General features: G+C 40.6%; 5 protein-coding genes and 1 non-coding gene across 10 annotated transcripts; 2 read left to right on the top strand and 4 right to left on the bottom strand.

The window, feature by feature from the left end:
- The first annotated feature begins 55,818 nt into the window (after window positions 1-55,818).
- Window positions 55,819-57,822, top strand: LOC137071689 (uncharacterized). The gene is made up of 2 exons (XM_067439878.1): window positions 55,819-56,138; window positions 56,728-57,822. Exons 1-2 carry the CDS (start codon window positions 55,905-55,907, stop codon window positions 57,820-57,822), a joined length of 1,329 nt encoding a protein of 442 aa, XP_067295979.1. The 5' UTR covers window positions 55,819-55,904.
- Window positions 57,823-58,091: 269 nt separating this feature from the next.
- LOC137071690 (uncharacterized) lies at window positions 58,092-59,786 on the bottom strand. Of its 2 annotated transcripts, none has more exons than XM_067439879.1 (3): window positions 59,128-59,786; window positions 58,777-58,887; window positions 58,092-58,279 (listed from the first exon to the last, which is right to left on the bottom strand). In XM_067439879.1, exons 1-3 carry the CDS (start codon window positions 59,525-59,527, stop codon window positions 58,092-58,094), a joined length of 699 nt encoding a protein of 232 aa, XP_067295980.1. In that variant the 5' UTR covers window positions 59,528-59,786. The 2 variants fall into 2 exon arrangements, 1 of the variants encoding a protein (XP_067295980.1); XR_010904467.1 differs by having other exon boundaries at window positions 58,141-58,279; window positions 59,066-59,786.
- A 73,702-nt stretch (window positions 59,787-133,488) lies between these two features.
- Window positions 133,489-217,433, bottom strand: eng (endoglin). The gene is made up of 16 exons (XM_067440387.1): window positions 217,412-217,433; window positions 216,936-217,077; window positions 194,979-195,233; window positions 194,409-194,852; window positions 193,817-194,217; window positions 176,661-176,777; window positions 171,097-171,277; window positions 166,255-166,441; window positions 163,080-163,179; window positions 162,792-162,978; window positions 150,259-150,395; window positions 148,558-148,773; window positions 148,409-148,472; window positions 138,931-139,050; window positions 136,811-136,858; window positions 133,489-136,653 (listed from the first exon to the last, which is right to left on the bottom strand). Exons 2-16 carry the CDS (start codon window positions 216,991-216,993, stop codon window positions 136,517-136,519), a joined length of 2,652 nt encoding a protein of 883 aa, XP_067296488.1. The 5' UTR covers window positions 216,994-217,077; window positions 217,412-217,433; the 3' UTR covers window positions 133,489-136,516.
- Window positions 153,351-153,425, bottom strand: trnaa-agc (transfer RNA alanine (anticodon AGC)). Its single transcript has one exon. It is a non-coding gene; the product is annotated as a tRNA-Ala (tRNA).
- Window positions 153,764-159,539, top strand: LOC137072154 (uncharacterized). Its single transcript, XM_067440371.1, has 3 exons — window positions 153,764-153,770; window positions 154,943-155,994; window positions 159,309-159,539. The coding sequence occupies exons 1-3, from the start codon at window positions 153,764-153,766 to the stop codon at window positions 159,309-159,311; spliced, it is 1,062 nt and encodes a 353-aa protein (XP_067296472.1). The 3' UTR covers window positions 159,312-159,539.
- Window positions 217,434-231,205: 13,772 nt separating the features above from the next.
- Window positions 231,206-260,638, bottom strand: ak1 (adenylate kinase 1). Of its 4 annotated transcripts, none has more exons than XM_067437543.1 (7): window positions 260,556-260,638; window positions 244,421-244,455; window positions 238,948-238,983; window positions 238,275-238,438; window positions 237,296-237,412; window positions 234,906-235,097; window positions 231,206-231,292 (listed from the first exon to the last, which is right to left on the bottom strand). In XM_067437543.1, the coding sequence occupies exons 2-7, from the start codon at window positions 244,425-244,427 to the stop codon at window positions 231,224-231,226; spliced, it is 585 nt and encodes a 194-aa protein (XP_067293644.1). In that variant the 5' UTR covers window positions 244,428-244,455; window positions 260,556-260,638; the 3' UTR covers window positions 231,206-231,223. The 4 variants fall into 4 exon arrangements, with proteins under 4 accessions (XP_067293644.1, XP_067293643.1, XP_067293646.1 ...); XM_067437542.1 differs by having other exon boundaries at window positions 260,546-260,637; XM_067437545.1 differs by lacking the exon at window positions 260,556-260,638 and adding an exon at window positions 249,064-249,110 and having other exon boundaries at window positions 244,421-244,453.
- Window positions 260,639-282,500: the final 21,862 nt, after the last annotated feature.

The raw sequence follows: 282,500 nt of genomic DNA, 5'->3' as shown, positions 1-282,500 counted from the left end.
TAGGCTAATTTAATCAAAAGTTATTAGCATTTTTGTACACTTTATTACAACTTTTGACCACAAGGTGGCGTTGCCCGAAAACTTTTTGAGTACCTTCAGGACATAGAGCGGAAGACACATACTGAGTTTTGTAATTATACACTAATGCATTCGTAAAGTATAGCATATGCATTTTATACCCTAATACTGCATTCAAGTCAATGGGAATTTCATGTTTTATTCTATTATAGCGCCACCAAGAGGCACAATCCCACCATTTTTTATATGTCCTCAGAGTGAGCCCCTACATATGTGTGTCGAGTTTGGTGAAAATATCTCATTTTGTTTTGGAGTTATAAACAGTTGTATGAAAAAAACACGTAAAAAATGACTGACACCTGACTTTGATTGGATTTTACTTCCCCTTACTATCAATATTTTGACATTTGGGAATTAGTGTATAGCTATCGACCTTTGTTTCCGAACTTCCGGCGCTGGTTTCGTCTCGATCGGAATGAAAATATACAATGAACTACTATTAGATATTACATATTTTAAGAAGTAAAATGAGTTTTAAAAGGAAGGGACATTTAATGGGATTTGTATGTTTCATTTTATTGTTGTGGATTTAATTAGGGCCCGAGCACTGATGGTGGTCTACATGTCAATATTTAGTCAGTTATATTGTCACCTGTGGGCAAGAGTAAATTGTGATTAACTACTAATTAAGATTGAACAAAAACAACATCATATTTGGTCAGTCTAATAGTTAATAGACTTAATGATGTTAAATTTCAAAGACCTTGAGTTTTGTTGAACATGTCCGTGGTATCCTGACAAAGTCTGATGTTTCGGCAAAATTTTAGTTATTCATAGTGCCACTAGCTGGTCAAGTCACCTTTATTTATATAGCACTTTTAACAAGTCCAGTTTCAAAGCAGCTTCACAGTTTTAACAAGAAAATAATGCAACAGATTTTGTACAACTGGTCTGTTGAAAATGGTGATGTCATCCAGCTAATTTCAATTATCATGTAGTGTCAATGCGGGCAGATCAGTAATATAGTTGAAATTTAGGTGTCCCCAACTGAGCAAGCCAAGCCAAAGGCAACGGTGGCAAGGAACCAAAATTCCTTCAGGGCCAGGATGGAGATAAAAAAATCTTGGGAGAAACCAGGCTAAGTCGGGGTGCCAGTTCTCCTCTGGCCGACGAACAAACAGTGTATGATTATTATTTTGCGTATAACAGTGTAGGATAATTTTTTACCTTTTAAACTGGCAACATTACAGTTTAGAAGTCATATTAGATAAATAGATATTCGTAAGATCATTTGATAGATTGGAGTTGTCGTGCCGGAGACAGGTTTATAAGGATGTCTTTTCGAGTCTGCATTTACAGGGCAGAGTTTAATTGACGCACTCTCTTCAGACATTTCAGGGATGCATTGGTCATGTCCTGGCACAGGTCCACCCTCTGATCAGAGTACAGCCCAGTAGCAGGAAGTGTGGCAAATACAAATGATTGATATAGTCCTCCTATTTTTATATACTTAAATGCATATTGCCCACCGTGCTCTGTGTTCCTACAACCACAAGGTAGTGGTGGCACAGTTGCGAGGACCCTTTTATTCCTCTTGCAGCTTCAATGTAGTTTTGTATTTTTTACTTTTTGGGACCTCAGGAAGAGTAGTCACTGCCTAGGTATTGGCTAATGGGGATCCAAATAAACAAATAAACTTAGATCATAGATGGGAAAGAGCATTCATGGGTAAATTAACTAAGGAAAAATATAATATCATAGCTTTTTTAGGTGTCCTCAAAGGGGTCCATAAATATATGTCAAATTTGTTGTAAATATCTAATTTTCTTTTAAAGTTATAGCAAAATATATTTGAGAGCATGGGCTGCATTGATTGGATTTTTTTTTTCTTCCAAAATTTTGGCTTTGTTTTGGTCATTATTGTTTAGCTATTGACCTATGTAAGTATTCAGAATTTCCTATTGTGGTTTTGTTTTAATTGGACTAACTGTTTCCTACATTCGCAAAGGTTTTTTAGGTGCTAAATTACATCTTTTTACAAACCATAAGGTGAAACCAGGAATGTTTGGTATTATTGGACTCGGCAAGGATTCAGGAGTCTAATGAGGTGAATACTGTGAAAAACACTGGCTTGAAAATTCTCAGGCTCCTTCAGGGCATTGCGCCAATGAAGTATGCTTTGTTTGTGATACGCCATTGTCCTCATAGACTATCATGGCACCAAGGATAAAGACAATGAATGCCCATTTTCATCTGACTAATGTTTGGGTGCGTATATTGCCAGTTTCATGACTTTTTCCCCTGTTATAGCGCCACCAAGTGATCAATCGTTACGATTTTTTTCATGTGATCTCAGACTGATCTCACTCACACGTGACCTTAATTTGGTGGAAATAACTCGTTCTGTTCACAAGTTATAGCCATTTTATTAAATAAGGTCCCGGTCACATCAAACATTTTGGCTCCCCTTAGCAACCATAAATCAAAATGTTGTTTTTTTTGATAATTATTGATAGTCTCTCCCCAGAGAACATTTCTGCAGTGGTTTGGTTCCGATCAGTCAAATAAGCTGGGAGTAATTTGCAAAAGTAGGTTTTACAAAAAACCTAAATTATCTCGAAACTGGCGCCTGAAGGGCGAGCAAATCCGAGATATGCATTTTGTCCGTCTCGAGCCAAGGATTCCAGCAATATAAGACACTCGAGGCTAAGCCTTACGGTTGAGGAGTTATGAGCCGTTTCGTACTTTTGGCCGCCGTTTCGTACTTTTGATCGCTGTAGCGCCCCCGTCAGGCCGATCGGGGCGTCGGTGACGTCTGCAGTGGTTGTGAGTACTACCAGCCCTGAAAGTTTCAAGTCTCTACAACTTACGGTTTGGTCTGCCCGAGCAGTTTTAGCTGGAAAATGATGCATCATGGGGAAATGAACAGTTCCAATAGGGTTTCAGCCTGACGCCTGACTTTGATTGGATTTTACTACCCCTTACTATCAAAATTTTGAGATTTGGCCTCACGATTGTGCCTAGCGACCTATGTTTCCGAACTTTTGACGCTGGTTTCGTCTCGATCGGACCAGTGGTTTCGAAGATATCGGCTAATTTTCTTAAAGCGCTAAATTACAACGGTGCACAAACCATACGCCGAAACCTGGCAAGTGTGGTATCGTTGGACTCGGCAACGATTCAGGAGTCTAAGGAGATGAGTCCCGTGAAAATAAGTCAACCACACCCAAAGTTATAAGCACTTTTAAAAAAAAATCTCAACTAGGTGGCGCTGTTTCGAAACTTCTCAGGCTACTTCAGGGCATCGTGGTGATGACCCATGCCGAGTTTCGTAACAATCCGTTCATGCGTTCATAAAATACAGCATTTTGGCACATAATTCAAGATGGCCGACAGCCAAAATGGCCGACATGGTAAAATTGGACATCAGTCGACTCGGCATGACGTCTCGGATCTGACGAGACCACTTTTGTGATTTTTGGGCAAACGGTTCAGCAAAAAAAAGCAAAAATAGCCATTTTTCCTATCTCCAGGCCAGTTGGTGGCGCTGCGCCGAAACGCAGCAGGTTGCCTCAAGACATGCTTGTGCCAACATGTACCAAGTTTGGTCTGAATACGATAAAGCGTTGCGGAGATACAGCCATACGTCTGTTTTTGCAAGCGCTACGTAAAATTTGTTTGCGCGTTTAACGGAAAAGATTTGACGAATCAACTTGAATTCCATAAATTTTTGTCGACACTGGCTGAAGATGATCTGGTTCAATTTTCGTGCAAATCGGACGAACAGTCTAGGAAGAGTTCGCAAAAGTAGGATTTTGGGGAAATTCAAAATGGCGGCAAACATATAATGTCGGAAATGACGTCATAGGGTGCTTTCGGATTGGCAAGAGCTCAGAAATCTGAGGAAACAAGAGTTTTGTTTCTAGCCCTTAAGGTTCAAAAGTTATTAGCATAAACATGAGTGCAACTTTGGACAGGTGGTGGCGCTAGAGGGATTGAGTTGGAGACACCAAAATTGGTGTATTTAATGTTGGGACTGCCCTCTATCAGAATGTCAAATCGTTACAACTTTCCCGCAAACGGTTCAATGGGCTGCCATAGACCTCCATGGCGGAAGAAGAAAGTGCGACAACGGTTTCAATAGGTGCCTCCGCACCTTCGGTGCTTGGCCCCTAAAAAGTGGAAATATAAAAAAGAAAGCGAAATATACAGGTATGTTAGCCTATTGTTTACTTGTTCTCTACTAAGCTGGTCGCTCTAACATTGAGCAAAACATTACACAGAATATTAGTACTGGACGGACCACACGCCATGCTCATTTCAGGTGCAGAACATTATAGCATAGATAATTTGAATAAAAAAAACATTACATCAGAGATAGCTGTTTAGTGTAAATTGATCAAGTAGGCTAATACTGTCATAACCATGGCCGTCACTGGGCCCTTTTTTATGAACTTATGCCTCAGCCCCCCCTAAAAAAATATGTGATTAACCTTTAAAACATATGAAACTAGCGCGAGGCTTCGGCTACGGCTTCGTCCCGTCTTTTAGTCTTTGTGTCACTGTGTTCTTCAATCCGCAGCGGCACCGAGTGACATGGTTTTCAAGCTATTGTTATCTAATTTTTTGGCCTTCAGAACATCTTAAAATACACATATGTAGATCAGACACATCAAAATTTTCTCGGGGAGCATGCCCCCGGACCCCCCCCCCCCCCCCCCAACATCTGTGATCTCAATGATAATAAACCTAGCTACATTATTCGATTAATGCACAATATGCCCATGAAATAATGAAGTCATATTTGCTTTATAAGTTAGTTTTTTAAAAAAGGGGGGGGGGGGGGGGGGTGCAACATATGAATCTTGCCTAGGGTGCCAGAAAGGCTAGAAACGGCCCTGACTACCCAGGTTAGAGTAATGCAACTTTAAAGAAACCAACTACGACACTCTGACAGCACAGAGATTAATATACTTTATATTAAGGCACGCATGTTGGTTGCACTTGCAAGGAACAGAGACATGAAAATAATCATACAAAAGAATAATTTTATTAATACAAAAGAAGCTCATATTAAAAGCATATCAAACAGGGCATGCTGCACCATCAAATCACAATGCTATTTTGTCAGGGGAGGAATACATTCTTAGAAAAGACATCAAATCACCACAAATTAGCGTACACACATTCAAAAGCTTTGGCTGAGGGCTGATAGGCAAGGAATACAGCCACACAAGTGTAAATATGCTCTTATAACTCACACACAAAATCCGTGCATCTCACTTCACACCACACAGTGTTCAAACCACCACCAACACACAGAGAAAGGATTCCTGGCACACACACACGCACACACACACACACACACACACACACACACACACACACACACACACACACACACACACACACAATTAGAAGACACCAAAAATAAATCAAAACAACACAAGCACAACTGAAAAGTAATAATAACAATAATAAACCAAAAAAATAAATTACAAAAAAAACTACAAATCCCTCTAACAAATAATCTCAAAATAAATAAACAAACAAAGCAACTTAATTGCGCATCATTCGACTCGCATATGACGAGCCATCATTACGAGTCAAAATAAATAAACAAACAACAAAACCCGAAATAAACTTGTTATAGGACAACAGCGATTCCTCGCGTTACGATATTGACAAAACGGCAGAGGGCGAAAAGGTCTCAGAACACCAAATGACAGAATCGGGTCAATCACTCTGAACGGTAGCATTTATTGGTCGCTTGTTTTCATTATGATCCTGTAGCACCGCATAAACTGATATACAAATGCCTGAAATAAGCCACGGAAGAAGTCAGTCACACACTCTGAACATTTACACTTTTATTGGTCGTCGCATACTCTGATATATAGCCTAGAAATCTAGACGCACCCTAGCGGCAGCAAATTTAATCTGCCGCGAGTGTCGTCTAGCAACTCTCAATACCCTTCTGAGCTGTATTCCCCTCACTTTTGCCGGACCAATCACATCGTGTTTAGAGTCGGTGGGCGTGGCCATAATGACGACGGCCGAGTTGCGTTTGCTGCTTCTAGTAAACACAGAAACTGGAGAACGGCGGCGGTCTTTCGAATCAGCTTTGACCGCGACTCTGGAAGACTTGGAGTTAAGCTTTTCTCTGAGAAAAGAACAAAGAACGGCACTGAAGTCATTCTGAAGAAGGGAAGATGTGTTCAGAGTTTAGCCGACCGGATACGGTGAATGTTTAATCTGTCAACGAGCTCTGCTTCACCTTCGTTGCTCTGGTTGGTGTAGCGCTATCCTATCGCGTGCAGAGGGAGTTTGACAGACAACCGTTTATCCGCCCCTCGGATTGAGCTGTCAATGGTGAGTTTCCAGACCAAACATCTTGATGTGGGTCTGGCTTGTCAGGCTATCTGATATACGCATGCCAGAGAAATCGCCTTTTAGGCCCGCACAAAGCTGCCGTACAGCCGCAGTCCAACCACCCGCGCGCTGGGAACAAAAAGGGAACCCCCGAGACAATCGGAAGTGACGCATCTCAACAAGAATAAAAGGAAGGCTATTTATAGCCAACCAAGCTCAACATGTCGCACGATTAAAGGGAAAATATGTAGACGGCAGGTGTCTCTCTTTAATTTAAATAAATAAACAAAGGGTGGGCGGAGAACACCTGATCCGGTCACACATAGGTAAACAAATTCATAATGCTTTGTCTATAAATGAATGCTTTATATCAGGGCTATTCAAATCTTACCCTGGAGGGCCAATGCGGTGCAGAGTTTAGCTCCAACCATGATCAAACACACCTGAACGTGCTAATCAATGTCTTCAGGATCATTAGAAAACCACAGGTGGGTGTGTTTGATCAGGGTTGGAGCTTAACTCTGCAGTGCATTAGCCCTCCAGGGTAAGATTTGAATAGCCCTGCTTTATATCAATGTTTGCAAAAACATTTATGTGCAATAGTAAGTGGGCGTTGGTACTGTTTCCTGTGCTGTTTACTGACAAGCCTTAAAGGAGCTGAACCTAAAATCTTAGAGTCAGAATGAGGGTTGAAAATGAAACTTAAAAATAAAACTTTCGACATGCAGCGCCTAAACTGAATGAGTTTATGAATTAGCCATGTTATAATGATGCAAACTGAAACGCTCCGGTGAACAGCATCCACTGCACAATTCAACACCAGTGAGTATTATAATCAAAACCTTGAGAGACACTCACAGGTGTTAAAATACAGCCATTGCACATTAAATCATCCCACTTGCCAATGCGATTAAAATTGCTGTAGTGCAAAAATAATAAAGCAGAACATAAGATTCAGGATTATTGAAAATGCATAAAGGAAATAGTTCCGTCCTTGCTTTGAGTTTTAAAGCCAGCATGAAAGGGAAGCTGCGTTTATCTTTTCTTCTCTATTGTGTCATATATTGAGGGAATCGGTTCTCAAACAAGAACGAATGTAGGGCGGGGCTTGATTTGTCTGTGGGAAATTGATTGTATGGTTGTGGTTTGCTATTGGTGGATCTCATGTGAGTGACAGGTTGCCCCGCCCTCATCACCAGGGAAGATACAGGTCCTTCTCAAAAAAGTTCCTTATTTTCCATAATGTAATGATACAAATTAAACTTTCATATATTTTAGATTCATTGCACACCAACTGAAATATTTCAGGTCTTTTATTGTTTTAATACTGATGATTTTGGCATACAGCTCATGAAAACCCCAAAAATTAGCATATCTAGCTATTAACCTAATCATCTGAATCAACTAATTAACTCTAAACACCTGCAAAAGATTCCTGAGGCTTTTAAAAACTCCCAGCCTGGTTCATTACTCAAAACCGCAATCATGGGTAAGACTGCCGACCTGACTGCTGTCCAGAAGGCCATCATTGACACCCTCAAGCGAGAGGGGAAGACACAGAAAGACATTTCTGAAGGAATAGGCTGTTCCCAGAGTGCTGTATCAAGGCACCTCAGTGGAAGTCTGTGGGAAGGAAAAAGTGTGGCAAAAAACTCTGCAGAACGAGAAGAGGTGAGCGGACCCTGAGGAAGATTGTGGAGAAGGACCGATTCCAGACCTTGGGGGACCTGCGGAAGCAGTGGACTGAGTCTGGAGGAGAAACATCCAGAGCCGCCGTGCACAGGCGTGAGCAGGAAATGGGCTACAGGTGCCGCATTCCCCAGGGCAAGACACTTTGGGCTACAGAGAAGCAGCGCTGAACTGTTGCTCTTTTTTCGGATGAAAGCAAATGTTGCATGTCATTGGGAAATCAAGGTGCCAGAGTCTGGAGGAAGACTGGGGAGAAGGGAAGTCCAGTGTCAAGTCCCCACAGTCAGTGATGGTCTGGGGTGCCATGTCAGCTGCTGGTGTTGGTCCGCTGTGTTTTATCAAGGGCAGGGTCAATGCAGCTCGCTATCAGGAGATTTTGGAGCACTTCATGCTTCCATCTGCTGAAAAGCTTTATGGAGATGAAGATTTGGTTTTTCAGCACGACCTGGCACCTGCTCACAGTGCCAAAACCACTGGTAAATGGTTTACTGACCATGGTATTACTGTGCTCAACTCTCCTGACCTGAACCCCATAGAGAATCTGTGGGATATTGTGAAGAGAAAGTTGAGAGACGCGAGACCCAACACTCTGGATGAGCTTAAGGCCGCTATCGAAGCATCCTGGGCCTCCAGAACACCTCAGCAGTGCCACAGGCTGATCGCCTCCATGCCACGCCGCACTGAAGCAGTCATTTCTGCAAAAGGATTCCCCACCAAGTGTTGAGTGAACAACTGAATATAATTATTAGAAGGTTGACTTTTTTTGTATTAAAAACACTTTTCTTTTATTGGTCGGATGAAATATGCTAATTTTTTGAGATAGGAATTTTGGGTTTTCATGAGCTGTATGCCAAAATCATCAGTATTAAAACAATAAAAGACCTGAAATATTTCAGTTGGTGTGCAATGAATCTAAAATATATGAAAGTTTAATTTTTATCATTACATTATGAAAAATAATGAACTTTATCACAATATGCAAATTTTTTGAGAAGGACCTGTATTCTGACTCAAGATTAGAAGGGCACAGATCAATCATACTGTAATATCCCATAAAATAGGTCGATTTCATGGTGACTAGAAGCCCTGATCTCCAGTCAGCTGCAGGTGTGGCTAATGCGGCAGGTCTGTTTCCGTCTGTAGTAGGTCAGGTGACAGACTGACAAGCAAGAAGACAAAAGCTTTTATCTAAATGTAAATTGACAGTACAGAAGAGCCTGTCGGAGAGTGTGGAGGACCGGTGAGATCGGAGCAGAAGGTGTCGGTCTCAGAGGAGAAGAGGTCAGCTCTCCGCCGCTCCTGAAAAAATGTTAGCACGACTCGCTGTCTTCTGCTGCTGTCACTGCAGACTCCTGCATACTCATAAACATATGTAGCTGACAACTAGACATTTAGTTACATTTTAGGTTGTGCAAGAGGGTATTTTATGTCTTTAGGTCGTGTCAGATCTGCGTGTTTTTAATCTGTTTTTTGTTGGAGCCAGTCTATAGCTGCACTATATAACTCAAAATGTACTACATTTACATATATAACGAGCGAGTACATCATGAATCCACCATGTTTTTGTCTTTTTCCTGAATCACTACGGTACACTTATAATAAGTGTTAATATTTAGACTATTTTAATCCGATTTGGATTTGCACCACTGCGGAGGAATACCTGCATGACTCGCAATTGACTTAAACAGAGAGAAGTAGCTCCGACTACAATGTTCATCTGCAAGACGCATGCAGTTTATTTATTAACAGAGTGCCAAAAGTTACCTAGTGTTGCTTTAAAGCCACAGTCCATAAGTTTTGTCTCTTTGTCGCCATCTCTGTTTGAAACCTGCAATTGCAGTTATTTGTGGAATTATCATCTTTATGTGGGTTGTACGTCAGCACTGCTCCCCAGCGCGGATTAATCTAATCTCATTAGGAGTAAGTGTGGCTGTCATTCAGTCATGAATGCAATCACTTGTGATGTCCCAAAATAGCATATTAGTTTTGACCAATAGTTGGCGCTGACTTCAAATTGATCTGGTTTGGTCAGTGTTGGGTGACAAATACACACATATAAAATTGTTCCAGATATACAGCCTTAAATGCAGTTTGGCATTATGTCAGTAAATTTGTTGACGTGGTATATTTAATCTATTGACATAAACTCATGCGACGTCATGCGTCATGCCATCATGGTCTGAAGATGCTCTAACTCAATGCTCTAGGAGGAGTTAAACAAGTGGGTCAGAAAATCAAAATGGCGGACAGGAAGTTTGCCCGACTATGGAAATATTGCCATCTCTGTTCTTGGCATGACCCAAGAAATCTATAAAACCAGTTTCATTACATTAGGCATTCTGCACCAAATCTAAAGAGAACAGCCTTGTGATTTTTGGTCAAACTGCTCAGAAGTTATAAGTCTAAAAAAATGCATATTTTGCGATGTGCCACTAGGTGGTGCTGTGCTGAAACTATGCAGGTCATGTCAGGTCATGGTTGTGACACGCATAACACGCACCAAGTTTGGTCAGAATTAGGGGTGTCCATGGTTAACCGATTAACCGTTAAAAATTGCGTAACCGGCTAAAACATTTTTCTACACGCGTCAATGGCGTGCTTTGAATTTAGTTGGAATATATTTTTGCACCACTAGAGACCGCCAGAGCGCTCCCAGACATTTGTAATATCCACAAGAAGTCATGACCAGTTTTCTAACATGAAGCGGGCAAAGAAAAGTACAGTGTGGGAGCACTTTAAAATTGAGAGTGACGGGGCAAACTGCAAGTATTGCAATGCAGTGCTTACCGTATTTTTCAGGCTGTAAGTCGCTCCGGAGTATAAGTCGCATCAGTCAAAAAATGCGTCATGAAGAGTAAAATAACATAAGTCGCACTGGACTATAAATAATTGGATTTTCTTTATGGGGGCATTTTGTTTGTGTTCAGTCTTTCTAAGTTGTTGTCTTTAAGTTAATATTTCAGTTAGGAGTGTAACAGACTTTATTTGATCTCGCATAATGTATTCATTTGGTACGCACTGGCGCTTGTTATGTATGTGTGCAATGTATTTTTCCCCACAGGGCTTGCCGTAGATAGGTTGGAGCATGCGCACTTGTTTGGTACTGGAGTGTCGCGGGTTTTGGGTTTTTTCAGGTTGGTGATTTACATGTGTGATGGAGAATAAAGGAAGGAATGGTCAGACGGCTGTCGTTTATTGTTTTTCTTATGACAAAGTATTTTAGGCGAACACTGCACGAACGCTCGGTCACAAGAGCTTTTTTTTCTGTTTTAGTTATTTTCTTTTTCAAGGGTAGGCTACAGGAGCAGCATAGAGCCCTCTCTCACGGCTATATGTTTATTCTTGTATGAATTAAATTTGATATATAAGTCGCACCTCACTATAAGTCGCAAGACCAGCCAAACTATGAAAAAAGTGCGACTTATAGTCCCATCTCAACAGCCAACACCCGGGCATCATTAGAGAGGCGTTGCACTTTATTGCTCGTGAACTGGAGCGCATCTCATCCTAATTTAACGAAACTCAGCGTACGCCTCACAGACAAGAAATATATCTTAAGTAGGCGCATTCACTACGGAGATGGCGGTCGTCAACTTAATAAACTAAAAATAATAACACTGATGCACACTATGGTTAACCGAGTATTATCCGCTAAGGGCCTCGGTTAACGGTTAATGAAAAACTTGAAAACGTGCAGCCCTAGTCAGAATACACTAAAGTGTTGTAGAGATATACCGTTATGTCCATATTGGTGTGTTCTTTTTTCCTCATGCTATTCGAATTTAGCGAAACAACTTTACTTACTGTGCCTACTGTCCTTTTAAAAAACATTCTACCTTATATTCAGAATTGCACTGTAATTAAACTTTGAGTAATTTGAGTGTTGACTTCCACTTCCTGAAGCTAAAAGGATTAGTGCTGTTGTTTAGTTTGTTTTTGTTTTTTTTTTTCAGGGATATTTCAACACTGTTGTACCATCAGAAGATACAGACACAGGACATGCCTTTCAAATATCTCTGAGCATTTAGCCTTAAAATGTGTCCAAGCCTCGCGAACAAACAACAGGCATGCCAGTCAGCATGGTCCGAAGAGGCTCAGACTCGAATTAGGTGAAAATTGGGCCAACGGTCTAGGAAGAGTTTAAAAAAGTAGGTTTTTGAAGTAAATAAAAATGGCAGAGAGGAAGTTTGCCCGACTATGGCAAAATTGGTATCTAAGTTCTCGGCATGACCCAAGGAGTCTACTAAGACCAGTGTCATTACAATAGGCATGTTGATCCAAATAGACTAGTGTCGTGATTTTTGGCCAAACTGTTCAGAAGTTATAAGCCAAAATTACATATGCATATATCCTGACCACTAGGTGGTGCTTGGCCAAAACTATGCAGGTACCATCAGGTCATGGTTGTCATAGAACGCACCAAGTTTGGTCAGAATACACTTAAGCATTGTGGGGATATAGCCTTATGGACATTTTGGCATGCCCTTTCATCTAATTCTTTCGCATGCCTTGAGAACAATTTGGCAAATCAACTTCATATTTCACTGGGCTTATGGAACAAAAACAGTCTAAATTATGTTAAAGGGGGGTGAAACACTCAGTTTCAGTCAATCTCAATTCAGTCTTGAGTCTCTCTAGAGTAGTATTGCATCCTTCATATCTCCGAAAAGTCTTTAGTTTTATTATATTTATAAAAGAAATATAGGCTGTACCGAGTCTTTCTGGAAAAAAAACGAGCGGCTGGAGGCGTATTGAGTGGGCGGAGCTAAAGAATGCAGAGTGCGCACAAAGCGGTGACGTCCTCAAGCGTGGAGAAACCCATTGCTATCGATCTCATCTAATAGATATATGATCCAGAATCATTCGGAGGCTGAAATAAATTGAACAGGAGAAACAGCAGCAGCAGGACGTCCGTCTCTGTGGTATGGACTGTATTTAGTGGCCTGTCAACATTTGTGTGTGTTTACTCGCAGTTTATGAGGACATGATTCGGTTTGATTGTATGCGTCTAAACCTTAGCAGGAGCAAGCAGAACGGTTTTGCACGTCAGACTAGTGTAACGTTATACAGAGAACAGCAATGGAGTCCGTTAGCGCATTTGAATGACGAAGCACGCGATCGTGTCGTTTACTGATGTTTACTCACGCGACGATAGCCGACAGCACAGACATTTGAAGCAGTTTAACTCACCGGCTGCTTCCAAAGCAGGACCGAACCTTTATCGCTGGGACCGCTCCGTCAAAAACACACTTCTTTGGTATGATTTGGTGAAGTCCTGACAGCAGTGAAGCGTATGTTGTGAAGCTTCCCGTCATTTCTGCGTTCAAATCGGTTCAAATGCAGCGCTGCCTTCCCAGAATGCTGTGCTGAGGCGTTGAAGTCGCTTGACGTCACCCATAGGAATAAAGTGGAGCGCGGCGCGGACTATAACGACAGAAGTGTTCACGGGCGACTGGATCTGCAGCTGAGAGAGTGTATGGGCGTGCATTTCCTCTCTCGCTCTAGTCACGCGCGCGCACCCTACCGGGAGAAGAGCCCGTACGGCCCATACAAGGACCTTCCGCTCTATTAACGTCAAGCCGACCCATACTCGAAAAAAACTCTCCGACACTTGTGAGAAACCGGAAGGAGTATTTTTGACACCGAAATACTCCATCAAACGTCCAACATTAGTTTTTGAAACTTTGTCTATGTTTAGGATGGGAATCCAAGTCTTTAACAGTGTAAAAAGCTCAGTCTGCATGAAACAGCATTTCACCGCCCCCCTTTAAGTATTATACTGTAATTAAAGCTCCAAGTCAAAAATTACTCAGTGTGTGTTGTTTAGTGGGTTTGCTCCCCAAGGATGTTTCAACACTGTTGTACCATCAGAGATACAGAAGCAGGACATGCCTTTCAAACATCTCTTAGCGTTTAGCTTTAAAATGTGTCCATGCCTCGCGAACAAACAACAGGCATCTCCGTTAATCTCAATTTGAGTCACGGAGACCAACAGCCTCATGGGAGGGTAAAGGCCAGAGCTGATCAGACGGATACTCCTTCTGTATCTCACTGCGATTCAGGCGCAGGAAAAACTCCAAGACACTGAGCATGCAATATCCAATGCAGAAAGGCGAAATGAGGGAGAATGAATGGGCCAGGCGTCTGGTAGTGGCGCCGAACTCTGTCACGTGACTCTTGATTAATGTCTTCTGCTGGTCGCTCCTGAAGGGCCAGTAAAATATGAGGGCATATGTCAAGCTTTAGCTCAGCTTCTGGCATGTGTTCAGATCCGCTGTTATCGGTGTGGTTCCTCGTGGCCTGTTGGGCGGTCCGGAGGGATCATATCTGTCTGCATGGCTGTAATCCCTTAATTTGGGGCTGAGCATTGATTTTGAAGAAAGATGGTACAGTCAGGAATATGCTGGAGAACTTACTGCAGGACAGATGATCACTGAAGCCCTAAGAAGCCAAGCTTTGCTATGAGTTTTGTCTTGTTTTCTTGTGATCTTGATGTGAGGAATGTTGTGTTTTCTGCAAGGAAAAGTCCTTTCTAAGCAGTCATAAGGAAAGAAAAAAAATCTTTAATTAAGCAGATTTATATTTCAAATAAATGCTGTTCTTTTGAAGTATATATCAAATAATCCTAAAAATAATGAATCAACAAAAATATGAAGCAGCACAACGATTTTCAATGTAGATTATGATCATGAATGTACAATACACCGATCAGCCAAAACATAATGACAGGTGAAGGGAACAACTGATGATCTCTTCCTCACGGCTCCTGTTAGTGGGTGGGATATATTAGGCAGCAAGTGAACATTTTGTCCTCAGAGTTGATGTGTGTGAAGCAGGAGAAATGGGCAAGCGTAAGGATTTGAGCGAGTTTGGCCAGATTGTGACGGCTAGACGACTGGGTCAGAGCATCTCCAAAACTGCAGCTCTTGTGGGCTGTTCCCGGTCTGCAGTGGTCAGTATCTATCAAAAGTGCTCCAAGGAAGGACCAGTGGAGAACCGGCCACAGGGTCATGGGCGGCCAAGGCTCATTGATGCACGTGGGGAGCGAAGGCTGGCCCGTGTGGTCCGATCAAACAGACGAGCTACTGGAGCTCAAACTGCTCCAGAAGTTAATGCTGGTTCTGATAGAAAGCTGTCAGAATACACAGAGCAGCTCAGTTTGTTGCGTATGGGGCGGCATAGCCGCTGACCAGTCAAGGTGACCTCTGACCCCGCCGAAAGCACCAACAGTGGCACGTGAGCATCAGAACTGGACCACGGAGCAATGGAAGAAGATCTCTGGTCAAAAAATGTTCAGCTGAAAGCGGTGTGAAATAAATATCTGATTTATCATTGGTTAAAAATGTAAACAAGCCTCCACAACGTGCTGGCTACGTCATCTCATGCAGCAGTTCAATGGGGTTTTATGGCAGTTTTGCCCCCCAAGGCTCCCCAGGCCCCCAAGTTATCATGCAGAAACGTCAGACCTCATTTTATCCGGAATGGACAAAAGAGCACAAATGTATATCAAAAAGCACACTGTGTCGCTAGGAAAAGACGCCACCACGAAAAAAAAACAGATAAGCCGCAGGTAGGCCTATGTCAGGGAAGACAGGTTCTGCGTGACTGGGACTCGTGTTTATTAAGAACTCTTCTGGTACAAAGTTAACAACGCTCTCAAGTAGACGGAGAGACAATCTCCGCTGCAGAGCTTTGTGAAGTCTATCATGGAGTCAAGCATCACCAGCCATACTGAAATACAGAAATAAACAAATAATATATGCCAAAAATAAATATACATTTCAGTTCTTAACAATTGAGCTGCCTGAGCTGCTTCAGAGGGTGTACTTCTTCGTTATTTTTCGCATTCATTATTTGTTTATATTACATGTTTATGTTATTTCCAGATGTCCAGAAATGTTATGTTTTTCAGGCGCTGTGCACTTTGCAAGACAGAGGTCAGTTTCTGAAACACATCACAATGTCTTGAATAAATACAAATGCTGTGAACAAACACTTCTGTTACACATAGGTCTAAATCAAAGTATATCGTCGATCAAATTGTCTGGCAATGAATAGAGTAGACTATTTCAGAATCACGGTATCCAGTGCTGTCGGACTCGGTCTTGGACTCGGTCTCGAGGCCATATTAATGGTCTTGGTCTTGTCATGGACTCGGTATTGACTCATACTCGAACATATTAGGAATTGGACTCATTCTTGAGTCCACTCCAGTGCCATTCGAAATATTTCGTGATTATTACTGTATGTTAATAATTTTTTCAAATTTATGTTTGACTGACACGTCCAAAGATTGGTGGTTTTCTTGTGCGCAACTGCTCTAGTGATCGAACGATATATCGGTTTACCGACCTTTTTGAACTTTTTCCCGTAATCAGGTATCGGTTTTGTAATATCGGATTCACAGATAATGCCGCAATCTTTTGGACCTTTTGAGAATTGCGCACAAGCCCGGCATTAAAGGACTGTGTCTGAGGGGAGATGAGTCCACGACGGTGCTCAAAGGTAAAATAACTTACATCCCTTCATTAAATAAACTTTATCTAACATAACAGGTACTGCACAAAGACCATGTTATGAGATGCTACTGTGTAGATATGTAAACTACTTGTTGGTAAAAATAGAGACAAACTCACAGAGTCATGGACGTTAATACACTATGTCATAAAAAACATAACTTTACATGAACGGAATAAATGATTAAGAGCATGTTGGAAATAAAAGCACCGAATTTAGGTTCATCTAGTGAAGTTGGGTTCAGCCGTTCATTGACCGGTTGTTGCTCCAGCATAGGCTAGTCACCGTTAGTAACTTTAAACAAGATCCACGTGTTTAAAACTTCTTAGATTATATTAACCCTCTTTTTATAATATTTAGACCTATAGATATTTGGAATACTTATAAACATCAAAATCATTACAGTTCTGTGAAAATGAATTATTAGGCCTATCTCCGCGAGAGACGTTCTGGGTAACACAGAGATGAATACAGCGCTCTGTCAGGTATTTCATAACTAGACCGACACAAACGACGTGTTTAATTAAATAATACAATGAATACAGATATGATGGCAGTCTCAAAACTGAGCATCTCCCCCCAAAATTGTCTTCCAGAAGCCGGCCGCCTGGCACATTCACATTGCATTAAAAAGGCAGCAATTTGCACTGCCACTCTGTGCACGACCTCCGTAACTAAAAAGGTAATCAAATTAAGTTCTAATGTTTGTGGATTTTCTCTGGTCTCTGTCTCGACTCTGACTCGAATGAGCTGGTCTCAACTACAACACTGACCTGTATCATGATAGTGTCAAAGTACACCACAGTACACCAGAGTCCTCTGCAATTATTCCTGCCTCACTAAATGCCTTTTTTGTTTTACGGAAATGGCCACCCTACCACGTACCTAAGCATTGCTGAGACCATGTTCATCCTTTCATGGAAACGGTATTCTGGTGGCTGTGGCTCTTCCAGCAGGATAATGCTCCTGACACAAAGCACAAATGCTTCAGGAATGGTTTGAGGAGCACAACAACCAGTTTGAGGCGTCGACTCGACCTCCAAATTCCCCAGATCTCAATCCAATCGAGCATCTGTGGGGTGAGCTGAACAAACAAGTCCGATCCATGGAGGCCCCACCTCGCAACTTACAGGACTTAAAGGATCTTTTGCCAATATCTTGGTACCAGATACCACAGCACACCATCAGGGGTCTAGTGGAGTCCATGCCTTGAAGGGTCAGCAAAAGGGGGACCGACACAATATTAGGTTATAATGTTATGCCTGATTGGTGTATATTGACATAGAAAACCGATGTTTTAGACTGTAATTATATTTAGCTATTTTTACTGTATTCTTGATCAAATGTAGTCTTGATGAGCCCCCAAAAAGAAGTTTTAACAAGGCTATAGTGTACATAACGAGCTTTGATCAGGGTCTCGAGCTGAAATACTTTATTTCCGGCTTTAGAGACTGTGGATGATTTCACATCCAGCTGTATTATACATCTGAGAAAGAGGAATTCAATGCTCTGCGGCCAGAGAAATGGTGAGCGATGTAGTTTTTTGCTCATGAGAAAGCAAGCTTTGTTGTGTCGAGATCACAAGAAAACGACGCTGTGATCATGTGAAAGCAAGAGTCCTCTTAGAGCTTGTCTTGTAGTAATCTGGTGTGTTTATGAAGTGCCTTGTTTTACATTGCTTTTGAATGCTGAAAATGTGCGTTACTATGGTGATTTTAAAAAAAACACATACACACGCCACCCTTGCCGGTGTAGGGAAACAGATGGTGTGTGTCGTTCGTTAGAGGAAGGTGTTGTAGCAAAAGAAAAGCATATTGGACTACTTTGATTTATCAAGACCTTAATGAAGCAAAGCTTTCTGGCATGTTGTCATCGTCAGCTGTCCAATATCGCTGTCGTAAGGATAAATATGTAAACAACGCTTTGACTGACACGTTGTCATAAAGCCTTTATTCTCGTATCAAACGGGCCTTTTGTTGTTCTTCAGGTGGATGTACTTTCGCCTGTACCCTGTCACCTTCCTTGGATAATATTTCATTTTAGATTTTAATTGGACTAGCGTTTTTGTAATGTAGTCGTGCATAATTTAGTACAAAGAAATTCTCTCTTTTATGTGTGCATCTTTCCTATTCTGATTCTCACACTTTTTGAGCACAGCCCCACACAGATCTTATGAAATATAAATAAACTCATAAAACACCTTTTCATGGGAACACGAGGCCAGCCACAGTCCCTCATCTGTCTTACCTTCATATATTTTACATCTATGTTAATGTCCTATAATTTCAAAGTCTACGTTTCTTTCTGCTGACTCTTCAAGTGCCCTGAAGGTGACTTTGACTTCAATTAAAGAGTTAACAGGCTGTTCACATTCATTTGAGCTTCTTTGTTCTTAACCCTATATCATATTTGATACGCACATTTCTCATAAAAACTACAGTCCTTTCATCTGATTGATGGTTTATTCTTATTTTTAGTTCGTAAAAATCTTTTAGCTATGAAATCTTTACTGATTTTTATCAAGTCACGTAAGAATAACTTTGAAACTGTTAGTAATATGTCAAATGGACTAAAGCAGCTTTACTTGATTAACTTCAAAGGAGTAACAAATATGATCATCAGACTTTTGAGGATGGTTTATTCGAGATCTCTCAATCCTAATTGCATTACATGTTTTAAAATTTGAGCTTTGATCATAAAACTAAGAATTTAAGTATAATCTTACTAAGACATATTACTGGCAGCTTGATATGCATGGTGTGCAAGTATCTGCTATACTGTTATAAAGACATTTATTTACATTATAAGCATCAGAATATCATTGCATTTTGGTCATATGAATATCAGCATCTGCAGCAAATTACTTAATTTGAGCCTATGAATAAAATTGAGAGCATTATCACTATATAATGAGCCATAAAATCCGGATTTATCAAATACGGTGCTTAACAAAGACATATTAGGCCCTATCATACACCTGATGCCAGCTCGACACAGTTCTCATGTCTCAAGTCCAGCTCCTCACTGTTTAAATATCAAATGCACTGCCGCATCTGTTCAAGCATGGGTGTCTGGTCAAAACCAGGAGTGTTCAGGAGCATTGTTGCAGCGTTGCTATTGTGAGGAACTGAAAACCACTGACCAATGACCAACACAAACCTGCTCTGAAGTCAATAGTGCAGTATTTCTGTGTTATTTAAAGGGTGTTTAGTAATATGAGCCTATAGTTGGTGCATAACACATGTACACTCTGATTATACACACACAGAGATGCGCAGTCACACAAGTATGGGTAACTGCAGCTTGGAGTAATGAGCGTGCCAAATGGTAAGGGCAGTGCCAAACAGAAATGGGCGTGCCAAATGGTAAGAGACGTGCCAAACGGTAATGAGCGTGCCAAACGATAATGAGCGTGCCAAACGGTAAGGGACGTGCCAAACAGTAATGGATGTGCCATCCGGTAAGGGACGTGCCAAACGGTAAGGGACGTGCCAAACGGTAAGGGGCGTGGCAAACGGTAATGAGCGTGCCAAACGGTAAGGGACGTGCCAAACGGTAATGAGCGTGCCAAACGATAATGAGCGTGCCAAACGGTAAGGGACGTGCCAAACGGTAAGGGGCGTGGCAAACGGTAATGAACGTGCCAAACGGTAAGGGACGTGCCAAACGGTACTGAGCGTGCCAAACGATAATGAGCGTGCCAAACGGTAAGGGACGTGCCAAACAGTAAGAGACATGTCAACCGGTAAAGGACGTGCCAAACAGTAAAAGATGTGTCAAACGCTAAAGGACGTGCAAAACAGTAAAAGATGTGTCAAACGGTAAAGGACATGCAAAACGGTAAGGGACGTGCCAAACGGTAAGGGACATGCCAAATGGTAAGGGACGTGCCAAACGGTAAGGGATATGTCAAACGGTAAGGGACATGCCAAACGATAAGGGACGTGCCAAACGGTAAGGGACGTGCTAAACGGTAAGGGACGTGCCAAATGGTAAGGGACGTGCCAAACGGTAAGGGGCGGGCCAAACGGTAAGGGACGTGCCAAACGGTAAGGGACGTGCCAAACGGTAAGGGACGTGCCAAACGGTAAGGGACGTGCCAAACGGTAAGGGACGTGCCAAACGGTAAGGGGCGTGCCGAACGGTAAAGGACATGCCAAACGGTAAAGGACATGCCAAACGGTAAGGGACGTGCCAAACAGTAAGGGACATGCCAAACGGTAAGGGGCGTGCCAAACGGTAAGGGACATGCCAAACGGTAAGGGGCGTGCCAAACGGTAAAGGACATGCCAAACGGTAAGGAACATGCCAAACGGTAAGGAACATGCCAAACGGTAAAGGACATGGCAAACGGTAAAGGACATGCCAAACGGTAAGGGACGTGCCAAACGGTAAGGGACATGCCAAACGGTAAGGGACATGCCAAACGGTAAGGGACATGTCAAATGGTAAGGGACATGCTAAACGTTAAGAGACATGTCAAACGGTAAGGGACGTGTCAAACGGTAAGGGACGTGCCAAATGATAAGGGACATGTCAAACTGTAAGGGGCGTGTCAAACAGTAAAGGACATGCTTAACGGTAAGGGAAGTGTCAAACGGTAAGGGACATGCCAAATGGTAAGGGACATGCCAAACGTGGCAAAAGTGGATTCGGGCTTTTGAGTCCAAAGAACTAAGAGCTCCATGATCTCAATACCAATCCATGATCTCAGATTGGTAAAATAGTGCCCAATTAGTCTAAAGTTTCAAAAATATATATTTTTCAGACTATGTCAGGCTTTACATGGTTAAATGAACAGCTGCTTATTCCTGTACAACCATAAATATACATTAAATCATTCTGGAAACACTAGAAAGTATCTCTTTCAAAGCAGTGTTTGCCCAATAACAGGTTACAGGACTGCCCCGATGGGTCACAGACAGCTGGGGAAAACGAGAGAAAGAAAGATGGATCTAATCGTGCATAATAAACAGGCTGTAAACTGCTTATATAGTGATATAAATAAGTGTATTCATAGGGAGTGATGCTGTTGAGTCCCGGTGCGAGTCTGATGCATCTCCACAAACTATGAGCGGCTCTGGCATGATGGGGATTTGTGCTTAGCAAAATTGCATAATTACCTGATTTGCATAATTCCTTTAGTGAATCGGGTGCTTAAACAGAGAGTGTGCAAATGAACCCAAAGTCTGTAATGATACAATCTGTCAAGTGTGGTCTGAGACATGAAGTAAAGGTTACTGGCTATTAAAAATCAAGAACTAGTATTCTTTTAGGATATATAACAGTATGTATGTTCACATGCACAATGTTTATCGGTCGTAATGAATGAGATTCTGAAAGGTAAGTTTATAAGAGCGTAGCAGTTCGACTCACATATAATCCAAAGAAAAATGCATTCAGAACCAGAGAAAACCACCAGGATAATGTCACCGGATCTACTGTGTTTTTTCCTATCTAAAAAATAAAGCTGGCATGTCGGAAGAGCATTTTTAGAGAATATTTATGAAACGGTAACACTTTACAATACGGGTGCACTAATATGCATTAGGCATATGCACAATCATTCGTTTCTGTCCATCAATGATCCAAACAGTGTCTAATAAAACACATCAGATATTAAAGCCTGGTCCTACCAAACTCATTCTGGCCACTCTCCATTGATTGACTTCCTCGAAGGCGGGTACTCTGTTTAAGTTTAAAGGTGTCATGAACTGGCTTTTTAAAAAAATGTATACTGTTGTCTGAGGTCAACTAATGACGTTTGTGTGGTTTTTACATTCAAAAACATCATAACTAATAAGTAATAGTCTATTTTCTACACTGGTTCTGATGGGCGTGTCACTGGAGACTTGGAAGTAAATGCCCACGGCTAGGGTTGGATAAGATTTGCATATTTAATGAGCTCAGCTCCCCTGTTAGTTCCAGCCTGGTCTCATTGGAAAAACGTAGCTGTGGCAACGTTTTTGCAAACCTCAAAATACGTACCAATAGGTACATATCGCGACAGTTTCAAAGTGAAATGTCCACTGGGTGGCGCTAAAAGCTTAGTCTTTTTCCGGAACAGATGTGCGTGAATCTGGTTACGTTGGTTTTTAACGTACACCCACACTAAACCCTAAACCTACCCGATAGTGTTAACTAAAGCAAATGTGACAAAAATATGATTATATCCATGCCATTTTAGCTTGTGTTTTGAACTCGTCTTTGAGCTCTTTTATCGTGCCCTGTTTTTCACGGGATTCGTTCCCGAGCTTTCAGCATGGCAAGTTCAAATCTGTAACAGCTGAGCTATCGAGCTTAATAGGTCAGAAAATCTGAACATATGGAGCTGGTTAAGTGACGCAAACTCCAAAATGTATTCGTTTACAAATCATGGACTATGGTAAAAAAAAAAAGAAACCGATAAAAAATGCTGTTTTACTGCCTCTAGTGTTCATTTCACTTTGAAACTTTCGTGATATGTACCTATTGGTACGTATTTTGTGGTTTGCAAAAACGTTGCCACAGCTACGTTTTGCCAATGAGACCAGGTTGGTTAGTTCACATGAGAGAGGAGAGAATGAGGGAGAACCGACAACCAGAATGATTTTCTCGATCGTAGGGCTCGTAAACGTCACTATCAAACAAACACAATGTTTTATTTCTCATCGACACGCGATTGATTACTGCGATCAAGCCAGCCGATTGACTGGATTATTATTTTAATATTACACATAGCCCGCAAGATCGGACGATATAAGCGCGAACCTCACGCCCCGCCCTTCATATGTCAACAAGAGAGAAAGAGAGAGAGAGAGAGAGAGAGAGAGAGAGAGAGAGAGAGAGAGAGAGAGAGAGAGAGAGAGAGAGAGAGAGAGAGAGAGAGAGAGAGAGAATAGCAGAACAAGAACGTAATTGTAAGGCCGACCAAATCGTCCCAATGAAGGCTAACGATCGGCGGTTGAAGGTCGCTGTGCGTTCGGTCTTTTCAGCGGGGCAAAGGGGATTTTATTCAAATTTCTCTTTATCTGACTCCATTTAATCATAATTTAGAATGCCAATTGGTTATTTGGTCATTATATTTAATAGTTTAACTACACATTTAAGTATTCTGTTTAACCCTTTGTTGAAATTATACCCAACCTGAATAATTCCAGAGCAAGTCAGAATCAATCAAAGTGTAACAATTTATTAACAGTCATGTAAATGTGTAAAGCCAATTACATAGTCAATTCAAAAGTAATCCATATATAACATCAAATACTCTGAAGTAAAGAATGAAATATATACCTGACTTCTGAAAATTACATAATGCTGGCTATCTTGAGACGTCCAGCATTACGGGCTGACCGGTTTAAAGTGTCGAGCCCTGAGCTCTTTGCAACATTCCCTTAAATACCCAGAAACAAATGCACAAACTCTTTGAAGTGTAAACACGAGTTCACAATGGGAATTTGCATTGATCAAGACTTGTATTGATGTAAAGGCTTAATGGCTGAAAGCCACACCCACCAAACTAAGACAAGATATCTCTAAACTCTTAAAACATTGATTATCTTTTGGTTAACTTCTGTAGGGATGAGATCGTTGTACCAGTCGCACTGAGACATTTCAAACGATATCAAACACATATAAGACTGTATCGTGTGGTTTGACATTGTAATATAGAGATTCTGTGTGTATTTTCAGTGATCTCAGCATGAGAGAGGGAATGAATTGGGGGAGAGGGGGGTCAATAGGGAAAGATGTAGATTAGCTGATAGTGAGGTGAGACTTGCGTCTCCAGTGGTGTGTGAGGGACAGTTCAGATGTTAATTTCCTTTATTTTCTCAGAGAGTCCTTGTTCTTCATTCAGACATTTTGGCATGTACTAGTTTTTTCAGTCTTACAGAATATAATAAGATTCATCGGCCTGCCGGGCGTTGCGAGCCCTGGCCCATACGTGTCTGAGTCCAGCTCACTTAAGGTATGTTCTAATAATAATAATAAATGTTCTATGTCATATAAATGTTTAATGTTCTGTTAGACATGTACACATAAGCAAAACGATCTATAACACTGCAGTACTATTACATATAAAACACGTTTTACTCACATAAGTGTGTTGCACCATTCCTGTCGGATCCAAATCCAGCATCGACTGGAGATTAGTTTACAGACGATCCCGCGGTGAACTGAAGTGAACATGTCTTCCCCACATCAGCTGGAACTTCATTAAAAATAAAGTTCAACCACACATTTCTAATATTAGGATCCGAAGGAAGCTTATGCAGCGACTGTGATCTTCCACAACCAGGAATAGCGCAGTGTCTTAATCTTCCTCAGTTCCTTAATCTTAATCTCTTCCTCTTCCTGTATTGTTGTTGACCAGCTGCTAGCACGAGCCCTCCATGAGTCTGTGGGCGGGGCTACTGAACTACACATGCTCATTATTCAGTAGAGGCGGACCGTTTGCTGGGCCTGGTGTCTATAAAAGCTTTTCTTTGACTAACAAGGAAGTTTTTAGTTATGAAATTTACAGGGTAATCTTATATTACCATTACCTTTTATCAAAAGCTCAAGGGAAAGTTGATTCCTCAATTCATCACCCCTTTAATGGATCTGCCATAACCACTAGCTAACATTTGGTCATAATGTATCGCTAGTGTTCATCTTACCCAACTGCTTCACCACTAACAGAGCGAGCTGGAAACATCATGAAACATCATGGCCACCAACAAAACTCAGCAAAGATTGCTCTTGCTCCGGCTTTAACTTCTGGATATTCGGCAGCGGTGCCACAACGGACGGAGTGGCTTCGCTCACATCTTTCTACGCCGCCATTACTGAACTAAAACTCGAACTAGTGCATGACATCGGCGTCATCGTTCTCAGACACTCCCTCTGTTCCCAGACAACGTACTGAAGGAAAATTAAAATGGAGTGTAAGTATGTAGGAGGGCGGAGCCGAGCTATAATGTGGCTTATTTCAATGGATTTAAGCATTCTTAGAAACATTTGGGATAATGTAAGTACACACGTCAACAAAATATATAACGATGAGCACATTCCCATGCACACCAGTAAGCTGATAACTCACAAATATTAGCTTAATGAAATAATCAGTTTTCCCCGTTTACATGCACACCAGTAAACTGTCAACGCAAGTAAAGCGCGTTCACATGACTTTATTAATAAACCGGTTATTTCCTTGTAGTGACACCAATAATAATAATGTCCGTATCTGACTCGGAGTATCCCAAATGTTACGTCGGTTGTGATGTTAATAAAGCGTGTCAGCGTGAGATTTACGGCTCATATTATCCCTCATCAGTTCTGCAGCGTTTAGACTGAACCTCTTCTACTTCTGCTGACTGAGATGAGAACACATCTCTACAACGCTCTGGGTCTTAAAGAGTCTGCGCTCGTGATATATGTCCTTATTTCATGCAAAACACTCGCTCACTCTGTCTGGACGCGTTTAAATCTGCTGTAAGTTTGTGTTTTTGTCACCTATCACACATGCGCACTTCAATAAGCCGACAGAAAGCAGGTTAATGCGTTTACATGCAGCGCGAAAAGAGGCAAAAAACGACCTGTGTCGACCGGTTTATACTTACGCCATTTATGACCTTACTCCGATAAAAGAAAACGGGTTTCCGCGTTTACATGACCATGATCATTGTCAGATTATTAGGCATAATCGGCTTAAGAACGAGTTTGCAAATGCCGTCACTGTTCTAGTGGCTTTTGAAAAAATATATCCAAAAATATTACATACTGTGCCTTTAATGTAAAAAAATACAACTAATGCAATGCCACTGAAAACCAAAGGGACATTTCTGAGAGAAATTTTTTTTTTAAATAAAAAATCCCCACCAGCGTTTTTGAAAAAAGTTTCTAGTCATCGCTAACATTTGATCGTTTTTGCACAATTTTTGAATATTATGTTGTATGAATATCAGAATATGCAATTTACCATTAGAAATAACACTCTGCTTTCAAACAAAACTACCTGTTGTATTCTATTTTCATGCATTCCTTTTTATCAACACTTGAATGGGGTGAAGTTTTATAAAAGGCAACATTTTGAGCAAAATGTAAGAAAACCAAAGACTATGCCTGGATGGGATTTTAAGCGATGATCAAACACAGATGGAGTCGATGGAGTCAATCAACACCCCAAAGCTTCACATTTCTGTAGCTCATCCTGGGTCCACATTTCATTCAGTAACATTAGGGAGTTTTGATTTATATGCTGTTTAATGTTTGTGTTATTTTACCTATGCATATGATTACATGTGAGATCACTTGTTTCTTCTTCGCTTGTGTTTTGATCAGGAGATTATGTACTATTTCAGTAGATGTGTAACAGTAACTACTTTTTAACAGTAAAAACACAGAAAGCCAGCGGGGAAAGAGTTAATTGCATAAGTGTTCACCCCCCTTGAACTAATCGTCGAATCACCCTTTGAGTTTATTACAGCACTCTGTCTTTTTGGACAGGCGTTTATCAGCTTGACTTGGGAATATTTTTCTGTTCTTCCATCACAAAAACATTCCAGATCTGTTATATTGCGAGGGGGTGTCTTGTTTACAGATTTTGCAATACCCAAATATTCATCTTTTCTTCAGTGGCATTGCATAGGTCAGGGGTTTTCAAACTTCATGATGCCAAGGACCCCCAAATATGAGGAACCTTTATGGGGGAACCTGTTCCTAAAATACATCTGTATATATTTGTATGTATATATAATTTTTTTAACTGTTGGATAAATAGTAAGTGTGACATAAATACTACATATTGTTTTCAAACTTAAATTGGCTATACTTAATGTTGTATGTATTAACCTGAAGAAAAATATTTTCAATGAAAATGTACTTGTTTAAAGCTGCTGTCCGTAGCTTGTGTTCAAGATTTATTATATAATGAAAATGTAGAACATGAATCCATTTTCCAAACCATGTTTTTGTCTTATCTTGGATCATTATGGTACACTTATAATAAGTGTTTTTATTGGGACTATTTCAGGCTAGACTGGTAGGTTCCGCTGCGGAGGAGCACAGTCCCTGCGTGATCTGCCATAGACATAAACAGAGAGAAGTAGCTCCGGCTAAAATGTTCTTCTGCAAGACGCATGAAGTTCTATTTATTAACCACTAGAGTGCAAAAAGTTACGGACTGCAGCTTTAAAGGGTTAGTTCACCCAAAAATGAAAATTATTTCATTAATTACTCTCCCTCATGTCGTTGGACACCTGTAACACCTTCGTTCATATTCAGAACACAAATGAAGATATTTTTGTTGAAAGCTGAGAAAGGCTTCAGATAGGCCTCCATTGGCATTCAGTCCATTCCCACTGACCCACTCACAAGACCCATAAAGGCACTAAAGACTTCGTTACAAAGTCCATCTCACTACAGTGGCTGTGCAATCATTGTACCAAGCGGCGAGAACAGTTTTTGTGCGCAAAAAAAAAAAAAATCTAAATAATGACTTTATCTGCCAAGATTGTCTTCCGTGTAGGTCTTGGACGTGAACTCACGCGATAGCGGCGCTCCTCCTCTTCCGGGTCATGTATTCTCTATGATTCGAACAGCGGAGCTGCGTCACGTCAATAATTTGGTGGATTATATCGTTATTTGATTTTTGTGCGCACAATAAGTATTTCCGTTGCATTGTAAAATTATTGTACAGCCACTGTAGTGAGAAGGACTTTGTAACGAAGTCTTTAGTGCCTTTATGGGTCTTGTGAGTGGGAATATACTGAATGCCAATGGAGGCCTTTCTGAAGCCTTTCTCAGCTTTCAACAAAAATATCTTCATTTGTGTTCTGAATATGAACGAAGGTGTTACAGGTGTCCAACGACATGAGGGAGAGTAATTAATGAAATAATTTTCATTTTTGGGTAAACTAACCCTTTAAAGGTGAACTATGTAGTATTTTTGCAGTAAAATATCCAAAAACCACTAGGTCCGTGTTATATATTTTGTTCAGTTGAGTAGCTACAATATCCCAAATGTTTCCAACTATTTGTAAATTGTGAGAAAATTGCTATTTTAAATGAGGACCGGGACATTTCAGCATAGCGTTTGAGAGAGTCGCCTGTCAATCGCGTCATATCTGCGTTAGCCTCGGTTTCGGCTTCGCTTTACTCTCTTAGCAGTGTGAACAAGTGAACGCACGGAGTAAAGTCACAAGATAATTTTAACCACACTTAAATGTATCTAATATGATAAACAGAGCTACATTACCTCAAAATCATAACCGGAAGAGAGGATCTGTGCAGGCGCCCGGCGACTGTGTCCCGTCCCGTCATAATAAAAGTCCCGGTATTCGCGGGGCGGGTATTTGTTTAACAATCGCTCCAGCAGCTTTGCTCAGGTCCATAACACTCGGTCCTGCTCTGCTTTAGACTACAGTAAGGTTAATAACCGCATGCATGAACGTGATTTCTGCCCGAGTCCTATTTTCCTCCGGCTGTGAGGTGAAGACCACATGTCCCAAGATGCTGCGCTCACACTTTGCGTCATCAAACTACGCCTTTGTTTTGAATAGGCGCCCTCCAGTGGACGGAAAGCTCCATAGTGCACCTTTAAGCAACTTTCAAAATGTAGGTCTATGTAATCAGCTTACACACCGTGTTAAGAACCCCAGCGAGCAAGATAAAGGGGACTATAGTGAGAAAAACTCACTAGAAACATCAACAAATCTTGAAAGTATGTATATGGCAAACAAGGAGATGAACAATTAGAAATGAAACCATTACATTGGTTCGGTAGACTCCATTTTTGCTTTGTCTTTTAATTCTCAGAAGTTTTCTGGGGACCCATTTTGAAAACCCCTGGCATAGGTTTTCATTTTCACATTAAACATGAAATTATTCTGATATGGTTTATATTTCTTTCCGTTTTTACATCACAAAAAGCAGATGCTTTAACAGAGGTGTGAAGGCTTTTCTTCTGTGTGTGAAATCTCTTGCACGTCATGTAACACTGAAGTTGATGTAAAACATTCACCGCAGAGCATGCTATAGCACCGCTCCACGCTCTCTGTGGCACAATGTCAAAACGCACTAGTGTGTGGGTGAGTTTGCACCGTTCACAATGAAACGCCTTGAGGTTTATCAATCTTTTTCCTCTTCTGTAGAATCTTTAGAGAATCGTCTTTCACACAGAGAAAGACACTGTGAAAACCAACAACCTTGAATGTGTCCATGTAATTTCCAGCTGAATATTAAGCCCTTTTCAATGCTTAACGCTGGGCCTTGGCATTTGCTTTGCTATTAGCCTGGTCCAATCAGATCCTGCAATTACGAGCAATGAAGTGCTCGGTAAACACACTAACAGGCTCTCTGTGTCTCGCTCACACGATCAGATCTTGCTCCTTATAATCTGCAGCAATGCAAAGCATGCACATCCAGCGCAGCAAAATAGCAGCGATCCGCTCAACAAGCACTCGTAATTTATAACGCTATTCTTCATCAGAACGTGATTTTATTCCTGGAGAATTAATTGGACCATAGAAAGTTTAGTATTTTACTAATTGCTATGATAAATGCAATACCGTCCGTCTCAATGCAATACTGTACACAAAGAAAGAAAAAATGGTAACACTTTACAATACAGGTGCACTAATATGCATTAATTCATGCTTAACTAATGCACAGATAATCATGAGTTAATGTATTACTAATGGTGAACTAACCCATTTATTAATAATTACTGCATACACACAGAACATTACACAAATCAGTTAATAATTGTTAGGCTGCATTAACTAGGTCAGCTAGAACCGGGAGCACTTCCTATAAGACCTGAGATTAGAAGAACAGCATCTACGCTAATAGCGGACCTTAAGTTAATGACTAATGACATTTACAATGGAAAAGTATCAATCAAAAGCTTACTTAAAAGGTTAGTTCACCCAAAAATGAAATGTCTGTCATTAACTCCTCCCCCTAATGTCGCTCCACACCCGTAAGACCTCCGTTCATCTTCACACACAGTTTAAGATATTTTATATTTAGTCCGAGAGCGTATGCAAGTGTATGCACACTATACTGTCCATGTCCAGAAAGGGAATAAAAACATCATCACAGTAGTCCATATGAGACATCAGTGGGTTAATTAGAGTCTCTTGAAGCATCCAAAATACATTTGGGTCCAAAAATAACAAAAACTACGACTTTATTCAGCATCGGCTTCTCTTCTGGGTTTGTGTTCAATCCTCAAATAAGGATTCAAACGGTTATGAATCAGCGAATCGATCGATGATTCGGATCGCCAAAGTCACATGATTTCAGCAGTTTGACGCGCGATCCGAATCATGAATCAATTCGCTGATTCATAACCGTTTGAATCTTTATTTGAGGATTGAACACAAACGCGGAAGAGAAGCCAATGCTGAATAAAGTCGTAGTTTTTGTTATTTTTGGACCCAAATGTATTTTGGATGCTTCAAGAGACTCTAATTAACCCACTGATGTCTCATATGGACTACTGTGATGATGTTTTTATTCCCTTTCTGGACATGGACAGTATAGTGTGCATACACTTGCATACGCTCTCGGACTAAATATAAAATATCTTAAACTGTGTGTGAAGATGAACGGAGGTCTTACGGGTGTGGAGCGACATTAGGGGGAGGAGTTAATGACAGACATTTCATTTTTGGGTGAACTAACCCTTTAAACTGGACTAGAGCTGCTGTACAGCCCAAACAATCTTTGTTGCATTAATTTCCTATTACCACTGTAAAGCTTGAACTGAATCAGCAACGTTGATTAATATTTTGATTCATTAATGATTCAGGTGACAAATACAGTAATTTGCCGCTGCCTACTGGTGTAACAAAGTATTTGAAACACTCTTTATTTGAAGCTGATTTACTACATTTCGCTCGCTTCTCTAGACATCAGTGTTTATCTGGACAACCTCCTCCGTCCATTTGTATGAGATTACATTGGGATCCAGTGGGGAAATGATGCAATATGTCTTAAATAGCTGTCCCATTACAGTCAAGTTGCCAGACATGTGTTGTCTGTATCCATTGCTGTCTCCTGGGACGTGGATGAAAGCGGCTCGTCATGGACATAATTGCTCCTAAATCTGATTTGACTAAAAGGCTTCATCGTTCAGATGCTCTTCTGGGCGGCGTGTGTTACAGAACGAGGCTTCACTTCCATCAATCTACAGCTCAATTTGCAGGTTCCTCTTCAGATCTCCTGGTGTGATGTTGTCTGCTTGGTTTCAAGTGGACATTCAATCTGTTTGTGAATGCTGTGAACGTTTGTGTTTTTACTGACTTTTTCTGACCTTCCTTCGAATGCAATATATAGGCCTTTTAAATTGTAAGACTGCTCTTACATACACCACAGTGAAAATGACACTTGCTGCGACTGCAGCTTAAATGGATCTTTTTATTTTTAGAGAGAGTTCTTGCCACTTTTGAGATATGATGCAAACGCCGCTGTTTTCTGTGTTAAAATAAAGCAGTGTTTTTGTGCTCCCTGCTTTCTTTCTAAAAAGAGAGCACAAGATGATTCGCAGTGTTTCTGCACCGGACGCATGGCATGTGTCTCCACAGCACAGCGTTTTAATAACTTTGGATCATTAGGTCACAGTGAGCCCACAATTTTCAGGTGTCTTTTGTAAACTGTCTTGTTTCTTGTTGGTGCAGTTGGTGCCACACTGGCTGTAACATCAGTGCCTTGCATACTATAGAAAATGTATTGCTCATTGTTAGTTACAGTAATGTTGGATAATGCATTACTTATTATAAAATGTTACCAAAAAAACACTAAAAATAAATAAAAACTGCAGGCATATGTAAAATAATAATAATTATAGCTGCAAGCAACAATTAAGGGGCCAAGCACAAAGTCCTGCACAGGTTAGTCATGCCGTTATGGTTGAGAGTATCAGACCAACTGCAGAAATTAGCATTAAATACATCGCCAAAGTGGCTGAAAAAACATAAATACAGTCAATAGTAATTTTCACTTGTGACCAGATTGATGTGGTGTGGTCAGAGTGAGGTGTCAATGGCCCTCATTTATCAAAAGTGCGTACACCAAATTTCCAGCGTACACCCAAACCCACGGTGACTGAGATTTCTCAATATGGACGTTGGCGTACGGCACGCTCTAATCCTACGCCAGCTCAGGAGGCGGTGTACGCACGTTTGAGTTAGTGCGGAAATACGCAGAAAACAATTCCTAACACCACAAAACACACTGACAGAGATATGCTATATTATGACCCACTGAAAACAACAAAAACAGCAACATAGTAATTATAAACTTCAGTGTTTATTTTTTTGCAACATTGACTTCAATGTTTAATTTGTGTGACTTTACCAAAGCGTTTGATTTGTAGGCCTGTATTCCTCCAGTCGAGCCGGTGCGCTTTACCTGACCGCTCAGGGTTAGGCCTGACCGCTGCGCACGCACCGGGACTGAACATAATTCAGACTGACAAAATAATAAAAATGACATTCTTCTTCTTTTAAATAATAATAAAATAAATAATAACGATATTCTTCTTCTAAATAAGAATAAGCATCATTAATAATAATAATAATAATAAGAAGAAGAAGAAGAAGAAGAAGAAGAAGAAGAAGAAGAAGAAGAAGAAGAATCTTACAAATTGTCATGTAATTATTAATGTGAATGAATGGTCCTCCACATCACATCATAATCACTATCGTACACCCCGATACATGTGCCGTGATATGAAATTAAATGCGTTTTTTTCCACCTGGTGATGGTCTTGATCTCCACGTCGGAGAAGTTTCGCTTCTTTGCCGTCTTCCGTGTGTCCATGGTGCAAAATGAGGGCGTGGGGGAGGCGGAGACTTGAATATATAGGGGCGTGTTATTCTAATGACGATCGTTTTCAGCCGCCGCATTTATCAAGGGCAGGTATTGCGTACGCCTGGATTGCAGAGGTGCGCACAGCTTCATAAATCAGGCGGAGAGAGGAGTGTAAGCATTATCTTACGCCAACATATACGCCGTTTCTACGCAAATGTTGGTAAATGAGGGCCATTATGCCAAAGCATTGCAGAGATACAGTAAATCTACTAAAAATCTAATTAAAATATTAACAAATTCTACAACAGTATCTCAGTGATAATAAAATAACTCTTATTTAGAAGAGTGCCACTTCAACACATAGGGAGTTGACACACTGCAGAAAAATGCTCTTCTTACTCAGTATTTTTGTCTTGTTTCTAGTCTAAATATCTAACAATTCTTAAATCAAGATGCATTTACTAGATCAGTAAAATGACATGAGATATATTTCCCTTGTTTTCTTAAAAATAAAATCAAAATGAGGTGAGTTTTTTGCTTTAAACAGGCAAAATGATCTACCAATGGGGTGAGAAAAATAATCTTGCTTCTGATTGGGACGGAAAAAATATGATCAGGGCTAGCAAAATTTCAAAATCCGTGGTAGCCCTTCAGGCAGGCACGCCTGAGATTTTGGTAGCCCGAAAAGAATTTAACCAGCCCGGATGATAATAATAATAATAATAATAATAATAATAATAATAATAATAATAAATAAATATATATATATATATATATATATATATATATATATATATATATATATATATATATATATATATATATATATATATATATATATATATTATTTTACAATTTAAAATGTCGGGCAGGGTGGTGATTTTGGTAGTCTGACTTGAAAACACATTCGCCCACCAGGGACATCAGGCAGGCAATTTTGCGAGGCCTGCAGATCATTTTGCCTATTTAAAGGAACTGTATGTAAGAAATGTATTTCAATGAATCATAAAATGGCCCTGATATGTCTCTAGACATTAAGAAATCATGTTCATTTAAAATACTTCTATCACTGACAACAGTAGTCCGGCCAGGATATTGCCATTATAAAGTTGTTGTTGCAGCTCAACCGATGTTGATGATGTCATGTTGTGTTTTTGCACTGAAGCTCCGCCCTCCACCTATCAACCAATCAGGAAGTCAGTAGTGTTCCGGGTTGCCAGATGTGCTCTAGTTACACAGAAGCAGATCTACAAATGTTCTGCTGATCCTGCAGCCAATCTGGCAACCTCGAGTCAGGGGGAGGGGGAGACACCGCTCTACAGGCATTTAAAAGTGACTGCAGTGCCAGTTTTGGCCACCATCTTACACACACTTCCTTTAAGCAAAAACTCACTTCATTTAGATATTGTATTTTAATTACTTGTTGAATTTACTTAAAAAGGTGTGGTATAACTATATAACTATATTGAGCATTTTTTGCAAAAAACTATTTAGTTATAAAAACAACAGTTTCTTTGAGTAAATACAAAACATTTGAATTTGTCACTATTACATAATATATGTGCCATTTACTTAATGTTAAATTTATAATAGTTTATTATGTAAGGTGAACACTGTTGCCAATTTAATTTGCCTTTTAAAAATGTAAATAACAAAAAGCATATTTTTAAAAAAAATAAAATGCAAAATTAACTCATTGGACAAACTAAAAATATTTAACTGAGAGCAGGAATTCATCCAATGAATGTGTGTATAAGTGGCCAAACCTTAGCCACTCTTCTGCATAATCATAACCACAAAATTACAGAAACTCCTCAATGTCCAACATAACTGAACATTAACTTTACTGAAAAACACATCAAATAACACTGTAATCCATATATTTTCTCTCCTAGCGCAGTCCCGTGCGAAGCATGCTGGGAACTACAGACCCACTGCCCAGTTAGTGATGTCAACACAAATTTTAATGTAGTTGTAACACAATTGAACGAAGTAAACTTCAGTTTTAAATATATTAGGCTGATTGAACACAAACATATCTAATTTCCACACAACTTAATTTAATTAAGCATGGGCGTAGATTACGCAGGGGACGGGGGGGACGTGTCCCCCTCACTTTTAATAAAATGTATTTTCGTCCCCCGCACTTTTACTGGGTCTCACCGATCCTAGTCGACCCGCTCCGAGCGGGATTCGAACCGGCGTTCACTGCGCGGCGGCGGGCAAGTTAACAGGGACGCTAAAAACAGCTTTCTTTAATCTCGGTTGATAGCGCGCTTCTTGAAGCAAGTGTATTTACATAGAAACCAATGTGATTAGCCTACATCAAGATTTAAATTCAGAGACAAAAAATAATCTATGCCATTTTATTCGCATTTAAATATGAGGAGGGCGCTCTCATAGAAAGTCCAAAAGCGGATTCGTAGAAGTAATACAGCTTTTTTACTGTTTAGTATCTTCTGCTCACCAAGGCTGCATTTATTTAATCAAAAATATTTAAACAGTAATATTGTGAAATATTATTACAAATTAAAACAGCTTTTTTTTCCTATGTGAATATATAGTAATTTAATCAAAGCTGAATTTATCATCATAACTCCAGTCTTCAGTGTCACATGATCCTTCACTAATCATTCTCATATGAGGATTTTATAATCAAGAAACATTTATGATTATTATCTGTGTTGAAAGCAGTTGTGCTGCTTAAAAATGTTGTGGAAACCATGATACATTTTATTTTTCAGGATTCTTTGATGAATAGAAAGTTCAATGGACAGCTTTTATTTGCATTTATTAAAAAAATTATTATCTTTTATAATATCACTTGTGATCAATTGAATGCATGTCTGATCAATAAAAGTATTAATTTCTCTCTTTTTTAAATTCTACCACAAATTTTTAGATGGTTTCCACAAATATTAAGCCGCCCCATGAGCAGCACAACTGGTAATAATCATAAATGTGTGTTGATGATCAGATCCTCATGTGAGAGTGATTAGTGAAGGATCATGTGACACTGAAGACTGGATTAATGATGATAAATTCAGCTTTGATCACAGGAATAAATCACACTTTACTATATATTCACACATGGAGAACAGCTGGTTTACATCAGAATATTATTTTATTTTTTTACTTTGCATAAAATCTATGGAGACTTAATGCACAAGTGTTTGGAGTAAACCAATCATAAATTTAGCATAAAATATAGGAGAAAAATATTAAAGATATTAGATGTTATTGTTCAGCAGTGTATTTGATATCTTACCGCATTAAAAGCAAGAAATGCGGTAAATTATATCGGTCCCAAAAAAAAAAAGTGGTATTACGACATTTCTGTCCCCCACACTCCTGAAAAGATGGCTACGCCCCTGTAATTCAGTAAAGTAAACATAACTTAAATGTGTCTTATCTATGAAGGGCCAGGAAAAAAAAATTGATCTAGTAAATGATTTAAGAATGTTAAGATATTTCGACTGGAAACGAAAAAAATACTACATAAGAAGAGCATTTTTTTGCAGTGTATTCTCAAGCTGCTGACGCTCCGATATATGAAGGTCCGTGCCGCTCCATTAACGCCTGGAGCCACTGGCGAATCCAACGGGATCTTTCTCACTGTCACATGGATAATTGGGCTCTATGACTCTCTCTTCATATCGCCTCATTCATTGAAAAACTCCACAAAGATGCTGAGTTTGCATTTTCCAGCTAACAATAATTGAAACTTTGCTGAGATTCCAGGAATTCCTCTGATTTGTCCTTCTGAGGGGATGTATGTGTGCGTTTCTGATAAGGACAATATGATGGTGAGCTCTAGCGCTTGTGTTGTTGAGCAATTAGTCGTTGGTCATTAGCTGTTATGAAATAGAAAGAAAAAAAAGTTATCTGAGTTATATAAATACATAGTTATGTCCTACGGAGTGGGCACGGTAATGTATTCTCAGAAGGGTAATTATAAAATGTTATGATGCAGTGCATTTTGGTCTCAAGAGTTGACATTAAAAAGCCTGAAACATATTGTTCTGTTGAATATGATTAGTGGGCAAAATATCGCACGGCGGCTTGAAAGCAGAGCAATATTATGATTTATCTACACTATATTGTTCTCATGACTGGAAGTGGGAAAATGTTGCTTTGAATTCCAGGCCTTTTGCATATTCTGCTAATGAATGTTTTAGGCGAGGTTTGCTTCACTTGCAGACGTTTCTCTTGGGAAGTGATTGACAGTTCGCTAAGCCCCACCCACACTCAATAAATGCTTGTATGCTGCGCAGTTCACTCGTTTGTAGTTTTTTTACGCTTTTTATCCTCGTTTGTAGTTCTAATCGAATCCTCGTCCAACTCGCAATGGGTTGTGGGTAATATCAGCCGTTAGAGTGTGTGTCGATCCGCACTTCGAATTCGGACCGGAAATAGTAAACCATCCGGGTATCTTTGGCATACTCTTTTCAGCATACTATGATCTGGGACATACTAATTATATGTTCAAATACTATTTAGTATGGATAGTATACGAATTGGGACACAGGGATTGTGTTTAGTTTTACAGAAAACCTGAGGCGTTTGTCTCGTTTCCATGGTTACGGATTATGCTGTTCGCCTGTGTCTTGTTCACTTTATTTAAGTAACTCGTCTCGATTTAACGCCATTATATCAGGTTTCTGGTTCACATGTTATTCCTTCACGTTATATTGACTTAAACCGATACTCTTTGACATAACTTAATGTTTTATTTCCAAATAACGTTTCAGTCAAGTAACCCAATCAAACAGGACTTTCGCTTCCCATCATGCTTTGCAAAGGGGCTGAATTCGGAGAGTAAGGGTGCGTCCGAAATCGCGTACTATGTGAGTAGGTACTACATTTGAATTAGAACGTACTTCGCGACCGTTAAAAAAGTACGTTCTATATAGTATGAATACGGGTAGTATGAATGGAGTCGGACGTACTACATGCGCCATGATGGAATTGTCACGTGATAGACGCCGTCATGACAGCGCGGAGATTTAAAGAGCCCATTCCACCGACTGCACACATTCGCGAGCTATATTTTTAGATCTGCTTCGCTTTTATCTGCGTTTTTACATCGTTCAAGCTCACAATCCAGAGGAGGCGTCGGTCAGCTCCTCGCAGGTCACGCCTACGTCGAGAGCTTGTGCGGAATTTCTCAAACAATGCAAGTATTATAATGTATTTAGCTTTTAAATATTACCTCAGAAATAAATGTGTGCGTGTCTCTCAATGGAGCTACAGTGGTCCCTAGAGGTGACACCCACCAACCACTGGCACAATGGCTTAGGCTGAGTGTGAATTTGTGTGCCAAACATTTGAAATTATAGCTACATATCACATATTTGAGCTTCATGTTTTACAAATTATTTACTTCAAGTGTAAATCCAAAAATTACCGAGATCGTAAAGTCTTCATCTTGTACACGCTTTAAAAGAAACATAACTTTAACGTTATTGAACTATTTTAAAGTGATGCCCTACAAATGAGAGTGCTAGTATCAAAGTCATGTTAGATCTTTTTGAAACCTGTGAAAGTTACTTACCGAAGCTGCTGAAGTTAAACTTCTTTCCTCGTGATGACACTATAATAAAAAACATTTTAATACCTTTCCTTTTGGTGGTGTTTTACGCTATGTACGGCAAAATTATGTGATTTTATTTTAAGCTTTGTATCCTATGTATCCATTTGAAAGTTAAATACACAAAAATAAAGCAAATACATTTTAATGGTGTCTGGAGTGTGTTTTTCTCTATAGTGCAGCACTCGTATTCAGAGTTAGACAGCATATTTTTCAGATACATGTGCAATTAGCTTGTTTCAAAAACCAGCAACACATACAGAACGCTTTAAAAAAAATACTCAAGGCCATATATTAGCAATTTACCACTGACAATCTAGCTACTGTAAAGCCCTAGGAATTAAGTGTTTTGTAATATAACTTGCTAAACAGCATGACGGTGAATTTACAAACAAATGAAAAGAGACACTGTATCATTTGATTTCTTTATTAACATCATTGTTTAGCAATTATTTCTAGTAGCCGAAGGAATCTTTTCTTTCTCTCACTTCTCGGTTAAAACACGGGTGGGTGTTCATCAGCCCCTGCAAAATCAACACAGAGATTAACATGTGATGAACCATGGTCAGTTTATTAATGCTAACGGTAACGTACATGGACAAGCTGAGGTAACTTAAACTTGTTAACAGCAGTTTGCTGTGTAACCAACAACATTTTGATAATATCAACACTGGTAAAGGAGAAATACATAGTTTTAATTTACTGAAGTTGTGTAATTATCTCATTAAACTGCTAAACAACGAACGTCTTTGTTTTGTGAAAACAGTGCTATCGGTAGCTGATTTACATTAGTCTAATAATGATAAAACTATATTTTTTCTGAATTGGCTGGAAAAGGACACCCTTAATTTACATCATATAAACTTCTAAAAAGACAGTCGTTTACTTATATGATGTTAAACAAAAACAATTTAACCACAAATAAACAAAAAGTTGTTTCTAAAGTACTTACACTTGAAAACAGCTGCATCTCCGTTTTCCGCCATTTTCAAATATAACGCCAGCTCCTCTCTCCCGTGGCATCATGGGATAGAAAAGTGTCCATCGTATGCGCACTTCATAATCTCGCCGGAAGTAGTATGCCATCCGGGTACTTTTCGCATACTGTTTTTCGAATTCTATGAATTCGGACATACTACTCTGCTCACGTACTGTTTTTCGCATACTATATAGTATGGAAGTACGCGATTTCGGACGCACCCGAAATGTTTAAATAAAGTGCTATTTTATGCATTTTTAACAAGAGGAGAAAACGGGGGGAGACGTTTTAATGCTTAATAATCTGTTGTGTTGGTATTTAAAAGTGTGTGTAATGCTGAGGTTATCATTGTGGTGAAGTGTAGAGCGTGTGTTTGGCCTGAGGATCTGCTAATAACAATTAAAGATGATTTCATGATTAAAAACAACTACTTTGGGAATGCCACGGATGTAGCAAAACCATCTTCTGGGTGGGTAGCCAATAAGCTTCTGTTAAAGATTTTCTTGTTAGATAACATTTGTAAATTTGTTATTAAACTGGATTACTTGTTATGGATTTAGTTTGATATTCATTTTAGAATAATTACAAATTTTAATTTAATTTACATTTAAAAATATATTCTAATATTATTTATTTTTGTTTAAATGTTTGAGCCTATATATCGTCATAATAAAAACAGTCTGAGTTATTCTGAGTCTTGAAATTTAACTCTTAAGCATTGGCTTTCTAGATATATGTTCCTTATGTGTCTACTCACAAAGATTTGCGAGCACCCAACACATTCTCACACCCAACTCGTCACATATGGACGCTTGACCCGGACCCCTTGTCGTCACTTTTCAACGAACTGGGCGTACCTTTATCGTCAATTTTCGACGCGCTGGGTGCTCCATTCATTTCAATGAGAAACCTTTGGCGTCATACACAGACGCACTGGGAATGGGAATATTATCGTCATGGTGAAATTATTTTTTTTGATTTATTTATTAAAATTATTTATTGGTTTATGATTTTGCCATTGTTGGAGTGTGCTTCTCAATTAAATCAGCAAGCATAATTTCATTTACATTTATTTTATTTACTTTATTTAGACATGCTTAACATGTAACCCAACCCCACCCCATCCCTAAACCTACCCATTTGTGTGAACATGATATAAAACACAGGATATACGTCTGCATCCACGAGTTATTCAAAAAAGTTAAATAATCCAAGTTTTCAAAGGCCAAACGATTGATTTGCATGAAGAAAATCCCCAAAAGCGATCAGCATCTCCATCCGCCGAAGATCATGAACACATCAAATTTCAAATATTGCTGCCCGTCACGTCAGATTTCATAGTGAAATGTCATTGGCTCTCCTGTGTCTTGTGACCGATTGCGTCATGTTTAAGAGTCTTTTGAATTATTTGAATGAGATATGAATGAGTTCGTTCACAGGGCAGCGGGATCATCATTTCAGCGATTAGATCAACTCTGTTCAAAGAATTAAATGTGTCTGTGTATGACGCCAAAGGTTTCTCATTGTAATGAATGGAGCACCCAGCGCGTCGAAAATTGACGTTAAAGGTACGCCCAGTTCGTTGAAGTGACGACAAGGGGTCCGGCTCAAGCGTCCATATGTGACGAGTTGGGTGTGAGAATGTGTTGGAGCACCAGCTCTTTTATTTGGGGTTTTTATTTTATTTGCCAAAATTGGGGATGACAGGCAAGGGGTTAATAGTTTTGGACAACATTAATAATGTTAACCTGACTCAACTAAATAGCACTGAATTAACCTTACATAAAAATAAAAATAAAAAAAGTTTCCTGAAATATATAATGTTAATTAAATTCAACATAACCCAGTTACGTGGAACCTGTTGACATTAAAAAAAAAAAAAAAAAAAAATCCAACATCTTTTTTTGAGTGCATTATTGCTTGCTTAGGCAAGCTTTACAGACCATCCCACCGGAATAAATTGTAATTTCCAGGAACAGTGCAGACTTTTAATCAGCTGTGCACATAAAGTGGTACAAACTGAATGGATGGTATTCTAACATGCACCAGGGAAAAAAGTGTGACATTGCTAAGGGTTGCAAAACCATTTTTCTCCTCAAACAGATTGTTAAATTACACAGTAACGTGATTGCAAAGTGTGATTGACTTAGTGTGGAGGCAAACACTTTCCACATGCAGCCACTGAAAAGAGAAAAGCTTTCTTTCAACGTGATTACAGCTGAGAACTGTTTCATTACCACACTAACCTCTTCTGTTACGATTACATGACAATGACCTGACTCGATACACAACTGCAGTGTGTGGTGTTCAGGCGGGAATGAAGGCAACAAACGCTAATAGATAATATAGGGCATTAATGAATTCCCTCTTTTTCAGCACTGTTGTAATTTTTCTATTAATTTCTCCCATAGAGATTTCAAAAAAGGTCTTTGTTAAAGCGTGTTAAGCTATGAACCAAACCACCCAGATACGAGCAGAATCACAATATTACAAACTTTGATTTGAGGCAAAAAAAAGTATTTGAAAATCAGACAAAATACAAAAGATTGAAAACTTAAATATTTTTTGTTGATTGCGAAATATGCATATATATGCAAATATTGAATTCTTTTGACATTATTGCGTTTTTTGCGGTGCTTCGTGGGAGTGGGCGGAGCTACAGAGGACGCTGTTGGCATGCTTTGTTTGTTTTGACTCTGATTGGTGGCATTTTCTGTAAGGCATCATGGGTAGTGCTGTTCTTCACCTCGAATTATGCCGTTTAACAAATATTTTAAAACAAAGTTGAAATAATGTGGGCTGACATCATCATCAGAGGCAAAAAACTATTGATTAACAACCTCGTAGAGCACAGTAAGGCTAACTTTTTCGAGCCATCGTTTAAAAAAAAAGAGGAAGTTTTAACTTCCAGAACTGTTATGCTCTTTTGCATTAATTTAAATTATAATATGTGACCCTAAACCACAAAACCAGTCATAAAGGTAAACTTTTTGAAATCATCACCTGAAAACGGAATAAATAATCTTTCCATTTGATGTGTTTTGTTAGGACAATATTTGGACGAAAATCTGGAATCTGAGGTTGCAAAAAAAGAGAAAATCTCCTTTAAAGTTGTCCAAATGAAGTCCTCAGCAATGCATATTACTACCTATAAAACATTTATGATATATTTACGGTAGGAAATTTACTAAATTTCTTCATGGAACATGATCTTATTATCCTAATGATTTTCGGCATAAAATAAAAATGGATAATTTAGACCCATATAATGTATTGTTGGCTTTTGCCACAGATATACCCGTGAGACGCACGACTAAACTGCTCCAGGGTCACATATATTGTACAATAACAGTTGCTAAGATCGATAAATAGATGCATAGATGCAAAAAGTGCATCGAAACCCAGAGTTTACTGAGCATGAGCTGTTGATACACTGCAAAAAATGCTTTTCTTACTCAGTATTTTTGTCTTGTTTCTAGTCAAAATTTCTAAAAAATCTTACATTAAGAAACATTTACAACAAGTAAAAATGATTCACTATGTACAATATAATCTGCCAGTGTGGTACGCAAAATAATCTTGTTTTAAGATTATTTTTCTTACCCCACTTGCAGATTATTTATCTTATTTTAAACAAAAACTCTTTATAACAAGTTCGTGGGTGTGGAAGGAAGAGGACACAGGGGTCGGCTGGACTGTTGACGCTAATTTTATTCTCAAATCTCAAAAACACAGCAGCACACTCAGGTGTGTGACTTCTCATAAACACAACGATCACTTCCGGGTCGGCACTTCCGGCTTCCGGGTCAACTCAGTCTCTTTCGGGTGTCTCGCATCAACAGTCCGTCTCTCTCTCCCCTGCTTCCGGTTCCACTGGCGTTTTATCCTCTCTCCACGCCCATTACTGGAACAAGATACAGGTGTTATTAATCTGCGTCCAACCCACTCACTTACCGCTCGTCCCGCGGCTCTCTCTCCCGCTGCAGACCTCGCTAAACCACGCCCCCCTTGCCACACTCTTGTTTTGGGCAAAAAACTTTAAGAGTTATTTTTGCCCAAAACAAGACAATTACTTTTGCTTGTCTAGTAGATACTTCTTGTTTTAATAATTTTTGGATGTTTGGACTAGAAGACAAAAATACTGAGTAAGAAAAGCATTTTTTGCAGTTTTTCAACAACTCATACTCTGTAAACTCTGGTTTTGGATGCACTAGTTTAGGCTACCGAGAAATGAACTAACACCACTGTATTGTACATTTATTTATGTATCTATTTATCTGTATTAGCAACGTCTCGGTTACGTATGTAACCCTCGTTCCCTGAGGAGGGAACGGAGACGTAACGTCAGTGGCTTCTAGGCGAAACCCCCATTCGTCAGTCAATCATCTTCGAGATCTTAGAAAACGCCCAATGGCAGTGCCAATGCCATGGGCATGCGAGATTTGCATGCGTAACTCCGCCTACCTACCTGGGTATATAAGGAAGTAGCTGGCATGAATCGCATTATGTTACCTGCTGAGGAGCCAAGACTGAACTCTCGGCCGTTCCAGCGGTACAGCGGAAGTGGCAGCGGGACGTTACGTCTCCGTTCCCTCCTCACGGAACGAGGGTTACATACGTAACCGAGACGTTCCCTTTCGTTCAGTCACTCCGACGAAATGTAATGAGCCCTTATGCAAGTTAGGACGGTCAAAGGCCTCTACTTAACGCAGGAATACCAAGGTACACTGGGAGGCATATCCATGTAGGAGATATGCGCCAAGATGCCTACCCGTAGGGAGGACTTAAGGATACACGTATGACCCCAGTGGCTGCATACGGAAGATCACTGGTGGCAAGGTTGCCAAAGGAATACACCCGCTCAGGGAGGCTTATGGTGGAATACACATGTGGGGGTCGCCGGAGGGGAACCATGCACATGGGGCACCTGGCCGGACACGAGTGTCTGGGCTAAGGGCAGACCTACTGGCGTCGGCGTCGTCAGTGCTGGAGGAGCTCAGGGCTCTCGTGGAGCTCACCTGAGAAGAATATCGCACGTATCCAGTCCGTGGAGTGGAATGGCGAGCAAGCGAAGACCCCTGAGCCAATCCATTACCGGCCACTTGTAGAGGCGAGTACATAGTCGGATACAGGCTCCACTCGGAGATTATAGAATCTGGCGAATGTGTTTGGTGTCGCCCAGCCTGCAGCTCTGGACAGGGGCATTGGACCCCACCACGGTGTACCGGACACCCCGGAAGCGGGGAGGAGCTCGCGTGAACTGAATCGCATAGCCGAGCCGGATGGTCCGCGCGACCCAGCAGGACAGACCTGGCAGCTGTAGCCACGCTCCCAGGGAGTGTACCAACGGGGTCATACGGAGCACCGGCGTACCCTCGGTGGGGCAGCGAGGCAGTGTTACCGGCCCGGACTCGGGTGGCATAGCGGCCTGGTGTCGGGGCGGCGGTAACAACTGCGCCCTGACAGAGGAGACCAGGGATGGACTCGCGTTCCACTGGGGTCTGCTCTGAGAGGGGCCTGGCGACAGAGAGGGACGAGAGCGGCGTGGCCCAGGGGCGGCGCGCACTGCCGTCACCGGTCTCTGGGTGCTCAGGGATGGGTTAATCAGTTCTTTCTTACAAAGGGTGCTGCTGACCCGTGGGCCAGCAGCTAGACAAAGGATTCTCCCCCGGCCCTCCACCGGGGGAAGGGGCGGACCTGCCACCGTCCCATGAAAGAACTGCCCATCCCAGAGCTGTCCGGGTCCGGAGCGCCGCTGGCCTTTTTTCAGCAGGCTGCGGGGCTGCCGCGGACTGGGACGGCTTCCTGCAGCGCGCTCTGCGGCCTGGCCAGGGTGAAGGCTGCTGCTGTGGCCACGCGGGAGGGGGTCGCAGGAAGTTGCTCTGGCGGCAAGGAGGCTAAGGCAACTGTGCCGGCGGCGCTTGGGTGCAGCAGCGGGCCGCCGGGGCAGATGGCCTCAGTCTGCCACTGGGGACAGCCAAGAACTGTTGGGCGCAGTCCCTGACCGTGCCGCCGATAAGGCCGGCCTGGGATATGGGCGAGCTGAGGAGGCGGGCTCACTCAGCCTTCCCACATCGACCAAGTAAGGCCAATTGTCTTTCCCGGACCACAGCTGTGGACATCTCCTGACCCAGGGGGCATGTGGTCACCTACGCCGTGCTGAGCGGGATCGGTGGCGGCACACTTTTCTCGAGGCAGTGTTACCGGACCGGACTCGGGTGGCATAGCGGCCCGGTGTCGAGGCACTGGTAACGACTGCGCCCTGACAGAGGAGACCAGGGAAGGACTCGCGTTCCACTGGGGTCTGCTCTGCGAGGGGGCTCGTAAGCCCTGGATCAGCTCTGTCCTCGTGCATACGCATCGGGGCGGCAGTTTACCCCATAGCACTGCTGGACTACGCCACCGAAGTAGATGAGCCAACAGGCTTGGGAGGGCGCTTAGGATAGCCTCACCGCGTCAGGTCAAAGCACTCAGTGGACACCGTAGTGCGCAGTTTCCCTGAACGCAGCTGTCGGGGGCCACCTCCAAAAACCAATCGCCCAACCGCGAGTACTCGTGACAGGGTGGAGATTCACACCAGCCCGAGGCTCGCGGCTGCCCGAGATAACATGGCTGTCAACTCTAGGTCAGATTCTACAGTGCTACCACACCCGGAGGCGGAGCATAGCCGAATCGTCATCCCCAAAGGACTCTAGCCCACCTTGAGATGTGGCAATCGACCTCTTGCCGCTATCTGGAGTATGAACGAAACGAACTGGGCGTCAGCAGACGGTCCCACTGCTTCAGTCCAACACTCACTGGAAGCGATGTGCAAGAGGGCGGAAGTGGCCCGAGGAATGATCGTCGGGGTTCTTAATACCACAGCACCGCCCTCAGGTCACCCTGGCCACCAGCCAAAGTACCACCTCTCTCGGAGATGGTAGATCGGGGTGTGGCAGAGGGGACTCTCTCTCTTAACAGAGATCATTGAGTCTCGACCACAACATCGCGATGGTCATGTTCCCGCAGAGGGAACACAGCACATCCACAAACACTGTCCGAACGTGCTGCCCAAACACGTCGAGCAGTGAATGCGTCCCAAAGACAGCAACAGATATCGACCGCACCCGGAAGTGCGCGGGCAAACCGTCTTGAAAAAGACGTGCCACACGCAAGCTCTTTTTGTGAGAGGAAGCTCTGCAGAGTGCCGAAGCGCCCAGGGAAAACACACACAGCTGTTGCAGATCACTGCACAGATCAGCAGGCAGGCAATGTGAGATCGCTGGAACGCGCCATACACCAACACCCTGGAGAACCGCTCGTCTCGAAGACTGAAGAGAGGACTTCAGAATTCAGGCTTGCCGGAGTGAAGAGATGCTCTTGGCTCCGAAGCAGAAACATAATGCGATTCATGCCAGCTACTTCCTTATATACCCAGGTGGGTAGGCGGAGTTACGCATGCAAATCTCGCATGCCCATGGCATTGGCACTGCCATTGGGCGTTTTCTAAGATCTCGAAGATGATTGGCTCCTAGGCGAAACCCCCATTCGTCAGTCACTGCCGTTACGTCGGAGTGACTGAACGAAAGGAAACTGTTTTTATACATTATATTAAGTAAGAAAAGCATTTTTTGCAGTGAAGTACCCAGTGTCCGGAGAAGGGTCCAGCTGCGGCTTGGGCGTTCCTGTTATGAAACAAGAACGCCTATTGGGCGTTCCTGGTAGCGTCTCATTGACCAATCACAATGATTTTCTCACAATGGGTATGATGTCATTTCCCCTTCCATATGCGTGATTTTTTCCCTGAACCAGTTCAGCCGAAATGCCCTGCAACCAATTTGAAACATTTCATTGGCCAATGTCAATCACAACAACGATTGGCTACAACCAACTCTGATCCCTAAACCTACCCATCACAAGAAACATTCTGCATTTTCAAAAAAACATTATTTAGCACGTTTACAAATCCATTTATACTGTGAACACACACACACATAATGGTTTGTTTTAGGCGTAGACATACACGCCGAACAACAAGCGAGGATGATGGTTTGTTTAGGCGTAGACATACACGTTCAAAATGTGTACAGATAACACACCACTTGGCTTTAGAGAGTGGTGTGTATGTTTACGCAAAGTCATGATGTCATGTTGAAAGATAATATATCTTATTTTGAAGCTTCTGTTTGAAAAAAACGAACTATTGAATGTTGAGCATATTAATCCGGATGTTCAGCAGAGAGGCAAAGAAGAAGAAGGGGGCGTTCCAGTCTGCGAAAACGGAATAAAAATGCTTTTCTTACTTAGTATTTTTGTCCTGTTTCTAGACAAAATAGCTAAAAAAGCTAAAAGCTAAACATTATTGTCTTGTTTTGGGAAAAAAATATCTCAAAATGAAGAGAGTTTTTGCTTAAAATAAGATAAATAATCTGCCAATGGGGTGAGAATAATAATCTTGTTTTCTGTTTGAATTAAGATTATTTTTCTCACCCCATTGGCAGATTGTTTATCTTATTTTAAGCAAAAACTCTCTTCATTTTGAGATATTTTGAGATATTAAAAATTGTTCGATATTTAGACTAGAAACAAGACAAAAATACTAAGTAAGAAAAGCATTTTTTGCAGTGTGACCCCCCACCAGCACGATAATGCCCATTTGTGGCCGCAGTTGGATGATATTGAGTATCCGAGTAAATTCATTAACGGCGTTTCTCCATTGAGGCTCTTGGTGTTGAGTTGGCATCGCTGAACTCAGTACATTAGAGCCAATGAATGAAATCCTGCTTTAAGGAAACAAATCACGACGGTATCGATGGAGAAGCGGCAGTTCCGCTTGACCCGTTTGAAGCTCGGCTGTGCACAGTGCAAGTCATTGACTTTCCCCTCCAGAGGTAAAGGTCGAGATATATGGAGATTGATGCCCTCCTGCTGCAGACGATGGTTAATGGGCCGCCCGCTCTGGCTGCATGCATGAAGAACAGCTGGCCAGATTTGAGTCAGATGCATTCTTTCTGTCACATGCCTCACACTGGGCACACACTGCAAAAAATGCTTTTCTTACTTAGTATTTTTGTCTTGTTTCTAGTCAAAATATATAAAGATTCTTAAAACAAAATGAAGAGAGTTTTGCTTAAAATAAGATAAATAATCTTAGCCTGACAAGCCAGACCCACATCAAGATGTTTGGTCTGGAAACTCACCATTGACAGCTCAATCCGAGGGGCGGGATAAACGGTTGTCTTTCAAACTCCCTCTGCACGCGATAGGATAGCGCTACACCAACCAGAGCAACGAAGGTCAAACAGAGCTTGTTGACAGATTAAACATTCGCCGTATCCGGTCGGCTAAACTCTGAACACATCTTCCCTTCTTAAGAACGACTTCAGTGCCGTTCTTTGTTCTTTTCTCAGAGAAAAGCTTAACTCAAGTCTTCCAGAGTCGCGGTCAAAGCTGATTTGAAAGTCCGCCGTTCGCCAGTTTCTGTGTTTACTAGAAGCACGCAAACGCAACTCGGCCGTCGTCATTATGGCCCCGCCCACCGACTCTATACACGATGTGATTGGTCCGGCAAGAGTTTGTCGTTTACAGCTCAGAAGGGTATTGAGAGTTGCTAGACGACACTCGCGGCAGATTAAATTTGCTGCCGCTAGGGGGCGTCTAGATTTCTAGGCTAAATTAAACTGCCAATGGGGTGAGAAATGTAATCTTAATTCAAACAGAAAACAAGATTATTTTTCTCACCCCATTGGCAGATTATTTATCTTATTTTAAGCAAAAACTCTCTTCATTCTGAGTTATTTTTTCCCAAAACAAGACAATAATTTATACTTGTTTAGTAAATGTTTCTTGATGTAAGAATTTTTTGATATTGAGACTAGAAACAAGACTAAAATACTACGTAAGACAGTAATTTTTTTGCAGAGTGCACAAAAGAAGATCTGGACACTAAACCTGAAGAAACTTCTGCTTAAATCAGACAGCTGGAGCGGATGGCAACTTGTCATTCAATGCCACCAGTAATTAGAGACATTCAGACAATGCCAGAGACGTTTAATGGCAGCATCACAAAACCTGACATTTCATTATTGGCTCACACCATTGATATATTTGTAACCTCTTTGCATCCGGCACAAGCAGATGTTCTGTGTTGCAATTAAAGAAACCTTTAAAACTGGTTTGAAGGAACAGTTAAGTGTTGTCATCATGTTATTTCAAACCCAGATGTTTAGCTGGATGAAACTACACTACTGTTCAAACTACTGTTTATTTGATCAAAATACAGTAAAATGTGATATATTTTTACAATGTAAATCATATGTTTTCTATGTAAATATATAGTAAAGTGTAATTTATTGTGTGTATAATGTAATTTATATCATCATTACTCCAGTCTTCAGTGTCACATGATCCTTCACTAATCATTCTCACATGAGGATTTGATGATCAGTCCACAATTATGATTATTATCAGTGTTGAAAACAGTTGTGCTGCTTCAGATTTTTTGGTGTGTGTGTGTGTGTAGGGGGGGGGGGGGGGTCACTTTTATTTCCGTTATTCTTTGACGTATTCTTTGATGCCCTGATGGAGTTTCGGTTCCTTTGGTCGCCTTTGGCTTGGCTTGCTCTGTTGGGGACACTAAAATGATGATCAAAGTTATTCAACTAAATATACAAATAAAAATTATGAATTACGTTTTATTTAATTGTATAAACTATAATACTGATCTGCCAACATTGACGCTATATGATAAATGAAAATAAGCTGATAACATCACTGTTTTCTCCAGAACGACTGTACAGCCAAATCTAATTTTGTCGCAATATTGTCCTGTTTAACACTGTGAAGCTGCTTTGACACAATCGTGATTGTAAAAGCGCGATATAAATAAAGTTGATTGATTGATGAATAGAATGTTCAAAAGAACAGCATTTATTTGAATCTTTTGTAACATCGCAAATGTCTTAACTGTCACTTTTGATCAATTTAATGCGTCCTTTATTAATAAAAATATATATTTTTTAAATGTTAATTAAACCATACTGACCCCAATGATTTGAATGATGCTATGTGTACACACACTTTACTCTACGACTGAACTATGCCCGTTGATCACGCCCCTTGTGGTCTGATTGGTCGAAGGACTGTCCAATTGCATTCAGAGTCTTATGAACTATGCCCGTTGATCACGCCTCTTGTGCTCTGATTGGTTGAAGGACTGTCCAATTGTGTTCAGAGTCATTTGAACTATGCCCGTTGATCACGCCTCTTGTGATCTGATTGGTTGAAGGACTGTCCAATTGCGTTCAGAGTCATTTGAACTATGCCCGTTGATCACGCCTCTTGTGGTCTGATTGGTTGAAGGACTGTCCAATTGTGTTCAGAGTCATTTGAACTATGCCCGTTGATCACGCCTCTTGTGATCTGATTGGTTGAAGGACTGTCCAATTGCGTTCAGAGTCATTTGAACTATGCCCGTTGATCACGCCTCTTGTGATCTGATTGGTTGAAGGACTGTCCAATTGTGTTCAGAGTCATTTGAACTATGCCTGTTGTTTACGCCTCTTGTGATCTGATTGGTTGAAGGACTGTCCAATTGTGTTCAGAGTCATTTGAACTATGCCCGTTGATCACGCCTCTTGTGGTCTGATTGGTTGAAGGACTGTCCAATTGTGTTCAGAGTCATTTGAACTATGCCCGTTGATCACGCCTCTTGTGCGGTAGAAAATACAGAGAAGACTCAACAGAGCAATGTTCAATTTTAAAGTGAGCTGGTCTGGTGATAGCCAGACAAACGGCATTGTGTCTTTATTTAGAATTTGGAGCAGACACAAAGACCGCTTTAGAGCAGACTTAAACAAGTTAAACAAAAAATAATAATTTCTGCTTCTTTAAAATCTGTGAAACATCTGTGAAAGAAATCTGTCAGACTCCCCTTGCAAAACGTAACATGGGCTCTGTGTGTCACACATGGATATTTGTAGCAGAGGCCAATTATAGTTTCTATCACACAGAAACGTTCCAGCCTGGCGTTGTCTGTCAGCGTGTGGTTTTCTGACACCTGTGCACAACAATTAACCTTTAAGCGCGCAAATACACAAATCCCGAAATAAATCACTGTATGCATGCTTTTCGAGGTGTAAAAATGTCCTCAGGGTCGTCATTACATCACAGCACAGCGATCGTCCCTGTGGCTCATTTGCAGATTGTGATTTAGCAACACTTGCATCTCCACCTGAACCTCCTCATGCAAATAAAAGCGTGTACTCCTGCAGGGTGAGAGTGTGGTGAAGCAAATTGGATCGAATCTAATTCAGTTCTCACAAGGAATTAATCAATAATGCTGAGGAATGTCTTTCACCAGAAAGTGCCCATCTTGTTTTGGAGTGTTTTGCGTCGGCAGTGCAATCTCGTCTGATAAGTCATGCATCTCCATACTGCAGCGGGCCACGGTAATCAGATGTTTCTCTGCTTTATGGCCCTCCATCATTCTCCTTGTTCTGATTTTTTGACAGTGCCGCACTTGAGAAAGAATAGCTTTTCCATTACAATTTCTCGATTAGGGCTGGCACGCTCAAGAGGGAGCAGGACTCCCAACACTCAGGCGAAGGTGCGAAGCAGACAGATGGATTCGCCATTGAGCACACGTGCCATAACTCAGGAAAGGCACACTTAAGGAAACTTCTTGAATGCTAAAGTCATCCATGCAATCAATGGTGAGTGCATCTGCAGATTCGCCGCTGCATTTGTTGTCTGAATGACGTCCGCTGCAGGTATTCTTTCAGAATGCACCACTTAAAATTGATTTAATCCTGTTTGCAATGCCAAAGAAACTGATAGCTGTCAAATTACTCAGCTTTTTTTGCCATGGATGCTTCCGTGCTGTAAATGCATGACACTGGCGCTTCATAATGGCAATCTTGGGTGTTTGTGATTGTACGTAATCTGCGCAGTTGATAAAGCTCTTACAGTGCACCTTCATGATTCCTACAGTATGCGTCATGGAGCATTTCAGGCTCATTTGATCAGACTTGTTTGTGTAAAATGGACATATGTGGACTGGAATCTTTTTCCCAGCCTGGCAGACGAGCGCTAAATCCATTAGTGACCATTAGTGGCAGGCTAAAGAAGCCTCGTTTGTGTTTCCCACTGATAAGACCCTCGCTGCTCTATATCCCTAATGAGCCTTTCTTGCACTTGCCGGATTGAGAGAGACTCAGGATGAACGTTGCACAAGGGATAAAACGGGATATCTCACCTTTGTCATTGCAGCCGTCTTTGTTTGCATTGGTCAGATGTAGGCTGTGTCGGGAAGGATACAAGGTATGTCCAAACCTAGTGATCATGCTGTCTACACTGCAAAAAATCCTTTTCTTACTCAGTATTTTTGTGTTGTTTCTAGTCCAAACATCTAAAAAATCTTAAAATATGAAGTATTTACTAGACAAGCAAAAGTAATTGTCTTGTTTTGGGAAAATTACTCAAAATGAAAAGAGTTTTTGCTTAAATTTAGCAAAATAATCTGCCAATGGGGTGAGAAAAATAATATTAAAACAAGATCATTTTTCTTACCCCACTGGCAGCTTATTTTCTTATTTTAGGCAAAAAATCTCTTCATTTTGAGTAACTTTTTCCCAAAACAAGACAATAATTTTTACGTGTCTAGTAAATGTTTCTTAATGTAAGAATTTTTAGAAGTTGACTAGAAACAAGATAAAAACAGCATTTTTTTCCAGTGTCCCTTCATCTGATCACTTTCTGTAGGCAGTATAGATGTATTCTTTGCTGCGTAAGATATCCCACAATCCTGTGCGTTCAATTCCTTGAGCTAAAATTAAAATTACCATTGAGCTAAACAAAAGAGCATCTGGAAGTTGAGGTTGGTGGTCAGTTTGTGTAAATGTAAACCAACTTTTTTTCCACTTTTGATGTCATTTCTAGTGAGTAATTAGTATTTTAATAATAAAATATTCACTTATCAGTAAAGTTCTCTAAGTTTTATTGTAGCTCATTAAACTGCCTCATAAGTATGTCTGAAATCATTGCCTGAGTGTTGCCTGATAAGACAGCAAGGGTACAAGTCTAAGCTCTTTGGCACAGCCTTAGTCAAAAGCAGTGTTCAATTTCGTCAACAATCTTTTTTCACTGACAAAACGAGACGATAACTTAATAAAAACCAGTGTTGGATGACAAAAACTATGATGAAAATCTACAGTCATTTTCGTCAATGAACAAAAATGTTTGGGAGGGACGATTGGGGAAGAGATCCTGTGTAAAAGATGCGCACATTTGAGTTGTAACAGCGGGATTTTGGTTACACAATAAACTGTATTTAATTTCAATCCCATTTAATTCATAGTCAGGAAGAAAGACTGTGAACTGTATTTGACACATATTATTTAATAAAATATCAGAGTTATAATAGTTCACTAAAACCATTAAAACATGTTCATTACTTGAAATAAAAATGTAAACAAAAAAAAAACGTATTTGAAGCTTTAGCTTAACCTGATATAGTAACTAAAACAGAAATACAACATTATAAAAACTATATAGATGTTTAAAAAAAAGTGTTTTGAACTCTTTCGTGTATTTTTGCGCTTAAACGTTCAAAAACACTATGTTAAAAAATGTCAGTTTTGACATGTATTCAGTAACAGTCGGTTATGTAATGCTTACATGCTCAATTAATGCATTACAATTAAACTAAACTCATTAGATTTTGATTGACTATAACTAGACCAAAACAACTGACTAAAATATGACTAAAACTAAATCAAAATTTGCTGTCAAAATGAACACTGGTCAAAAGTTCTGCTACTTCAGTACCAAGTTGTCACCAACATCAGTCTTCCTTCAGTACCTTTAGGATATTCAGCTGTTGTGTGAACTAAAGGTTTCTATTTTCAATGTGTTTTTTGCAGTGTTGAGCATTACATCCCATTTTGAGTGTGTGAACTCAATGGCCAATCAAAGGTGGTTAAGTTATTCAGAATAAGCACACACTGCAAAGTTCCCTTTCGAAAGGGAACTCGCGCTGCGTCAGCTGACGCTACGGGGAACGCCTTCAGCGTGACAGGTGTCTGAAATCGCTATCAAATCACAATCCTACTGACCGTCGGCAGCTGGTGATGTCATCACCGTGCGACCAGGAAGTATAAAAAGGCACCGTGCCAACATGACAACATCCTTTCGTCTTCAGGGACTGTTTTGTCTGGTTCGCTAGAAAGTCAGAGTGAAGTGCACACGCAAAGTGAAGAGAGCGTACAGGAAGTGCGCTGATCCGTGTCCCAGGTTTCTCACGCCTGGGGACACGCACACCCTTTGTGTGCTCTGCCTGGGGGAAGAGCACGCGCGGGAGGTTCTCGAGGGGGCTTCCTGCGCAAACTGCGAGCGTTTTTCCGACTGAGGACGCTCCGCTCTCGCTTGGCCTTCTTCTCGAGGGAAGAAGAGCCAGCATTTGGGAGCGGTCCCGCTCATGCCGAGGCTGAGCGGCGCCGTTTGTCCTGGGGCTCCCAGATGGATCTGGCTCATCGTCTGGGGAACACAGTGCTCACGGACGATCAGCCAGGTCGCTAGAGCAGGCGGACGGAGGAGGAGTCGGATGGAGACTCCTCCTCTTCGTCAGCCCGTGCTTTTCCAGTCGATCAGAGGATGGCGGTGGATGAGGAGGAAAATAAGGCTGAGTCCAAATCCTCCCAGCCATCCTGCCCGTGTATGGGGAGCTGCTGGATGTGAAGCTCCAGCCCTGCCATCGAAACCAGTTAAAGACGACTTCACGTCTTAATGGCAGGGCATACACATCGGCGGGTCAGGCGGCGGCGGCGGCCTGGCACACAATGGCTGTGTTGCTGGCTTATCAAGCTGGCCTGCTGATACCCCTTTTCCACCAGAATTAACCCGGTGCTAGTTCAGAGCCAGTGCTTTGGCAGTTCTAAGTTGGTTCGATTGACAAGCCTTCTAAGAACCAGTTTGCCTTTCCACATGGTAGAGAGCCAGCACAGAGCCAGGTCTTATGTCACTGTATACGTCACATCTTACCCAGCAACGCTAGCGCGGCAGCGCCAAACACAAACACCATCGACAATGGCGGACTTTGCGTTGCTATTGATGTTCATGGCTTTGCGGACCTACATCGGCATCCACACACGGCGGATCCAGCGTGTTCGTGCTGCTCGCCGTAGTTTGTACAGACGGAGATTACAAGCGAGAGTAACGGTATGTACATAATATTTATTTTTAACAATAAGTTGTCAACTTTAGCCTCTGCATGTTGCTAACGTTACCCTCCTAGCATCAACTTTGCTGATAAACGATCACATTGCAGTTAAATAAAAATGTATTAAGCATTGATGTGACAACTCTACTAGAAGTAGAATTTACCTAAGTAAAAGTATGTCTATAAGCAAAAAACACAAGTGCTGGCTGTTGCTAATTTCCATTACTTTATATACTGTTGTGGTAACTTAGTTCAATCAACAGCATCTACTATTAAAATTGTCCATATTTAGATTTATAAATGATTTTCACTTAACAAGAAGGGTATGAAAATAAGTAACTTATTTTTAAAAATACTGTATGAACCTGAAAAGACTGAAAAATACAAAATTGAATATTTTTTGGTCATACATAAAGTAGCGCTGCTTATTAAGTGGTACTTGTATATAGATTAATTAATAAACATGTCATGGCTACATCTTTATAGTATTTCTACTGCACTGTATACTTGATAGAAAATATACATATACAGAAAATATACCCCCTATTGCCAATGAATGACTTTTTTTATTTTTTTTTATCTTTACAGGCAATCTTACAGGTGAAGGCAAGGCGGAGGTCACCTGTAATGTGGGCATACCCACGATCCGACCACTGGTGGGACACAATTGTTCCGGATCTCACTCCGGTACAATTCATGCAGAATTTCCGTGTGTCCCCAGAAACATTTCAGTACATCTGCAGTCGGGTCAAGCATGTCATGGGGAGAAGGAACACAAACTACCGTATGTGTGTCCCAATACAAAAGCGTGTTGCAATTGCACTCTGGAAATTGGCCACGGGTGGTGAATACAGGACAATCAGCCATCTTTTTGGGGTAGGCCTCAGCACTGTGTTTAATTGTGTTCAGGAATTCTGCAACACAGTCATCACAGTGCTGCTTCCCATCCACTTGAGATTTCCTGATGCTGACAAGTTGTTGGAAATGGCCACTTTCTTTAATAATCGTTGGAGAGTTCCACAGTGTGTCGGTGCAATTGATGGCAGCCACATTCCAATAATTGCACCAGAGGACTATCCACGAGACTATTTCAATCGCAAAGGCTGGCATTCTATTGTTCTGCAAGCAGTTGTGGATGGCAAAGGTCTTTTCTGGGATGTTTGTGTTGGCTATCCAGGGAGTGTGCATGACGCCAGAGTGCTACGACAGTCACATTTGTGGGAGGTCCTAAGTGACGGGGAATTACTGGGCAAAAACAAAGTGACTATCTCTGGCTGCGATGTTGGACATTACCTGATAGGAGATCCAGCATACCCCATGCAAAATTGGCTCATGAAGCCGTTTTCCGACACTGGCAGACTGACCCCTGAACAACACACCTACAATTACAGACTGAGCAGTGCACGGTCAGTTGTGGAGATGTCTTTTGGGAGATTAAAAGGACGGTGGAGGTGCCTCCTAAAAAGAAATGACTGCAAGCTGGAGCTGAGCAAGAGGATGGCACTGACCTGCTGTGTGCTCCATAACATTTGTGAGGAACATGGTGACAATTTCACTGAAGAGCACCCAGACAGGACCGTAAACATCCAGCCTCCCGTTCAGACATTGCCTGAGCATGCCAACCCAGAAGGAGGTGACATCAGAGCTGCATTGATGATGCATTTTAACGGAGGGAACGAGTGACTCTTTTAATACACCAATGCCATATATTTTTGTAACACTGCCGTTTGTGATCAAGGACATCTGGACTGTCATAAATTGTATTATATTCTCTATTGATTTAAAAAACTGAACCAGACATTTGTATTAATAAACATGTTTATTTAAACAAAAACAACCAATAGAAATCTTTATAAAAACTTTGCAAAATGTAAAGTGCAGTACAAGAAATAATTTAAATAAAAATTGTACATAAAAAGAAACAACCCAAAAGACTGGTGATTTATTTGCAATTATTTTTTTTGCGCTTGTGCCTCCATTATGGCCACCATGCGCCCCATGAGTCCAAGCAAAGAATGTGTGTCCGCTCTCATGTCCTGCCGCAAGGCATCGTCCATTTCTTTGCTGTGCTGCAAGAACCTTTCATCTGCCCTTTCCAAATATTGCACCAGGTCTGACGTACTGTCTCTCTTCCTTTTTCCTGTGTAAAACAATAATGGCAGATCATCAGTGTGTTGTCATAGCATTGCAAAAAAACTTTTCTGCAGGGAAATGCACATATGCATTGCTACATGATTAAATATGTGTGACAGAATATAATACTATGATAACTACAGCCATACATCACTATCACTTTATCTTTTGCTTATGACTATATTCTAAATTTAAACTTCAGATTTCTTCTAGACTTTTGCTTAGTTTTAGGTATTTTGATCAAATGTAATGTTACAAAAAGCACTTTGCTTTGATTTTAAGTTGAATGAAGAAAAAATGTAAACATTATTTCAGTACATAGTAATATACATATAATATATATATATATATATATATATATATATATATATAATATATATATATATATATATATATATATATATATATATATATATATATATATATATATACATACATACATACATACATATATATCGATGTTTGCATATTGTATGATGTGGCTATTTGCACAGAAAGTCTTACTTCGTTCAGCAGATGAATCTCCAGAGCTGCTACACGACGGCGTGGGAGAGCTGCACCCCAGCGGTGGCGGTAACACAACGTTGTCGTCACCGTCGTTAATGGCAGACAATTCTATAAACAAAAACATGACGACAGTGGTTTAACAACAGATTTTCGTCCAGTAACTGTTACACTTTATACACTGTTCTGTGATAGTCACAGATGCTACAATCCTAGCTAGCAATCCTATGCTACAATCCTAGCTACCAACATTGCCAACACTGATGTAAGAAATTATTAGTAACGTTACCTCGCAAAAAACAACACACAACTGACTGGGAACAAGTAAAAGAATATAAAAACAGAACTTACCAGGATCAGTGCAACTTTGCAGCAGCGAATTATCCACCGTTGACTCGAGCATTATCGTTGCCGAGTTCAGTGCCCCAGTCACCTGGCATGCCGGTCTATCGCCGAGGACAGAGTCGAGAACGTCGAAATGTGGGTTTCGACGTGGGCGACCATTGCCGCTTCGACCGAGATCCTTTTTTTGGTCCCTGTAGTCCTTCTTTAATTTTTTAAGTTTGTTGCTTATCTGTTCGACGTTCCGGTCGAACCCCACTGTAGCCATCTCACGCTGAATCTGCTGTAACACAGGCTTTGTCCGTGAAGCCCCGTCTAATTTACTCTGGACTTCTGCAGAGGACCAGAGTGCAAGAAAGCAGCTCGTTTCCTCCTCGGACCACTGTTGTTTCTGCTTAAGCGCGTCCATCGTGTATAACCGTGTTTAACGTTAGCTGCTAATTCAAAAATGGCGGGCAAAAGTTTGTGTTCGTCTTGTTGGTCGCGGTAACGCCGCCCCCAGCCGCTGACGTAAGCAGTTCTTACTTCTAGCCCAGCAATGTTTTGGTGCTACTTAAGAACCACTTTTCCTGGCTCGGAGGTGGTGCTTTGGCTGTGGAAACAGAAAGAACCGATTTGAAACTAGGCTCTGGCTCCGATTTAGCACCAGCACTGCCTTGGTGGAAAAGGGGTATGAGGGACCTCGATCGGGGGGAGGGCCTACCCCCTGATGCGATGGCTGAGTGGCTAAACTTGGTGGGCATCGGGGTGAAAGAAAAGGCTTTTCTCCTCGATGCCCCGGTCTCGCCCTCTGGGCTTTTCGGCACCTCCGTCGAGGCGGTGGTGGGAAAGTTCAGAGAGGCGGGGGCGCGCTCAGCGGCGTATAGAACGTGTATTCCGCTGAGGTCTGGGGCGGCGCCCAGGCAGAAGGGTGTCCCTGGCCCATCAAGATCCGAGGATCATTAAAAAAAAAAAAAAAAAAAAAAAATGGGCCAATGCAGTAGCGTGGCCTCTCGTGCGCCCCTCCGTGGAGGAGTAGGACGTGGAAGACGCGGGACACCCGCAACAGGAGGAGGGACATCGGGGAGAAGAACCGCTTCCAGCGCCCAAAGCGAGGTGGTGAGTCTCCGCCCCTGAGGGCGCGGAAGTGATGTTGTGTCCCCTCCTTTGTTGTTCTGTTGTTTTTCTTTTTTCTCCCCGGGCGCGCTTTACACCAGGCCGCGCGGGCTGATGATGAGCGGAGGTGAGACTCTGACGAAAGCCTGCCAGGCCGGTGTGTGCTCTGCCCGCACACAGTGCATCGTCTCTGGGAAAAGCGGGATTTCGCGGCCGCCTCCTCGGCCTTACATGTGAGAATAAAGCGCCCCACCCTCAGGTTAGTGCGCCGAAGCATGCATGTTACATGAAGCGATGAGGCACTGAAGACAGCGGGTGAGTCCCCTTTTAGGGCAAACATTCTTCTTCAATGCCGTATGTTTGGACTCTATGCTTCCCTGAGGGATATTTTGTCTACAAAAGATGAAGAAAAGTGTAACAGTTGGAGAAGTGGGCCTGTAGTTCCCCAGTAAAGGTGGCTAGAACGATGTTTGTATAAACACAGTGTGTTTATGTAGGCTTATGTTTAATAGTGTAGCAACAGTAGTTTGTAAGGCTGTTTTCTCTTCTGGATATGTGTAATATGAGCAGTTGAGGCCACCGCACATGCCGCGGGCATGCAGCGGCGATATAAACTGACGTATGTTCTCCTGGCGAACTTTTTTAGCTGTAGCCACCTCTGGGTAGCGGTGGCACCTCTGCTAGTGAAATACCTAGATGAATTTGTGAGGTTAGGCTAGCGCATGAACTGCAGTAAGGTCTGTCCCAGTCCTTTTTAGGGCCGTTGTTGTGGGATTATCAGACCGATGCTAGTGCATCAAGTTGGCCTAGGCTGTTGATGGGATGACGGTGGCGTCTCGCGGTGGCATATCGCCCTGGCAGTTGCCCCGGGCTCCTGTCGGTATTCCCGCAGGAGCTTTGTATCCCTACCCGGCCTCCCCGCAGTAGGGTCGTCCGGCCAATGCCCACCCCCCCTTCTGCATTTGGGGGTTGTTATTAATGCAAAAAGGTGTATAGCAGAATGAATCGCGACTCAGCCAGTGGTCGTGGGGACGGGGTAGGCGTCTCTTCGCGGTGCGCAGTTAGACTGGTTTTGCTAGCCCCGCCCCCCAGAGCTAGTGCGGCCGCCACTTCTGGGCGGCCCCCCGGCTTGGTTCAGGAAATGGCCGGTTGTGTGTGTTCAATATCTTTCACTTTTTGCTCTGTGTCTTCTGCTTCACCTTTTAGGCTCGGGTCGAGCTGTACTTCGCAACCATCTGAAAGCATCGGTTGGTAGGATGCTCCCCTGGAGTCGAAACACTGTCACGGCTGACGCCCTTGCGCGGACGGCGGACCGCTGGACGACCAGACGGCCGCCCTGGAGGCAGGTGGCGTAAGTTGTACTCCCCTCGCTTTAGAGGGTTCAAGGCGTTTTATGCTGAGTGCACTGCTGTGGGCATTGTGTTTTAGGTCCACGCTGGTAGGCGCTGCCTGAGAGACTGCGCCGTTGCAGAAGGCTGCTATGGGCCGCTGGGGCGGACCGACTATAGAAGGCGGGCTGGCGGGAGATGCCAGCCGAGGCAGTCTGGGCAGTTAACTCTGGGTCAGGTGGTAGGCCTCAGTAGGCCTCCCTGCGGGTGAGTTCCGACATCGTGGCCCATGTGTGCGGGGAGGGTTCTCCCCAACGATGTCGGCTGCAGCAGAAACCTCGTCATAAGTAGGCCCCTAACGGCCTCCCTGGGGATGAGTCCCCAGGTAGTGACTGGATACCCAGTCCTCATCAGCCAGCAGACAGCCACTGTCAGCCCGACTTTAAGGGCTCGCTGAGTTTCAGCACGCCTCACATGGCGTCCCCTGAGGGGGTGACTTAGGGTTCCGACCATTGGTTGACAGGATCTAGGCCACTTTAGGCCTCCTGTAGGGTGAGCCCCGGTTCCCAGGTCTTGCGACAGTGTGCGTGGGTGCTAGCCAGGCGGCTAGCATAGTCTGCTATCAGGGACGGGCCGCTTCAGGCCGTCCTATGGTCGTTTCCCGGCCCTGCGGGGTTTCCGGTGGGATTTGCCATCGGATAAGCACCGTATGTCACCAATCTAATAGGGAACTGCCATTCGGCAATAGGCCTCTCCAGGCCGCCCTAAAAGGACCGGACTGTACGTGGCATCAGACAGGCCTCCCTGGAGGCAAGCCCCGGGAACACAATAGCTCCCGACAGTTTGCACGTTGGCTGGCAGGAAGTAGGCCGCTCTAGGCCGGCTGAGGGTGAGCCCCCGAGCTGGGACGCTCGGTAGGCCAGTGTATTATGCTGTCAGGTCTCTTCGGGCCTTTTTGGGAGGGGATTCCCGGACCAGGTCTCGGTGACAAGCTAGCCATTAGCATAGGTGGCTTCTGGTGTTATAGCCTCATGAGCCTGAGGAACCAGTAAAGCCACCTTCCTGCGGCTCTTAACAGCTAGCACTAACGGTGCCAGGTAGAGGCGCCTCCTGGCCTCCCTGGAGGGGAAATGGTTCCCCTAAGCGGGAACGTAGAACTGGCTTTGGGCTGACAGCTAGCGGCTGCCTGCCGTTGGGTCCCGGCCTGGGCCGGTATAACTCAGTGGCGGGCTCGTGCCCTAGCACAACGAGACTCCGTTTCTGCTGCGCAGTCCCTTCAGGACAGGGAACTGGCTAGCCTACAGCATGGTTTACCTACCAAGCTGGCTTAAGAGCTCCCCTCATTGAGGGTCGTCTGCGAGCTTACGGCCGCTTGAGTCTGATCAGACGGGCAGGCCCCCCTCGGGGCCTCCCGGGTAGATCAGTCCATAGGCCTTTTTAGGCCTCCTGAGCACCCCTGTAATAAATGTGCTCAGTAGATCCTAGGATCGAGCAGAAGAGACTCCCCTCAATGGCAAGGGTAAGAAGCACTAAGCTGAGTACTGCTCTCCAGGATTCCCGTCTCCGAGTTCCGGTCTGAGGAGGACATTGCCACTTTGCAGTCCCTCAGTCTGGATGCTCATAAGTAGAGCGATGTCCGGAGGCTCTGTTTTAACAGACAGGGTTGGCCAAGCTGGGGTGTCCCACAGAAGTGATGCCAGGTGAGGCCTCCCTGGTGGCATTCGGTGAAGGGTTTTCCCGAATTAGTGACGGCTGGTGGCGCCCTCGGGTCCCCTAGCCACATTCCCTTAAGGGACTCCTTCCTTCGAAAGTAGTAGGTCCCAGGCCCTCGAGCAAGCCGAGAGTAGGAAACCTCAGTTAAAACTTGTTTAGGTTCTCTCTTAGGCATATAGCTTGGGCTATGACCGTAGGGAATGATGTCACTGGCAGCCTGTGTGGCTAGAGGGGGAGTGGTTCAGACTTTCCGCGAACACTCGTCCAGGCAGTTTTCACTGCCAGTAAGGGGCGTGCACTCCCCTCAGCATGGCGGCGTGGGTATATCGTTCCCCGTAGCGTCAGCTGACGCAGCGCGAGTTCCCTTTCGAAAGGGAACGTCCCCGGTTACGTATGTAACCTTAGTTCCCTGAGAACAGGGAACGAGACGCTGCGTCACATGGCCATGCTTCAAGGTGTGCCTGCCCACAGTCCCTTCAGACGAAGCGGATGTTGTCATGTCGGCACGGTGCCTTTTTATACTTCCTGGTCGCACGGTGATGACATCACCAGCTGCCGACGGTCAGTAGGATTGTGATTTGATAGCGATTTCAGACACCTGTCACGCTGAAGGCGTTCCCCGTAGCGTCAGCTGACGCAGCGTCTCGTTCCCTGTTTTCAGGGAACTAAGGTTACATACGTAACCGGGGACGTTTTGGGTGTGACAGCCAACCAGTGTTGGGCAGTAGCGACGCTGCTAGCTTAACTACATTTTTCAGTAGCGTGCTGGTAGCGTCGCTGTTTTCTCAATCCAATAGCTTTTCAGTAGCGAAGCTCTTTTGTTGATCAAGTAGTGCGGTAGCGCTATTTTGTAAAAATTTTTACAATGTTTTGAGAACGTTATGCATATGATTTGTAACATTTATGAAATTATTGAAAACACAATCTGTTTAGGACAATTACAAAGGGTTCAGATTGTACCCTTAATTGTTTTTTCAGAGCAGTCATCTGAGTTTGGAGAAGTACGGTGTGTCAAATCGACAAAGATAAACTGTAAAATGCAGGAATGAATCTGAATTTGCAATGTTTGACACGGTGATAAGCATAGCAATGGAGAGGACCAAAACATTTTTTATGTCAAAATAGATCTGTGCATTAAGTCTTGCAGAATAAGTGCAAACAAACCTGCCACTTGTTGTGTAACCGGTTACATGCTACATGTACATTTCATTTTTATAACAAAAGTAGTCCCAAAAGGGATGTCTGTTCTAGGAAAATTGACATCATCTTGTGTCAATTGTTTTATTTGAGATAATAACGCAGTTGTAGTAATGTTCGTGGATGGAAGGAAGAGGACAAGGGGGTCGGCGTGACTGCTGACGACTTTTATTTTCAAACTCACACTCTGTCGTGTCACTTCTCAGAACTCTCAGATAATCTTTAACTTCCGGGTTACGGTCCTCCGGCTTCCGGTAATGCTCAGTCTCTGGGGGTGCGTCAGCAGTCGCTCTCTCTCTCCCCTGCTTCCGTTTCTCCTGGCGTTTTATCCTCTCTCCACGGCCATTACTGAAACGAGATAAAGGTGTTATCAATCTGCGTCCAACCCACTCACTTACCGCTCGTCCCGAGGCTCTCTCTCCCGCTGCAGACCTCGCTGAACCACGCCCCCCTTTCCAGATACCCCCACCCCGCCCGACTCAGGCCGGGGAGCTGTCCAATTGCACACTTCTTCGGATTGGCCGTGAGCCCCGCTCCCCTCAGCGATCTCAGGACCGCTTGACATGCTGCATATGCCGCTGCCAATCATTACTGTAGATCACAATATCATCTAGTTAGGCAGCAGCATATGTCGCATGGGGACATAGAATCCTGTCCATGAGACGCTGAAAGGTAGCGGGAGCCCCGAACAAACCGAATGGAAGTGTGACAAATTGGTGCAATCCAAACGGCCTGGTGAAAGCTGTCTTTTCTTTGGACAATGGAGATAAGGGGATCTGCCAATAGCCCTTTGTTAAGTCCAATGTCGAATAAAAGCGAGCCGTGCCCAGCCGATCAAGCAACTCGTCAACCCGCAGCATTGGATACGCGTCGAATTTCGACACAGCATTCACCTTGCGATAATCCACGCAGAACCGGACCGAGCCGTTGGTTTTAGGGACCAAAACTATCGGGCTCGCCCAGTCACTACTGGATTCCTCTATTACCCCCATGTCGAGCATCGCACCTAATTCGTCCTGAACCACCTTTTTCTTGTGTTCAGGTAAGCAATACAGCTGGCTGCGAACTACCACGCCCGGCTCGGTCTCAATATGGTGCTGAATCAGATTAGTACGACCCGGTAGGGGCGAGAACACGTCAGCAAACTCGGCCTGTAATTTTGACAAATCAGTGAGTTGGGACGGCGAGAGGTGATCCCTTGGGAGGAGGAAGCAGACCAAGAATTGCCTTGTAGATAAAAATGTACCAATGATTAAGTCTACGGGTGGACAATGCAGACCAACCAACCTGATCATACAAAGAACAGTGATGAGTAAGTGCTCTAAAGTTTGTGATAAACCTAAGAGCTCCATGATAAACAGTATCCAACAGTTTCAAGCTTGTGATGGAAGCATTCATGTATATAACACCGCCATAGTCCAGCACTGACAAGAAAGTGGCAGCAACAAGCCTCCTTTTTGCCTCAAAGGAAAAACATGACTTGTTTCTAAAATAAAAACCCAATTTCAGCTTTAGTTTTATTACCAACTGTTGAATGTGAGGTTTAAAAGAGAGTGAATCATCAATTAGGATACCAAGATACTTGAATTTAGTGACAGACTCAATCTCGGAGCCCTGAGTAGTAGTGATGGGTAGAAGGTTCCGTGTCTTTGATTTTTCATTTGAGAACAACATAGGTTTTGTTTTGTCGTTATTCAAAACAAGTTTTAAATCCAACAAGGTATGTTGTACAGCATCAAAAGCAAGTTGAAGCTGACAAAGAGCTTGGGTTGGAGTTGATGCAGAGCAGTATATCACAGTATCATCGGCATAGAAATGAAAATTTGGTTGCGTTGGAGACATTTTGATCAAGATTTTGATATATAAAATAAATAGAAGTGGTCCCAGCACTGACCCCTGGGGCACACCCTTGGATATACTAAAGCCCCTTTCACACTGCACGTCGGACCCGCAATATTCCCGGAGCATTGCCGGGTCGCCTTCTGTGTGAAAGCAACCACGTCCGGGGATTGATTACCGAATTCGACCCGGGTCGGGGACCTAGTAATATTGCGGTATTCAACCCGGGACGAGCGCTGTGTGAACAAAAGCCGAAACTAATGCCGCAACGTGTGCGTAGTTATCGTGCGACTCCTAGAGCTTGTTTTTTCAATAATACAACCCTGCAGTGCCAGAAGAGCTCGTCTGTGTTTTAAACGCAGAGAGTGTTCGTATACAAAAGAAACTAAAATTAAACAAGCAGAAATGAGCGCAAACTGGACACAAGTCGAGACCACGGAGCTCCTTACTATCCGCGCTGAAGCTGAGATCGCTCGCCGATATACGTCACATCCGGATGTCACGTGTCAACTCGATCCGGGACCGTTACGGGTTGTGTGTGAAAGCGCATATATTATGGTATTTCGCTGGCAGTGTGAATGGACCAAATCTAGCGGCCCGGGAACAAATGCCGGGTCGCATTATCCGTGTATTTGCCGGAATCGCAGTGTGAAAGGGGCTTAAGAGGGCTGGAGGTTGGACCATCTACCTGTACACACTGGGATCTACCCGATAGACAGTTTTCAAACCAGCAAACTGTTTGTTATGACAACCTGACACTGAGGAGTCTTTGTTTTAATATTGCATGATCCACAGTATCAAAAGCCTTCGATAGGTCAATGAAAAGAGCTGCACAATGTTTTTTTTTTTTTTTTTTAATCTAAACAGTCAATAAAATAATTTACTACTTTTAGGGCTGCTGTAGTTGCGCTGTGTTTTTGACGAAAACCTGATTGAAAATTAGACAAAATATTGTTGATATTTAGAAACTCTTTCAATTGTTCGTTCACCACAGTTTCCATAACCTTGGCCAGGACAGACAGTTTCGAGATGGGTCTGTAATTATTTAAATCACTCGGGTCGCTTCCTTTTAACAGAGGAAGAAGAAATGCGGATTTCCATATAAGTGGAATTTCATTCGTGTGCAGAGAAAGATTAAAAAGATAAGTCAAAGGCGGTGCAATACAATCAGATGCTAACTGTAGAAAATAAGGCTCCAAGTTATCAGGACCAGACGATTTTCTAATGTCTAAAAGTGTGAGGGCTTTATGCACTTCTGAAACTGAAAATGGCTTAAAACTAAAATAATTACTGACTCCTGAATGACCATGAGAATTACCTTTAGGATGATTCTGATGTGAAGTTTTGAGAGAATCAAATAATGAAATGCTCATTAAAACAGCCAATCATCTCAGCCTTATCGGATAATTTATGTGAGTCCTTAAGAATACATGGTGGCAGCTCAATGCCAGTTTTGTTTCCAGCTAAGGATTTAATCGTCTCCCTGAATTTTAAGTTATTTGAAGTTTCTATAAGAAAGCGGTCAGCTTTGGCCTTTCTGATAGCCACGGTGCACAAATTGCGCAGTCTCCTGAAGAGCAGCCAATCAGAATCCAGGCTTGTTTTCCTGGCTTTTTCCCAGGCCTTATCACGCTCATGAAGAGAGTTGGTTAAATCTACAGCGAACCATGCATTGTATTGGCCTTTTACCCTATATTATGAAAAAATTCCCAAGCATCATCAACATCTGCAATAAGATACATTTTATCCCAATCAAAATAAAACAGGTCACATAAAAACCCTTGAACCGAAAAATGTTTTATATCGTGCTTAATAATGATACGTGGGTTGGTTTGGGGAATTTTTGTGGGTTTTCTGACCGTGGCAACAACACAGTGGTCACTAATGTCATTTGCAAAAAACAGAAGCTGCTGAGTATTTGAAATGAACGTTGGTTAGGATAAGATCAATTAAAGATGATTTATCTGGACATTTCAGGTTAGGTCTAGTGGGACATTCAACGAGCTGAAAGAGATTTAGCGAGTCACTGTAAGCTTTAAAATCAATCTAATTTAGATCTCCAATGACTACAATTTCGTTCTGATTTAGTCCTGATAAAAGCTGCTTTAAAGAAGGCAGAGCATCCCTGACGGCTGATGGTGTCCTACAGTACCCAACTACCGTAATGTGAAGATTACTAGAGACCTCGAGATCAAGAGCAAAACATTTTAATTGCTTACTAATTTAGAGAGAAGCATATTTACAGGAAACTTATTTTTAATACATACCGCATTACCCCCACCCCTCCTGGGACGATCAGTCCTATATACATTGTAACCATTAATACTGATATCCTCATTCAGAACAGATTTACTTAGCCAAGTTCCTGATAAAACAACTACCTCAGCTTCAGTTGAGTGTGCCCAAATACAAATAATATCTATCTTTGCAATCAAACTATGAACATTCAAGTGAATAAAACCAAGACCAACCCTGGATTTAAAATCAACAGGGGTATTGAAACATATAGTAGAGTCTGGGACTGGATTGTGTTGCACATTTCTTGAAATCAACAGCAACAGAACAATTAAACATCTCAGCTTAAGTGATTTAAATGATTGAATAGAGAATTCATTCTTTGAACTTATTTTTAGTACAAAGCTATGAAGGCAGCTTTCAGAAATAGTAAAATTGTCTTGTAAAGCCATAACACTGTTCAGACGGGCCAAGTCCGCAGTGTCAGAGGGGAAGAACAGAGGCAGATGCATTGATTTAATATCTGACGTACAAACAGATGCGCACGTCCCCCAGCGTTTTGAGACTGTATTTAAAAGACCTGCACGAGAGTAGTTGGTCCTGTGCACATTCCGCTCAAGGTTAGTAAACACATTACAAAAATGGGCAGCGCCATTGCACGTTCCGTTCCTAGCCGATGCAGAAAGATGACGTCACATCATGTCACATGTAAACAGGAAACCAAGCCCAATGAAGCAATGCTGTGAAAGAAGTGATTATAAATCAGGACCCGCCGGATCTTAAAGCAACAAATATACAGATTCAAGCACGAGACACAAAGACAAGAAAAAAGCACTTCCCCTTCTCATGAGAAGTTTGGACACGTAAGATTCGACGGCGTGTTGGCGATTTGGCTCCAACAGGATCCAAGTTCCGCACTAACAGGGCGGTCCGGGTCATCCGAAACGTCAGGAGAGTAAGTTTCACTTCAATTAAATCCAGGTTCGATGTGTGATGGACTGGTTCTCGAAGCAAGTCCAATATTTCAGAGACACCACCATCAAGGGACAATAACATTAATGACAATCACACAGACAGAGACAGAAATGTAGACGATTGGGGACATGCTGCCATCTTGGAATGATGCGAATTTGATGAGATGCAAATTATAGCCGTTTTTAGGGCAGACGGTACCTGACCAGACTGAATGGATTGGTTTATTATCATGGTGATGAGGGGACTGATGGTAGTAATATTTTCTTTCACCAGAGCTGAAGGGAAGGGATCAAGGGCACAGGTGGAAGATCTCATCCATCTGATGGTTGCCTCAACCTCAAGATGAGTATCTTCTGGGAAGCGGCAGAATAGCCTCAAGATACCAAACTGTGGGTCGGCAGTTGGAACAGATGTTGGAACAATGAGTGGAGCAATTTGAGGTTTAAGGAGATGATTTATAGAGGAGAACAGCCGTTCGGAATGGCCAGGACTATCTTGAATAGTTTATTTGTATAATAGTGTGACCATGCTTCTTTGATGGACTTCAGATAAGCTTTTTGGTGGTCCCGGTAGGCCAGCTTATGAGCAGTTAGTTCAGAGTTTTTATACTGTCATTTAAGGACACGTCCAGCTGCCTTCAATTTCCGCGAGTCACTTGTAAACCAGGAAGCTGTGCGGGAAAACGTGACTGTTCTGACTTTAATGGGCGCATGGAAATCCAAAATGCTGCTCAGTGTCTTATTGTAGAATTCCAAAGACTCAGTAACTGATGGGATATTAGCAGAATCGAGCTGTTGAAGGCTTAAGCTCAGGTTTTCTCTGTTAATATTTTTTCAGGTTTCTGAAACATATTTCATGTTTGGCCTTGATGTAGGAAGACAGAAAAGACAGCTCCATGGAAATGACCTTATGGTCAGATACACCCAGATACTTACACAAATGGTGCACATAGAGAGGCAGATTCAGTAATGACCAGGGCTGCATTTCCCGATAACGTTGTCTCTTAGCGCGCTACGAAGACTCTAAAGGTATAACTTAACTGAAGGTATACCATTTCTAGGTGTGTTCCCCGAACTATACCTTAGGAGGTTGCTTAAGGTATACCTTCTTAAGTGCGACGTAAGCGGGTGCTGTTCGTGGCGGCGGTGCTGAATTGGCTTATATCGATGGCTCAAGAATCGATTATTTACTCTATGCAGGGGCTGTTTCACTGTGTTATGCGAAAAAATTATGTTCTTTATAAAAGAAACACTTCAGAAATAGTTGAACTTTCATTTATCATACAAAACTGCACCTACATTTTACATAATTCTGAAATGAGTGCACGAACCAGGAATCTCATGCTCAACCGCACCATGAGCATCACGCGTCATTTAAATTATTACAATATATTTTCCATAGTGTCTTGATTTAATCCACAACCAGGGATGATTGACCATGCAGCAGCTGCATCACATTATTGTGTAAATAACTCATTTATATTATTAGATGGCCTACTCAATAAAAACGCAACACGCAAAACATATAATCAGCTGCTACTATATGGCGGAGAAAAAATAAAGAAAGAGAAGAGCCGCCAGCAGCTGATTTTAGTAGATGAGCTCCGTCCAGTTTGTCTCGACAAAGTTGATCCAACAAGATCTAAAAGCTGCTGAATTTGCTGTCGTGGTAGGCGAAATTTATTTTTAATAGCAGCTTCTGACATGGTAGCCAGGGACTAAAGTTTTCACATATGAAATAGTGCACATACACTAAATGGCTCCGCGGACAGCGCCGTCTTTGATTTAGCACAATTATATTCGCTGCCTCGCTGCCAAAGTTTGACTAAACTCCCCTCCACAATCATTCCCTTTAAATAGGCTCCTAAGCCTTTCCTGTCTAATGGTTTGCCAGCTGATGTACCTTTGGATAATATCATTAAAAAGCTAACAACCATTAGTGTTTGTAATGAAATTTTATGACAAAGAAATTTATGAAATTTCGTATAACAATTTTAATCCTTGCATAAAAAAAAATAAAAAAAAACTATTCAACTAGCCTAATTGAACACTGGGTGTATATTACAACTTCGGAATTATATTCGGATAGACTGACATATAAAGAAGTTTTTTTTCACAGTGGTGGCCACTAGTGGAATTAACTTTTAATAGTGATAAGGTATAGCTAAGAGTGGTCCAGACCAACCTTACGAAAGTATGACTTAAAGAAGGTATTCTTAACTAAGTTCGTTTCGGGAAACACATATTAACGTTAAGGGATACCTTAAGGTATAACTTAAGAATGACGTAGAGTTAAGAAGGTTTCGGGAAATGCAGCCCAGGTCAAGAATATTTTACTTCAACATGTTACCTGAGGTTTAAGCAGTCCAATGACTGCAGGAATACTGTAGCAAAATGGCAGGAAGGATTATTGACATGCATGTTAAAATCTCCAAGTCTTATTATATTGGAAGAGGTTGCACAGAAAGTTGAAAGAAGATTGTACAGCTCTGAAATGAAGCATGAGTTTGATTTGGGTGGCCGGTAGATTAGTAGTACTGTCATTGAGAGGCGGGGCTTACAATTAAATCCCAAACATTCAAATGAAGACAGCTCAGGAAGTGCCTGAGGGAATAGATCGAAATGACTGCGGTAGAAAACAGCCAGGCCATCACCACGGCCAGAGCTACGAGCTTTATTGAAATAACAGTAGACATGTCTCATTCTAATGTTGGATAAAACAGCACATCTCTAAATCCACTCCACTAAAATCACTCCACTTTTTCTGTCTATCTCCATTTGTGGCACTGTTGCAGTGTCTCCAGTGCTAATAATCCTCAGCAAATCAGTCCTCTAATGACAAGGTGCACAGCTGTCCAGATAGAAGGGATGGTTTCACCTGACCGGGAATAAACAAACTTCGAGCACTTCTGTGGATGTAATGAGGATGTCGTAGGAGTCCAAGTTCTCGAATGACTGATAAACAGGATGCAGCATTAGTTGTTATATTCCATCAGCTGAGTGGATGAGTAGTTCATTATGCCAGCCACAAGGACTCCACGTCTGTCTTTAACCTCCAACCACAGAGGCAATATGCAGAATAGGAGAAGAACTCGGCCCCAAACAATCATCCGTCAATCATTACTAGCGAGATTAAGATCGCTGGTGATGTAGACAGCTATAGCCAGTTAGCTACACAGACACTTGCTACCAACTGTTAACAGCCAAGTGAAGTCATCTGAGATGGCACAATCCATGCAACAGTCCCAATTATAGCGCTCTGACTGATTTGACGACACTAGTCAGATTAATCGATCCACGACAACACTAGCCAGATTAATCGATCCATGACGACACTAGTCAGATTAATCTATCCATGACGACACTAGTCAGATCAATCGATCCATGACAACACTAGTCAGATCAATCGATCCACGACGACACTAGTCAGATCAATCGATCCACGACGACACTAGTCAGATCAATCGATCCACGACGACACTAGTCAGATGAATCGATCCACGACGACACTAGTCAGATTAATCGATCCACGACGACACTAGTCAGATCAATCGATCCATGACAACACTAGTCAGATCAATCGATCCACGACGACACTAGTCAGATCAATCGATCCACGACGACACTAGTCAGATCAATCGATCCACGACAACACTAGTCAGATCAATCGATCCACGACGACACTAGTCAGATGAATCGATCCACGACGACACTGGTCAGATCAATCGATCCACGACGACACTAGTCAGATCAATCGATCCATGACGACACTGGTCAGATCAATCGATCCACGACGACACTAGTCAGATCAATCGATCCACGACAACACTGGTCAGATCAATCGATCCATGACGACACTGGTCAGATCAATCGATCCATGACGACACTGGTCAGATCAATCGATCCACGACGACACTGGTCAGATCAATCGATCCATGACGACACTAGTCAGATCAATCGATCCACGACGACACTAGTCAGATCAATCGATCCACGACGACACTGGTCAGATCAATCGATCCACGACGACACTAGTCAGATCAATCGATCCACGACGACACTAGTCAGATGAATCGATCCACGACGACACTGGTCAGATCAATCGATCCACGACGACACTAGTCAGATCAATCGATCCATGACGACACTAGTCAGATCAATCGATCCACGACAACACTGGTCAGATCAATCGATCCACGACGACACTAGTCAGATCAATCGATCCACGACAACACTAGTCAGATCAATCGATCCACGACAACACTAGTCAGATCAATCGATCCACGACGACACTAGTCAGATCAATCGATCCACGACGACACTAGTCAGATCAATCGATCCACGACAACACTGGTCAGATTAATCGATCCATGACAACACTAGTCAGATTAATCGACCCATGAAAACACTAGTCAGATTAATCAATTCATGACAACACTGGTCAGATTAATCGACCCATGAAAACACTAGTCAAATTAATCGATCCATGACAACACTAGTCAGATTAATCGACCCATGAAAACACTAGTCAGATCAATCAATCCATGACAACACTAGTCAGACTAATCGATCCATGACAACACTGGTCAGATTAATCGACCCATGAAAACACTAGTCAGATTAATCAGTTCATGACAACACTAGTCAGATCAATTGATCCATGACAACACTAGTCAGATCAATCAATCCATGACAACACTAGTCAGACTAATCGATCCATGACAACACTAGTCAGATCAATTGATCCATGACAACCCTAGTCAGATCAATCAATCCATGACAACACTAGTCAGACTAATCGATCCATGACAACACTAGTCAGATCAATCGATCCATGACAACTAGGGATGGGTACCGAAAACCGGTATTAAACGGGCCCCGGGGCTGAATTTTGAAAGACCGTTGTATCGATAAGCTCGGCCGTTATCGGTTCTGCTGTCGGTACTTTTGAAAATACACGAGACGAGAGAGAGAGAGAGAGAGAGAGAGAGAGAGAGCTCCGCAAATGACAGCCGAGGACAGAACCAAACATTCAAACGTAGCCTGGTTACACTTTAGATCTGTGATAGTCTGCTTTTATTTTAGATTTTGTCTTCCAAAGATTATAATAATAATATTTATGTCTAGCCCAACTTAATTCCCTTTGCAGCAGTAGCCTACGCTGTCATTTCTCCAAACTCAAACGTAATGACAGAATCAGCACGATCAGCGATTGTTGTAAAATACAGTCTAGCCACTGTTGGTAAATTGTGGGACGCGTTTAATAATAAAAAGAGCGATTAAATGCACAAAAATGTGCGCAAGAGATTGTTCCCAAGTCGATGCGCGCGCTCTGAAACAGCCGCAACGAGACGAGCAAATTACACTTTCGGTTTCACACTCGCGTCTAAACGATCAAATGTACACAAACATCTATGGCAAAATGAACGGCTTGGAGAGTCTCTTAAACACAACACAGTTTGTGTCTAAAATGGATGTAGTTATTATGGATATAGTCAGGAGAAAATATAGCTCATCTGCCTATTATCAGTCGCCTATAGATCTGCACGTCTGTCTTAAAGAGGCAGCGGTGTAAATAAACATGCTGACGAATTACTGCGAATTAAACAACCAAATGCAAAGAGAAAATCACTCACAGCTCTTGCATGAATAACTTCAGCTTTAATAAGCATTAATTTGGCTATTTATGATGAACAGTGTTATTTTACATTTGATTAGTAGAATTCTTCCTGAAATGAAAGCACTATAAGTGGGACTAACCCTATGTGTGTGTGTGTATATATAGATATAAAATCTCAAAAAGTACCGATAAGAATACCGATAAGTACCGGACCGATAAGCAGTATCGGTAAGAGTAGTAATACCGTTAAAACCTTAACGATACCCATCCCTAATGACAACACTAGTCAGATTAATCGATCCATGACAAACCTAGTCAGATTAATCGATCCATGACAACACTAGTCAGATTAATCGATCCATGACGACACTGGTCAGATTAATCGACCCATGACAACCCTAGTCAGATTAATCGATCCATGACAACACTAGTCAGATTAATCGACCCATGACGACACTAGTCAGATCAATCGACCCATGATAACCCTAGTCAGATTAATCGATCCATGACGACACTAGTCAGATGAATCGATCCATGACAACCCTAGTCAGATCAATCGATCCATGACAACCCTAGTCAGATCAATCGATCCATGACAACACTAGGCAGATTAATCGACCCATGACAACACTAGTCAGATTAATCGATCCATGACGACACTAGTCAGATTAATCGACCCATGACAACCCTAGTCAGATTAATCGATCCATGACGACACTAGTCAGATTAATCGATCCATGACAACCCTAGTCAGATTAATCGATCCATGACGAAACTAGTCAGATTAATCGATCCATGACAACACTAGTCAGATCAATCGATCCATGACGACACTATTTAGATCAATCGATCCATGACGACACTAGTCAGATCTATCGACCCATGACAACCCTAGTCAGATTAATCGATCCATGACGACACTAGTCAGATCATTCGACCCATGATAACCCTAGTCAGATTAATCGATCCATGATGACACTAGTCAGATTAATCGATCCATGACAACCCTAGTCAGATCAATCGATCCATGACAACCCTAGTCAGATCAATCGATCCATGACAACCCTAGTCAGATCAATCGATCCATGACGACACTAGTCAGATTAATCGATCCATGACAACCCTAGTCAGATTAATCAATCTATGATGACACTAGTCAGATTAATCGATCCATGACAACACTAGTCAGATCAATCGATCCATGACGACACTAGTCAGATCAATCGACCCATGACAACCCTAGTCAGATTAACCGATCCATGACACTAGTCAGATCAATCGACCCATGATAACCCTAGTCAGATTAATCGATTCATGACGACACTAGTCAGATTAATCGATCCATGACAACACTAGTCAGATCAATCGATCCATGACAACCCTAGTCAGAACAATTGATCCATGACAACCCTAGTCAGATCAATCGATCCATGACAACCCTAGTCAGATCAATCGATCCATGACGACACTAGTCAGATTAATCGATCCATGACAACACTAGTCAGATCAATCGATCCATGACAACCCTAGTCAGATTAATCGATCCACGACAACACTAGTCAGATTAATCGATCCATGACAACACTAGTCAGATTAATCGATCCATGACAACACTAGTCAGATTAATCGATCCATGACAACACTAGTCAGATTAATCTGTTTACAACAAAACCAGTCAGATTAAGAGCAAATGGACCACTTTGGATATCCTGTGAAGAAGATTTTGCGACAAACAAGTCACGTCCTGTTGGTCAAAGCGGCCACTTCAAAAGCTTCTCTCCCGCTTTTCATGTTTCAATGAGCGTGCGTGTGCAAACACCCACACAGTTGACAAGCTAAATAAATAGAAAAGCACACATAGTGTTGGACGCTGTTCTCCCTCTCCCGCTGTCTCTTATAACAACTGACTTGAATTTAATGAGTGTCTCCCTCTGAATCAAGCCCAGAAACCCGCTCTCGGCCAGCACACAATTAGATCTGGTTGTGGAGCAATGATCTTCTGATAAATGACTAGTTAAATAGTTAAGGGCTCAGGCACATCGGGGAGGTTTGCAGTGTGTATCACACCGAGCGCCAAGCTTCTACCTATGAACCTCGACACACACTAAAATAGATGTCTTTCAGTGAACATAAATAAGTGCAGTGTGGCAATTATCACTCTGCTACATCTTTGAAGCATTGCTTTTCTTGTTGATGCCATCCGTTAAGACAGCTGCACTTTATCAGGCATGGGCCAAATTAAGTTTCACACCAACAATGTAGGAATCACACATCGCTACACATCTTTGCTCGGTAACAGGGTGAGCATGTTGAACTGTGGCCATGCGCAGCCATGTATGGATGCCAGACGACGCCGTTTTGACACTTTTCTGATCGTTTCACATCTCTAGGGAAGAAGCGGACATCCTAAAGCACTGGGCCTTTCAGTGAAGTGCATTGTTAAAGTGTGACAAGATGGATGTTTGGGCCCAGCCTGGTGGAAAACATGATCCCACTTCACACTTAATGGACTGGCAATGCTAATCCTGAGGGAGCTGAGCAACTGTAAACTGCTTGGCCAAGATGCTTAGCCAACATTTCCACCATCAAAACAACAGGGCCCGTTTTCAGATTTCAGATCGGAGATGAGTAGAAGAGAGAGAGACTGAGACATGACAATGTCAGTAATGCCATTGTCAGTGTTGGAGATGTAATGCACATTATATAATCAAACGATTGTTTTTTAAATATTTCAAATATAAAAATATCACATTTTTTAATTTACACCGTAATAGCTGATGGCCATCATGAAGAGCACAGGCTCAAAGTTAGATGTAACTACCCTTGTTTTAAACTGAAAGTTTAAAACAAGGGTTTCAGCCTTGTTTTAAACAGGCTGAAAGTTTGGGGCGTGGCTACTGTAGCAGGTGGAAAGTTTGGGGCGTGGCTACTGTAGCAGGCTGAAAGTTGGGGGAGTGGCTACTGTAGCAGTCTGAGAGTTTGGGGCGTGTCTACTGTAGCAGGTGGAAAGTTTGGGGCGTGGCTACTGTAGCAGGCTGAAAGTTGGGGGAGTGGCTACTGTAGCAGTCTGAGAGTTTGGGGCGTGTCTACTGTAGCAATCTGAGAGTTTGGGGCGTGGCTACTGTAGCAGGCTGAGAGTTTGGGGCGTGGCTACTGTTGTTTTAAGATTATTTTGCTTACCCCGTTGGCAGATTATTTTGCTTATTTTCAGCAAAAACTCTCTTAATTTTGAGTTATACTCATATGATACTTTTTGTTATAAGAATTTTTAGATGTTTGGACTAGAAACAAGACAAAAATACTAAGTAAGACGAACTTTTTTGCTGTGTGATTTTAAATTTCATGGCATCAACACATCTAAAATAAGTTGGGACAAGGCCATGTTTAGATATCTCCTCTATGGGGTGCAGGGGCTGGAGCTGTGGAGGGGGAGGAGCTTTGGAGAGGGTGGAGCTGTGCAGGGGGTGGAGCTGTGAAGGGGGAGGAGCTTTGGAGAGGGTGGAGCTGTGGAGAGGGTGGAGGTGTGGAGGGGGAGGAGCTTTGGAGAGGGTGGAGCTGTGGAGAGGGGGGAGGTGTGGAGGGGGAGGAGCTGTGGAGAGGGTGGAGCTGTGGAGAGGGAGGAGCTGTGAAGAGGTTAGGCTTGTTCGACTTCCCCTAGCGATGCGCAGACCGATCGGCGGCTGACTTGAAGCAGTGCATGCCGGTTAGAAATTTTGTCCAACTCGAGACAGCGCCGACGGCACGTGACTGTGATGTATGTCAACAAAGTACCGCGAGAGCGATTCGAGAGCAGCCGGCTGATGCAGCCAGTGCAGATTCTCAAGGGGGACTGCAGGAGGCTGCTCGAGCTCTGATGACGACACAGCTGATCCACGATTGGCCGATTCACCTCATGACAGTGAGCACATGTGTTTCGTGTTTATTCTAAAACATTATGTTATGCTAATGCTCACAAATCATTTATTTATAATAGTAAAACCTCTTTTCATGTAGTCGCAATGTTATACTCTCATGTTTATCAAACTAAAACTGATAAAAACCGTTGGCAACACTTCATTTATAGTGTAGGTTTATATGTTGAACTTTATTCTTGTCCAAATAGATGCTTTATTAAGCAGAACATAAAGTGTTGAATGAAAATGTAATTTGAAACATCTGTGTGTTTGAGAAATATTGCATTTATTTAACTTCAGCTGTGATAAAGTTTGCAAACACAGCGCAAACGTCACTGCGGGAAGCAGAAAGTGTCCGACTTCATGTCTTCGTCTGCAGCTCCTCCCCGCCTGCACTCGGCTACTCTCCCCGATCGCATGCATCCAGCCGCAGCTGATGCCGAACACAGCTGTTGGAGCTGTGGAGGGGGAGGAGCTGTGGAGAGGGTGGAGCTGTGGAGGGGGGCTGTGGAGGGGGAGGAGCTGTGGAGAGGGTGGAGCTGTGGAGGGGGAGGGGCTGTGGAGGGGGAGGAGCTGTGGAGGGGGAGGGGCTGTGGAGGGGTGGAGCTGTGGAGGGGGAGGAGCTGTGGAGGAGGAGGAGCTGTGGAGGGGGAGGAGCTGTGGAGGAGGAGGAGCTGTGGAGGAGGAGGAGCTGTGGAGGGGTGGAGCTGTGGAGGGGGAGGAGCTGTGGAGGAGGAGGAGCTGTGGAGGGTCGGAGCTGTTGAGGGGGAGGAGCTGTGGTGTTTATAAAAGAATGATGAAAAGTTATTGACACCAAACTAAAACAACATTACAACAACAATAAATGCCAAGTGTGTATTTCTTTTTTGTTGTTGTTTTGTTGTTGTTTTTTTATCTGTAGCTTTACTAGAGAATTCTTGGCATACACAGAATTATTAGATATAAAGGGTTAATCCAGGTGTCTGACAGCAGAAGAACAAGCGCTGGAAAGAAAGCCTGACTGCATTAGCAACAGTAACTGCTGATGACAAGCCAATAGAGCGCAACGGTTGGGCTCCGGAAGTACAAATCACATTCATTTTCTCCATGGAGGAATTGATTTTTAACGATAACATATAAACCTTTCAAGCCAGACCTGCCATGAGCTCTGAGGTTGTTAAGTGATGATATATGCTTCTGTAGAAACCACAAGTCAGTGTAATTTCAACATACCTTTTTTTTTTTTTTTTTTTTTTAATTAAGCTTGATAGCTGGTAGTAATTTGGATCCACCAATCAGAGAAATTGCTGTTACTATGGAAACAAGAACTGCATCAAAAGAGCTCCTTATCCCATCAATCAATGCAAATAATGTGACGAGTCGGTCTCTCTACACTCACAAACTAAATGTAAAGTGAGAGGAACAGCCAAATTCCACTGGTGTTTTGAATAGCCGCGATTAAAAATTTACCAGAAATATTGATGTTTTAACCCCTTAACTGTCAACCCCCTTTTTGAGAATAGTCATGAAAATGCACTATCCAAACTTAAAGGGCTGTAATTCATGAATGCTTTGGAATATATACTTAACGTTTGGTCTTGATTTAAAGATTACAATCAGCAGATTATTGCTGAAATGATTTCAAAACATAAAATAATAGAAAAGTTATGGAAGTTTACATTTATTGAAAATGAAAAATACAGTACTAAATATTTTTATTTTATATAAAATAAATATTTTACAAAAAATGTTTTACTCTAAAATTACTATGAAATCAAAGCCATTTGTCTAACCAAATTGTGTTCCAAATTTGAAGTTGATTTCACAAAAATTGAAGTCCCCATGAGATTCTGTTTAGGCGCTGTACCCAAAACAGCCACCGGGTGTCACTCAATTTCCATTGATTGTTAATTTGATGTATTTTCTGTCCAAATATCACTTCCATCATAAAACAGTCACCAAATATGGAACATTGAGACTCAGACCTTTCAAATTATATGTGTTTTGTCAAGAAATTATGTGTTTTGTCAAGATAAGAAAAGATTTTCATTATAAAGTAGTTAAAGGTTACAACTGCTGTTATGATGTAGATTTTTGATTTTTTTTGAGGGGCACTCTCTTCATAAATTACTATTTTACTGTCATCATGTAATTTTTATCATAAAACAATGGACACATATCTCTTCAGGAGTGTTAGACCTTTCCAACAATATATATTTTGTCATGATTACATTAGGATTTAATAGTAATATAGTGAAGTAAATGTAGAATGCCGTATATGGGCATGTGACAGTTAAGGGGATGTATATCATCCAAACCGTATTGATTGTAAAAGCTCCATGTTTCATAACCTAGTGTGCTGCCTACATAGGGAGCCAGATCCCGAAACACTTATAAAGTACTGTCTTGGGGCCATAATCTATTTTTAAAAATTATTTGTGTGCGTGTAATGTAACCAGTTGTGCACTGTAAAGAAACTGCCAGGAATTTAAGAGTATTATTTTACAATAAATGACTGTGAACGTTAAGGGAACAATCCACTTAGCAAACATTATGAAATTGTTACTTTTGAATGTTCGCTGAATACACATATACAATGTATAGTAACATTAAAAAAAGTGATTTCCCTTTCGGGGAACTCGAGCTGCGTCGAAACGCTGTGAGAACGCCTCTGCGTTAATGCGTTGTGAAGCGCCTGTAGAACCATTCCATCGGAAAAAAGATCGATCGTCGGCGTGATGACGTCATCGACCGGAAGCTATAAAACGTCCGTGAAAACAAACAGGAACTAGCTTCTGAGCCTTCAGCAAGCGATCTGTGTGAACCTGTCTGTCTATTTGGTGTTTTTGTCTGTCTATTGAAGAGTTTTTCCACCCTTTTTTGTTAAATATTTCATATATATTAACAAAACAAAGAGAAAATAAAATAGATAGAGAATTATGGCGAGTGAAAGCAGTTTTAAGAGTTGTGTTCATCCCTGCCCACGTTACATCACGAGTGGGGATACACACTCTCTTTGTGTAGCCTGCTTGGGAGCGCAGCATGCCCAGGCAGCCCTCGAGGGGGCTGCTTGCGAGCACTGTGAGCGTATGCCACTGAGAACGCTGCGCTCCCGCCGGGCACTCTTTGAGGAGGGTGCCTCGGCTCTTGTTCCCCGCGGCTCTGGTCCCGCTGCCGCCAAGGCGGAGCGGAGGCTGCAGTCGTGGGGATCACAATTGGATGTTGCAGAGGGGTTAGAGACGGGCGCTGCCTTATCTCTGCCCTCACCTGCACCATCCAGCGGCTCTTCTCGGGGCATGGAAGCACGCATGGCGGTTTCTTCCCCCCCGAGAGAGTCGCCGGTGCTTCATCTGTCCAGCTCTGAGGAGGTGGACGTTGAAAGCATCGAGACTGAAGACTCGCCACTTCAGTCCCCTGCATGCGAGGAGCTCGTTGAGGTTCTGACGCGAGCGGTGGCCAGGCTTAACATCGACTGGCCAACCGAGAGATACGAGGCAGGAAGTAAACGTGCAAGTAAATTAGACGAGAGATTCCTGCCTTCTCGCGCTTCAGAGCCTCAGCGGCGGGGCTTGCCGTTCTTTCACGACTTGCACACTGAGGTGGCAAGATCGTGGAGGAGACCGGCATCATACCGCGTTTTCAGCCCACAGACTTCGGTCTATAGTAACATCGCTGGGCTGAAACAGTATGGGTATGGGGCGATGCCAAAGGTTGAAGAGACGCTCGCGAGCCATCTCTCGCCTTCCTCGGCATCGTCCCTTAAAGCCCCGTCTTTGCCCACCAGACCTCTAAAAACAACGTCGGCGTTGGTGGGCAAAGCGTACTCGGCAGCGGGTCAGGCGGCTGCATGCCTGCACACTATGGCAATCGTGCAGGCATACCAGGCTGACCTGCTGAGGGATCTGGACAGTAGCGATGCAGTGGGGGGAGATATTATTACGGAACTTCGTTCTTCTGCCGATTTAGCTCTCCGGGCCACCAAAGAGACGGCCAGATGTGTGGGCCGCTCTATGGCAGCCCTGGTGGCCACGGAGAGGCACTTATGGTTGAACCCCACTGACATCAAAGAGAGGGAGAAAGCTTTTCTGCTGGATGCGCCGCTTTCTCCTGGAGGCCTCTTCGGTGACGCAGTCCATACTGTCACCGAGAGGTTCCAGGAGTCCAAAAAGCAAGCTGCGGCGCTCAAGCAGTTTCTCCCTCTCAGGGTCCAGGTCCCTGGGGCTGCTGCTGACATCAAGCAGCCCAAGCCGAGTACGAGCGCCTCGCACAGGGCAAAACAAAAACAGAGCGTCGCCACCCGAACTCCCCCTCAGCGCGGGGACGAGGGGCGGCGCTCTCAGACGAGGCCTTCGAGGGGCAGGGCTGATCTGAGGACAGTCCTGATCGCCAAGAAGGCCTCGTCGAAGCGTTCCTGACGCTAGAAGCGCCAGGACGCTGAGGGTGGTTCCCCCCGTAGGGAAACGGTGTTTACCCCTGCCTACGGTACCCGTTTTCCCTGCGGCACCCTTTTGGGGGCCGCGCTGCCAACCCCGCCGCAATGCCGGGGCGCAGTCGGTCTCCGCGGGCCACCTGAGGGTGGGCCGCCCCCTCCTCGGAGGGCAGGAGAAACAAAAGGACGCTGAGGGTAGTCCCCTCCGAAGGGAAACGGTGTTTACCTCTGCCTACGGTACCCGTTGTCCTGCAGCGTCCTCTGGGGGCCGCGCGGCCAACCCCACCGCAATGACGGGGCGCAGGCGGTCCCCGCGGGCCACTCGAGGGTGGTCCGCTCCCCCTTCGGGGGGCTCCCGAGCAGTCAAGTCAGTCGTTCCCTGCCGGTCCGCCGCTTCAGGGCACTGTGCTTGTTGCTCAAAGTACACCAGAGGCCAGCCTCGAGAGGCTGGTTCCCTTAGTAGATTCTCTAGACGAGTGGAAACGTCAATCGAATATATCTCATTGGGTCCTGCAGCGGTGTCCTACCTACAGAGGTGGGCCCGGAGCAGGCTCTGGTAATGGTACAGGAAGTACAGACACTCCTGCAAAAAGGGGCTATAGAGAGGGTTTCCCCTCCCAGCAGGGAGTCTGGGTTTTACAGCCGTTACTTCATCGTGCCGAAGAAGGATGGGGCTTATGCCCGACATTAGCTTCCTTTCGGTCTAGCACTGTCACCCCGCACATTTACCAAGTGTGTGGATGCAGAACTGGCGCCGTTGCGTCTACAGGGCATCCGCATACTGAGGGATATCGACGACTGGCTGATTCTAGCGAATACAGAGCAGATGGCGGTTCAGCATCGAGATGCTGTTCTCGCGCATATGTCGAAGTTGGGGTTGAGGCTGAACGCCAAGAAGAGTGTGCTTTCTCCGGCTTAGAGAACCACTTTTATAGGTGTGAACTGGGACTCGGTAATAATGCGGGCGCAATTATCGCCAACACGCATAGCATCGATCCTGGCAGCAGTCAAAGAACAGAAGCTAGGCCGGGCCGTCACTGTGAAACAGTTCCAGAAACTGTTAGGTCTCATGGCAGCAGTGTCCAATGTAATACCTCTTGGCCTACTGTACATGAGGCCACTGCAGTGGTGGCTCAAAACAAAGGGATTCTCCCCGAGGGGAAATCCGCTCCGCACGATCACAGTCACGCGGCGATGCCTACGTGCTCTGGTCATGTGGGAAAACCCGGGGTTTCTATCTCAGGGTCCCGTGTTAGGGGCTCATGTTCGTCGCGTAACGCTAACGACAGATGCCTCTCTCACGGGCTGGGGGGGTGACCATGAGTGGTCGCTCATCCCAGGGTCTATGGCAGGAACATCAGCGGCACTGGCACGTAAATCGGCTAGAGATGCTCGCAGTGTTTCTTGCATTGAAACAGTTCCTGCCCGACCTCAGGGGCCACCATGTGCAGACAACACATCGGTGGTCGTCTATATAAATCACCAGGGGGGTCTGAGGTCCCGTCCGTTGGACAAATTGGCACATCGGATCCTCCTGTGGGCCCAAGGGAAATTGCTGTCAGTCAGAGCAGTATATATCCCGGGGGTCCTGAATCAGGAAGCAGACAGCCTGTCGAGGCAGGGGCCGAGGCCCAGGGAATGGAGACTCCACCCAGAAGTGGTGGAGCTCCTATGGAAGGTATATGGGAGCTATTTGCTTCGGCGGAGAGTTCTCACTGCCCGCAGTGGTTTCTCTGACCCATCCAGCCCCGCTGGGGTTGGATGCCACGGTACAGGGGTGGCCGAGGCCACCTCTGTACGCCTTCCCCCCGATTGTCTTGCTTCCAGGAGTTCTGGAGAGGGTACGCCGGGACGGGGCCCAGGTACTTCTAGTGGCTCCGTACTGGCCGACCCGAGTATGGTTTTCGGACCTGATATCTTTCCTGGAAGGCTCTCCGATGGAGATTCCGACCAGGAGGGATCTACTCTCTCAGGCGGGCGGGAGATTCCTGCACCCACGCCCAGAGATGTGGAAACTGTGGGCCTGGCCTCTGAGGGGGCTAGGCTCATAGAGGAAGGTCTCTCGGCCAAGGGTCGTAGAGACCATCCTTCACTCCAGAGCTCCGTCTACGAGGAAACTGTACGCTCTGAAAGGGAAACTTTTCTCAGCATGGTGCAGAGAACGCCAGTGGGACCCAGTTAACTGCCCGGTTGGTACAGTGCTGGAGTTTCTGCAGGCAAGGTTCTCGGCAGGGTTGACCCCCTCCACAATAAAGGCGTACGTGGCGGCCTTGGGTGCCTTCCACGTCCCTTTGGGTGGAGTGTCTTGGGAAGACACCCTCTGATTACACGTTTCCTCCGTGGCACTTTAAGGTTGAGGCCTGTTATGCACTCGAGGGTCCCAGCATGCGACTTAGCCTGTGTTTTGCGGGGCTTGTCCGAGCCTCCGTTTGAACCCTTGGAGGAGGTGTCGGATAAGTTCCTCACCTCAGGACTATATTCCTTTTGGCTATTTCATCTCTCAAAAGAATAAGAGATATTCAGTCCCTGTCTGTAGGGCCCTCATGTCTAGAGTTTGCGCCGGGGATTTCTACATCCCAGGCCGGGTTATGTCCCCAAGGTTCCTACGAGCCCACGGGGCCCCATTACTCTTCAAGCATTCTGTCCTCCTCCTTTCACGACGTCAGACCAGGAAGGATTAATCTGCTGTGCCCTGTTAGAGCACTAGATACTATGTCCACAGAGCTGCCCTGTGGAGGAAAACAGCGGTTTGTCTGTTTCGGGCCCCCTAGAAGGGGCCCCAGTATCTAAGCAGAGGATGAGCAAGTGGGTGGTCGAGGCCATCTCACTTGCTTATGAGGCGGCCGGGCACCAGTCTCCACTGGCTGTCCGGGCGCATTCAACCAGGGGTATGGCTGCTTCTAAAGCACTTTTGTCGGGGGCTTCCCTCCACGATATTTGTAACGCGGCCGGATGGTCGTCTCCTTTAACCTTCGTCAGGTTCTACGAACTAGACCTGGCATCTACTGTTGGGGCACAGGTACTCTCGTAACCGTGTGCGCTTCGGCTTCACACATACGAGACACTTGGTCCTATGGCGTTGTGGGTATAAGCGTTCTCACAGCGTTTCGACGCAGCTCGAGTTCCCCGAAAGGGAACGTCTCAGGTTACGTATGTAACCCTAGTTCCCTGAGGGAACGAGACGCTGCGTCGCTTTGCCATACTCCCGGCGTGTCCGTGATCACTTACTTCAGGCTTTATCAGAAGTTAGTTCCTGTTTGTTTTCACGGACGTTTTATAGCTTCCGGTCAATGACGTCATCACGCCGACGATCGATCTTTTTTCCGATGGAATGGTTCTACAGGCGCTTCACGACGCATTAACGCAGAGGCGTTCTCACAGCGTTTCGACGCAGCGTCTCGTTCCCTCAGGGAACTAGGGTTACATACGTAACCTGAGACGTTTTTACTACAAATATCCGCTTTATTCCCGTTTTCTGCTTTTGCATATTACTAATTGGATACATTTAGCAGCTGTAACTGTGTAAAAGCTAAAAGTATATACTATTAATATTATCTAATTAGGGAAAATATGGCACTGCACCCAAACAAAATTTTACTGAAAGCTCATTTTTTGAGATATCAACCTCAAATTTAAAACACAACTGTAGATTTGTGTCTTTGATTTTCTAGCAGTTTTTGAGTTCGACATGGTTTATTAAATATACATTTTATATAAAATAATGTTCGTAAACTTAAACCTCTATAACTTTTTTCTTCTTGAAAATGAGACTAAACCTGTTAACTTAAGTTAACTTTCTGTGCTCCAAAGCTTTCATTTTTTCCCAGTTTTTGATTCACTTTTTTAAATCGATGCACAAGTATTAAAGGGTTAGTTTAGCAAAAATGAAAATGGTCATTAATTCATCACCCTCATGTCATTCGACACCCGTAAGTCCTCCAATCATGTTCAGACACAAGATATTGTGCTGAAATCCGATGGCTCAGAAAGGCCTTCTTCATTGCCCAAAATTACATTTCCTCTCTCAAGACCCATAAAGGCACTAAAGATGTCGTTACAAAGCCCATCTCACTACAGCGGCTCGACAATTATTTATGAAGACATGAGAAGAGTTTCTGTGTGCAAAAAAACAAAATACCGACTTATATAGTGATGGCCGATTTCAAAACAGTTCTAAAAAAATCATACCGCCAAATTGCTGAAATCACGTGATATTAGTGATCTAAATTGATTCACTGATTCATAGCTCCGAGGCTTCAAGAAGCTTTGTTTTGAAAATCGCCCATCACTATATAAGTCGTTATTTATGTTGTTTTTTGTGCACAAAAACTTTTCTCGTCGCTTCATAAATGATTGTAGAGCCACTGTATTGAGATGGGCTTTGAAACGACGTCTTTAGTGCCTTTTATGGGTCTAAAATCATTTTGATGAAAACCTTCCAGGATTTTTCTCCATATAATGAACTTCAATGGGCCTCAAACGGCTCAAGGGCCAAATGACAGTTTCAGCGCAGCTTCAGAGAGCTTTAAACGACAGCCGACGATGAATAAGGGTCTTATCTAGACAAACCATCGCCATTTAAACAATAAATAAAACAGTTTAAGTTTTATAAGCAAAAATGCTGGCCTTGCTCTGTTCTGGGATGTGCGTTTGTGACATTAAAAATGTCCCGCTTGGCGTAGGTGGAAGAACCAAATCAATGTTTACAAGTGTTCGCAAAAACATTTTAAACGATAAACTGACATCTGAATGTGTGTATGGTCCTCCTTCCACACACTTGTAAACACTGACTCTGTATTTCGTCAAGCGTGACCTTTTCAGCGTAATTGTGTATTACGTGACGTCACAAATGCGGATCAGAACCGAGCAAGGCCAGCACTTATGCTTATAAAACTTAAACGTGTTTATTTTTTTGTTTAAATGACGGATGGTTTGTCTAGATAAGATCCTTATTCATCGTCTGCTGTCGTTTAAAGCTCTCTGAAGCTGCGCTGAAACTGTCATTTGGACCTGAGCCGTTTGAGGCCCATTGAAGTCCATTATATGGAGAAAAATCCTGGAATGTTTTCATCAAAACCTTCATTTCTTTCCGACTGAAGAAAGAAAGACATGGACGTCTTGAGTGACATGGGGGTGAGGAAACTATCAGTAAAAGTTTATTTAAAAGAGAACTAATTCTTTAAAGAAAATCCCCAACTACCCACTGGTACTTACGACTTAGTGGTGGCGTTCATGTTTGTTCAACTCGTGAATACGGTCTTTACGACATGACTTGAACACACCATTAGTCATAGCCAGACTATATCGGGTGTATACACTGCAAAAAACTGATTTTCTTACTCAGTATTTTTGTCTTGTTTCTAGTCCAAACATCTAAAAATTCTTAAAACAAGAAGTATTTACTAGACAAGCAAAAGTAATTGTCTTGTTTTGGGGGAAAATAACTCAAAATGAAGAGAGTTTTTGCTTAAAATAAGATAAATAATCTGCCAATGGGGTGAGAAAAATAATCTTAATTCAAACAGAAAACAAGATTATTTATCTCACCCCATTGGCAGATTATTGATCTTATTTTAAGCAGTTATTTTTTACCTAAAAGAAGACAATAATTTTTACTTGTCTAGTAAATGTTTCTTAATGTAAGAATTTTTAGATATTTTGACTAGAAAAAAGACAAAAATACTAAGAAATGCATGTTTTGCTGTGTAGTTAACCGAGATGGTCAAATGACATCCATTGCGCTCCTCAGCTTCCCTCGTGCAAGAGCCGAGGTCGATTTCTTTCTTTAACACGCCGACCGTCATGGGCCGTTGAAGCCAGCGAGTCACTGACCCCGAGCTCTCCGTTTACCGTCTCTTTCTTCTGACGGTCTCTCTGAGGAAAACGAACGTGAGAAAGAAAGTCGCTTGTGTGATATTCCCTCAGTGTGTGTCGAGGTGGTCAGCATTAAAAGCACCTCTCATTCACACTGACCTTTCCTTGATTCCGCTCGTCCTCGTGTCTCACAGCTCCGGCTGACTCTCCTCTGGAACAAAAGGGCAAGTGGCGGCCTGACACAAAGTCAATAGCGGAGACACAGCGGTGTTTGAGCGTATTGTCAGGTGACCTCTTTGTTTACACTTTGAATGGACCGGAGAACAGTTCAAAAGACACGGGATGGTTCGGATTAAGACTTCTGCGTCCAATATTGTGTTGTGGGACATCATATGAGTTCAGGTTGTTGTGGTATGTTTCAAAGCGTATAAAATAAACATTAGTAGTAGTAGAAGTAACTACACTACTGGCCAAAGGTTTGAAAGTGTATTATTATTATTATCATCAATGCTGAAAACAGTGCTTCATATTTTTGTGCAAACCGTGATACTCTAAAATGTTCCAGGTTAGATTTTTAAATTAATATATTGATTGAAAGTAACAGTAAAAACATAATGTTACAAAAGATTATATTTCAATTAAATATTGTTCTTTCTGTTCATTAAATAATCCTGAAAAAGCAAATCCTCATATGAGAATGATTAGTGAAGGATCATGTGACACTGAAGACTGGAGTAATGATGATAAATTCAGCTTTGATCACAGGAATAAATCACACTTTACTATATATTCACATAGAGAACAGATGATATACACTGGAGGAATATTTCACTGTATAAGTGCTGCTTTACTGATTTTATTTTTGTTAATTTTTAGTAATTTTAGTATTTAAACATATTTAATGTCAACATTTTTAGGTTTAAGTTTTCCATCTAATATTTATATTTAAATTAATTCAATTTATTTTTCATTTTAGGTATTGAAAACAATATTTAATAGTTTTAGATAGCAATAACCACACTGGGAATTTTCAGAGCGATAAGATTTTTTGCAAAGATCTTCATAAGTATCCTTCCTTTGTGTCATGTCAGATATGTATAATATTTGGTGTGTGTGTGTGTGTGTGTGTGTGTGTGTGTGTGTGTGTGTGTGTGTGTGTGTGTGTGTGTGTGTGTGTGTGTGTGTGTGTGTGTGTGTGTGTGTGTGTGTGTGTGTGTGGTGTCGAAATAACAACTTTCGTCGAAATAATGATTTATTACATCATAATAACGAGATATATAAAAATAATGAATTGTCGAAATATTGACTTAATATCTCGAAATAACTTGTGAAAATAACAACATGTCAAAATAACGACTAGTGTCAAAATAACGACTTATGTCGAAATAACTTATTCTGTCATATTAACGAGTAATTATATCGATATAACGAGATATTATGTAGAAATAATGATTAAATAATGAAATATTGACCTAATATCTCAAAATAACTTATGAAATAACGACTTGTCAAAATAACGACTTATGTCGAAATGACAGGTCAAAATATTGACTGAAAGGTAGGGTAGGTAAGAATTGGATCAAAAACGTTTTACCGAATTTGTTTAAACTTTCTTTATATATCAATACATAATTAAAATGTAAGTACTCTAAAAAAGAAAGTATAAAATTCGAGTGTGTGTAGACCTCTCACGACTGTTTTAAAGACAGCTCATTATTTCCATTCACTCCACCTTCTCCCTTCTGGGCTCTTTCCGAAGCCACGCCCCCAAAACACATGAACGCGCCTCACCGGCCAATCAGCTGGAAGAAGCATTATAGTGACATCATGTCAGAATCACATGTAATAAAACATCTAACTTTATCAGTATGAATATAAACAGATAAGATGTCTTTAGTACTCACTATCCAGCTAGAATACCGATACTGGTAAAGTTTAAAATATATTTTAGCTTAATTCGGTACAGAGCAAGTTTTATTTATTAGGCAAAGCTAAAAACGGGATACATTTTCATTCCAATAACCTAAGTTATACTGTGATGAAGATGAATTTCGTGTAAGATTCATATACTGTGTTTCGCATGTAAGAGTTTCCATGATGAAAGCATTGTTGATTAGCAGTAGCTAACGCTAACTTAGCTCTAAAACAGTTCCTGGATGCGGTGTACTAGCTTTTACACATGCATTTTGTTATCTAAAGTTAAGTTTTGTGCAATTCAACACGACAGTGATCAACTTGAGCTAAGCATATTGAGTATTTATCATCTCTACTAATGGCTAAGTGTATAATATTGTAACTTTATGCTAAGTAATGTTATTACCTATATTAGGCAGCTTCATGTGCTAGTGATACATGCTTCATGAAAACATAAACCGAAAAAATTTATAATCAGAATGAAAGATTACCTGTCCAGCAGAAATACAGCCAGCAATGAGTCATTTTTCAGCCCTTTAGGTCCCTCAATTATCAACATCGTGTGAAAGCCACGCCGATATTTACTCGCGTTTGATTTCTTTGTTTATCCAAAGACTTCTTGTCCATTGCCTTCCCATGTAGGCCTACTGTCTTCCCTTTTTTTGCATTGTTTGCCTTCGCTGACTGCAAAACCCGGCACTGTGCATTATGAATGCTTTTGCTCTTCCTAGGGGCGCGCGCATGTGGGCGGATCCTGTAGCGAAAGCAGTGGTTGCCATGGTAGCGAGAGAGAGTGACAGTCGCCCAAGCCAATCATTTTTTTTCGTCCTGAACGAAAATAATGAGCGGTGTTTATTGCAGATTAGAAAGTCTAGAGTCACTCGGTTTTTATACTCTCCTTTTCAGAGTACTTACATTTTAATTATGTATTGACATAAAGAAAGTTTAAACAAATTTGGACAAAAGTGTTTTAGATCAGTCCGTCCTACCCTACCTTTAATATCTAAAATAACAACTTATTCTGTCATATTCTAGACATGTCGAAATAATAGCTTATGTTGAGATGACTTATGTCAAAATATCGACTTAATATCTGAAAATAACAGCTTATGTTGAATAACAACTTATTTTGAAATAACGACTTATGTCGAAATAACTTATTTTATCATATTAATGACTTATTATGTTGAAATAATGGCTTATGTCATATTTACGACTTAATGATGACTTTAATGAAATAAATAACAACTTATATTGAATAACAACTTATTTTGAAATAACGGCTTATGTCAAAATAATGACTTATGTTGAATAACAACTTATTCTATCATATTAACGAATTATGTTGAAATAATGACATGTCATATTAACAACGTATGTCAAATAACGACTTATGTTGAAATAAAGACTTATGTTGAAAAAACAACTAATTCTGTCAAAATAACAACATATGTCAAAATAACGGCTTATGTCAAATAACAACGTATGTCAAAATAACGAGTTATGTCAAATAACAACATATGTCAAAATAACGAGTTATGTCAAATTACAACATATGTCAAATAACGGCTTATGTCAAATAAGAACGTATGTCAAATAACGGCTTATGTCAAATAACAACGTATGTCAAATAACGACTTAAGTCAAATAACAACGTATGTCAAATCACGACTTATGTCAAATAACAACGTATGTCAAATAACAACGTATATCAAATAACGACTTATGTCAAATAACGACTTGTGTCAAATAACGACTTATGTCAAATAACAACGTATGTCAAATAACAACGTATGTCAAATAACAACGTATGTCAAATAACGACTTATGTCAAATAACGACTTGTGTCAAATAACGACTTATGTCAAATAACAACGTATGTCAAATAACAACGTATGTCAAATAACGACTTATGTCAAATAACGACTTATGTCAAATAACAACGTATGTCAAATAACGGCTTATGTCAAATAACGACTTATGTCAAATAACGACTTATGTCAAATAACAACGTATGTCAAATAACGACTTATGTCAAATAACAACGTATGTCAAATAACGACTTATGTCAAAATAACGACTTATGTCAAATAACGACTTATGTCAAATAACAACGTATGTCAAATAACGGCTTATGTCAATTAACGACTTATGTCAAATAACGACTTATGTCAAATAACAACGTATGTCAAATAACGACTTATGTCAAATAACAACGTATGTCAAATAACGACTTATGTCAAATAACAACGTATGTCAAATAACGACTTATGTCAAATAACGACTTATGTCAAATAACGACTTATGTCAAAATAACGACTTATGTCAAATAACGACTTATGTCAAAATAACGACTTATGTCAAATAACGACTTATGTCAAATAACGACTTATGTCAAATAACGACTTATGTCAAAATAACGACTTATGTCAAATAACAACGTATGTCAAATAACGACTTATGTCAAATAACAACGTATGTCAAAATAACGACTTATGTCAAATAACAACGTATGTCAAATAACGACTTATGTCAAAATAACGACTTATGTCAAATAACGACTTATGTCAAATAACAACGTATGTCAAATAACGGCTTATGTCAAATAACGACTTATGTCAAATAACGACTTATGTCAAAATAACGACTTATGTCAAATAACGACTTATGTCAAATAACAACGTATGTCAAATAACAGCTTATTATATGTCGAAATAAAGACTTATGTTGAAAAAACAACTAATTCTGTCAAAATAACTACGTAAGTCAAAATAACAACTTATGTCATATTACCGACTTATAAAAGAACCAGTCGGTTTGGCAGACAGGTAAAGTTGGTGTCATCCAAATAACAATAAAAATGAATACCATGTTTTCTTAAAATATAACCAAGAGGAAGCATACATAATGAAAAAAGTGGGCCCAAAACAGAACCTTGAGCACCAGAGGTGACTGTAGATGTTGTTGATTTAAAACGTATTTAATTTAATACACTGAGTGCGTCCAGATATATACAACCTAAACCAAGACAAAATAGTGCCAGCAACCCCAATAGAAGTTAACCTGTCGAGAAGAATCTGATGTGAGACAGTATCAAAGGCAGCGCTCAAATCAAGAAGGACAAGTATGGTTAAAAGCCCAGAGTCCGCTGGCAGCAGCAAATCATTGGTTATTCTGACAAGAGCAGTCTCGGTGCTATGGTGAGGACAGAAACCAGATTGAAATTGTTCATTCAAATTATTATTAGAAAGATGTTCATGAATTTGAATTGAAATGCACTTTTCCACTACCTTGGAGATAAAAGGTACATTTGAAATTGGGCGCAAATTATCAAAATTTAGTGGATCAGACCCTGGTTTCTTAAGTATAGGAGTAATAATAGCAGATTTAAGAGATGGAGGTACAGAACCAGAAAAAAGTGAAGCGTGAACAATTTGATCAATCAATGGAGACAGAGCTGGTAAACAAGCTTTCACTAAAGGAGATGGTAGAGGATCTAACTGACAAGTGGAAGATTTAGATTTATTTATCAGATCTTCTATCTCTGAAGAAGTAAAGGTAGAGAAAACAGAGTGGGGAGGTGCATGAGAGATAGACTGACAGGAGTCATGATGGGAAATACCAGTAAGTAATTGCTGATGTACATTTTTAACCTTAGACTCAAAAGAATAAGTCATAAAGAGATTATATATATATCAATGGAATTGTGTTGACATAACGACTTTGTGGAATAAAAACGTATTATGTGGAATAATGACTTATTGTGTGGAATAATGACTTAATATGTTGAAATAATTACTTATGTCGAATAACGATTTAATATCTTGAAATAACGACTTATGTCAAAGTAATGACTTATGTTGAAATAACGACTTAATATCTCAAAAAAACGGCTTATATCAAAATAACGACTTATGTCGAAATAGCGACTTATGTCAAAATAACGATTAAATATCTTGAAATGACAACTTTTGCCAAAATAATGACTTATGTCAAAATAACGACTTATGTCGAAATAACGACTTATGTCGAAATAATGACTGTTTAAGTCAAAGTAATGACTGTTTATGTTGAAATAACGGCCGAATATCTCAAAATAACGACTTATGTCGAAATAATGATTTAATATCTTGAAGTAACGACTTGTGTCGAAATAACGACTTATGCCGAAATCACCACTTAATATCTCAAAATAATGATTTAATATCTTGAAATAGCGATTTAATATCTTGAAATAACGACTTATGTCGAAATACTGACTTATGTCAAAATAACAACTTATGTCAAAATAACGACTTATGTCGAAATACTGACTTATGTCAAAATAACGACTTATGTCGAAATACTGACTTATGTCAAAATAACGACTTATGTCGAAATAATGACTTATGTCAAAATAACAACTTATGTCGAAATACTGACTTATGTCAAAATAACAACTTATGTCAAAATAACGACTTATGTCGAAATACTGACTTATGTCAAAATAACGACTTATGTCGAAATACTGACTTATGTCAAAATACTGACTTATGTCAAAATAACAACTTATGTCAAAATAACGACTTATGTCGAAATACTGACTTATGTCAAAATAACGACTTATGTCGAAATACTGACTTATGTCAAAATAACGACTTATGTCAAAATAACGACTTATGTCGAAATAATGACTTATGTCAAAATACTGACTTATGTCGAAATAACAACTTAATATCACAAAATAACGATTGAATATCTTGAAATAGTGATTTACTATCTTGAAAAAAACTACTTATGTCGAAATAATGATTTAATATCTTAAAAATAACGACTTATGTCAAAATAGCGACTTATGTCAAAATAACGATTAAATATCTTGAAATAACAACTTTTGCCAAAATGATGACTTATGTCAAAATAACGACTTATGTTAAAATAATGACTTATGTCAAAATAATGACTTATGTCGAAATAACGACTTATGTCGAAATAACGACTTATGTCGAAATAATGATTTAATATCTTGAAGTAACGACTTATGTCGAAATAACGACTTATGCCGAAATCACCACTTAATATCTCAAAATAATGATTTAATATCTTGAAATAGCGATTTAATATCTTGAAATAACGACTTATGTCAAAATAATGACTTATGTCGAAATACTGACTTATGTCAAAATAACAACTTATGTCAAAATAACGACTTATGCCGAAATACTGACTTATGTCAAAATAACAACTTATGTCAAAATAACGACTAATGTCGAAATAATGACTTATGTTAAAATAACGACTTATGTCGAAATAACGTTTTAATAACTCAAAATAATATCGCGTCAAAATAACAACTGTTTATGTCAAAATAATGACTTAATATCTCAAAATAATGACTTATGTCAAAATAACGACTTATGTCGAAATAACAACTTAATATCACAAAATAACGATTAAATATCTTGAAATAGTGATTTAATATCTTTAAAAAACTACTTATGTCGAAATAATGATTTAATATCTTGAAGTAACGACTTGTGTCGAAATAATGATTTAATATCTTGAAGTAACGACTTGTGTCGAAATAACGACTTAGGCCAAAATCACCACTTAATGTCTCAAAATAATGATTTAATATCTTGAAGTAGCGATTTAATATCTTGAAATAACGACTTATGTCGAAAAAATGACATGTCAAAATAACGACTTATGTCAAAAGAACGACTTATGTCGAAATACTGACTTATGTCAAAATAACGACTTATGTCGAAATACTGACTTATGTCAAAATAACGACTTATGTCGAAATAATGACTTATGTCGAAATAATGACTTATGTCAAAATAACAACTTATGTCGAAATAATGACTTATGTCAAAATAACAACTTATGTCAAAATAACGACTTATGTCAAAATAACGACTTATGTCAAAATAACAACTTATGTCAAAATAACAACTTATGTCAAAATAACGACTTATGTCGAAATACTGACTTATGTCAAAATACTGACTTATGTCAAAATAACAACTTATGTCGAAATAATGACTTATGTCAAAATAACAACTTATGTCGAAATAATGACTTATGTCAAAATAACAACTTATGTCAAAATAACGACTTATGTCGAAATACTGACTTATGTCAAAATAACAACTTATGTCAAAATAACAACTTATGTCAAAATAACGACTTATGTCGAAATAATGACTTATGTCAAAATAACAACTTATGTCAAAATAACAACTTATGTCAAAATAACAACTTATGTCGAAATACTGACTTATGTCAAAATAACAACTTATGTCGAAATACTGACTTATGTCAAAATAACAACTTATGTCGAAATAATGACTTATGTCAAAATAACAACTTATGTCAAAATAACGACTTATGTCGAAATACTGACTTATGTCAAAATAACAACTTATGTCAAAATAACGACTAATGTCAAAATAACAACTTATGTCGAAATAACGACTTATGTCGAAATACTGACTTATGTCAAAATAACAACTTATGTCAAAATAACGACTAATGTCAAAATAACAACTTATGTCAAAATAACAACTTATGTCGAAATAATGACTTATGTCAAAATAACAACTTATGTCGAAATAATGACTTATGTCAAAATAACAACTTATGTCAAAATAACGACTTATGTCGAAATACTGATTTATGTCAAAATAACAACTTATGTCGAAATACTGACTTATGTCAAAATAACAACTTATGTCAAAATAACAACTTATGTCGAAATACTGACTTATGTCAAAATAACAACTTATGTCGAAATACTGACTTATGTCAAAATAACGACTTATGTCAAAATAACAACTTATGTCGAAATACTGACTTATGTCAAAATAACAACTTATGTTAAAATAATGACTTATGTCGAAATAACGTTTTAATAACTCAAAAGAATATCGCGTCAAAATAACAACTGTTTATGTCAAAATAATGACTTATGTCAAAATAACGACTTATGTCGAAATAACAACTTAATATCACAAAATAACGATTAAATATCTTGAAATAGTGATTTAATATCTTTAAAAAACTACTTATGTCGAAATAATGATTTAATATCTTAAAAATAACGACTTATGTCAAAATAGCGACTTATGTCAAAATAACGATTTAATATCTTGAAATAGTGATTTAATATCTTAAAAAAACTACTTATGTCGAAATAACAACTTAATATCTCAAAATTACACACTAAGTTTCTGTATTCTCTACACATTCTGTAACAAGTAAAAACAATTTTAAATGTTAGATAAACGAGCAATTAAAACTTTTTTTTTTTTATCTTTCCATGTATGACGTATAAATAATGTTTTTTGTGCTAAAGCTTTGCGAACATTATTAAAGGCCAGAAAACTTCTACTGGAAGATCATTTGTTAATAACTTTGAGAGAAACTTCCTTGTTAGCTGTGATTTGCACTGATGTAACCGATAAAGTGGCACGCAAAGTTTGACACTTCCTGCTTTAACAGGAAAATAAAGAAAGTTACACTCTCATCTGACAACAAAGGAGCCGTTCACACTGTATAATGCGTCTCAGAGCAATCAGGATTCAGCGTTATTTTACTGCACTGTCTAATGAGCTTCTCCAACACTTGCGCTGGAGGGCTTCAGAAACACCAGCCATTCTTCTGCCAAATTAACATAATGCAGAAGGGATTATGTGCAAATTCATCGCTTGCATTTTCACTCCAGAAAAAGAGCTGGCTTAAACCCCATCAGACGCGTCTGTCACAGCAGAAACATGCCCAGACCTGCTTCGAATGACCACAAGAGGGCGTGCATTAACAGAAATAAGAGTCTTTAAAGAGTCTTCAATAACATTAACATTACTCAATAAAATCCTCCGCTTGGATGAAATGTTTGGTTACAACACCACATGTACTGTTTAGTGCAATTATACATGTAACAAGGGCACTAAAATAAAGTGCTACTGTTGACAGAGATCATGCAATGCAGAGTGTTTGCACAATAGTTTCAGGTTTAGTTTACTGTGAGTAATTTGTGTCAGTGTAATGGAGTCAAATGATGCTGATTATATAAGGCCTGTTTTACACATCAGCAGATGTTGATTTCCGCAGCCATATTAACAGGTCTCAGCATTCACACCGTAGCTGTGGCGACTGCCACAAGGCCTGTCTCTGCACTAACAGGGTCTGTTCAACAACAAACACGGCTGAGACGTCACACACACACACACACACACACACACACACACACAGACACAGGACACGGTATTTACTGCCGTTTTTACAGGAAAAAAATATCCGGTTTCTGGGTCAAATGTTATTCCTTCATGTTATATTGATTTAAACCGATACTCTTTGACATAACTTAATGTTTTTAACCCAATCAAACAGGACTTTCACTTCCCATCATGCTTTGCAAAGGGGCTGAATTCGGAGAGTACATTTTTAAATAAAGTACTATTTTATGCATTTTAAACAAGTTTTTTAATGTTTAATGTTTTGTTATGTTGGTATTTAAAAGTTTGTGAAATGAAAAAGGGGGAGACAATAGAGTTTAATACCGTAATTCCTCAAATTAAGACCGGGACCTTTATTTACCTGAACTGCCGATGGGAACCGGCTTTTATTTGAAGCAGGCTTTTATTAGGGGCAGGCCTGTATTTCTAATTCCATCTGTTTGAAATATAATTGCTTTATGTAAACCGTTTTCTATTTAAAGTGATCTACAAATATCATTGATTTTTTTAAGAAACATTTGCAAAAATATCACCATACAACAAAATAATACACATTTTTTGTAAGTCCGCGCGCAGCTCCGCATCTGAAGATGAACGAGTTCAGGCGAATCTAGCCGAGCCTGACGTCTCATCACACCGGCCCCAGTTTGCACATTAGGTGCTTATATTTACTGAGTGAACCTACAAAAGCAGAAATAAGCCATTTTAAATAAAGATCCAGGTTTAAGCAAATAATTAAATAAATCACGACATTAAAGTTTAGTGAAATTAGGAAATATTTAAGAGATCGTTAATTTAGTGCATATTTTGTTCTCATGTCAGAAGTAGGCTAATAATATCAAGTCAAGGTTTACTGAGTTTTACACGATTCTTTTGTAGTGTGGTTTCTGGTGAAATGTACTAAAATAAATATCATCACCTGTGCACGTTAGCCCACTTCTTCTCGATGCTTTTTCCTGTTTTTTTTTATAGAACAATTACTCCGAGTCGCCCTCTGTCGTTTCAAACAATAGCACAACGGCGAGCGCGTCAAGAATAAACACCTCGTCCGTTTGGGGAGGAGCGCACGCAGTCAGCGGAGACCGGCGAAAGTATAAACAAGGCCCTGACTACTGAACTAGGGAGCTGATTAAGACACACGCATTGTGAAGATCGGTAGCCTGCCTGACACGGCATTTTCACAGAGGTCGCATCGGGGCGAGTGGCATCAGGGTGGTGTCGCTCCATCGTGATGTCGGTCAGCCAGGGGTGCGTTTCCCAAAAGCATCGTTAGCCAACTATGGTCGCAAGTTCCGTCGTTACCAACGTAGTTCAACGATTCAGTGTTTCCCGAAACCATAGTTCTAACGAACATTCGCAAACTGCATCGCTAATTTGTGTCGTTGGAACGACAGCTCTCCACCTGTGGTTAGAGTCATAGTTCGTCGTTATTGTGCTGTGTCGACGTCATTGATTGCGCCGCACCTGGGCTGTGTTCTATTCAGAGTTATCGACCCTGTGCCCTATTCCTTTAGGAGATTTCACCATCTACTTTGAGTGGATTAAAAGACTTAATGTTGTGGTTTAAGTTTATCAAATAAATCGCCTTATTATTATTATTACAAAATCAGTTTGAAACTATATAGAAGCGTGGCCTTCGCGATTATTCTCCCTTCGAAGTGCCCTCTGAAAGCATTAATCTTGCCGATTAGAACGCAGCCATTGTTTTGTTTGTGCAAAGAAACGGTGAGTCTGTCAAGTGGGTTATCTTTGTTTAATTTTAATTTAAAAACATTCTAAAATACATGTCTCATATAACAATATTGGTAAATATATATATACATATATATATATATATATATAGAGAGAGAGAGAGAGAGAGAGAGAGAGAGAGAGAGAGAGAGAGAGAGAGAGAGAGAGAGAGAGAGAGTATACACTGTTTGCAAAAGTTTTTTTAATGTTTTTAAGTGTTCATTTAATACATATCGGCAAAGAAACCAAATATTTAACCGAAATTATGTCACATTAAACAAATGGTTTAAACTGCAGTGGTGGCTGGATGCTGCACAGGTGACAGGACGTATGGGCGAAGAGGACATGTCTCCAGCAGAGACCTATAACCAAAGCCATGACCCTCTTCAGCAACCTGCAAACTGCAGAAGTGGCCCACACTAAAGAGTCATGTGTACTTCTATCATCCACCCATTAGGCCATCACCCACCACCTCCATACATTTCCAACAGCATAATAATGCAGTGTAGCTAACAACGGAATTTAAAGCCTTGTTTTTTCTTATTGCCCTCTGAAGATGTGAAGCCTGATGTGGAAGGGCCAGACTGGAGAGGGCCTGATGTTGGAGGCCTGGCCTTTGAAGGCAAAGGCCTGGTTGATGCACATGAATCCACATCTCCAAGGATCCTTCCATTGCAACAGGCCCCAGGATGGCCAAAACTGTGTCTACCTCTGTAGGGACAGGAGGAACTGAACTGATACCCCATCAGTCTTGTTTGCTTCCCTCTTACGTGCCACAGCCCTCTGTTTTGTCACACTTGCAAAGTCCTTCCACTTATTCCTGACTTTGTCTGGGCTTTGTCGATATCCATAGCTAGCATGTTAATTTTTTAAGTGATATCTGCCCAGATGTTATTTTTTTCAGCATTTGTAATGCTATTTTTCAGCTTTGAACTTTACTGGACTTTACTATATTCCATAACCTTCTCGAAAAGAACTGCAATTTTAAGCATTAAAAATTGGGGTTTTCGTGTCATTTTCATTAACACGTCAGAATGGCAAGAAGACAAAAATGGGAAAGATTGAGCAAAATAAGCAATCCACAACTGTACATCACAGTTTTTCAAAACCCATCTTTTTTCAATTGTGGTTAAGTAGCCTATCAATATTACATAAGAAAAAGTATTTATCTGAAATTGTGAAATTATTGACATTGGGATCAGAAAAGAGCACATTTTTAACTCTGTGTGTGTATAATGTATTGCAGAACAAACAAATCATTCAATATTACAAGACTCCTACGTAACGTCATTTCAAAAGCTTAATTCGAGTTGAAGAAAAGAGAAAATAAAACCAAATTACTGTAGGTGGCGGTTTGTGCTCATGTCTCCAGTCAGCCATTAGATCGAAGAAGAAGAAGAACGACGGCTCATACCAACGTAGTTTGAACTATGGATCTGCGACACAGGTACCATGGTTTCGGGAAACAGTCGTGACTAGGTTGTTCGTTTTCACAAAGATGCATCGTACTATGGTGGTTAATCTGCGAGCTACGTCGTTGTACGGGAAACGCACCCCAGCACGGCTCAACCCTATTGAACATTACGATGAACTTGAATGCACATTAAATTAACGGCATTTAGGAGATTATCCAAACCTTTTCCCCCGGCCTTTATTTGAGACCGGCCTTTATTTGTTCGTGCTGACCACGCCCCCGGCCACTTTCAGAAGCCCGGCGTTTAATTGACTACAGGATTTTATTTGAGGAAACACGGTATTAAATTATGTTGGAATTATTAGAACAATTTAAATTATGTTGGGTTACCATTGTGGAGAAGAGTGGAGCTTTTGCTTAGGTTGTGAACTAATTCAATAATGTCATAATGATTTTGTTGAAGGAGCTTTTAATATGCTAATGTGTGCTATTGCTAGCTAAAAGTTTATCAACTAGCTAGTGCAGAATCATAATTCAGTTGTGTAACATTAAAGTATATGCAACTGATGTGGATGAATGAATATATGAAATTGAATGTCTAAATCATGTCAGGGAGTCGTATAAAATTCACTTTGAAACTTCTTAATTGAGTCGCTTAAAATGTATTCATTCCATGATGTTGAAGTTGCATGAACAAATAATTTTTGTTTAACACAATTAATTCATGTGAGATCGATGTACACAATTATATAATGTCAATCCAGCACACTTCTTTTCCGTGTATTAACTATGACTTTTGCCTCAATAAACTCCTAATTTACTGCTTATTAATAGTTAGTTAGGTAGTTTTTGTAGCGTTTAAGTTTAGGTATTGGGTCGGATTAAGAGATGTAGAATAAGGTCATGCAGAATAAGGCATTAATATGAGCTTTAGAAGTGCTCATAAACAGACAATATCATAGTAATATGCATGATAATAAGCAACTAGTTGATAGTTTATAACTGAACCTTAAAATAAAGTGTTACCGTGCTTTCATTTTTTTATCTGACAACTTGTACATTTTAACGGTTGATAGTCCAAGACGATGCTTTTACCAACTAACTGGACCAGTCAAACACACACAGTACAGCTGAAGAATGAAGTTATATTACCATGCACATTTCCTACATTATTCCTATACATTATTATTTCCATAATGCATGATGCATATCTTATTTTAGCGCACATGTTGTTGTGAATGCATGCGGGCGAATCAAATGCATTGGTCACACTGACTGCAAACAGTATCTCGGCCATGCAGCGAGCGCCAAACTCCACGGCGAGATCCAGTTACGAGACTCTGAAAGTTCATCAGAACGCAGCGTTTATTCTTTATCGCGAGCGTGCAAGATCACTTTTAGGGTCTTTATCTCTCAGTCCATGCCTCCTTCTGCTGCTCTCTCTTCTCCTGTTCTCGCGTCTCATTCATTCTAATTACGGCCATTGAAATTGAACAGAGGCCGGTTTGTTTACGAGCGGCGGCGGCTGCTTAGCATTCAGAGAGTGAAACCAGTCGTCTTCACAGACAGCTCAAGGTTTACCTAAAGCAAGTCCCACTAATTTACATTTATGTTTTTGCCTTGTTATTTCCATATCTGCTGCGAGGGATGTGAACGCGGGTGGAGGGACATCAATCATGTTCGCTCTCACCGTAATAAGGTTTGCTGACTTAAAAAACACGGGAGGATGGATGGACTGAAATCATCTGTATGCGTTCAGATGTGGAAGAGTCTGAAAGAAGCAAATCATTCACAGTATGTCATGGCGTTTACGTTCAGAGGCATATTTATGACTGTCTTCAGTCTCTCTGTTAAAGGTGTTTCTCCAACCCTGATGCGCTTCGTACCGAAACATATAATTTGTCGACAAAACCATGAGTATGAAAATCCACCCTAAACCTAACGATCACTGGGGCGTAAGCATGAAAACTGAATGAATTACGTCGCACAAATTCATACAAATTAGTCAGCAATTGTGTTGGGTGTCAATGAAAGGTGTGACTTCCAAATGTCTTATATTTTGGAGAAGGCAAATCATAAATTTGCGATATTGATCAATGTGATTATTAAACTTCAAACACTACACTGAAAAAAAATGCACTTCTTAGTATTTTTGTTTTGTTTCCAGTCTAAATAGGCCCTATCTTTAAAAAAAAAAAAAAAAAAAAAAATTAAATAAAGATGCATTTACTAGATAAGTAAAATGACATAAGATATGTTTTTCTTGTTTTCTTGAAAATAAATTCAAAAAATAATAAGAGTGAGAAACGTAATCTTGTTTCTTGTTTCTATCCTAAACAGAAATAAGATTATTTTTCTCACCCCATTGGCAGATCATTTGGCTTGTTTTAAGCAAAAACGTCTCGGGTATGTACACTCACCTAAAGTATTATTTGGAACACCTGTTCAATTTCTCATTAATGCAATTAGATAATGCATTGATTAGATAAATAATTATCTAATCAACCAATCACATAGCAGTTGCTTCAGTGCGTTTAGGGGTGTCGTCATGGTCAAGACAATCTCCTGAACTCCAAACTGAATGTCAGAATGGGAAAGAAAGGTGATTTAAGCCGTTTTGAGCGTGGCATGGTTGTTGGTGCCAGACGGGCCGGTCTGAGTATTTCACAATCTGCTCAGTTACTGGGATTTTCACACACAACCATTTCTAGGGTTTACAAAGAATGGTGTGAAAAGGGAAGAGCATCCAGTATGCAGCAGTCCTGTGGGAGAAAATGCCTTGTTGATGCTCGAGGTCAGAGGAGAATGGGCCGACTGATTCAAGCTGATAGAAGAGCAACTTTGACTGAAATAACCACCCGTTACAACCGAGGTATGCAGCAAAGCATTTGTGAAGCCACAACACACACAACCTTGAGGCGGATGGGCTACAACAGCAGAAGACCCCACCGGGTGCCACTCATCTCCACTACAAATAGGAAAAAGAGGCGACAATTTGCACAAGCTCACCAAAATTGGACAGTTGAAGACTGGAAAAATGTTGCCTGGTCTGATGAGTCTCGATTTCTGTTGAGACATTCAGATGGTAGAGCCAGAATTTGGCGTAAACAGAATGAGAACATGGATCCATCATGCCTTGTTCCCACTGTGCAGGCTGGTGGTGGTGGTGTAATGGTGTGGGGGATGTTTTCTTGACACACTTTAGGCCCCTTAGTGCCAATTGGGCATCGTTTAAATGCCACGGCCTACCTGAGCATTGTTTCTGACCATGTCCATCCCTTTATGACCACCATGTCCCCATCCTCTGATGGCTACTTCCAGCAGGATAATGCACCATGTCACAAAGCTCAAATCATTTCAAATTGGTTTCTTGAACATGACAATGAGTTGACTGTACTAAAATGGCCACCACAGTCCCCAGTCACGTCTCATCTGTACACATAAAGAAGGAGTCCGGCTAGTGTGAGGATGTTGGAGGTGGAGATTTATAGCCTTTTCTCACAGCACTTGATCTAATTCAACTTATCAATTTGCAGTTTTTTTGGATTGCTTACACACTAAAATTAAAAGTAGTACACTATTAGAAAAACCTTACATTTAAGAAGCCAAACATTAGCCCATATTTGCACAACTATAAGCACATTGTCAACCTCACACTTGTTGCAAAACTCTACACACAGTGACTTGCAAAACACTAAACACACTTAACGTACATTACACACACACATCTATCCTGAAGTCACTTCCTTGAAATACAAAAGCACTGACTGTCAAATTACCGCACCGGCCAACCAATGGTTCAACACAGTCCTCAGCTGTGCAAACACTCGTGTGCTTAACTGTAGACACACCGATCAGGTGCATAAGCACTATAAAAGCAGCAGGTGAGTTCATCCGTCTCCAAACACAACGGAAAGAGTCAGAGAAAGAAAAAGACGAGGAGGAGGACAAGGAGGAAGCCTGTGGGCAGATGGAGGTCAAGACGGTTCTTTCCAAGGTGTCCTGCTAACGACAACATTGCCTGCGCTGTTCATGAACATCTCTGGCCAGATCCAGCTATAGGCGAAGAGACAATGAAGTTATTATTTTATTTTTTATTTTTATAACAGTAAGCTTACACTATAAAAAATAAAAATGGAAACTGTACTGGTAATTTTCTGCCCGTACATTATCCAGTAATTTTACGGAAATGTATGTTAACCCTTAAAACACAAACTAATGCAATGTGTAATTCACAATACAGGTAAAACACCTTAAAGGGGGGGTGAAACACTCAGTTTCAGTCAGTGTCATGTCAATCTTGAGTACCTATAGAGTAGCATTGCATCCTGCATATCTCCGAAAAGTCTTTATTTTTTTTATAATTATATAAGAAAGATGCGCTGTTCCGAGTCTTTCCGGAAAAAGCCGAGCGGGTGGGGGCGTATCGTGTGAGCGGAGCTAAATAATGACGTGTGCTCGCTGCTGCTATTGTGTTGAGTCGAGTGCGTCGTAAAGCTGTGTCATCCCTAACAGCGGGAAAAAACTTTATTCAAAATAAAAAAATGGCTTTTAATCAGATACAGCCATACATCTATGATCCGGAATCAGACCCAGAGGCTGCAGTTGAACAGGAGCAGCAGCAAAAACGACTAGAGCAGGACGTCTCTATGTGCTACAAGTTATACACTAACTATATAATATGCTTAGCGGCTTGTGTTATTTACATATTTACACTTGAATTATATCGTCGTATTTTTGTCTTTGAAGGTGTACATGTGGGAAGTGCAGTTGTGCACGTGTGTGTGTGTGTTTACGCGTGGTTTGTGTAGACAATTGTAGTAAGCGGACTGGTTTTGCACGGCAGGCTAAGTTAGTGTTTACATAGAAAGACACGGAATAGTAGCGCATTTGAATGAAGAAGCGCGCTTATTTAGTTCAACATATTTCCCCACTCTTTGTGTATTGTTGTTTGGAGTGCTTTTACAATACACAAACATAAAGTTACACATATAGTGGCCAGCTAAACAAATGTACACGCACTACACATCGCATGCTCCATTGATCAATTAACTATACGTGATCATGTTTGGGCTACTTGATGAGCATAGGCAAAAACACAGACATTTGAAGCAGTCTTACTCACCGCCTGCGGTACTAACGTTGGGACCTTTATCGTTGGGACTGCTCCATCCTTCAGCATTAGGCGATCGGAAAATCCGGCGTCGAGCTGTGCCTTGTTTATGAAACAGTCGGCACCGAAATGCAGCGAACAGACATAAACCTTTGCGCAACTCAGTTGCTGATCCGGAAAAGCAAATTCCATCCACTGTTGCCTTAACGCGGGTTTTTTTGGCAGTCTGTACAGGACTGTCTTGGTCTGGCAACCAAAAACGCACTTTTTTGGTGATATTGTTAATTTCTTGAAGTCACATCACCTGTGCAGCGCAGCCTACAAGCCAGCGCTTTGATGGGCGTAGCCTGTTGCTTTCGCTCTCTCTCTCTCTCGCTCTCTCTCTCACGCTCTTCCGGTAGAATTGTCCGTACGGCCCATACAAGGAAATTCCGACCTATTAACGTCAAGTGGACCCATGATCGAAAAAAACTTGCCGAAAACTTATGACTAACCGGAAGTAGTATTTTTGACAAAGAAATACTCCCATCAAACGTCCACCTTAACTTTTGAAACTTTGTCTATGTTTAGTATGGGATTCCAAGTCTTTAACAGTGTAAAAAGATCAGTATGCATGAAACAGCATTTCACCCCCCCTTTAAAAAACACAATATGGAAAATTCCTTCATATTGTACATTGACTTGTGCCCTATTTTTATGGACTTACAGTGTACAGTACAATATGTAAAGTGACATTTTGTTATAGTATTATGAATGTCCATGTCAACATTTTGGCCATGTTGAAATAAATGAGTTTCTTCAGTCTGCATCATTGGTCTTGTGTAGTGTTTGGTGGATCTACATTATATTTGTACATCGTTGATGATAGCCTACTCTAGTCATAGGGAAGTAGAAGTGCTAAAAGTGTGTTAGGTTTATCACAGCAGAGTGTAACTCGTGCAAACAGAGTCTAGTAATGTGAAACGTGTGTGTGTTTCATACGGTAACAAAGTGTGGTTTTTAAACAGAAGTGTGTAGTTTTTAGAAGAGTTATGCAAAGGATCTGTAGTGTTTTGCTGATTGGGTGTATAGTGTTTTAAAAACATTTAAAAATCGTGCTTAAGCAATCCAAAAAAACTAATGTCGGGTCCAGTAAAATGTTGTTTAAAAATAGGAAGATCTATAGATGCACATTATAGTTAAAGGGGTTTTCTGTCTGTGAAAATAAAGGATGATATTTTATTCCACATGGGAATGAGCAGCCTCTTATTCACATGAGGTGATCATAATGCTGCGGTTATTTAACGTATATAATAATAACGGTCCATTTCAAATGTTTACATGCTTTTTTTCTCGTTATTTTTTGAGCGGTGATGAAATATATTGCTCTTGTAAATTCTTGCCAGCATTTCAGTAATAAAAGTCTAGATCTTTAAAATGCATCCTTACAGCGAAGTGCAACCGTACGGTGCCCTGCAGGGGTCAAAAAGGACAAAATCACAGACTAGCCCATCAGTGATGAAAATACCTTACGACCCCACGAGAAACAATTACAATCCAAATAGGGCTAAAGACGACATACAATAATCGTCGTTATAATGTCATCAGAATAATTATTATTCCAACAACTGGCATTGAACCGTAGAGGACATGCTAAAAAAGTGCATATTTACAGCGTTAAGAGAGCTCTGCACTGGTTAATGCTTTGCTCCTGTTTCATTTTAATCTTTGCTGAAGGGCATATGAAATATATATTCCTCGCTCTGAGCAAATCCTGAATATGGATGTCTTTTATTTTCAGATGTGTCTCTGATACAGTTGGAAACTCAGAGAAGGAGAGAGAGAAATGTACAGTGTGTCAGTGGGCAGAACGGCTCCTTACCATGAATAATGAGCCGGTGATTCAACAGAACATTTTTGCTTCTCTTGACCAAATAAAAAAAAAGGTTTAGGTTGTGGATAAAATGCATATGGAGTATATGATGGATCTGTTGATGCAATTGCAGACTCGGGAGACAAAATGAGCCACTTCAGCAGAACTGCTGTGCAAAATCAACACTTAGATTTAGGTTTGTGACATCACTAACCCTAAAATTTACATAAACCCTATCCCGGGGACATTTTGAGAAGAGGAAGAGTTGCTGTACTCGAGCACATTTGAGTCCCTTGAGTTGTCGTCCGTCTTTCACATTTGTTGATACAGCACAAACACAAATGCAATAGCGTGTCAAAAAGCAATATGACAACATATTTTAACCGTAATTAAACTAAACTATCCCTGTTCTCTCTCCATCGGCAGATATTATAACTGTAATTAAACTAAACTATCCCTGTTCTCTCTTCATCTGCAGATATTATAACCGTAATTAAACTAAACTATCCCTGTTCTCTCTCCATCGGCAGATATTATAACTGTAATTAAACTAAACTATCCCTGTTCTCTCTTCATCAGCAGATATTATAACTGTAATTAAACTAAACTATCCCTGTTCTCTCTTCATCTGCAGATATTATAACCGTAATTAAACTAAACAATCCCTGTTCTCTCTTCATCTGCAGATATTATAACCGTAATTAAACTAAACTATCCCTGTTCTCTCTTCATCTGCAGATATTATAACCGTAATTAAACTAAACTATCCCTGTTCTCTCTTCATCTGCAGATATTATAACCGTAACTAAACTAAACTATCCCTGTTCTCTCTTCATCAGCAGATATTATAACCGTAATTAAACTAAACTATCCCTGTTCTCTCTTCATTAGCAGATATTATAACCGTAATTAAACTAAACTATCCCTGTTCTCTCTTCATCTGCAGATATTATAACCGTAATTAAACTAAACTATACCTGTTCTCTCTTCATCAGCAGATATTATAACCGTAATTAAACTAAACTATCCCTGTTCTCTCTTCATCAGCAGATATTATAACCGTAATTAAACTAAACTATCCCTGTTCTCTCTTCATCAGCAGATATTATAACCGTAATTAAACTAAACTATCCCTGTTCTCTCTTCATCAGCAGATATTATAACTGTAATTAAACTAAACTATCCCTGTTCTCTCTTCATCAGCAGATATTATAACCGTAATTAAACTAAACTATCCCTGTTCTCTCTTCATCAGCAGATATTATAACCGTAATTAAACTAAACTATCCCTGTTCTCTCTTCATCAGCAGATATTATAACTGTAATTAAACTAAACTATCCCTGTTCTCTCTTCATCAGCAGATATTATAACCGTAATTAAACTAAACTATCCCTGTTCTCTCTTCATCAGCAGATATTATAACCGTAATTAAACTAAACTATCCCTGTTCTCTCTTCATCAGCAGATATTATAACTGTAATTAAACTAAACTATCCCTGTTCTCTCTTCATCAGCAGATATTATAACCGTAACTAAACTAAACTATCCCTGTTCTCTCTTCATCTGCAGATATTATAACCGTAATTAAACTAAACTATCCCTGTTCTCTCTTCATCAGCAGATATTATAACCGTAATTAAACTAAACTATCCCTGTTCTCTCGTCATCAGCAGATATTATAACCGTAATTAAACTAAACTATCCCTGTTTTCTCTTCATCGCAGATATTATAACCGTAATTAAACTAAACTATCCCTGTTCTCTCTTCATCAGCAGATATTATAACCGTAATTAAACTAAACTATCCCTGTTCTCTCTTCATCAGCAGATATTATAAATGTAATTAAACTAAACTATCCCTGTTCTCTCTTCATCGGCAGATATTATAACTGTAATTAAACTAAACTATCCCTGTTCTCTCTTCATCAGCAGATATCATAACCGTAATTAAACTAAACTATCCCTGTTCTCTCTTCATCTGCAGATATTATAACCGTAATTAAACTAAACTATCCCTGTTCTCTCTTCATCAGCAGATATTATAACTGTAATTAAACTAAACTATCCCTGTTCTCTCTTCATCAGCAGATATTATAACTGTAATTAAACTAAACTATCCCTGTTCTCTCTTCATCAGCAGATATTATAACTGTAATTAAACTAAACTATCCCTGTTCTCTCTTCATCAGCAGATATTATAACTGTAATTAAACTAAACTATCCCTGTTCTCTTTTCATCAGCAGATATTATAACTGTAATTAAACTAAACTATCCCTGTTCTCTCTTCATCAGCAGATATTATAACCGTAATTAAACTAAACTATCCCTGTTCTCTCTTCATCAGCAGATATTATAACCGTAATTAAACTAAACTATCCCTGTTCTCTCTTCATCAGCAGATATTATAACCGTAATTAAACTAAACTATCCCTGTTCTCTCTTCATCAGCAGATATTATAACCGTAATTAAACTAAACTATCCCTGTTCTCTCTTCATCAGCAGATATTATAACCGTAATTAAACTAAACTATCCCTGTTCTCTCTTCATCTGCAGATATTATAACCGTAATTAAACTAAACTATCCCTGTTCTCTCTTCATCAGCAGATATTATAACTGTAATTAAACTAAACTATCCCTGTTCTCTCTTCATCTGCAGATATTATAACCGTAATTAAACTAAACTATCCCTGTTCTCTCTTCATCAGCAGATATTATAACTGTAATTAAACTAAACTATCCCTGTTCTCTCTTCATCAGCAGATATTATAACTGTAATTAAACTAAACTATCCCTGTTCTCTCTTCATCAGCAGATATTATAACCGTAATTAAACTAAACTATCCCTGTTCTCTCTTCATCAGCAGATATTATAACCGTAATTAAACTAAACTATCCCTGTTCTCTCTTCATCTGCAGATATTATAACCGTAATTAAACTAAACTATCCCTGTTCTCTCTTCATCTGCAGATATTATAACCGTAATTAAACTAAACTATCCCTGTTCTCTCTTCATCAGCAGATATTATAACTGTAATTAAACTAAACTATCCCTGTTCTCTCTTCATCAGCAGATATTATAACCGTAATTAATCTAAACTATCCCTGTTCTCTCTTCATCAGCAGATATTATAACTGTAATTAAACTAAACTATCCCTGTTCTCTCTTCATCTGCAGATATTATAACCGTAATTAAACTAAACTATCCCTGTTCTCTCTTCATCAGCATATATTATAACCGTAACTAAACTAAACTATCCCTGTTCTCTCTTCATCGGCAGATATTATAACCGTAATTAAACTAAACTATCCCTGTTCTCTCTTCATCAGCAGATATTATAACCGTAATTAAACTAAACTATCCCTGTTCTCTCTTCATCAGCAGATATTATAACTGTAATTAAACTAAACTATCCCTGTTCTCTCTTCATCAGCAAATATTATAACCGTAATTAAACTAAACTATCCCTGTTCTCTCTCTTCATCAGCAAATATTATAACCGTAATTAAACTAAACTATCCCTGTTCTCTCTCTTCATCAGTAAATATTATAACCGTAATTAAACTAAACTATCCCTGTTCCCTCTTCATCGGCAGATATTATAACCGTAATAAAACTAAACTATCCCTGTTCTCTCTTCATCGGCAGATATTATAACCGTAATTAAACTAAACTATCCCTGTTCTCTCTTCATCAGCAGATATTATAACCGTAATTAAACTAAACTATCCCTGTTCTCTCTTCATCAGCAGATATTATAACCGTAATTAAACTAAACTATTCCTGTTCTCTCTTCATCAGCAGATATTATAACCATAATTAAACTAAACTATCCCTGTTCTCTCTTCATCAGCAGATATTATAACCGTAATTAAACTAAACTATCCCTGATCTCTCTTCATCTGCAAATATTATAACCGTAATTAAACTAAACTATCCCTGTTCTCTCTTCATCAGCAGATATTATAACCGTAATTAAACTAAACTATCCCTGTTCTCTCTTCATCGGCAGATATTATAACCGTAATTAAACTAAACTATCCCTGTTCTCTCTTCATCGGCAGATATTATAACCGTAATTAAACTAAACTATCCCTGTTCTCTCTTCATCAGCAGATATTATAACCGTAATTAAACTAAACTATCCCTGTTCTCTCTTCATCAGCAGATATTATAACCGTAATTAAACTAAACTATCCCTGCTCTCTCTTCATCAGCAGATATTATAACCGTAATTAAACTAAACTATTCCTGTTCTCTCTTCATCAGCAGATATTATAACCGTTATTAAACTAAACTATCCCTGTTCTCTCTTCTTCAGCAGATATTATAACCGTAATTAAACTAAACTATTCCTGTTCTCTCTTCATCAGCAGATATTATAACTGTAATTAAACTAAACTATTCCTGTTCTCTCTTCATCTGCAGATATTATAACCGTAATTAAACTAAACTATCCCTGCTCTCTCTTCATCTGCAGATATTATAACCATAATTAAACTAAACTATCCCTGTTCTCTCTTCATCGGCAGATATTATAACCGTAATTAAACTAAACTATCCCTGTTCTCTCTTCTTCAGCAGATATTATAACCGTAATTAAACTAAACTATCCCTGTTCTCTCTTCATCGGCAGATATTATAACCGTAATTAAACTAAACTATTCCTGTTCTCTATTCATCAGCTGATATTATAACCGTAATTAAACTAAACTATCCCTGTTCTCTCTTCTTCAGCAGATATTATAACCGTAATTAAACTAAACTATCCCTGTTCTCTCTTCATCGGCAGATATTATAACCGTAATTAAACTAAACTATTCCTGTTCTCTATTCATCAGCAGATATTATAACCGTAATTAAACTAAACTATCCCTGTTCTCTCTTCATCGGCAGATATTATAACCGTAATTAAACTAAACTATTCCTGTTCTCTCTTCATCGGCAGATATTATAACCGTAATTAAACTAAACTATCCCTGTTCTCTCTTCATCTGCAGATATTATAACCGTAATTAAACTAAACTATCCCTGTTCTCTCTTCATCTGCAGATATTATAACCGTAATTAAACTAAACTATCCCTGTTCTCTCTTCATCTGCAGATATTATAACCGTAATTAAACTAAACTATCCCTGTTCTCTCTTCATCAGCAGATATTATAACCGTAATTAAACTAAACTACCCCTTTTCTCTCTTCATCGGCAGATATTATAACCGTAATTAAACTAAACTATCCCTGTTCTCTCTTCATCAGCAGATATTATAACCGTAATTAAACTAAACTATCCCTGTTCTCTCTTCATCAGCAGATATTATAACCGTAATTAAACTAAACTATCCCTGTTCTCTCTTCATCAGCAGATATTATAACCGTAATTAAACTAAACTATCCCTGTTCTCTCTTCATCTGCAGATATTATAACCGTAATTAAACTAAACTATTCCTGTTCTCTCTTCATCGGCAGATATTATAACCGTAATTAAACTAAACTATCCCTGTTCTCTCTTCATCAGCAGATATTATAACCGTAATTAAACTAAACTATTCCTGTTCTCTCTTCATCAGCAGATATTATAACCGTAAATAAACTAAACTATTCCTGTTCTCTCTTCATCAGCAGATATTATAACCGTAATTAAACTAAACTATCCCTGTTCTCTCTTCATCTGCAGATATTATAACCGTAATTAAACTAAACTATTTCTGTTCTCTCTCTTCATCAGCAGATATTATAACCGTAATTAAACTAAACTATCCCTGTTCTCTCGTCATCTGCAGATATTCTCTGGCTCATCTCACAACAGTTCCCACACCAGCGATTTAGAGATTATCATGACAGAATATGCTAATCAATAACTGAAGATCGTTAACTCATAAATTCAACCTCTATCTCTTTTTAAACGTCCTGTCTGAACGGCTGAACGGCTTCAGACATTTTCAGTGTTTGTTTGTGTGAGGTAATCAGAGCTGCTAGCATGAGCTCTTAAAGCTCCGCCCTCTTATAGAAAGGGGGTGGGGAGCAGCAGCTCATTTGCATTTAAAGGGACACACAAAAATGGTGCATCGTTGCTCACCCTCAAAAAAATATAATTTTAACACACTATAAAAAATTATCTGTGGGGTATTTTGAGCTAATACTTCACACACACACACACACACACACACACACACACACACACACACACACACACACACACACACACACACACACACACACACACACACACACACACATCAGAGACTTATTTTACATCTTGTAAAAAGGGGCATTATAGGACACTGTTAACTTTCCCCGCCATTGATGAGATGTTCCCTGTTTTTGCTCTTAAATTATATGGCAATCCTGTCTTAAACAGCCTGTGCATATTATTTTAAACAATATCAGCTTTCCAAAATATTTCTTGAAGCAAAAAAAAATTGCAGACAATCTTACAAATAATATAAACAAAATATTGATGCTCAAAACAGAAACATAATGCATTAAGATCTGGGGTGTGAAACTTTTTGAATAGGATGAACAGGGTAAATATTACTAATTTTGTCTTCTGGGAAACATTTGGTTATTAGTTTTATTATTTGGTTATTAATTTGGTTATCCTGAAGAGAAGTGCTAAATAAATAAAAAATATGAACTTCAAAGAAAATAAAAAATGTACACATTTTTCACCCCGGCCCTTTAATGCATTGAGTTTCGCTGAAGCTTGTTTCCACCACTACATATAAAAAATAAAAAAGTTAATTGTGATTTTTTTTCTGCAATGCAATTGCATGTTATAAAAAAAAGAACTGTGAGATAAAAAAAATCACAATTAAATGACTTAACATGAAAACAGTCGTGGATCATCAGGTGATGACAGATTAAGATTCAAGGGTTTGTACATTTTTGAAAGTGGCAATTTCTATAAATTCAGTCATTTCATCTTGTGGAATGTAAACATCTATTATGTGAAAAAGCTTATTCAGGGCGTTACTATAAAAGTTACATGCTATTTTAATTATCCCTGATCCCTTTCATTTTGTTAAAATGTTTTATATTCTGCAAGGGAAATTAAACTTATGAGCAGAACAGATGTGTTTGCAGTGTCAGAGTCTTAGAATCACTGATTGCTGTTTACATTAATGTTTAAAGGAAATAAATTACATTTAAATTAGTAATCACTTTGGTAATCAAAGATACTTTTCAGGTATAACTGTAATTTGATTACCACCCATTTAAAATGTATAATAATTTTGTGTTTTAAATGTGTGTATTTCATTACGGATGATGCATTTAATCTAACCCGATGCACCGGCAGAACTTTGGCTCAAACGGGTCTTTTGAATGCTCATGCATGTCTTTCACTACACAAACACTCAAGCCTTAGTGCACAGCTTCAAAAGCAGAGGTGGACAAAGTAGCACAACTTCATTACTTGAGTAAAAGTAAAAGTTCAACTGGTCAAATATTACTCCCTTACAAGTGAAAGTTGTAAAGACTGATTTTTACTGAAGTAAAAGTACAGAAGTATTTGTTTTCAAAAGTACATTTCCTTCATGTCGCCGCATTATTGTATTATAGTTGTATAAATGCACATTATGCCATCATGGTTTAAGCCAGTCAGTGATGCTCCATCTGACACACTAGCAGACGACTAACTTAAACTCATTTAAATACTTGTAGAAAAGTTACAAAGCTGCTGTCACTTTAAGGCCGAACGCACGGATCCAATACACTGATACACATCTGATATTCTCACACTGTTCACCTTCACTGAAGACAGAATCAACTTTGTTTATGTGAATACTCCACTAAATGAGCATTTGGACATCCGTCTTCTTCCATTTTGCTCTAAACTATAAATCAGTGTTTAATAAATGCTGTGAAATCATTGAACTTCACGAGACTCTACAAGAGTGATTCCTGAAAGGCTTTCTGCAAAAACCCAAACACCTTTTAAAGAAGAAAAAAATCATCACTGACTTTCAAAGCTGCGACAGAAACGACTTTCCACTTCGAGGACCTCGATAGAAATGTAGAGGAGTTAGAAGGACGATATTTGTCTTTCAGATGTAGTGAAGTTAAAGTCTCCATAAAAAAAGTGAACTTAAGTACAGTACTCAAGAAAATGTGCGTAGTTATTGTCCAGCTCTGGCATCTATACATGTTGCATAAATCGTGGTGCGGCCACCCCATATCCTACACCAATATCCAAAGCAATCACTTCAGTTCCAGAAGTTTTGCTCTCCCTCAAGTTAATTTGCTCTCTCGTTCCTTTAGGATGGATTGTCTTCAGATTTTGCTGTTGCTATTGACACATTCCTGCCCTCCATCAAGCGTAACGGAGGCTTAAGAAGTAATTTACCAGTAAGACTGAGCAGAATAAAAATATAACAGGCTCCACTGCACTGCCGCTCCGTTCAGACTTAATGGACTGATGCTATTAATAAAGCTTTGTCTGTCATTTGCTGAGCGCCCAGTTTGAAATTATTTTGAAGGATGTCGTCTGTATCTATTACTCCAAATAAATCTGTCTCCATCTCAGTCAGTCAAACCCACCCCTGGCTCCGATCTGCACAGCTGTCTACACATGTCAGAGGTGGAGACAGCACATCAATAGCTGACTCTTCTCATTGCAGAGACGGGAGGATGCTTCGATTTTCAGTTTTTTTTTCTTTTGTTTTGCTTAGTGGGTAAAAATGCACTGATCAGGCATAACATTATGACTGTAATATTAGATTATAATATTGTGTTGGTCCCACCCCTCGAGGCATGGACTCCACTAGACCCCTGAAGGTGTGCTGTGGTATCTGGCACCAAGATCTTAGCAGCAGATCCTTTAAGTCCTGTAAGTCCTGTAACTTGTTTGTTCAGCTCATCCCACAGATGCTCGATTGGATTGAGATCTGGGGAATCTGGAGGCCGAGTCGACGCCTCAAACTGGTTGTTGTGCTCCTCAAACCATTCCTGAAACATTTGTGCTTTGTGTCAGGAGCATTATCCTGCTGGAAGAGCCACAGCCACCAGAATACCGTTTCCATCAAAGGCTGAACATGGTCTCAGCAATGCTTAGGTAGGTGGAGCGTGTCAAAGTAACATCCACATGGATGGAGGACCCAAGGTTTCCCAGCAGAACATTGGCCAAAGCATCACACTGCCTCCGCCGGCTCGCCTTCTTCCCATAGTGCATCCTGGGGCCATGTGTTCCCCAGGTAAGCCACACACATGTACTAACTCAATGAGTGACTCGCTAAATCTTGCATTTAAGCAATTTGTTTATCGAATCATTCATTTAAGTGATTAAAAAAAAAGCTCATTCATTCAGCCATGAATCAAGTCTTTATGAGTGAGTCATTGAATCATTAATTGAAGAGATTCATTCAAAAACGCACATTCATCCAGTCAGGAATTAAGTCCTTATGAGTGAGTCATTGAATCATTTTAGGAGATTTGTTTAAAAACGCTCATTCATCTAGTCATAAATCAAGTCCTTATGAGTGAGTCATTGAATCATTTTAGGAGATTTGTTTTAAAAACGCTCATTCATCTAGTCATAAATCAAGTCCTTATGAGTGAGTCATTGAATCGTTCATTTAAGCGATTTGTACAAAATCGCTCATTCATCCAGTCATGAATCAAGTCCTTATGAGTGAGTCATTGAATCATTAATTGAAGAGATTCGTTCAAAAACGCTCATTCATCTAGTCATAAATCAAGTCCTTATGAGTGAGTCATTGAATCATTTTAGGAGATTTGTTCAAAAACGCTCATTCATCCAGTCATGAATTAAGTCCTTATGAGTGAGTCATTGAATCATTAATTGAAGAGATTCGTTCAAAAACGCTCATTCATCTAGTCATAAATCAAGTCCTTATGAGTGAGTCATTGAATCGTTCATTTAAGCGATTTGTACAAAATCGCTCATTCATCCAGTCATGAATCAAGTCCTTATGAGTGAGTCATTGAATCATTAATTGAAGAGATTCGTTCAAAAACGCTCATTCATCTAGTCATAAATCAAGTCCTTATGAGTGAGTCATTGAATCATTTTAGGAGATTTGTTCAAAAACGCTCATTCATCCAGTCATGAATTAAGTCCTTATGAGTGAGTCATTGAATCATTAATTGAAGAGATTCGTTCAAAAACGCTCATTCATCTAGTCATAAATCAAGTCCTTATGAGTGAGTCATTGAATCATTAATTGAAGAGATTCGTTCAAAAACACTCATTCATCCAGTCATGAATCAAGTCCTTATGAGTGAGTTATTGAATCGTTCATTTAAGCGATTTGTACAAAACGCTCATTCATCCAGTCATGAATCAAGTCTTTATGAGTGAGTCATTGAATCATTAATTGAAGAGATTCGTTCAAAAACACTCATTCATCCAGTCATGAATCTAGTCTTTATGAGTGAGTCATTGAATCATTAATTGAAGAGATTCGTTCAAAAACACTCATTCATCCAGTCATGGATCTAGTCTTTATGAGTGAGTCATTGAATCATTAATTGAAGAGATTAGTTCAAAATCGCTCATTCATCCAGTCAGGAATCAAGTCTTTATGAGTGAGCCATTGAATCATTAATTGAAGAGATTCGTTCAAAATCGCTCATTCATCCAGTCATGAATCTAGTCTTTATGAGTGAGTCATTGAATCGTTCATTTAAGCGATTTGTACAAAACGCTCATTCATCCAGTCATGAATCAAGTCCTTATGAGTGAGTCATTGAATCATTAATTGAAGAGATTCGTTCAAAATCGCTCATTCATCCAGTCATGAATCTAGTCTTTATGAGTGAGTCATTGAATCATTTTTGGAGATTTGTACAAAACGCTCATTCATCCAGTCATGAATTAAGTCCTTATGAGTGAGTCATTGAATCATTAATTGAAGAGATTCGTTCAAAATCGCTCATTCATCTAGTCATAAATCAAGTCCTTATGAGTGAGTCACTGAATCGTTCATTTAAGCGATTTGTACAAAACGCTCATTCATCCAGTCATGAATCAAGTCCTTATGAGTGAGTCATTGAATCATTAATTGAAGAGATTCGTTCAAAATCGCTCATTCATCTAGTCATAAATCAAGTCCTTATGAGTGAGTCACTGAATCGTTCATTTAAGCGATTTGTACAAAACGCTCATTCATCCAGTCATGAATCTAGTCTTTATGAGTGAGTCATTGAATCATTAATTGAAGAGATTAGTTCAAAATCGCTCATTCATCCAGTCATGAATCAAGTCTTTATGAATGAGCCATTGAATCATTAATTGAAGAGATTCGTTCAAAATCGCTCATTCATCCAGTCATGAATCTAGTCTTTATGAGTGAGTCATTGAATCATTAATTGAAGAGATTCGTTCAAAAACGCTCATTCATCTAGTCATGAATTAAGTCTTTATGAGTGAGTCATTCAATCATTAATTGAAGAGATTCGTTCAAAATCGCTCATTCATCCAGTCATGAATTAAGTCCTTATGAGTGAGTCATTGAATCATTTTTGGAGATTTGTACAAAACGCTCATTCATCCAGTCATGAATTAAGTCCTTATGAGTGAGTCATTGAATCATTAATTGAACAGATTCGTTCAAAATCGCTCATTCATCTAGTCATAAATCAAGTCCTTATGAGTGAGTCATTGAATCGTTCATTTAAGCGATTTGTACAAAACGCTCATTCATCCAGTCATGAATCAAGTCCTTATGAGTGAGTCATTGAATCATTAATTGAAGAGATTTGTTCAAAATTGCTCATTCATCCAGTCATAAATCAAGTCCTGATGAGTGAGATTTGTTTAAGAACTTTGATTCACCCAGTCATGAGTCATTGAATCATTCATTTAAACCAATTTTTTTTGTATTATTTCTAATTAATTAAACATTTGAAATGCATTAAATAATATTTTGACAGAACCTGAAATCACATTTTATGTAGTAGTAAAACACAACAAAAATTGCGATCCTCAGTTATGCCAGAACTGTGCAGCTCTATTGAGCTCTATTAAAGTTTAGAGGTGGACTTCCAGGTGATGTGTAATGTCTTGTGTCATCCTACATAACCAAACCTCCTTTGTGGACAGTATGACAGGACAATATTATACCATCTGGCAGGTCTTGTTGCTTCATGCTGTAAAAGGCTTCTGCACTCTTCACCTCCTCACTTACTCGCTCCACCGCCTGGCTTATAAAGAGAAAGAAGTGAAGTTTGATGTGGCACAAGCACTTTTACAGAGTAGCATGTCTGTTTTTATATTAGCTTGCGGCTGCATGGTGAAAACCGAGCGAGTGAAGGATGTTTGTAGGCCGAGCAGATACATAGGAGGAGATAACTATGCAGCACTTCAGGCTAAGAACACTGTAATACACAATTAACACACACACACTGCTTCCTACACACACGCTTAAATCATACATGCTTTCTCCCTAAAGGGAAGGTTATTATCTTCTCTATAGCTTTGACCTAGTTTGCTGTTCAATGTCACTCGCATGACGGGCCGGGGACATGCGCTTCCTTTTCCCAGGACTACTCCAAAGGCTTGTGAAATTCCTACTCTTGGTAATTTGTGTTTATGCAAACCGTTTTTGGTTGAAACAGGGAAAGTTGTCATACACTATTGCCGAAAGTATTGGGCCGCCCCTCCAGATCCCTGAGTTCAGGAGTTCAGTCTCTTCATGTCCACAGGTGTATAACTCCAGCTCTCGGCCTGCAGACGCTTCTACACACATTAGTGAAAGAATGGGTCGCTCTCAGGAGCTCAGTGAACTCAAGCGTGGGGCCGTGATAGGCTGACACCTGTGCAATAAGTCCATTCCTGACATTTCCTCACTACTAAATATTCCACGCTCAACTGTTAGTGGGATTAGAACAAAGTGGAAGCCATTGGGAACAACAGCAACTGTTGGGGATGACCCTTTTAGTGCACAAAGCAAGATCCATAAATAATGTAAAAGCATATATTGCAATCCAATTAAAGACAGTTTTTATGGGGTAGAATATTTAAAGGGCCGGTGAAATGCTGTTTCCTGCATACTGAGCTTTTTACACTGTTAAAGACTTGGATTCCCATCCTAAACATAGACAAAGTTTCAAAAACTAATGTTGGATGTTTGATGGAGTATTTCTGTGTCAAAAATACTCCTTCCGGTTTCTTACAAGTGTCGGAGAGTTTTTTTCGAGTATGGGTCGGCTTGACGTTAATAGAGCGGAAGGTCCTTGTATGGGCCGTACGGGCTCTTCTTCCGGTAGGGTGCGCGCGCGTGACTAGAGCGAGAGAGGAAATGCATGCCCATTAACAGTCTCAGGTGCAGATCCAGTCGTCCGTGAACACTTCTGTCGTTATAGTCCGCGCCGCGCTCCACTTTATTCCTATGGGTGACGTCGAGCGACTTCAACGCTTCAGCACAGCGTTCCGGGAAGGCAGCGCTGCATTTGAACCGATTTGAACGCAGAAATGACGGGAAGCTTCACAACATCGCTTCAGTCGCGTCTCAAAGTGGATTTACACGTTCACTGCTGTCACAGGACTTCACCAAATCATACCAAAGAAGTGTGTTTCTGACGGAGCGGTCCCAGCGATAAAGGTTCGGTCCTGCTTTGGAAGCAGCCGGTGAGTTAAACTGCTTCAGATGTCTGTGCTGTCGGCTATCGTCGCGTGAGTAAACATCAGTAAACGACACGATCGCGTGCTTCGTCATTCAAATGCGCTAACGGACTCCATTGCTGTTCTCTGTATAACGTTACACTAGCCTGACGTGCAAAACCGTTCTGCTTGCTACTGTTAAGGTTTAGTCGCATACAATAGTCCATAAACCGAATCATGTCCTCATAAACTGCGAGTAAACACACACAAATGTTGACAGGCCACTAAATACAGTCCATACCACAGAGACGGACGTCCTGCTGCTGCTTTTTATCCTGTTCAATTTATTTCAGCCTCCGGATCTGATTCTGGATCATATATCTATTAGCTGAGATAGCGATGGGTTTCTCCACTCTTGAGGACGTCACCGCTTTGGGTGCGCTCGTCATTCTTTAGCTCCGCCCACACGATACGCCTCGTCATTCTTAAGCTCCGCCCACACGATACGCCTCGTCATTCTTTAGCTCCGCCCACACGATACGCCTCCAGCCGCTCGTTTTTTTCCGGAAAGACTCGGTACAGCCTATATTTCTTTTATAAATATAACAAAACTAAAGATTTTACGGAGATATGAAGGATGCAATACTACTCTATAGGTACTCAAGATTGACATGAGATTGACTGAAACTGAGTGTTTCACCCCCCCTTTAAAATAAAATAAATTGTACAAACAATCAGTGTGATCAACCTTAACTCTGCCATAATTTCATAGGAGAAATCACCTCTGAAACTCTTTTAACATTCGTTACACTTATTCTGATTACATCAGCACTAATTGATTTTAATTTCAGTCGTTGTTAATTTAATTTGTATATGGTATAAAGTCTGGATTCATGCAGAGTGAGACTCGACATGAAACCACACGAGCAAATTAACTCTCGCTCTTCAGAAACAGTGTGTGTCCTCGGGACTGAGGTAACACTTTATTTAAATGTGTCACTTACATACACAAGTCAAGTCACCGTCGTTTATATAGCGCTTTTTACAACACGGATTGCTTCAAAGCAGCTTTACAGTGATAAAAGGAAATTAATTTTTGTTTCAGATGAAAGGCTTTTGATAACTTTCTGATGTAAAAACTGATTGGTTTTTTAATTTGGTGTTATTTAAACAATACCATCTTCAATCGAAAATTAAAAGAATTAAACTAGCAGGGTTGAGCCTGGTCAGCACCTGGATGGGAGACCAATTGGGAAAACCAGGAGCTGCTGGTAGAGGAGTTAGTGAGGCCAGCAGGGGGCGCTCACCCTGTGGTCTGTGTAGGTCCTAACACCCCAGTATAGTGATGGTGTTAGTGAGGCCAGCAGGGGGCGCTCACCCTGGGGTCTGTGTAGGTCCTAACACCCCAGTATAGTGATGGTGTTAGTGAGGCCAGCAGGGGGCGCTCACCCTGGGGTCTGTGTAGGTCCTAACACCCCAGTATAGTGATGGTGTTAGTGAGGCCAGCAGGGGGCGCTCACCCTGGGGTCTGTGTAGGTCCTAACACCCCAGTATAGTGATGGTGTTAGTGAGGCCAGCAGGGGGCGCTCACCCTGTGGTCTGTGTGGGTCCTAATGCCCCAGTATAGTGATGGTGTTAGTGAGGCCAGCAGGGGGCGCTCACCCTGGGGTCTGTGTGGGTCCTAACGCCCCAGTATAGTGATGGTGTTAGTGAGGCCAGCAGGGGCGCTCACCCTGGGGTCTGTGTAGGTCCTAACACCCCAGTATAGTGATGGTGTTAGTGAGGCCAGCAGGGGGCGCTCACCCTGTGGTCTGTGTGGGTCCTAATGCCCCAGTATAGTGATGGTGTTAGTGAGGCCAGCAGGGGGCGCTCACCCTGGGGTCTGTGTGGGTCCTAACACCCCAGTATAGTGATGGTGTTAGTGAGGCCAGCAGGGGGCGCTCACCCTGTGGTCTGTGTGGGTCCTAATGCCCCAGTATAGTGATGGTGTTAGTGAGGCCAGCAGGGGGCGCTCACCCTGGGGTCTGTGTGGGTCCTAACGCCCCAGTATAGTGATGGTGTTAGTGAGGCCAGCAGGGGGCGCTCACCCTGTGGTCTGTGTGGGTCCTAATGCCCCAGTATAGTGATGGTGTTAGTGAGGCCAGCAGGGGGCGCTCACCCTGGGGTCTGTGTGGGTCCTAACGCCCCAGTATAGTGATGGTGTTAGTGAGGCCAGCAGGGGCGCTCACCCTGGGGTCTGTGTGGGTCCTAACGCCCCAGTATAGTGATGGTGTTAGTGAGGCCAGCAGGGGGCGCTCACCCTGTGGTCTGTGTGGGTCCTAACGCCCCAGTATAGTGATGGTGTTAGTGAGGCCAGCAGGGGGCGCTCACCCTGTGGTCTGTGTGGGTCCTAACGCCCCAGTATAGTGATGGTGTTAGTGAGGCCAGCAGGGGGCGCTCACCCTGTGGTCTGTGTAGGTCCTAACACCCCAGTATAGTGATGGTGTTAGTGAGGCCAGCAGGGGGCGCTCACCCTGTGGTCTGTGTGGGTCCTAACGCCCCAGTATAGTGATGGTGTTAGTGAGGCCAGCAGGGGGCGCTCACCCTGTGGTCTGTGTGGGTCCTAACGCCCCAGTATAGTGATGGTGTTAGTGAGGCCAGCAGGGGGCGCTCACCCTGTGGTCTGTGTGGGTCCTAACGCCCCAGTATAGTGATGGTGTTAGTGAGGCCAGCAGGGGGCGCTCACCCTGTGGTCTGTGTGGGTCCTAACGCCCCAGTATAGTGATGGTGTTAGTGAGGCCAGCAGGGGGCGCTCACCCTGTGGTCTGTGTGGGTCCTAACGCCCCAGTATAGTGATGGTGTTAGTGAGGCCAGCAGGGGGCGCTCACCCTGTGGTCTGTGTGGGTCCTAACACCCCAGTATAGTGATGGTGTTAGTGAGGCCAGCAGGGGGCGCTCACCCTGTGGTCTGTGTGGGTCCTAACGCCCCAGTATAGTGATGGTTTTAGTGAGGCCAGCAGGGGGCGCTCACCCTGGGGTCCGTGTGGGTCCTAACGCCCCAGTATAGTGATGGTGTTAGTGAGGCCAGCAGGGGGCGCTCACCCTGTGGTCTGTGTGGGTCCTAACGCCCCAGTATAGTGATGGTTTTAGTGAGGCCAGCAGGGGGCGCTCACCCTGGGGTCCGTGTGGGTCCTAACGCCCCAGTATAGTGATGGTGTTAGTGAGGCCAGCAGGGGGCGCTCACCCTTGGGTCCGTGTGGGTCCTAACGCCCCAGTATAGTGATGGTGTTAGTGAGGCCAGCAGGGGGCGCTCACCCTTGGGTCCGTGTGGGTCCTAACGCCCCAGTATAGTGATGGTGTTAGTGAGGCCAGCAGGGGGCGCTCACCCTGGGGTCCGTGTGGGTCCTAACGCCCCAGTATAGTGATGGTGTTAGTGAGGCCAGCAGGGGGCGCTCACCCTTGGGTCCGTGTGGGTCCTAACGCCCCAGTATAGTGATGGTGTTAGTGAGGCCAGCAGGGGGCGCTCACCCTTGGGTCCGTGTGGGTCCTAACGCCCCAGTATAGTGATGGTGTTAGTGAGGCCAGCAGGGGGCGCTCACCCTGTGGTCTGTGTGGGTCCTAACGCCCCAGTATAGTGATGGTGTTAGTGAGGCCAGCAGGGGGCGCTCACCCTGGGGTCTGTGTGGGTCCTAACGCCCCAGTATAGTGATGGTGTTAGTGAGGCCAGCAGGGGGCGCTCACCCTGGGGTCTGTGTGGGTCCTAATGCCCCAGTATAGTGATGGTGTTAGTGAGGCCAGCAGGGGGCGCTCACCCTGGGGTCTGTGTGGGTCCTAACGCCCCAGTATAGTGATGGTGTTAGTGAGGCCAGCAGGGGGCGCTCACCCTGTGGTCTGTGTGGGTCCTAATGCCCCAGTATAGTGATGGTGTTAGTGAGGCCAGCAGGGGGCGCTCACCCTGTGGTCTGTGTGGGTCCTAACGCCCCAGTATAGTGATGGTGTTAGTGAGGCCAGCAGAGGCCATTTTTCGTTAAAAATCCCAAATTTGCCCATTGGCCTCTGTCCATCATGGCCTCCTAATCATCCCATTTCCTGATTGGCTTCATCACTCGGTCTCCTCTCCACCAATCAGCTGGCGTGCAATGAGCGTTCTGGCGCAAAATGGCTGCCGTCGCATCATCCAGGTGGTGCTGCACATTGGTGGTGGTTGAGGAGATCCCCCTTCTATATGTAAAAGCGCTTTGAGTGTCTAGAAAAGCGCTACATAAATGTAATGAATTATTATTATTATTATTTATACAATCAACAACTTTCAACTATTTTGAAACTATGCCATCATAATCCCTGCACAACCCCTAAAAAGGCGAATCTGTGAAAAGGGTGACGGCCACTAAGGCAAGCAGACATGTTCAGCCCAGCTAATTACTATCACTCTTTGTTATATTTGCTAAAATCATTTAAGTAATTTTTTTTCTCATTAATGTACATACAGCAGCCCATATTGACCGAAAAACACAGAATTGTAGACATTTTTACAGATTTATTAAAAAAGAAAAACTGAAATATCACATGGTCCTCAGTATTCAGACCCTTTGCTGTGACACTCATATATTTCACTCAGTGCTGTCCATTTCTTAATTTCAAAATGTATTGTTTTCTTCTTTAAAAGGTGTTTGGGTTTTTGCAGAAAGCCTTTCAGGAATCACTCTAGAGTCTCGTGAAGTTCAATGATTTCACAGCATTTATTAAACACTGGGATTGAACACAAACGCGGAAGAGAAGCCAATGCTGAATAAAGTCGTAGTTTTTGTTATTTTTGGACCCAAATGTATTTTGGATGCTTCAAGAGACTCTAATTAACCCACTGATGTCTCATATGGACTACTGTGATGATGTTTTTATTCCCTTTCTGGACATGGACAGTATAGTGTGCATACACTTGCATACGCTCTCGGACTAAATATAAAATATCTTAAACTGTGTGTGAAGATGAACGGAGGTCTTACGGGTGTGGAACTAGAGCCATTAATGACATAAATTTCATTTCTGGGTGAACTAACCCTTTAATGTGAAGAATGGAGGTGTAATGCGTTGATCCGCCACAGGAGGGCAGGAGGACTCATCCTCACGAGCTCCACCGCAGCTTCACATCTAATTAAAGAGTTTATTAAAGACTCTGTGATTAATATTCCCTCGCCTCGAGACTGTAAATGCTGCTTTATTCCCGGAGTCAGAAAGACTTGGATTTTGCTGCAGCATCATATTTCCCTCCTTTCCATTTGCATGCGGTTCATTAATAAGAAATAATGAATTATGAATATCACAGACACCGCATGAGCTTGATGAAAACGTGCTGTAATTGTTCCTCTACTGAGTGTGTGTGTGTGTGTGTGTGTGTGTGTGTGTGTGTGTGTGTGTGTGTGTGTGTGTGTGTGTGTGTGTGTGTGTGTGTGTGTGTGTGTGTGTGTGTGTGTGTGTGTGTGTGTGTGTGTGTGTGTGTGTGTGTGTGTGTGTTTTTGTGACATATGAGGACACAAATGTGTATAGTGCCATGGGTATGACACAGGTATTACAGGAGAGTGTGTGTGTGTGTGTGTGTGTGTGTGTGTGTGTGTGTGTGTGTGTGTGTGTGTGTGTGTGTGTGTGTGTGTGTGTGTGTGTGTGTGTGTGTGTTTTTGTGACATATGAGGACACAAATGTGTATAGTGCCATGGGTATGACACAGGTATTACAGGAGTGTGTGTGTGTGTGTGTGTGTGTGTGTGTATGTGTGCGCGTGCGTGCGTGCGTGCGTGTGTGTAAATAAGCTGCTTATGAATTATAATCAGGGCAATAACATTTATTATGCAGCATATGAGTTTCCTCAGTTTGGACTTCTAGAAAATAAACTCTGTCCATCCGTGATAAATATGATCACTGCAGAGTTTCTTTCACATCTTAAGATGTTAATAACATTTAAGATGAAAATGCGTTGTTGGAGTATAGCCTAAATTACTTATTTTTGTCTTGCTATCCAAATTGATTAATTCATATTTTCACACTTTTCTGCTGGATTTATCAATATAATAATTTGACTGGATATGATTCTGTTAAAGCGATGTTTATCTCAACTCTAGTCGGTTTTAATCTTTTCCTTTTTTCTCATAGTAACTAAATACACTTTTCTTAGAAGGAAAGTAGTTTGAAAATGATAGGAAACTGGTTTTGAAGCACTGGTGTCAACATATACCAATCAGGCATAACATTATGACTACCTTCCTATTATTTTGTTGGTCTCCGTTTTGCTGACCCGTCGAGGCATGGACTCCACTAGAAGGTGTGCTGTGGCATCTGTCACCAACATGTTAGCAGCAGATCCTTTAAGTCCATGGATCGGACTTGTTTGTTCAGCTCATCCCACAGATGCTCGATTGGATTGAGATCTGGGGAATCTGGAGGCCGAGTCGACGCCTCAAACTGGTTGTTGTGCTCCTCAAACCATTCCTGAAGCATTTGTGCTTTGTGTCAGGAGCATTATCCTGCTGGAAGAGCCACAGCCACCAGAATACCGTGAGTGATATCAGCCGATACTGTCGGCTTTATCTCTGTGAGAAACGGGGCTCGTGTCACTCTCGGCCGGTTTGAACTTCCTGTCGGTCCCGCAGAAGGTTCATCCTCTTGATACGCCGTCCTGTGTGAGAATGTGAGTGTGAGGATGTGCACAGCAAAAGCATCGGTGGGAGAAACTCTCTGGGGCATTACTTGTGTGTTTGTGTCAATTTTGAGCTTATAAAATGTGTGTGTGTGTGTGTGTGTGTGAGCCTGTTTATGTGGTTTATGCGGACCCAAATTTGGTATTACACTATAAACGTGGTTTATGAGGACATATCAAATAGCTTTAAAAACTAAATGATGTTTTTTTAGAGAGTAAACATGCAGAATGTTTCCTGTAATGGGTAGGTTTAGGGGCAGTGTGTGTGTGTGTGATGGGTAGGTTTAGGGGCAGTGTGTGTGTGTGTGTGATGGGTAGGTTTAGGGGCAGTGTGTGTGTGTGTGTGATGGGTAGGTTTAGGGGCAGTGTGTGTGTGTGTGATGGGTAGGTTTAGGGGCAGTGTGTGTGTGTGTGTGTGTGATGGATAGGTTTAGGGGCTGTGTGTGTGTGTTCAAAAAACTCAAAATATTACGTATCTAAGTTGATTTGACAAAAGATAAAACGTTCATGATTGTTTTTTTTTTAGTTTTCATATTCTGTATACTACACATTTAATTTGAATGTATTCATGTGTGTGTGTGTGTGTGTGTGTGTGTGTGTGTGTGTGTGTGTGTGTGTGTGTGTGTGTGTGTGTGTGTGTGTGTGTGTGTGTGTGTGTGTGATGGGTAGGTTTAGGGACAGTGTGTGTGTGTGTGTGCGTGTGATGGGTAGGTTTAGGGGCGGTGTGTGTGATGGGTAGGTTTAGGGGCAGTGTGTGTGATGGGTAGGTTTAGGGGCAGTGTGTGTGTGTGTGTGTGATGGGTAGGTTTAGGGGCAGTGTGTGTGTGTGTGTGTGTGTGTGTGTGTGTGTGTGTGTGTGTGTGTGTGTGTGTGTGATGGGTAGGTTTAGGGGCAGTGTGTGTGTGTGTGTGTGTGTGTGTGTGTGTGTGTGATGGGTAGGTTTAGGGGCAGTGTGTGTGTGTGTGTGTGTGTGTGTGTGTGTGTGTGTGTGTGTGTGTGTGTGTGTGTGTGTGTGTGTGTGTGTGTGTGTGTGTGATGGGTAGGTTTAGGGGCAGTGTGTGTGTGTGTGTGTGTGTATGTATGTATGTGTGTGATGGGTAGGTTTAGGGGCTGTGTGTGCGTGTGTGTGATGGGTAGGTTTAGGGGCTGTGTGTGTGTGTGTGTGTGTGTGTGTGTGTGTGTGTGTGTGTGTGTGTGTGTGTGTGTTCGTGTGTGTGTGTGTGTGTGTGTAAGGGGATAGAAAATACGTTTTGTACGGTATAAAAACCATTACGCCTATATGGAATGTCCCCACATTTCACAAAAACAAACGTGTGTGTGTGTATTTCATTGCATGACCAAAATTCTGTATGATTGGCTCATTATTGCACAGATTAATAAGTTACTTTAACCCTAACTCTTTCCTACGGCCGTATTCCCGGATCCAGATGCATCAGCCTCAGATTAAGAAACATCCGCAACTCCACACTGCAAAAAAATATTTAGAAATAGTTTCCTGGTTGCCTTAAAATGTGGAGTTCATTGAAATTAATTTTTTGAGTTAATAAAATGGTGTGTGTCAAAAATTGTTTTTAGATTCGACAACCTTTATTAAAAGATTATTAAAAGATTGTGTAAGTATATTGGGTAATTGTGTGTTTTATTTGTGATGACGCAGCCAAATTGTGCTATTTTCATGATTTATTAAAAACATTTATGTGGTTCAGATACAATAATATTTAGATTTTCTAATTATTAAACAAATTTCCTTCATTGTATCAACTCAAATTTTTTATTTCAATAAACTCTAAATTTTAAGGCAACCAGGTTACTTACTTACTTTTTTAAGTTAAACCAACAAAAACCAACATTTTTTTTTTTTTTTACAGTGCATTAAAAGCTTTGGGATGAATCAATAAATGAACTGTAATGACATTAGGAGGCATTGTTTTCATGATTTAATCTAAAGTATGTCAAATTGGATTAAAATAACGCTTCAAAATGAGCAGAATATGGCCATTCGGTAAGGGCTTTAAAACAGAGAAAACAGAACATGTGATATAAATGATATTTATAAAAAGTTGATATATAACAATGCAGTATAAAACAGTTTACATAAAAACATGATCATTAAAGAATACCACAGATATTGCACAAATGCTCAAGTGGCATTTTCCTGCGTTTCACATCCAGCTGATGTTAAAGGAACAGTTCACAGCTGCACGCTTCACACACACACACACACACACACACACACACACACACACACACACACACACACACACACACACACTCACACACACACACACCGACAATGATGCAGATTACTCAATTCAAACCAAGACCCTCATGCTCTGTCTGTAAAAGAGCAGCGTGAACATTGTGCGAAACGTCTCCGCCAATGAAAGAGTCACACAGGCTTGGAATAACATAAGGATTGAGAGTCAAATTAAGATAATCAAATTAGATAATTTATGTGGTTCCGATAACGTTTATATTTATTAAACCAATCTCCTTTATTGTATTAACTCAATTTTTTAAATTCAATGAACTCAACATTTTAAGTTAAACCAACATTTTTTTTATGTAGTGTTTGTGCCACCTTAAAAATTTCACGCTCTCCAAATGTGGTTATACTAAGCGACAACTTGCATATTTGAGTTGACTAAATGTTTTAAGGTAGCACAAAAAACGTACTTTTTTTTCAACCCACTTTATATTTTTATTTACAGTAAGTGTTTGTGCTACGTTAACATTTTAAGTTAACTCACCTTGATATATGAAGTTGTACTAAGCAACAAGTTGTATATTTGAGTTGCCTAAACGTAAAAATGTTAAGGTAACACAAAAATGTACTTTTATACAGTGTAAGTTTTGACCCACTTTATGTCGACACACACACACACACACACACACACACACACACACACACACACACATATTACACATACATGAATAAATTCAAATTAAATGTGTAGTATACAGAATATGAAAACTGTAAAAAAAAACAATCATGAACGTTTTATCTTTTGTCAAATCAACTTAGATACGTAATATTTTGAGTTTCTATATTAAACCAATCTTCTTCATTGTATAACTATTTTCACAGCAAGTGTTCGTGCTACCTTAAAATTTTAAGTTCTTCAAATGTGAAGTTGTACTAAGCGACAACTTGTATATTTGAGTTGACTAAACTTAATGTTTTTAGGCAGCTCAAAAACTCTTTTTTTTTAACTTTTGACCCACTTTGTTTGCTGTGTCCCATTTTGCCTACTTAAATTAAATATAACGTAGAAAACATTGAATAAATATCTGTTTGTCATCACTCAAAACCCTTTATCTAAACTGCTTAACATCTTAGATTTACAATTTAGGACATACTATTTTGAATACTATTTGATAGTATGAGAATGGGGACACACCGGTTGTCTAATGCAATTCACACACACACACACACACACACACACACACACACACACACACACACACACACACACACACACACACACACACACACACACACACACACACACACACACACACACACACACACCTTTTCATTTTCTCTCTCTCTCTCTCTCTCTCTCTCTCACACACACACACACACACACACACACACACACCTTTTCATTCTCTCTTTCTCTCTCTCTCTCTCTCTCTCTCTCTCACACACACACACAAACACACACCTTTTCATTCTCTCTCTCTGTCTCTCTCACACACACACACACCTTTTCATTCTCTCTCTCTCTCTCTCACACACACACACACACACACACACACACTCTCACACACACACACACACACACACACACACACACACACACACACACACACACACACACACACACACACTCACACACACACACACACACACACACACACACACACACACACACACACACACACACACACACACACACACACCTTTTCATTCTCTCTCTCTCTCTCTCTCTCTCACACACACACACACACACACACACACCTTTTCATTCTCTCTCTCTCTCTCTCTCACTCACACACACACACACACACACACACACACACACACACACACACACACACTCTCTCTCTCTCACACACACACACACACACACACACTCTCTCACACACACACACACACACACACACACACACACACACACACACACACACACACACACACACACACACACACACACACACACACACACACACAAACACACACTAATAATAATAATAATACAAATACATGAATAAATTCACATGAAATGTGTAGTATACAGTATACAGCTGTAAAATAAGCTACATCACAAGAGTTTTCTAGTTTTGTTGGGCTCATTTTTTCACTGGACGCGTTTGTCTTCAAATACTGAAATATAAAAACATATGAACACTTCAGTCCAACTGCTGAAGTTATGAATTTAATATATACTGAATCTACAGCATAATGCATTTACATATAGCCACACAAAAAACAAAAACAGATTTTAAGTTGCCTAATAACCACTGATAATTATTACGGTTGCACTTTATTTTAAGGTGTCTTTGTTACAGTGTAATTTTATATTTAAGTACTGAGTAATATTAATTAACAATATGTATTTCTAGGGTTTGGTTGGGGGTTAGTTGCATGCAATTATGCATAATTTACTGTTAATAAGTACATGTAAGATAATGACACTGAGTGATAACTAGGTAGTAAACCTGAACCTACCCATGTACAGTATTGGGTAAGTTACTCTAAAAAAGTAATTAATTACTAGCTACTAATTATATATTCACCGGTGTAATTAGATCACTGTACCTCTAGTTACTTTCTAAATCCCAAATCAACCGCGACCAGTTGAACAACGGACACAAAACTGCTCTTCTACTTCTTTAAAATAAACTTAAAAATGCATTTTCTTGAACTTACTGAAATATTTAAAAGCTACATTAAAAACACATTTTTACATACATTAGACGTTAAATTTTAATGTTAATTACTCCATTGTTTTATATAGAATTGTTGTATAGTCGCTATACATTTATTTCATTAAACTACATCAGAAGTGTAATTAAATTCCAGAAATAATTGGGGAAAGTTATTAAATTACAGTGATTAATTACTTAGTAAAAAGTTAAACCCAACACATGTACACTGTAAAAAAAAAAAAAGTTACCTGGTTGCCTTAAAATTTTATAAATAAAAAGAAATGAGTTAATACAATTAAAATAGTTGAGAACCGACAATCTTTATTAAAATATTATTAAAATATTTTGTAAGCATATTGGGTAATTGTGTGTGTGTTATTTGACGCAGTGAAACATGCCAGATTGATTTATCGTTTTTTAAATGCGTTTTAGTTTCAGAGTTTTTATTTATTAAACTAATTTCCTTCATTGTTTCAACTCAAATTTTTCATTTCACTAAACTCAATATCTTAACGCAACCAGGTTACAATTTTTTTTTAAGTTAAACCAACAACATTTGTTTTTACAGTGTAGTTACCTTACATTACTCAGTACTTTTGTGGGTAAGTACATTGAAAGTGCACATACTGTAAAATAAAGTGCAACCGTTACTTCATTTCCATGACAAATGTACAAAATGTAATAAACAAACCATTTGATCTTTGGTAAGTGTTTGATTTGAGAGAGAAAACACCCATATGAGTCTCATGAAAACATGTTGGATCATATTTCACCCCCAAAATCAAAAGAAAATGTTATTTATATATTTTTTATTTTTTTAATGTATTATTACTTCAACAACATTTAGCAAATTAAACGTTACTTAAACTATAACTTTTCATCTGTTAAACAACCGGAAGATGTGATGTTGCGCAATCAAAAAAACATTTTGCATAAAGAATATGAAAGATTATCAATGTATTATAACTTAAAAAGCAATGATATTTTTCAACTTAGCTAATGACAGATTACTAAAACCCTAACTTTTCATGTGTTAACCATGTAGGAAGAATTGATGTTGCACAATTAAAAAAAAAACACATTTTGCATTAAGAAAATGAAGGATTATTAATGTATTAAAAAACAATGATATTTTCATTTTAACAAATTAAAGATTACTAAAAACCTAACTTTTCATCAGTTAAAATGAAGGAATTTTATTATTAAGTTGTTGTATTATTTCTTTATTTTATTATTTAGGACTTTTATTATTACTTAAACAGTAATACTATTTTCAATTTAACAAATTAAAGATTACTAAAAACGTAACTTTTCATGCGTTAACCATGTTGGAAGATGTGATGTTGCGCAATCAAAAAAATAAAAAATAAAACATTTTGTATTAAGAAAATGAAGGATTATTAATGTGTATTACTTAAAAAGCAATGATAATTTAAATTTAACAAATGAAAGATTACTTTTGGGGGTTAAATACGCCAATGATTTCACGAGATTCAGCCGCTGTTTGGAGTTTCGGTCAAGCTGATAGTTAACAAATGTACATCCACAGAGACTCCGAGGTAGCCATTTTCCAACCCGTCCCATGAAATGCTTGCTTTTATTACTGGTGTCCACTGTTTTGATCAGAGTGTTTTGGGATGTGACGTCTCTCTGAGCCGCATTTAGCCGCGTCTGAAAGCGGGCTGATGCGTCAGACCTCTGTTTGTCTGTGAAATCTTATTTGGCCTCCATCAGAGAGGCACGGGCGCAGGAATGCGACAAATTTCCTGTTAGTTCCTGGGGGTTATGCGTTGTTTTTCCTGTCTCTGGGAGTCAAGCGTTTTCTTTTTTTTGTTCTTCGTCCCCGCTGACTTCCCGTAGGCCGGTGGTGTGAGGTACAGGGGACGTTTCAGGACGGCCTCCCGATTTCCGGAGCGAATTTTGGGTGGCGTTATGCCATGCTACTGGTGGGCGTGCTTTGGGTGCTGGCGATGCTGGCATTGGCACTGCTATCCTCGGAGGGAGAAGTGTGGGTCGGCACAGGCTGGCGTTTGGTCAGACCACATGGGCATCCGGATAGAGAAAACACTGGACAAAAGACAGGAGATATCGTGCTTGATCAACCAAAACAAATAAGGCCAGATTTCCACAGCAACTATATCGTGTGACGCGATCGCGCGGCGAAAAAGGAAATGCGACAGGAAAAGAGCAGAGGAAGTGTGCAAAAGAAAAGATTGAGCTTTACCTGAGAGCTCGGCTGCCGTTGATCTCATTCCCAGAGCCACAGGATGCCCTGAAACACATGCACACATTAGCCCTCGAGTCTACGCTGGAGAACATTACTTTAAAAATAAGTTACCTGGTTGCCTTCAAATTTTGAGTTTTTGAAATTAGGGATAGTTCACACAAAATTAAACAATTCTGTCATCATTTAATAATAAAATCCAATAAGCAAGCATTTCATGGGCCGGATTGGAAAATGGCTAGCTCGGAGTCTCTGTGGACGTAAATTTGTTACATATCAGCTTGACTGAAACTCAAAACAGTGGCTCATCACTGCTCAAAAAAGCTTTTTTTTTTTTTATATACTGCACAAAATGCTCTTCTTACTCAGTCATTTTGTCTTGTTTCCAGTCTAAATATCTAACAATTCTTAAATCAAGATGCATTTACTATATAAGTAAAGCGACATAAGATATTTTTTTTCTTGTTGTCTTAAAAATAAAAACAGGAGTTTTTGCCTGTTTTAAGCAAATACTCATTTCATTTTGATTTTATTTTTAACAAAACAAGAAAAAAATATTGTATGTCATTTTACTTATCCAGTAAAAGCATCTTGATTCAACAATTGTTGGATATTTAGACTAGAAACAAGACAAAATGACTGAGTAAGAAGAGTATTTTTTTTGCAGTGAATCTCATGAAATCATTGGCGTATTTAACCCCAAAATAATTTTTGGGATCATAGTTGTATTTTTTGCATTGCTTTTAGTTTGCTAAATTGAAAATATCTTTGTTTTTTAAGTTACAATACATTAATAATCCATTTTCTTTATGCAAAATGCTTTTTTTATTTTTTTATTGTGCAACAATCAATGCTTTGCTACTGATGATACATCTTCCAACATGGTTGTTTAAATGGATATTTCACCCAAAAATGAAAATTGTCATCATTTACTCACCCTCATGTTGTGCCAAACCTGTATGAGTTTCTTTCTTCTTTTAAACACAAAATAAAATATTTGGAAGAATGTTTGTAACAAAGTAGAGAGAGTGACCATTGACTACCATAGTAGGGGAAAATATACTATGGTAGTTAATGGTTGCTCTCTCTGCTTTGTTACAAACATTCTTCCAAATATTTTATTTTGTGTTTAAAAGAAGAAAGAAACTCATACAGGTTTGGCACAACATGAGGGTGAGAAAACGATGAAAGAGTTTTCATTTTTGGGCGAACTATCCCTTTAATACAAAGAACATTTTTGAGAATCGACAACCTTTATTCAAATACTATTAGAAGATTTTGTAAGCATATTTGGTAATTGTGTGTTTTATTTGTGAAGATGCAGTGAAACATGATTCAAATTTTTATGTGGTTCAGATACAATAAAACACTGCACAAAATGCTCTTCTTACTTAGTAATTTTGTCTTGTTTCTAGTCTAAATATATAACAATTCTTAAATCAAGATGCATTTACTATATAAGTAAAATTACATAAGATATTTTTTTTTTGGATTCTTAAAAATGAAACCAAAATGAAGTGAGTTTTGAATTAAAACAGGCAAAATGATCTGCCAATGGGGTGAGAAAAATAATCTTATTTCTAAATGAAATCTTGTTTCTTGTTTCCGTCCCAAACAGAAATAAGATTATTTTTTTGCTATCCCCATTGGCAGATAGACATGGTTAGATTTATTCCTCCAGAAAACATGCAAAAATATCTTGTGTCATTTTATTTATCTAGAAAATTAATCTTGATTTAAGAATTTTTAGATATTTGGACTGGAAACAAGAAAAACATACTAAATAAGAAGAACATTTTGTGCAGGAGTTTCTATTTACTAAACCAATTTTCTTCATTGTATCAACTCAAAATTTTAAGGCAACCAGGTGACTTTCTTTTTTAAGTTAAACCAACAATATTTTTTTACAGTGTACAGCACGACCGATCTGGAGGAACTGTGGCCTTACTTAACTGCTTCATCTTATTTCTAGTGGCAAATCATCGCGAGGTTTGTTAGAGCTGCTTTCTCCACCTCTTCCCTCATAAGCTAAAGGAGCAGAGAAAACTCTACCAAATACATTTTCTCACGCTTGAGAATTAATACAAGTTATAATCTCATCGGCCACGAATGTAACTCACCTGTGCGTATCTTAATGAACCACAGAGCGCCGGTGAGGAGAACCCCGATCAGGAATCCTCCGAACGCGATTCCCAGAACCGACGAGAGTCCAAACTCAAAGCACGGATTCATTTTCGGATCTGGAACAAAGCAAGCATTCATTTTCACTCATTCAGTTGTTGTCATGCTGTTGTAAACCCATTAACTTCCACGTGGATCAGCTGAAAAGGATAATATAGATCGGGGGCTCGTCCGGGATTTTAACCCGGGGCTTTCGCGGGAAAACCAGGCATCAGACCCTGAAATTAGGACTGGTAACAACCAAAGACAATCTTGGTTGAATGAAGTCCTGAAATTTTAGACTAAAAATCGAATAAAAATTACGTTAGAAAAAAAAATGCACAATGCAAAAAATGCTTTTCTTACTTAGTATTTTTGTCTTGTTTCTAGTTCAAATAACTAAAAATTCTCAAAATAAGATGCATTTACTAGACAAGCAAAAGTAATTGTATTGTTTTGGGAAACAAATAACTCAAAATTAAGAGAATTTTCGCATAAAATAAGCAAAATAATCCGCCAGTGAGGTAAACAAAATAATCTTAATACAAACAGAAAACAAGATTATTTTGCTTACCCCATTGGTAGATTATTTTTGCTTATTTTAAGCAAAAACTCTTAATTTTGAGTTATTTTTTCCAAAAGAGAACAATTTTTACTTGTGTAGTAAATGTTTCTTAATGTAAGAATTTTTAGATATTTAGACTAGAAACAAGACAAAAATACTAAATAAGATTTTTGCAGTGAAGCTGATAACATCACCGTTTGCTCCAGAACGACTCTACAGCCAAATCAAATTCTGTTGCAGTATTGTCCTGTTTAACACTGTGAAGCTGCTTTGAAACAATCGGCATAGTAAAAGCGCAATATAAATAAAGCTGACTTGACTTAAAAACTGAATGTTTTCCTCAAAAAACTTAATTTCTTTTCAAACTGAAGAAAGAAAGACACAAAAATCTTGGATGACGTTGGGGTGAGTAAATTACTACTCCTTCAAGGTTTGACATTTTTAGGGGTAAATGAGCTACAAAGTTGAAACCGTTTCCTTCACTTTGAGGGATTATTGCCTTGTTTGTTCAGCTGTGAAGCCGATGTAGTGTTTCGTCACTACTCAAAGGAAAAAACAGCTTTACTGTCAGAAAGATAAATGTGAATAAACTTTTAAGGTTTTGGTAGCTCGTCACTGGGCAGGACCCTTAAAGAGACTTTGTAGCCTAACGTACATGTTAGTACTGTTGAGTATCACTGCAAAAAAATACTTTTCTTATTTAGTATTTTTGTCTTGTTTCCTGTCTAAATATATATAAAAAAATCAAGATGCATTTACTAGATAAGTAAAATAAAATAAGATATTTTTCTTGTTTTCTGGAAATTAAAACCAAGTGATATTTTGCTTAAAATAAGCTAAATTATCTGCCAATGGGGTCAGACAAATAATCTTGTTTCTGTTTGAAATCTTCTTTATTATTTTTCTCACCCTACTGGTAGATAAGTGTGCCTGTTTTAAGCAAAAATCACTTTCATTTTGGTTTCATTTTCCAGAAAACAAGAACAAATATCTTATGTAATTTTACTTACCTAGTAAAAACTCTTGATTTAAGAATTTTTAGATATTTGAATGGAGACAAGACAAAAAAAAAATCATTTTATGTGTTTTGGGAGGCAAAAAAGGTACAAATATGCCCTGTAGTACCCTTGAGAATTTAAGATTTTTTTAGATATTTGGACTGGAAACAAGAAAAAAATACTGAATAAGAAGAGCATTTTTTGCAGTGTGAGCACCAACAGCACTTCTCAATGCATGTTAAAACCTGATCTTTTGTCTATTTGGTGGATTGACGCCTGTGTCATTCCATATGCGTAATGGTTTTTATACTGTACAAAACGTATTTTCTATCCCCTTACACTGCCCCTGCCCCTAAACCTACCCGTCACACACACACACACACACACACACACGCTCTCATCTTCCTCTCCGTGACAATGATGGGAAGCAGCAAGGTCAATGGCAGCTGCTTGTTTTCTCTCCAGTTGTCCGCCTCTCTGTAATCGTGCACTTTATGGTGAGATGTTTGCTAAAGGCCAAGCACCTTTGCAAAGTCGACGAGAATGTTTACCAAAAACAACTCAAATAATGCTTCCCGAGGGCCTTGAAGATCTCTTGGTTTGGCGCCACAGGAAGGGTATGTTTTATGTCCCTTTTTATTTGTTTTCTTCCCTAAGTCGGCAGCAGAGCTTCCACCAAATATCAGATTTATTTGTGTGTTTGGTCAGCAAGTCTGAGCTGTGCAAACAGAGGCAGGAAGCGGCGGAGCAGGTGGTCAGGAGGGGATGAACTTCAGCCCCTCAAACAGGAAGGACAGCCTGAGGACTCGCATCCTCCAAAACACAGCGACTCCTGAATGATCCGAAACCGATCCGAAATTTCTGGGGGCCCCAAAGCGTTCATAAACACCCCGAAATGACCCACAACCCCTTAATCTGTTCTCTCAGAGCAACAAACAACAGTCACACAGTCAGTAAGACTATAAAACTTACTGACTCTTCTTAGTCATTTTGTCTTGTTTCTAGTCTAAATATCTAAAAATTCTTAAATCAAGATGCATTTACTAGATAAGTCAAATGACATGAGATATTTGTCCTTGTTTTCTTACAAATAAAATCAAAATGAAGTGAGTTTTTGCTTAAAACAGGCAAAATGATCTGCCAATGGGTGAGGAGAAAAATAATCTTATTTCTGATGAAATCTTAAGTAAAAGTAATTGTCTTGTTTTGAGGGAAACATAACTCAAAATTAAGAGAGTTTTTGCTTAAAATAAGCAAAATAATCTGCGGTAACACTTTATTTTAAGGGTCCAGAATAATGCACATGTTAAGCATTAATTAATGATTAACTTGTTCACAACTAAGCATTATTTAAGCGGGAACACACTAGTAACTTTACATTTTAAGGGTCCAAAATTATGCATTAGTTAAACTAGTAATTAATTATTTGCTTGTTCACAATTATGCACTAGTTAAGCATGGACACAATAGTAATTAATGATTAACTTAACATAATAGAATGAGCATATTAGCCACTATTTACAACTTAATAAGCCATATATTATTTTTGTGTAGTGATGTAATATTTCTGTGTCATTCTGTTAAGTTAACTGAACAATAAGCTAGTAGTTATGTTTAACTACTGCTGATTTTGCCGTTATAAATGACTAAAATAGAGTAATAAAGGCAATTTGACCCCCTATTCTAAAGGGAAAGTTTTATCCTCCTCAATTATGGCACTTATTCAGTGATATTTAAGTTTATTAAAATATGAAATTTAAGTTTAAGTTTTTAATATAACAAGAATAAGCCAATAATTAAGCCCAACTACCATTAATACAGTACTAATAAAGGCTAAAAAAACTAATTAACTAATAAAGTACTAATAAAAACTAACTAATAAAACTAATTAATAAAGTACTAATAAAAATTTGACCCCCTATTCTAAAGATAAGTTCTTATTGTTATAATATGCAGTTATGTGTATTTTTATGAAGTGTGGTTCTACATGAATCTAATACGTACAACATTAAGGAATAAACATTCTGCTGCACACTCGGTTCAAAGGATTTACTTTAATCAAACTACACCTTAAAACCCTAAAATGAAAAAGATTTCTGTTGAACAATAAATTGGCTTTATTACTCTATTTTAGTCATTTATAACGGCAAAATCAGCAGTATTTAAACATAACTACTAGCTTATTGTTCAGTTAACTTAACAGAATAACAGAAATATTACATCACTACACAAAAATAATATATGGTTTATCATTGTAAATAGTGGCTAATTTGCTCATTCTATTATGTTAAGTTAATCATTAATTACTATTGTGTTCATGCTTAACTAGTGAATAATAGTGAACAAGCAAGTGATTAATTACTAGTTTAACTAATGCATAATTTTGGACCCTTAAAATGTAAAGTTAATCATTAATTACTAGTGTGTTCATGCTTAACTAATGCTTAATTGTGAACAAGTTAATCATTAATTAATGCTGAACTAGTGCATTATTCTGGACCCTTAAAATAAAGTGTTACCCATTATTTATGTTATTTTAAGCAAAAGCTCACATATTTTTGAGTTATTTTTTCCCAAAACACAACATTAATTTTTACTCGTCTAGTAAATACTTCTTTAAGCAGCACTAGGTAACTTTTCAACCTTTATAATATATTTTCAAGACTCTTGAGATGATAAATCGACTTACAATAGGTTGAATGACACGTCTGCCATAGCCTGACGGGGTCTGTATCGTTTTTAATCGTACTTTTATACATCGGGTTTCGGGTAGTAACCCGAGAACAAAAAGAACTACAAAATTCGACTGCTTTACGGCATATACGTCACTTCCACCAACACACACACTTCCTTACATTTGGACGAGCGAGCCCAACTTTGTTCGTTGGATAATATAGTCATGTCCGAAGCAGCACAGACAAATAAGAAAGAAAAGGTTTTGTTGGAGGAAAGCAATAAGAGGAAACGAGAAAGTGCTGTGATTAAAGGCAGGACGAGGATCAACATGTGACCAGCGTTTGCTCGTCGGCGTGAGCTGAAGGAGGCGTGCCCGACCGATGCTGTCCTGCTCGTTACGGTGATTACCGACCACTCAAACACTGAACTGAAGTATCATATAGATTCTGGAAAACGCTAACCAATAGACTACTATAATGACGCTGGCTTGTAAACGTGAGCATCGTGATTATTTGGCGTTTGAAAAAAATAAAACCCATGAAATTATATTCATATGACATGCTGAAGCATAAGCCACTGACTGTAACGTTACCTGGGATGAAGACATTTCACACGCGCCGCCAGAAGAACTCCTCCTGCAGTGTTCAGGGGAACTGTTAGTGCTGCACCGACCCGCGGGGCGCTTTTATGAAGTTATTTGGCCCGCACCGCACCACTGTATATATTTTTACAACCCGCTGCGCACCCGCGACCATTAAATAGACATACGAGGTCCGCGGGTTATGGGACGACCCGCGCATCACTAGCTCAGGGCTATCAGGGTTGTCATGTCAACAAATGCACGTGCGATGGCATCCCCTGATGTAGGAGGACAGAGCTTACGACAGTAGTTGAGGACATTATTTTTTCCAAACTGTAGGGGGACCCCGAGAGCAAAAGTAGCCAAGTGCTGCTTTAATGTAAGAATGTTTAGATATTCTGACTAGAAACAAGACAAAATTACTAAGTAAGAAAAGCATTTGTTTGCAGTGTTGAAGCCTCATCCATTGTCTCAAATGGACAACAGCAGAGGAAAAAACAATGTGTGTATAAAGCACGTAGTGTCCCGCAGAAATATGACCCGTGCTGTCAGTGAGGAATGCAATGGTTTGTTCTTGACTCATCTTCCCGGGGACTGTCTTCCCTTTTGAAGAACAACACCTTCCCTTCTTTGTGCGCGGCTGACAATAGAGACCCAGGCCCGGTTTTCGGAAAGGCCGCGCATACCAGACCTCGGACACAATAAATCCCCCACTGGCTCATTATTTCTGATTGCGGCCACAAGGTCAGCGAGCAGGCCTTCCTATAAACAGCCCCTTCCCGTCCTCCTCGTCCTCGTATCCTGACCTCATCTGAATGCCGAATGATGACGTCAGCCCGACTCCACCAGAATAGCCCCAGGTTTGCTGAGGCGAGATGGGAGTTTTCTAGAAACTGGGACAATGGCGTGTCATCCCATTATTGTGCTTGCAGATAAACGGCGAATCGAACGGGAGGATTTATTTCCGGTGTGTTTCCAAATTAGGACTCAAGGTTATCCAGCGTAACAGGGTTGAAGGTTATAGGGTATCAGTGTGTGTGTTTACATGCACGTTCTTATAACCTCAAATTGTTGGGTTGAGCTGTGTTGACGATGCCTTGTCAAATTACGTTTCAACTTAAAGGGTTAGCATCAACAGATCTGCTGAAAACACTGAATCATTAAGATTTATAACCAAACTGACGTTTGTTCACCACTTAAAGGGTTAGTTCACCCATAAATGAAATGTCTGTCATTAACTCCTCTCCCTAATGTCGCTCCACACCCGTAAGACCTCCGTTCATCTTCACACACAGTTTAAGATATTTTATATTTAGTCCGAGAGCGTATGCAAGAGTAAGCACACTATACTGTCCATGTCCAGAAAGGGAATAAAAACATCAAAATATATATTTTGATATATATTATATATATATACTTTATTCAGCATTGTCTTCTCTTCAGGGTTTGTGTTCAATCCTCAAATAAAGATTTGAACTTGAAAATGAACGATAAATTAATTGATTAAATTAAGTGAATTGACCCTCCATGATTAGCTAGGTACTACTGATGTTAGGGATATCATATTACACACATTTACATGATTACGCTTACATGATTAATTAACATGATTGTGTTTAAATTAACGATCAATTAATTGATTACATGTTAGTATTAATACTGTAATATGCACCTACAGCAGTGTCTTAAAGTGACAGCATGACAGGGTGTGCTCACACTCACACACACACACACACACACACACACACACACATGCATTCAATCACACACTCATTCACTTTCTCACTCACACACACTCTTACAGAAATGCTCATATCATATCACCGTCTTCCTCCATGTTTGTTTATGCATTGCAGCGTTTATGGGCATGCCATGGCTTGAGGTGCATCTTGACGTAAAATTCTGCCGTAAATGCCTTATCGCTTGATAATTCTTTATATTTGAAAGCCAATAACCGATATATTGGCCAATAACTGATAATTCTTTATATTTGAAAGCCAATAACCGATGTATTGGCCGATAACTGATATGAAATTTTGGCTATATCGCTACTTTCAAATATAAAGAATTATCGGTTATTGGCTTTCAAATATAAAGAATTATCAGTTATCGGCCAATACATCGGTTATCGGCTTTCAAATATAAAGAATTATCAGTTATCGGCCAATACATCGGTTATTGTCTTTCAAATATAAAGAATTATCAGTTATTGGCCCTGTGTGTCGGTTATTGGCTTTCAAATATAAAGAATTATCCGTTATCGGCCAATATATCGGTTATTGTCTTTCAAATATAAAGAATTATCAGTTATTGGCCAATATATCGGTTATTGGCTTTCAGATATAAAGAATTATCAGTTATCAGCTTTCAGATATAAAGAATTATCAGTTATCGGCCAATATATCGGTTATTGGCTTTCAAATATAAAGAATTATCAGTTATCAGCTTTCAGATATAAAGAATTATCAGTTATTGGCCAATATGTCGGTTATTGGCTTTCAAATATCAAGAATTATCAGTTATTGGCCAATACATCGGTTATTGGCTTTCAAATATAAAGAATTATCAGTTATTGGTCAATATATCAGTTATCAGCTTTCAGATATAAAGAATTATCAGTTATTGGCCAATATATCGGTTATTGGCTTTCAAATATAAAGAATTATCCGTTATCGGCCAATATATCGGTTATTGTCTTTCAAATATAAAGAATTATCAGTTATCGGCCAATATATCGGTTATTGGCTTTCAAATATAAAGAATTATCAGTTATTGGCCAATATGTCGGTTATTGGCTTTCAAATATCAAGAATTATCAGTTATTGGCCAATATATCGGTTATTGGCTTTCAAATATAAAGAATTATCAGTTATTGGCCAATATATCGGTTATTTGCTTTCAAATATCAAGAATTATCAGTTATTGGCCAATATGTCGGTTATTGACTTTCAAATATCAAGAATTATCAGTTATTGGCCAATATGTCGGTTATTGACTTTCAAATATAAAGAATTATCAGTTATTGGCCAATATATCGGTTATTGGCTTTCAAATATCAAGAATTATCAGTTATCGGCCAATATATCGGTTATTGGCTTTCAAATATAAAGAATTATCAGTTATTGGCCAATATATCGGTTATTGACTTTCAAATATCAAGAATTATCAGTTATTGGCCAATATATCGGTTATTGGCTTTCAAATATAAAGAATTATCAGTTATTGGCCAATATATCGGTTATTTGCTTTCAAATATCAAGAATTATCAGTTATTGGCCAATATGTCGGTTATTGACTTTCAAATATCAAGAATTATCAGTTATTGGCCAATATGTCGGTTATTGACTTTCAAATATAAAGAATTATCAGTTATTGGCCAATATATCGGTTATTGGCTTTCAAATATCAAGAATTATCAGTTATCGGCCAATATATCGGTTATTGGCTTTCAAATATAAAGAATTATCAGTTATTGGCCAATATATCGGTTATTGACTTTCAAATATCAAGAATTATCAGTTATTGGCCAATATATCGGTTATTGGCTTTCAAATATAAAGAATTATCAGTTATTGGCCAATATATCGGTTATTGGCTTTCAAATATAAAGAATTATCCGTTATCGGCCAATATATCGGTTATTGTCTTTCAAATATAAAGAATTATCAGTTATCGGCCAATATATCGGTTATTGGCTTTCAAATATAAAGAATTATCAGTTATTGGCCAATATGTCGGTTATTGGCTTTCAAATATCAAGAATTATCAGTTATTGGCCAATATATCGGTTATTGGCTTTCAAATATAAAGAATTATCAGTTATTGGCCAATATATCGGTTATTTGCTTTCAAATATCAAGAATTATCAGTTATTGGCCAATATGTCGGTTATTGACTTTCAAATATCAAGAATTATCAGTTATTGGCCAAAATGTCGGTTATTGACTTTCAAATATAAAGAATTATCAGTTATTGGCCAATATATCGGTTATTGGCTTTCAAATATAAAGAATTATCAGTTATCGGCCAATATATCGGTTATTGGCTTTCAAATATAAAGAATTATCAGTTATTGGCCAATATATCGGTTATTGACTTTCAAATATCAAGAATTATCAGTTATTGGCCAATATATCGGTTATTGGCTTTCAAATATAAAGAATTATCAGTTATTGGCCAATATATCGGTTATTGACTTTCAAATATAAAGAATTATCAGTTATTGGCCAATATATCGGTTATTGGCTTTCAAATATAAAGAATTATCAGTTATTGGCCAATATATCGGTTATTGACTTTCAAATATAAAGAATTATCAGTTATTGGCCAATATATCGGTTATTGGCTTTCAGATATAAAGAATTATCAGTTATCGGCCAATATATCAGTTATTGGCTTTCAAATATAAAGAATGATCAGTTATCGGCCAATATATCGGTTATTGGCTTTCAAATATAAAGAATTAGCGTTATCGGCCAAAATGTTCACATCAGTGTTTCCCTAATTATACGTACTATATCAGAGCTCTGCTCTTATTGGCATTGTAAACCCCGTTTCATGTTCTTTTAGTTTGATTTTTCATGGTGCACTGTAAATATTGTTTTGTAAGTCATACTCACTTGAGTCTGGACTATAAGGCTTGACCTGCAAGCTCCTCTTGACATGATTTTCTTTTGTACAATGCTAAAATCACAAAAGAAAACCACATGAGATGATCGTATGCTATGGGCTTTGTAAAGAGTCTTGCATCAAAAAGAGCTCCACAAACCTCAACAAAACAAAGTTTGATGGCACATTCTAGGTCCCACGAGCTGAACGGCAGGTCCTGAAGCATCTCTAAGGAGAAGCTGAGTCTTTTGGGACAGTCTTTAATGAAACACGCCTCTTCTTTGAACGGCATGTTCTTGACCACGGCCATGGAGTGAACCCAGCACCTGCTGACCTTAATGCTCAGCATCATCTCTCTCAAATTCTGGCCGTAGATCTGGGGAAGGAAAACGTTCAGCCACTTAAACTCTGTGGACCCTGTACATCGTCATGTATATACTTTCGATTTTAAATGTCAGTGGAGGAGTCATCCCTTCAGACCCATTTGAATAAACCTTGCATCCAACATGACACAGACAAACTTCTTTTTTTCACCATTTTCTGTAATTTAGTGGAAACAGCCCAAACTGTCTGCAGGGTCCTAGAGCTCACAGGGCCTGAGTTACACACTTTCAAAAATAATTTGAGTTATTTTTTTTCTGAAAACAAGACAATAATTTGGACTTTTCTAGTAAATACTTATTTTTAGATATTTTGACTAGAAACAAGACAAAAATACTAAGTAAGACAAGCATTTTTTTGCAGTGTAAACTCTCTCAAACTTTAAATGTCTAGCTTGTCCAAGAACTTTGATTCTGCATTTACTCTCATATTGTTTTCGCGTGTCACGCAATCATCTGAGTGTGTGTTTACTACAGTATGAGGAAATCTGTTCATCATAAGCCATCGCTTGTGTCTCTTCAGAAGACTTGGATTCGGATTAGACACTCCATTAGTGATTTTTACGATGCCTTAATGACATTTATTTTTGGATCTTTTAATTTTGAGAGGAATAATGGACTTTAAATGGAGGGACAGAAATTCATATCTTTTCCATCAACGATACATATCGTTACATTTTTATATCGCGATATATATATCATTTGACGATATATCGCTACCAGTGTTGGGTGTAATTAGTTACTAAGTAATTAGCTACTGTAATTTAATTATTTTTCCTTTGAAAAAGTCATGTAAAGGATTACTCTTATTTTTTCTGTAAGTTAATTACAGTTACTTCTGATGTAATTGAACTAAATACGAAATATAATTATAAATAATTCAAGTCTAACTTTAAAATGCATGTTTTATGTATCCTCCTCAAATTTGTAATACTTTGGTCAGTTAATAAGAGTTATTTATGTAGTTTTATATTATGTATTTGAATAAATTAAAAGAGCCGTTTCATGTCTAACATTGAATTGCTTAACTCGAGGTTGATTAGTTTTCTCACCCCATTGGCAGATAATTTTGCTTGTTTTCATTTTGATATTTTTCAAATAAAAAAGCAAATATATCTCGTGTCATTTTACTTATATAGTAAATGCATCTTGATTTAAGAATTTTTAGATATTTAGACAGGAAACAAGAAAAAAATACTAAGTAAGAAGAGCATTTTTTGCAGTGTGTCTAACCTTGAATTGCTTAACTCGAGGTTGATATAGGAATTAGAAAGTAATTAAATACTTTTTGGAGAGAGTAATATGTACAGTAATCTAAACACACCATTGAAGATGTCTTAGTGCCTTAGTGCATAGATGCCATGTGAAGTAACTAGTAATTAATTACTTTATTAGAGTAACTTACCCAACACTGATCGTTACACCCCTAGTCATTCGTCGTAATGTAAGCAGAATTAAAGCGTAATATGCAAATCCTTTACCTCGGCGTAGACCCTTTTGTCAGTCTGAACTTTGCTGCTGGGATCCAGAGGTGACCTGTAGTCCGGAGACGAGAAAAGCTGCATCTCAAAGTTAACCGAAGAAGAAGTGGGAGCTGTTGTGGGGAGCTCTGCTGGACCTACAGGCACAGAGACACAATGAAAGGCTTAAAGGGTTAGTTCACCCAAAAATTTTATTTACACAATTAACTCCTCTCCCTAATGTCGCTCCACACCCGTAAGATCTCCGTTCATCTTCACACACAGTTTAAGATATTTTATATTTAGTCCGAGAGCGTATGCAAGTGTATGCACACTATACTGTCCATGTCCAGAAAGGGAATAAAAACATCATCACAGTAGTCCATATGAGACATCAGTGGGTTAATTAGAGTCTCTTGAAGCATCCAAAATACATTTGGGTCCAAAAATAACAAAAACTACGACTTTATTCAGCATTGGCTTCTCTTCCGCGTTTGTGTTCAATCCTCAAATAAAGATTCAAACGGTTATGAATCAGCGAATTGATTCATGATTCGGATCGCGTGTCAAACTGCTAAAATCACGTGACTTTGCCGATCCGAATCATGAATCGATTCACTGACTCATAACGGTCCGAAGCTTTGTTTTGAAATCGGCCATCACTATATAAGTCGTTATTTAGTGTTTTTTGCGCACTAACTCTATTCTGGTGTCTTCATAAATGATTGTAGAGCCGCTGTAGTGAGATGGGCTTTGTAACGACGTCTTTAGTGCCTTTATGGGTCTTGAGAGAGGAAATGACATTGGTGTCAATGAAGGCCTTTCTGAGCCATCGGATTTCAACACTAATATCTTCATCTGTGTGTGAAGATGAGCGGAGGTCTGACGGCTGGCCAACCACAGGAGGAATTAAAGGGTTACTTCAGCGATTAGCATATGGCTTTGTATCAGTAGAAACCCTGGAGTATATTTAAATTATTGTGCTTTTCCCCCTCATATCTCCCTGAGACAAGAGATTTATGCATTTTATTTCTGGAAAAATTCCTCCTATGATGCAAATTGACGATTTTTGCATCATAGGAGGAATGTTTGCCCAAAGGCTAAAGACTACAGCCAGCAGAGGGAGCCATTTCCGCATGCTTTGAATCTGCGCATGGGGGATGGAGATCACACTCAGCTCGCAGGGAGAGCTCAGCTGGCAGCTGCAGGCACTCATTCAAACGGAGCTATGGTGTGCAATGTAAGTCTTCTAACTTCTCAAATTAATTTCTTTGAAAGTTAAGCTTGTAAAGGCATGAACTGAAACGCGTCAAACTGAACTCGCGTTGTGAATGTATGCCGCGAGTGTAGTCGCGATTACCTCAGCTCTCATCACTGCAGTCAGTGCTCAGTGCTGTGAGACTCGCGCGGAGACTCACTCATTATATTGAACACACACGTTCAGTTTTTAATTGTAGTGTCTTCTCTAAATCAGTCACTGTAATCAAGTTGGTGGCGTTGGGGAATGGCACAGGGCAGCGAAGCATTCTGGGAATTGTAGTCTTTCATCCCCATGGGACAAAAATACATTTTCTGTCTTTTCTCAGTCTAGAAGGCACCAAATTCAAAAATAATTTCACATTTCTACTGCATTAATGACCCAGTTTAAATACAGATTCATCTTCCCAGCGCTGACGTACCCCTTTAATCACACAATTTACATTTTTGGGTGAACTAACCCTTTAAAATGCTTTTAACAATCCGCATAAAAAATTTCTTCAGATGAGATTATATATTTAATATCTCAGCTGCTTCTCCTAGACAGCAATGAGATTAAACCGAGAGCAAAATGGAGACTTTTGCTTTAGATACTTTGGCTTTTCCCCTGAGAAAAAGACTCAGAATGAAGTCAGACAATCCCAGATCAAATTGACTCCATCCACATTCATTTCAATGAAAAACTGATGAGAGACTTCTTTCAAAAACGTTCCAAAATCTTAAAGGTACAGTTCACCCAAAAAAATAAAACATTCTGTCATCAAGATTTAATTTAGACTCGGGCTGTCAAGCAAGTAAATTATTTTAATCGAATCCCCTTGTATGAAATTTAGGACCAAACCTGTGATGGAATTACACATTATATCGCATACTTATATGTAATATTTAATGTAAAGAGAAAACAGAATATCATCGCTGTCATAAATGCTATTTATTATTATGATATACAGTGAACTTTGCATATATGAGCCGACATCAGCGAGATTTTGGTTGTGTCAACAAAGCTTATTCTGAAGTTTTTTACATACTTAAATCTGCAGATTTTTGATATTTACCCCAGGACGTTCTTTACCTTCATAAAGGCCATTGTTTTTTAAAATCTTTTTAAATGTATGTGTCCTCTTTCATGTCAAATTCGTAAATGTGATAAATGAATGCACTATGATGCTGTTACCAATTCAATCAAATCATTTACACTGCAAAATTACAACTGCAATAAATATTGTTATAAGACAAAAAAAAAAAAAATTGTTTATTGAATATACAAATAATAAAGGGGGGGGGGGTGCATACTTTTTGCCATTAGGTGGCAGTAATTCACTTAATAAGTGAGTCATTGAGTCATTACAAACAATTTGTTGAAGAAATTTGAGCTGTAATGTGACAAAAAACATTTTAGACCCATCAAATCAAAATTTAATACTTTTTTACGGCCTTTTATTTATTAGGAAAACTTTATTTAAGACTATTTTAAGGACCCACGGCCACCCTGTAAAGGTGCAGTAAGCTATTCCAGAGGAACACTTAAGATTTCAGATCATCAACACAAACACGCCCCTAGCCAAAGCATCACGCCCCTAAATGCATAGCTCCGCCCCCAAATTTACAAATGCTATGCAGACACCTCCCCCTTAACGAGTGGACACGCCCCTTACTGTTGATATGCTTTCAACAGCATTTCTCAGAAATCGCTTACTGCACCTTTAACTTCTTTTCTATTGAAATGTTGTATTAAATTAATATCACATCTGCACTCATGCTTTTCAGGACAAAAACTGCACTGTTGTGATATTGCGTAACTCTATCATATGATATAAATATGAGACAAAAACTCATTTTACATTATTGTCAGTTCTTGCTTTCCCTGGGAATCGAACCCATGACCTTGGCGTTGCTAGCGCCACGCTCTACTGGTTGAGCTACAGGAAAGCCTACATACATCTAAAAGATCCATCTAAAAAAATACATCTAAAAGATCCATATCTACTGTCTGGTTCAGTTATTAACTATTAACTAGTTGCTTATTATCATGCATATTACTAGGATATTGTCTGTTTATGAGCACTTCTAAAGCTCATATTAATGCCTTATTCTGCATGAGCTTACTCTACATCCCTTAATCTGACCCAATACCTAAACTTAAACGCTACAAAAACTACCTTACTAACTATTAATAAGCAGTAAATTAGGAGTTTATTGAGGCAAAAGTCATAGTTAATAGTGAATATGTGTTCCCCATACTAAAGTGTTACTGAAATTACATTTAATCATGAACAGTAAGACACTATATAGCGCTGTTACCAATCAAACCACTAACAATAAAATGAATGGCACAGAAGTTGCATCTGAATTGGTACAATTACACCTTCATAAAAAAAAAATCAGATTAATTTAACATTAAAACATTAACACAATTTAATATTCACTGAATCATTTATTCAACCGATTTGTTCAAAGCAGCCGATTTATTTAATAAGGAAACGTTGCCAAATTAGCAATGACATCGTTTGCCATTTAATATTAACTTCTTGTTTATTGATCGTTTGTAAAAATCGATATAATTTGCAATCATGCTCATATTCATGAAAACAGCTCTCTTGCTCTTGTGATTTTCCTTGTGATTATATTCTATGTTATGTATAAAAAGACTAATCTCAGAATTTTTTGGCCATTTATATCAATTTTGGGCATTTTTGAGACAATGCATTGCTTTTGAACCCGGCAGCACAGTAACAAAAGAAATCACATTACAAAGAAGGTTATTGGTTGCATTTCAAGCAGTGAGTTTTACATCAAATCAAATGAATGATGTTAAATCAGACAATGCACCAGCAGTTTAATTTAGTGATTATCCTTGTAGTTGTGGTCTTGATTGGTCTCTAAGTCCAAGTACAAATGCGGTCGAGACAGAGAAAAGACCATCAAAATATGGTCTAAAGCAGGGGTGCCCAAACTTTTTCCTATTGTGGCAAGGGGGGCGTGGTTCAGCGAGGTCTGCAGCGGGAGAGAGGGCCGCGGGACGAGCGGTAAGTGAGTGGGTTGGACGCAGATTAATAACACCTGTCTCTTGTTCCAGTAATGAGCGCGGAGATGGGATAAAACACCAGCGGAACCAGAGACCAGGGAGAGAGAGAATCAGGACGGTTGATGCGCAACACAAAGAGAGACTGAGTTACCGGAAGCCGGAAGTGCCGACCCGGAAGTGATCGCTATTGTCTGAGACTGAGAGAAGCCACACTGTTGAGTGTGTTTGACGTTTTGAGTTATAAAATAAAAGTGCATCAACCGTCTAGCCGACCCCCGTGTCCTCTTCCTTCCTCACATTCACGAACATTGCTACACTGGTGCCGAAAACCCGGGAGGAAGTAGGACAGCGCCGCCGCCATGACAACGCCCTCCGCCTCGCCATTTGCGGATGTCATCAACTCCCTCGCGGTCCTCCACCAAGAACACCATCAGGCATTGCTGGACCTTCGGACCGAGCAGGAGCGCCACTTCGAGGCGATCGTCCAAGGCCAGCAAGAGGACCGCGAGCGGTTCCGGAGCTGGATGGACCGGGAGGTTCGCGCGGAGGCCGCCGGGCGGGCCAGCGCACCGGTTCACGTGCCCCTCCAGAAGATGGGGCCGGAAGACGACCCGGAGGCCTTCGTGGATCTGTTCCAGAAGGCCGCGGAGGTCTGCGGGTGGCCCCGGGCACAGTGGCCGGTGCGCCTCATCCCTCTACTATCAGGCGAAGCCCAGGCGGCCGCGCAACAACTACCGGTCGCGAACCTCCTGGACTACGACGACCTGAAGAGGGCCATACTTCAGCGGGTCGGCCGGACCCCAGAACAACATCGACAGCGTTTCCGCTCCCTGGAGTGGGGAGAGTCCGGTCGACCCTTCGCTTTGGCCCAACAGCTCCGGGACGAGTGCCGCAGATGGCTTCTGGCCGGCGGCAGCGACGTGGACCATGTTGTCGATCTGGTGGTGCTGGAGCAATTCATCACTCGGCTCCCCAGGAAGACCGCCGAGTGGGTCCAGTGCCACCGGCCCACGTCGCTGGAGACGGCCATCAACTTGGCGGAGGACCATCTGGTGGCGTGCCCGGGGGTCGGCGAACCCTCATTAACTTCTCCCTCTCTCTCTCCCCCCTCTCACTCTCTCTCTCGACCTGTCCCTCTCCCCAGGTCCCGCCCTCCAGGCCCTCCTCGCGTCCCCCCCAGAGGCCGGGGTGGGATGGGCCTTGGACCATCTGGGAGTTCGCGGGTCCCGCCCAGGGGGGCGGGGCCGCTGGGGGCTGGTAGCGACAATGGCTCTGGTTCCGCCCCCTTTCCGCGCTCATCCTCCAACCCACTCCCCGCCGCCGGGGCGGCGGGTAGGCCTGGGCTGGCCTGCTGGCGGTGCGGCGATCCGGATCATTTTGTGGACCGATGTCCAATGATGGACATCGGAACAATGATCCGGATCCCGAACGTCCAGCGGACCACCCCCGATCAGGCAGGAGAGTACCAAATTCCTGTGAGTATCAAGGGGGGGTACATATCAGGCCTTGGTGGATTCAGGATGTAACCAAACCTCGATCCATCAAAGCCTGATGCAGCCTGGGGCATTGGATACAAGCCGCATGGTTAAGGTGCGGTGTGTGCACGGGGATGTGGTGGAATACCCGGTTGTCCCGGTCACGATACAGTTTCGGGGGAAAAAGCATAATGTAGAGGTGGCGGTTAGTCCACACCTCCGGCATCCGCTAATTCTGGGGACAAATTGGCCCGCCTTTTCGGCGTTATTGGGGTCGTTATGCGCGGATGCCGCTTGGGAGAAGAAGGCGGGGAGGGGGGCAGCGCGAGTGCAGATTGGGGAGACTGAGACGGGACCCTTGGGAACAGCTTCAGCGGAACCGAGCGGGATCGAGAGACTGATTCTCTCGGACCGCGATGACTTTCCGCTGGAGCAATCCCAAGATGAGACCCTCAAAAATGCCTTCCAACAGGTCCGATCGATTGACGGTCAGTCTCTCCAACCTGCCCTGCCTGTCTCGTACCCATATTTTGCCATTATTAAGGATCGGTTGTATCGAGTGACCCAAGACACTCAGACAAAGGCAGATACAACCCAGCTGTTAGTACCAAAGGGCCGCCGGGAAATGCTTTTTCAGGCGGCTCATTCTAACCCAATGGCGGGCCACCTGGGACAGGCGGCCACGCTGAATCGTTTAATGACCCGATTTTTTTGGCCAGGCATTCATGACAACGTGCGCAGGTGGTGCGCGTCTTGTCCGGAATGTCAGTTGGTGAATCCACTGGCCGCCCCAAAAGCGCCATTGCGCCCCCTTCCATTAATGCAGGTCCCCTTCGAGAGAATTGCGATGGACCTCATCGGGCCATTAGAGCGATCCGCACGCGGACATCGGTTTGCGCTAGTTATCGTGGACTACGCAACACGATATCCGGAAGCAGTGGCTCTCCGCAACATCTCGGCGAAGAGTGTTGCGGACGCACTGTTTCGTTTAATCTCCCGGGTGGGGATTCCGAAGGAAATCCTCACCGATCAAGGCACGGCGTTTATGTCACGCACGTTAAGCGAATTGTACGGGTTATTGGGCATTAAATCCATTCGAACCAGCGTCTATCACCCACAAACAGACGGCTTGGTCGAACGATTTAATCGCACTCTTAAATCCATGATCCGTAAATTCGTACAGGAAGACGCCAAAAATTGGGATCGGTGGTTAGAACCCCTCTTATTTGCTGTGCGAGAGGTCCCGCAAGCCTCCACGGGGTTTTCCCCCTTCGAGCTTCTCTATGGGCGGCAGCCACGGGGGGTGCTGGACGTCCTACGAGAAACTTGGGAGGAGGGGCCTTCTTTGGCCAAAAACGAAATTCAGTACGTCATGGACTTGCGAACAAAACTCCACACCTTGGGGCGGCTATCTAGGGAGAATTTGTTGCAAGCCCAGGACCGCCAGAGCCGGTCATATAACAGGGGTACTAAACTACGCAAATTCACACCGGGAGAGAAAGTGCTCGTTCTACTCCCGACGTCGAGCTCAAAATTAATGTCAAAGTGGCAGGGGCCGTTTGAGGTCGCACGACAGGTAGGAGAGCTCGATTATGAAGTTATACGATCCGATAGGAACGGGGCACGTCAAATATACCACCTCAATCTGCTAAAGAAGTGGAATGAGGTGGAATCAGTGTTGTTGGCAACGGTGATCGGGGGAGAGGATGATCTCGGGCCAGAGGCGAGCATTAAAGCACAATCAGTCGCGCTGGCCCCGGGGGGAGATCACCTCTCACCGTTACAACTCACTGATTTATCGAGATTGCAAGCGGAGTTCGCTGACGTGTTCTCGCCCCTACCGGGACGTACTGACTTGATTCAGCACCATATCGAGACCGAGCCGGGCGTGGTAGTTCGCAGCCGGCCGTATCGCTTGCCTGAACACAAGAAAAAAGTAGTTCAGGAAGAATTAGGCGCAATGCTCGACATGGGAGTAATCGAGGAGTCCAACAGCGACTGGGCGAGCCCGATAGTTTTGGTCCCCAAAACAGACGGCTCGGTCAGGTTCTGTGTGGACTACCGCAAGGTGAACGCTGTGTCGAAGTTCGACGCGTATCCAATGCCGCGGGTTGACGAGTTGCTTGATCGGTTAGGCACGGCTCGATTTTATTCGACACTGGACTTAACAAAGGGCTATTGGCAGATCCCCTTGTCTCCATTGTCCAAAGAAAAAACAGCTTTCACCACGCCGTTTGGATTACACCAATTCGTCACGCTTCCTTTCGGCTTGTTCGGGGCGCCCGCGACCTTTCAGCAACTCATGGATAGGATTTTGCGCCCCCATGCTGCATATGCTGCTGCGTACCTGGATGACATAGTGATTTATAGTCACGACTGGCAGCGGCATATGCAGCATGTGAGGGCGGTCCTGAGGTCGCTGAGGGGAGCGGGGCTCACGGCCAATCCAAAGAAGTGTGCGATTGGGCGGGTGGAAGTAAGGTATCTGGGCTTCCACTTGGGTCATGGGCAGGTGCGTCCCCAAATTGACAAGACTGCCGCAATTGCGACCTGTCCGAGGCCCAAGACCAAAAAGGAGGTAAGACAGTTCTTGGGGCTGTTGGGATATTATAGACGGTTTATACCAAATTATTCGGACCTCACCAGCCCTCTGACTGATCTTACTAGAAAGGGGCTACCAGATACGGTCCAGTGGACGGAGCCGTGTCAACAGGCTTTTACCCAAGTGAAGGCTGCTCTATGTGGCGGGCCGCTTTTACACTCCCCTGACTTTTCTCTCCCTTTCTTGTTGCAGACTGACGCGTCGGACAGGGGGCTGGGCGCAGTCCTGGCCCAGGAGGTGGAGGGGGGAGAGCGGCCGGTGCTGTACATTAGCCGTAAGCTCTCCAAGAGGGAAGCTAAGTACAGCACCATAGAGAAGGAGTGTTTGGCCATCAGATGGGCCGTTCTCACCCTCCGCTATTACCTCCTGGGGCGGGAGTTCACTCTCTGTTCGGACCACGCTCCTCTCCAATGGCTCCACCGCATGAAGGATACCAACGCGCGGATCACCCGTTGGTATCTAGCTCTTCAGCCGTTTAAGTTCAAGGTGGTCCACAGGCCGGGTGCTCAGATGGCTGTGGCCGATTTCCTCTCCAGAAATGGGGGGGGGGGGGCTGCAGGCCGGACGGCTCCCCGGCCTGAGTCTGGGGCGGTGGGGGTATGTGGCAAGGGGGGCGTGGTTCACCGAGGTCTGCAGCGGGAGAGAGGGCCGCGGGACGAGCGGTAAGTGAGTGGGTTGGACGCAGATTAATAACACCTGTCTCTTGTTCCAGTAATGAGCGCGGAGATGGGATAAAACACCAGCGGAACCAGAGACCAGGGAGAGAGAGAATCAGGACGGTTGATGCGCAACACAAAGAGAGACTGAGTTACCGGAAGCCGGAAGTGCCGACCCGGAAGTGATCGCTATTGTCTGAGACTGAGAGAAGCCACACTGTTGAGTGTGTTTGACGTTTTGAGTTATAAAATAAAAGTGCATCAACCGTCTAGCCGACCCCCGTGTCCTCTTCCTTCCTCACATTCACGAACATTGCTACACCTATGAAGGGCCAAAAATCAAACTTGATTGAGAGACGTGGGCCGAAAGTAATTTAAAAAAAAATCATAAATCAAACTGTATTAGGCCTACATTAAAGTTGCTATGGGTTTATTCATTTCATAATGTTTACAATAAATATAAAACAAATGTAATCTGATTAACTAATGCAGTTTTATTTGTAAAGTGTTGCATTTTAATGACCAATTAAATGGGCAACAATCCCCAAGTGTTCAATGTAAAATACGGTTCAATGTCAAATACACAATGATCCAGATTCATAATGTTGACGGATATTGTACTCTTTTAAAAAAGGAACAGACTGTTTGCAAATAGGGTTGGGCGATATCCCCTAAACTGGCAGTTGACAATGTTTACAGTAAAACATCGCAATGGACGATGATATCGTCGTTTATTTTTATTTTTATAAAAAGATAAAATACAGAGTATAGTAAATTATATCTCTTTACATAAATACTATTTTCTACTTAAAAACTATAATTTCATTATTTTATTAACCCAAATAAGGACTCATCCGCACAAGTTTCCACGTGATGGGGAAAAAAGGTAGCTTCCTTCCACTTAAGAAGAGTTGTGCACTTTTTATTTTAATTTATCTCTTTACATAAAAACTATTTTCTACTTAAAGCTCTATCTTCGTCATTAACCCAGTGTTTGGTATGTGAATGCTGTTTTACGTGAATATTACCACAGGAGTAAAAGCACAAAACTTTGTTTAAAAAGGAAATAAATTCGCAGATGTAACATTGCAGCTCTGGATGAGAGAGGTGGGCTGAGCCCAATTTAAGATCTGCCAGCTTTTTAATTCTGTTTTGCGTTCTGGTCACCCGATTTGATGGACATCTGGTTTCTTTTCTCAAATCTTCACTCGCGTCGCACTCATTTTCACAGGAAAATATTAATGCTTCTTCCTTTCGTTTGCGTATAATTAAGTATATTATACCCATTCACATCTATGGTAAAGACTGTAGGACGAATACCTTTTGACAAATTTTATTTTATTAAATTTTATGTTTGTGCTTGTTATAGACTTGAGGCGCGTCAAATTTATTTGAATAGCGCAGTTCACGTGCACCCAGCGGTTTTACTTTCGCTTTTTCTAGCGGTGCATAATCAAACATAGCCTAAATGTCTTGGCCCTGTGGAAGATAAAATTCACTCTTCAGCCCTTTTACAACAAGTGTTGCTTTGCAACATCATGAAGACAAAGATATTAGAAAAGGTGTCTATCCAGCTCATGTCCCACATTCATCTCAAAGCGCAGGCCGGCATAGGACGCATCTTTAAGGGGGAAAAGGCTAGGAATCTATCTACAAATCTTTTTTTAACTAATAATTAATTTTCTTATACTCTTTGGGTTACCATTATTTACTGATAATTGTTTAATTGTTTTACAGGCTGCAGTGAGTTGTTTCACTGACGGAAAATAAACATGCATGCTTATTATAATGTTTGAGCGTTTATCATTTCAAAATGTAGGCTCTCTCTCTCGGACCTCGGTGGGCCAAATCAAAGGTTACCACGGGCCAACTTTGGCCCGCGGGCCCTAGTTTGGGCATCTCTGGTCTAAAGGGTTAGTTCAACCAAAAATGAGCCTGTGATGTTTATCTGCTGACCCCCAGTGCGTCCAACATGTAGGTGTGTTTGTTTCTTCAGGAGAACACAAATGAAGATTTTTAACTCAACCGTTGCTGTGTGTCGGTCATAATGATGTGAATGGATAACAATTATATTATAGCAAATAAAACATGCTTAGACAACATGCACAAAGAGCCCTGTGGCTCATGACGACACACTGATATCTTAAGACACAAAACGATCAGTTTGTGTGAGAAATCGAGCCGTATTTATATCATATTTTACCTCAAATACAACGCTATATCCAACAGCCTGGAGCGCGCTTCACTTCCGGTAAAGAAGGTCAATATACACATATAGCCAGAGGTGGACGAAGTACACAACTTCATTACTTGAGTAAAAGTAACAGGACTGCTGGTCAAATATTACTCCGTTACAAGTGAAAGTTGTAAAAACTGATTTTTACTGAAGTAAAAGTACAGAAGTATTTGTTTTCAAAAGTACTTAAGTATCAAAAGTAAATTTCCTTTTTTAATGTCGCCGCATTATTGTATTATAGTTGTATAAATGCACATTATGCCATCATGGTTTAAGCCAGTCAGTGACGCTCCATCTGACATACTAGCAGACGACTAACTTAAACTCATTTAAATACTTGTAGAAAAGTTACAAAGCTCTTTATAAAGCTGCTGTCACTTTAAGGGCCGAATGCACGGATCCAATACACTGATACACATCTGATATTCTCACACTGTTCACCTTCACTGAAGACAGAATCAACTTTGTTTATGTGAATACTCCACTAAATGAGCATTTGGACATCCGTCTTCCTCCATTTTGCTCTAAACTATAAATCAGTGTTTAATAAATGCTGTGAAATCATTGAACTTCACGAGACTCTACAAGAGTGATTCCTGAAAGGCTTTCTGCAAAAACCCAAACACCTTTTAAAGAAGAAAAAAATCATCACTGACTTTCAAAGCTGCGACAGAAACGACTTTCCACTTCGAGGACCTTGATAGAAATGTAGTGGAGTAAAAAGGACGATATTTGTCTTTCAAATGTAATGAAGTTAAAGTCTCCATAAAAAAAAAAATATACTCAAGTAATATCAAGTAATAAGTCAACAAGTGTACTTAAGTACTCAAGTAAATGTGCTTAGTTACTGTCCACCTCTGCATATAGCGTTATAATTGATGAAAAAATATACATAAATACGGCTCGATTTCTCACACAAACTGATCGTTTTGTGTCTTCAGACATCAGTGTGTCGTCGTGAGCCTCAGGGCTCTTTGTGTGTGTTGTCAAAGCATGTTTTTTGCTCTCATATAATTGTTCCCCATTCACATCATTATATGACCGACACACAGCAACGGTCGAGTTAAAAATCTTCATTTGTGTTCTACTAAAGAAACAAACACACCTACATGTTGGATGCACTGGGGGTCAGCAGATAAACATCAAAAATGTCCTTTTTGGGTGAACTATCCCTTTAAGACCGGTCTCAAGTACTGCAACCCTAGTAAACGGAAGCTCAACTAATACTTGATCAATGAGGTTCATTCTCACGCGTCAAGCAAGTACGATTGAGCTTGTTTGCCATATTTGAGAGGCACATTACCTGAGGCGTTGTCTTTGATCCACAGCTGGATGTGTGAGACGTTCAGACGGATCTCAGAGTAGCTGCTAATGGAGCTGCTCTTGTAGAATAACTTCACCTTCTGTCTGATGTCTCCAACGTCATCTGAGATCTCAGTTTTATGTTCAGAAGGTAAACTCAGGTTGTTTAAGATTATACCGTTGTTGGACTGTAAGAAGGAAAGATGCATTAGAAGCTGAACTACAGGAAGCCCGTCACTTTATTTGTTAGGTTCTACCATAAAAGCTCATTTTTGATGCTCATCCTCACCACAAGTTTGATATTGTGACTTGCGTAGATTTTCCACTCGGTGTTTGGTGGACCTCTAACCACCAGGTTAGCCTTGGATGACAAATACAAAGACACATGCCTGAAAGAAAATGCCACATTAATGCATCTATCAACCTTAAAAATCTGTGTGACTTACACTACCGGTCAAATGTTTGTTTTTGCGAGATGTCCTTATGCTAAAGGTTGCATTTACAGTGCCTCTATTATGCATTCAGGGACATGACGTCCATGTAGCGTAACGCACGCTTCACACACACTCCGTTTGCAGTGCATTTTTTCTGTACCCATGTTAACAGATTACAGCTTTCACACTGCATGTGCTGGATGCGCTGAATTAAAGTGACAGCGCATTGTTCGCATTAAAATAAACTATTAACGCGAAAATCTAGTAATTTCACCACAGATATATATTTTGAATATAATTCATAATTCTACTTTGTTTCAAAGTCATCACATGGCTCTTTGCCTTGGGTAAATCGACGCCATACCTGGCATTTAGCTAAATAAGGACACGTAATGGATAGCACTCGTCCTTCCTCCTTTCTTGGAGGTGAAAAACACAGTTCTTTATGACCTACGGGATTTCATGTAAAAAAAAAAAAAAAAAAAAAAGACAAGTCCATGTTCTTGATTGGTGCACCTCAAGGCTCAGTGTCAGGACCGCTGCTCTTCACAGTGTTCATGCTACCCTTTGGAGATATCATTAGGAATCACAGCGTTAGTTCTCACTGTTACGCTGATGATACTAAAAATGGGATGACTAGATCTGAGATTCTAATTATTGGACCAAAAACCTCCACACATTGTAACCTAGAATACTGTCTAACCGCATTAACAACGACATAAGTGCTCAATGCTGAACAGTTAGTTCATGCGTTCATGAGCTCAAGGCTAGATTACTGTAATGCTCTACTGGGTGACTTGATTGGCTGGACAGTGTCTCTTGGCCCTGCCCTCACACACTTTAGGTTATTTGCATAATGCCCATCTCTGGTCCTGATTGGCTGAACATCGTCTCTTGGCCCCGCCCTCACACACTGTAGGTTATTTGCATAATGCCCATCTCTGGTCCTGATTGGCTGAACATCGCCTCTTGGCCCCGCCCTCACGCACTGTAGGCTATTTGAACTGCTTGAACTTAAGACCAAAGAACTGATTGTGGACTTCAGGAAGAGACAGCAGCGGTCATATTCCCCTCTCATGATCAGCGGGACACCAGTAGAGAGAGTGAGCAGCTTCAAATACCTGGGTGTCAACATCTCCGAGGACCTGACCTGGACTGCACATATCCAGTCTCAGGTGAAAAAGGCCAGGCAAAGACTGTACCACCTGCGCCAGCTGAGGAAATTCCGGGTCTCACCAGCTATCCTGAAAACTTTCTATTCAGGGGCGATAGAAAGTTTACTGACTCAGTGCACCACAGCGTGGTATGGTAACAGCACCAGTCACGACCTCAAAGCCCTGCAAAGAGTGGTGCGCTTGTCCGAGCGCATCTCAGGGTCAGCTCTCCCGTCTCTGCAGGACATCTACATCAAACGATGCAGAGGCAGAGCTACAAAAATCATCAAGGACATTAATCACCCGGCCAACCCCCACTTCACCCGGCTGCCTTCTGGTAAGCGCTTCCGTAGCCTGATGGCCAAAACTGAGAGACTCAGGAGGAGTTTCTTCCCACAGGCCATCAGACTCCTGAACGCTGTCACTTAACAACATGTGACTTCACCTCACTTCAGTATTAACAAACTCACATACTGATATTGCACTGCACTTTATTCTTGTGTTTCATGTAACTACTCATTATAATGCTGTTTGCACATTACACTCCTGCACTTCTGTTATCCACAGATTTATTTTTATAGTCTCCAGTTTACTTTATCTCACTTATTTTATTCCACATCTCTTATTTCTTTTACTTGATTTATTCATAATTCTACATATGTATATATATAGCACCTTATCCTATTCCTATTTTATCCTATCCCTATTTTATAATTTATTGTGCTTTTTTTGTTAATTGTTATTTGCTGTCCATGGAGCGGACCTGTTTACATTTCACTGCCGGTTGTATTCTGTATAACTGTGTATGTGACAAATAAAACTCTTGAACTTGAACTTGAACTTGATTTGCATACTGCCCATCTCTGGACCTGATTGGCTGAACATCGTCTCTTGGCCCCGCCCTTGGCCCCGCCCTCAGTATGTAGGTTATTTGCATACTGCCCATCTCTGGTCCTGATTGGCTGAACATCGTCTCTTGGCCCCGCCCTCACACACTGTAGGTTATTTGCATACTGCCCATCTCTGGACCTGATTGGCTGAACATCGTCTCTTGGCCCCCCCTCACACACTGTAGGCTATTTGCATACTGCCCATCTCTGGTCCTGATTGGCTGAACATCGTCTCTTGGCCCCGCCCTCACACACTGTAGGTTATTTGCGTACTGCCCATCTCTGGTCCTGATTGGCTGAACAGTGTCTCTTGGCCCTGCCCCCTAATACTGTAGTTAATTTCCATAATGCCCATCTCTGGTCCTGATTGGCTGAACAGTGTCTCTTGGCCCAACCCTCACATACTGTAGGTCATTTGCATAATGCCTGCCTCTGGTCCTGATTGGCTGAACAGCGTCTCCTTAACCCACCCTCAGACACTGTAGGTAATTTGCATAATGCCGTCTCTGGTCCTGATTGGCTGAACAGTGTCTCTTGGCCCCGCCCCCACACACTGTAGTTAATTTGCATAATGCCTGCCTCTGGTCCTGAATGGCTGGACAGCGTCTCTTGGCCGGGGCGGGGCTTAGAGGCTGAATCGCCAAACTAACCGTTTCAGACACAGAGAAAAGAGCTGATGTTGCAATGGATATTATGAGAGAATTATAGTGTTTTTTGAACTTAAATGCATGTAAACATATTGTAGGAGCCCTAAAACAACAATAGGAGTCTTTAAAATAGCTTACTAGGGGCACATTTGACTGGTAGTGTAGATAGAAGATTCATTGGAAAATGGAGCGCAAACAATGTACTGTGGGGCTAGCCAGTGAAGAAGCATTTTGGACAGATGGACTGCATTACAGGAATCAAGGATACTTATTTAGCCATGCATTTATAGAAAACTCCTCCAACAACCTCCAAAGTGAAGTTTACAAGGTAACATTGACCTTATATTGACGTCGTCAGGAATATTAATCACATGCAGCTGCTTTCCAGGTTGCTCCTTATAACAGGACTTCAGCTTGTCGGGCAGCTTATCGGACAGCTTGTCGGACAGGTCCAGCTTGATGAAGGGTTTATCCGCGTGTGTTTCCGGCTGCAGGTCACATGTGGAGGGTCGCCGGAAGAGCTTGGCTGGAAGAGGCAATGATTGGATCAATGATTGGATCAGTGATAACACACATGTCCTAAATAGCCACGTTTACATGCACACTTTTTTTTGTCATTCCGATTAAAATAATTCAGATTGAAATATTCAGTGGACTGTTTACATGAGATGTTATATAAACCAATCTGTACGGTGGCCTAGTAGTGCAGCCATACTAAATTAAGCCTACAAATCACCTACAGGCATTATAGCTGCACATGTATACTCGTGAACATTTTTACTCGTGATCACGCCGCTTGGGAACGTCTGCCTAATCCAAGTGGTTGAAACGTATAATTTTATGAATTACAATTTCTTTTTTTGTTTTTTTTGTTTAAATGTTCAAATTCCATTTTATGCATTGAGTCAGTTTTTTAGGATCCCAGCCAACATTGCCATGTGGGCCCCATGTGGGTTTTTGATGGGCTGTCACTTGGGCCCTGCATGGGCAACCCAAGTGGGGCCCGTATAATTTTGTCCATCGGCTCCACATGGGCCCCATGTGTGTTAGCCCACAGGGGAACATGATGGGTTCATAGTGGGCTCTAAGTGGGGCCCATTTGTGTGTTCATTATAGGGGCCAACATGGGTCCCATATGGGTTCTAATAAATGGGGCCAATGTGGGCCACATACAGAACCCTTATGGGGCCTAAATGGGTTGATGACAGTCTCTTAATGGGCTCATACTGGGCCCATATGGGTAACCCAGGTAGCACCCATATGGGGCCTACATGGGTCTGCCCATATGGGTTTATGACGGGATCCAGATGGGTGTTATGTAGGGCTCTTATGGGCCACAATGGGAATATAGATGGGCTACCATATTTTCTGTTTGGTTTATCTTATAGTAAACCCCTAAATACAAACATTACATGTAATCCACTAACTACACTAAAATGTTAAAAGTATTCAATGAACAGAAACCAGTAGTTCATGCTTTAGTTTATTATGCAAGGTTTATTTGGAATAATTGGAAAATGACTTACTACATTTACAACTTTATAATACAAAAGTATCAAAAGTACTTTCTAAAATAATGTATTTCACAAACAACCTGGAGTCTCCAGAAGTGAAGGTGTCAGGATCTCAGAGACTTCAGTGAGCTAAAGAATCCTAAAAAATGACCCCACTTAATAAGAATCACAAGCAGATGTGTTGTAAAATACATGGTTATGGTTATGGTTACAAACCTGTCTTGGAGTATTACCAGCCCTGCAAATGTTGTATGTCTCCCTATATCTGACACGCCCATTTCAGGTTTTTCAATCTAATGAGCTCATGAGTTGAATCAGGTGTGATAGATGAAGGAGACCTTATATAATTAATTATAAAGTGAAGATCGTGGTGTAACCTACTAAGACTGATGCTGCGTCCCAATTCGCCTACTTATACTACGTCCTAAAAGTATGTCTCGCTCGTTGATCTGCCATTTGTGGATCTTTAATGCAGAGACTCTCCTCATGTGTTTGCAGTTTAAATATAATGATGCATTTAAAAGTTAATGGCCAAACATGTCATTACAAAAGTTCACAATGCTGCTGCAGGTGAAATATAATGTGGACAACACTGAATAAATATATTTTTGACAGGTTAAATATTGATAGGGTCACTCAAACCCCTTTATCTAAACTTCTCTACTTAACCGTTGAACTCGCACATCCGTCATGTTTGTAGTTTTTTAACGCTTTTTATCCGCGTTTGTAGTTCTAATCGAATCCTCGTCCAACTCGCAATGGGTTGTGGGCAATATCAGCCGTTAGAGTGCCCATCGATCCATACTGTGAATTCGGACCGGAAATAGTAAACCATCCGGGAATCTTTGGAATACTCTTTTCAACATACTACGATCTGGGACATACTAATTCTATTTTCGAATACTATTTAGGATGGATAGTATGCGAATTGGGACGCAGGGTGAGAATTACCAAATCCTTCTGAAGGCACTCCAAATTATTTGTAACGGTATTCTAAAGTGTTACTATATTTGGTATCTTTTGTGCATTTGTTATTTGAATTAGCACTAAATAAAAAAAAGGGAAAAAGGACCGCTGAGTGTGGAGATGGATAAAGCTCCTCAGATCCCATTGCTCAGTGGAAAGTTGTTTTGTGACAACATAAACATTTATTAAAGATCATTTGAGAATGGGAATATTTCCCTCAATGTGCACACTTTTTAAATAAAAGCTAAAATGGTCCCTGTATGGCACTTTTCTGTGATCACAAAATAAACTTTTTTATTGCCTTTTTTCTCTGTATCCACAGGCTCTTGATGCCCGTTACCACTAAATGGCATCATATTTGGTCAAATTGCAATTGTGCTGGCCTTTTTGGATTTTGATTAGATTGAAGTCACATTCAATCAACCTTTGGAATGGACTGTGTTTGCACTTGTCTTAACTGTGAATGAGTTAGACCACTGAGTTGCCCGTTTTCAACCCATGTACTCATTTCCCATTAGTGAACCATCTAGGTCCCACATAGGGAGCCCAGCTGGGTTTGTGGGAAGAACTACATTTATTAATTTACAAAAAATCTCAAAGTAAAAGACTTCTGTTATAAGAAGTTATATATAAACTTATGAAATAATTAAAATGTAATCAGTTGGTAGGGTTAGGCTGTTACCCATAATTGTACAAAAACAACACCAACTGCAAACAATAAAACGTTACAATTCTAAATATAGCCCAAATGTGGCCCACATGGGACCCTCAAATAAACAATAATGGGCAAACTAACTGGGCCCCACAACTTTATCCAAGATAAAGTTCCCCACATTCAGCCCATCAAACTGCCCACCCTGAGCCCATGCCCAGATGACGCCCATGTAGCCCAGCGAAACCCCATGTGGGGCCCACATGGACATGTTGGCTGGGATACAACAAAGCTGTGGAATTTTAACATTTGTTAAAAAATTGTCTGTTTTTAAATGTTAAAAGTCATTTTAATTCATACAAACTATATGTTTCAACTGCATGGTGGAATTGGCAGACGTTCCCTCGGGAAACACAGTGTAAAAGCGTTTTTGAGTATAAATATGCAGCTATGCCTGTAGGTGATTTTGAATTGATATTTCATGTCGATATACAATGGTTACACACTTAAAACCGATCTTTGTGTTTATATATTTGTAAGACTATATTGATTTCATGTTGAATCACGAATTGATTGTGATTTTAGCAGTTTGACACGCGATCCGAACCATGAATCGTATTGATTAATGATTCGGATCCCATGTCAAACTGCTGAAATCACAATCAATTCGTGATTCATAACCGTTTGAATCTTTATTTGAGGATTGAACACAAACGCGGAAGAGAAGCCAATGCTGAATAAAGTCGTAGTTTTTGTTATTTTTGGACCCAAATGTATTTTGGATGCTTCAAGAGACTCTAATTAACCCACTGATGTCTCATATGGACTACTGTGATGATGTTTTTTGAGTTGCTAGGCAACGTGGGGGAGAGGACGCTGGCGTCGTCTGTTCGCCGCTTCTCCACCCACAACAAATCATGTTAATGTACTATTAGATTTACATTTTATTTTATTTCCTTATGTTTGTGACTAGTCTAACAGTCAGAGCTACAATTGGGACTGTTGCTGATTGCTGGCAGCCACTGAGAAGTCGTTGTTCGTCGTTTCGCCGTTTTCAACCGCTTCTCTAATGTTTACATTTGAATTGCTGCGGTTGGTTTCTGGTTTGGAGGACATTTATGTTTCTCGCCGCGGGTGCTCACTGGTGGTCTCCCTTGGGCTTAAGCTGCATGGTGGCTGAAGTTTGCACCGGGCTAGCGTCATCCGGGCTCTCGTCGTCGGTGTCCGGCATGATGTTGGGATGTTCTGCTTCTCGGCTGCGCCGCTGTTCCGTCCTGCATTGCGACCGTGGAGCGACATCTGCGCCGGCCCCGGTGTGTCCACAGAAGTGCCCGGAGGAATGTTCTGCCTCCTGCATGGTGCTGCAGCGATCCCCATCGTTTGAATCATCATGAAGAAGACCCATCATCTGGTCTTCAGCTGTCGTGCCTCAGCGATGTCATCGGGACACTGCCGCTGGGAGAAATCTGAAACATGGAGTGGACCACAGTGTGCTGCGGAGCTAGCGGAGACTTCCACCATCAGCTGTTTTCTGTTCACCATCAGCTCTGTTTCTGTTCACCATCAGCTCTGTTTCTGTTCACCATCAGCTCTGTTTCTGTTCACCATCAGCTCTGTTTCTGTTCTGTTTTCTGTGTTGGTTGATTGTTTGTAGTATTCTATATTTTTACTTGTTATTCATTTTTTTGTTGTTATTCCCCCCCCCCCCCCCCCCCCTTTGTTGCACTTTGAGATTCTTCGGAATGAAAAGTGCATTATAAATAAAATCTATTATTATTATTATTATTATTATGTTTTTATTCCCTTTCTGGACATGGACAGTATAGTGTGCATACACTTGCATACGCTCTCGGACTAAATATAAAATATCTTAAACTGTGTGTGAAGATGAACGGAGGTCTTACGGGTGTGGAGCGACATTAGGGAGAGGAGTTAATGACAGACATTTATGGGTGAACTAACCCTTTAATAACACACACAACCTCAATGATTGGATCTTTAATAACACACACGACCTCAGAGGCGCTGATGCAGAGAGCTTGATCTTACCCGACATCCCAGTGAAAGTGATGCTTGTGGGATCTTGCGCCGTGGTGAAGGACGTGACTCCTCCAAACCTCTCTGTGGCCCATTTCAGAAGCTCTGAATCTCCATCTGCGGACGGGATTTCTTCTGTCTGTGGAATTTCTGTATTTGGAAGCATCAATCTTATTGAAGTTCCGTTCGTCACCTGTAAAATGGAGGGATAAAACAGTATAAATCTGCTTATTCTCCACACACAGGCCAATGCAAATAATACTAATGCTGCTCCTCGGTGTTTAAATATCAAATGCACTGGTGCATCTGTTCCCCCATCAGTGTGTGTGTGTGTGTGTGTGTGTGTGTGTGTGTGTGTGTGTGTGTGTGTGTGTGTGTGTGTGTGTGTGTGTGTGTGTGTGTGTGTGTGTGTGTGTGTGTGTGTGTGTGTGTGTGTGTGGCTTGTTTTTGTGACATATCAGGACACAACTTTGTATAATGACACACACACACACACACAAACACACACACACACACACAGTGAGTGTTGTATTAAACACATTATATATGTGCTTATAAAATCAAGAATACAGATTTTATAGCTTTATAAACTGCTTATTAAAACTTTATAAAGGATGAATACATTTTTTACTAATGTTCAACTCATGATTGGTGTACGTTAAAAAACCAACGTGACAAAATCTGTTCCGGAAAAGAACAAAGCTTTTAACGCCACCCAGTGGGTATTTCACTTTGTCTGAAGTCTGAAGTGTTTCGAGTACGAGCCTCAAGTTGAGACTCAAGTCTTTCGAGGACGAGTCTCAAGTCGAGTCTGAAGTCTTTCGAGGACGAGCCTCAAGTTGAGACTCAAGTCTTTCGAGGACGAGTCTCAAGTGGAGTTTGAAGTCTTTCGAGGACGAGTCTCAAGTCAAGTCTTAAGTCGAGTCTGAAGTGTTTCGAGGACGAGTCTCAAGTCGAGTCTGAAGTCTTTCAAGGACGACTCTCAAGTGGAGTTTGAAGTCTTTCAAGGACGAGCCTCAAATGGAGTTTGAAGTGTTTCGAGGACAAGTCTCAAGTCGAGTCTGAAGTCTTTCGAGGACGAGTCTCAAGTCGAGTCTCAAGTCTTTCGAGGACGAGTCTCAAGTCGAGTCTGAAGTCTTTCGAGGACGAGTCTCAAGTCGAGTCTCAAGTCTTTCGAAGACGAGTCTCAAGTGGAATTTGAAGTCTTTCAAGGACGAGCCTCAAGTGGAGTTTGAAGTGTTTCGAGGACAAGTCTCAAGTCGAGTCTGAAGTCTTTCGAGGACGACTCTCAAGTGGAGTTTGAAGTCTTTCAAGGACGAGCCTCAAGTGGAGTTTGAAGTGTTTCGAGGACAAGTCTTAAGTCGAGTCTGAAGTGTTTCGAGGACGAGTCTCAAGTCGAGTTTGAAGTCTTTCGAGGACGAGTCTCAAGTCAAGTCTTAAGTCGAGTCTGAAGTGTTTCGAGGACGAGTCTCAAGTCGAGTCTGAAGACTTTCAAGGACGACTCTCAAGTGGAGTTTGAAGTCTTTCAAGGACGAGCCTCAAATGGAGTTTGAAGTGTTTCGAGGACAAGTCTCAAGTCGAGTCTGAAGTGTTTCGAGGACGAGTCTCAAGTCGAGTCTCAAGTCTTTCGAGGACGAGTCTCAAGTCGAGTCTGAAGTCTTTCGAGGACGAGTCTCAAGTGGAGTCTCAAGTCTTTCGAGGACGAGTCTCAAGTGGAATTTGAATTCTTTCAAGGACGAGCCTCAAGTGGAGTTTGAAGTGTTTCGAGGACAAGTCTCAAGTCGAGTCTGAAGTCTTTCGAGGACGACTCTCAAGTGGAGTTTGAAGTCTTTCAAGGACGAGCCTCAAGTGGAGTTTGAAGTGTTTCGAGGACAAGTCTTAAGTCGAGTCTGAAGTGTTTCGAGGACGAGTCTCAAGTCGAGTTTGAAGTCTTTCGAGGACGAGTCTCAAGTCAAGTCTTAAGTCGAGTCTGAAGTGTTTCGAGGACGAGTCTCAAGTCAAGTCTGAAGTCTTTCGAGGACGAGTCTCAAGTCGAGTCTCAAGTCGAGTCTGAAGTGTTTCGAGGACGAGTCTCAAGTCGAGTCTGAAGTCTTTCGAGGACGTCTCTCAAGTGGAGTTTGAAGTCTTTCAAGGACGAGCCTCAAATGGAGTTTGAAGTCTTTCAAGGACGAGCCTCAAATGGAGTTTGAAGTCTTTCAAGGACGAGCCTCAAATGGAGTTTGAAGTTTTTCAAGGACGAGCCTCAAATCGAGTTTGAAGTGTTTCGAGGACAAGTCTCAAGTCGAGTCTGAAGTCTTTCGAGGACGACTCTCAAGTGGAGTTTGAAGTCTTTCAAGGACGAGCCTCAAATGGAGTTTGAAGTCTTTCAAGGACGAGCCTCAAATGGAGTTTGAAGTCTTTCAAGGACGAGCCTCAAATGGAGTTTGAAGTGTTTCGAGGACAAGTCTCAAGTCGATTTTATAGCTTTATAAACTGCTTATTAAAACTTTATAAAGGATGAATACATTTTTTACTAATGTTCAACTCATGATTGGTGTACGTTAAAAAACCAACGTGACAAAATCTGTTCCGGAAAAGAACAAAGCTTTTAACGCCACCCAGTGGGTATTTCACTTTGTCTGAAGTCTGAAGTGTTTCGAGTACGAGCCTCAAGTTGAGACTCAAGTCTTTCGAGGACGAGTCTCAAGTCGAGTCTGAAGTCTTTCAAGGACGAGCCTCAAGTTGAGACTCAAGTCTTTCGAGGACGAGTCTCAAGTGGAGTTTGAAGTCTTTCGAGGACGAGTCTCAAGTCAAGTCTCAAGTCGAGTCTGAAGTGTTTCGAGGACGAGTCTCAAGTCGAGTCTGAAGTCTTTCAAGGACGACTCTCAAGTGGAGTTTGAAGTCTTTCAAGGACGAGCCTCAAATGGAGTTTGAAGTGTTTCGAAGACAAGTCTCAAGTCGAGTCTGAAGTCTTTCGAGGACGAGTCTCAAGTCGAGTCTCAAGTCTTTCGAGGACGAGTCTCAAGTCGAGTCTGAAGTCTTTCGAGGACGAGTCTCAAGTGGAGTTTGAAGTCTTTCAAGGACGAGCCTCAAGTGGAGTTTGAAGTGTTTCGAGGACAAGTCTTAAGTCGAGTCTGAAGTGTTTCGAGGACGAGTCTCAAGTCGAGTTTGAAGTCTTTCGAGGACGAGTCTCAAGTCAAGTCTGAAGTCTTTCGAGGACGAGTCTCAAGTCGAGTCTCAAGTCGAGTCTGAAGTGTTTCGAGGACGAGTCTCAAGTCGAGTCTGAAGTCTTTCGAGGATGACTCTCAAGTGGAGTTTGAAGTCTTTCAAGGACGAGCCTCAAATGGAGTTTGAAGTCTTTCAAGGACGAGCCTCAAATGGAGTTTGAAGTCTTTCAAGGACGAGCCTCAAATGGAGTTTGAAGTGTTTCGAGGACGAGCCTCAAATGGAGTTTGAAGTCTTTCAAGGACGAGCCTCAAATCGAGTTTGAAGTGTTTCGAGGACAAGTCTCAAGTCGAGTCTGAAGTCTTTCGAGGACGACTCTCAAGTGGAGTTTGAAGTCTTTCAAGGACGAGCCTCAAATGGAGTTTGAAGTCTTTCAAGGACGAGCCTCAAATGGAGTTTGAAGTCTTTCAAGGACGAGCCTCAAATGGAGTTTGAAGTGTTTCGAGGACAAGTCTCAAGTCGAGTCTGAAGTGTTTCGAGGACGAGTCTCAAGTCGAGTCTGAAGTCTTTCGAGGACGAGTCTCAAGTCGAGTCTGAAGTCTTTCGAGGACGAGTCTCAAGTCGAGTCTGAAGTGCTTCGAGGACGAGTCTCAAGTCGAGTCTCAAGTCGAGTCTGAAGTGTTTCGAGGACAAGTCTCAAGTCGAGTCTGAAGTCTTTTGAGGACGAGTCTCAAGTCGACTCGGAAGTCTTTCTAGGACGAGCCACAAGCTGAGTCTGAAGTCTTTCTAGGACGAGCCACAAGCTGAGTCTGAAGTCTTTTGAAGACGAGTCTCAAGTCGAGTCTGAAGTCTTTCGAGGACAAGTCTCAAGTCGAGTCTGAAGTCTTTCGAGGACGAGCCTCAAGTCGAGTCTGAAGTCTTTTGAGGACGAGTCTCAAGTCGAGTCTGAAGTCTTTCGAGGACGAGTCTCAAGTCGAGTCTGAAGTCTTTCGAGGACGAGCCTCAAGTCGAGTCTGAAGTCTTTCGAGGACGAGCCTCAAGTCGAGTCTAAAGTCTTTCGAGGACGAGCCTCAAGTCGAGTCTGAAGTCTTTCGAGGACGAGCCTCAAGTCGAGACTGAAGTCTTTCGAGGAGGAGCCTCAAGTCGAGTCTGAAGTCTTTCGAGGACGAGCCTCAAGTCGAGTCTGAAGTCTTTCGAGGACGAGTCTCAAGTCGAGTCTCAAGTCTTTCGAGGACGAGCCTCAAGTCGAGTCTGAAGTGCTTCGAGGACGAGTCTCAAGTAGAGTCTGAAGTCTTTTGAGGAGGAGCCTCAAGTCGAGTCTGAAGTCTTTTGAGGACGAGCCTCAAGTCGAGTCTGAAGTCTTTCGAGGACGAGTCTCAATTCGAATCTGAAGTCTTTCGAGGACGAGTCTCAATTCGAGTCTGAAGTCTTTCGAGGACGAGTCTCAATTCGAGTCTGAAGTCTTTCTAGGACGAGCCTCAAACTCAAGTCCCCATCTCTAGTTTGAGTGAGCCAGTCGTGATTGTCATAAAACTCCACATCTGTAATATTTATCAGAATTCAGTCTCATTGGGGGAGGAGCTGAATTTTCCCTCCTTGCACGGAAATAAACATTCGCTCCCTTTCGTTTTGCACTGTAATTCCAGTGTGCTTTGTTCCACAGCAATCTAATAAAGGTTAACAAGGTTTGGCAGTGGAGAGAACAGACTGAAGAAAACAAATGTTTTGTTTCGAGTGCTCTGGCACATGCATATTCTACACTAGTGCAGTGTGTTTGCTAACTCTCATGGGGTCACAGGCTAAACAAACTGGGCTAATTGCCTCAGAATCAGAGCTGAAAGCGCAGCTGGAGCTGGTTTTATTGTCAGACACCTGCCAGCGGATCCCACGCGGCGGCCCATTAGCTCCAATGTTAAATATAAAGACGTGTGTAAGCGCCTTTGTGCTGGCAGATCGTCAGCAAAATGTACACACTGCAAAAAATGCTCTTTTTATTTAGTATTTGTTTTCTCGTTTTTAGTCCAAATATCTAAAAATTCTTAAGTAAAATGACATGTTTGCTTGTTTTCTGGGGGGAAAAATCTAAATGAAGTAAGTTTTTGTTTAAAGCAAGCAAAATAATCTGCCAATGGGGTGAGAAAAATAATCTTATTTCTGTTCGGAAACAAGATTTCAATCAGAAACAACATTTTTCTCACATCATTGGCGGATCATTTTGCCTGTTTTAAGAAAAAACTCACTTAATTTAGATTTTTTTCCCCCCCAAAAAAGAAAAGATATCTTATGTCGTTTTACTTGTCTAGTAAATGCATCTTGATTTAAGAATTTTTAGATATTTAGACTGGAAACAAGACAAAAATACTAAGTAAGAAGAGCATTTTTTGCAGTGTAACATCGCTTATTTTTATTCACAACAGTTTGAAGGCACTCACGAATATCTTCACAGCGGAGCTGTTATAAAGCAGGATCTGGATGTCTGTGTCTGAGGAGAGGATCAACAATGACGGGTTCATCGTGGTCACGTTGAGGGAGAAGACTGGGAACGCTTTCTGTGGAAACACAAGAACGGTTTAATATCTCTGACAAAATATCAGTAAACCAACTGAAAATATGTAATCAAAAATTGGATGATTGTTTCTGTCACGGAATAAACAAGTGTCAAATGCATTTCAAGGTCAAAAGAAATCCGCTTGAATAAATATGTACACACACGCAACACACACTCTCTCTCTCGCACACACACACGTTTGTTTTTGTGACATATGGGGACATTCCATAGGCGTAATGGTTTTTTTACTGTACAAACCGTATTTTCTATCCCCTTACACTGCCCCTAAACCTACCCATCACACACATACACACACACACACACACACACACACACACACACACACACACACACACACTGCCCCTAAACCTACCCATCACACACACACACACACACACACACACGCACACACACATTTTTACTTTCTCATAAAAACTCCTCCTGTGTGATTTATAAGCCTTTTGAAAAGTGGGGCCATGGGTAATGTCCTCATATTTCACCCTCTCCTGTAATACCTGTGTCATACCCATGGCATTATACACATTTGTGTCCTCCTATGTCACAAAAACATGCCCACACACACACACACACACACACACACTATCTCTCTCTCTCTCTTCAGTGCACCAGCTGATGATATGAAGACATGCAGACTGCACAGAGCGGCGATATACTGCAGCAAATGAGACACAATCTGATCCAGGCGGCAGAAATTCCCACAGGCACTTTTCCTGTGATTAGGAAGCGCAGAAATCACGCACCATAAACATTTGTGCTGGTCTGGCAGTGGCGTTGTTGTTTTGCAGACATTCAGACGCGCTGCAGTGGCTGCTCTGCTCCAGCCCGAGGTTTACCTTCCTGCTTTACTGCCGTAACTAAAGCTGCGTCCCAAATCATGCAGCACATGCACTTTTACAGTACTCACACTGCAAAAAATGCTCTTCTTACTTAGTCATTTTGTCTTGTTTCTAGTCTAACTATCCTTAAATCAAGATGCATTTACTAGATAAGTAATATGACATGATATATTTCCTTGTTTTCTAAAAAATAAAATCTAAATGAAGTGAGTTTTTGCTTAAAACAGGCAAAATGATCTGCCAATGGGGTGAGAAAAATAACCTGATTTCTGATTGAAATCTTCTTTCCGTCCCAATCAGAAACAAGATTATTTTTCTCAACCTATTGGCAGATCATTTTGCCTGTTTTAAGCAAAAACTCTCTTCATTTAGATATTTTTCCCCAGAAAACAAAAAAAAATATCTCATATAATTTTACTTATATAGTAAATGCATCTTGATTTAAGAATTTTTAGATATTTAGACTGGAAACAAGACAAAAATACTAAATAAGAAGAGCATTTTTTGCAGTGTAACTATATTAACTCTTTCCCTGCCAGCGTTAAAAAAATAAAAATAAAAAAAACAGCCACCGCCAATTGACAATTTTCACAAAAATGTAATAGCCCATATATTTGGTTTTATGAATATCTGAGCATGCAATATATTACAAAAGCTGACCCTCTTCTTTAAAATAAAAAATAAAAATAATATATATATTCTATATAAAAATAATATATATTATATATATATATATATATTCTAGCTTCATGCATTCCTTTATCAACACTTGATTATGGGTAAGCTTTGTAAAAAAAAGCAACATTTTGAGCCAAAAGATCCAGATCAGATTCAGAGATGATCAAACACAGATGAGGAGATCGAGTCCATCAACACCTCTAATGCTTCAGTGCTGTTTTAAAGGTGTCATGAACTGGCTTTTTAAATATTTTTATACTGTTGTCTGAGGTCAACTAATGATGTTTGTGTGGTTTTTACATTCAGAAACAACATAACTGATAAGTAATAGTCTATTTTCTTCACTGGTTTTGATGGGCGTGTCACTGGAGACTTTGAAGGAAGCGCCCACGGCTAGGGTTGGATAAGATTAGCATATTTAATGAGCTCAGCTCCCCTGTTAGTTCACATGAGGGAGGGATTGTTTTGAAAGCGGCACCGGAATGATTCTCTCACAGGGCTCTCTAAACGTCTTTATCAAACAAACACAATGATTTATTTCTCATCCACCCGCGATTAATATTAGGATCCGAAGGAAGCTTACGCAGCGACTGTGTTCTTCCACAACCAGGAATAGCGCAGTATCTGGCTATCTTCCTCGGGATGTTTATTGTTGTTGACCAGCTAGCATGAGCCCTCCATGAGTCTGTGGGCGGGGCTACTGGATTAAATGAGTCGGTGGGCAGGGCTACTGGATTAGACGAGTCGGTGGGTGGGGCTACTGGATTAGACGAGTCGGTGGGCGGGGCTACTGGATTAGGCGAGTCGGTGGGCAGGGCTACTGGATTAGACGAGTCTGTGGGCGGGGCTACTGGATTAAATGAGTCGAGGGCATGGCTACTGGATTAGATGAGTCGGTGGGCGGGGCTACTGGATTAGATGAGTCGGTGGCCAGGGCTACTGGGCAGGGCTACTGGATTAGACGAGTCGGTGGGTGGGGCTACTGGATTAGACGAGTCGGTAGGCGGGGCTACTGGATTAGGCGAGTCGGTGGGCAGGGCTACTGGATTAGACGAGTCTGTGGGCGGGGCTACTGGATTAAATGAGTCGTGGGCATGGCTACTGGATTAGATGAGTCGGTGGGCGGGGCTACTGGATTAGATGAGTCGGTGGCCAGGGCTACTGGGCAGGGCTACTGGATTAGACGAGTCGGTGGGTGGGGCTACTGGATTAGACGAGTCGGTAGGCGGGGCTACTGGATTAGGCGAGTCGGTGGGTAGGGCTACTGGATTAGGCGAGTCGGTGGGTAGGGCTACTGGATTAGACGAGTCTGTGGGCGGAGCTACTGGATTAGACGAGTCGGTGGGCAGGGCTACTGGATTAGACGAGTCGGTGGGCGGGGCTACTGGATTAGACGAGTCTTTGGGCGGGGCTACTGGATTAGACGAGTCTGTGGGCGGGGCTACTGGATTAGACGAGTCTGTGGGCGGGGCTACTGGATTAGACAAGTCTGTGGGCGGGGCTACTGGATTAGATGAGTCTGTGGGCGGGGCTACTGGATTAGACGAGTCGGTGGGCGGGGCTACTGGATTAGACGAGTCTGTGGGCGGGGCTACTGGATTAGACGAGTCTGTGGGCGGGGCTACTGGATTAGACGAGTCTGTGGGCGGGGCTACTGGATTAGACGAGTCTGTGGGCGGGGCTACTGGATTAGACGAGTCGGTGGGCGGGGCTACTGGATTAGATGAGTCTGTGGGCGGGGCTACTGGATTAGACGAGTCGGTGGGCGGGGCTACTGGATTAGACGAGTCTGTGGGCGGGGCTACTGGATTAGACGAGTCTGTGGGCGGGGCTACTGGATTAGACGAGTCTGTGGGCGGGGCTACTGGATTAGATGCGCGGTAGAGGCGTGTTTCGTCGCGCACTGACGTCAGTAGAAGCACAGGACCGTTTTCTGGGCCTGGTGTCTATAAAAGCTTTTCTTTGACTAACAAGGTTTTCAGCTCTGAAACTAACAGGAATTTTTTATATTTATATATTTATATATCAAAAGCTCAAGGGAAAGTTGATTTCTCAATTCATCACCCCTTTCAATGACACAAGCCATTCTTTAGTTTCTACATTTCACAATGCAGATTCTTCAGTTCAATCAATCTATTCAAAGTCAACCCACAGCTAACAGCACTGCATCCATCAGGGACACCGAAGAAGCACAATTGACCTTGATCTGTCAGCGTCTCTCCCATGATGCTTTGCTGAATTGTAGCGTTACACACGTGTGAGTTCGGGATAGATTGGAGGATGAGTTATGGAGAGAAAATGAAAATGTATTGGGAAAAGAGATAATAGTTTGTGTCAAGGAGCTGGTGAGCGGACAGTAACTCGACTGACCCGTCTGGTTTTTTTTTTCATATTATTCATTATGCGTCACAAAATTGTTAATTACATCATCAAAGTTAATGACAAACATGTTTAACACCATCAAGATGACAATAAAATAATATTAATGCACACTGTTGATAAAAACATGACGCTGGAAGATATCACAGATGCACATGCCTGCAGGGTTGGTGAATTGTGTACTTTATTTTAAGGTTCAGTTATTAACTATTAACTAGTTGCTTATTATCATGCATATTACTAGGATATTGTCTGTTTATTAGCACTTCTAAAGCTCATATTAATGCCTTATTCTGCATGATCTTATTCTACATCCCTTAATCTGACCCAATACCTAAACTTAAACGCTACAAAAACTACCTTACTAACTATTAATAAGCAGTAGATTAGGAGTTTATTGAGGCAAAAGTCATAGTTAATAGTGAATATGTGTTCCCCATACTAAAGTGATACCAAACAGACTTTATAAAGAGCAAGAGGTGAGGGTGAGCAGAAGGCCAATCCCAGCACACGTCGACGGCTGCCGGCGCTTCAGCCGAATGAATTCAGCCATGAATCTTTCATGGAGGAATAAACAGAGAAGCTTGTGTTCAGCTTCTGGTCCGCCGTGACTCCTGACAAGACACTACACGATACGTTTCCAGTAACAGGCAATAAAACCAATAAAAATTACAGCCAATCAGAAGAGAGTGTGGGCGGAGTCTCTACAAGCTCAATGCATTCGCAACCAAATCAATCAAAAATCACAGCCAATCAGAAGAGAGTGTAGGCGGAGTCTCTACAAGATCACTGCATTCGCAAACCAAATGATTAAAAAATCACAGCCAATCAGAAGAGAGTGTGGGCGGAGTCTCTACAAGCTCACTACACTTGCAACCAAATCAATCAAAAATCACAGCCAATCAGAAGAGAGTGTGGGCGGAGTCTCTACAAGCTCAATGCACTCGCAACCAAATCAATCAAAAATCACAGCCAATCAGAAGAGAGTGTGGGCGGAGTCTCTACAAGCTCAATGCATTCGCAACCAAATCAATCAAAAATCACAGCCAATCAGAAGAGAGTGTGGGCGGAGTCTCTACAAGCTCAATGCATTCGCAACCAAATCAATCAAAAATCACAGCCAATCAGAAGAGAGTGTGGGCGGAGTCTCTCCAAGCTCAATGCATTCGCAACCAAATCAATCAAAAATCACAGCCAATCAGAAGAGAGTGTGGGCGGAGTCTCTACAAGCTCAATGCATTCGCAACCAAATGAATCAAAAAACACAGCCAATCAGAAGAGAGTGTGGGCGGAGTCTCTACAAGCTCAATGCATTCGCAACCAAATCAATCAAAAATCATTGCCAATCACAAAACCCACCAAATAATAGCCCAAAACAAGCCCAATAGCTTCTCGGGGGTGTTCTCTGTAAAAGAAATGGCTTTATGGGGTAAAATGTGTGTTATTTTGGCAAAGTTGCTGCTAAAATTCACACTCATGGGTCTATATATCACATAATAGAGGTCGCTTCAACCCACGGACATAGAAAACAACCCGCGGGGAAAACCGCAGACTTGGCAACACAGTGCAGTTGAGCTCTGTTGACATTTGACAACTAACCTAATACGTCGCTCCGTCGCTCTGATTGGTTGTAGCTCTGTCCAGTCAAAGTCTTTCCTGGTTGGGTTGAAACACGCCCCATAATCACAGCCCAATGGGCATCAGACTCATATTCTGACTAGAGCTGAGGATGACCACGTCAGGCTAATCCAAACCCGGACTGGGAGCAAATCTACTCGTAATCTCGACACTTTACTCATCACTAGACCAGAACAGCACAGGAATGAAGTCTGAGTTAATGAAATCTACAAACTGCCCCCTGGAGAACACCAGTTAATCTACAATGTTAAAGACTTAATGAAAGTCACATGCAAAGAAGATTAACATCGACTGTAATGACCTTGTTGCTTTGGACCACCTACTTTAGTAGATCCGCAATAATAAACACTAACTTTAACACCAAGAAACTTTCCACACAGATTCTTAAAGTCAGTGCAAGTATAAAGGCTTCCTCCAAACACAGAGGTAAAGAAACTTTGCAAATCTGCCCTAAAACTGAGAGACCTCACCAGGAGACCTACAGCAGTTTAAGACCTCCCTGACCAAGACGGAGACGCTATGAGACATTAATAATGCACGCTTCATAAATCTGGCCTGTTTAAAAAAAGGGCAACACAAGAAAAGTCTTTGTCGGAGAGAAAAAAAACATTGAGCCGGGCAAAATTCAGAATGAAGGAACTGTCTTTCAAAACTCGCAGCCAATCAGAAAAGCAAGTGGGCGGAGTCTCTGCACTCGCAAAAAAAATCAATCAAAACTCACAGCCAATCAGAAGGAAGTGTGGGCGGAGCCTCTGCAAGCATACCGCGCTCGCAATCAAATCGATCAAAACTCGCAGCCAATCAGAAAAACATGTGGGCGGAGTCTCTGCACTCGCAAAAAAATCAATCAAAACTCACAGCCAATCAGAAAAGCATGTGGGCGGAGTCTCTGCACTCGCAAAAAAAAATCAATCAAAACTCACAGCCAATCAGAAGAGTGTGTGGGCGGAGTCTCTGCAAGCGCACTGCACTCACATCAAATCAAAAATCACAGCCAGTCAGAAGAGAGCACACTTTTTTAAAGCACAACAAAAGATTATTACAACTTAATAATAAGACATGTACTCTGAAGTAAAACTTTAAATTCAACATTAAAGTGCACTTTTTTAAGATTATGTTAAAAAAGTGTAACAACAGGGTATTTTTATATTTCTTTATACAAGGGAAGAGCTGAGAAAATGTAAAAAACTTTATCTGAAAACGGGTCTCCATTCAATGAGAAACTGTTTGTGAGAAACTAACAGCACACACACACACACACACACACACACACACACATACACACACACTTCATAAATCTGACTGAAAAAACACGAGCATCACATCTCAGCTGGAGTTTCCCAGTAGAGAGCTGTGATTGATGGGACCCGCACTGAACCCTCATCTCTAGAGAAACCAAACCCAGCGAGCGCTGACAACCTGCCCTGAAGTGGAGCATGATGGGAGCGTCAAGCTCTGGAGATTCATGAGTGCAGGAAATGATGTGCTAATTACAGCTCAACCCTGCGGTCAAATGTGATGCAATGCACAAAAACACTCTCAACAGGACACTGACCTGAAGCCCAGCAGTCCAGTCAAACCCAGGCTGTGGTCAGAAGAGTAAACTACTATCACCAGACCAGCTCACTTTAAAATTGAACATTGGTCTGTTGAGTCTGATCTGTATTTTCTACCGCACAAGAGGCGTGATCAACGGGCATAGTTCAAATGACTCTGAACCCAATTGGACAGTCCTTCAACCAATCAGACCACAAGAGGCGTGATCAACGGGCATAGTTCAAATGACTCTGAACACAATTGGACAGTCCTTCAACCAATCAGATCACAAGAGGCGTGATCAACGGGCAACGACCCATCGCTTCTCCATCCATCATCGTTTTAAACCCGCCAATAGCGCACCAGTTGGATAAGCCAGTCTGTGATTGGTTCCCGCAAAAGTGTAACAGAAGCAGTAGAAATTAATGTACGGGTTTCCAGACTGAGCTGCAGGGCGAAAATCAAATCACCAGCATATCAGGCTTAGGCTGGCTCTGCCCTCCTACATACTTCCGCTCAATTTTCATTTTCTCTCAGTACTCCGTCTGGGACTGCGGTGTATTCTTAGGTTTTCTCCGAACAAATTTTAACCGGTCCAATCAGCGAACAGAGGGAGTGGCTGAGAACGATGACGTTGATGTCGAGCGCTAGTTTGAGTTGTAGTTCAGTAATGGCGGCGGAGAAAGACGCGAACGAAACCATTCATTCCGTTGTGGCACCGCTGCTGAATATCCAGAAGTTAAAGCCCCGAAGTGGTGAAGAAGTTGCTGAAGCACTATTCTGACAGTAATTGTTTCTCATGGCGTCGGAAGGTATTGTCATCATTACAGCCGCTAGTCAGTGATTTTATTGCCGTCCGTTTCCCACGTAAAAATCGCCGGCCAAGTTACATACTGCTTTTGACAAACACCAAGGTCGTGTGGGAATTTAATTGCTGTCCGAATCCACATCTCTGAGTTTTCTAAAATATATAACTTCAAAATTCACTGTTTGTAATCATTTTTGACCCCTGCAGAGCACCGTACGGTTGCTTTGCTGTTATTTGGATGCATTTCTAGACTTGTATTTCTTTAAAATGCTGGCAAGTATTTAGAAGAGCAATATATTTCACAGCTCAAGCAAATTAAAATAAAAGCACGTAAACATTTGAACTGGTCCGTTATTTATAGCAGCATTTATTATCATACCAAGCTATCATGCTACGGACTACGTGAGCGGTGCGTTCCCGATCACAAAACTCTCCCGTCCACCGTGGCGTGAATAAATCACAATCCGAATGCACGAGTTTTAGGGGTTTCTCGCTGAGGTGGCCTGCATACGTGCACATTTATGTTGTCGGATTTGTGTGAAATAGGCGGTGAACGGCGCATGACATTCGTCACGACCAAACGTTAGCAATTGGTTATGACAGATCCAGAGCGGCTCAGAGCAGATCCAATAGTTTTAAAGAGTGCCCACCTTCACGGAAATAATCCCATGTCAATGGAGAGTGGCCAGACTCTATTACAAATGAAATGTACGAGAATCTGGTAAGACTCAAATGATTAAAGACTGCTGTAAATATGAATGCGTTGCTTATTCTTTTCATGTTTTATTTTTTTTTAAAAAGCAAAAATATAACTTTTTATTGATGCAAAATATTTGAAATTGGGGGGGAAATCATATTTTGAATTAAATGTTTTTTCCACAACTATTGACATCCCTAGAATTTTTTAGTAAAATATCTCTGAAGTATTTCTCCATTCATATTGACATTTTTAGCACACCAGGGTGACTTGGAGCATGAAATTGGCCAGCTATGACTTCCTGTTCCACAGGAGTATAAATATGAGGAAACACAAAGGCCAAATTTCCTTAATCATCATCACAATGAGGAAAACCACAGAATACAGAAGACTGTTGAGCTTCACAAAACACAAAGTGGCTGAAGGAAATTAGCCAAAGCACTGAAAATCCCCATTTCTACCATCAGGACAACAATTACGAATTTCACATCTACTAAAGAGGTTATGGATCTGGAAGAGGATGCGTGTCTATATCGTCCTAATGCACGAGACGACAAAGACTCTTTGAAAGGATCACAGCTGGATAATTGCAGAGATTATAAGACACTTGAGCTTGCAACAAACGGTTTAGGACTTATGAGCTATTGCGTACTTTTGAGCGCTGTAGCGCCCCCGTCAGGCTGATTTGGGCGAGCATTGGTGCAGTTGTAGACGGTGTGAGTACTACCATCCCTCAAAGTTTCAAGTCTCTATGACTTACCGTTTGGTCCGCCGATACTTTTAAGTGGAGAATGCTGATCCTTGGAAATTCTAATAGGGTTTCAGAGCTAGTCGCCCTAAAGAGTGTGCTTTGATAGGAGGCACATGTTGGCTTCAAATGAGCTTTGAACACTTCAGAGAAACTCAACCTGATAATTAAGACGGATGTGCAGTTAAAAGTGAAGCTCTCGGATCATAATCTGTGGACCTGTCAATCATCTGAGCTCCTTTAAGGCTTTTATTGACTGGATGGGTCGGCAGCATGCAGTGTTTCCAGCAGGATTCGCACAGGTCCACAAAGAGCTCTACGCCACGCCATCCCACCGCTGAGGTAATCAAAGCTCTCGGCAGCAGCTGAGCTCGACTCTCTCTCACACACACACACACACACACACACACACACACACACACACACACAGGCGTCTGTTGTGGCCGTCAGGCAGTGATGTGTAAAGTACTCAAAAGCCATACTTGAGTAAAAGATATCTTGCAAGAAAATGACTTTGGTAAAAGTTAAAAGTAATTGAAAGTAAAAGTACAAGTAAATGCAAAATACAAAAGGATCAACAAAAACATTAAAAAATTGTTCAGCAAGCAGCAAGATAGTGTTCAGATTTATCTCTGTTGGTAAACTGTTTATTGTAGGTTTTAAATATAAAAATATGAATATATGAATTATACCTTGATCATTCATGTTAATTCATAGTACCGTACCTAATGTAAGAGACGACTTTAAAATGTTTTAATAAAGCTTAGGTAATATTGACTCTTGTAAAATGTTACCATTTCATATAAATGTTTAAATTAGGGCTGTCAAAGTTAACGCGTTAATAACGCGTTATTATTATTGAATAAGTATGGATTCACTAATAATAAATGTACATTTGCATTTAATAGCCTACTCTAATCAACATGGGTCCATACCCATGTTGATTAGAGTAGGCTATTAAAAACCTAATTTAAACGTAATTTAAGATACATTTACAATTGCTAAAAATGTGTGATTAAATTGCGATTAATCGCGAGTTAACTCATGGCAATCATGCAATTAATCATGATTAAATAGTTTAATCAATTGACAGCCCTAGTTTAAATGTAAATGTTTAAAGATGGCCATCTTCAGACATAAAGTCATAGCATTGAAATTAGACACAGTATACACTCCCCTAAACGATTATTAGGAACACCTGTTCAATTTCTCATTAATGCAATTATCTACTCAACCAATCACATGCCAGTTCTTCAGTGCATTTAGGGGTGTGGTCCTGATCAAGACAATCTCCTGAACTCCAAACTGAATGTCAGAATGACAAAGAAAGCAATTTTGAGCGTGGCATGGTTGTTGGTGCCAGACGGGCCGGTCTGAGTATTTCACAATCTGCTCAGTTACTGGGATTTTCACACACAACCATTTCTAGGGTTTACAAAGAATGGTGTGAAAAGGGAAGAGCATCCAGTATGCAGCAGTCCTGTGGAAGAAAATGCCTTGTTGATGCTCGAGGTCAGAGGAGAATGGGCCGACTGATTCAAGCTGATAGAAGAGCAACTTTGACTGAAATAACCACTCGTTACAACCGAGGTATGCAGCAAAGCATTTGTGAAGCCACAACACACACAACCTTGAGGCGGATGGGCTACAACAGCAGAAGACCCCACCGGGTGCCACTCATCTCCACTACAAATAGGGAAGAGGGGCTACAATTTGCACAAGCTCACCAAAATTGGACAGTTAAAGACTGGAAAAATGTTGCCTGGTCTGATCGAGTCTCGATTTCTGTTGAGACATTCAGATGGTAGAGTCAGAATTTGGCGTAAACAGAATGAGAACATGGATCCATCATGCCTTGTTCCCACTGTGCAGGCTGGTGGTGGTGGTGTAATGGTGTGGGGGATGTTTTCTTGGCACACTTTAGGCCCCTTAGTGCCAATTGGGCATCGTTTAAATGCCACGGCCTACCTGAGCATTGTTTCTGACCATGTCCATCCCTTTATGACCACCATGTCCCCATCCTCTGATGGCTACTTCCAGCAGGATAATGCACCATGTCACAAAGCTCCAATCATTTCAAATTGGTTTCTTGAACGTGACAATGAGTTGACTGTACTAAAATGGCCGCCACAGTCCCCAGATCTCAACCCAATAGAGCATCTTTGGGATGTGGTGGAACGGGAGCTTCGTGCCCTGGATGTGAATCCCACAAATCTCCATCAACTGCAAGATGCTCTCCTATCAATATGGGCCAACATTTCTAAAGAATGCTTTCAGCAGCTTGTTGAATCAATGCCACGTAGAATTAAGGCAGTTCTGAAGGAGAAAGGGGGTCAAACACAGTATTAGTGTGTGCTCCTAATAATCCTTAGGTGAGTGTATGTATATTTCACACTTTATTTGCTTCTACTTTAGAACACTTGATGGTTATTTAACCAAAATATGTAACGGTAATGATAAAAAACTGAAATCAAGCGAGTTTCTGATTTGTTTCTGTAAGGATACAGTTTGATTTCTCATGTCATAGCTTCTAATACGCCACTTCGCTGAATTACGACGGCATTAAAGCGTCCAGATGGATATTAAATAATGGAAATAGATGGTAACAAACATGACATTAAACCTTTGGGTCAGACTTGCGTGTTTTTGTCACATTATTTTAACCGTTTGAGGTCCTAATGTTAGCATCCTCTCAGTCTTGATGGCATTAATAGTCAACAGATGAATTACTTTATAATGATAGGAAAACATGTACTGTATTGGAAAACGAAATGTTTGCGCAGGTTTGCTTGCAGTCTTCTGAATTTATTTTGTTATAAGTAACAAAAATGCTTTGGGGAAACGTATCGGAGTAAAATTAAAAGTTGACAGAAATATAAAAACTCAAGTAAAGTACAGATCCTCCCAAAAAAATACTAAAGTACCGTAAGAAGGACATGTCCGTGTGTGTAAACGCCATGAATGTTCTAAGTGATATAAGTGATGGATTTGAGTGAAATCGAGGTGGTTGCTAGGGCATTGCTTGGTTGCTAGGGTGTTCTATTTGTTTACTTCCTGTCTGGTGTGAAATAAGTGATAGAGAAGATCTTCCACTGTAATTGTGCATGATTCTTGGTCAAACAAAGTTTTAATCTCTGTGGAGTGTGTGTGTGTGTGTGTGTGTGTGTGTGTGTGTGTGTGTGTGTGTGTGTGTGTGTGTGTGTGTGTGTGTGTGTGTGTGTGTGTGTGTGTGTGTGTGTGTGTGAGCCTGTTTATGTGGTTTATGAGGACACAAATTTGTATAACTACATGGGTATTACACTGGTATTACTCTATAAATGTGGTTTATGAGGATGTATCAAATGTCCTCATAATTCAAATGGCCTTAAAAACATACTAAAAGATGTTTTTTTGAAAAAGTAAAAATGCAGAATGTTTCCTGTGATGGATAGGTTTAGGGGCAGGGGCAGTGTGTGTGTGTGTGTGTGTGTGATGGGTAGGTTTAGGGGCAGTGTGTGTGTGTGTGTGTGATGGGTAGGTTTAGGGGCAGTGTAAGGGGATAGAAAATACGGTTTGTACAGTATAAAAACCATTACGCCTATGGAGAGTCCCTGTAAACCACATAGACCAACATGTGTGTGTGTGTGTGTGTGTGTGTGTGTGTGTGTGTGTGTGTGTGTGTGTGTGTGTGTGTGTATGTGTGTGTGTTTTAGGAGAAGCGTCAGAGAGTGTGAATCTCTGTCGTGTTTTCACGGCTTCAGTTTGGTTTCCGTGTCTGCTTCTATATTTAATATTGGAACTGCGTGCTGAAGGAAACAATCCAGCCATGTTAATAATTTGCAGCAATCCTCAATGGTGTTTACAGAAACGCAGACCTCCCATAATCCATCGCTGTCCACCTCACTCCGTTTGGGTCAAACAATGTCCACCGCGCTGCCTGATCACTCGCCCCTGCTATTTTTGTTCCTGTACTTTCAAGATACAATTGTTTTCCTTTTGCAATTTTTTTTTTCTCAAGAGCAGTTTTTCTCTTTTTTTCAGGGCTTTGCTGATGCATAACAGCTTCCCGTTATTCTTCAGCTCTGCTCTCGACCCGGGTCGGCTCCAGTGGCCCAGACAGTGACATCAATGAAGCCTGAAGCTCCGCCCACCCCACACACACACACACACCACTCCTCCCTTGACCTGCCGCTCTGTGTGTGTGTGTGCTTGTGTGTGGGCATGTTTTTGTGACATATAAGGACACAAATGTGTATAATGGCATGGGTATGACACAGGTATTACAGGAGAGGGTGAAATATGAGGACATTACCCCATGGCCCCACTTTACAAAAGGCTTATAAATCACACAGGAGGAGTTTTTATGAGAAAGTAAAGATGCAGAATGTTTCCTGTGATGGGTAGGTTTAGGGGCAGTGTGTGTGTGTGTGTGTGTGTGTGTGATGGGTAAGTTTAGGGGCAGTGTAAGGGGATAGAAAATACGGTTTGTACGGTATAAAAACCATTACGCCTATGGACCCTTTTACTGTTTGTATACAATGATGACGTAGCAACGTATGCGCGCGCATTTTGGCAACAAACTGTGGCGAGAATCAGCAGCATGTCAAGCTACGTGAGCGGATTAAGCAACACAAACCGAGAAAGTTATTTTAAAAAGTTGACTTTATCAAATGGTATTCGGCTACCAGATCCGTGTACTATAGTGGAGTGGAGAGAAGACGTTAACAGATGGCCAGATATAGTGGTCGGATTTATACGTATTTAGTTGAGGAACCGAGCGTGTTCACCCGAGACAAGCATATAAATCACTGGATGCTTATGAATGCGTTGTCTGTGGGCATGTACAGAATGTCCAATACAATTTTCTACATTTATTCTTATTCTTCACACAGACGTACATTTATCCATTTCCTTACATTTTATGTTGTTATTGATTCGTGTCGACACACTTCTGTTTAAAGTTTAATTTTGTAATGCTTTAGTACTTTAATAGCAACTATGTTTGCTTTCTCAGATGGTTATTTTGCAATTAAACTATTAATAAAATCATTACAAATGAAATTGATAAGTACTGTGATTATTGATATGATAATCTGGTGGTGGGGGTACATTATACACACCAGTGGCAGCCAATGTTGGGAGGTTTATTATAAAGCATTAAGTTTCAAGTGCAGTAAATGTTTTACAAATGACTTTTCTTTTATGCGAGCATTTTTATGTCCTCGTTCTAATCAATGCATTTAATCGCCTGCAGCCACAGGTACTGCCGGTTCTTCTGAAACGGCCGTGATCCTGTCGGAGTCCTATAAAACTTAAGCCCATTGGTGGAATAGCGATTAGTGCAAACGAAAACGCAACAGCCAGACATTTTGATGCTGGGAAACCGTTTTGATAAACTTTCGGAGTTGCTCACACGTTAGAACCACTGGGGAACAACACCACTTCCGTTGCCAAACTGCGCGCGCAACTCTTTGATCACGTGGGCTGTAAAAGGGTCTATGGAGAGTCCCTGTAAACCACATAGACCAACGTGTGTGTGTGTGTGTGTGTGTGTGTGTGTGTGTGTGTGTGTGTGTGTGTGTGTGTGTGTGTGTGTGTGTGTGTGTGTGTGTGTGTGTGTGTGTGTGTGTGTGTTCGCGGTTAAATCCACAGTAGGCATGTGCCGATATCAATTTTTCATGCTGCGATTAATTGATGAAGTTTTATCACGATATACGATATTATCACGATATTGAAATAAGTTGCAAAAAAAAGTGTTGCCATATTATAACAGCTTTAAGAACTATTTTGTAAGAACAAAAATAACTGAATGTTTAAATACAATAATGCACCAAAAATATATACAGCTCTGGAAAAAAAATTAAGAGACCCCTCTTTGAGAAATCAATGTTATGTGGTCTCTTGATATTTTTCAGAGCTGTAAAAGTACAATTTTCAAACAGATTAAAGTGCAAAAGAATTAGGCTATAAAGAACAACAGGTAGGCTAACAAATTACAATACGGTCTCATTATTTAATGCATTCACTAAGATTGAGCAACAGCTACATTTGGTACAGAAAGTATAATGTTTTTGGTAATGTTAGTTAAGAAATACTGATCATTGTTCGTTTTATCTTAGGTCCATTAAAAAAGTTATTTTGATTTTGATTTGAATGTTATTAAACAGTAACTAAGAAATTAACATAGAATAATTAATTCTTTATAAGTATTTTTCATTGTCAGTTTGGTAATAATGAATTAAAATGTTAACTAATGAAGTCATATATGTCTCAAAGTTTTACTGAACAATAACACATAATAAGAACAGTTCTAATCATTAGGGTATGTTGTAGTCCAGATTGAAACATAAAAATGTTTAAATTTGAAAATAAATAGCCTATTAAGTCTTTAAGTATTAAGTATTTGGTGCTGTGATGAACAACATTGAGATTACACAAACGAATGGCTGTTTTAAAAACTACACGCGTTTTTTGTTTGTTTGCGGGTTTCCGGGGTAACCGCTGCATTCTGCAGTTCATCAGCGCCCTCTGCTGTCACTGAGCGGCACTTCAGCAGCGCGTGTCCTTCACCGGTTTAGTCATGTGCAAACGCACGTTGGGCTTGTTTATTCACCTGTGCCACTGCAGTCTTTCAAATACACCAAAAAAACCAAGACAGACGATCCGAGAGACGCATCAAGAGACACCAGCGGGCGGCTGGTACCCCCCTGGTGTCTGGTTTCCCTTGCTCCATCTGCGGAAGAGTGTGTGGCTCAAGGATTGGACTCAACGCCCACGAGAAGTGGCACCAGCGGCAATGTCGCTGAAACCCTCCCCCCCACCCTACCCCCTTCCCTCCATCCCTGGAGCAAGTGTCATCATCGAATATACGATGGACAGCTAAGAGATCTGAGCGCGTGTCCCTTTGACGCAGAATACAGCGGTGTTAAGCATTTATACGGTTGATGGGCAAAGTATTCTTGAGTGCATTATAAAAAATTTATAAATAGTTAATAAATGATTATTTACGATATTTTAAAGTGCCCACGATAACAATATCGTGCATATTCATTATCGTGATAAATCGCATTATCGAAAATCGGCACATGTCTAATCCAAAGATTGTGCAGCCCATGTAATAGAGAAATAATATTCCAATCAATCGCGGGTGGATGAGAAATAAATCATTGTGTTTGATAAAGACGTTTAGCGAGCCCTGTGAGAGAATCATTCCGGTGCCGCTTTCAAAACAATCCCTCCCTCATGTGATCTAACAGCTGAGCTCATTAAATATGCAAATCTTAGCCAATCCTAGCCGTGGGCGTTTCCTTCCAAGTCTCCAGTGACACGCCCATCAAAACCAGTGTAGAAAATAGACTATTACTTATTAGTTATGATGTTTCTGAATGTAAAAACCACACAAACATCATTAGTTGACCTCTAAGGGGGAAAGAAGCCAGTTCATGACACCTTTAAACACAATACATTACATATAAACATGTACTTCTGTTCTATGTTCTATTCAACTGGGTCAAAAATGCTCTTAAATGAATATAAATAAATAATAATATAAATTTAAACTAAAGTACATTTTAATTTTCAGTTCACACTTAAGTATATTATTTACGTAATAAGTGCTCTAAGTGTGCTAAAGTGTCACTAAATCAGCACAGCGCTGAAGCACTTCATGCTAGTCTGAGCTGGTTTGAGCTGGCCTGAGCTAGTTTTAAACTGGCCTGACCTGGTTTGAGCTGGCCTGAGCTGGTCTGAGCTGGTCTGAACTGGTTTGAGCTTGTCTGAACTGGTTTGAGCTGTTCTGAACTGGCCTGAGCTGGTCTGAGCTGGTCTGAACTGGTTTGAGCTGTTCTGAACTGGTCTGATCTGGTTTGAACTGGCCTGAGTTGGTCTGAACTGGTCTAAGCTGTTTTAAACTGGCCTGAGCTGGTTTGAGCTGGTCTGAGCTGGTTTGAACTGGCCTGAGCTGGTCTGAGCTGGTCTGAACTGGTTTGAGCTGGCCTGAGCTAGCTTTAAACTGGCCTGACCTGGTTTGAGCTGTTCTGAACTGGTCTGATCTGGTTTGAACTGGCCTGAGTTGGTCTGAATTGGTCTGAGCTGTTTTAAACTGGCCTGAGCTGGTCTGAGCTGCTTAGAACTGGCCTGAGCAGGTTTAAGCTGGTCTGAGTGGGTTTGAATTGGCTTAAGCTGGTCTGAACTGGTTTGAGCTGGACTGAACTGGTTTGAACTTGTCTGAACTGGTTTGAACTTGTCTGAACTGGTTTGAACTGGTGTGAACCGGTTTTAAATGGTCTGAACAGGTTTGAGCTGGTCTCCACTGGTTTGAACTAGTCTGAACTGGTCTCCACTGGTTTGAGCTGGTCTGAACTGGTCTCCACTGGTTTGAACTAGTCTGAACTGGTCTCCACTGGTTTGAACTAGTCTGAACTGGTCTCCACTGGTTTGAGCTGGTCTGAACTGGTCTCCACTGGTTTGAACTAGTCTGAACTGGTCTCCACTGGTTTGAGCTGGTCTGAACTGGTCTCCACTGGTTTGAACTAGTCTGAACTGGTCTCCACTGGTTTGAACTAGTCTGAACTGGTCTCCACTGGTTTGAGCTGGTCTGAACTGGTCTCCACTGGTTTGAACTAGTCTGAACTGGTCTCCACTGGTTTGAGCTGGTCTGAACTGGTCTCCACTGGTTTGAACTGGTCTGAACAGGTCTCCACTGGTTTGAGCTGGTCTGAACTGGTCTCCACTGGTTTGAACTGGTCTGAACTTGTCTGAACCGGTTTTAACTGGTCTGAACTGGTTTTAACTTGTCTGAACCGGTTTGAGCTGCTCTCAACTGGTCTGAACCGGTTTGAGCTGGTCTGAACTGGTCTCCACTGGTCTGAACTGGTTTTAACTTGTCTGAACCGGTTTGAGCTGCTCTGAACTGGTCTGAACCGGTTTGAGCTGCTCTGAACTGGTCTGAGATCCATGAAGCACACAGTGAACTGAAAGCCGACTCACAGGTGAGAAGAGCAGGTTGAGGATGTGGACTTCTGTCCCGTTGCCCTCGATGCTGAAGTCCGCCCAGCATCCCAGAGACGCTTCCTGCAGGACGATCCAATCGTTGCTGTTTCCAGGAACATCCTCCAGCTTACACATCTCATCGGAGTCTAAAGAGAAGGAAAGAGTTATTGAAATCATCTGCAGCCCTGGGGAAAATATCCCGGCAGCAGCTCATAAATCACGCCGTTCCTCTGGAGGACCCGCGTCAGGAGCTCCATCAACTCTAACGCTCAGACCTAAACTCATCTGAGATGTCCATGCTTTTGGCTTACAGTTTTAATGTGATGCATATGTGTCAGTCATGCACGAATGAAACATAACAGCACTAATAAACTAAATCTGTTTTAAATATATGACAATCATTTTTATATATCTATTATCAAATCTAATTTCTTTCAATCTCATTCTAATTATTGCTCATTAGGGTGAATAAGTCCTTATTTTTCACAATGAACAGAAATCATTTGAATAAATGCATTTAAACAAAGTAATATATATATACATTATGAGGACAAAATGTCTCCACAAAGATGGCAATGTTCGAAACAGGTTATTTTAGTTCTAGACTAAATGTGAGCATTTATTCATCTCACTTGCACAATAAAGATGAAGTACTCCTCAAAATGAATAAAATCCATCAAATGCAAAATCGGAATACTCTTCAAACGTCCAATAATAAAAATAATAAAAAACTTGTATGCATTTAATCTACATTTATTGACCAATGTTTTGCTGCTATCTTTCGATGAGTCAGTTAAACCAAAAGCAAAAATTAGGGTTTGTTGAAAGGTTTGTTTGAGCGGCGCCCTCTACTGTACGTTAAACCTCGGCCTGAGGTTTATTATTTTAATTTTGGTGTGAAGAAGTCTTTACATTTGCACAAAAATAGAACTTTTTTGTGATAAAAAGGTGAGAAAATGTAACACAAAAGTAATGTAACACATTACTTTTCTTAAAAAGTAACTAAGTAACTCAATTAGTTACTTTTTAAGGGAGTAATGCAATATTGTAACACATTTCTTTTCAAAGTAACTTTCCCCAACACTGGTAATGATGATAAATTCAGCTTTCATCACAGGAATAAATCACACTTTACTATATATTGACATAGAGAACAGACTTACGTAAGGGATAATGTCCACCCAGCCGGTTGTTATCTCAGAATAAACCCCGACGAGTGATCAGGACCCCGAGGCGAAGCGGAGCGTCACTCTGAAGGGGTTTATTCTGCGATAACAACCGGCTGGGTGGACATTATCCCGCTTATTACACGGCTACTAGTCTCAAATAAATTACACACTAAATATTGTCTTGAGATGAAATATTTTATTAGCTCTTACGCAAAGCTTCCGCGAAGAAGAACAGTTCCAACCTGCTTTAAGCCTTTATCTATTGCTGCTAAATGTTGAGAATGAATGCTGAAAGGGTTAGTTCACCCAAAAATGAAACCAAGCCTATGATTTACTCTCCCTCAGGTCATTATAGGTGTTTATGACATTCTTCTGTCAGACAAATACAATCAGAGTTATATTTAAAAAGTCCAGGCTAACGTTAATCCCAGCAGTAGTTGGAGCTGTTTCTGAAGTCCATTAAATGCAGCTGTCCGTCAAATAACGTGCTCCACACGACTCCGATGGGTTAATAGAGCCTTCTGATTCCAATCGATGCGTTTGTGTCAGAAAAATATCCATATTTAAAACTTTATAAAGGAAACCTGCCTTGAAGTCTTCCATTGTAACCCACGGCTGTTTAAGCCACAAGATGGCGCCAGCGTTAAGCACAGAAGTAGATCCGGTCAGGATAACTCGTAGTACCCGGATGAGCGGTGTGTGTTATCTGGGAATAACATACCGCTGGAATGCACGATTGACCAATCAGAATCAAGAATTTCACAGAGCCGTGTAATAAATTATAATAATACATGAAAATCAAATCAAATAAATGCAGCTTTGCTGAGCAGAAGAGACTCTTTCAGCAATGCTAGTGTATGTGTGTGTCTATAACGACAGGTAAACACAACACGGTTTGCTTTTTTAGGGCAGAGTGTGAGGAAATACAGGAACTGTACGGACAACAGGAAATGCCATGTTTAGACGTCCAGCTGATGATGGCGGCAGGCCAGGATTTGTCTTTGTCTAAGTCGGGGCTTATCAAGGATGTAAGCACAGATTGAATGGGTAAACACTGAAAATACACAACATATTCTTAACCAGTGTTAAAGTTACTTTGAAATGTAATGCATTACAATAATGTGACTAATTACACCCTTAAAAAGTAACTAATTACATTACTTAGTTACTTTTTAATAAAAGTAATGTTACATTACTTTTGTGTTACACCCTTAAAAAGTAACTAATTACGTTACTTAATAACTTTTTAACAAAAGTAATGCGTTACATTACTTTTGCGTTACTCCCTAAAAAGTAACTAACTACGTTACTTAGTTACTTTTTAAGAAAATGAATGCGTTACATTACTTTTGCGTTACTCCCTTAAAAAGTAACTAATTAGGTTACTTAGTTACTTTTTAAGAAAAAAAAATCACCTGTTTTTTTTATTTATATATATATAACAAAAAAGTTATATTTTTGAGCAAATTTAAAAAGACACTTTCACACCAAAAGTAGATAATAATCCTCAGGTAGCACTTACTTCACCAATAAAAACAATCTAAAGTATTTTTTGCATATAGTTTAACTGAATCATTAAAGGTCAGCAGCAAGACATCGGTCAATAAAGTGAGATTGAATGCATACAGATATTTGATTTATTTAACATTTCATTATTGGAGGTTCGCATAGTATTCTGATTTTGCATTTCACATATTTTATTAATTTTGAGGAGTACTTAATGGTTTTTGTTTTTGTGCAAATGAGATTAGTAAATGCAAGCTCACAGTTAGCCTAGAACTACAATAACCATCATGTTTACGCACAACGACTTTATCTCAACATGGGGACAGGAGAGCGGTCAGTCAAGAAATGGGAAAACAAAGGTTGCTGTAAATTTAAAAATTAATACATTACTTTACTAGTTACTTGAAAAAGTAATCTGATTATGTAACTCGAGTTACTTGTAACGAGTTACCCCCAACACTGCCTTGTTTTCCAGTAAAAACATCTGTATCATTTTAAAATCCATGTTCCTTGTAATCTTGAATGAGAATAATTTCATCTCTGATGATGAGGGCGGGGCCACCTGTCAATCACATGAGATCCACCAATAGCAAACCGCCACCATCTAATCAATTCCCAACAGACACAATCAAGCCCCGTCTACATTTGTTCTTGTTTGCAAAGCGATTCACTCAATACGGAACAATAGAGAAGAAAAGACGAGTGCATCTTCTATTTCATGTCGGCTTTAAAAGAAAAATCCAACAATATACAATAGATAGATCATATAATGGCCATGGATTGACCCTTGGCTCAAACATTCTTACTACCATCATCATCTAAAACACACATTTTAGACAAACTGCTAATGTAACATAAGCGTTTATCTTCATACATCTGTATTTCATCATTCAGATGGACTGACATTCATAATGTATCAGTCAGACTCGTGGGACGCAAGCGGTGGCGGCGCTGACCCGGAAATGCCAGAGGTTTCACTAAGCGGTTCTGTGTTAAATGAGCTATAAGCCACGGCTTTTATCTGGTTTCATCAGAAGCGGCGATGGCTCTTTCCCATGCAATGAAATGTTTAAGGCTGTTTAAAACATCCAATCAGCCCTGTTTCTCTGAGCCAGGACACAAATAATGCCCCGCAATCCATCATTTGTTATTTCCCCTGCCCTCGTGTGTTTGCGAGAGGCTTCATCTCGCAGTTTGACCCTCGGGCCTTCATCTACACACACACACACACACACACACACACACTCAGCTCTCGCCAACTGGGTGAACATCAGAACGGCTCATGGAGGAATTGCCTAATACTGGAAAACACACACGCACACGCACAGCAGTAGGGCACCAACAGATGAATTTCATTCCTTGCATTATGAGCTGAGAAAAAGGTCACGCGGTTTCTAGAAGGCTTCAATTTTGGGGAAAATGCTTCAAATCAATCAAAGCAACTGTCCCGAAGTCACATGATCACACTAATGTTCCCACACAATCATTTATTTCCTCAAGTCAGGGACGGGTGTTAACTCTTTCCCCGCCAATTTTCACTAAACTTGACTAGTTTGTATTGTGAATATATGTGAACAGTAGGGCTGTGCAATATATCGAAATTATCAGAATATCGAAAATATACATATCGCAATATGCATATCGCAACGGCACGCAATATCTGAATGATTTTAATAGGCTACTTTAAAATTGTGAAAAGTGTACTGGGCACGACTGTTACTTATGTGACTTGGTTGATGTTAAAAAGAGTAATTAAAACACTCACACAGCGCAACGTGCGCTCAAGCCGCCTCTCTGAGCGTGGGATCCCTTCAGTTCTGTTTCTTGTTACACACTCAAAACTGTAGCCTGACGTGGTCATCCTCAGCTCTAGTCAGAATATGAGTCTGATGCTCCATTGGGCTGTGATTATGGGGCGTGTTTTAACCCAACCAGGAAAGACTTTGATTGGACAGACCGACAATCAATCAGAGCGACGGAGCGACGTCAACAGAGCTCAACTGCACTGTGTTGCCAAGTCCTCGTTTTTTTCCGCGGGTTGTTTTCTATGTCCGTGGGTTGAAGCTACTATTATGTGATATATAGACCCATGAGTGCGAAGTTTAGCAGCAATCTTGCCAAAATAACACACATTTTACCCCCAAACACCACTTTTTTCCAGAGAACCCCCCGAGAATCTATTGTTTAGGGCTAGTAGTTGGCGGGTTTTGTTGTAAAAACTTGGCAACCCTGTCTGCACGTGCGCTGAAATAAACAATCTTTGGCGGTGTTGTAAGAAACCAGAGCTTCTTGGAGCGACGCCAGAGCGAACCGCCAGACCTAAAAGTTTTGTGGGCGGGGCTGAGTTCGGCTGGCATCTAGGCTACCAAAACTGTCAACAGACAGATATGTCAAAATGGCTGCCTTGATGAGTATTCATGTAAACTCGGTCAGATATGCTTTAAGTCAGAGATGCCCAAACTAGGGCCCGCGGGCCAAAGTTGGCCCGTGGTAACCTTTGATTTGGCCCACCGAGGTCCGAGAGAGAGAGCCTACATTTTGAAATGATAAACGCTCAAACATTATAATAAGCATGCATGTTTATTTTCCGTCAGTGAAACAACTCACTGCAGCCTGTAAAACAATTAAACAATTATCAGTAAATAATGGTAACCCAAAGAGTATAAGAAAATTAATTATTAGTTAAAAAAAGATTTGTAGATAGATTCCTAGCCTTTTCCCCCTTAAAGATGCGTCCTATGCCGGTCTGCGCTTTGAGATGAATGTGGGACATGAGCTGGATAGACACCTTTTCTAATATCTTTGTCTTCATGATGTTGCAAAGCAACACTTGTTGTAAAAGGGCTGAAGAGTGAATTTTATCTTCCACAGGGCCAAGACATTTAGGCTATGTTTGATTATGCACCGCTAGAAAAAGCGAAAGTAAAACCGCTGGGTGCACGTGAACTGCGCTATTCAAATAAACTTGACGCGCCTCAAGTCTAATAACAAGCACAAACATAAAATTTAATAAAATAAAATTTGTCAAAAGGTATTCGTCCTACAGTCTTTACCATAGATGTGAATGGGTATAATATACTTAATTATACGCAAACGAAAGGAAGAAGCATTAATATTTTCCTGTGAAAATGAGTGCGACGCGAGTGAAGATTTGAGAAAAGAAACCAGATGTCCATCAAATCGGGTGACCAGAACCCAAAACAGAATTAAAAAGCTGGCAGATCTTAAATTGGGCTCAGCCCACCTCTCTCATCCAGGGCTGCAATGTTACATCTGCGAATTTATTTCCTTTTTAAACAAAGTTTTGTGCTTTTACTCCTGTGGTAATATTCACGTAAAACAGCATTCACATACCAAACACTGGGTTAATGACGAAGATAGAGCTTTAAGTAGAAAATAGTTTTTATGTAAAGAGATAAATTAAAATAAAAAGTGCACAACTCTTCTTAAGTGGAAGGAAGCTACCTTTTTTCCCCATCACGTGGAAACTTGCGCGGGTGAGTCCTTATTTGGGTTAATAAAATAATGAAATTATAGTTTTTAAGTAGAAAATAGTATTTATGTAAAGAGATATAATTTACTATACTCTGTATTTTATCTTTTTATAAAAATAAAAATAAACGACGATATCATCGTCCATTGCGATGTTTTACTGTAAACATTGTCAACTGCCAATTTAGGGGATATCGCCCAACCCTATTTGCAAACAGTCTGTTCCTTTTTTAAAAGAGTAAAATATCCGTCAACATTATGAATCTGGATCATTGTGTATTTGACATTGAACCGTATTTTACATTGAACACTTGGGGATTGTTGCCCATTTAATTGGTCATTAAAATGCAACACTTTACAAATAAAACTGCATTAGTTAATCAGATTACATTTGTTTTATATTTATTGTAAACATTATGAAATGAATAAACCCATAGCAACTTTAATGTAGGCCTAATACAGTTTGATTTTTTTTTTAATTACTTTCGGCCCACGTCTCTCAATCAAGTTTGATTTTTGGCCCTTCATAGGAAAAAGTTTGGGCACCCCTGCTTTAAGTGAACGATATCAGTTGGGGAAAGAAAATGAATGCGTGTCAATAGGATCCGTGCATAAGGTCTTAAAGTGACAGGAGGCTAATAGAGTAAACCTGTTAATAATACAGTAAACCTGATGCTGTCTGTCAAACAACAGAAGAACAAGAGAAAATCACTCAGAGCTCTTCATTTTTATGACACATTTTTGTTTAAAAAACTGCTGGTCACTTTCAGAAGGTGTAGCAATGTTTTCTTTTCCCAGAAAGAATGAAATACTTTTTTTAAATATAATATAAATAGATTGTACACACTAATAGCAATATACGTATCGCATATCGAATATCGCAAAATATCGCCTTTTTCTTAAATATCGCACAGCCCTAGTAAACAGTCAGTATATCGTTATATAGCGTTCTGTGTTATCAACACTTGAATGTGGGTAAGCAAGTCCTGTTTCTGTCAAAAACATGGATGTTGGAACCAGACTAAAATGAACACTCAACAAGCACCAAATGCAAGTAAAAATCGGCATTGGCAAGTATATGAAACAGTTGGCCTGTAACGTTTTATAAATATTATGAATTGTGAATAATATATGAATTCTAGCAATGCAATCGTCAAACAAATGTGATTGAGGCTCGGGACAGTTGACCGGCCACCGCTGCATCGTCACGAAAATTTAAGCCTTGCCAAATGAAATATCCAAGCGCAAGAAGACGTGAAAGACTTGTTACTCGCTGGGTGAACATTTTGGCTCTTTTAACTTCAGGCGTCAGGTATTCCCCTGGAAACTTCCTTACCACACCCTAGTGTTCACATGTTCAAAATGTTAAAGTATCTTCTTATTAAACTGTTTGTACTCTTATAAAGTTCTCAGTGCTGCGGTTAGCATGTAGGGACCCTCATTATGCTGCCGTGTTAGTGTGAGGCTATGTTGAGCCTTGTTAGTGGTATTAACTAGCGGTTTAATTTGACTTACCCTGTGCCCCATAGACAAGCGCTATAAGCTAATCTGTGTTTAGAGATAAAACTCTTTACATTCGATTTCATGAAAACGCATCCCAGAGAACGATCTACTCCCATTACCCCGAGGGTCATTTCTCACCGGAGTTCTCCTTTAAAGGGGTGATGAATTGAGAAATCAACATTCCCTTGAGTCTTTGATATATCAAAGTTCATTATGATATAAGGATATCCCGTAAGTGTCAGAGCTGATCTCGCTCAAGCCTGTGTGTCAGCTTTCTTATATTTAAGGTCAAAAACCAGCAGACAAGAAAGCATTGAGTCACTTCATGAGCATTTGAGATAAGGATGATGTTTTTAAGTAAAGCATGATGATCTGGCATCCTGCAAACGCTCACTTCCGCTTCTGAGGTCAAAGGCGCCAGAATGCTCTTCAGCCAGCAGCCGGTTTCCTTCGTATGATAAACTCCTTTACCAGCAAACTAGGCAAATGTTTCCCGTCAGGCTTAGATTGGGAGGATCGAGTGTGGAAACGAGGCTGACGCGGATCGAGTCGAGTTCAGTCGAGGTTAGGAGAGTAAAACACATAAAACCTTCTGCAGATCGTGTGGAAAACACTTACATTTCCGCAGCAGAAATAGATTTCAGGAAGCACATATTTTACCCTCTTGATTAGTTTCCTCCGCAGATCCAAGCAGAAGACGTCGTGTGTTTAAAGTTTAAAGACAACACACAGATCTGGAGCTCAGTGAGCAGCTGTCAATCACGTCTAGGCAAAAACAGGGATTTCTTTATAATTTACCAATTATTTTTAAGCAAACTTTCTTTAAAGATGATTCTGAGCTATGTTATGAAAGATATAACTGCTTTGATATACCATCTTACTTTATGCAATATGTGGGTAAAATGGCCATACTTCCCATTCAATACAATATATCTATACACTGCATCGAATTTGCATATTAATGTGCTCTTGGTGCAACATGTAATGAACAAAAGGAAGTGTAATAATGGGAGAAATAGTTGGCAAGATTTTCATAATGTATGTAATATTTCATAGGAATATTGGTATGTAATTTCTTCCCCTATTCACTTGTTATGTGTGATAAACAATGGTTTAAGTCCTGGCGTCTCTACAGTGGACATTTATGAAATCAATGCCCTACTTTGCAAACAATCTGAAAAATAACAAACAATCAGAAAATTAATCATATTTCCATAAGAGTGCTAAACATTAATGTCAGCCGTTTTTAAAGACCAAACGTTTGGTATCTGAGCAAAGCCCCGAATGTGATCTTTACAGGACATCCTGACAGTAAACTGATGTCACAGAAACTCACTAAAATATAAAAAAACAACAGTGGACAAAAGTCTATTACTGGTAACAAAACTGGAGCTTTTGTTAGATGTGATTAATTGCGATTAATTGATTTGCCAGCAGTCATTTCGAGTAATGGAAATGTTATTTTATGGTCATAGTTTAGTTTTTGTTTGTTTGTTTATTTTGTTTATTTTAGTGAATGAAAATCAGAATTTTTTTATTTTTCTATTTGGGGGGGGGGGGGGTAGTTTTGGTTGTCCAGCTGTAGTCGACTGTCCTTGCTCCTGAAGTGGTCAGACTGAGGCTGATGAAAGTGTTTTGTCGAAGTGTTCATTCGAAGACGGAAGAGAAACGTTGAGGTATGGAAGGGAAAGAGAGAGAGAGAGAGAGGGGGAGAGAGAGAGAGAGAGAGAGAGAGAGAGGGAGGGAGGGATGGAGGGAGGTCGCAGCACACCTATTGTCCCGGCGTTTCCTCGGCTGTAGACTGAGGCCGAACCATCCACAGGAAGACAAACAAACTCTTATCAGCGGCGCGCAGAGCCCCGCAGTGTCCCGCGACCTCTGACCCCTGCGGCCGCCCACATCCCAAATCCCGCCGGATTCTTCTGCTTATCATCGCGCTCCTCATCCAGGAGCCAGCGAGGAGCTATTTCTCCCAGATATCTCCCAGATTTTTCTTCCACATATCTCCCAGATATCTCCCAGATTTGTCTCCCAGATTTCTCCCAGATATCTCCCAGATTTCTCCCAGATTTTTCTTCCACATATCTCCCAGATATCTCCCAGATTTTTCTCCCAGATTTCTCCCAGATATCTCCCAGATATCTCCCAGATATCTCCCAGATTTTTCTCCCAGATTTTTCTCCCAGATATCTCCCAGATTTCTCCCAGATTTCTCCCAGATATCTCCCAGATATCTCCCAGATTTTTCTTCCACATATCTCCCAGATTGTTCTCCCAGATTTCTCCCAGATTTCTCTCCCAGAATTCTCCCAGATATCTCCCAGATTTTTCTCCCAGATTTCTCCCAGAATTCTCCCAGAATTCTCCCAGATATCTCCCAGATTTTTCTTCCACATATCTCCCACATATCTCCCAGATTTTTCTCCCAGATTTCTCCCAGATATCTCCCAGATTTTTCTCCCAGATTTTTCTCCCAGATATCTCCCAGATTTCTCCCAGATATCTCTTCCACATATCTCCCAGATTGTTCTCCCAGATATCTCCCAGATTTTTCTCCCAGATTTCTGCCAGATATCTCCCAGAATTTTCCCAGATTTTTCTCCCAGATATCTCCCAGATTTCTCCCACATATCTCCCAGATTTCTCCCACATATCTCCCAGATATCTCCCAGATATTTCTCCCAGACGGCCTGTCTTTGTGTGGGTCTGTGTAAACCTCCGGGAGCGACTGTCGGCCGTCGCATCGGCTTGGAAATAAACAGAGCAGCAAACAGAGTGTGGAACTCACTGCCCTGCCTCTAACCCCAGACTACATCTGTGTGTGTGTGTGTGTGTGTGTGTGTGTGTGTGTGTGTGTGTGTGTGTGTGTGTGTGTGTGTGTGTGTGTGTGTGTGTGTGTGTGTGTGAGTGTGTGTGTGTGTGTGAGCCTGTTTATGTGGTTTATGAGGACACAAATTTGTATAACTACATGGGTATTACACTGGTATTACTCTATAAATGTGGTTTATGAGGACATATCAAATGTCCTCATAATTCAAATGGCCTTAAAAACATACTAAATGATGTTTTTTTGAGAAAGTAAAAATGCAGAATGTTTCCTGTGATGGGTAGGTTTAGGGGCAGGGGCAGTGTGTGTGTGTGTGTGTGTGTGTGTGTGTGTGTGTGTGTGTGTGTGTGTGTGTGTGTGTGTGTGTGTGTGTGTGTGTGTGTGTCTGTGTGTGTGTGTGTGTGTGTGTGTGTGTGTGTGTGTGTGTGAGCCTGTTTATGTGGTTTATGAGGACACAAATTTGTATAACTACATGGGTATTACACTGGTATTACACTATAAATGTGGTTTATGAGGACATATCAAATGTCCTCATAATTCAAATGGCCTTAAAAACATACTAAATGATGTTTTTTTGAGAAAGTAAAAATGCAGAATGTTTCCTGTGATGGGTAGGTTTAGGGGCAGGGGCAGTGTGTGTGTGTGTGTGTGTGTGTGTGTGTGTGTGTGTGATGGGTAGGTTTAGGGGCAGTGTAAGGGGATAGAAAATACGGTTTGTACGGTATAAAAACCATTACGCCTATGGAGAGTCCCTGTAAACCACATAGACCAACATGTGTGTGTGTGTGTGTGTGTGTGTGTGTGTGTGTGTGTGTGTGTGTGTGTGTGTGTGTGTGTGTGTGTGTGTGTGTGTGTGTGTGTGTGTGTGTGTGTGTGTGTGTGTGTGTGTGTGTGTTGAAACTGCTCAAGTATTCAAACCCAGGCCTATAAGACCTTCAGACTTCAGACGAACCTTCAAACTGTTTTAAACTTCACTTGTGGAGCTGCTCTGAAACTGAGCCGCTTCTCTTCTAGTTAGTTATGTTCTGGCTGAGGCCGGAGCACAATGGCCGCCGGCCCCGACACGTGCTGCGCTCTTCCTCTGCCGGAGAATAAAAGCTGCTTCTGGAAATGCTATTTAAATACTTGCATTTGCTTGCATTTTTCTTCTCAAACTTCTCTTCTTAGTTTCATGCTTTCTCTCATTCAGGTTCCTGGATATTAAACACACACACACACACACACAAACACACTACAGCTATCATTGTAAAGCTGATTTAAAACAATCTCTATTGTAAAAAATCGCAATATAAATGAAGGTGACTTGACAAACACACACTCACAAAAACACACACACACACACACACACACACACACACTCTATTAACTAACACAATCACACACTCATAATCACACTTACACACACACACTTACTCACACACACTCGAACACTCCCTCACACACACACACACACACACACACACACTAACACACTCACATGCTCTCACACACATACTCACTCACTCACACACACTCACAGACACACACACACTCACACTCGCAACAATCACACACACAAACACACACAGAATCACACTCACAATAATCACACACACACTCGAACACTCACTCAAACACACACTAACAGACACACAAACACACTCACTCTCACACACAACCTCACACACACTTGAACTCTCACTCACGCTCACAAGTATCACACTCACAGACACACACACTCTCGAACACTCACTCACTTACTCACACACACACACACACACACACACGCAAACTCTCTCGCACACACGGACACACACTCAATCACACACATTCGAACACTCCCTCACACACACACTAACACACTCACAGACTCACTCACACACACTCGAACACTCACTCACTCACTCACACACACTTTCTTTCACTCTCACACACACGCACACTCACACACACACACACGCACTATCGTACACTCACACACGCACACTCAAACACTCACTCACACACACTCTCACACACACTCTTGTACACAAGCACACACACACACACTATCTCACACACACAAACACACACTCTCGTACACTCACACACGCACACTCACAGACACACACACTCTCTCTCACACACACACAAGCACTCTCAAACACTCACTCACACACACACACACTCTCGTACACACACGCACGCACTCTCGTACGCTCACTCACTCACACATGCACACTCACAGACACACACTCTCTCTCCCTCTCTCTCTCTCTCTCTCACACACACACACACACACACACACACACTATCGTACACTCACTCATTTCCACACTCACAGACACACACTCTCTCCCTTACTCACACACGCACACTCACAGACACACACACTCTCTCTCACTCACACACGCACTCTCAAACACTCACTCACTCACACACTCTCTCTCTCTCTCTCTCTCTCACACACACACACACACTATCGTACACTCACTCATTTCCACACTCACAGACACACACTCTCTCTCTTACTCACACACGCACTCTCAAACACTCACTCACTCACTCACTCACTCACTCACTCACACACACACACTCTCTCATACACACACACACTCTCATACACACATGCCTGATGGAGCAATATGGCTGTGTGCATTGTCCTATTTGCCAGGTTCAAAGGTCTATAAAAAAGACTGGTACTGTTAAAAAGTGTTTTAAATCTGCCTTGTCTCAGGGTAGTACCTCTAATGCCAAGACCTAATATCCAATTTAACCCATCTTCTGGGGCGGCGGAGAAACCATGACACGAAATGGGCTGACGGCACTATTTGGCTGTGTGAATGGTCCTATTTGCCATGTTCATGGGTCTATAAAAAAAGACTGGTATTGTAAAAAAGTGCTCAAAATTAGACTTTCGTAAGGGCAGTACATCATATTTCAAGGCCTTTGGTCTGATTTAATGCATCCTTTGTGGCGGCGGAGAAACCACACCGCAAAATATGCTGATGGAGCAACAGGTGGCTCAGTGTGCATTGTCCTATTTGCTAAGTTCTTTAACCAGTGTATTAAAAGACTATTATTGGGGGGAAAAAATAATTCAAAATTTGTCTTTTCTCAGGGTAGTACCTCTAATATCAAGGCTTAATGTGCAATTTAACACATCTTCTGGGGCGGCGGAGAAACCATGACATGAATTGGGCTGATGGCACAATATGGCTGTGTGAATTGTCCTATTTGCCAAGTTCAAAGGTCTATAAAAAAGACTAACATTGTAAAAAAGTGTTCAAAATTGGGCTTTTTTTAGGGCAGTACATCTTATTTCAAGGCCTTAGGTCTGATTTAGCACATTCCTTTGTGGCGGCGGAGAAACCATGACACGAAATGAGCTGATGGCACAATATGGCTGTCTGCATTGTCCTATTTGCTAAGCTCTTTAGCCAGACTATTAAAAAGACTGGTATTGGGGGACAAAAAGAATTCAAAATTTGGCTTTTCTCAGGGTAGCAACTCTAATACCAAGACCTAATATCCAATATAACCCATCTTCTGGGGCGGCGGAGAAACCATGACATGAAATAGGCTGATGGCACAATATGGCTGTGTGCATTGTCCTATTTGCCATGTTCATGGGTCTATAAAAAAAGACTGGTATTGTAAAAAAGTGTTCAAAATTAGACTTTCAAAGGGCAGTACATCATATTTCAAGGCCTTTGGTCTGATTTAATGCATCCTTTGTGGCGGCGGAGAAACCACACCGCAAAATATGCTGATGGAGCAATAGGTGGCTCAGTGTGCATTGTCCTATAAATGCTGTTTAATGGTTTCTCATGCGCACACGAAAGTCTGGATGTTTTTTTCTTTTTGCAAATGTCCTTTTAGAGGCTCTGTGATAAGATGCTAAGAATATAGTAAGGAGAAACCCAAAATGCTTATAACCTGCATTTTTGCATCTTGAATTCATTCGGTCGTGTTTGACAGTCACTAAAGAATCGCTAAACAGCTGCCATGAAAACACACTTCTTCAATTTTCTATGATAGAAAGCTAAATAGAAGCAAGTCTTCAAATGCAAATATTTTTCCATACTATATTTTCTTTTTTTCCATACTTTTCCAGACCTGAAAATTATTTTTCCAAACTGGAGTCCTGTTGATACGCTAAAAGTGCACATTCAGTACAATTAACTGCACTTTTTGTGCATATTCAGACTTGTTTAAGATGAGTTATTCTCGCATGTCTGGTTCTCGCATGTCTTATATTAACCAATTATGACGCACCATATTTGAGTGACTTCACATTCTGCCTACTTTCAAGGTGTTTTGGTCATTTTTGAAGCTTTGACAAGAGCTGGACAGTAACTCAGCTCATTTACTCGAGTACTATACTGAAGTTCACTTTTTGAGTCTCTGTACTTTACTGGAGTATTATTTTTTCTGTAAACTTCTGACTTTAACTTCACTCCATCTGAAAGACAAATATCGTCCTCTTTACTCCACTACATTTCTATCAAGGTCCTCGAAGTGGAAAGTCGTTTCTGTCGCAGCTCTGAAAGTCAGTGGATGATTTTTTTCTTCTTTTAAAGGTGTTTGGGTTTTTGCAGAAAGCCTTTCAGGAATCACTCTTGTAGAGTCTCGTGAAGTTCAATGATTTCACAGCATTTATTAAACACTGATTTATAGTTTAGAGCAAAATGGAAGAAGACGGATGTCCAAATGCTCATTTAGTGGAGGATTCACATAAACAAAGTTGATTCTGTCTTCAGTGAAGGTGAACAGTGTGAGAATATCAGATGTGTATCAGTGTATTGGATCCGTGCGTTCTGCCTTAAAGTGACAGCAGCTTTGTAACTTTTCTACAAGTATTTAAATGAGTTTAAGTTAGTCGTCTGCTAGTGTGTCAGATGGAGCGTCACTGACTGGCTTAAACCATCATGACAAGTAAGGGCTAATGTCCACCCAGCCAGTTGTTATCGCAGAATAAACCCCAACGAGTGATCAGGGCCCCGAGGCGAAGCGGAGCGTCACTCTGAAGGGGTTTATTCTGCGATAACAACCGGCTGGGTGGACATTATCCCGCTTATTACACGGCTACTAGTCTCAAATAAATTACACACTAAATATTGTCTCGAGATTAAATATTTTATTAGCTCTTACGCAAAGCTTCGGCAAAGAAAAACAGTTCCAACCTGCTTTAAGCCTTTATCTATTGCTGCTAAATGTTGAGAATGAATGCTGAAAGGGTTAGTTCAGCCAAAAATGAAACCAAGCCTATGATTTACTCACCCTCAGGTCATTATAGGTGTTTATGACATTCTTCTGTCAGACAAATACAATCAGAGTTATATTTAAAAAGTCCAGGCTAACGTTAATCCCAGCAGTAGTTGGAGCTGTTTTTGAAGTCCATTAAATGCAGCTGTCCGTCAAATAACGTGCTCCACACGACTCCGATGGGTTAATAGAGCCTTCTGATTCCAATCGATGCGTTTGTGTGAGAAAAATATCCATATTAAAAACTTTATAAAGGAAACCCGCCTTGAAGTCTTCCATTGTAACCCACGGCTGTTTAAGCCACAAGATGGCGCCAGCGTTAAGCACAGAAGTAGAGCCGGTCAAGATAACTCGCAGTACCCGGATGAGCGGTGTGTGTTATCTGGGAATAACATACCGCTGGAATGTGTGATTGACCAATCAGAATCAAGTCTTTCACAGAGCCGTGTAATAATAATAAAATAATGCTTTGACATAAATAGCAAAATCTACTTTTGATACTTAAGTACTTTTTAAAAACAAATACGCAAGAAAATTTCAGTTTTGAGAACTTTCACTTGTAACGGAGTAATAATTGACCAGAAGTACTTCTACTTTTACTCAAGTAATGGAGTTGTACTTTGTCCACCTCTGGCTTTGACAGATCTGTGTGAAAATATCTCAAGTATCTCAATGACCAAATTTTTGCCTGAAGTGAACTCTCTCTTTTAAGCCCTGTTTCTTCTGGCGAGCTGATTCTAGATCAGTGTAGGGGTCAGACGGGCGGTGATAGCTCATAACGCGGGTCTTATCAGGTCTCAGCGAGATGCGGTTTATCTCTTTCTGAGGCTAATGAGCCATTCCTGAGTCACGCTACGGCCGGCCGGCCCAAGAGACCCGAAGCTGAGACGGGACAAACACAGAGACGCCACAACGACCAGAGTTTAGACTTCAGAGGTTACAGCAGAAATTCACTGCAAAAAATGCTCTTCTTACTCAGTCATTTTGTCTTGTTTCTAGTCTAAATATCTAACAATTCTTAGATCAAAATGCATTTACTAGACAAGTAAAACGACATATTGCTTGTTTTCTTAAAAATCAAATCAAAATGAGTTTTTGCTTAAAACAGGCAAAATGATCTGCCAATGGGGTGAGAAAAATAATCTTGTTTCTTGTTTCCGTCCCAAACAGAAATAAGATTATTTTTCTCACCCCATTGGTTGATCATTTTTCCTGTTTTAAAGGGTTAGTTCACCCAGAAATGAAATGTCTGTCATTAACTCCTCCCCCTAATGTCGCTCCACACCCGTAAGACCTCCGTTCATCTTCACACACAGTTTAAGATATTTTATATTTAGTCCGAGAGCGTATGCAAGTGTATGCACACTATACTGTCCATGTCCAGAAAGGGAATAAAAACATCATCACAGTAGTCCATATGAGACATCAGTGGGTTAATTAGAGTCTCTTGAAGCATCCAAAATACATTTGGGTCCAAAAATAACAAAAACTACGACTTTATTCAGCATTGGCTTCTCTTCCGCGTTTGTGTTCAAATAAAGATTAAAACGGTTATGAATCAGCAAATTGATTCATGATTCGGATCGCGCGTCAAACTGCTGAACTCACGTGACATTGGCTATCCGAATCATCGATCGATTCGCTGATTCATAACCGTTTGAATCTTTATTTGAGGATTGAACACAAACGCGGAAGAGAAGCCAATGCTGAATAAAGTCGTAGTTTTTGTGTGTTCAATCCTCAAATAAAGATTCAAACGGTTATGAATCAGCGAATCGATTCATGATTCGGATCGCGTGTCAAACTGCTGAAATTTCGTATAGCTCAAACAATAGAGCATGGTGCTAGCAACGCCAAGGTCATGGGTTCGATTCCCAGGGAAAAATGTAAAATGTGTAACTTGAATGCATTGTAAGTCGCTTTGGATAAAAGCGTCTGCCAAATGCATAAATGTAAATGTAAATCACGTGACATTGGCGATCCGAAACATGAATCAATACGCTGATTCATAACCGCTTGAATCTTTATTTGAGGATTGAAAACAAACGTCTTAAAAAAGTCTTAATAAGCTCTTCTTGTTTACTCTTCCAGTTTCTTTCACACACACACACACACACTGCCCCTAAACCTACCCATCACACACACCCATCACAGGAAACATTCTGCATTTTTACTTTCTCATAAAAACTCCTCCTGTGTGATTTATAAGCCTTTTGAAAAGTGGGGCCATGGGTAATGTCCTCATATTTCACCCTCTCCTGTAATACCGGTGTCATACCCATGGCATTATACACATTTGTGTCCTCATATGTCACAAACACACACACACACACCAAGCTGCAGCATATGGTATATTGAGAATAGCAGAGGTCCTAACACAGAGCCTTGCTGCACTCCATAACTGACTTTATCGTTGATTATTCCCTGTTTAAATAGACAAAGTGCTCACAGTCTGATAAATACAACGGTCCCCACAGTGTAAAATAAACTAGTACACACACACACACACACACACACACACGAGTGAACGGCAGATACAAACATGTGAGAAGTGAAAGGGTTTTATCCAGCAAATCTCGAGCAAAAGCAGAACAAGAATGAGAGAAGAAAAAGAAAAAAAAAAGCTCTCAGTCAGAGGAGGAAAAAAACTGATTGTTAATTGCGAGTGCGAGATATAAATCGGTCTCCATGCGGTCGCGTCACCGGGTCTCTCAGACCAGCCGGCGGTCCTCCAGCGGCCGGAAGTGCCTCATTTAAACGCTACACGCCATATTTAACACGGGGGTTTTTTCCTGTTACCATCATTGTGCTTATTCACTGAGGAACCGTCTGTCTGTCTCTCTCTCGCGGTGTCTGTGCTGCTGCATAACCACGTTACATAACGCTCGTCTTCCTCAGGATGTCTCTTGTCTTCCAGTGGATTTCAGCGGTTCGGTCACTGACACACACACACACACACACACACACACACACACACACACGTTTGTTTTTGTGAAAGGTGAGGACATTCCATAGGCGTAATGGTTTTTATACTGTACAAACCGTATTTTCTATCCCCTTACACTGCCCCAAAACCTACCCATTACACACACACACACACACACACACACACACACACACACATACACACACACACACTGCCCCTAAACCTACCCATTACACACACACACACACACACACACACACACACACACAGACACACTGCCCTTTCCCCTAAACCTTCTTATCCATAACGCTCGTCTTCCTCAGGATGTCTCTTGTCTTCCAGTGGATTTCAGCGGTTCGGTCACTGACACACACACACACACACACACACACACACACACACACACACACACACACACACACACACACGTTTGTTTTTGTGAAAGGTGAGGACATTCCATAGGCGTAATGGTTTTTATACTGTACAAACCGTATTTTCTATCCCCTTACACTGCCCCTAAACCTACCCATCACACACACACACACACACACACACTGCCCCAAAACCTACCCATTACACACACACACACACACACACACACACACACACACACACACACACACACACGTTTGTTTTTGTGAAAGGTGAGGACATTCCATAGGCGTAATGGTTTTTATACTGTACAAACCGTATTTTCTATCCCCTTACACTGCCCCTAAACCTACCCATCACACACACACACACACACACACACACTGCCCCAAAACCTACCCATTACACACACACACACACACACACACACACACACACACACACACACACACACACATACACACACTGCCCCTAAACCTACCCATTACACACACACACACACACAAACACACACACACACACAACCCCTAAACCTACCCATTACACACACACACACACACACACACACACACTACCCCTAAACCTACCCATCACGCACACACACACACACACACAAACACACACACACACACACTACCCCTAAACCTACCCATCACGCACACACACACACACACACACACACACACTGCCCCTAAACCTACCCATCACAGGAAACATTCTGCATTTTTACTTTCTCAAAAAAACATCATATCGTTTTTAAAGCTATTTGAAATGTGTTCATAAACCACGTTTATAGTATAATACCAGTGTAATACCCATGTAGTTATACAAATTTGTGTCCTCATAAAACACATAAACAGGCTCACACACACACACACAGACACACTGCCCTTTCCCCTAAACCTTCTTATCCATAACGCTCGTCTTCCTCAGGATGTCTCTTGTCTTCCAGTGGATTTCTGCGGTTCGGTCACTGACACACACACACACACACACACACCGAACACACACACACACACACACACACACACACACACACTTGTTTGTTTTTGTGAAAAGTGGGGCCATGGGTAATGTCCTCATATTTCACCCTCTCCTGTAATACCTGTGTCATACCCATGGCATTATACACATTTGTGTCCTCATATTTCACAAAAACATGATCACACACACACACACACACACACACACACACACAAGCCTGATGAGCTGAGCTGAATAATGACAGAATTTCTCTAAAGTGAGCGTTATTGAGTGTGCTGTGTTAGAATTATTAAAAACGGTCTGAGAAAACTGCTGAGCGGAGCTGCTTCCAGTAAAATGCAAAGTGAAAGTACAAGAGCGGCAGATCAACGACAGCGCAGACTGAACATTATCAGCCATTATCGTTCAAACACGCCACTCGTATGATCCTGCCATCTGATCTCTGTGTTCATTCCCACACAGCGAGCATCACTGGAGCAAACGGCCTGACGGAATGTTTAAATGTGCCAACATTCCATCCAGAACTGTTACTTTTGAGTGTTCTCTGAACATTCCGATAAAATCTGTAACATTTGAAAAACGTTAAACATTCCATTAATGATGTGTGAACGTTCTGAGAATGTTATTAAAGACGTCACTGGAAGAACGATTGATCATAACTTTGGCAGAACACTGACAACAGAAAACACCAGCAGAATTTGGAGAAGAACTGAACACACACACACACACACACACACACACACACGTTTGTTTTTGTGACATATGGGGACATTCCATAAGCTTAATGGTTTTTATACTGTACACAAAAACATGCCCACACACACACGCACACACACACACACTGTACTGACTCAATCTCAAAGCGTTTCAAATTAACGGCCAGATGAAGAATCCGTAGATCTCCACTCATCCTGAACGTTTGAAGAACCCGACCGCCCAAAGTAGTCAGTATGGAATGTTCAAAAAGTGTCATTTTTTAAATGTGCGAACATTCCATCCAGAACTTTTACATGTTCTATCAACATTCCGAAACAATTAGCAATATCTAAAAACGTTAAACGTTCCATTAATGATGTGTGAACATTCTGAGAATGTTATTGAAGACCAGCTAAAGTTTCAACGAGTGTTACTGGAAGAACGATTGATCATAACTTCAGCAGAACGCACTGAGAACATTGACCAACACAAAACACCAGCAGAACACACACACACACACACTCCTTCAACAGATCTCCCCTCACAATGACTTTACAATCAACAGCCCAATTAGGCTTGACCTATACGAAGGCTGAACTGGGATTAGATATTATATATTCCGACATTTGACCTGCAGATATCATTCAGATATATCTCACTGAAAACACTTTCACAGTGTGGCTCCTCATTAAGTTTAACAAATCACCATTACACACATTAATATAAGATAATGTGTAACACACACACACACACACTCATGTTTGTTTTTGTGACATATGGGGACATTCCATTGGCTTTTATACTGTACAAACCGTATTTTCTATCCCCTTACACTGCCCCTAAAGCTACACACACACACAAACACACACACTGCCCCTAAAGCTACACACACACACACACACACTGCCCCTAAACCTACCCATCACAGGAAACATTCTGCATTTTTACTTTCTCATAAAAACTCCTCCTGTGTGATTTATAAGCCTTTTGAAAAGTGGGGCCATGGGTAATGTCCTCATATTTCACCCTCTCCTGTAATACCTGTGTCATACCCATGGCATTATACACATTTGTGTCCTCATATGTCACACACACACACACACACACACACACACACACACACACACACTCTCTCTCTCTCTCTTACCTGAAGCTGCAGTCCTCAGACTCAGAAGAACGGCTATAACACACGCGATGCTCTTCATCTTCAGTTTGCTGGTAGAGTCTCCGTTCTGATGACTAGAGATGATTATTATATTTCAGAGATAATATTCCACACTCAGTCCTTCCTGAGAGAGAGAGCAGCGTTAGTTTGATGGCAGTCGAGACTCCAGTGCTTCAGTTTTTTAGACGCTTTTACATTTATTAATATAATAGCGCGTGCATATTTAACAATATAACTTCTATAGGGCTAATACTGTACAGCTGTTATAGAGATTAATCTACTACATTAACTTAGTACATCTAATGTAAACAATCATACTCGCGCGTGCACTTAAAAGTTGTTTAAAGTCTATCACAGCGCGTGTCTAAAGTTATTATAGCGCGAGCGAGAATGCGAGCCCTCTGTAACTGTTAACACACACACACACACACACACACGTTCACAGAAGATAGTTTTACCTCGCTCGCGCGCGCGCACAGTTGTCCGGCAGATCCAGCGGTCAGTGTGTGAGTGTGTGTCCGGCTGAACCCTCAGCGATGACGTTCTCTTCCTCACACTGACCCTCCCACACACACACACACACACGCAGCCTCACTCTCATGCGCAGATCATGATTCACACACACACACGCAGTGATGATCGCATGCGTTACACTAATCAATGAAGGGATTGATGAAGAGGATTGTAGGATATGCGCAGAAGTTAAACTGTGTGTGTGTGTAGACGTGTGTGTGTGTGTGTGTGTGTGTGTGTGTGTGTGTGTGTCTAGTGACAGCGCCCTCCACAGGCGCAGGAAAGTCAATGACTGCTGCTCATTGAGATTATTATGAATGATCGGACACACACATGAGAAGAATATACCATTCGGATTTACTCGAGCATGTATTCTGTCTGTCTGTCCATCCATCCATCCATCAATCTATTCATCCATCTATTGTTCTATCCATCATTCCATCCATCCATCCATCCATCCATCATTCTATCCATCCATCTATCATTGTATCCATCTTCTATTCATCATTCTATCCATCTATCATTCTATCCATCCATCATTCTATCCATCATCTATCGTTCTATCATCAATCGATTGTTCTATCCATCATTCCATTCATCCATCCATCATTCCATCTATCCATCTATCATTCTATCCATCCATATATTATTCTATCCATCCATCTATCGTTCTATCAACCATATATTTTTCTAACCATCCATCCATCATTATATCCATCATTCTATCCATCATTCCATCCATCCATCATTATATCCATTGTTCTATCCATCCATCGTTCTATCCATCATTCCATCCCTCATTCTGTCTATCCATCTATTATTCTATCCATCTTTCTATCATCATTTTATCCATCCATCTATCGTTCTAACCAAATATTTTTTATCCATTGTTTCATCCATCATTCTATCCATCATTTCATCCATCCATCATTATATCCACTGGTCTGTCCATCCATTGTTCTATCCATTGCTCTATCCACCCATCCTTCTATCCATCCATCCATCCTTCATCCTTCTATTCATCAATCCATCATTCTGTCATTCATATATTTTTCTATCCACCCATCCTTCTATCCATCTATCTATCCATCCATCCATCCATCCATCCATCCATCCATCCATCCATCCATCCATCCATCCATCCATCATTCTATCCATCCCTCTATCGTTCTATCAACCATATATTTGTCTATTCATCCATCCAGCATTCTATCCATCCATCCATCATTCTATCCATCGTCCCATCCATCCTTCTATCCATCAATCCATCATTCTATCATTCATATATTTTTTTATCCACGCATCCTTCTAGCTATCCATCCATCCATCCTTCGTTCTATCCATCATCCCATCCATCCTTCTATCCATCAATCCATCATTCTATCATTCAAATATTTTTCCATTCATCCATCCATCCATCCATCCATCCATCCATCCATCGTTCTATCCATCGCTCTATCGTTCTATCAACCATATATTTGTCTATCCATCCATCATCCAGGGTTCCATCCAGCCATCATTCTATCATCCATTTATTTTTTTCTATCCATTCAACACAGTGTGTAATTATTTTAAATATATGTATATATTTTTGGACATCTGAGGATTCCACCCAACAGTGACAGCATACAGCAAAAACACAAACTGATTATATTAAAATATGAGGCTAATCCAGCGTTGCCTGAGCTCAAGAACTGCAGTGATTGTGCTGGTCAAACTCCATATACTCCAGAAAACCCCAGACATATTACATGTCAGATATTCATGGAACATGAAAAAAAAATCTAAACGTTTCTATGTGTACCACTGAAATAAATATTCACTGCAAAAATGCTTTTCTTACTTAGTATTTTTGTCTCGTTTCTAGTCTAAACATCTAAAAACTCTTACATTAAGAAACATTTACTAGACAAGCAAAAGTAATTGTCTTGTTTTGGGGAAAAATAACTCAAAATGAAGAGAGTTTTTGCTTAAAATAAGATATATATATAATCTGCCAATGGGGTGAGAGAAATAATCTTAAAACAACATTATTTATCTTATTTTAAGCAAAAACTCTCTTCATTTTGAGTTATTTTTCCCAAAACAAGACAATAATTTGGACTTGTCTAGTAAATGCTTCTTAATGTAAGAGTTTTTAGATGTTTGGACTAGAAACAAGACAAAAATACTAAGTAAGAAAAGCATATTTTGCAGTGTGACTTAGCTTTTTAAATGGACTATTATCAATTTCAGCCAGTATTTAGAAAGGATGGACAGTCATGTGGCGGTTTTACAGACATTATGGTGAGTTTGTGACCTTCAGGTTTTCAAAGCGTCTTCTGATGTAGGAGGACAAACAACATGAAGCCGCATTCTGCACGTATACCGTCGACACACACACTCAATCGCAGGAAAGGCTGCTCTGTCTGTCCGTCTGAATTCCAGCATGGTGCCGTTTGTTTCCATGTCATCAGCAAACAGCACATTACACAAAGGGCAAGTGTCTGCGCGAGGCCCTGTGCTTCCTTATGGCCCTCAGAGGATCCGCTCAAGGTCGCGAGCCGCGGGCAAGAGTTTAATCTGACCGTTTGGGCTGAGGTCACACTGACGCTCACTTATCATTTACTTACTATACACTCTAAAAAACGCTGGGTGGTTTTAACCCAATGTTGGGTCAAATATGGACTAACCCAACAATTTTTATTTTATTTTTTACCCAGCGATTGGGTTGTTTTAACCCTGCGGTTGGGTTAAATATTTGCTTAAGACAACCCAATCGCTGGGTTAAAACAACCCAGTTGCTGGATTTGGATTGACCCAACATTGGGTTGTTTTTACCAATAATTTTTTAGCGTGTAAGATTAAAAGCATTTGTTTGTGTAGTTTTCTTGACCCATGAGCACATCGCATGCAGTGGCAACAAATGAGACAAAAGAAAAGATCGATTTTCAGTTTCCTTGATGTTGGAGCCTTTTTTTTTTAGTAAGGATGCATAAATAAAGGCCCCCCTCGATAACACTTTTTAACCCTTATGCGCTGTTCGATTTCTGGGTACATTCGTTATGGTATCTATTGGATTCAATACAATTCCCCAAAAATCACACTATATATACACTGTAAAAAACACAACTTGAAAAAATGACTGATTTTGTTTTGTTGGTTCAGCAAAAATCCATACTCTAAAAATCTCGTCCAACAAAAAAAAATCTTAGTACTAATTTCCCCTAGCGTTGTTTTGTTGACTCAACTCTTGTAAATATCAGTTATACGAACTGAAAATAAGTTGTCTGTGACACACAAAAAAATTTTTAGTTGAGTCAACGTGACATTATTTGTTTTCTGGAGAGATGCAACTAATCTGTAACAAATCTTTTGTAGTTGAGCCAATTCTGCATTTTGTGTCTTTTGGAAACAGAAGCTCTCATTAAGAATGAACAGGTTCAGATGTAGACTTTTTAATTGGAAATGTGTGGTTTCCATTTTGGTGATGAGTGTTTCCTTTAGTTGGGCAGTTTGAGTCTTAGCGGATTGTGTGAGTTTGTAACAGTGTTTAACAAAACACAATTCGTTGCAAAGAATGCTGTAACCAAAGATCAGGTGATCTAGAGAACAGCATTATAAATGGGAGTAGTTAACTACTTTATTTATGATCAAAGTGATTTTTTCATAAATGGTGTATTATATTTACCAACAAAAGTTTTTTTGCAGCAGATCAGTCATTCTGAATTTTGATTTTTAAACACATTGTGGGATTTTTTTTTAGACACACAAACAGACATCTAGAATCAGCAAATGAATCTCAACAATGGTCACATGTTTCATGCTGCAATGCATGATGGGAGCCCTCATTTTAATACTACGTTGGCTCCCAGTGTAACCCCTACTGCTCGGACCGGGACTCGAACCCGGGTCCACCGGCATGAGAGTCGGACGCTCTAACAAGGAGGCTAAAGGCTCCAACCTCTAGCGTCAGTCGCTGGAGCGTCTCTTGAGGTCAGAGGAGTGAGGTTTACTCGCACAGCAACTTCTACTAGCTGGCCTCCGTTACACCAGCATGCATTGCTGCATGAAGCATGTGACCATTGTTGAGATTCACATGCTTATTCTAGATGTCTGTGTGGTAAAACACTCACCCCTTTGCTTTTTTGCTAAACACCGTCACAAAGGCCACAAACTCACACAATGAGGCTAACTGCCCAACCAAAGGAAACACTCATCACCAAAATGGTAATGAACAAATGATTTTAAATTTAAAAATCAAGATCTAAACCTGTTTCCAATTGGCTCAACTACAAAAGATTTGTTACTGAATAGTTGCATATCTCCAGCAAACAAATAATGTCTAGTTGACACAACAACAAAAAAATATATGTCACAGACAACTTATTTTCAGTTCGTATAACTGTGATTTACAAAAGTTGAGTCAACAAAAAAAGCTAGTGGAAATTGGTACTAAGATTTTTTTTGTTGTACAACCTAAATGTTTTTTACAGTGTACAAGTGAGGCAAAAAAGTATCGTCAGCCACCAATTGTGCAAGTTCTCCCACTTTAAAAAGATGAGAGAGGCCTGTACTTTCATCATAGGTACACTTCCACTATGAGAGACAGAATGAGAAAAATAAATCCAGAAAATCGCATTGTCTGATTTTTAAATAATTTATTTGCAAATTATAGTGGAAAAAAGTATTTGGTCAATAACAAAAGTTCATCTCAATACTTTGTTCTATACCCTTTGTTGGCAGTGACAGAGGTTAAACATTTTCTCTAAGTCGCCTCAAGGTTTTCACACACTGTTGCTGGTACTTCGGCCCATTCCTCATGCAGAGCTCCTCTAGAGCAGTGATGTTTTGGGGCTGTTGCTGGGCAACACGGATTTCCAACACCCTCCAAAGATCTTCTATGGGGTTGAGATCTGGAGACTGGCTAGACCACTCCAGGACCTTGACATGCTTCTTACGAAGCCACTCCTTCATTGCCCAGGCGGTGTGTTTGGGATCATTGTCATGCTGAAAGACCCAGCCACGTTTCATCTTCAATGCCCTTGCTGATGGAAGGAGGTTTTTACTCAAAATCTCACGAAACATGGCCCCATTCATTCTTTCATTTACATGGATCAGTCGTTCCGGTCCTTTTGCAGAAAAACAGCCCCAAAGCACTCGTGTACTCGTTACATCATGAGGAGAACAACATCTACACTAATACAATAAGTCCAAAATGCAGCTGCTAGAGGTCAAGGTCATTCCTTGCATTATGAGCCGAGAAAAAGGTCACGCGGTTTCTAGAAGGCTTCAATTTTGGGGAAAATGCTTCAAATCAATCAAAGCAACTGTCCTGAAGTCACATGATCACACTAATGTCACCACACAATCATTTATTTCCTCAAGTCAGGGACGGGGGTTAACTCTTTCCCAGCCAATTTTCACTAAACTTTCATGACTAGTTTGTATAGTGAATATATGTGAACAGTAGGGCTGTGCAATATATCGAAATTATCGGAATATCGAAAATATACATATCGCAATATGCATATCGCAACGGCACGCAATATCTGAATGATTTTAATAGGCTACTTCAGAATTGTGAAAAGTGTACTGGGCACGACTGTTACTTATGTGACTTGGTTGATGTTGAAAAGAGTAATTAAAACACTCACACAGCGCAACGTGCGCTCAAGCCGCCTCTCAGAGCGTGGGATCCCTTCAGTTCTGTTTCTTGTTACACACTCAAAACTGCAGCCTGCCGTGGTCATCCTCAGCTCTAGTCAGAATATGAGTCTGATGCTCCATTGGGCTGTGATTATGGGGCGTGTTTCAACCCAACCAGGAAAGACCTCGATTGGACAGACCAACAATCAATCAGAGCGACGGAGCGACGCCAACAGAGCTCAACTGCACTGTGTTGCCAAGTCCTCGTTTTTTTCCGCGGGTTGTTTTCTATGTCCGTGGGTTGAAGCGACTATTATGTGATATCATCGCTAAAGCCCACCCTGATGATCTCATCGCTCAGTTTCTGTTGATCATCTGTCCGTCATCGGCTAAAGCCCGCCCTGATGATCTCATTGGTCAGTTTCTGTTGATCATCTGTCCGTCATCGGCTAAAGCCCGCCCTGATGATCTCATTGGTCAGTTTCTGTTGATCATCTGTCCGTCATCGGCTAAAGCCCGCCCTGATGATCTCATTGGTCAGTTTCTGTTGATCATCTGTCCGTCATCGGCTAAAGCCCGCCCTGGTGATCTCATCGGTCAGTTTCTGTTGATCATCTGTCCGTCATCGGCTAAAGCCCGCCCTGATGATCTCATTGGTCAGTTTCTGTTGATCATCTGTCCGTCATCGGCTAAAGCCCGCCCTGATGATCTCATTGGTCAGTTTCTGTTGATCATCTGTCCGTCATCGGCTAAAGCCCGCCCTGATGATCTCATTGGTCAGTTTCTGTTGATCATCTGTCCGTCATCGGCTAAAGCCCGCCCTGATGATCTCATTGGTCAGTTTCTGTTGATCATCTGTCCGTCATCGGCTAAAGCCCGCCCTGATGATCTCATTGGTCAGTTTCTGTTGATCATCTGTCCGTCATCGGCTAAAGCATTTGTGCTAAGGGCACCCAAATGGCTAGCGCCGGCTCTGCTAACCTTGGAGGCGAGATGTGCCCTAGAGTCTTGTGTGTGTGTGTGTGTGTGTGTGTGTGTTACATGTTCTGCGCAGGCCTCCCATACCTTCCGACTGGATTGGACCACTTTTTCTCACACCCTAGACCGCTTGCTGTCTTTCTAGGACTTCCCCGAAGTCAACACTACCCCAATGTTGGGATTTTGATGTATACATCCTGATTAACAACAACAACATCTATCTATTCTTTCATGACAGATAGACTTTATGCCAATCAGTAATTTTCCAGGTGTCCGTAATGATGTAAATCATGCCCTTGAAATCGGTATAACTGGTGTGGTAATTCTGGCCGGCCACCGCCCCGGAGACTCTGAAGCTGACTCTACCGATGAAACTGCAAACTACTCTTCAGTCAAATTCTCTCCGATGATTGAACCTCCAGACTCCTGGTCTTCATTTCGCATATCTGGTCTATGGGTCTAAACTGTTAACCCCTAACAACACACACACACACACACACACACACACACACACACACACACACACACACACACACACACACACACACACACACACACACACACACACACACACACACACACACACCTGAACACAGACACACACACACACCTAAACACAGACACACACACACCTGAACACAGACACACACACACACAAACACACACACCTGAACACAGACACACACACACACACACACCTGAACACAGACACACCCACACACACACCCTCACACTTGAACATTGACACACACACCCACACAATCTCTCTCTCTCACACACACACACCTGAACACAGACACACAAACACACTCAGACTTGAACATACACACACACACACACATTCTCTCTCTCACACACCTGAACAGATACACACACACACACACACACACACACTCTCTCTCTCACACACACACACCTGAACACAGACACACACACACACACTCAGACTTGAACATACACACACACACATTCTCTCTCTCACACACCTGAACAGACACACACACACACACACACACACACTCTCTCTCACACCCACACATGAACACAGAAACACACACACACTTCCTTCCAGGATGTTTTCAGGTATGTGTCTGCGAGGATGTGCATTCCACACATAACCTGCCGTGATGTTGAGAAGGACACATCCCTCCTCGTTTTCCTCTTCATCCTCCTCTTCTTCCTCAGGGGATAATCCGGATGCCTGTGGATGAGTTGTTCAGCTCTTGCGAATGAAGTGTGAGCAGCCCGTGATAATTCCAGCATCCTTCTCTCCAGCGGCAAACAACTGGATCCTGTGTGTGTGAGTGTGTCTATGTTCAAGTGTGTGTGTGTGTGTGTGTGTGTGTGTCTATGTTCAAGTGTGTGTGAGTGTGTCTATGTTCAAGTGTGTGTGAGTGTGTCTATGTTCAAGTGTGTGTGTGTCTATGTTCAAGTGTGTGTGAGTGTGTCTATGTTCAAGTGTGTGTGTGTGAGCCTGTTTATGTGGTTTATGAGGACACAAATTTGTATAACTACATGGGTATTACACTGGTATTACACTATAAATGTGGTTTATGAGGACTTATCAAATGTCCTCATAATTCAAATGGCCTTAAAAACATACTAAATGATGTTTTTTTGAGAAAGTAAAAATGCTGAATGTTTCCTGTGATGGGTAGGTTTAGGGGCAGTGTGTGTGTGTGTGTGATGGGTAGGTTTAGGGGCAGTGTAAGGGGATAGAAAATACGGTTTGTACAGTATAAAAACCATTACGCCTATGGAGAGTCCCTGTAAACCACATAGACCAACATGTGTGTGTGTGTGTGTGTCTATGTTCAAGTGTGTGTGAGTGTGTCTATGTTCAAGTGTGTGTGAGTGTGTCTATGTTCAAGTGTGTGTGAGTGTGTCTATGTTCAAGTGTGTGTGTGTGTCTATGTTCAAGTGTGTGTGAGTGTGTCTATGTTCAAGTGTCTGTGAGTGTGTCTATGTTCAAGTGTGTGTGAGTGTGTCTATGTTCTAGTGTGTGTGAGTGTGTCTATGTTCAAGTGTGTGTGAGTGTGTCTATATTCAAGTGTGTCTATGTTCAAGTGTGTGTGTGTGTGTCTATGTTCAAGTGTGTGTCTATGTTCAAGTGTGTGTGTGTGTGTGTGTCTATGTTCAACTGTGTGTGTGTGTGTGTGTGTCTGTTCAAGTGTGTCTATGTTCAAGTGTGTGTGTGTGTGTGTCTATGTTCAAGTGTGTGTGTGAGTGTGTGTGTGAGAGTGTGTGTGAGAGAGAGAGAGAGAGAGAGTGTGTGTGTGTGTGTGTGTGTGTGTGAGAGAGAGTGTGTGTGTGTGTGTGTGTTCTGTGCTCAGTGTGATCTGCTGTAGTCTCCACTAGAGGGCAGTCCTGATTCCAGACCAGCCGTTAATATTATAGTCCTAAATCCAGTCCAAACTATCACTCATCACTTTAAAGGGTTAGTTCAGCCAATAATGAAATGTCTGTCATTAACTCCTCTCCCTAATGTCGCTCCACACCTGTAAGACCTCCGTTCATCTTCACACACAGTTTAAGATATTTTATATTTAGTCCGAGAGCGTATGCAAGTGTATGCACACTATACTGTCCATGTCCAGAAAGGGAATAAAAACATCATCAAAGTAGTCCATATGAGACATCAGTGGGTTATTTAGAATGCATAAAAATAAACTAAAACTAAAAATTAAAGGTGCACTATGCAGTTTTTTTGCAGTAAAATATCCAAAACCACTAGGCCAGTGTTATATATTTTGTTCAGTTGAGTACCTACAATATCCCAAACGTTTCCAACTATTTGTAAATTGTGAGAAAATTGCTATTTTAACTGAGGGCCGGGACGTTTCAGCATAGCGTTTGAGCGAGTTGCCTGTCAATTGCGTCATATCTGCGCTACCCTCGGTTTCGGGTTTTATTTGGCAGGAGCGCTTTACTCTTAGCAGTGTGAACAAGTGAACGCACGGAGTAACGACATAACATCATTTTAAACACACTTAACTGTATCTAATATGATAAACAGAGCCGCATTACCTCATAATCATAACCGGAAGAACGGAAAAGCGACTGTGTCCCGTCCCGTCCCGATAAAAGTCCCGGTGCTCACGAGGCTTGTTTGTGTAACAATCGCTCCAGCAGCGTGCTCAGCTCCTCAACACTCGCTCCTGCTCTGCTTCACTACAGTAACGTTAATAACCAATCGCTCCAGCGGCCGTGCTCAGCTCCTCAACACTCGCTCCTGCTCTGCTTCACTACAGTAACGTTAATAACCAATCGCTCCAGCGGCCGTGCTCAGCTCCTCAACACTCGCTCCTGCTCTGCTTCACTACAGTAACGTTAATAACCAATCGCTCCAGCGGCCGTGCTCAGCTCCTCAACACTCGCTCCTGCTCTGCTTCACTACAGTAACGTTAATAACCAATCGCTCCAGCGGCCGTGCTCAGCTCCTCAACACTCGCTCCTGCTCTGCTTCACTACAGTAACGTTAATAACCAATCGCTCCAGCAGCCGTGCTCAGCTCTTCATTACTCGCTCCTGCTCTGCTTCACTACAGTAACGTTAATAACCAATCGCTCCAGCGGCCGTGCTCAGCTCCTCAACACTCGCTCCTGCTCTGCTTCACTACAGTAACGTTAATAACCAATCGCTCCAGCGGCCGTGCTCAGCTCCTCAACACTCGCTCCTGCTCTGCTTCACTACAGTAACGTTAATAACCAATCGCTCCAGCGGCCGTGCTCAGCTCCTCAACACTCGCTCCTGCTCTGCTTCACTACAGTAACGTTAATAACCAATCGCTCCAGCGGCCGTGCTCAGCTCCTCAACACTCGCTCCTGCTCTGCTTCACTACAGTAACTTTAATAACCAATCGCTCCAGCGGCTGTGCTCAGCTCCTCAACACTCGCTCCTGCTCTGCTTAACTACAGTAACGTTAATAACCAATCGCTCCAGCAGCCGTGCTCAGCTCCTCAACACTCGGTCCTGCTCTGCTTCACTACAGTAACGTTAATAACCAATCGCTCCAGCAGCCGTGCTCAGCTCCTCAACACTCGGTCCTGCTCTGCTTCACTACAGTAACATTAATAACCAATCGCTCCAGCAGCCGTGCTCAGCTCCTCAACACTCGCTCCTGCTCTGCTTAACTACAGTAACGTTAATAACCAATCACTCCAGCAGCCGTGCTCAGCTCCTCAACACTCGCTCCTGCTCTGCTTCACTACAGTAACGTTAATAACCAATCGCTCCAGCGGCCGTGCTCAGCTCCTCAACACTCGGTCCTGCTCTGCTTCACTACAGTAACGTTAATAACCAATCGCTCCAGCGGCCGTGCTCAGCTCCTCAACACTCGGTCCTGCTCTGCTTCACTACAGTAACGTTAATAACCAATCACTCCAGCAGCCGTGCTCAGCTCCTCAACACTCGGTCCTGCTCTGCTCCACTACAGTAACGTTAATAACCAATCGCTCCAGCGGCCGTGCTCAGCTCCTCAACACTCGCTCCTGCTCTGCTTAACTACAGTAACGTTAATAACCAATCACTCCAGCAGCCGTGCTCAGCTCCTCAACACTCTCTCCTGCTCTGCTTCACTACAGTAACGTTAATAACCAATCGCTCCAGCGGCCGTGCTCAGCTCCTCAACACTCGCTCCTGCTCTGCTTCACTACAGTAACTTTAATAACCAATCGCTCCAGCGGCCGTGCTCAGCTCCTCAACACTCTCTCCTGCTCTGCTTCACTACAGTAACGTTAATAACCAATCGCTCCAGCAGCTGTGCTCAGCTCCTCAACACTCGGTCCTGCTCTGCTTCACTACAGTAACGTTAATAACCAATCGCTCCAGCAGCTGTGCTCAGCTCCTCAACACTCGGTCCTGCTCTGCTTCACTACAGTAACGTTAATAACCAATCGCTCCAGCGGCCGTGCTCAGCTCCTCAACACTCGGTTCTGCTCTGCTTCACTACAGTAACGTTATTAACCAATCGCTCCAGCGGCCGTGCTCAGCTCCTCAACACTCGCTCCTGCTCTGCTTCACTACAGTAACGTTAATAACCAATCGCTCCAGCAGCCGTGCTCAGCTCCTCAACACTCGGTCCTGCTCTGCTTTACTACAGTAACTTTAATAACCAATCGCTCCAGCGGCCGTGCTCAGCTCCTCAACACTCGGTCCTGCTCTGCTTCACTACAGTAACGTTAATAACCAATCGCTCCAGCAGCCGTGCTCAGCTCCTCAACACTCGGTCCTGCTCTGCTTTACTACAGTAACTTTAATAACCAATCGCTCCAGCGGCCGTGCTCGGCTCCACAACACTCGCTCCTGCTCTGCTTCACTACAGTAACGTTAATAACCAATCGCTCCAGCAGCCGTGCTCAGCTCCTCAACACTCGGTCCTGCTCTGCTTAACTACAGTAACGTTAATAACCAATCGCTCCAGCGGCCGTGCTCAGCTCCTCAACACTCGGTCCTGCTCTGCTTCACTACAGTAACGTTAATAACCAATCGCTCCAGCGGCCGTGCTCAGCTCCTCAACACTCGGTCCTGCTCTGCTTCACTACAGTAACGTTAATAACCAATCGCTCCAGCGGCCGTGCTCAGCTCCTCAACACTCGGTCCTGCTCTGCTTTACTACAGTAACTTTAATAACCAATCGCTCCAGCGGCCGTGCTCAGCTCCTCAACACTCGGTCCTGCTCTGCTTCACTACAGTAACGTTAATAACCAATCGCTCCAGCGGCCGTGCTCAGCTCCTCAACACTCGGTCCTGCTCTGCTTCACTACAGTAACGTTAATAACCAATCGCTCCAGCGGCCGTGCTCAGCTCCTCAACACTCGGTCCTGCTCTGCTTCACTACAGTAACGTTGATAACCAATCGCTCCAGCGGCCGTGCTCAGCTCCTCAACACTCGCTCCTGCTCTGCTTTACACTACAGTAACGTTAATAACCAATCGCTCCAGCGGCCGTGCTCAGCTCCTCAACACTCGCTCCTGCTCTGCTTCACTACAGTAACGTTAATAACCAATCGCTCCAGCGGCCGTGCTCAGCTCCTCAACACTCGGTCCTGCTCTGCTTCACTACAGTAACGTTAATAACCAATCGCTCCAGCGGCCGTGCTCAGCTCCTCAACACTCGCTCCTGCTCTGCTTTACACTACAGTAACGTTAATAACCAATCGCTCCAGCGGCCGTGCTCAGCTCCTCAACACTCGCTCCTGCTCTGCTTCTCTACAGTAACGTTAATAACCAATCGCTCCAGCGGCCGTGCTCAGCTCCTCAACACTCGCTCCTGCTCTGCTTCACTACAGTAACGTTAATAACCAATCGCTCCAGCGGCCGTGCTCAGCTCCTCAACACTCGCTCCTGCTCTGCTTCACTACAGTAACGTTAATAACCAATCGCTCCAGCGGCCGTGCTCAGCTCCTCAACACTCGCTCCTGCTCTGCTTCACTACAGTAACGTTAATAACCAATCGCTCCAGCAGCCGTGCTCAGCTCCTCAACACTCGCTCCTGCTCTGCTTCACTACAGTAACGTTAATAACCAATCGCTCCAGCAGCCGTGCTCAGCTCCTCAACACTCGCTCCTGCTCTGCTTCACTACAGTAACGTTAATAACCAATCGCTCCAGCAGCCGTGCTCAGCTCAGCGGCTATGCAACCTCTAGTAGACGGAAAGTTGCAAAGTGCACCTTTAACAAAAACTATATTTAATTAGATATTTAAAATGCATATTTAAAAAAATAATATGTATATATACTTACACATACATTTACACATTTACATACATATATATATAGGTGTGTGTGTAAAAATGGTCACAAAAAATTTATCAAATAACGATTGATACTAAATTAAAAGACTATTGGGTTATGAATGTGCATGCCCCAAAAAATTGCATATGTTAGAAGAACTCTCATTTTATTGCTATTAGAGTATTTATTATTATTTTGAATGAACTTTAGCTACTAAAATTTAAACCTACAGGATCAGTGTGTTTGACCAATGAATGCACACACACACACACACACACGCACACGCACACACACACACACATACATACACAGAGAAAAGGGCATTTCTGGATGTCCTTCTGTAGTTTGACAGGCAAGTGATGACGAGTAAATATGAGAGAAAAAGCAAAAGAAACAAGTGTTTGTTGGCAAGTGTTTTTTACTTCAGCTCATCAATAGCTTTTTCAACAATTGCAAAGACCTCGTCCACCGGCAGCTCAGAGTTTATCTGGAGGAGAGAGAGAGAGAGAGAGAGAGAGAGAGAGAGAGAGAGAGAGAGAGAGAGAGAGAGAGAGAGAGAGAGAGAGAGAGAGAGAGAGAGCATTGATGGGTTAAAGCAAGACTGTAAATACATCGATCGGCTGTTTGAATTCTTTAATTTCAATTTGGCCATTTCTAATTATTGGGGAGGACAATTTGGCCATTTCTAATTATTGGGGAGGACAATTTGGCCATTTCTAATTATTGGGGAGGACAATTTGGTCATTTCTAATTATTGGGGAGGACAATTTGCCCATTTCTAATTATTGGGGAGGACAATTTGGCCATTTCTAAATATTGGGGAGGACAATTTGGCCATTTCTAATTATTGGGGAGGACAATTTGCCCATTTCTAATTATTGGGGAGGACAATTTGGCCATTTCTAAATATTGGGGAGGACAATTTGGCCATTTCTAATCATTGGGGAGGACAATTTGGCCATTTCTAATCATTGGGGAGGACAATTAGGCCATTACTAATTATTGGGGGGGACAATTTGGCCATTTCTAATCATTGGGGAGGACAATTTGGTCATTTCTAATTATTGGGAAGGACAATTTGGCCATTTCTAATTATTGGGGAGGACAATTTGGCCATTTCTAATCATTGGGGAGGACAATTTGGCCATTTCTAATCATTGGGGAGGACAATTTGGCCATTTCTAATTATTGGGGAGGACAATTTGGCCATTTCTAATCATTGGGGAGGACAATTTGGCCATTTCTAATTATTGGGGAGGACAATTTGGCCATTTCTAATCATTGGGGAGGACAATTAGGCCATTTCTAATCATTGGGGAGGACAATTTGGCCATTTCTAATTATTGGGGAGGACAATTTGGCCATTTCTAATCATTGGGGAGGACAATTTGGCCATTTCTAATTATTGGGGAGGACAATTTGGCCATTTCTAATCATTGGGGAGGACAATTAGGCCATTTCTAATTATTGGGGGGGACAATTTGGCCATTACTAATCATTGGGGAGGACAATTTGGCCATTTCTAATCATTGGGGAGGACAATTTGGCCATTTCTAATCATTGGGGAGGACAATTTGGCCATTTCTAATTATTGGGGAGGACAATTAGGCCATTTCTAATTATTGGGGAGGACAATTTGGCCATTTCTAATCATTGGGGAGGACAATTTGGCCATTTCTAATCATTGGGGAGGACAATTTGGCCATTTCTAATCATTGGGGAGGACAATTTGGCCATTTCTAATTATTGGGGAGGACAATTTGGCCATTTCTAATTATTGGGGAGGACAATTTGGCCATTTCTAATCATTGGGGAGGACAATTTGGCCATTTCTAATCATTGGGGAGGACAATTTGGCCATTTCTAATTATTGGGGAGGACAATTTGGCCATTTCTAATTATTGGGGAGGACAATTTGGCCATTTCTAATCATTGGGGAGGACAATTTGGCCATTTCTAATTATTGGGGAGGACAATTTGGCCATTTCTAATTATTGGGGAGGACAATTTGGCCATTACTAATTATTGGGGAGGACAATTTGGCCATTTCTAATTATTGGGGAGGACAATTTGGCCATTTCTAATCATTGGGGAGGACAATTTGGCCATTACTAATTATTGGGGAGGACAATTTGGCCATTTCTAATTATTGGGGAGGACAATTTTGCCATTTCTAATTATTCGGGAGGACAATTTGGCCATTTCTAATTATTGGGGGGGACAATTTGGCCATTTCTAATTATTCGGGGGGACAATTTGGCCATTTCTAATCATTGGGGAGGACAATTTGGCCATTTCTAATCATTGGGGAGGACAATTTGGCCATTTCTAATTATTGGGGAGGACAATTTGGCCATTTCTAATCATTGGGGAGGACAATTTGGCCATTTCTAATTATTGGGGAGGACAATTTGGCCATTTCTAATTATTGGGGAGGACAATTTGGCCATTTCTAATCATTGGGGAGGACAATTTGGCCATTTCTAATTATTGGGGAGGACAATTTGGCCATTTCTAATTATTGGGGAGGACAATTTGGCCATGTCTAATCATTGGGGGGGGGGGGGGGGGGCAATTTGGCCATTTCTAATCATTGGGGTGACAATTTGGCCATTTCTAATCATTGGGGGGGGACAATTTGGCCATTTCTAATCATTGGGGAGGACAATTTGGCCATTTCTAATTATTGGGGAGGACAATTTGGTCATTTCTAATTATTGGGGAGGACAATTTGGCCATTTCTAATTATTGGGGAGGACAATTTGGCCATTTCTAATCATTGGGGAGGACAATTTGGCCATTTCTAATTATTGGGGAGGACAATTTGGCCATTTCTAATCATTGGGGAGGACAATTTGGTCATTTCTAATTATTGGGGAGGACAATTTGGCCATTTCTAATTATTGGGGAGGACAATTTGGTCATTTCTAATCATTGGGGAGGACAATTTGGTCATTTCTAATTATTGGGGAGGACAATTTGGCCATTTCTAATTATTGGGGAGGACAATTTGGCCATTTCTAATCATTGGGGAGGACAATTTGGCCATTTCTAATTATTGGGGAGGACAATTTGGCCATTTCTAATTATTGGGGAGGACAATTTGGCCATTTCTAATCATTGGGGAGGACAATTTGGCCATTTCTAATTATTGGGGAGGACAATTTGGCCATTTCTAATTATTGGGGAGGACAATTTGGCCATTACTAATTATTGGGGAGGACAATTTGGCCATTTCTAATTATTGGGGAGGACAATTTGGCCATTTCTAATCATTGGGGAGGACAATTTGGCCATTACTAATTATTGGGGAGGACAATTTGGCCATTTCTAATTATTGGGGAGGACAATTTTGCCATTTCTAATTATTCGGGAGGACAATTTGGCCATTTCTAATTATTGGGGGGGACAATTTGGCCATTTCTAATTATTCGGGGGGACAATTTGGCCATTTCTAATCATTGGGGAGGACAATTTGGCCATTTCTAATCATTGGGGAGGACAATTTGGCCATTTCTAATTATTGGGGAGGACAATTTGGCCATTTCTAATCATTGGGGAGGACAATTTGGCCATTTCTAATTATTGGGGAGGACAATTTGGCCATTTCTAATTATTGGGGAGGACAATTTGGCCATTTCTAATCATTGGGGAGGACAATTTGGCCATTTCTAATTATTGGGGAGGACAATTTGGCCATTTCTAATTATTGGGGAGGACAATTTGGCCATTACTAATTATTGGGGAGGACAATTTGGCCATTTCTAATTATTGGGGAGGACAATTTGGCCATTTCTAATCATTGGGGAGGACAATTTGGCCATTACTAATTATTGGGGAGGACAATTTGGCCATTTCTAATTATTGGGGAGGACAATTTTGCCATTTCTAATTATTCGGGAGGACAATTTGGCCATTTCTAATTATTGGGGGGGACAATTTGGCCATTTCTAATTATTCGGGGGGACAATTTGGCCATTTCTAATCATTGGGGAGGACAATTTGGCCATTTCTAATCATTGGGGAGGACAATTTGGCCATTTCTAATTATTGGGGGGAGACTGAGCAGCTCAGACTGAGGCGTGTCCAGCCGCGCTCACCTTCCTAACGATGCCTCGCTTCTCATAGTAAGCGATCACGGGCTCGGTGGCTTTGTAATACAGATCCAGACGCTTCTTAATGGTCTCCTCGTTGTCGTCGGCGCGGCCGCTGGTCTCCCCGCGCTTCACCAGCCTCTTCACCATGGTCTCGGCCTTGGCGTCGACGTACAGCAGCAGAGCCGGAGCGCCGATCTGACCGGAGAGACAGTTAATGAGTGAGATTATACTCAAACTGGGTTTGCTTATATGTGAGGGTCAATCTCAGGACATTTATGAGGTGTTTTTCAGGGGTTGGGCTTGGCCTTTTATGCCCCGTTTCCACCGCAGGAACTTTGGGTGGTACTCGGTGTGTTTAGACCGCAGGAGCCAGGGTCTAAATGAAGTTCCGGGTAAATATTTCCCCCTCCAAACGCCCTGCTCGCGAGGTAGTACTTTTTCAAAGTTCAGGAACTTTCGAGGGCGGGACTTGGGCGCTGAGCATGCTGATTGGTTGAGCTCACGCAGCATTTTATTTCAACCGGCATTTTTAAAAGTCTTTTGCGAGGTTCGTTCTACGTTCAGTAAATATCAGTCTTGCTCTCTGTCTGATGGCGCGCGTTCGTCTCAGCCAACTCACGTGCACTGTCCGTAAAAGCTGATAATAATATACATTGTCATTTTAAATCTAGCTTTACAAGCTTTCTGAATATGCTGCCCATTGTCTGTCGTTGTTAATACCTCTTTAGTAAACCAGCAAAAGCAGCACAGCTTGAATCTCTTCCATACTCGTTACTCATTTTTTTTACAGTCTATGTTTTTCCCCATGTAAACAACCTGACCGATTACTTTTAAGTGTGTGTCCTTACATGACGTGACAGCGCGCGCCGCGCTCATATTGACAAGAGAGGAAAGCTCATTTTTCTGAGGGGTAAACTTTTTATTTCGTAAGTTATGAAGATAATGTTGGAGTAATGACACAGCGTATATTGCCCCAGGTAGTTTTTACTTTACCTGCGCCTGACAGAAGATTTATTTTTTCTCAGATGATTATTACACTTTACAGCAAATAAATATCTTATATAATCCCGTATTGGTCCTGGTGGTCGTTAAGAGTTGCTATGGCTACAGTTAACACACTCCAGCTGCTGGAGAAAACAGCGGAGACATTTTTGATGCAGCAGACAAACTGCATGTGACAAAATAATTGCGATTGAAAGTCATCACATGTAAACACCAGATCGGTTTAGATAACGTCTCATGTAAACAGTCCACTAAATCTTTCAATCGGTACACACAAAAATGATTACTGTCCGTCTCTGGCTTGGAGGAGCAGTCGCGCGCAGTCCTACATCGCCGGACTAATCTGCCTAATCTTCTCGGAGCTTTAGATCGCGGTGGAAACGCAGACAGCTGCAGGTCTGGGGGGAGAAAAGTTCCTGGTAATTTTGGTGGAAACGGGGCTTTAGTTTCAGTGAAAGGAACTCTTCATACCATCAATCCACAAAACTGTTCCCACAAAGTTGGGAGCATGAAATTGTCCAAAATGTCTTGGTATGCTGAAGCATTAAGCGTAAAACAGCCAGATTTAATGCAATTTCTACCCTGCACACTTGATCAAAAATCATCAGTTCTCTGTGTGAATATATAGTAAAGTGTGATTTATTCCTGTGATCATCATCATCATTACTCCAGTCTTCAGGGTCACTGATCCTTCACTAATCACTCTCAGATGAGGATTTATTAACATATTTTATTAATTTTGTTATAACCTATGATACTTTTTTCAGGATTCTTTGATGCATAAACATTTCTATTTTGAATAAACAGCATTTATTCCAAATATAAATGTTTTGTAACAATATACGCTACCGTTCAAAAATTTGGGCTCAGTAATGTTTTACTTTCTTGTTTTTGAAAGAAATTAATACTTTTATTCAGCGAGGGTGCGTTAAATTGATCAAAAGCAGAGGTGGACGAAGTACACAACTCCATTACTTGAGTAAAATTAAAGTACTGCTGGTCAAATATTACTCCGTTACAAGTGAAAGTTGTAAAAACTGAATTTGTTCACTTATTTTGTTACTGAAGTAAAAGTACAGAAGTATTTGTTTTCAAAAGTACTTAAGTATTAAAAGTAAATTTCCTTTTTTATGCCAACGCATTACTTTATTATTGTTGCATTGTTGTTTGAATGCACATTTTATATCTCAGAATTATGACTTTATATCACACAATTTCGACTTTATGTCTAAAAGTTATGAGATAAAAAGTCGCAATTACTCTTTTAATTTTTTTATTTAGTAGCGGAAACGGGCTTCCATGCGTATCGGTATCGATATCGGTGATACTGGCCTTGAAAATTTCGTCATCGTATCAAAAAGAAAATGCGTTGTATCGGCCATCACGATTACCTTCTTCTCAAACTCCTCCCCCTGCACGACTTCACGAGGGTATCCGTCGATCAGGTAACCCTTCGAGACGTCAGCCTTGGCGATCATGGCGTCTTTAATCATGTCCAGGACTGTGTCCTGCAGAAAGCAGAAAATCATCAGCGTGTGTGTGTGTGTGTGTGTGTGTGTGTGTGTGTGTGTGTGTGTGTGTGTGTGTGTGTGTGTGTGTGTGTGTGCCCTTGTTTATATTACATTGTGAGGACAAAATGTCCCAATAAGGATAGTAAAACCTGAGATCACCTACATTGTAGGGACCAGCCAGCGGTCCCCACTTTTCAAAAGGCTTATAAATCATACAGGATGAGTTTTGTGTGTGTGTGTGTGTGTGTGTGTGTGTGTGTGTGTGTGTGTGTGTGTGTGTGTGTGTGTGTGTGTGATGGGTAGGTTTAGGGGCAGGGGCAGTCTAGGGGGATAGAAAATACGGTTTGTACGGTATAAAAACTATTACATTTATGGAGAGTCCCCACAAAGATAGTGAACCAGACGTGTGTGTGTGTGTGTGTGTGTGTGTGTGTGTGTGTGTGTGTGTGTGTGTGATGGGTAGGTTTAGGGGTAGGGGCTGTGTGTGTGTGTGTGTGTGTGTGTGTGTGTGTGTGTGTGTGTGTGTGTGTGTGTGTGTGTGTGTGTGTGTGTGTGTGTGTGTGATGGGTAGGTTTAGGGGCAGGGGCAGTCTAGGGGGATAGAAAATACGGTTTGTACGGTATAAAAACTATTACATTTATGGAGAGTCCCCACAAAGATAGTGAACCAGACGTGTGTGTGTGTGTGTGTGTGTGTGTGTGTGTGTGTGTGTGTGTGATGGGTAGGTTTAGGGGTAGGGGCTGTGTGTGTGTGTGTGTGTGTGTGTGTGTGTGTGTGTGTGTGTGTGTGTGTGTGTGTGTGTGTGTGTGTGTGTGTGTGTGTGTGTGTGTGTGTGTGTGTGTGTGTGTGGTGGACTGACCAGAGGCACGAGTTCTCCCTTCTGCATGATGGCCTGCAGCTGTTTGCCCCGCTCGGATCCCGACGCCACCTCGGCCCGCAGCAGGTCACCTGAGGACAGGTGTGTGTAGCCGTACTTTGCCACGATCTTCTCACACTGCGTGCCTTTCCCAGACCCAGGACCGCCTGACGAGCGGAGACATTAAAAAGTGTTTAAAATGTGCTTTGAGTCTTTTCTGCTCACCAAGGCTGCGTTTATTTCATCAAAAAATACTGTAAAAACAATTATATATATTTACTATGTAAATCATTTGTCAGTTGTCATAATGATATGCCAGATCAATGTATCGTAAAGTGTGATTTATTCCTGTGATCAAAGCTGAATTTATCATCATTCCTCCAGTCTTCAGTGTCACATGATCCTTCACTAATCATTCTCAGATGAGGATCTGATCATCAACACACATTTGTTGAGCAGAAGATCTCAAAAACATCACAGAATATGAATTATTCTAATTGTCTCATATTCTATAATGTCGGATACATTATAAAAATCACGGCTCAGAGCCGTGTTTACTACAGTTATTTACACTTTATCAGGAAATAAACAGAATATAAAAGCAGTGCATCATTTAAAAAATGTATGAATTCAAGCACACTGAAAACAAGTGAAATGTAAAAGTAACCCAACTTACCCACGACAAAGACGATCTTAGCATTCTTTATTTTATCTGTGAAACAACAAAACCATTCATGATATTAGTCGAAATTTAATATAATTTACGGATGATTCCTATCAAACTCTCTCGGGATCTGAAGTTTGATATTTTCCACGGATATTCTGGCCTAATACTTTACCATCTGGCCTCGCCACAGCGGCCGCTGATTTACTAAAGCACCCTGACCCCATGCCTGACCACACACACACACACACACCGTCCTTCAGTTAGAGCGGAATGCGTGAGGTCGCCATGGCAACTGTTGCCAACATCTCTCGTTGGCTGAAGAGCTTCATAAAACAGGCTAGTTGCATAAACTTAGCCACTACTAAGACTGTCAAAATGTAATCAGTTTTACTTTTCTAATGCCGCCTTCACGTGCTATCGGAATTATCCTAAATACGAGTTCCGAGGTAAAAAAAAAAAAAAAAAAAAAAAAAAAATTGCATATGAACGCCCTCCCATTTCAAAATTTGAATGGAATGAGCTCGTAATCACGACTTCAGAAGTCGGAATTATCAAATTTCCGATAGCACGTGAAAATGGCGGATGGGAGCCGATATCTGATGGGACAGGTGTTGAATTAGTTTTTATTCCACAACAATTTAATTGTCTTGTTGTTAAAGTAGTACATTACATAAATTAATAATCATTTGAAGCATATTGTGTATTTTAAACACATCGAAAATCGCATCTAGTTGACCATCATTCCAGAATGAGCAAGCTGACTATAGATAGTGTGGTAAAAGTAGCTATACTATCATGTATGGCTGAAAACTATTACCATTTTAGTCTTGCAGCCTTTATTGTCTACTTATGCCTTTATTGTGAATGTGATCATAAACAATATCCTTGCGTGTTGTGCTATGTTTGCCAATGATGATTTTCTGGGACCGGAAAATGACTGAAATGGTTTAGTGTTAAAATATTTTTTTAAAGACGCACAATTAATGAACCTGGCGTCCTCATTCTTTCCGACAACAAAGCACCTGAACACAACAAGCTCGAAATCACGACTTCTGAAGTGGGAAGTAGTAAACTTCCGATAGCACGTGAAGGCATTAACTGGCAATTAGTCAAAATGTAATCAGTTTTACTTTTCTAATTTAAATTGAACCGATCTACCATTTTATGTAACTGATTAAAAAAAAAAAAAAAAATAGATGACTTACTTTAAGATTAGTTTATGCAACCGGCCCAAGCAGGTTCGATCCTGAACTATTCATGTATGACGTACGACTTGAGCTTTGGCTGCAATCAATACACACATTCCAGTTTTGTTTTTTTTCCCCGTAATAATATTATACTGTATATTGTAGTAATATAATAAATGAAAAATGTATATTGTGAGGAACAGCTTGTCATTATAAGCAGCGGACCCGCGGTACATTTACCATTGCTCGGATTTCAAAAGGAATCACGTGGTCGGCAGTTTCTCGTGAGGACGAAAACAAACAATGTCGTGATTACTGTAATGTAAGAGATGACAACAGGGGCCAAGACTAGTCTTCAAAGTAAGTCATCTATTTGTTTTCTTTAAGATTACTCCTAACTTTTTTTTAATCAGTTTTAGGCCTACATAAAATGATAGATCATTCAATGAATTAGAAAAGTAAGACTGATTACATTTTGACTAATTGCTAGTTGGACACATGCTTAAGACACAGTCTTAACATAATGGCTAAGTTTAAATGTAATTAGCCCCTGGTGACGCTTATATTCAAAATTAATACTCGCACACAGTAGTACGTAGTACAACTTGTAATTAATGCTTTTTACAACAGTGGTAATCAATCACGACATAAACATTCACAACGCAGATTTCGCCAATGATCGAATGGTCTCCCCGAGCTGTGCTTCATAAATCTCTACGCCATAGGCGTTGCTAGGCCCTTTTTAGGGGGGCTTCAGCCCCCCTAAACTTATGCCTCAGCCCCCCTAAAAAATATGTGATTAACCTTTAAAACATATGAAACTGGCGGCAGGATTCGGCTTCGTCCCGTTTTTTAGTCTGTCTCTCCAATCCGCAGCGGCTCTGAGCAGAGCGCAGCGCACGTCAGAAGCAGAGGTGTGTGTGTGTGTGTGTGTGTGTGTGTGTAAATCTGAGTGTCATTGGTCTGTCACCGCTCGTCAATGTCAAAATATTTGATAAAACCAATCAAATCAGAGTAGGCGGGCTTTATGGTCACACAGAAAGTGCTAAGGCTGAGCGCAAATTTTAGCAGAGCAACTCGACGTCAAGTAAGATAAATGCAGATAAATTAAATTCATGTTTGACAGCTTCTGCTTTAAGTCAGAAATGTTAATCAAAAGAAAAAATTATTTAGGCAAATGAAAAAACTTGTTGTGTCTAATTTTTAGACATTTTTACCTGGAAATATGCCAATGTGATTCATAGGCCTTAACGAACAGAAAATATTAACAAAGTCATTTTCATCAGATTAGGCGTAAGTTTAATAATGAATGTGTATATATTGTAAATTAATATAATTCTATTTGTAACATTCAGTAAATGAAAACAAACATCAGCTTTTTCAGCCTGTATTGGGCATAAGATTAGTAGCCTAATGAATGTTCATACTGTGATTTTAATAAACTTAAAACTTTGATAAACAGTAAATTAACGTGTCTAAGAAAATTATTCATGAAACATAAATATCAGTATGTTAATATGTAAATCATATGTTCACTTTATTCACTGACGAAAACGGGAAAAAACAGTCAAAGCTCAGCGTTATGAAGAGACAGGGCAAGATAAAAACAGAGAAAACGAGAGATGTGGAGATAAGAAAGACAAATAATGTACTGCCCAGTGACATGGTTTTCAAGCTATTGTTATCAAATTTTTTGGCCTTCAGAACATCATAAAATGCTCATATGTAGATCATAGAAATCAAAATTTTCTTTGGGGACCATGTTAGAACCCCCTAACATTTGGGACCTTGGTTATTATAAACCTGCCTACATTATTGGGTATGATTAATGCATGTACAGTATGGCCATGCATTAAGGTATTAATATTTGCTTTATAAGTAATGATAAACAGCCAATATCTTCTGGGTATGCATGTTTGTAAGCTATTAGTTAATAGCGCAATTTGGACCCTAATCTAAATAGTGTTACCATTTTTTCTACAGACCTACCCTCACTGGGGGCTGAGCCCCCCTAAAATAAAAATCCTAGAAACGCCCCTGCTCTACGCTATTGACAAAATTGAACCTTTAGTTTTGATCACAAAATGTCGGCCATTAGGTAACGTTAGTTTTTGCTTTCCAAAACGTTATTTTGTTTGTGGTTAGCCATCGTTTTCTTAACGGAAATAGAGATATAGTTTTTGGTTTGTTAAACGTTATTCTAACCTCTAACCACTCCGATAATATTATTAATTACCTCGGAAGATGGATCATACGGATGCCAATAATCATGATGTATTTATTGTTAATTTAATAAAATAACCCGAGCACATCAACCAGTGAACTCAGAGCATTTGACATGCTCTTTCAAATAAAAAAGTGTAATTTAAAAAAGAAACGTCACATTTTTGTGAAAAGGGTCAATTTATGTATAAATGGCTGGTTAAAGGTGCACTATGCAGCTTTTGTCCACTGGAGGGCGCCTATGCAAAACAAATGCGTAGTTTGATGACGCAAAGTGTGAGTGCAGCATCTTGGGAGATGTGGTCTTCTCATCACAGCCAGTGGAAAATAGGACTCGGGCAGAAATCACGTTCATGCATGCGGTGATTAACGTTACTGTAGTCTAAAGCAGAGCAGGACCGAGTGTTATGGACCTGAGCAAAGCTGCTGGAGCGATTGTTAAACAAATACCCGCCTTGCGAATACCGGGACTTTTATTATGACGGGACGGGACTCATTTGCCGGGCGCCTGCACAGATCCGCTCTTCCGGTTATGATTTTGAGGTAATGGAGCTCTGTTTATCATATTAGATACATTTAAGTGTGTTTAAAACGATGTTATGACGTTACTCTGTGCGTTCAGTTGTTCACACTGCTAAGAGTAAAGCGCTCCTGCCAAATAAAAACTGAGGGTAACGCAGATATGATGCGATTGACAGGCGACTCTCTCAAATGCAATGCTGACACGTCCCGGTCCTTAGTTAAAATAGCAATTTTCTCACAATTTACAAATAGTTGGAAACATCTGGGATATTGTAGGTACTCAACTGAACAAAATATATAACACCGGCCTAGTGGTTTTTGGATATTTTACTGCAAAAATACTACATAGTTCAAGCTAAAACGGGCCACAGTATTCAGCTAAAATGGGCTGCATAGACACACTTTGCTTTTTGTCAAAGATGTTCTAATCTTTAACAAAATGTTTGAAAAATATTTGAAAAGCATGCATGCACACAAAAGACACTAATGCACAGCAACACAAACCTATACACAGCATGATCAGTTCATTTTTAATTGCATTTTTAAAAAACATGTAATATTTGTTAGACTTTCTGTTTAATGAAATACTTTTATGGTGCTTTTGTGGCAGACAGTAGTGTCACTTTACTGTTCAAAATAAACTTATTTCAGCCAAAATTATTTGTTGTGGTCTTTTTTTTTATATTGGCCCATTTTAGCTGAATGTTATGCAGTGGCTCGAGAAAGTTATAATATGCCGTGGTCTCTAAGAGACTAATGCTAATTTATAAATATATCATCAGATCTAATGCATAGCTTATTTGATGGTATTATAAGTCTTTTCCCAAAACGTGGCCCATTTTAGCTGACTTCACGCCATTTACTATATTTAATGGGATACATTTCTTCAGCACCAAACAATGACTTTAAAACAACAGTTTTTAAAATATTACATTCATTCACAGGCATTAAAACTTTTGACTGAACGTAGTATATCAGTACATTAATGTCACAGTTTAGCGGGACATGCTTCTTTATTTGGTCCGCAAAAAAAAACTTCTCGATTAACATCCTGTTCTCTTCCATAATGGTGTCAAATCATATTTACTCTCACATCTATATTAAAAGTAATTATTCAATAAAGAGAATGATGTTAGTCAGCCTGTAAAACGACTTATCTGATCATTAGTGCGTTTTGATTAATCCCATTTCAACATAAATGCTGTCCAATTTCAGAGCTCTGTTAAGGTAATTACACAAGGTTATCTTTCATGGGTATTAAATAATAAACTGAAAACAACCATTAGGGAATGTATACGTTATTTTAGGTTATTTCAAAACCATGCTATTTTATGGTTGCAAAATAATAAATAAATCAGTAACAAAATTGAGTGGTTGTATGTGTATTTTCTTCCTCTTTCTCATTAATATCTAACTTATTACCACTGTATATGACATGTTTTAAAGCCTATACTGTAAAAGCAATACAACAAATGTCCACATGAGGTCATCAGAGACCATAACAATCTTCCAAAACATGAAATATTATAGATGAAAGAAATTCTGCTCACCTGCCATGGTTGTCTGTTATGTGAGCGCTTATCCTGCAATAAAAGACAAACAATTAGTCCAAATATAGACAGGACTACTTCTATTGTTGATTTGAAGACCTGTCACTCATTCGCAAATGAAACTCCATCCGTTCAAAATCATTTCTGATGCGAGCAGATAAAACAATAAACATTCAAAAATGCTGCTGTGCCTTTAAAGGTGCAGTGTGTAGTATTTATAAGGATCTGTTGACAGAAATGCACTATATTAAACATAACTATGTTTTCAGTGTTTATGTTTTTATTACCTTAGATGAGCCGTTTCTATCTACACACACCGCGGGTCCCCTTATAGTGAAATCGCCATTTTGAGCCGCCGTGTTTCTACAGTAGCCCTAAAGGGACAAAAAGAGCTAGGGTTGCCAACTGTTACGTATGATACGGAATCGTCCCGTATTTGACACATAAAAGTCTTGTTCTGTGTAGTGCCGAAGTTATGACGCCACTTTGTAGGTCAAAACGCGGAAGTGATTTAGCATTTAGCATATTTCGATAATTTCGATTAGGGCTGCACGATTTGGGGAAAATATATAATTGCGATTATTCTGGGTAAAATTGCGATTGCGATTTAAAATGCGATTATTGTTATTATAATTTTTTTACAAATGAAAAGTGTGTGTTTATAATATTTTGTGTTTTTAATATTAATGTGACTAATAATAATTATTATGATTACTATTACTGCAAAAAATAAGAAATATTACCTAGGCATGTGCCGATATCAATTTTTCGTGTTGCGATTAATTTTATCACGGTATACGATATTATCACGATATTGAAATAAGTTGCAAAAAAAGGTGTTGCCATAGCATAACAGCTTTAAGAACTATATTTGTAAGAACAAAAATAACTGAATGTTTAAATACAATAATGCACCAAAAATATACACAGCTCTGGGAAAAAAATTAAGAGACCCCTCATTGAGAAATCAATGTTATGTGGTCTCTTGGTTTTTTTCAGAGCTGTAAAAGTACAATTTTCAAACAGATTAAAGTGCAAAAGAATTAGGCTATAAAGAACAACAGGTAGGCTTACAAATTACAATAAGGGCTCATTAGTTAATGCATTAACTAAGATTGAGCAATAGCTACATTTGGTACAGAAAGTATAATGTTTTTGTTAATGTTAGTTAAGAAATACTGATCATTGTTCGTTTTATCTTAGGTCCATTAAAAAGTTATTTTGATTTTGATTTGAATGTTATTAAACAGTAACTAAGAAATTAACATAGAATGATTAATTCTTTATAAGTATTTTTCATTGTCAGTTTGGTAATAATGAATTAAAATGTTAACTAATGAAGTCGTATCTCAAAGTTATACTGAACAATAACACATAATAAGAACAGTTCTAATCATTAGGGCATGTTGTAGTCCAGATTAAAACATAAAAATGTTTAAGTTTGAAAATAAATAGCCTATTAAGTCTTTAAGTATTAAGTATTTGGTGCTGTGATGAACAACATTGAGATTACACAAACGAATGGCTGTTTTAAAAACTACACGCGTTTTGTTTATTTCATTCTGCAGTTCATCAGCGCCCTCTGCTGTCACTGAGCGGCACTTCAGCAGCGCGGCTCCTTCACGTGTCCCTTTGACGCAGAATACAGCGGTGTTGAGCATTTGTACGGTTGATGGGCAAAGTATTCTTGAGTGCATTATAAAAAAATTATAAATTGTTAATAAATTATTATTTACGATATTTTAAAGTGCCCACGATAACAATATCGTGCATATTCATTATCGTGATAAATCGCATTATCGAAAATCGGCACATGTCTAATATTACCATTACAATAACATTTTCATAATTACAAATAAAAAAAGAGTAGGTCAGAACAAATATAACAATATAATACTAATACTAATTATTATTATTATTTTTGTAATATTTGACAGAAAATATTTTACACACAAAAAAAAAAAAACTGCTGGGTTACCTATTAATATGCAGACAGCCAATGACTAAAAAACGTTAGAAGGGTCTAAGCCTAAGGAGTTATTTTTAAAGTCTGTCTTTAATATGAAATATGAACCTCTTGTGCATCCACTGTGGGGGGAAAAAACTCCTGTACATTGAAGAAAAACATGGATTGTCCAACACATTTATATTTTTTTAAGTTTATTAAGTTTTAGTTTAGTTTAGTTTAGTTCAATTTAGTTCAATTTTATTTATATAGCACATTTCCCCCAGCCCCCAGGCTGGCCAAAGTGCTTTACAGAAGGTCAAGAATAGCATACATACATACAAATAAAACCAGAACAGAGTAAAAAACAATGAGTATAGGAGTGAAGGAGTTCTGATAGATAGACAGGCGCTTTGTTATGAAGGGATTTATAGACTAAGAGGAGAATTTTAAAATCTATTCTCTGACAAATCGGCAGCCAATGAAGTGATCTAAGAATAGGAGTGACATGTTCATATTTACGACGCTTTAAGAGAAATCTGGCGGCAGCATTTTGGACAAGCTGAAGTCGTGCAATTTGAGATTTAGATATACCGAGTTTTAAAGTTTTTAAGTTTTAAAATGTATTTTCTTATTATTGATTACCCAAAAGTTTTTAATTCATACTGAAAGCCAGAGGGCGCCCTCGAGCGGAAAACGCCACATTTGCCTCAGAGAAGTAATTGACGTTAGTTTTCAGGAAATCCATGATGTGAAGCTAACAGAAACCACATCAGCTCTCACACACTCGACTGACGATATGAAGTGAGGTAAAGCATGTTATTAAATGTTGCCTTTTGTTGAACAGGTTTATGAACGCTTCACTAGTTTGTGAAGATGGTTGTGCTTTTTCAAGCGCACGTTATAAGGGACTCAAACTCGCTGTCTTTCAGACGGAGCAGCGTTTATCACAGAGCCGCTCTTCTCTAACACACTGGGCATTTATTTATTTAATCAAAATCGCAGCCTTTGAGCTTTCATAATCGCACACAAGCCATATCGCGATTGCGGTTCGATTTCGATTAATCGTGCAGCCCTAATTTCGATATATTGCACAGCCCTAGTTTTTTGAATGGGTTTTTGCTAAATTGCCACAATTTGTACCAGGCTGTAAACATGTTAAATGTTTAATTTTAACATGAGCTCAATGAGATTCTGCTCCTTCTGGAGCCGCTCTAGTGGCCAGTTGAGGAATTGCAGTTTATATTGCTTCTGTATCGGCCTCGAGAGAGATCGCGGGAGGAGCCGCTTGGGCACAGTATAACATGTCTTAATCCAAAACGCCACATTTTTCTTCTATCCTCCCTTTATTCCACACCGCTGTCTGTGCTTTGAACGGCTCGTTTGCTTCCTGCTTCTATGAAGCCCCTCCCTCTGAAAAACGCAATGGTCTTAGATTGGTCAGATGGCCAAATGTAGTTTCCTGTATTTTTATTGGCTGAAGTGCCAAGCACAGGTGAAGGCCACGCCCCTTCCCATTACGGGCAGAAGTCACATCTGCGGAGACTAGCGAGAGTTTATGATGTCACCAACCCAGGAAGAAGCTCGTTGTAGTCCAAAGCGGCCATTTTTGTAGGCAATAAACTGCCGTAACTTTAAAAGACAATATCTCCGTTTGCATTGAACTTTCAGCGCTGTAACTTTGCAGAGACTGTTTATGCTCAAGCAGCGACATTACACACTAACTAAAGTTAAACAAGTCAAAATGTATGCAACCGCCCCTTTAAATCAGACAGTAGATAAAGAGGCTGTATGAGAAGTTTATGAACACTTCTAAATGAGCCGAAGTGACACATGAGCTGTCAGTTTGACGGATCACTCCTCAAAACCAGAACAGGAACACACTTCTCACACACTCAGAGCCATCACTGCCTAATCTGTAAACCGCATAGAGGCGACAGGATGTCAAAACACTCAAACTCTTTATTCATTCTCATTTTTTTATACCCACACTGCAAAAAATGCTTTTCTTACTTAGTATTTTTGTTCTTGTTTCTAGTCTAAATATCTAAAAATTCATACATTAAGAAACATTTACTAGACAAGTCCAAATTATTGTCTTTTTGGGGGGGGAAATAACTCAAAATGAAGAGAGTTTTTGCTTAAAATAAGATAAATAATCTGCCAATGGGGTGAGAAAAATAATCTTGTGTTCTGTTCTGTTTTTCTCACCCCATTGGCAGATTATTAATCTTATTTTAAGCAAAAACTCTCTTCATTTTGAGTTATTTTCCCCCAAAACAAGACAATGACTTTTGCTTGTCTAGTAAATGTTTCTTGTTTTAAGAATTGTTAGATATTTTGACTAGAAACAAGACAAAAATACTAAGTAAGAAGAGCATTTTTTTGCAGTGAAGAGTCTCTTCTGCTCGCCAAAGCTGCATTTATTTAATAAAAAAAATCCAGTATGCATATAACTCTACTTATGCTTGCATGAAGACCTGCAGTATAAGAGACCGGTGTTTATGCGAGTGAAATGAGTTATATAGAGTTATATAACTCTACTTATGCGCGCATAAAGACCTGCAGTTGTACATGTTAGTAACTGTATAAAACAGTCTGGAGGTTAGTGACACTCACCACAATCAGACAGGATTTATGAAAGCATAAAGACTGAGCACTCAAACACAGAGACGAGGTTATAAAGAGTGTGTCTTACTGTGAGCTCCGTGAGGCTGAAATACTCTGGATGGCAAGTGTAAACAGATCCCTTTTTTCTTGTGCCGGCACGCTCTGGTCATGTGACTCATGCAAATGTGTTCTCGAAGGCTGGTCTTTGGGTTTGTTTTGAAAGAGCAGCTCTTTCAAAAGGCTTTGAGCCAACTGTATCTAAGGCTTTACAGACTGATTTTCATATAACAGTTAGGGTTAGTCAAACAAAGGTGACTGTAAGTAGTGTGATCAGCTTTATTGTTAGCTCTGACCTTTGACCCTAAAACGTTCTGAATGCAACACAAACAAAAATTCTCTGAATGTACAGTTTGTAAACACGTTTTCTCTTGGTTATGCGAACAGTCGATTGTGTCATTCTTCAAACATTGTGGAAACGTTACATTTGACTATTCTCTAAACATTTCGAAACAAGTCGTAACATTTAAAGCCCCACTGAAGTGCTTTGAAACGCGCCGCATTATTCAATGTGTTGACGTGATTTCCCCTTTAACGGCTCCAGCTGTTAGCAGCTCCTCCCCTTTTTTGAAACAGCCAATAGCGTTTTGTTAATATACAGTTTGACTAGAGCGCAAGAGCGGACCTTTCTCTGTTTGGTAAAGCCAGTTTCCTCTAACACCGTTTATCATCATAATCTCCTCCATATCGCTTTGAAATGCAGCATTCTGTGCAGAATTCAAATGGGTCGATATGTTTGTGCGCTGCTGCGGTGTGTGAAACTAACGTGAAAACAGACTTTATTCGCCTCAAATGAAAGCATATTTACACCGAATTTCCTATCACATATATAGTGTGCTCTGTGCCTTTCACCATGAAGAAATTAGTAGATGTGTGTTAAAAACTGACTGATTTCAGCTTCAGCAGTCTAGGGGGCGGGGCTTTAGATTCTAGAGCGCATTTTGATTGGACAGAAGATTTGACGAGAAAGTGAAGTCTGCAATGATGTCACCAAAATCGGAGATTTGTTTTAACGGAAGTGAGAGACTGTACATTTTGAATGCTTATATTTCCTAAATGCAAATTTTGTCATAGTTTTGGAACACACCAGCTTATTCATAACTGTAATGCTGCGTTCACACAGCGAGTGATTTACATGTTAAGTCTAGGGATGCACGATATTATCGGCACGACATCGAAATCGGCCGATAAACGCTTAAAATATAAAAATCGGCATCGGCCGATATGAAAACATTATGCCGATATGCCTTGCCGATATGATAACGTGTTGATATGCGCCTGCAATAACACACGTGTGCAAGGAGTGCTACAGATGAGACCATGTCAGCACTGCAGTCATTCTTCAAGTGAAAACAAGAAAATACATTGCATGTACAGTGATTTATACTGACTGTTTTTAAATGCTGCCTTGAATTTCTGAATGCACGTACAGAAGGACGTGACCGTCAGCAGCAGATTTGCCACGTTTTCACAACAAAACTAGCCCAAAACAAGCCCAATCGCGTCTCCCCAGTCCCACTCTCTAGCGCGTGCGGCAGCCTCCACAGCAGCAGAAGCTCCTCCAGGTCCTAGCGCCCTCCAGCTAGACCGCTATATATTTATACATGTAGTGGGGGCGCTGTTGTTGCACTAATACAATGAAAAGTAGAATACACAAATAAATTGAAGTTACTTCTTGTTCTGAATAAACAAATCAGTAATGATGTCATAAATCACAAGCATGACACTTGTAAATTAAATACTTTTATATACAGTGTATTAATCTGTAATAAAATTTTACGAAATGGATGATGAAAAATAATCAAAGGAGCTCTACAATATTTGTAGAATTAAAAGACAGCATCAATGGATGTCATGCCACCCCCACTTCATGTGCACAAACGTTAAATCCAAAAATACAATATTTAGGTTACAGCTGCATCTGGGGTGAAAAATTACTGACTTTATTATTGTTATTTTCAGAGCTTTTAATATACTCTTATCATAAAAAGAACTTTATTAACATTTATTTATCTTCAACAAGAATCCTTTTATTAAGGATACCTCAGAAATCTGAAACCAGAATGAAAAAAATATTTTTTGCTCAAAATGGTGTTGTTTACAAACAAAGGGAAAAAATAAACATATATATCGGTATCGGCATCGGCCAAAATGAGCTGAAAAATATCGGCATATCGGATATCGGCAAAAATCCAATATCGTGCATCCCTAGTTAAGTCAATGCAGAGACGCGAATAGGCATTCTGCGGCGCGAATAGCGCGATTCGCGCGAATGAAGCGGCAATGATCACGCGAATTGAGCGTTTTGAACCAACTCTCAAATATAAAGAATTATCGGTTACCAGATCTCAAATATAAAGAATTATCGGTTACCAGCTCTCAAATATAAAGAATTATCGGTTACCAGACCTCAAATATAAAGAATTATCAGTTACCAGCTTTCAAATATAAAGAATTATCGGTTACCAGCTTTCAAATATAAAGAATTATCGGTTACCAGCTTTCAAATATAAAGAACTATCGGTTACCAGCTTTCAAATATAAAGAATTATCGGTTACCAGTTCTCAAATATAAAGAATTATCGGTTACCAGACCTTAAATATAAAGAATTATCGGTTACCAGACCTCAAATATAAAGAATTATCAGTTACCAGCTTTCAAATATAAAGAATTATCGGTTACCAGCTTTCAAATATAAAGAATTATCGGTTACCAGCTTTCAAATATAAAGAACTATCGGTTACCAGCTTTCAAATATAAAGAATTATCGGTTACCAGTTCTCAAATATAAAGAATTATCGGTTACCAGACCTCAAATATAAAGAATTATCGGTTACCAGACCTTAAATATAAAGAATTATCGGTTACCAGCTTTCAAATATAAAGAACTATCGGTTACCAGCTTTCAAATATAAAGAATTATCAGTTACCAGCTTTCAAATATAAAGAATTATCGGTTACCAGCTTTCAAATATAAAGAATTATCAGTTACCAGCTTTCAAATATAAAGAATTATCGGTTACCAGCTTTCAAATATAAAGAATTATCGGTTACCAGCTTTCAAATATAAAGAATTATCGGTTACCAGACCTCAAATATAAAGAATTATCGGTTACCAGCTTTCAAATATAAAGAATTATCGGTTACCAGACCTCAAATATTAAGAATTATCGGTTACCAGACCTCAAATATAAAGAATTATCGGTTACCAGCTTTCAAATATAAAGAATTATCGGTTACCAGACCTCAAATATTAAGAATTATCGGTTACCAGACCTCAAATATAAAGAATTATCGTTACCAGCTTTCAAATATAAAGAATTATCGGTTACCAGACCTCAAATATAAAAAGAATTTTATCGGTTACCAGCTTTCAAATATAAAGAATTATCGGTTACCAGACCTCAAATATAAAGAATTATCGGTTACCAGCTTTCAAATATAAAGAATTATCGGTTAACAGCTTTCAAATATAAAGAATTATCGGTTACCAGCTTTCAAATATAAAGAATTATCGGTTACCAGCTTTCAAATATAAAGAATTATCGGTTACCAGATCTCAAATATAAAGAATTATCGGTTACCAGTTTTCAAATATAAAGAATTATCGGTTACCAGACCTCAAATATAAAGAATTATCGGTTACTAGCTTTCAAATATAAAGAATTATCGGTTACCAGACCTCAAATATAAAGAATTATCGGTTACTAGCTTTCAAATATAAAGAATTATCGGTTACCAGACCTCAAATATAAAGAATTATCGGTTACCAGCTTTCAAATATAAAGAATTATCGGTTACCAGCTCTCAAATATAAAGAATTATCGGTTACCAGCTTTCAAATATAAAGAATTATCGGTTACCAGACCTCAAATATAAAGAATTATCGGTTACTAGCTTTCAAATATAAAGAATTATCGGTTACCAGACCTCAAATATAAAGAATTATCGGTTACCAGCTTTCAAATATAAAGAATTATCGGTTACCAGCTCTCAAATATAAAGAATTATCGGTTACCAGCTTTCAAATATAAAGAATTATCGGTTACCAGACCTCAAATATAAAGAATTATCGGTTACCAGCTTTCAAATATAAAGAATTATCGGTTACCAGCTTTCAAATATAAAGAATTATCGATTACCAGCTTTCAAATATAAATAATTATCGGTTACCAGCTCTCAAATATAAAGAATTATCGGTTACCAGCTTTCAAATATAAAGAATTATCGATTACCAGCTTTCAAATATAAAGAATTATCGGTTACAAGCTTTCAAATATAAATAATTATCGGTTACCAGCTCTCAAATATAAAGAATTATCGGTTACCAGCTTTTAAATATAAAGAATTATCGATTACCAGCTTTCAAATATAAATAATTATTGGTTACCAGCTCTCAAATATAAAGAATTATCGGTTACCAGCTTTCAAATATAAAGAATTATCGATTACCAGCTTTCAAATATAAAGAATTATCGGTTACAAGCTTTCAAATATAAATAATTATCGGTTACCAGCTCTCAAATATAAAGAATTATCGGTTACCAGCTTTCAAATATAAAGAACTATCAGTATAGTTGGCCAAAATTTTCCTATCAGTGCTTCCATAATATGGGATGTTGTAGCTTACCATAGCAAATGGACCTAATGTGGTCATGTTTCCTTTCAAATATTGAAATATAAGGTTGTTACCTTAAATTTTGACATGCCTATGAAACCACACCACTCTCATTTGCTCCGTGCATAGTGTTTGTTTTCATCAAGCCAGCATAATAACTATTAGGCTAGTGACAAATAGTCAAAAAGTGCTTTAGATTTTGAGATACCCCTACCAGAGGTAGAACTAAACCCAACAATGTTTTTCTCATCTCCAAGTGTCCCATATATGAAATAGATTCTTGGCTAAAAATATTTTACTGCCAAGATTGTTAAATGACCAGATATTGTTATACACCCTAAAACAAAAAAAGGACTAAAATATAGCCTCTCCGTATGGGAGTTAAGGCATATAAACTAGTGCAAGTTGATCACACAAGCTCTGGGAGCTTTGAAACTTGACATGTTTGTAGTCAGGAAGTTGATTTAACTACTAGAAAAGACTGGATGTGAATATCTTGATTTATGGAATAAACAGAGACATATAAACGCACCCCAAAAATAAGCAGACATGCACAAATTGAATGTTGTTTTCATTTACTTTGCCGGTTATTATCATAGAAACACATATGATGGCTTATTGGAAAGGTGGGGTTGTGCTGATTCTAGCAATACCAAATATGTAAATATAGCATAATCAGGGTGTTCTGTCACTCATTGTATGATGTGCGAACACTATGGTAGGTAGTACCGCATACATACAGTACAGGCCAAATGTTTGGACACATTACTATTTGTAATGTTTTTGAAAGAAGTTTCTTCTGCTCATCAAGCCAAATAATTGGCTTTCAATGTATTCTCCTTTAAATGCTGATTTATTTGTGTGCTCAGAGCTGAATGTTCAGGATGGTTCCTCCAGTCTTCAGTGATCCTTCAGAAATCATTCTCAGATGAGGATTCATTAGGAGTGTTGGACACAGTTCTGCTGACGTATATATCTGATCAATAAAAGGTTCAAAAGAACTGCATTTATTCAAAATAAAAACATTTTCAAATAATATAAAACCCCTATCCTCGCTGAATAAAATTATTGATTTATTTAAAAGAAAAAGAAAGAAAAAAAATGACTGGCCCCAAGTGACTGACCAGTAGAGTATATTGTTGATACAAAAGATTTCTAATTTTAAAACATTTGCTTCTTTTTTTTTTACTTTTTATTCATCAAAGTATTATAAAAAGAAGTATCACAGGTTATGAAAAAATATTAGTCAGCAGAGCTGTGTCCAACACTCCTAATGAATCCTCATCTGAGAATGATTTCTGAAGGATCACTGAAGACTGGAGGAACCATCCTGAACATTCAGCTCTGATCACACAAATAAATCAGCATTTAAAGGAGAATACATTGAAAGCCAATTATTTTAAATTGTAATAATATATCACAATATTACTTTTTTTCTGTATTTTTGATGAAATAAATGCAGGCTTGATGAGCAGAAGAAACTTATTTCAAAAACATTACAAATAGTCATGTGTCCAAACGTTTGGCCTGTACTGTATTCTTATCTCTCTTGGCTGTCCCTGCATCAGGAAAAGATCAGGCTTCAGCTGTTCATGTGTAAAAATGCCTCTCAGGACTGGGTTCGCAGCACATATCTGTGTTTAGTGAAGCATTATGTAATGTGTGCTGATCTTTCCTCCAGTTGCTTTGGCCCTCGGGTGAGATGGTTTATGACCCGGTGTCATGGTAAATGTCACCCGAAGGCCTGAATCAGCACGGGACACTTTAGGGCTCCCGCTCTGGCCAATTATGGTGATTTTATAGGACTCTACAGAATGTGAGACTGTTGTTCTCGCTGATATGTGCATGCGTGTTAAAGGGTAGGTTCAGCCAAAAATGTAAATTGTGTGATTAATTCCTCCTGTGGTTGGCCAGCCGTCAGACCTCCGCTCATCTTCACACACAGATGAAGATATTAGTGTTGAAATCCGATGGCTCAGAAAGGCCTTCATTGACACCAATGTCATTTCCTCTCTCAAGACCCATAAAGGCACTAAAGACGTCGTTACAAAGCCCATCTCACTACAGCGGCGCTACAATCAGTTATGAAGACATGACAAGAGTTTCTGTGCGCAAAAAAACGAAATAAAGACTTATATAGTGATGGCCGATTTCAAAACAAAGCTTCGAACCGTTATGAGTCAGTGAATCGATTCATGATTCGGATCGGCAAAGTCACGTGATTGCCAAGGGGCTAATCTAGCACCCATCACCTGCTGTTAGCATCCCATTGACTCCCATTCATTTTTGAGTCACTTTGACAGTGAATAACTTTACATCAGAGGCGTTTAAAGACTCCATTTGTCCATTGTTTATTTATAAAGAAACACGACAATGCATAATTGTCCATTACCTTGTATCTTACACTATCACCCCGTAGAAGCTGTTTTTGTAAAAATAGGCTAACGATTGTGTTATAACCAACGCGACTCTGTCGCACAGTTGAGAAATTACCGTATAGACCTGAGGAGACGCTCAGACGCAATCTTTACTATCTATGAGGCAGTCGGGGGGACGTGGAGACATAAAGTCTGATAAAGTCAAGGGGGAAGAATGGGGAGAAGCCCATAGTGAGCCAAACGCAACGGGAGAAAACATTTAAACAACGTGATTCAGATTTCACTTTCCACAACTACTGTAAGACCTACAGCGGGCCGACAGGAGGCTCACGTTAGGTCCTCAAGCTCAGTCTGAGCCTGCCGTTCGCTCAGCCATCAGGAAGTGATGCTTCTAATTGACTTCATTTTCCACTGATGAAGTCTATGGGGTCGCTGTGTTCATTTCTTTTACTGTCTATGGTGATTTCAGCAGTTTGACTCGCGAATCATGAATCGATTCACTGACTCATAACGGTCCGAAGCTTTGTTCTGAAATCGGCCATCACTCTATAAGTCGTTATTTAGTGTTTTTGCGCACTAACTCTATTCTGGCCTCTTCATCAATGATTGTAGAGCCGCTGTAGTGAGATGGGCTTTGTAACGACGTCTTTAGTGCCTTTATGGGTTTTGAGAGAGGAAATGACATTGGTGTCAATGAAGGCCTTTCTGAGCCATCGGATTTCAACACTAATATCTTCATCTGTGTGTGAAGGTGAGCGGAGGTCTGACGGCTGGCCAACCACAGGAGGAATTAATCAGAGTTTACATTTCTGAGTGAATGAACCCTTTAATGCATGCGTGTATTATTTACAGTTCAGACTTATAAACTACGGTGCAGTGTGTGGGTCATTCTCAGGAAACCGTGCCATTTGTGCCCCATTAATGCCCCAGTGATTGACTGTTTGTGTATTTAATGAGATGAGATGATCATTTGAATGTTTAAGTGTGATGGGCAGAAGACGTATAAAAATAAAGCATTCGTTTTAGTTTTTAACGTTTGTTTGACAGAGGAATATCAGCCAATACGGCCACATGTTTCTGCTTCGCATGCGTTTGGCACGGGGAGGCATAAATGACAGCAAAAATAAAATGACAAAATAGAAAAATATGGCCGCTTATGAGTCATTTTGGCTGAAACGAGATTTTAAAATGTATTATTATTTATTAAAATACTTTGATATATTAATAGACACTAATATTAGCGTATACCTTTTAATTTATATATATATATATATATATATATATATATATATATATATATATATATATATATATATATATATATATATATAAGCTCTAACACACTGTACAAAATTCTGTATATACAAAAAATATTAATTACATATCATTATAATATTAAATGTTTTTTTTAAATATTAAAGTATCATTATATTTGTTAAATATTATAATTTAAAAAAATTCATACAAATAATAATTTTATGTATAAGAAAATGTAGTTGTAAATGAAGCCACACATCTGCTCACGATTCATTTCAAATATGGAAATATAAGGATGTCACTTTTAAAACTGTGTTTTATTAAGCATTTAAGACGCGTATGCTCCACTGTCTAACTCTAACGCTAAATGCGCTTTAAGGTGTCTCTGTGCTCCAGAACTAATGAGCGTTTGGAAAGGTTAGGCTGGAGATTATGTCAGATTGTGGGAACTCAACACTGAGTTTTTGGTTACTAGAGAGCGTAGCGGCTGAGACTCATGTCAAGACAGGACGGCACAAATGCCACTGGAGGATGAGTTTGTAATAGTTTCTATTAAAAGCTGCTGTAAATATGAGCCGCGTCTCAGCGGCAGCTGCTCAGTGTTAGCCCAGCTCCTATACCAGCGTTACAAGCTACTGGTAAGTTAAAGTAGTTAAAGGGTTAGTTCACCCAAAAATGAAATGTCTGTCATTAACTCCTCTCCCTAATGTCGCTCCACACCCGTAAGACCTCCGTTCATCTTCACACACAGTTTAAGATATTTTATATTTAGTCCGAGAGCGTATGCAAGTGTATGCACACTATACTGTCCATGTCCAGAAAGGGAATAAAAACATCATCACAGTAGTCCATATGAGACATCAGTGGGTTAATTAGAGTCTCTTGAAGCATCCAAAATACATTTGGGTCCAAAAATAACAAAAACTACGACTTTATTCAGCATTGTTTAACAAATTAATATGATAAATGATATATGATAAATTAAAATAAGCTGATAACATCACTGTTTTCTCCAGAACGACTGTACAGCCGAATCAAATTCTGTTGCAGTATTGTCCTGTTTGACACTGAAGCTGCTTTGAAACAATCAGCATTGTAAAAGCGCGATATAAATATAGTTGATAAATTGAGTGATTGATAAGTGCAACATGGCTACACATTTAACATCAGTGCTGTGCAAGAATAAAATGCAAACTTAAATGAAATACTGAGGAGGAGTCAGGATTAATCTAAAGATGCAGGTTAACCTCTCAGCACATGCAGTGATGGAGACCACGAGCCGCTCGCGTCAACACTGCACTGACTATTTCTTTACATTTTTCATTTTTAAAAGTGGACAGCATGTGGCGGAGCTTCAGCCCAAAACACATGTCAAGATTAGTTTAGGGCTGCAACAACAACTTTATAATGACAATATCCTGGCCGGACTACTGTTGGCAATGACAGGAAGTGACATCATTTGTGCCTTTTCTACAGAATATAACAGGAACTCTGATAGTCTTATCATGTTCTTGGTTTAAACACATTGTGTTGTTCACTGCATTTGCCAAGTTAAAGAAAAAGCGTTTACATCTAAATAATATGATATAATAATTTAATGAATGATGTACTAATTTAAATATTGTAAATTAATGTAATAAGACTATATTATATATATATATATATATATATATATATATATATATATATATATATATATATTTAAAATCCAATATATTGTAAAAAATATTATTTTATTAGTATATATATATATAATTTTTTTATAATTCATTATATAATTTAATTAATTAATTTTATAATTAAACCAAATATTAACATTGATTTTCTCAGGTGTTCAAATACTTATATATAAAAGTATATATTAAATATGAATGATAAATTACATTAATATTATTTTTAAGCTGTAGAAACATGAGAGTTGCAAAAAAAAAACGGGTTTTAACAAAGACAGATTTTGTTTAATAAATAATAAATAACAGTGACATAATATTTAGTTTCTGCTCTCAAGCCTTATTTTGTACCTTGTTCATGAAAAGCTTATTTTTAGGAACTCCTCCAGGCGATTAAATATCACGTATGACCTCATAAATCAACATTGAGAAGCATCTGCGTGTGTTTTAACGAGACTCGGGTCATGTGACCCATCCGCGGACACCCTGTGCTCTCGTCACACTGATACCTGACCAGCCGGCGCTAAAAAAAGATGAGCAGCAGCTGTCACACACACTCTTACAAAACCGGTTTAATGCCATAGAAGATGCTCAACACCAGTCATAATCTCACCGGTATATCTGTGGAAATATCCGACAATACATCGTACGGCCAAATTATCCATTTTTCTTTTATGCCAAAAATCATTAGGATATTAAGATCATGTTCCATGAAGATATGTTGTAATTCTCCTACTGTAAATAAATCAGAAATGTACTATTAGTAGTAATATGCATTGCTAAAGACTTCATTTGGACAACTTATAAAAAAAATATTTAGACTATTTTTCCACCCTCGGATACTCTCCTATCTTAACAAATCAGTGGAAAGCTCTTTTATTCAGCTTTCAGGTGATGTTTAAATCTCACTTGCCAAAAATTTGACTGGTTTTGTGGTCCAGTGTCACTATATTTTTGGCTTGCTCTTTTGGGGACACTAAAATTTCAACTAAAGTTTTTAATGAAATATCCAAATATGGCCCCACTTTATATTAGGTGGCCTTAAGTACTGTTTACTTACATCAAAAAATAAGTACAATGTACTTACTGCGTTCAAATTGTATTGCGAAGCACTTTTGCTTTCAATATAAATAAAGCTGACTTGACTATATTTCCACTATTGAACCTTTCTTTAGGGAACCTTCAAAGATGCGTAATGTCTGAGAGGTGCTCATACTCCCAATCCTGACAGTCCTCCCGGGAAAACTGCAGGATGTTGGCCATTCCTGCCGTTGCCATAGCAACGGTGTGTCGCTGTAGCTTTAAGAGAGCCGCTTGTTTGTTTGTTTGTTTGTTTGACGTAAAGAGCCGTGTTTATGATGGAGAATGCGCTACTGATCCCGTCGGTGTGTTTTGTTCCTCAGCGGAAAAGGGTCGGCCGTTCTCATGATAAAGCATCATAAGCAGAGCTCAGTTCGTCCGTTTGACATTGCAGCTGTCCAAACACTCTGATCTGAATAAGCACAGCAAGACCTTAAGGAGCTTAACTCACACACTCACTCACACACACACACACACACTCATTGTACTTCCTCTGCGTGTGTACTGACCTCTCTCTCTCTCTCTCTCTCTCTCTCTCTCTCTCTGAGGGCGAAGCGGAGTGTGTCCGGCTCTCTTCTGTCGGCAGCCCCCTTTTCCCACCGCCGCTTTATATAGAGCACAAACAGCTCTGGCTGACGCACGGCATTCTGGGAAGACAGAGGGCTGCTTGGAGGGACTGGAGGAATGCAGAGATGGATCAGGATTGGCTGTTTCTCTTCCTCATGTGTTTCAGAACTGAGGAGGTGTGTTAAAAATATTAAAATGCATTTTTTTTAGTACTGTCTGATATGTCTGTCCATCATAAACATAATTCATAATTCTGACCAGTTTGCATGCGGTCGAGGGCGTTTGTAAACCATTACATCATGTTTTAATGCAATTTACGGTGGAAGTTAAGATCATAAAGCCCATTAAATATGTTTTGAAAGTTCACAGCAAAAAATGCTCCTCTTACTTAGTATTTTTGTCTTGTTTCTAGTCAAAATATCTAACAATTCTTACATTAAAGCTACACCGTGTAACTTGTTTAGTTTATTCTTAGCTAAAAAGACTTCGTTCTTTCAAAAATATATGTGCTCATTAATGTATATTTACTTCTTTCAAGTAATAAAGTATTCTGGTAAGTTTATAATATGCCATTGAAAACACATACGGGTGAAGGGTTCGAATGCCGGTCGCCATGTTGCTCCTCCATCTTGAAAGTACAGTAGCCGAAGAGGGACATACCCGTAAATTCAAGCTTCGACTTTCGCATTTTAACACTCGATGGCACCGTGTCGAATGTGAAGAGGGAGATTGCCGTGTTAATCTTGGACTAAATCGGCCACCGTAGGAGTTAAAACGAAATCAGAATTGAGAGGAACAGAAACTAATATTCACTGGATGGTCATATACCTTTACACTGCTAGATGGGGGAAATATCACACAGTGGAGCTTTAAGAAACATTTACTAGACAAGTACAAATTATTGTCTTGTTTTGGGGGGGAAAAACTCAAAATGAAGAGAGTTTTTGCTTAAAATAAGCAAAGTAATTGCCAAAAAACAAGATTATTTTTCTCACCCCATTGGCAGATTATTTATCTTATTTTAAGCAAAAACTCTCTTCATTTTGAGTTATTTTTTCCGCAAAACAAGACAATTATTTTTGCTTGTATAGTAAATACCTCTTGTTTTAAGAATTTTTAGATGTTTGGACTAGAAACAAGACAAAAATACTAAGTAAGAAAATTTTTTTTTGCAGTGTTGTTTTTCAAATTAATGTTTCCAAATGATATCAGATTGTGTGTTTTTATTAGGGCTGCACGATAAATCGCATTTTACATGAAAACATGTGTATTGTGATTTGGCTTAACGTGATTATAAAATCGTGAAGGCAGATTCACACTTACCCTGTAACTACATGAAACAAGAGGAGAACAAACACCACTTTAATATACAGCCGCAGATTCACACTTACCCTGTAACTACATGAAACAAGAGGAGAACAAACACCACTTCAATATACAGCGGCAGATTCACACTTACCCTGTAACTACATGAAACAAGAGGAGAACAAACACCACTTTAATATACAGCGGCAGATTCACACTTACCCCGTAACTACATGAAACAAGAGGAGAACAAACACCACTTTAATATACAGCGGCAGATTCACACTTACCCCGTAACTACATGAAACAAGAGGAGAACAAACACCACTTTAATATACAGCAGCAGATTCACACTTACCCCGTAACTACATGAAACAAGAGGGGAACAAACACCACTTTAATTTACAGCAGCAGATTCACACTTCCCCTGTAACTACATGAAACAAGAGGAGAACAAACACCACTTTAATTTACAGCCGCAGATTCACACTTACCCCGTAACTACATGAAACAAGAGGAGAACAAACACCACTTTAATTTACAGCCCCAGATTCACACTTACCCCGTAACTACATGAAACAAGAGGGGAACAAACACCACTTTAATTTACAGCAGCAGATTCACACTTACCCTGTAACTACATGAAACAAGAGGAGAACAAACACCACTTTAATTTACAGCAGCAGATTCACACTTACCCTGTAACTACATGAAACAAGAGGAGAACAAACACCACTTTAATATACAGCGGCAGATTCACACTTACCCTGTAACTACATGAAACAAGAGGAGAACAAACACCACTTTAATTTACAGCCGCAGATTCACACTTACCCCGTAACTACATGAAACAAGAGGGGAACAAACACCACTTTAATTTACAGCAGCAGATTCACACTTACCCTGTAACTACATGAAACAAGAGGAGAACAAACACCACTTTAATTTACAGCAGCAGATTCACACTTACCCTGTAACTACATGAAACAAGAGGAGAACAAACACCACTTTAATTTACAGCCCCAGATTCACACTTACCCTGTAACTACATGAAACAAGAGGAGAACAAACACCACTTTAATTTACAGCCGCAGATTCACACTTACCCTGTAACTACATGAAACAAGAGGAGAACAAACACCACTTTAATTTACAGCCCCAGATTCACACTTACCCTGTAACTACATGAAACAAGAGGAGAACAAACACCACTTTAATTTACAGCAGCAGATTCACACTTACCCTGTAACTACATGAAACAAGAGGAGAACAAACACCACTTTAATTTACAGCCCCAGATTCACACTTACCCTGTAACTACATGAAACAAGAGGAGAACAAACACCACTTTAATTTACAGCCGCAGATTCACACTTACCCTGTAACTACATTAAACAAGAGGAGAACAAACACCACTTTAATATACAGCCGCAGATTCACACTTACCCTGTAACTACATGAAACAAGAGGAGAACAAACACCACTTTAATTTACAGCAGCAGATTCACACTTACCCTGTAACTACATGAAACAAGAGGAGAACAAACACCACTTTAATATACAGCCCCAGATTCACACTTACCCTGTAACTACATGAAACAAGAGGAGAACAAACACCACTTTAAAATACAGCCGCAGATTCACACTTACCCCGTAACTACATGAAACAAGAGGAGAACAAACACCACTTTAATTTACAGCCGCAGATTCACACTTACCCCGTAACTACATGAAACAAGAGGAGAACAAACACCACTTTAATATACAGCCGCAGATTCACACTTACCCTGTAACTACATGAAACAAGAGGAGAACAAACACCACTTTAATATACAGCCGCAGATTCACACTTACCCTGTAACTACATGAAACAAGAGGAGAACAAACACCACTTTAATTTACAGCCGCAGATTCACACTTACCCCGTAACTACATGAAACAAGAGGAGAACAAACACCACTTTAATTTACAGCCGCAGATTCACACTTACCCTGTAACTACATGAAACAAGAGGAGAACAAACACCACTTTAATATACAGCCGCAGATTCACACTTACCCTGTAACTACATGAAACAAGAGGGGAACAAACACCACTTTAATTTACAGCCGCAGATTCACACTTACCCTGTAACTACATGAAACAAGAGGAGAACAAACACCACTTTAATTTACAGCCCCAGATTCACACTTACCCTGTAACTACATGAAACAAGAGGAGAACAAACACCACTTTAATATACAGCAGCAGATTCACACTTACCCTGTAACTACATGAAACAAGAGGAGAACAAACACCACTTTAATATACAGCAGCAGATTCACACTTACCCTGTAACTACATGAAACAAGAGGAGAACAAACACCACTTTAATTTACAGCCGCAGATTCACACTTACCCTGTAACTACATGAAACAAGAGGGGAACAAACACCACTTTAATTTACAGCAGCAGATTCACACTTACCCTGTAACTACATGAAACAAGAGGAGAACAAACACCACTTTAATTTACAGCCGCAGATTCACACTTACCCCGTAACTACACGAAACAAGAGGAGAACAAACACCACTTTAATTTACAGCCGCAGATTCACACTTACCCTGTAACTACATGAAACAAGAGGAGAACAAACACCACTTTAATTTACAGCCGCAGATTCACACTTACCCTGTAACTACATGAAACAAGAGGGGAACAAACACCACTTTAATTTACAGCCGCAGATTCACACTTACCCTGTAACTACACGAAACAAGAGGGGAACAAACACCACTTTAATTTACAGCCCCAGATTCACACTTACCCTGTAACTACACGAAACAAGAGGGGAACAAACACCACTTTAATTTACAGCAGCAGATTCACACTTACCCTGTAACTACATGAAACAAGAGGGGAACAAACACCACTTTAATATACAGCCGCAGATTCACACTTACCCTGTAACTACATGAAACAAGAGGGGAACAAACACCACTTTAATTTACAGCCGCAGATTCACACTTACCCTGTAACTACATGAAACAAGAGGGGAACAAACACCACTTTAATATACAGCCGCAGATTCACACTTACCCTGTAACTACATGAAACAAGAGGGGAACAAACACCACTTTAATATACAGCCCCAGATTCACACTTCCCCTGTAACTACATGAAACAAGAGGGGAACAAACACCACTTTAATATACAGCCGCAGATTCACACTTACCCTGTAACTACATGAAACAAGAGGGGAACAAACACCACTTTAATTTACAGCCGCAGATTCACACTTACCCTGTAACTACATGAAACAAGAGGGGAACAAACACCACTTTAATATACAGCGGCAGATTCACACTTACCCTGTAACTACACGAAACAAGAGGGGAACAAACACCACTTTAATTTACAGCCCCAGATTCACACTTACCCTGTAACTACACGAAACAAGAGGGGAACAAACACCACTTTAATTTACAGCCCCAGATTCACACTTACCCTGTAACTACACGAAACAAGAGGAGAACAAACACCACTTTAATATACAGCCGCAGATTCACACTTACCCTGTAACTACACGAAACAAGAGGAGAACAAACACCACTTTAATATACAGCCGCAGATTCACACTTACCCTGTAACTACATGAAACAAGAGGGGAACAAACACCACTTTAATTTACAGCAGCAGATTCACACTTACCCTGTAACTACATGAAACAAGAGGGGAACAAACACCACTTTAATATACAGCCCCAGATTCACACTTACCCTGTAACTACATGAAACAAGAGGGGAACAAACACCACTTTAATTTACAGCCGCAGATTCACACTTACCCTGTAACTACATGAAACAAGAGGGGAACAAACACCACTTTAATATACAGCGGCAGATTCACACTTACCCTGTAACTACATGAAACAAGAGGGGAACAAACACCACTTTAATTTACAGCCGCAGATTCACACTTACCCCGTAACTACACGAAACAAGAGGAGAACAAACACCACTTTAATATACAGCCGCAGATTCACACTTACCCTGTAACTACATGAAACAAGAGGGGAACAAACACCACTTTAATTTACAGCCGCAGATTCACACTTACCCTGTAACTACATGAAACAAGAGGGGAACAAACACCACTTTAATATACAGCGGCAGATTCACACTTACCCTGTAACTACATGAAACAAGAGGGGAACAAACACCACTTTAATTTACAGCCGCAGATTCACACTTACCCCGTAACTACACGAAACAAGAGGAGAACAAACACCACTTTAATTTACAGCCCCAGATTCACACTTCCCCTGTAACTACATGAAACAAGAGGGGAACAAACACCACTTTAATTTACAGCCCCAGATTCACACTTACCCTGTAACTACATGAAACAAGAGGGGAACAAACACCACTTTAATATACAGCCGCAGATTCACACTTCCCCAGTAACTACATGAAACAAGAGGAGAACAAACACCACTTTAATTTACAGCCGCAGATTCACACTTACCCTGTAACTACATGAAACAAGAGGAGAACAAACACCACTTTAATTTACAGCCGCAGATTCACACTTACCCTGTAACTACATGAAACAAGAGGGGAACAAACACCACTTTAATTTACAGCCGCAGATTCACACTTACCCCGTAACTACACGAAACAAGAGGAGAACAAACACCACTTTAATTTACAGCCCCAGATTCACACTTACCCTGTAACTACATGAAACAAGAGGAGAACAAACACCACTTTAATTTACAGCCGCAGATTCACACTTACCCTGTAACTACATGAAACAAGAGGAGAACAAACACCACTTTAATATACAGCGGCAGATTCACACTTACCCTGTAACTACATGAAACAAGAGGGGAACAAACACCACTTTAATTTACAGCCGCAGATTCACACTTACCCTGTAACTACATGAAACAAGAGGAGAACAAACACCACTTTAATTTACAGCCGCAGATTCACACTTACCCTGTAACTACATGAAACAAGAGGGGAACAAACACCACTTTAATTTACAGCCGCAGATTCACACTTACCCTGTAACTACACGAAACAAGAGGGGAACAAACACCACTTTAATTTACAGCCCCAGATTCACACTTACCCTGTAACTACATGAAACAAGAGGAGAACAAACACCACTTTAATATACAGCCGCAGATTCACACTTACCCTGTAACTACACGAAACAAGAGGGGAACAAACACCACTTTAATTTACAGCCCCAGATTCACACTTACCCTGTAACTACACGAAACAAGAGGGGAACAAACACCACTTTAATTTACAGCAGCAGATTCACACTTACCCTGTAACTACATGAAACAAGAGGGGAACAAACACCACTTTAATATACAGCCGCAGATTCACACTTACCCTGTAACTACATGAAACAAGAGGGGAACAAACACCACTTTAATTTACAGCCGCAGATTCACACTTACCCTGTAACTACATGAAACAAGAGGGGAACAAACACCACTTTAATATACAGCGGCAGATTCACACTTACCCTGTAACTACATGAAACAAGAGGGGAACAAACACCACTTTAATTTACAGCCGCAGATTCACACTTACCCTGTAACTACATGAAACAAGAGGAGAACAAACACCACTTTAATTTACAGCCGCAGATTCACACTTACCCTGTAACTACATGAAACAAGAGGGGAACAAACACCACTTTAATATACAGCGGCAGATTCACACTTACCCTGTAACTACACGAAACAAGAGGAGAACAAACACCACTTTAATTTACAGCCCCAGATTCACACTTCCCCTGTAACTACATGAAACAAGAGGGGAACAAACACCACTTTAATTTACAGCCCCAGATTCACACTTACCCTGTAACTACATGAAACAAGAGGGGAACAAACACCACTTTAATATACAGCCGCAGATTCACACTTCCCCAGTAACTACATGAAACAAGAGGAGAACAAACACCACTTTAATTTACAGCCGCAGATTCACACTTACCCTGTAACTACATGAAACAAGAGGGGAACAAACACCACTTTAATTTACAGCCGCAGATTCACACTTACCCCGTAACTACATGAAACAAGAGGAGAACAAACACCACTTTAATTTACAGCCCCAGATTCACACTTACCCTGTAACTACATGAAACAAGAGGAGAACAAACACCACTTTAATTTACAGCCGCAGATTCACACTTACCCTGTAACTACATGAAACAAGAGGAGAACAAACACCACTTTAATTTACAGCCCCAGATTCACACTTACCCTGTAACTACATGAAACAAGAGGAGAACAAACACCACTTTAATATACAGCGGCAGATTCACACTTACCCTGTAACTACATGAAACAAGAGGGGAACAAACACCACTTTAATTTACAGCCGCAGATTCACACTTCCCCAGTAACTACATGAAACAAGAGGAGAACAAACACCACTTTAATTTACAGCCGCAGATTCACACTTCCCCTGTAACTACATGAAACAAGAGGGGAACAAACACCACTTTAATATACAGCCGCAGATTCACACTTCCCCTGTAACTACATGAAACAAGAGGAGAACAAACACCACTTTAATTTACAGCCGCAGATTCACACTTACCCCGTAACTACATGAAACAAGAGGAGAACAAACACCACTTTAATTTACAGCCGCAGATTCACACTTACCCTGTAACTACATGAAACAAGAGGGGAACAAACACCACTTTAATTTACAGCCGCAGATTCACACTTACCCTGTAACTACATGAAACAAGAGGAGAACAAACACCACTTTAATTTACAGCCCCAGATTCACACTTACCCTGTAACTACATGAAACAAGAGGAGAACAAACACCACTTTAATTTACAGCCCCAGATTCACACTTACCCTGTAACTACATGAAACAAGAGGAGAACAAACACCACTTTAATTTACAGCCCCAGATTCACACTTACCCTGTAACTACATGAAACAAGAGGAGAACAAACACCACTTTAATTTACAGCAGCAGATTCACACTTACCCCGTAACTACATGAAACAAGAGGAGAACAAACACCACTTTAATTTACAGCCGCAGATTCACACTTACCCTGTAACTACATGAAACAAGAGGAGAACAAACACCACTTTAATTTACAGCCCCAGATTCACACTTACCCTGTAACTACATGAAACAAGAGGAGAACAAACACCACTTTAATATACAGCGGCAGATTCACACTTACCCTGTAACTACATGAAACAAGAGGGGAACAAACACCACTTTAATTTACAGCAGCAGATTCACACTTACCCTGTAACTACATGAAACAAGAGGGGAACAAACACCACTTTAATATACAGCCGCAGATTCACACTTACCCTGTAACTACATGAAACAAGAGGAGAACAAACACCACTTTAATTTACAGCCCCAGATTCACACTTACCCTGTAACTACATGAAACAAGAGGAGAACAAACACCACTTTAATTTACAGCCCCAGATTCACACTTACCCTGTAACTACATGAAACAAGAGGAGAACAAACACCACTTTAATTTACAGCAGCAGATTCACACTTACCCCGTAACTACATGAAACAAGAGGAGAACAAACACCACTTTAATTTACAGCCGCAGATTCACACTTACCCTGTAACTACATGAAACAAGAGGAGAACAAACACCACTTTAATTTACAGCCCCAGATTCACACTTACCCTGTAACTACATGAAACAAGAGGAGAACAAACACCACTTTAATATACAGCCGCAGATTCACACTTACCCTGTAACTACATGAAACAAGAGGAGAACAAACACCACTTTAATTTACAGCCGCAGATTCACACTTACCCTGTAACTACATGAAACAAGAGGGGAACAAACACCACTTTAATTTACAGCCGCAGATTCACACTTACCCTGTAACTACACGAAACAAGAGGGGAACAAACACCACTTTAATTTACAGCCCCAGATTCACACTTACCCTGTAACTACACGAAACAAGAGGGGAACAAACACCACTTTAATTTACAGCAGCAGATTCACACTTACCCTGTAACTACATGAAACAAGAGGGGAACAAACACCACTTTAATATACAGCCGCAGATTCACACTTACCCTGTAACTACATGAAACAAGAGGGGAACAAACACCACTTTAATTTACAGCCGCAGATTCACACTTACCCTGTAACTACATGAAACAAGAGGGGAACAAACACCACTTTAATATACAGCCGCAGATTCACACTTACCCTGTAACTACATGAAACAAGAGGGGAACAAACACCACTTTAATATACAGCCCCAGATTCACACTTCCCCTGTAACTACATGAAACAAGAGGGGAACAAACACCACTTTAATATACAGCCGCAGATTCACACTTACCCTGTAACTACATGAAACAAGAGGGGAACAAACACCACTTTAATTTACAGCCGCAGATTCACACTTACCCTGTAACTACATGAAACAAGAGGGGAACAAACACCACTTTAATATACAGCGGCAGATTCACACTTACCCTGTAACTACACGAAACAAGAGGGGAACAAACACCACTTTAATTTACAGCCCCAGATTCACACTTACCCTGTAACTACACGAAACAAGAGGGGAACAAACACCACTTTAATTTACAGCCCCAGATTCACACTTACCCTGTAACTACACGAAACAAGAGGAGAACAAACACCACTTTAATATACAGCCGCAGATTCACACTTACCCTGTAACTACACGAAACAAGAGGAGAACAAACACCACTTTAATATACAGCCGCAGATTCACACTTACCCTGTAACTACATGAAACAAGAGGGGAACAAACACCACTTTAATTTACAGCAGCAGATTCACACTTACCCTGTAACTACATGAAACAAGAGGGGAACAAACACCACTTTAATATACAGCCCCAGATTCACACTTACCCTGTAACTACATGAAACAAGAGGGGAACAAACACCACTTTAATTTACAGCCGCAGATTCACACTTACCCTGTAACTACATGAAACAAGAGGGGAACAAACACCACTTTAATATACAGCGGCAGATTCACACTTACCCTGTAACTACATGAAACAAGAGGGGAACAAACACCACTTTAATTTACAGCCGCAGATTCACACTTACCCCGTAACTACACGAAACAAGAGGGGAACAAACACCACTTTAATATACAGCCGCAGATTCACACTTACCCTGTAACTACATGAAACAAGAGGGGAACAAACACCACTTTAATTTACAGCCGCAGATTCACACTTACCCTGTAACTACATGAAACAAGAGGGGAACAAACACCACTTTAATATACAGCGGCAGATTCACACTTACCCTGTAACTACATGAAACAAGAGGGGAACAAACACCACTTTAATTTACAGCCGCAGATTCACACTTACCCCGTAACTACACGAAACAAGAGGAGAACAAACACCACTTTAATTTACAGCCCCAGATTCACACTTACCCTGTAACTACATGAAACAAGAGGGGAACAAACACCACTTTAATATACAGCCGCAGATTCACACTTCCCCAGTAACTACATGAAACAAGAGGAGAACAAACACCACTTTAATTTACAGCCGCAGATTCACACTTACCCTGTAACTACATGAAACAAGAGGAGAACAAACACCACTTTAATTTACAGCCGCAGATTCACACTTACCCTGTAACTACATGAAACAAGAGGGGAACAAACACCACTTTAATTTACAGCCGCAGATTCACACTTACCCCGTAACTACACGAAACAAGAGGAGAACAAACACCACTTTAATTTACAGCCCCAGATTCACACTTACCCTGTAACTACATGAAACAAGAGGAGAACAAACACCACTTTAATTTACAGCCGCAGATTCACACTTACCCTGTAACTACATGAAACAAGAGGAGAACAAACACCACTTTAATATACAGCGGCAGATTCACACTTACCCTGTAACTACATGAAACAAGAGGGGAACAAACACCACTTTAATTTACAGCCGCAGATTCACACTTACCCTGTAACTACATGAAACAAGAGGAGAACAAACACCACTTTAATTTACAGCCGCAGATTCACACTTACCCTGTAACTACATGAAACAAGAGGGGAACAAACACCACTTTAATTTACAGCCGCAGATTCACACTTACCCTGTAACTACACGAAACAAGAGGGGAACAAACACCACTTTAATTTACAGCCCCAGATTCACACTTACCCTGTAACTACATGAAACAAGAGGAGAACAAACACCACTTTAATATACAGCCGCAGATTCACACTTACCCTGTAACTACACGAAACAAGAGGGGAACAAACACCACTTTAATTTACAGCCCCAGATTCACACTTACCCTGTAACTACACGAAACAAGAGGGGAACAAACACCACTTTAATTTACAGCAGCAGATTCACACTTACCCTGTAACTACATGAAACAAGAGGGGAACAAACACCACTTTAATATACAGCCGCAGATTCACACTTACCCTGTAACTACATGAAACAAGAGGGGAACAAACACCACTTTAATTTACAGCCGCAGATTCACACTTACCCTGTAACTACATGAAACAAGAGGGGAACAAACACCACTTTAATATACAGCGGCAGATTCACACTTACCCTGTAACTACATGAAACAAGAGGGGAACAAACACCACTTTAATTTACAGCCGCAGATTCACACTTACCCTGTAACTACATGAAACAAGAGGAGAACAAACACCACTTTAATTTACAGCCGCAGATTCACACTTACCCTGTAACTACACGAAACAAGAGGAGAACAAACACCACTTTAATTTACAGCCCCAGATTCACACTTCCCCTGTAACTACATGAAACAAGAGGGGAACAAACACCACTTTAATTTACAGCCCCAGATTCACACTTACCCTGTAACTACATGAAACAAGAGGGGAACAAACACCACTTTAATATACAGCCGCAGATTCACACTTCCCCAGTAACTACATGAAACAAGAGGAGAACAAACACCACTTTAATTTACAGCCGCAGATTCACACTTACCCTGTAACTACATGAAACAAGAGGGGAACAAACACCACTTTAATTTACAGCCGCAGATTCACACTTACCCCGTAACTACATGAAACAAGAGGAGAACAAACACCACTTTAATTTACAGCCCCAGATTCACACTTACCCTGTAACTACATGAAACAAGAGGAGAACAAACACCACTTTAATTTACAGCCGCAGATTCACACTTACCCTGTAACTACATGAAACAAGAGGAGAACAAAAACCACTTTAATTTACAGCCCCAGATTCACACTTACCCTGTAACTACATGAAACAAGAGGAGAACAAACACCACTTTAATATACAGCCGCAGATTCACACTTACCCCGTAACTACATGAAACAAGAGGAGAACAAACACCACTTTAATTTACAGCCCCAGATTCACACTTACCCTGTAACTACATGAAACAAGAGGAGAACAAACACCACTTTAATTTACAGCCGCAGATTCACACTTCCCCTGTAACTACATGAAACAAGAGGGGAACAAACACCACTTTAATATACAGCCGCAGATTCACACTTCCCCTGTAACTACATGAAACAAGAGGAGAACAAACACCACTTTAATTTACAGCCGCAGATTCACACTTACCCCGTAACTACATGAAACAAGAGGAGAACAAACACCACTTTAATTTACAGCCGCAGATTCACACTTACCCTGTAACTACATGAAACAAGAGGGGAACAAACACCACTTTAATTTACAGCCGCAGATTCACACTTACCCTGTAACTACATGAAACAAGAGGGGAACAAACACCACTTTAATTTACAGCCGCAGATTCACACTTACCCCGTAACTACACGAAACAAGAGGAGAACAAACACCACTTTAATTTACAGCCCCAGATTCACACTTACCCTGTAACTACATGAAACAAGAGGAGAACAAACACCACTTTAATTTACAGCCCCAGATTCACACTTACCCTGTAACTACATGAAACAAGAGGAGAACAAACACCACTTTAATTTACAGCCCCAGATTCACACTTACCCTGTAACTACATGAAACAAGAGGAGAACAAACACCACTTTAATTTACAGCCCCAGATTCACACTTACCCTGTAACTACATGAAACAAGAGGAGAACAAACACCACTTTAATTTACAGCAGCAGATTCACACTTACCCCGTAACTACATGAAACAAGAGGAGAACAAACACCACTTTAATTTACAGCCGCAGATTCACACTTACCCTGTAACTACATGAAACAAGAGGAGAACAAACACCACTTTAATTTACAGCCCCAGATTCACACTTACCCTGTAACTACATGAAACAAGAGGAGAACAAACACCACTTTAATATACAGCGGCAGATTCACACTTACCCTGTAACTACATGAAACAAGAGGGGAACAAACACCACTTTAATTTACAGCAGCAGATTCACACTTACCCTGTAACTACATGAAACAAGAGGGGAACAAACACCACTTTAATATACAGCCGCAGATTCACACTTACCCTGTAACTACATGAAACAAGAGGGGAACAAACACCACTTTAATATACAGCGGCAGATTCACACTTACCCTGTAACTACATGAAACAAGAGGGGAACAAACACCACTTTAATATACAGCGGCAGATTCACACTTACCCTGTAACTACATGAAACAAGAGGGGAACAAACACCACTTTAATATACAGCAGCAGATTCACACTTACCCTGTAACTACATGAAACAAGAGGGGAACAAACACCACTTTAATTTACAGCCGCAGATTCACACTTACCCTGTAACTACACGAAACAAGAGGGGAACAAACACCACTTTAATTTACAGCCCCAGATTCACACTTCCCCAGTAACTACATGAAACAAGAGGAGAACAAACACCACTTTAATTTACAGCCGCAGATTCACACTTCCCCTGTAACTACATGAAACAAGAGGAGAACAAACACCACTTTAATATACAGCGGCAGATTCACACTTACCCTGTAACTACATGAAACAAGAGGAGAACAAACACCACTTTAATTTACAGCCGCAGATTCACACTTCCCCTGTAACTACATGAAACAAGAGGAGAACAAACACCACTTTAATATACAGCGGCAGATTCACACTTACCCTGTAACTACATGAAACAAGAGGGGAACAAACACCACTTTAATTTACAGCCGCAGATTCACACTTCCCCAGTAACTACATGAAACAAGAGGAGAACAAACACCACTTTAATTTACAGCCGCAGATTCACACTTCCCCTGTAACTACATGAAACAAGAGGAGAACAAACACCACTTTAATATACAGCGGCAGATTCACACTTACCCTGTAACTACATGAAACAAGAGGGGAACAAACACCACTTTAATTTACAGCCGCAGATTCACACTTCCCCTGTAACTACATGAAACAAGAGGAGAACAAACACCACTTTAATATACAGCCGCAGATTCACACTTCCCCTGTAACTACATGAAACAAGAGGAGAACAAACACCACTTTAATTTACAGCCGCAGATTCACACTTCCCCTGTAACTACATGAAACAAGAGGAGAACAAACACCACTTTAATATACAGCGGCAGATTCACACTTACCCTGTAACTACATGAAACAAGAGGGGAACAAACACCACTTTAATTTACAGCCGCAGATTCACACTTCCCCTGTAACTACATGAAACAAGAGGAGAACAAACACCACTTTAATATACAGCGGCAGATTCACACTTACCCTGTAACTACATGAAACAAGAGGAGAACAAACACCACTTTAATATACAGCGGCAGATTCACACTTACCCTGTAACTACATGAAACAAGAGGAGAACAAACACCATTTTAATTTACAGCAGCAGATTCACACTTACCCTGTAACTACATGAAACAAGAGGAGAACAAACACCACTTTAATATACAGCGGCAGATTCACACTTCCCCTGTAACTACATGAAACAAGAGGAGAACAAACACCACTTTAATATACAGCGGCAGATTCACACTTACCCTGTAACTACATGAAACAAGAGGAGAACAAACACCACTTTAATTTACAGCAGCAGATTCACACTTACCCTGTAACTACATGAAACAAGAGGAGAACAAACACCACTTTAATATACAGCGGCAGATTCACACTTACCCTGTAACTACATGAAACAAGAGGAGAACAAACACCACTTTAATATACAGCGGCAGATTCACACTTCCCCTGTAACTACATGAAACAAGAGGAGAACAAACACCACTTTAATTTACAGCCGCAGATTCACACTTACCCTGTAACTACATTAAACAAGAGGAGAACAAACACCACTTTAATTTACAGCCGCAGATTCACACTTACCCTGTAACTACATGAAACAAGAGGAGAACAAACACCACTTTAATATACAGCGGCAGATTCACACTTACCCTGTAACTACATGAAACAAGAGGGGAACAAACACCACTTTAATTTACAGCCGCAGATTCACACTTACCCTGTAACTACATGAAACAAGAGGAGAACAAACACCACTTTAATTTACAGCCGCAGATTCACACTTACCCCGTAACTACACGAAACAAGAGGGGAACAAACACCACTTTAATATACAGCGGCAGATTCACACTTACCCTGTAACTACACGAAACAAGAGGGGAACAAACACCACTTTAATTTACAGCCGCAGATTCACACTTACCCTGTAACTACATGAAACAAGAGGGGAACAAACACCACTTTAATTTACAGCCGCAGATTCACACTTACCCTGTAACTACATGAAACAAGAGGGGAACAAACACCACTTTAATATACAGCGGCAGATTCACACTTACCCTGTAACTACATGAAACAAGAGGAGAACAAACACCACTTTAATATACAGCGGCAGATTCACACTTACCCCGTAACTACATGAAACAAGAGGAGAACAAACACCACTTTAATATACAGCCGCAGATTCACACTTACCCTGTAACTACATGAAACAAGAGGAGAACAAACACCACTTTAATTTACAGCCGCAGATTCACACTTACCCCGTAACTACATGAAACAAGAGGGGAACAAACACCACTTTAATTTACAAAGTTTTAAGCTCGTAAAGCCAATTAAAGAACAACACACTAGCAGAAGATTTACATTTAGAAAGAATTTTCATGGAAAGGAAAAAGCTATCATTTTCATGTCCAGTATAAATCAACACAACAGGATGGACATGTTGTTTTACACTATTAGATACAGTGAAAAAATAGGAAATGAGGACTGATTATTACTTTGTTCTTGGAGTTGCTTTCCCGTTTCAAAGTATAACAAAGTAACTATTATTCTCTACGCTGTTCTTGTGCTCATCTGAAGGCCACAGAAGTCTGGAGGTCTGGAGCTGTTGACTCTGCAGAAAGTTGGAGACTTCTGCGCACTGTGACCCTCAGCATGCGCTGACCCCGCTCTGGGATTTAACACTTCGTGGCTGAGTTGCTGTTGTTCCCAATGGCTTCCACTTTGTTCTAATCCCACTAACAGTTGAGCGTGGAATATTTAGTAGTGAGGAAATGTCAGGAATGGACTTATTGCACAGGTGTCAGCCTATCACGGCCCCACGCTTGAGTTCACTGAGCTCCTGAGAGCGACCCATTCTTTCACTAATGTGTGTAGAAGCGTCTGCAGGCCGAGAGCTGGAGTTATACACCTGTGGCCATGAAGAGACTGAACACCTGAACTCAGGGATCTGGAGGAGCGGCACAATACTTTTGGCAATATAGTGCATAGTCATTGAAATAAAGTCTTTCTATCGTCTGTCTTCAAGTTCAAGTTCAAGAGTTCAAGAGTTTTATTTGTCACATACACAGTTATACAGAATACAACCGGCAGTGAAATGTAAACAGGTCCGCTCCATGGACAGCAAATAACAATTAACAAAAAAAGCACAATAAATTATAAAATAGTGATAGGATAAAATAGGAATAGGATAAGGTGCTATATATATATATCTTCCCTCCCTTCCTCCCTTACCCAATCCAAACAAAAAATTCCATCACGTGACCACGTGTGCTGTGTTATGTTATGTTGTGTTTCTTATGTATGTACGTATGCTATGCTTTGCAAAATCTGCATTTTTTTTCTTCGGAGAGCGTGTGGCAGCGCTGGTAAATAGCTGCAGCCCGGAGGCTTGCTCCAAGAAACAAATTACGTTGCAGTGTACTTCTGTCATAAACTTCTATCTATCTAATCTTCTATCTATCTAATATACATATGTAGAATTATGAATAAATCAAGTAAAAGAAATAAGAGATGTGGAATAAAATAAGTGAGATAAAGTAAACTGGAGACTATAAAAATAAATCTGTGGATAACAGAAGTGCAGGAGTGTAATGTGCAAACAGCATTATAATGAGTAGTTACATGAACACAAGAATAAAGTGCAGTGCAATATCAGTATGTGAGTTTGTTAATACTGAAGTGAGGTGAAGTCACATGTAGTTAAGTGACAGCGTTCAGGAGTCTGATGGCCTGTGGGAAGAAACTCCTCCTGAGTCTCTCAGTTTTGGCCATCAGGCTACGGAAGCGCTTACCAGAAGGCAGCCGGGTGAAGTGGGGGTTGGCCGGGTGATTAATGTCCTTGATGATTTTTGTAGCTCTGCCTCTGCATCGTTTGATGTAGATGTCCTGCAGAGACGGGAGAGCTGACCCTGAGATGCGCTCGGACAAGCGCACCACTCTTTGCAGGGCTTTGCAGTCGTGACTGGTGCTGTTACCATACCACGCTCAGTAAACTTTCTATCGCCCCTGAATAGAAAGTTTTCAGGATAGCTGGTGAGACCCGGAATTTCCTCTTATATTACTGCACTCATCATTATTGTTACTATGTAACTTTTGAGTCATGCTCACTTTATATCTGCGAACAACTGCATACGAACCAAACCTGAGACTGATTAAACTCATTTTATCCTCCTTTATTTTACTCAAACTGCGAATGATGTACAGTGACTTCTGGGTAAATTTGCCTCTCTCCGCTTCCTGTGATATATCGACGTTCCCGTATTCCCTACAGCATTTTCAGTGCATGTTCATTATACCTTTGGATTGTAATCGCACTTAAGAAAATATTAAAATGAGCTTTAGGAGAGTGCCTGAAGTGCCCGAATGGATTTGCACAACAATATGTCTCTGTTGAAGAAGAAGCGCTTGATGTAATTTTCATAAACATTTTTATTAAAAGCAAGGGAATCATTCCCATGTCCATGAACAGAAAATAAATATAAAACAGTTATGTACATTGGGGCAGTGGATTTTCAAAGACTTTCACACACATTCACACCATATTACAGTACTTCATAACACAGAGAGGAGATTATTCTAGCACGTAATCTGTTAAACCATATTTACGCTGCAAAAACGCTCTTCTTATTTAGTTCTTTTGTCTTGTTTCCAGTCTAAACATCTAACAATTCTTAAATCAAGATGCTTTTACTAGATCAGTAAAATGACAAGATATTTTTGCTTTTTTTCTGGGGAAAATATTGATTGAAATCTTGTTTCTTGTTCAGAACTAAGATACATTTTCTCACCTCGTTTAGCTTGTTTTAAGCAAAAACTCACTTCATTTTGATATTGTCCCCCAGAAAACAAGCAAAAATATCTTTCATTTTACTGATCTAGTAAAGGCATCTTGATTTAAGATTTGTTAGATATTTAGACTAAAAACAAGACAAAATGACTGAGCATTTTTTACAGTGTACTCTTCATCCGTAACTAATACAGTTCTGTATTTAACCTCATCAACACATCATTATGAATGTAGTACATATTTTCAATATTTTCTAAGTATTATAAATGACGGCTAGTTTTAGTAACAAGCATCATGCATCCGCAGAAACATATTAATCAATATGAATCAGCTGTTTAGCTTTTTAAAGCAAATACTAAAAAACAAAAGAAACATTTCCATGGCCTTTGCTTATTTTTAGCACAAGATGGCAGTGAAAGAAGTACTTTAATTCCCTCCAAAACGGTTCCACTTTTTAATGCTTCTAAAACATGAGTCTGCTGATCATTGGCAGCAATTGAGCGAATAAAACAACTCAAACTACAGACTCAGAGGAAAACTGAGAGCAGCTTCAGTCGACTCGATCAATGAAAGTGACCTGAAATCTCCATCAACCTTCACACACGCTTATTTTCCCACGATTAATAATACTTGAAAGTCTATTCACATTTATTATTTTTTTACAGATATTTCTCAACACTTTTTAATAAATACATCTGTTACAATATCTTCGAATTCGAAAGAGACGGAGAGAAATGGAGAGAAGTTGAAGGATTAGTTCACTTTAAAATGGAAATTTCCTGATCATTTCCTCACCCCGGTCTCATCCCCGATGTTCACGTCTTTCTTTCTTTCTTCAGTGGAAAAGAAATGAAGTTTTGTTGAGGAGAACATTCCAGGATTTTTCTCCTCATAATGGCCTTCAATGGGAACCGACGGCTGAAGGTCCAGATCAATGAGGAAGAGCTTCAGAGACTCTGATGATCCAGAGGAGTAGAGTCTGATCCAGACTAACCATCACAGGTTTACTAAAATTATATATATATATAAACACTCGGCACCTCCGTCATGTGACCTTTCCGACGTGATGTCACACGTTGTGAAGAAGAACACCGAAGTCGAGCATCTGAGGTTAAAAAGTGTATATATATATGTGTGTACAATATAATGTGATATTCGATATGCAATACAATTCTTGCAATTAGTGTGTAAATCTATTAATTTTTTTTTTTTTTTAATGAGAATGAAACCATTTTTATTTCACATTCTTTCTGGGAAAAGAAAGCAATGCTACAACTTCTAAAAGTGACCAGGAGTTTATGTCCCAAATCGTTCACATTTCGGTGTGTGTGTGTGTCAGACAGCGCGAGACTGCAAGTTATTGTTTGTCATAAATTATTGTGTTTAATAACTCTTTTTAACATCAAACAAGTCCCATCAGTAATAGTCGTGTGCGCAGTCTATTCTCTGCTATGCCTCGACCTAAACGGACACTTTTCACAATGTTGAAGTAGCCTATTAGAATCATTCAGATATTGCGTGCCGTTGCGATATGTACATTTGAGATATTTCGATATATTGCACAGGCGTACTTTACACAAATAAAGGAAAGACAACGATGACGAACACTTTTAAAGTTGGAGGAGAACATGAGATGGAGTTTTTCGGCACTTCCACCTACTTTTCCAATGTGATGTCATACGCCGTGAAGAAAAACAACACAGAAGTTGCGTGTTTTTTGTTTTTTGTGTGATGGTTAGTCAGGATCAGACTCTACTCCTCTGGATCATCAGAGTCTCTGAAGCTCTTCCTCATTGATCTGGACCTTCAGCCGTCGGTTCCCATTGAAGGCCATTATGAGGAGAAAAATCCTGGAATGTTTTCCTCAACAAAAAAAACGTCATTTCTTTTCCACTGAAGAAAGAAAGAAAGACGTGAACATCTGGGATGAGACCGGGGTGAGGAAATGATCAGGAAATTTCCATTTTAAAGTGAACTAATCCTTCACTGCACAAAAATGCTCTTCTTACTCAGTATTTTTGTCTTGTTTCGAGTCCAAACATCTAAAAATTCTTAAAACAAGAAGTATTTACTAGACAAGCAAAAGTAATTGTCTTGTTTTGCGGAAAAATAACTCAAAATGAAGAGAGTTTAAAATAAGATTTACCAATGGGGTGAGAAAAATAATCTTGTTTTCTGTTTGAATTAAGATTATTTTTCTCACCCCATTGGCAGATTATTTATCTTATTTAAGCAAAAACTCTCTTCATTTTGAGTTATTTTTCCCCAAAACAAGAAAATAATTTGACTTGTCTAGTAAATGTTTCTTAATGTCAGAATTGTTAGATATTTTGACTATAAACAAGACAAAAATACTAAGTATGAAAGCATTTTTGCAGCGTTTAAGCCCTAATGTGTGTCCGCAGCTCAATGAGAAACGCCATATAAAGCCCAACCGAAATGCACTTGCGATTAAGAAGGTCAAAAATACAGCGGCACTGGGAATACTGTCAGTAACACACACACACACACACACACACACACACAATACTGCTGAGAACACACAATATCAAATACAATCCGAGTCTGCAGGTCTCATTAAGGCAGTGGATGAGAAACAGGTGAGGATGAGAAGGCCTAAACACTCGCAGCTTAACCAGGTGTGTGTGTGCGCTAATACACAATCCAGCAGATTCAACTTCTGCACCGCAATATTAGATGTTTGGCGACATTATTTCCAAAAGTCCCCAGTGAGGTTTTCTAACACTGCAAAAAGTGCTCTTCTTATTTAGTTTTTTTTTTCCAGTCCAAATATCTAAATATTCTTAAATTAAGATTCATTTGCTAGAAATGACATCAGATATTTGCTTGTTTTCTGGGGGAAAAAATCTAAATGAAGAGAGTTTTTGCTTAAAACAGGCACCTTAACTCTGTTCGGAAACAAGATTTCAATCAGAAATAAGTATTTTTCTCACCCCATTGGCAGATTATTTATCTTATTTTAATCAAAAACTCTCTTCATTTTGAGTTATTTTCCCC

Source organism: Pseudorasbora parva, chromosome 3, assembly GCF_024679245.1.
Source record: "Pseudorasbora parva isolate DD20220531a chromosome 3, ASM2467924v1, whole genome shotgun sequence".
Lineage (NCBI taxonomy): Eukaryota > Metazoa > Chordata > Actinopteri > Cypriniformes > Gobionidae > Pseudorasbora > Pseudorasbora parva.
This window is presented reverse-complemented; position numbering and strand designations above follow the sequence as displayed.

Bases quoted from the DNA above. Each gene is read 5' to 3' on its own strand.
- eng (XM_067440387.1), bottom strand. From the start codon at position 216,993: ATGAAGAGCATCGCGTGTGTTATAGCCGTTCTTCTGAGTCTGAGGACT. The intron at 166,442-171,096 runs GTAAGATCAAGC...TGCCTCTTCCAG, and splicing joins CACTTTCACTGGGATGTCGG to CCAAGCTCTTCCGGCGACCC. The intron at 148,774-150,258 runs GTAAAGGATTTG...TTCCTTCCCCAG, and splicing joins ACAAAAGGGTCTACGCCGAG to ATCTACGGCCAGAATTTGAG.
- LOC137071689 (XM_067439878.1), top strand. From the start codon at position 55,905: ATGGTAGAGAGCCAGCACAGAGCCAGGTCTTATGTCACTGTATACGTC. The intron at 56,139-56,727 runs GTATGTACATAA...TTATCTTTACAG, and splicing joins GATTACAAGCGAGAGTAACG to GCAATCTTACAGGTGAAGGC.
- ak1 (XM_067437543.1), bottom strand. The intron at 235,098-237,295 runs GTAATCGTGATG...CTCTCCGGTCAG, and splicing joins GGGAGGAGTTTGAGAAGAAG to ATCGGCGCTCCGGCTCTGCT. The intron at 231,293-234,905 runs GTGAGCGCGGCT...TCTCTCCTCCAG, and splicing joins AGCGAGGCATCGTTAGGAAG to ATAAACTCTGAGCTGCCGGT.
- LOC137071690 (XM_067439879.1), bottom strand. From the start codon at position 59,527: ATGGACGCGCTTAAGCAGAAACAACAGTGGTCCGAGGAGGAAACGAGC. The intron at 58,888-59,127 runs GTAAGTTCTGTT...TTTTGTTTATAG, and splicing joins GCAAAGTTGCACTGATCCTG to AATTGTCTGCCATTAACGAC. The intron at 58,280-58,776 runs GTAAGACTTTCT...TGTTTTACACAG, and splicing joins AGATTCATCTGCTGAACGAA to GAAAAAGGAAGAGAGACAGT.